This window comes from Mytilus galloprovincialis, chromosome 5, assembly GCF_965363235.1.
Source record: "Mytilus galloprovincialis chromosome 5, xbMytGall1.hap1.1, whole genome shotgun sequence".
NCBI lineage: Eukaryota > Metazoa > Mollusca > Bivalvia > Mytilida > Mytilidae > Mytilus > Mytilus galloprovincialis.
The window spans coordinates 28584766-28873123 of record NC_134842.1 but is presented as its reverse complement, the minus strand read 5'-3'; the positions used below and the strand labels follow the sequence as shown (position 1 = coordinate 28873123).

Genomic DNA, 288358 nt, shown 5'->3' with positions numbered 1-288358 from the left:
TCAATGGATTGGAATATTTCTAAATGCTACAAAATCATGTTTTTTGTCAGTATAACATTGTCTGATTTTCTTGCCCTTAATTATATCATTCATAAATATTGATAATCACAGAATTTTTTTGGGTATAAGGACATGCACTTACTATTTTGTGGAGTTCATCCTCATCATCAATGTTGTCGTAGGTAGGCATGGTCCTTGTTTTTTGGTCTCCTTCTTTATTCAAAAATCTGTTCGAGGTGGATTTTTCACCCTGAAATTAGAAAACCAAACTTATTAAAAGATTCTTACATGCAAAACATGGTTCAGATTAGAGGAGATAGTCTAATGTTGAGTTTCAGGCAATAGAAATATTCCTCTCCTAAAAAAAATGCTTTTTGAATATTGTGAGTATTTTTTATATTTAACCCTCTTAGATCCTACAAATGAGAAGATAACCTTATGCATAACTCACTTACTCACTACAAAGCAATGAATCTTCAAAACATTTTAAATCTGATTGCAAACCTTAAGTTATGAAGATCCTGATTGTTAGGTCTATATGATAAAATAAGTGTACCTCTAACATGCATGATGCCTTGTACAAGCTAGTACACTCCCCCTTCAAACCTGATAATAATTTACCTGTAAGTGTTAGGTACCTTCCTCTGGAATAACAAATTTTAGAAATTCTCCTTTCCAATGGAATGTTATAAACTAGATATCCTGACACTAACATATAACATATAATATTGAGTCACTCTTTTTTACTAATGATCAACTAATTATTGTTATTTAATTATACTGTCTTTCTAGACAAGAGCATGGAATGAAGATTTTGGTAGATTCCTGTATTACCGATAAGTTACCTAGACAACAATCAAGTGTTAATGTAATGCATTACTCTTCTCAATCTCTCCAAAACGTTTGTTTTTATTCTCACTTTTGGCACCGTTCGATAAGTAGAGTTCTCAAAACAAGTTTGGCAAATGCCAACAGTTGCCTTCCGTGTTATTTGAATGTTATATAAACTGATTTATACAAAGTTTAATTTATTTAAAACAGATTTAACCTACATAAGCAATGTACCTGATTAGTACAAAGTTTAGGTCTGAGATCGCAATTTTTCCTGGAAAGTCTGTTAAATTGGCGAAAATTTTATATAGTAAGTGCAAAATTTCTTCTGGACTGCTGAATTCCCCTGTAGACTTTAGACGCTAGAGTTTCAGAAGATATTCAAACTTTCTTAAATATTTTTCATTTCAAACTAGATAAGGAGATTTGATAGCTGCAGAAACATACATTGCCCAAGAAACTATGATTGATTTTACCAAAATGTGTTTTCTTATCTAACAATTTCTTATTTAATATCCTTTATTCATATTATATTGATTGCTTAATGTCTATTTAGACAATTTAAAAAAAAAAAGAATATTCATGCTGTTGAAACAAGTTTGTTGTCATTTGTCTTCATCAGAGCAATGTTTATGCTTAATCTTTCAATCATCATCTTCATGTAACAAAAATGTCTTTTTGAGAATGGGAGATAATTCAGTATTTTTTTTTTTAAATAGTACAGTCTCTCAATGTCCTTTAATATCTATATTTCAACCAATCAGAACATCCAAAACAGAAACATTCCCTTGATAATGCAAAGTTATTTCGGAATTGGTCTATTTTATCAAAATCTCATTAAGAAATGTTTTAAAAAAATATAAAAAGCTAAAACTATAATTTTAGTTGAACATAATTCTTTCACTAAGCAATACTGATTTCAATTCTTATAATCAAATTGGATGGAATTCAAATTATCCTGACAATTTACCAGAAATTAGATTAATTTAATTATGCATAACAATAAGAATGTGAAACAAAGTGATGTCAGAGAAAAGATAAATCAACCTTTCATCACGAATACATCAGTGCATCAATTATAACTTGCATGTTTTTCAAAAAGATGAGTAATTTAATTAAAATCAATTAAAAATTTGGTCATGTTTACAAATTTTTACACAGATTACTCATTTTTAGTTGATTATAATTGATCAAACTAAATTAAAAGTTGCTATTTTCATACTTTTACACTTAAAGTAATAACAAGATGCCACTAAGTACAATAATCTCCTTATCATGAATTTTGAGTAATAAATTTTATTTTTACACAGATCTATAGCATGCATATCAGAACTGTTGGTTTATCTATAGAGATAAACACAGTTGTAACAACAATTTATCTATCAGTACATATGGCTACTGACAGACTACTTCTGGCGTTAGTTATCTGACCACTGGTATTCCTGTTCTTTGTAAACAGATGAATGAAGCTTGAGCAGACGTGAAATATGCATAAACAGATGTGAAATATGCATATCTTAGAGTCTAATGGGAATAATCGTTGTTATTTATGATAATGTTTTTGTTTACTTTTATATTTCTATTTATGAGTAATAATAGTGGGAAGAATTATATCAGGAAATTAATAAGATTCATCAAAAAATAAAATGTGATTTGAATTTAGAGTAAAAAATTGATACAGAATGTAGAAGAGGGATGGAGCACATTTTTATTATGTAAATATTTCTATCTGCTATTCCAAAATTTGCAAAAAATCCCTAAATGTTGCAAAAATTGGAGAAAAGATCTGGCTAAATTCATAGACAATACTCTTCTTTTCCATAGTATATGCTAAATTGCTTTCTTCTCTAAATGTCAAATAAATATCAAAGTTTGTTTCTATTAATTGAAAGTTATCCATTATTAATAAGACTTATCTCCTTGGTAATAATTACATTTAAGTTTAAAAGCAGTCAGCAAGGCTACCAGAAAACAATTTACAAGCCATTTGGAAGAATAAGAGCATCTGCAAGTCCTTGTTCTATACCATCATGAGATAATCATTTGGCCACAAGACCTAATTACTCTTTAATGGAGGTCCAGATGTTACAGATATAAACATTGACATAATCTAGAATGACCCAGATCATCCGACCTTAGATAACACCTGCTAGAACTCAAAGGTTGAAGCCTATATAACTATAAATATCATTTTTACTATTCTGTATTTGTTGTGATGGACAAATTACATGAAAATTGTATAAATGGTTTGACCAGAATAAAAAACCATGGTAAACAAAAATAATTAGGACAAGAAAAACAGCTGTCAAAGAACAATAGAAAGTAAAACCTAAAATTGAGCAACATTAATCCTACCATATCTCAGGATTGAATGAGGGTACTCTGGAAGTGTAAAAAAAGCAGGCCCTTCTGTTGAACTCAGGTACTCTGGAAGGGTTAAAAGCAGTTCCTGCTTAACTGGTGGCACCAAATGTTGGCTTGCTCACAACATATTTAATATTATCTGCCTGCCTAAGCCTGCGTGAGTTAAGGTACCTCTTGAAATGGGGGACAGAATTACTATCAAAATGAAAAATAGTACTAAACAAATAGACAGTTTCTATTTCCAGATGGTAATTGGTAAAGTCTTGGAACCTTGTGACCGATTTTGCAATTACCACAAAACATAATATATAACAGTTAAGAAGAATCTGGGAATAAAATTGATCTTAAAGATGACTGCATGCACAGAAGTAAATACTTGTAATTGCATCCTCAGAATTTATTATCTACTTGTGTATATTGATATTTTGACGCCACATACCTCTTCAAACCTGCTCCTTAAGTATGATAGTTTATGGAATGGCGATCTGCCTGACAATGCAGCCATTATTATATATAGTCTCTTAATAATCAGAATGTACTAATCCTTGTCTATATTTGCATGAAGAAATGTTTTTTTTTCTCCAAACTTTCTAATTCTGATCCATTATATCTTAATTATCCTTCTCAAATTTGAAAATGTTTGGAACATAAAATTCTATTAACTAATTGTTTTCATTAATTTCACAACAGCTTATTTCAAGATTGGAAAACTTGAACAAATTCCTATACAGTTTAAAGAAAAGCAGACATCCATTGAAACATGTTGTTTTACAAAACTGTAAAACTCAGAACAAAGGCTTTATTCCAATGTACCATGAATGTTAATCTCATAGAATCCAGAAAAAAAAATGGCATTCGGATTACACTATCTCTCCACAGGTACTGTGAACTTCAAAATTTCAAAATCTCAGATCTTTTTGAGGTTTAAGATAAGACTCATGACTAATGTGCACTTTTTATGTAAGATCCTGATCATCCAGAAGCCTATATCAAATCTGGTAATTTTGAAGGTTAATCGGAATAAATTGACTATGTATTAATGGGAAGGCAAGACCTGGTCAAACTTATATATACCTGTTATGGTTCATTTTTAAAACGCAATTGTCTATAACATGACTTTGATGAGCTGAAACGTTACGATATTTTGCACAATTTTGTGTATTCAGCTTTCGAAAAATCTTTTGAATGTAGTGATATAGTAAATATGTGATTATTTTTGTAAATAGAAAGTTGGGATCTTTATAGATGTTAAACATACAAATAAAATCATAGAAGAACCAAATTAAATTGTAATAAACAATCTTGCAGAAAACATCAATATGTAATAAAGAAGGTATCAAAGATGCTCCTAGTATACGTAATCACATTAACGCTATGAAGTTTAGTCTTCAGATATACAACTGTTTACTAACAAAAGTCCAATCAAAGAAAACTCCTTCTAACTTAGTCCTCTAACTGTCAACATCAAAGTCTGTTTAAGAGTGTACCCCAGGTTGGTAAAACAATGACCTTTTTGATTCCTGTCAACAGGTTTAAAATGACAATTTATTTTTGTAAGTCGCAAAAACGTTATAGTGTATGGTCTTTTTAAAACCCATCACCGATGCAAAATTATGCTGAAGAAAATATACCCAATTCAAACAAAAAAATTGATGGCCTGATTTAATATTACAACATTTAACAAAAATAAATACGGCAGATGGCAAAGAAAGACAAGCTGCTGGCACATAAAGGATGCAGCTGGGTTTTGGATTGCTCAACCCTTGCTAATCCAGGACAGTAGTGCAACAGCACAACATAAGATCAAACCAAAAATTTCAGTTGCTAAGGGTTAAGCTGACATCAGATCAGACTAAGCTTTTATTTTCAAGACAATAATTCACTTCAATTCCTGTATAGATTATTGCTTTCAAGAAATCAGAAAAATGTCTTGCCTAATGTATCAAAATTATAATATAAAATAAAATTGAGAAAGGAAATGGGGAATGTGTCAAAGCGACAACAACCCGACCATAGAGCAGACAACAGCCGAAGGTCTTCAATGTAGCGACAATTCCCGCACCCGTAGGTGTCCTTCAGCTGGCCCCTAAATATATAGTTTACAAGTTTGATAGCTATTGGTCTGTTAATGCCAATTATTAGTATACACCAAGGAATTCTGTAAGTACATGTAAACCACTGAACCAGGAATAGAAACTTGTACCTACTTAGATACATCACAGATATGTAGGTAGTACACACATACCTTCCTAATTACTAACGGTAAAGTGGTTGTGGAGGAAGCGTTTAAGTGAAAATTGTTCTTCTAATTGGTCTCTGAGAGGTGAAGTACGCCTTGGGTTATTAGATGAAAAGATAATAATTAGTTTATGATGGGATCCTTTAGCTATAGACAGATATTTATTGCAAACAACAACAAAGAAAGTTAAAAAGTCAGACAGGGAACACTTACAGTAAATTCAGAAGTTTTTATGTTATCTCTATTATTTGGGTTAATTGTCCAACAATCGCAATTATAATTGAACATATTAATTTCTTAATTCTATATTTAATTACTTTTCTGGAGGAAAAGAAATGGTTTTCTCGTTTTTTATATAGATTAGACTGCTGTTTTTCCTGTTTAAATGGTTTTACACTAGTCAATTGTGGGGCCCTTTATAGCTTGCTGTTTGGACTGTGAGCCAAGGCTCTGTGTTAAAGGCCATACTTTGATCTATCATGGTTTACTTTTACAAATTGTGACTTTGAATAAGGCTCAAACCAATCTTCTTATATCTATTTGGGCTTACCAAGTACTATATTTTGACCTTTTTCAAACAATATGCACCACTGTACCAAAGGTTTATGTTCCTTGAATTTCTTTTTAGTTTTGAAGTTTGCATTGATGAAGATTGACTTTTTTAGGGAAACAGTTAACTACTTGATGTGGAAAAACAAATTGTTTGTTAAATCACCAAGGAACTTTCTCTATGCTTAGATAAATTAGGACTTATAATATTAAAATGACTTTGGATATTAGCTAGGTACATCTGTACCCTGCAGTTTTGACCTTGACTCTGCTGCATTTTATCTCTACCTATCAGAAATCAACTGCTAGTAAACCAACTTACAAGTATAACCTTGAAGATATCAGCAAAAAACAAATAGATTACTCTTCTTGCAACAACAAATTCTATGAAATTAGCAAAAACATTGGTCAAATAAATATATGAAAGTGAAATACAAATGTGGATGATATAGGGATACATAAAACAAATCCACATAATATATTCCATTTTTTATGGACTTACCAATATTCCAACGTTTTTCAGGTTTTATTCTACTAAAATTTTGCTTGCCATAATTTCTGAACTTCTTTTTTATAATTCACATCACTTATAGGGAATTGTTTCGTTTACCTACATACCAATGACAATACACTATATAAATTGCACATACAAATATATTCATTATGTTGGGTTTTTTTTTTACCATAAATATTATATTATAGAAATATTTGGGAAGGAAGCCTTTGCCAAAAACAAATATGTCATTAAGCACACATGTTTTGTCTTTTCTGTTGCATTTAAAGGTTGCTGTCAGATAACAAAACTGAAATCAACAAAACATCATTTTTATGATAAACCAATCAACTACATAACATATTGACAAACTAGTTACATCAAGAGAGTGTGAAAGTCACATGATTACATATTGCTTCTTGAACAAGGTTTCATTGGGTAAAAAATAGTTATAATAAAAAGTCCACACCATAATATATTTAACTACCCTGCTTTAAAAAATATCATTTTTTAAATTACATTTCTTTATGTGTCCCTCTTAACATTTAAATTTTAATTTGTTTAACTTATTGTATAATACTTATAATTTAACCTGAACTGAGCCCCTCATGCTGCAGATAAGCTTGCTGACATTTTAGGAAGTGTGTAAGATGATGCCTACCAGGTAGCAGCAGAACTAATACATTACAATCATTAATGTTCTAATGGATAATCTTATCTGTTAATTAGACCATCAATATCTACACAAGGAAAGCAATGTTATTTATCTAGGCTAGGTGGTAGATGCAATTTTAATAGATAACTTTCACATATTTGTGAATTATGGCCAACTTATCTGGGCCCACAGCCTCCTCAAATTTATAATAGAAATATGTTACATTTTCAACAATATTTCATAATTTATGGGACCTCTTCTAAACACTTATTTCCTTATTTCTAAATGGTTATCTGTTCAGTTGAAATAATGATTACTTGCAGGTTCTTATAAAAAAAAGGAGACTGGATTAAAGAATAAAATATACTACAATCAGTCAATCCTTTCCCTTAATGCAAAACTTTCTGAAAATCTAATTTATATTGCAGTTCTAAAATACAAGCATCTTTTCAATTGATATGAGGTCAGAATACTGGGTCTAACCTGAGACTCCTAAAACAAAAGTGTGTTATAGAAGTCTCAGGTCTAACTGAGAAAGATTGACTGCAAAAATAAGATGCAAAAATTGTTTCAAAACTTACACTTATGCTATCTACTTTGGAAAAAAAAAACCATTTCTCTTTTGACAGGTGCATGCTGCCAAAATCATGGTGGCAACTAAGCTTAGTTTCTTTTAATTTATTTGGATGCTCACACAATAGATAATAGGTAACAAAAATTCCTTTATTTTCTGACAGTTTCTTTTTCTTTATTGCAATAAATCTTTTTTAATTTTCACTTAATACCTTTCTTTAAGATAATATCCAAAGAATTAAATTTCAAATATCTTCATAAATAATTGATTTAGATTATTTAAATGAAAGATACCTCCTCTCTTGTCAACTTTGCAGATTATAAAAATCCTTTAAAGCAACAGGTGCCAGAAAAATATTAAAAAAAAGCAAAAACTGTTGCAAAAGTCTTTTATACCCTTTCTGTTTTTTTCATTTAACTCTGCGTTAACTTACCTTGTTTAAAAGTTATAAAATCAGAATGTATTAATCACAATTGTTCCACTATAAAAGATGCACCTACGACCTTCACAATTCTCTCAAGATCACATGTGCCTCCTTCTGTTTACAACACATATAAATATTCTCTGAGCACTGTAATCCTTTGCCAAACTTTATAATAATCAACTTTTTTCCTGTTTCCTCCTCATTATTATTGGGGAGATTTACAGATGCTTGATTTAAGATAATCAGTTATTAATCCTTGGTCAGAGGGGCATTGAGATTGGAATCTGATTGCAGAATTACCTAATTATTAACAGATGTGCAATAATTAATAACATATATACTTTTTCCCTCAATGAGTTTTTACTTTTTTCTAATTAATCTGAATTTATGTAATTTGTTCTTATCCAAATAAACTTCAAAACAGTAATGTATCTAATGGGATTTCTTATCTTTCAAAAGTGTATACAAATTAAAAGCCATTATGACACAGTACTATAGCTTTATGGTTACAAATTATTTGTAATGCATTTTCCATAGGGTATCAGTGGTATTATTTATTTTCAAGAAAAATAAACAATCTTGAAAAAAAATTGGTAGTATTTCCTATTATCAGAATTGTTACCGCAGGATAACAGCAACTATAAAAGTCCTTATGGCTCCTTGTAAAAGCATTGAATATATGTTCTACAATTTGAATATTGTGTTATTGCACAATGTTTTTTACCATTCCCTAATTTTAATTTAAAATAATTCAAGCCCTGTTTTATCCATTCAGGAGTGGCCAAGTGGCATACAATTTTATTCCTTAATCTGAGTACAATTTTGGAGTTTAAAAGGTTACTGGTATAACGTAAACAAATATTGCACTTTTATAGCAGTCCTTTTAAAGAGGAGGAAGTCTTATGTTACATAATGTATTTTTGAATAACATAAATTTCATTTCTTATTCTGCTAGCTGTCTTCTTGTGAAATAAATTTTATTTGAATGAAACACATAAATGCTGAATTGCAACCTTTCTGATATGTTCGATATATGATCATGATCCAAAATACTTCTGGATACAAAATCATTTGCTGCAAAAAGAAGTCATTAAAAGTTTGCTTTAGAATTAGGCTAGAGGGACGGTTTATCTTTATTATTTCAACATAAAACTAATTAATTCAATGGACTTATACTGAGGTTACGGTATTTTATTTATGTTGTTTTTCTTTATTTTGAGAAAACATCTTAACTGATGTGTTTTCTGCTAAGCAATATTTGGAAATGGGATATGAACAAGGGGAATTAACTCAAGCATTCTTATAGAATTTCACCAGAAGTTATCTGTCTCTATATCATGGTACGTCTTGAATTGATTAAAAGTAGCATTACCTAATTTCATTGCATAATCAACACTTCTAAGCATTGACTTCTGAGCCAAATAAATGCCAATCAAACACACCCTAATTTAAGAAAGAATGAAATGACAAGAGGGAAGCATATGAAAATTGTATGTTGTTTGGCAATATTTCTGAACCGACTTCTAAAAAATTAAAATAATTGACCCAAAAATGTTTCAGATTTTTGTATGCTGGTTAAAATTTATGGGTTTTTTCTTTTCATTAATTTTTATCAAACTTTTCCCAGAATAACCTCTTATTACTTGATTATCTGTCACAAAGTGATGCAATAATGTGAAGATTTTATTCTTTCTGTCTTGTTTCATAACAAACTACATGGATCTCAAACTGTATAACAGTCATGTCAGTTTTAAATTGTTTCTGATGTCTGTGCAGTTTGGTAAACAAGAAACTGTGCAGTTTGGTAAACAAGAAAAGGGAAAAATTAAAATGATTTTTAAGCGTAAAAAAGTAACAAAAAAAGTTTCTTTACTAGAAGCATGACAATAATTTACTGCTTAACAGGAAATCCAAAAGTTACAAGTTTTGCTGCTATTATTTTAACTTTAACTAAGGTTAGCAATTGAAAAACTTATGTGTAACTCTTACATTTTATTTAAAATTCTTCAATAAGTTACACAGATAAACTCTCAGATGAAACACAGACAAATCATGTGGTATCATGTCATACAATGGCTGGATTAGTGACCATCAGAAATAAGACCATGTTATTTCATCAGACAAGACAAGAAAAAGATGAATTTTCAGAAGGTTGCAGAAATGACAAGCGGGAATCTCGTGATCCTTAATTTTGACAAGCCTAGAGACCGTTCAACTTTTTCTCATTGTATTGTTTAATGTAGCTGTGCATTAGAAGTAACTTTAAATTTGAAAAAAAAAATTATAATTGACAGATATTAATCAAGTGCACCTTATCATTTAAATGACTAGGTCAGGTGGGTTTGAATGAGTGAAAAAGCAATCTAAAATATTTTTCACTTTCTTAATATATTGATTTTTTTTTAAAACACCTAAAATTTCTTTCTGATTCATATGTTTCTGTTTCATATCATTTAAACATTGTAAAGCTGTGACTGTTATCTTTTCAAACCAGCTGTTATTCCTACACATTTCATTAAACTTAAAAAAAAAGTATTGTTTATTTTGAAATACATGGGTTTTTTTTAATTCTGTAATCTGAATTATTTTCTCTAGTAACGCCTTTAACACAAAAATCTATCTTGTTAGAATTAATCATGCACCAAAAAATGAAAGTTTATTGAAAGAAGAGTTTTCATTTGGATAAATCTCTGAGATTCTCACAGCCTCCTTAAGCTTAGAACAATCAATTGCAGCACAACTGTCTGGTAGCATGCAAAAACATAAAAAAAAAAGAGCAGACGGCACAAAACCTGTATTTCTCATTTTTGTGTTTAACTGCTTCTATGACATTAATTGCAAGGTAATTGCTTCAAAAGTTTTTGTGTATGCAATTACAGTTCTATTAATTAAAGAAAAGTTGTTTAAAGAAATAATTACAATGCTATTACATTATGCAACTAAGATTCTGTCTTTAGATCTTTTGTTTGTGTTTCATTACGACAAAAAAGAGACATTAGGTACATGTATCAAAGGTACAATTGAAAACCATAAGTTGGAGAAAAACAGACACCAAGAAAAAAATAAATTTATTCTTGCCTAGTAGGAAAAACATATACTTTGTATCTTGCAGAAAGCTACATAAGAGAAAACTTAAAACCTAATATAAGTGGGGTTTTATTTCTCTCTCACTGTTCTCTTTAAAACTATCTATCAAAATTCATTTTGCAATAAATTTTACTGTTTGAAATATAAAAACTGAGTCTTGAAAAGTGTTTTACATAATTCTGCTGCTGCAAATGTATTGAAAGTTATTTATAGGAAAGCTTGAGTTTCATAACCATCCTTAAAATCTCTTGTATTGACTCATTCTTATAAAACGTATACATTAGTTGAATTGGCTGCACTTTTTGAAGAGGAGAAACTATTTATCTTTCAAAGCACTTCATGTTTGTATGAAAAAAGATGAAGTATTGCCTAATAACTAGTCAGACTTCCTTCAGAGACCATGCACCTGCATTAAGCAAACACCTGTGTCATAAGACCATTAATTTAAGGTCCCTCCATAGTGCATTTAATAGTGAACCTGTTTCAAAAGACTACCTTCTCTCTATTAAGTGGTTGCTTAAAACAGGTTTCACTGTGTTCCTTTAATGAAATATTTTTCAGACCATTTTTATTTTTGTATTTTTTTGTTCAAGCTATAGTGTTGTTAACTGTCCGTTTGGGAAGAAGAGCTTCTGATTTCTCCCTTGGTATCTGATAAGCATTAATAGGCTGGTGACAATGTAGACAAACTACTTGGCCAATAAATTTGACATACATTCTTTATCTTCTTTTATTCATAACCAGATTATATATCATAAAACATCCCATAGACAAACAACTTGGCCACTGAGGGCCCCTGGTTTTCCCCTACAGATTTGATATACATCTAGATACCTTCTTTAATTCATAACCAGATAATATATCATAAAACCTGCCAAATGGTACTACCTGATAATGCAAGACAACTGCACCATTTATTCTGATGAAAGAAATCATAATAGGTTTTCAACCTGTTTCTCGAAGAATTACATAACTTTTACATTACAGGTTACTTGTACATCAAAAGTAGAAATAGTCTTTCAATCACGAATTCTGTAGTGGGTTACTTCTAACAGTAAAAACCCTAACCAGAAGTGTAATTATGTAACTATGCCAGAATGATCTTCTGATCACGTATACTAAAGTCAATAAAAAAATCGACCAGAAGTAAAATTACGTAATTATTGCAACCAAAATTTTCAAAAGTTTGAGTATGTAATTGAATATTTATTATTTCAAGTAAGACAAAGGAACCAAAGTGAAAAATAAATAAATATATACAGGAGCAAATTGTTCTAATTTGTTTTCCAGCGCTGGCATACAAAGAATCTCTACTTGATCTTTTTTTCATACAGAAATGTTAAACCTTTTTGATGTACTTTTAAAAGGATTGAACTGAAAACATCAAACTGTGGAATTAATCACCCAGTCTTTAATGAAACTGATTTATTTCACAAAGTAAGCATTCTTAGAAATCAGAAACTTTGTACTTTAAAAAGATGCTGCTTGTCATTCAAAACATCTTTAAGACAATCTAAATATTTTAGTGTTTAAAACTGCAAAAGTTGTAAGAGCATGCATAGACCATTAATTTTGAGGTATTTTATATTGCAGAATTATAAAATGTACTGTAAAAAAATAAAATATCAATTGTAAATTTAAAGCCTTGGATGCACTTTTCTTGATATACATGTACCTTTAATATGAACCCTTAAAGCCAAATATATAAACCCCAAGGATGCATGAGAACCGAAACAAGCGAAAAGCTATATGACCAAAAGGAATAAATCTTTTGTTTTTAAAAAACCTATCTTGTAAACATTAAGACCCACGATTTTTTTTTTACATCCGATTCTGATGTGGGACCTTCATATAGAAAATTCTATTAACCCATAACTTCATGAAATTACATTAGACAGTTTCCAATGCAACAGTGTGTAGAGGAACATAATAGTTAAATTACTTTACCATGCAACTTTAATTGTACTGCTATGCACCTGTTAGTGTGGCTGAGTTATGGCCCCGAAGATTTCACCAATTCATTTTGTATTGGAATACACTGTTCAATTTCCATTACGATTAATTAATGAAAATGATGAACATGATATTAGAGCAACATTTAAAATATATTTAAATTACCTTTGATTGTTCAAGGTCAAGTCCACCATTCATTCTGGAATGTACTACTGGTCGTGTTCCTGCATCTCTTTCATCTCGTGTTATTTTAAGACTTGATGTCCGACGAAGTCCACTACCAGGTCGATTGAGGAATTTTGTTAATTCTGTGTCTTTGGGTTGATCTGATTCTAATTTTCTTTCAAACAATAATCGTGTACTACTTGTTTGACCTAGTTTTGGCGTTTCATTGTCTGTTTTCTTGTCAGCATTAAAATTGTCTGTCCTGCTACCACCATCATGTTGGGCGGCATTAGCACTTATATTGCTGCCTGTTTGTTTAATTTCATCCCTCAAACTTCTAGCACTATCGCACCTTCTCAGATTGACCTGTCTAAACGATGACAAAACTTCAGTCTCTTTTGGTGTATCTGAATCCTTTTTGTCGCCAATGACTGGTCTCCAGCCTGGAGGTTTGGTAGCCAATTTTGAAGGATCATCATTGTTCTGAGGAGAAGATCCAGCCTTCAACTTACCAGCCAATTCTTCCTTCCTTTTACGAAGAAATGGAGATTCTCTACGACCAACAGGGGCTCTTGCACTCTCAGTTCTTCTTAAAGTCACATTTTTCCATGGTGGGTCCTCTGGCCCTTTTGAACGAGCAATTGCTGCTTTTTGTTTTAGAGGATCTTCAAATTTTGTTTTATTCATGTTTATATCAACTTTATTGTCATTTTTTGGCACAATAGTTTCCGTAGTAACGGTAACTTTACTTGGAGTTTCATTTGTTGTTTCTCTAATAGCATCATCTGGTTGAGTAGCTTTACGATATTTGTCCCTCAACGAGTAGTTTGATGAAATTTTCATACTTTCACTTCTCTTGATTGACGGTTCCTTTTGTTTATCTCCTATGACAGGAGTATTTTTATCCCTTCCAACCAACCAATCAAACTGGGTTTTACTTTTATCTTCAGCACCAACAGATCCTGAGTTGCTTCCTGCAAAAATTAGAAAAGTGGTTAAAAATCTCAAAACCATAAATCTGTAGAAACCTATCTGAGCCAAGGCTCCGTGTTGAAGACCATACTTTGACCTATAATGGTTTACTTTCACAAATTGTGACTTGGATATATAGTTGTCTCATTGGCACTCATACCACATCTTCTTATATCCATATACATGTAATTGCTAGTTTTTTATATTATGTATTCATTTATTTTTTCTTGGGTAACAAAATTCTTAATTGAAAAAAAAATTGAAATTTGATTTGGCCGTTTTAATCATAAAAGCTTACAGGAAGTTTGAATTTGATATCACTAGAGAATTAAAGAAAAAAATATTTGAATTTTCTTACCCTCGACAACTACAGTACATTTGGTAGTAATAGCACCATGAACATTACGAGCCACACATTCATAACACCCAGAATCCTCCTTGTGTATGTCACTTATTTGTAACTTTGCTGTCACATCCTGGTAAGTTTGGCGGAAATCTTTTGTGTTCCCTATAATACGGTTATCCTTCCTCCACACAATCATGGGCGAAGGATTACCAGTCACATCACATTTTAACGTGAGAGATTTTCCACAATCAGCGGTCTCGTCAGTTAAGGGACTCAAAATTTCAGGAGTAGCCTGTTTTGCTGGTAAATGAAAAGGATACATCATTTCATAAGGTAAAGAAGCTATGTTGACAATATTTTCCCTTGAGGATTATTTGTACTATATTTAATTTTTTAAATGCCAAAATATGTCAGAGTTATATCAGTATTAAAACTGACCCTGATTGCATAATGTAGATTAAATATATTATGTGAAAAGGAAATGTTTATAGTGTCTAGAAATGAAGCAGGTGGTACTATCAGTCCTCAAGTGCAAAATAATTAACTCTGAAAAGGGGGAATTTTTATAATTTTACTTCAACACTCTCAACTAAGTATTTCAGAACAGAAAAATAAAGAGCTACTGAAAATGTGTAAAAAAATGTTTAATTATCTGCTTCACCTTTAAAAATGGCAACAAAAATTGAAATTATTTACAAAGAAAAAGAAAACATTTTTTTTTCTCCATATTTTTTATGTCATGGTCCCATTTGTAAATAGATCAGCAACCTTTAATCCAAATATCAGCTGATTAAATGTAAAAATCATGCTAATTTCAATTAAAGTGCTACTTCAAATGTATTTAAAACATTTAATAGAATATTTAAATTCCTACGTGTGAAATCGGAATTAAGTATGTTTTGTTGTATATAAATAATTGTCATATAATGGGTTCAGTGTCCGGCAGAAAGAAATCTTCTTAGCATTGAACAGTTAAGAAAAGTAAAAACGTAATAATAATAATAAACAATCTAATAAGCTACACTTGTTGAACTTTTAAAAACTTGTGGACTTATTCTTTAAAAGTGTTTGATTTTTTTTACATTCAAAAGATATATCATAAATTAACTAGCCCATAAGACTATGTTTTACTTGTGTATTTAGAATTATTTTTTAGATGCTCACGAAAAAAGTTTAGACTTTTGTACTTAGAGCTCATTTGCCTCTGCCATAATTCTTATGTCAAGAGTTCAAGAAAAAACATGAACAAAGTTTCAATGCTTTTGTTTAATTTAATTTGTTACATGTCTGCTTTTGAACATTCAACATGTAAGCTTATCTTTCTAGTAATTGTCAGTTGAATACTGTAATCCAAAAAGTTTAAGAGATGTTTTTATATTAAGTGTAAATGTGACGAGATAGGTGTCACAATTTAAAGACTTTGAATTTTAAATTTAGCTAGCATTATTTAACGGGAGCATTTGCTAAAATCTCAATAATAAAAGCAGTGTCAAACAATCGCAATAATTTCTGAATTTACAAAAGTTTATCATAGTTACAGTAATAAAAAAAGATCAACATGGTTTTATTCTTAAATTTGCATTAAACATTAGGTGTTTTATTTTTACAAATGACTAGCTACAAGTACCTTTAACAACAATAAGAGCATCAACAGATGACTTTCCTGAGGTATTTTCAGCAATGCATTCATATTTCCCAGAATCCTCACTGGTTGCCTTGGTTATTAGCAGTACAGCAGTTCTGCCATCAAATGTCTGCTTATGGTGGTTGTCAATGACAACAGTCTGCTGATCCCTGGTCCATCTGATGGTTGGCTGAGGTGATCCTATAACATCACACTGCAGGGTAACAGTATCACTGCATTCATGTATTTTACTCTCAGGTTTAGTCAGGAACATAGGAACAACATCCGTTTCACAAGCAGTTTCTGGAATAAACATCGAAAAATTAAAATGGATACCCTTTTTTGGGGTCTTATTTTAAACATATTTATTTATAGTGGATTGGGAAACAAGTTATTGAAACTTATATTAATCCATCTCCACTATTTTGTTTTGGGTCTTATACAGAACAAACAGTTGAAGAGCCTCTGCTGAATTTTGTTGTGTTTTAGTTTTTTGTTTTGTGTCATTGACTTGTTGGATTGCTGTCTCATTGACATATATATATATATAAAATGATAAATGATATTCTAATTTTAACGTAACATTTTAAAGTCGTAAAATGACATTAGTAGTCTCCCTTGTATTTGTTAACGTCAATCTATTGTTTTATTATATACAAGTCACATTACCTGAAGATCTGTGGAAGCAGTGAAAGTACTAGTAAAAAAGTGATGAATTGAAACCGTTATTATCTTTTAATAATTTTCTTATATATATATATATATACCCAATATAATTTTCTTTTAACGTTTAAGTTTAAAGTAGTTAGAATTGACTTTACACCAATAAAGATGATAAATGATGCATCTATCATCTGTTGTACAGCTTGTTAAATAACATTACAGGTTATATATATTCCTGATTTTTTTTTATCTAAATGCAAACTTTCACTCTGGCAAGAAATGTAGGTTATAGTGACCTAAATGTTAAACAACATGTGCTTTACAAGATGATTATAATATTTAGGTTTCTAGGAAATGCAAGATCTTTGGAAAACTAATTTAATATAATCTTAGTTTTTTTCTGGGAATTATATAACTATCAATATATCATGTCCCCAACTCCTATGTTGCAAAATTTCCAACAGCAGACCCATTCAATCACTTAACTACACCAAAATATTGCTTTAAGTTATATACATTTGTACAAACATCTATACAAATGCTGAATATTTTTCTATAGAATTTGTGTCTCCAAACTGCACTAGTTTTGAAAAGTGGTTGGAAACATTTTGTCTGTCTGTAATACACGTCTGATTCAGAGGAGAAAGAGAATTTCATGAAAGAAATAGAGTTGTAGACTAAGCTACTACAAGAAACAAGCATTTTAGTATCTCTAATACATAATTACAGTGATTTATTTTATTACCACTACTTGTACTCTACTTCAGTAAAACTATTTACATTATGATATATGCATGTTCCACTTAAATTAATTAGTTTGCTTCAGTTTGATAAATATAGGCTCAGTCAGTGCAAACTTAATAGAAAAGATTCATTTGTTTTTACTGGTACCTATATTTCTAAACTGAGGAAAATGGTAATATTTACAACAAGACAATAAGAAATCCAAAATAGCAAGTATCCCACCATTATACATTGTATATTAAGGTTTTTTGGTTGTTGCTTTTGAGTAACATCACTTTCAGTGCCAGTGGTTTATTCAGGGTGGCCAAATGTTTTGGTGGAGAGAGTTTGAATATACAAAGAACCCCTGACCATCAGCAGAATAGACAGCCAAAATGACAAACATGTAACAGTTCATAAAATTCTATACTGAAAACTAAAGATTCAGCATCAAAAACCACTGGTGGTTGGGGTTGAAGTCAGGTGCTCTGGAAGGGTTTGCATTTCATTAAGAAGATTAAAGAAGGTGCGTACAGAGTTCAAACCCTTTCATCCTCCCCCAAGGAATTTGTTGTTGTTCTACGTCAATAATATCAATTTGGAAAAAATGCGTGAGAAGTTGTGAATGACGTCATTAAGAAAAATCTATTAAAGAAAATTTCTCACTGGATCCTTGCCACATTACCAACAATTTCATTTGCAGACATATTGGCACAATGACAGGATGGCTTTAAATTAATGGTTATGAGACAATTACTTATAGTTTCTGTGTGACATTTAAAAATCTGATTTACTAGAAAATAACTTAAATATCAAAGGAATAGTTCTTAAATTGCTGTTTTTCATGACACAGTTGGTACTCTTTCAATGTTAAAACTAAGAGCTTATAACTAACAGCAAAATCAGAATTGAATACAGTTGTAAACTTTAGCAGTAGTCTTATCCATTAACAACAGCTCTACGTGGGCAACAATTGCACTTCATGCTACTGAATTATGCACTACTGCCTCTCAAAATCACTGTAAGTCTTAGGGCTTATATTGTGATGATGCAACAGTCTATCTTTGCGTGGGGAACGATAGCATTTCAGGATACTAAAGTATCCATGATGTCCCCGTGAAATGAATGAAAGTCTTAGGGCTAATACATGTAGTGTCATTTGTGTTGAATTTAGCTGATGACTTGGTGTAATATGTGAAAAGAATTTGAGCTCACAGTTTGTGAATCATATTTAAAATCCACAGGAGATAAGATTTTGAGTGACACTGTCATCCCCTTGTCCAATACTCAATATATATGAGGATCTAGAAGGGGGGTCTTTATTACTATATTCTTTAAACCCTTTTTTCTCTCTTTTGTTGGGCAATAATACTCTACTGAACATATTTTTTAGAACCCCATTACTCTCTTCTTACATTTTTCAGACCATTTTTGTATTCCTTATTCTTCCTTTTGCCCATTGTTATCAGAAACCCCATCCAAACCCTCATATATATGTACTTCCTCAAGTGTGTATTTGAAGTAAGATGTTAACATGTACTGAATGTATAAAAGAAACCCTGTTTAGAACACTATGGGTTGTTTATGGGAAATATAAATGAGTATTCATGGGAGTCATTTTCATGATACTGCTTACAAAGAAGCTACTTAACCAATGGTTATTTATTGTAAAATCACTTTCATCTATTGCAAACACAATTGTGTCTTGTTTGACAGCTGGATTCAAAGAGGATCTGTGTAACATATGTGTATAAACATTTTCTAATTGTTTAAGAAACAACTCCATCCTTCTTTTTCTCATTCATTACTAATCATCACTAGGCCATGAGAAACATGACAGGTGACATCAGTGTAGCAGGAACTTCTTTCCCTTCCAGAGCACCTGAGGTCACCCAAATACCAGTGGAGTTCCTGTTGCTAAATCTAAAGTTGTCTGTATATTATTTGTGTATACTATTGTTTATTTGTGGTACTCATTTGGTTGTCTAATCAGAGGCAGATTTAGGGAGGTGGCAGGGTTCCAGCCCCCCTCATATTGTTGGAAAAATTTGGTTGATTATATAGGGAATCATTGATGCATGACTGGAGCAGGTCCCTTCTGAAGAAGTTAGAAGGCTCCCATTATGAATATTTCTGTACCACCAGTTTATTTCATTCATCATTACATTAAAACTGTGAGTTTTACTGTTCATAAAAATTTCCAGAATTTTTTGTTGTAAAATATTTTTGGAATATCAATTTGCAATCAAGGGACCTACAACACATTATCTGTTCTGATCCTTTGTTTAGCATGTGTTGAAAGAGTTAAAGGGTGGTATTTATATCTTATATTAGCTGCTTACTGCATTTCAACAATATGATTTCATTATCTTTTAATAAATATCTCTAACTGACTCCGAATGTGCTATAGCAATTAACCAAAAATTTCCCCTTCAATTTCCAACCTGTTATCATATCGAAGATATATTTTGAAATAAAACGGAATTTTGTGAGATCATCATGAGATTGTTAATCTTTAGAATTTTTTGTGTTTCTTAACTTGAAAGAATATAGCAACAATAAAGATAGTTTAACAATTTTACAAGTGTTTTTCTCTTCAATTTTCCACATTTCAAACATTAAAACTTATCTGATATTTTCAAGGATAGCAGTCCTACTTTCCTAAATAGATTTCACAAGGGTGTTATAACAGTTCCATGATTTATAAAAAAAGATCCTTAGACAAAATTTTATGTGGTATTTTTTAGCTGAAATTATCATGGACTTAAAAAAAAAAACTTTTCACCCTAAAATTTATTTGAAATGTATACGTAGAAAAAGTAATTAATAAATCTGTTTTACTTTGTAATGTTTTTCTTTTTTTTTGGAGACCTAGGATGGTTATAACGTACAAAGTTTCAGGACTAAATTAATTAACAACCAATGTTAACAGCACATTATAGATTCCCCCAAAATTAAGTTATATATCACTCCAAATATCTTCTGGTTTGATAATGGTGTGGGCTTACTGTCTAATTTAAGTGTTATACCACATTTCCTTTTTCCATGTTTTGTATTATTACATAACAGTGTTCAGAAGTAGCTAAGTGTTAAAATGTAAATTGCATGTAGCGCTGAAGATTTATTATCTCCTCTCACTTTTCTTTTCATTTTTAATTTCCTGATGTGAAAAATCCAGTGGATGAGTTGCTTACAGATTAGACTGCAATATAATATTCATACCTAGGGATAAGGGTAGAAAAAGAGAGCTAACACATTCTGCATCATGTGGAACAATTAAGTCCCCCCCTTTTTTCATCCCCCATCCCTCTTAATATATCTCCTAAATGCAGACTCAAAATCATTTCCTTGCACACAATTTTGGAAAAACCAATTGAACTTGTTGATGCCAATTATTTCGCAAAGACTCCATGTGTGGAAATCAAATAATGGATAGAGAACATGTTCCTTTCAACAGCTGACAACCTACCAATATTCATAAAGTATAAAATTGAGAATGGAAATGGGGAATTTGTCAAAGAGACAACAACCTGACCACAGAAAAGACAACAGCAGAAGGTCACCAACAGGTCTTCAATACAGTGAGAAATTCCCACACCCGGAGTCGTCCCTCAGCTGGCCCCCAAACAAATACATATACTAGCTCAGTGATGATAAACGCCATACTAAACTCCAAATTGTACACAAGAAACTAAAATTAAAAATAATACAAGACTAACAAAGGCCAGAGGCTCCTGACTTGGGACAGGCACAAAAATGCGGTGGGTTAAACATGTTTATGAGATCTCAACCCTCCCCCTATACCTCTAGCCAATGTAGAAAAGTAAACGCATAACAATATGCTTTTCAACCCTGCTCTTTCAAAAGTTTTATTGTGAACCAATCTTCAGACAGAGCCTAAGAATCACTCTACATGATTTCATGAAGTTAAAATCTTCTTAGAGTACATGTGTCTTCATTTTACTCATTTTCCCCACTAGTAACTTCAAAGTGATTTTATACACTGAAAACTGATTTTCACCTAACAGTGGCTTCCCAGTTATTTTTTACACTGAAAACTACATTGTCCTATAGTACAGGTCAACAGGTCATTGTCTTTCCAATTAAGAAAACAATAAACTAAGCAATAGTTTTGTATTTTTGTAGGTCAAAAGGTCATTGTCATTCAATTAAGAAAACAATAAACTAAGCAATAGTTTTGTATTTTCGTATGTCAAAAGGTCATTGTCTTCCAATTAAGAAAACAATAAACTATAGCATTAGTTTTGTCAAGAAGGTTCATCTGCACTATTAAATATGTGTAGCATATCAATATAAATGTCAGTATAGGTTTTGTGATTGTTTTTGCGTATTTTTCTTTATTGGAAGTTTTCCATAATATTTTGTTTGTAGGTGTATATGTAGGTGATGGTATCTGATCGGTTTCGTGCTATGTTGCATACTATATGTCTCAGTTCTGATGACTTTTGATTATTTCTATTATGAGATTATTACGTAAATGATAAGCTAAAAACTGTAGTATTTCAAAGTCAGTAAACAAACAAATAAACAAAGGTGTAACTAGAAATGGTATGTGGAAGTAGGAGGGTTATATCTACGAGACTGTTAGTTACTGTATATACTAATAAATATATAATAATTGATCTATAAAAAAATGGTAAGCTTAAATTAGTTTTAAATGGGTAAAAAAATCCCTAAACTAGCATGCTTGTTTAAGTTGGAAGTCGTGTAAGACCCTCAAGGTTGTTAAAACCACCCTCCGTTGTTTATTTTGGTAGCTTGCATGCAAAATGGTATAATTTCATGCTGAACAGATTCATTCCAAAATAAAAATTTTGTCAAAATTCTTTTTAGCGGAAATTCATTCCATTTTAGTACTAAAATTCTAAAATAATTTTTTCCTCATGCTTTAACATCCAAATTTTTAAAAATTCATGCGAGATATCCAGACTTTTTGAAAATGATTTAAATTTATTCTTATTCCATCATATTTACACAAAATAGTTTCCTTTTCCGGAACACAAATATATACATCGTCAGAGACAGAAAGGCAGAATATAAGAGTATAAGCAGTATATAAAGCCTGTCACACAACTTTACACCATGGTTTTTTGTTAACTTTAGGTACCGGAATTTTATCCGGCTCATTCTCACCTTTGACGATTATTTTACAGGATGTTCTATTTTCACCAAAATCGTTCTTAGCAACACACGAGTATTCACCATGATCGTCAACAAATATTTCCTCAATATCTAATTTTGCGATTAATCCATCGAAAGTCTGTTTGAAGTCTGAAGTGTTTCTTTGAATAATTCCGTCTTTATACCATGCAATTTGTGTAGCATCATTAACAGAACATTCTAAACAAACTGAATGTCCTTCGGTAGCTACCTTATTAGTTAACGGTTTCGTAAATTGTGGCTTTTTCTTTGCTCGACCTATAAGAATTTAAAACAACACAGTAAATATATAAAATAAAATACATTACAATACACATATTAAGCAACATGCTTTTTTGTAACAAAAAGAATCATCATCCAACATTTTCCTTTCCATTGATGATGAAGAAGTGTATGTAACTGACATTGTTTTTATTTATAACTTAAACATATACCCATAAATTAAAGTTGTTTTCCCAAAACATATTTTGAAATTTTCTTGTTTTTTTTTCCTTTTTGTTTTTTGAGCACAAATCTGCATAACAAATTTGTTATACAAAATACTCAATTCTTTTTCACTATTTTATCATTTCAATATGTATTCTTTCTCCTTAATTTCAATCTAATTATCGAGAAATTTTTTTACACTGTGTCTCTATGTTTGTCTTAATAATAACATGCTCTTATCCCAGTTCAAGCAGGGATAATAGACCTTTTAAATTACAATACATTTCTTCTTCTTTTATTGATATCAATGTAATCACAAAAAGTAATGCCCTTAAAATTAGTTTCATAGGTTACTGATCCTAATATTACAATCAATCTCAAAACTAAGCAAAACAAGATGTAGAAATATCTTCACAATGAAGCACTTCATTACTTCTTTCAGCAAAAGAAGCATGAATATATATATATATATTTTAAGCTCTTTTCGACTGAATTATATAGTTTGTTCTTATTTTGTGGTGTTACATCACTGTCCCAGGTTAGGGGAAGGGTCAGATGCTTGCAGAAATTTTTAACCCCACCATATTCTTTATATGCCTTTTCCAAGTAAGATGTCCTGTTATTCAGTGATTGTAGTTAGTGACTGTATATAATATTTTCTTATTTAAACTGTTTTAAATTTGTCATTTTGGGTCATTTTATAAGTTTGAGATGTCAGATGTGTTTTGTTTAAAGTTAAAGGTGGTACTGTGACCTATAGTTTCTAACTTCTATGTAATTTGGTCTCTGGTGGAGAGTTGTCTCATTGGAAATCATACCACATCTTCTTATTTTTATATGGAGTATAATAAATCACAAGTATAGTGAACTAATCCACACCTTTTCTTTTACTCAACCCCAGCACTAGCCATATCTATACTAATGTTTTAGAACTCCAAAAGTAGAAAGAAGGCAGAAAACTGGATAATGAGTTTATCTTACTTCTAACTGTAAGAGCTGCTTTTGTCTCTGCTTCACCCAGTGGGTTTCTCAAAGTACATTTATAAGGTCCAGTGTCTTCCTTCTTAGCACCCAACACTGTCAATGTGGCTCGCCCAGAAATATTGTCATACTTGGCTTCATAATGACGATTATTTGTTACAGATTTATCTCCCTTGTACCATGTGATATCGGGTGACGGGGAACATGTGACGATACATTCCAGGACTGCATTACTGCCCTCTAGTGTCACCAAGTCTTTCAAAGTTGCTTTTATTTCTGGTGAACCTAAAAAAGATTATTCATATTTATCAAATTATGATCAAATTTTAACTAAAGGGTTGCAGAATTTTGTCGCCTGAATTTAGAAAATGTTGAAACTTCAAAACAAAAGTACCCTGTTATATTTTTTTATTTTTTACTAAGTAGGTGATTGACTTAAAACACTTGTAGCTAAAATACCTTAGTTAATTTATGTTACAAAAAACTACAATGTTAATGATTAGGGAAATTAGAAACAGAGACAGCCATTTCTACAGTATAATGAATGAATGAGTTAAAAAAACAAAACACAATATTTAAATACCTGAAAAAAATATATAATAAATGTCTTTCTTACAAAACAAACTACAAATATATACATATATATGTAAACAATCAACATAAGTTTCGGATAAATAAATAAATAAATAACAAAAAATCTCTAAATCTGATCATAATTACTTAATTACAGGTAAAATAAAAAATACATGAAAATTATCACATACTGGTAAGTTTCTGATAATTAAAAACATGACAAAATTCTCTAAATCCGATCATTATAATTACATACAGGTAAAAAAAATACCTGAAAAAATTGTACTAATTACCTTCCGAGTTGAATAAAAGACTACTCCGTCGGAGAAACAGATTAGACATCCTAACAATCGACCATCTAAGCTTATCTAACTCATTCACATTCAATTTTTATGTAGGTAGTGGTGTAAATCTTGGCTCAAAAATAATAACGATGTTTATACTGCAACAGTCAATACAGAGCCTTACTATCACTGCTAAATGCCTCTAGTTAAATTATTTTGAGAGGACATGAAGATGAAAAACACAGACAGACGAGTTAATCGGGAATACTTGTACAGAAGCATATTTATTTACTTAAAGAAAATTCAATTCTTAAATTTGTTTAAAATTGCTAATTAACTGCATGGCAGAAAGTGGATCCTTTACAAAGCCAACCATTCAGAGTTAATTAACATGCACACGAGAATCAGAAGAATGCACATCTTAATTTCCTAACTCCTCTAAAAATTACTTTCGTGTTCTATTATTGTAGAAACATTTCAAAACCAATTTCTTTACATACATGTCTCTTCTCTATTATCTTTATTGGAATTTTAAAATAAGAAATGACCTTGCCTTTAAATTTGTACTTAAAACAATGCTGAAGTATTTGATTTATACTGAGAAAATGTTGTTGTTTCAGGAAATATTGAACAGTCAACATATCCTTTGACAACTGTCAAACCTCTCTCTGCTTACAAACACCAACACTGGTACAACATCATAAGGGTTGGATCCAGGATTTTTGAAAAGATAGTAGGGGGGAGGGGGGGGCTTAAATTCCTCTTAACATTATTGATACTGCCAAGATAATCAAAGGGAGTAAAAAAAAAAATCATAAAAATTGTGAGAAACACGAGATTCATAAAAACAAATATCATTAAAATTAGTTATTGATGTCAAGTAAAACATTACTCCAATTTTCAACCTACAAATTGTAATCATAAGGGGGAAAGTTCTATTCATTGTTAAAAAAAGTCCTTGTCAAGAGAACTGCAGTGAAACCAATTTATTTCAGCTTTCTTCTTGACAAATTTTATCCTACAGTCTGCACCGTTCACAACGAGTTTGATGTGACAGACTAGTAAAATGTTATTCAAACTAAGAAGTATTTGCAAAACTTTGTTAAGACACCTAAGAAAAATGTTGGAATATTGGACTTTGAACTAGTAGTTGTAAAGTTTATTGAATATAATGCACATTTGTACCCATATGGGTTGAAGGCATACATAAATCAACATAGTAATTTTACAATACATCATACAGAAAAAACAACAAAAGAACCAAACATTATATACATATGTATCTATCATGCAGTTGTTGAGTCCACCCTCCTCAGTGACCATGACTGATTAACAAATGAAGCAGCATACTGCATAATTGACGGACAAGAAAGACATAAAACATGTAAAAGAATTTGGTGTAGACTGATCCTAATTTTATGTGCATGACTTTTTCTAACACTACCAGTACTATTAACCAGGTCAAACAACAGAGAACTTTCATTTCTGATCATTCTTGTCATGATGTGCAACAAATGTTAGTGATAATAGTTCATCATGACCAAAACCTTTCGTCTGAGCTATATTTACTTGAGTGCCAGGAATATTGGGTTAAACGAGAAACCACCTGTTCGGATTGTACTCTTTTTCTCATCAATTATTGGAATTATAACAAATATATTAACTGGACATATGCTTTTCTACTTATCAAAAGTTATGGACTCTAAGATTTAGTTATTTCAATTAGTTTGGCTATTATTTGCTTCATTTATTATTTTTATTAAGACTCAAATCTTGTTCCTTTTTTATATATAGATTAGACAGTTGTTTTCCTGTTTGAATGGGGCCCTTAATAGCTTGCTGTTCCATGTGAGCCAAAGCTCTGTGGTAAAAACCATATTTTGCATGACCTATAATGGTTCACTTTTACAAATTGTGACTTGGATGGAGAGTTGTCTCATTGGCACTTATGCCACATCTTCTTATATCTATTGAAATTGATGAAACATCTTTTCTTGACAAATGCCAATAAACATTTTCTTCAAAACTAAAGGACGCCTAAGGAAGTTTTTTCCTATTCTTTAAATTCTATACCCAGCAGACAATACCTCAAACGTTTTGCTTACTGTAAACCAACTAAATTTCGCAAGCGATTTATTTTCGCGACCTTCGCGAGTAGAAAAATAACGCGAAATTAAATCGTCGCAATAAGGAATAACTTGGATCTTTCCCTATCAAACTACATTAAATAAATAAGAAAATCGCGAAATTAAATCGCCGCGAAGTTGACTAGCTGGGTATAAACGCGAAATAAAGTATCCCCGAAAATAAGTTGGTTTACAGTATTATTTTTCCTTGCAGAAATAAACAAACAACTTGGCAATGATCCCAAGCTAATAGGTTAATGACAGACCTTTGTAATAAGTTAAGACTTATGACATTTTCATGGTTAGCAGAATTATCGTTTAGCTGCTGTTAAGTTTTATCATTCTGATGTTAAAATCAATCATAATTTGTCAAAAGTTAGATGTAATCTCATTTGCTAACCAATTTTTCACATAGCTTTAAGATAGAAAAGTTCATAGCATTCAAAAATAAATTCCTGTTGCTTGTTCCAATTTGTCACATTGAATTACAGGTTAAATTCCTATGTTAGTTCAGCAGTTATTTTCAAAAATTCATGAAAATTGACATAATTGATTGTTGGTGTATATTGGCACTTTCAGCAAACTTAACTATCTCATGGCTGACAGGTTTTATGGTGGAAGTAACCCAATCTACAGTAGGAATACTGGGAATTCAAGTCAATTAAGATAATAGTTTAACACACATGCCAGGGGGCAGGGTTCTGACTCATAGCCTCAATGCTGCTGACACTGGCTATCTATACTTAGACCATTCTGTCACCAAGGCCACCAGAGAATTTTTTTTATAAATAACATCCTTGTATGCCTGCAAGTTTGTGTATCCCAAAACCCACAAACATGAAATTTGTTTCACCTACCCATATTTTCAACTGGTTTTAGGACATCTACATGTCTTGACCTTTGGTCATGACCTATAGGAGACTGACCCTAAGGCATAATTGTAGAACTAAATCAAAATGGCATTTTATAACACCTGATAATGCCTGGCATTTATTATAGTGTTTATCTGCTGCAACTCCTGCCAAGTTATAATTGTCACTGTCTGGTCAGGAACTCATCAGACCAGGAAGTAACCTCAAGGTCACGTCAAGGTCAGTATTTTGACTTTGATTGTTGCTTATGATAGTGCTTTAGGTAAGTAGTTGTATTGCCAATATTTAAGTCATAATATTGTCAATGTTTATGCTAAGGATGTTGGTAAAGCAATTTCAAGTTGTTGAGTGGAGTTTCTAGTACATTATTTGACTTTATTTAGGGATTTTTTATTTGACTACTGTCTCACAACCATCATGACACATATATGTGAAGTACAAATTGATTCTAAAAAGGCACTACAAGTATAATTCCAATACAAATGGACATACAGATGTACATGTATAAGTTGGTTTATGATAAAATTGTAACTTAAACAGTGATTGATTGGGTGATTTATACCACTTTCAGCTCCATACAATTTGATATTCTGAGACAGTCAGTTTTTATTAGTAGAGGAAGAAAAAGAACCACATCCTTTGACAGGAAAGCTGATAATCCTTAACAATAAAGATTGAAGCTGAGCAAACCTACCACTCACAACCTTAGTGTTGAAAGGCTTAGAGTGATACAGAAGTTGAAATTCTTAGACCTCTCGCCCAAAACGGCCCCTTGAACTTCAAATTTCTTGAAAAAAAAGTCCTCAGAAAGCACTCAGAGCCCTAACTGAATATTTATAGCTTAAACAGCAAAAACCTTGAAAGATTTTCATATAAACCATATGTAATATCTCAAACCAATATTTGTAGTGAAAGCTAAGGTGTAAAATCATACTGCTTATTTACAAAAAATTAACAGAACATTGGCAGGAATTGTTTTAATATCACATTAATAGATCTTGCAATGCAAGAATGTGAAGATAGGACATTAAACGTATAGATAACCATGATTTAATGTACCATCTATGTTTCTGAGAGATATTAACTTATATCAACAAGTTTGCTAACAACTGTCGACAATTTATCTATCAACAGCGAAATGAAAAATCGGTCAAAATGAATTTATCATTATTTATAAACACTGCTTAGAATGTGGGTGTTTGGGAAGTTGGTGTTATTACAGTAATTAATTGTTTCCATTCTTTCTGCCTACAAGAGTACCGAAAATAAAGTTCATGTAGGCTCTGGAATTGTAATTTTTAGAACTGCTATCTTGCACTCATATTAACTTTATTAAATGCATGTAGAAGTTTCATATGAACAAAAGGTAATGAACAGCAACCCACAAAAACATCATGGCAACATCAGTGTTCTCCCTAGGGCCTTTTAGCATCATGGTAATGTTATGCTATATTTCCGAATGTGATGCTATCTAAATTGATTTTCTTAGTTTAAACATATTTATTTATAGTGGATTGCGAAACAAGTTATTACAACTTATATTAATCCCTTTCCACTTTGCAGGTGTGAGTGCTGCCTTGTAGCGGCATTAGCTTACTCTTTTTCGAAATCTACAAGGGTGTCTTTAACATGCAAGAGATATTGCTCTCTCTTAACACGGGTCAGCCATTTATCGTCCCCTTCTGACGGACTATCATCGTTTCCTCAAGACCATACTCGCAAATGGTGTCAAGGGAGAGCCGAAAATTGAGTACCTGAAATTTTCATCCCGAACGGGAATCAAACCAGGAACCTTTGTGTTCGTAGTCCGATGCACTTACCACTACACCACAGCTCTTTGATTTTCTTATAGATTGTGTTATGGATGTGATGCTATAGTTTTTAGAAACAAGATGGTATTTCAAATTTCTTTGTTTACCAGGATGCCGTATGAAATATCTGGGAAGAACACTGAACATGGTGTCTTCAATTCTAAAAAAGCTCTAGACAAGTGTCTTAAATAAATTACATGTTTGTTTCAAGAAAGATAGTTCAGTCTAATGGTTGATATCAATATTTATCAAATTCTTATGTCAGGTTTTCAGCTTCTGACCAATATGTTGCAAAAGCACTTAAAGAAAATAGTCAAAACAATCTCAAAGTATTAATATTTCAATACAGGATTTAATACTTTGGTTTGTGGTGAATAAACCAAGATCAACTGTATTTGCATGATAGATTATGATTGATTGATTTGGTATTGAATGCCACTTCTGGCTATTTAGTGGTGCTTATTTTTATTGCTGTAGGAAGCTGGAAATCCATGACCTTCAGCAAGAATACTGACCATCCTAGTCAATTACAAAATAAATCAAGATTATTATATCATATACCTCTTACTATAATTGAACATTAAGGAAACTTGTTTTTTTCAATCAAAATCTGTCTGTTTTATCTTATGCTGAGTTGAAGAGAAGATTATGCCATTCTAAATGTGAAATAAGAAGACTGATGCATATTTTGAATTATTATTTAGAATGATTTCTGTCAATCTTTAAATTAAATATGTGAAATACATCTGGGATTTGTAAATATTATGTAATCATAATGTTTCATTTGATCTTCATCTTGAATACATCTCCACATTAACTTATCTTTTTATCAAATGATTTTGAAAAGTACTGATTCAAAGACCTAAATATTAAAATAAATTCTTGTCTGATTTAAACTTTTGAATTTAAGATTTTTAATGAAACTATATGCTTTAAGATGTAGTTCAAGCATTTCAAAATCAGAAATTAGTTTGAAGAAACTGGCAAATTTTTCTGTTCAATATTTGTAACAGAAAAAACACCCACTATGATTACTGTATTAAGAACAAAAACTAAATTGTAATGGAAGACAACTCTATGTTAACAGATATTGTGATGGGAGACAACTCTATGTTAATAGATATTGTAATGGGAAACAACTCTACAATTGCCAAATATTGCAATGGAAGACATCTGTAAAGTTATTCCAAATTCCTGCATTTTCTTAGTGTTGATTCAGAAAAATATATCTATAGGTCTTTGAAAGCAATTGCATTTAAATATCTATGGATTTGGGTCTAGAATGTATATTTGCATTGAGCTTAGAGTGAAAAATAACATGGGTGGTCTTTTAACAAGTACTTTCAAAGACCCATGTACTTTTTTCTAGATAACAATGACAAACAATGAAAGAAATACATACTAATTTTGTTAATTGTTTTATCAAGTGCTATCACATTTAACATCTCCAATGATACAACAGACACACATACTACAAGCTTCATGTGCTCTAATCAAACCATACCACAACCAAACAATTGTTCCATCTGGATCTTATTTCAACATCATTGTATTTTCTTATTTTTAACACTTTGAACAATGATATATAGTATAAACAAATCTAAATATCTAATAAATTGTTGAAATGTAATCCATGGTGTAACAACAAACTACAACAAATTGATCTTGTTGGGAGATTATTTTGAAATTTTATGCAAAATATTTTTGTGAACCAAATCATTATTATTTCACTTTGATAAAGATTATAGATCTATTGATTGTCTTATACAATCCTAGATAATACAGCCAAAAATTATAAACGTAGAATTGATTTTCAGGTTTTTTTTCTCTGGAAAAAATCCCAAAAATCTTAGTTTGAAATTTTTACTTAAAACATTTGGCACTAGCATCGACGATTATTCCCCAAAACGTGACAATAAGATATATACTTTTGGCCACTAGTCTAACAAATACCTTTGTAACTTTCTTATTGTTACCTTTTGTGGATAATCTTAGCCCGTGTCAAAAAGTTTTGATCCAACATTCATTTTTACGAGCCAAAATAATATTCATCATCTGAAATTTTTGTACATCAAAACTAGATTCTGACAAAAAATAGAATTAAAATTAATGTCATCTATTGATATGAAATAATCTCCCAACTAAGACCTTAAATGGGATGCAAACTACCACACCAACATACTAATTCTCCATCCTGTCGATGGTGAAATGGGGTTATCAAGGGGTTGGGAACACAGGTTGCACTCATCCTCTTCTACAGCATATAAACCAAGCAGCAAAGATCGCAATTCTAATTAGAGGATAGGGTAAAACAATCAATTTTTAGTATTCAAAAGTTAAAAGCTAGAGCATATTTTGAAATATCAATGGAATAAGTCAAAATTATAAAAAGCAATTAGTACAGTTATTATTAAAATTTCTGGATATTTGATTTGTTAGGTACTTTTATGTTAGTAATTATGACTTAATCACTTCCAAATAGTTTTGAAACACTTTGTAATATTTTTCAAACTACGAGATTTATCTCCCTTCTCACAACAAAATAAAACCTAAGTGATTTTTTTTAAACTAAAAGCAAATCTAAGATGTCTAAAACCTTAAAGCATTGGAATAAGCAGCTACTAAATTATCTTTTTTGACCGAGAATGTCTTGTTACAAACCTGATGACTTTCCTTGCATCGTCGTGGCAACAGCCTCTTCCTTTTCTTCTTCATCTGACCCTGACACACTACCATATCCACTACTAGCCTTGGATACATCCATTCTGCCAGGAACCAGTAGCCTATTGTCTCCTGAATCATGATTGGTTGGTTCTTGAATCTCCCTTGTAACATTGGTTATGGTTGGTTTATTCAGCTGTACTGTGGCTTCTGACTTTTCACCCCAGGATTGACCTTTGGTGACAGAAAAATTGTCCGATTCAACTGTTACGTCATGTTCCTCGATTGTTTCACCTTCTTTATTTCTCAACCATTTAGATTTATACTGACTTCTTGAGAAATAATCAGAACCACGCGATGTCAGCTTTCTCTTTGTTTTGATGACATCTTTCTCAAAATGGTCGCTACCACCAGGGGAAGTAACCTTAGACTCAATAACTGTAAATATAAAGAAATTGATATATTAATCAATAAAAATAAGTTACACAAAAGAACCAATAAATGCTTTAAACACCATTTCTTACTGAGTTTAAATTTAGGGGGAGGGTTGAGATCTCACAAAACATGTTTAACAACCCCCCCATTTTTGCTTCTGTCCCAAGTCAGGAGCCTCTGGTCTTTGTTAGTATTGTATGTTTTTTAAGTTTGGTTCATAATGTTTTGGAGTTTAATATGATGTCCAATTTCATTGAACTTGTACACATTTCAATCAAGGGCCGGCTGAGGCCCATCTCTAGGTGCAGTGTTTTCTCGCTGCATTGAAAACCCATTGGTGGCATTCAGCTGTTGTTGTCTATTTTACATATTCCCCATTGTTGCTCTCAACTTTATCTTTTCTTTACATATAAATACCTGTATCCTTTTCTTCCTCCTCTGTCCTACTTTGTGACCTCCGTAACGTTGTTTTCTCTGTAACAACACAGTCTCCCTGGTCTTTGTATGAGACACTCTGTACTGTGATGGATCCATCGTCATCCTCTATTACAGACAAGGAATCGTTGAGTGGTGTGACGGGTGATAATGTGAACACAGGGCGGTCTTTCTTCACTGGAGTAATCTGAAGCTCTGTTGATACGGGGGACTGTGTAACTGGAGTGACTATTTCCTCTATGATTGCTTCCTCTGAAAAAAAAATATTAAATTGTTAAAGCTGACCAAAATTTTGTAAGGTTGTTGTAGCTAAATCACTAATATTTTCATTTATTTAAAAAGCAATATGCAATCATAAGTACAAACAACATGCCCTGCTAGCATTATCACTTTTCAAGTTTGGGAATCAAGAATTCTGGGTAAGAACCTGAATTTGATTAATATATGTTTCATAAGGAACGTGTGTACATGCACTAAGTTTATAGTGGGTGTGATCACAATGTCATAGTAAACCTGAAACATTTGTAAAATTAAATTTTACATCAAACTATATGTCTTATTTTGCTCTTTCATGTTGTTGGTTTGCTATCCAATCTATTTATAATCAACATAAACTTCTATATATTCTATAATTAATACAACTCTTTCACTATACACTAACATTCAATTTTTCCCCAATGCATGAAAAATTGTAACCCAAGATAAAAAGTCTAGATTAGTTTTTGTTGAATAGCTGTCTTGTTGAAATTTGTCCCACACTTCCTTTCATTTGCATCAAGAAGAAAATCTAGACATGTATTTTTCCCCCACATATAAACAAATTTCTAATGCAGAATATTCTGAAGCCATTCCAACAAAAATAGTGTCACCAATGTTTTTGTTATGTCCCCATTCTATCATCTGTAAGCATTGTCAAATAAATGTGCATGTAGATTACCAGTGCCAAAGTTATCAATGATTGTTGCTGTTGGCAAAAAACAAACAATTTCCTGCTTTTAATTATTGCAGAATTATATTCTAAAGTGGCAAAAAACGAGGATTTTTTTCTAAATGGAATTTGTGCCAACAATCACTTAATGAAAGACACTTGTGGAAACAACGTTCTTGTTGACTTGTTACTTAGATACTAATTTAAGCTATTAGAATCAATACTTTTTTTTTTATCTAAATAAGTCTGTTTCCTGTCTGAATAAAAATCCAGATACCAATTTCAGGTAGACAATATATCATAGAATATTGGTGAAGGTCTGTGTAGTGCACACAGGAAAAAAATCATTGCTGATAATTTGGAAATCCATGTTGTGCCTTCATTTATACCACCCATATCTAGCATACTTGGATAAAACAAACCTTTTTCTTTCTGCTGAATATGTTCATCTTTGTTGGCTTTTGTAACTGGTTTGTCCTTAAAAGATACAAATAAAATGCTTTAATCAAATTTCTTTTAAACTCGATATTTGGATCTTAAAGTTTATGTGTCCTTTTAACTTTTTCTGTTTTCTGCATTATGCTGATCTTTTAGAAAATAAAATAATGTTTTAGTATTTCAAACAATTTAGAACAGGATAAACATTTAAAAAATAAAATAAAAACATTTTTCTTTATGGTAGTTTTATCCTATAGCATCTACAGGAATCACATGTGTTGTACTGTCAGTTGTGAAATATTTACTTTTTTTTAAAAACAGTGAAACCTGACTAAACGGAATCCTGCATAAACAGAAAACCTGTATAAAAAAATGTTCTTAAACACCGTCATATGAAATTGTATGCATTGTGAACCTGATAAAACAGAACATTGGGCAAAACCGATCAAAATCTTAAGTCCCGAAGAGATACGATTTAAACAGGTTTCACTGTACAAGCATTAAAAATTTAACTTAACATCACTTGTACATGTTGTATACTTATTTATTTTACATTTTGGTTTAAATGTTACTTAGAATTCTTAAAATATCGTTATCTTACAGAACTGCAGTGTTATATTGTTCTAGCAACTGTTATTTAAGCTTTACAATAAAAATAAATGTTGTTTTCCGAGTCCGTGAAAGTTGAGTTTCTATTGTGTATGCTATGGATATGCCACATGCTTGTATTTTTTGTTTTTTGTTGTTTCTTTTTTTTATGTTACTCGATTTTCATAGGTTACTATTTTCCTATTTGGCAACAAAAGACATTCTCAGTTTTCAAACATCAAATTATTTCAATTATTGCCATTTAAATTTACAAAGGACAAAATTTACCAAATAAATATTGAAATAGAATCAAATGATAATGTACTTTTTATCTCAACTGTATTATACTAATGCAAGGGAAATAACTCAATTTTAAAAGAAGACAAAAAAATGATTTTACCTCACTATAATTAAAGTTAATATCCACTGTAGATGTTGATATTTTATCACTTGTAATTCTTGGAGTTTTGATATTTATTTTTTCTAATCCGTCAACTTCCATGATCTCAAGTTCCGGTGAATCTTCATTATTGTTTTCTTCCTCAGTGTCAACAGCATTTAAAATTTCCGAGAATGCTGCTTCGATATCCATGGTTGAATTTAACTTTTTAGTATCAATAACGGTTAAACTATTTCGTCTTTTCTTTTCTAACCAATCACGACATGAACTACTATCAGACTCTGACCCAGATTTATCTGAATCTTTGAAATGTTTGGCACTTGCAGGAACACTTTTCCTTCTTACAGCATCGTTCTTTTTAGAATTATTTTTATCATTTATAACATGATTATCCTTACAATTCTCTGAAAAACTGACTGAGTTATTTTTTATTTCAGAATTGTCTGAAATATCTTTAGAATGTCTTGACGTGTGTTTGGAATGTTCAGAAAATTCTGACGAAGATGAGGAATTGACTGGTGAATCAGAATGAACACTACGAGCTGAACTGTTCGGAGATGTGACTAAAATGTCTTTCTCACTTCTCTTTCTCCGTAGTGAATTCAGTGAAAAAGAACGTCTAAGAGGGGAGGAAGGTGGTGAATTGTCATCTATGTCATCTGAATGTTTTGATGTATGATTTTCACCACTACTGTTCAAACTTCCTAACTGTCCTGAATCGTGAATTACATGAATACTTTTTTCACTCCTGCCATTTTGAATTCCGTTACAATAACCATTTGTTAACGGTACTCGTTGATCTATTTCACTTCCTGACTCCTTAGGTCTGTCTATAACACTAGTACATCTTCCAATACGAGGATGATTAGTGTTATTTGATGTGTGATCACTTCCGTTAAAGTCCTTTGAACTCTGGCTCCTAGTCAGACTTGTTGTAGGTCCACTTCTATTTCCACCTTCTCTCTCTGAAAAATAAAAAAAATAATCCATAAAAACAGAAAATTTAGCAAAATACAATTGTTGTCCTAAAAAATTTGTTAACATTGTCCCTAATTTAATATCTGATTTCGGATGTGTGGAAAAATATTGAAACTATTAGGAGTTTCTATCCATAACAAAGTCAGCAATAAAACACATATTTTGAATTACACAGGTCTATTCAACGATAACCTCTAGTTTAAGAGATTTTAGCAAGAACAAGATCCTTGATATTAAATACTCGGTTATATTTTCAACTTATTTCCAAACTGGCTTTCCTTGTGTAACAGCAAAGTCCTAACATATTGATCAAATCAAAATTCAAAATTAGCACTCTTTTCATGTTGATAAAAGCAAGATTCAAATTTAATATATTTTCTGCAAAAATTCAAATCCCTGTCTTCTCAAAGCTTTTCCTTTTTTTGTCAAAATTTACATTTATCATATCCACATTTATCAAGATGTTTTGTTGGTTCTCATTTCTCATATATATATATATAAGTTCGTACAAAACATTTTACCTATAAAAATATTAAAATGTAAATGAAGGTGAAATTGAAGATGACAAAGGTGACACGTTTTCCTCTGCACTAAGCTTTTAGTGAAATCGTAACATTTTGATGTCATTCTCCGATTTCTGTAGAAAGGAAGGTTAATGTTTATTGAAATTGCTTCTTATGACATTACTTCAGATAAAAATCAACTTTATGACAATAAATGCTTCAACATCTTTTAATGAATATATTAAATGGTACACTGTCATTTTAAACACATTAATCATAGGCTGAAACTCCCGATTTGTATCTTGTATATGTTAGCATTTTTTGGGTATTATTTTCAAGGTTTTTCTTAAGATGTTCAAATTTTGTTTGTTACAAGAAAACCTAAAGCTGAATTCATTAACAATTTAAAAATGAAAAAAAATAATGATTTATAGAAGAATGATTGATTGTTGTTTACATAATGTGAAATTTTATAAAAAGTATGTTCCCTATTGGAATTTTGAAAACAAGGTTTACATAATGTCCAGTGACAAATATTACATGCATATTCAGGACAGAACAAATTAGAAATAAATCCTGTAGATATGTTCTGTTACATCGTTGACAGGATGAGGAATAGGAATTTGGACCCTCACTGGAAAAAGAGGATGTGTTGGACAAGGGCAGCCACTTTGTCCCTCAAATTGTTGACGTTTAGACAGAATTGCATTTAATCACCCTACTCAAGGCCATCATATTTAATGTCCCCATACCCTAGACTTTAAAGCCAGATGGAAAAGTCCAGAGATAAACATATTTCTATGAAGCAGTCTATTCCTTCAGGGGTGAGATTAAACACGAAAATGGAATACACTTCTTACTGGATAAAAATTTGAAAATTTAGAATCAAAACGTTTTGTTCAGCATTTTCAGACAAAAAGTTGAATAAAGTTGAATAAAAAGTAAAAATACTTACATTATGATTTTATAACTTTCCAATTTAGATTTTGAAACAATTTCACAAATATTTTATATCCATACAAAGTAAACACTCCTGTAATCAAGTTTACACAATACAGACCAACTTAAGAATGCCAGGTCAAATGTTTGGTGTACCACTTTATAAGATAATTAAAGAGGAATAACAAAATGCATATATACATATATTATACAATTTGGTACAAAAAAAGCAATTAAAACCACCTAACATAATTTTATGACCTCCCCATTTATTATCAAAAATATGTCTACCTCATTGCTCTAATAAGCAAGAAAAATTGTATGTTTGTAACATCACAAATAATTCAACTTTTTCTTCTTGTAAATGGTCACCAAAATTTTCTCTAAAAGTTTTGAACCAATTGTTGTTTGGATTTGAAAGATCTATTGCTTAGATGTAAAAGCATGATATCTTAGATTTTCCAGCTTTCCATTTGAATAATTTAAGCTTCAACACCTGCACAATTTCAAATAGTGTTTAAAAAAAAATGTTAAATTTGACCCATACAGAAAAAACAGCTTAATATATGAATGATTAATGTTGTAACCACAGTCAGCTTTTTAAATTCCTTATAAATGAAAAAAATGTATTTTATTTTAAAATTGTTACCATAACTTTTCCCTTTGTAAGTGACACAACTCTATACAATCTTAAACACCTTGGTGGTCCATGCTTTTATTACTTTAAAAAAAAATGACAATTTCAAATAACATCTAAATTTTAAAAGTGAAAGTCTATTTAAAAATATCTAGGTGCCATGGACAAAGCTGGTATAAATTTAACTGCCATTTTATTTTCAAATTAAGTTTACATAAAATTTGTCATATCCATATAATCAAAATGACATACAGTTTATGACCATACATAAATAAATTCTAATTTTGTTTACTGAAATGTGAGGGCATTTTACAACTCTTCATTATAAAAAAAATATTCACACTGGAGTAAATAAAAGTGTGACTACAAATAAACTGATACAATTTCGGAAATTTATTATATGTTGTAGCATTTTGATTTATAATAAGAGTTATTGCCCCTTTTTAAAGTAAATTTTCCTGATTTCAACGATTAGTAACATTGTATATGTTTTCAAGTCCATTCATTTTCCTTATTTTTAAGAAATATGAAAATCATTTTCATTAAAAACGAAAAATCAGTTTTTTCTTGTGAACACATTTTTATTTTCTAATCTTTTTTTTATGCTTATAACTTCTGCTTGAACAAGAAAGTCATTGCTGCAAGTCAGTTTTTTGTATCACTATGTACATGATATATATGAAATTTTCAAAGCTTGAAAGTGTATTCAGAGAAGTTAAAATTTTATCGACCAAAAATTAGTACATTATGTCATAACGAAAAGAATTTCAATACTTTAATTGTACGTTTTTGTTCAATACCTACAGTGGGGTAATACAAATGTCATATTAACTTGATATCTTACAATTCTTAACTATATCAAATAAGTGTTAGACATGCTCTTCGTCCTTTGAAATTAAAGTTTATATAAATTTAACTTCATTTAAATCTTTTAACAGGTGAAAATGTGAACATTTCGCTATCAACTTGAAGTTTGAGACGGAAATTACTTGATGCAGTCTATTGTGTGGGTTTTGTATGTATCAAATATCCTTGCTCTGTTCAGGTTTTTGTTCTGATACTCTTTATAGCAACCTACAGTTTGAGACGGAAATTACTTGATGCAGTCCATTGTGTGGGTTTTGTATGTATCAAATATCCTTGCTCTGTTCAGGTTTTTGTTCGGACACTCTTTATAGCAACCTACAGTTTGAGATGGAAATTACTTGATGAGGTCCATTGTGTGGGTTTTGTATGTATCAAATATCCTTGCTCTGTTCAGGTTTTAAAAGTTTTTTGCTCTGATACTTTTAATATATAGCTTTGATTATTTGCTAAATGCAATTATTAAGGTATATTGATTTTTACATCAATTACAAAACTTTTTTATTGCTTTTTGATTCAAGGACTTGCTGAGTTTTATTATACCATATATATATTACAAATTTATGGTGTCTGCTCAATTGTGTTAAATATCTATTCCATTTGTGAAGGCTGTGGTCCATTTTTTGTGAAAGCACAGGTCTTTTGCAAAATAATACATTTTTAATTATTAAACTTCCAGATCTATTTTTCAAACATGCATTTGAGAACCTTCAAAATTAACCTACAAAGTAATTTCAGAAATTTCAGAAACTAAATACCATTGAATTTTTTTTTCTCCTTTATTTTTTTTTAAAAAGTTGATACAAATTGAAATGGTTCCACTAATTGATACTTTACCCATGAAAAATTTATATTTTTAAATAATCCTACCTTTGCAATGCATTTTAAACATTTTGCATATCTTCAACCATCCAAAAACAAATTCCTATTTGAAGAGCAATTCTTACTTAAACTGTTCTAACACAATAATAATACAAGTCATAAAGTTAAGTTTCTAAAAGGTATTATGATACTTAGGTGTTAGAAATATTCTTTTCTAAGTAAATATTTATAGAGAATTACCCAATAATCTCCTTACAGGGTATATCCCTCTATTTATCAACATCTTAAAGACAGACCACTTAGCGTTTGATCATTTGTTTTCTTTTACATATTTATTTTGTTTCTTTTAACCCTTCGACTTAATCCCTTTAATCGCTAACATAAATAAACCTCACACAAACTTATTTTTGGTACTCTTTCATAATGATGTTATCTGAATACAAGACTATGGACATATAAACTTATTTTTGAAATAAGCTTTCATTATGATCTGAATTTGGGTTTATTTTATGGAGCCCTTTATATCTTGCTGTTCTGTGAGTCAAGGCTCTGTTACAGTTAACAAAATTTACTTTGACCTATAATGGTTTTACTTTAAAAAATTGTGACTTGGTTGGAGAGTTGTCTCATTGGCATTCATACCACATTTTTTTATTTCTAATTACTAAATTATTGAAAATTTGTCTAGATAATTGCCAAACACATCTGGAACCATCCTTTCCCGTGTCGGATACTCAAAACCCAAAAGGACAATAAAATAGACAACTACCTCAAACAGACCAGTACAGACCCAAACCATTACATCATACAAGCAACCACAATATAAATATAAAATATTGGCAATAAAGGCCCCCTCAGCCGACTTTTGGTCAGTCCTAAAGTATTTCATAAAAATTATTTTTCAACATATACACCTACAAAAGCCCACATCTCTTCTATGTTAATGAATTTTTCATTTATAATGTTAAAAAATATCAATAAAGTAATCATGTCTTTTCCAATAAAGTGTCTTGCTGTGCTTGATTCTAATGGATTATTTTTTATCTGCCAATAAATCAATGAACTATGACAAAATTCCTTTCACCTCCCATCTATATGTCAGTCAAGTGGTATATACTATCATGTAGGTCTTGAAATAGGTCCAAAAATTATAATCTGATTATAACTAAATATCCAAGTGTCTATCTGAACCTGAAACTCAATGGGTCCATGTAACAAGTTTTCACCAAAGTTGGGCTACCTGTTGAGCTATACAATAAAGACATTCTATACTGGTTACCTGTCAAGACCTTGGTGGTACCAGGTGAGATTTCCAACATAAGAATTGGATCTTCCTGTAATTTTCATATCTACATAATTTGTTTTTTGTAACTGCTTGATTTATGAATATTTTAACAGATTTCAAATGCAGAAGTTTCCATTTTCAATAACAGATTTTTTTTCAAGGTCAAAAGTGCTTATCAACATTTTTTTCTCAAAATCATCGATATTTGAAACTGTTTTTATATTTTTTGTTATAAAACATTTATGAATTTTCAAAATCATTACTTCTTTGTGTAAAAAAAACACAAATTTTTTGCAAAATACTGGAAAGTGCCAGAAGATTTTCAGATAACTGAAAAGAAACACAAAGTGTAACCTTAAAGATGCAGTCTTTAACATAGCCCAACAGATGCAGACTTCAACATAGCATAACAGATGCAGCCTCATAATAATAACATAAAAGAAGCAGACTTCAAAAGAATTTCCATTTCAAATTTAAAAAAAAATAAATAATAGTCCTCCCTGAATTTTATAACATCATCTTACTTTATCAACCAAATAGACTGATTCATAAGAAATATCATTGGGTCGATCAACTATGTGGAAAAACATTCAAGAATGACACAACCAGATTATTGTCTTATAAACACATTATTTAACTGACCAAAATCTAGAATTTTTAAAGTATATAGACAGATATGAGATTCTTCTCTTATTCAAAGTTCCCACTCATTTGGCTATCAAGTTAACATGGAATTTAAATATATCACAAGTAGGTTTAGATGGTTTCACATAGACCAACTAATCCTCTTCACCAATTGATGTCACTTCAAAACAGAGATTTTTATATCCCCCGGTCACTTAATCTGTATTTCCCCGTCAACCCGGACACTTCACATCTATCCTGCTGGTAGAAATCTTACCAGTAATATTACAATCACAATATTTGTTTGTCGTCTTACTTAACTTGACATATTTTCTACGGAAGGCCTATACAATCTCGGAGTCCAAAGATTAACTATTTTATCCCATTTATTCAGAAATCAATATGAAAGTCTGTGAGAAAGAATTAACTGAAATTTAAAGGATTTTCTAACGACATCAGTAATGACCTCTATGATGACCTCAACGTAAAGGTACATCATGGTTACGCAGCATTTTCTGTCAACGACGTAAAAAAGCAGTGTCAACAAAAAGAAATCAAATACCAACACACAATAAGAAAAATTTGGTTCAAATAGAATAGAAATACTAAGATGCTGTATGAGTACCAATGATACTACTTTCCATCCAAGTCCCAATGTATAAAAAATAAACCAGTAAAGGTCAAAGTACAGCCTTCAATACAGAGCCTTAAAGCTGTCTTGATTCACACCAAAGAGAATGAACTCAGAACAGCAAGCTATAAAGAGCCTTAAGATGACTAGTGTAAAACTATTCAAACAGGAAAACCAACGGTAAACTAGAGGCTTTCAAGAGCCTGTATCGCTCACCTGACTCTACCTGGGTTTTTGAAATATATCAAAAAAGATAAAATTTGGCTACAAAGTAACAACACTTGGCCAGCACCTCATTAGGAAAGTAACATTTATGCTATGTTTGGTTTCATTCAATTCAGTGGTTCTCTAAAAGATGAAATTTGTATGTATTTCCCATAGGGTCCTATGTTAAACTAAGCCCCCCTTTGGGCCAGGTGAGCTAAAAACCTATATACTATAAAACATAATTTCATAGGTACTTAAAACTGATATTTAGCCAATATACAGAGCACAAGCACTATGTAAGGGCAGAAAGAGAAAAACGATAAAAACTGGATTTAAAAGATATCAAATGAGAAAATAAATAATAAAACCTGATCAAACTGTGTACTTTGACAACTATAGGGCAACAGTCATCCTCCTAATATGGTACAAGAATTTTCAAAAGATATTTAGAATTACAATTACAAACTACATGTATTCCTTTATTTATAACTTTTGATATGGTTAATTTTTTAAAGCCACGATTTTAATCATCATTATTCCGAAGCCTCGACATTAAGTCATTTGGATGCTACTCAAATATCAACAAATCTAGGACGAAGTTTACTCTCTTTGTCACAAGGTATGATAACACTTCATATGAAAATGTATGAAGTTCAAATTTATAATGCTTATGTCTTTTAATGTCAGCCTTCAGAAAATTTGTATTATCTATTTGCACAGATCTACCCGAGTGTTTGTTTGAGAATTACATATGAATATTTTAACGCTTGTTTTATCATTTTATTTCCAAAACTTAAAGTTACGACCTTTCAAGGGCATGCAAAGTTTCATCTTTCGACCTTCCTGAAAACTAAACCGATTTCAGAACTCAACCCACCCAAAGATCTCTTATATAAAGATAATCTTCAGCGACCTTTTGACCAAAATATAAATATTTTAAGTGATTTCGTATGATTTATTGCATATCATCCGAATAAAAGACAGGTAAAAGTAGTTATAGAGTCTTTTGAAGTTGTATATTAAACCTATAGCTTTACATTTATGATGGATACGGTAAACATTGGACACTTCACGGTCGAGAGTGGCCCTTCATTTATCCATTTCGTTGATGGCACCTTCTATACAAATAAAATAAAAGAATCTTCAACGTGATATTTTCCGATTTATTTCAGATCTATCCAATACCAAATGAAATATTAAAAATCCATTGATTATGTTTTGATACTTCATACAATATTCATACAAAGTACACGCTCAACTGAAAATAATCTTTTTCCAACCATTTAAGCATGAAAATAAACAAAAATTGTTAGGAAAAAATTATTAAAGACTTTAAGCAACAGAAAACTGTTATTTTTGTGACCTATAGCATTTAATTTATTTTCTATTTTGTTGGTTATATGAAAAATAAAAATTAAAGTGTCTTATATTGGAACATAACTAACAATGTTCTTTTTTTACCTGTTTATATGTGTCATTTTGCTACTTTTTAATTTCCAAAATTTTTTATAAGCTCTCAATTTCATTATGATCATGCTTAGTCATTGCAGTTCTTCCAATTTTACCAGTTCATATTTAAAGGGTAAATGTCCCATGATCCTCCGCCAATGATTTATGCTTTATGCCATCTAAGTTGCACACATTTTATATTTTGTCCCAATCATTTGCATCTTTAAGTATTGTATCACATTATTTAAAACAATATTTCAAATTTTAAAATATGATTTTCATACATGTAAATAAGTATATAGTCTAAGAATCAAAATACATATTTCTATTTTTTATAAGGGACTGTTAGATTGATGTCAAGTAAATAGTTTTATTTATCAGAACTTCACCAAAAAGTCTTTGTAGGTCTTTTTACTTTTTATAAGCTGAATTTTTTTAAATTTTTTTTTATATTTAGTTTTACCTCACACTTACCCTCTTCAATAGCATTTCTTGCTATAATATATTTATATTTTGTTCCAATCATTTTAATCCTTATGTCTATGTTTCACATTATTTCCAAAAATATTACAAAACTATCCACATATTAGACACTACAAGAAATGTCTATGGTACTCTTACACTTCATATTTATATCGTTTGAAATCACAAAATCATTTTGTACAAAACAACTTTTAAACTTCTATATTATGTTGAAATGTAAAAAATTAAGTGCAACGTTCTTAATTACAATTCATATTTATATTGTTTGAAATCAAAACCACATAATGAATGACACAACTTTTTAACTTCCACTTATTTAAATAAAGTCCACCAAAAGTCATGCTGATTTGTATGAGTCTAGGCAGTCTGCACTATTTAATTCCTTGTCACAACAAGTCGTTAAAGAATTATCCACTTTTTATTAACTCACTAATCCTAAGATTCATTTATTAGGTCTAGCACATTTGTATACTTTTGAACGAGGGATTAAAGACTAACAAAACATTTAACGAATTTCAGAATTTCTGCAATTGTCAGAGACCGCAGGTATCAAGCATCGTTCAAAATTACAGGTACGCATGACAGGTACGTTGATACAAATACCAGGTAAACAAACAAAATCTTTAACGATCTTTTGTCAATAAATCAAATAGATACTTAATGAGGATAAGCAAAAATCCATGTCATGAAGAAAAACTTTCTGCAGGCATTTAAATCTAATAAGATGTGCAATTTTACATCAGGACATTAAGTATAAAGACTCTTCATGATTTATAAACATTAAAATAGATATTCTATTATTCCGTAAGCTGTGGGAGTATCAATAGTAGGAATTTTACTGGCAAGTGAATAAAAGGTGTTGCAAAAACTAACTATTTCAAATAATAATAATTACTTTTATGCTACATCACAGTAATGATGAAATCCAATAATTCAGAGTTATAAATAGGTTCTGCATTTAAATAACTCGGGTTTTTTAATGGCAAGTGAATAAAAGGTGTTGCAAAAACTAACTATTTCAATTAAAATAATTACTTTTATGCTACATCACAGTAATGATGACAGAGTTATAAATAGGTTCTGCATTTAAATAACTCGGGTTTTTGTCTTTTGATAATGGTATGATTTTCTCTGTCGCTTGGTTGTACTTTTGAATTCGTGGTTTATCTGTACCCACCAAACCCACAAAAAAATGTTATCCAACAAATTATAATGAAGCCACAGTAAACTTTCATATTTATGAAAAGAAGATATTGTTGCTAGTAACATAACTAAATTGTATACGCCCTACCTGAAATAAACTTCAACACCCTTTTCTGCTTAAAAACATCCTTATAATTATAAAAGACCCACCAAATGTTGCCACATTTTATAAAGGTGAAGGTCGGGGCAGACAATACAGGTTATATGATCTGCAGCTCAAGGAGGCAATTTTTATTGTATATTTTAAAAAATAGGAGCCGTACATTGCTTACATTGTCAAATCTTTGTTTGTCATTTTGCCGCTACAAAATAATAGGAAATATAATATTCTCACTTCCCATTCAAAGTTAGTAAAACGATACAGAAAAGATATCGTACTTAATATTACAAGTCAGAAATATAATATTCCCTCTCCCCATTCATAGAAGGTAAAATGATACAGAAAAAATATTGTACTTAATATTATAAGTCAAAAAGTTTAAAAGGCCAACATCAGTAGCTTGAACCCATAGTAGTCATATACTGATACTTAAATTTTACATCTTATACAATAAGGCATACATTAACACGGTTTCGTCAAATTTCATAGGGTAAAAACATACAGCTCAGAAAAAAAAGGATCCGAACACTTGGATGTCAAGCATCAAAGCAATACTTCTTTACATCAAATGGATTTTACTTGAAAATCAATTTACATTCATAGATTGATTGTTGTTTGCTGAATATCCAGTGGCAAATATTTCATGTATGTTCACGACGAGAACCAATCAAAGATTATTTCCTGCAATAGGGGTTCGACTGGGATGAAGGGAAACTTCGGTCGCAACTGGAATATGTATTTTGGATACAAAAAGAAACCAATCCTTGCAACATGCCATCTAAAGAGTTATAGCAGATCCAGTCATTTAAAAAAAGGGGGGGGATTCCTAAACCAGAATAAATGGGGGGTGTCAACCATATGTCTACTTTCAAATGCAATGATTGTTCCAAAAAGGGGGGATTCCAACCCCAGGTATCCTGGAACCCTGAATCTGCCACTGCAGTGTGTTGTAATAATAATAAGGAACTTGTGCATGGATTTGTTTCTTATTCTAATTTTATATATAAATATATTTTTTCAAGCTATATCTATTGTTATTATCTCCTCTTTGCAGGAGATTTGCCAACATCCTGGTTCTTCAAATCTTGTGACAAGGGCATTATGATCAACCTAATAAGTATTGCAGGGCATATGTACTCATACTCCTACTTTGTTGATTTTGATATTATCTTTATATCCTTGATTTTACTGACACTTTGATTCCTCAGAAGGGTACATCTCTGAAATATCAGTTACAGAAAATCTTCATTCCTTTCCACTATAGGTGTCACTTAGCAATTGTGAAATATTTTTTTTTATGAATAAATATGAAGACATTAGATATTATGTTTGCAAGGATTTTTAACTTTCATTTCAGGAAAACCTTGTCCGCCTTGGGTATAATTTTGACAAACAATAATTATCACTAAACATCAATTTGACAACAACCTAACAACAAAATCAAAAAAAATAATAACTGTATTTGAACAAGTTAAAAAATATTTTGTCAACTTGCTATCTACATTTTGTCCAAGAACCAAGTGTTTATATATAGACTTAGTCCGTACTAAGTCAATTAAAAGTCATAAAATTATTGAAGTTTAATTCTATAAAATATGCTTTAGATTTAAATTTTAACACCTTATTTATTCCCAATTAATGTTCAAAACATTGAAAAATAGCTTGGAGTCTTTTAGCATTAATTTTATAACAGGTCATATAATGGCCATCAAACTGGCGGTCACTCCATTGACAGACATATACATTGTAACAGGTAGAGGATTGGACCTTGCCATTGATATACAAATGTATGTTAACCAGTCAAATTAACCAGTCAACAATATCAGTGGCAGATTTGGAGTTCTGCAGAGGGCATACACCCTCCCCCGTTAGATTGAAAATATATATCATTTAAGCATAAAATTGTCAAAATTTTTCCCACCTTGGGTACACTCTGTATAATTATTTCATTCGTATGACAAAATACCCTCCTCATTTGAGAAATCATGGATTCTTCCCTGAATATCATTATTAATTTTTGCAATATCTATATGATTTGTCTCCTTTTTACTTTCTTGTTTGTATAAAAATAAGGAGATGGCGATGATTACCAATGAGACAACTATCCACTATAGTCTAAATGAGGATGATACAAACAACTAAAGATCAACTTACAGCCTTCAACAATGAGCAAAATCCATACTGTTTAGTTGGGGTATAAATTGTATTCGCTGTTGATTAAATTCAAAACATATCTGAACTCGGGTCTATTTACTATATTTTACTATAAGTCAATCTTCTCAAAATTTGACTGAAATCAAAATTTAATTATAACAAACTTTAGAAGCCATCTAGTGCAGAGACAGTTAGGGTTGATGTCTGTCATCTATGATCTGTGATATGTTAACCAATTTGAAACTGTACCCAGCTTCCTTTCATAAAAAAGGCAAATTGAAAACAAATTAAATATGAATGAATTTCTGACACTTCATTCTACAGGTGGTATACTGTTTGGTTTCATTTTTTACATTTAAATCTTAGTCTTTTTCAAATGACACAAAACATATAAAATATCTATTTCTATAAAAAAAAAAATCATGAAGATGAGTTTTATCTTCATATCGATTGTTAAAAAATTTCCTCTGATCTTCAGCCTTTTCAAAAAGTAAGGAATGACCTTTAGTCTATTCAAAAAGGATGCAATGACCTTCAGCTTTCTCAAAAAGGTAGGAATGTAACCTTTCATCTCTTTAAAAGGATGCAATGATCTTCGGCCTTTTCAAAAAGTAAGCAATGAACTTTTGCCTTTTCACCTGATGATGCCTGACAAAAGTTATAATAATGATCACAAATTCCTCCACAATGCAACATTTCATCTTTCCCCTGACCATGCAATGTATTGACTAAAATTTTGCTTCTTTTCAGTGAAATTAACTTACTTTTAGACTTGAGAAAAATCTCTTTATAGCTTATAAATGACTCCATTGCACAGCAGAAATTCTATGAACGTAAATTACATCAATCTACATGTAGCGTTCTTATATCGCCAGCTGAGAAAAATATTTGAACCTTACAACATCAATATTCAATTGTAACAGTTTAAATAGGAAGAGAACAGATGTATTCGATCTATCCAGGAAGATCTAGCTTATTTATTCTAACTTATATTTTTAAAAGGCAATCTGATTAGAAATATCTATCAGTCCAAATTTCATAAATCATTTTAAAATTGTGATTAATCAATTCATTATGAGACAGATTTCATAGCTTTTCCTGTTACCTCAATACACATATTATGTTTATATGCAACATGAATTTCTTTTGATCTGTATAGGTGATTATTTGTTGTTTGTGGGTAAACAAATCAGGTGTAAGCTATTGACAAAACACATCAATATATTCTCATCATTTGTAATGGATATCTTAATAACGTAATTGCTTTGGTGGCATTGAAAATTTATGATCTGTATAAAAAATAGTTTTATTTGTTGGTTAGGAATCTTGCAGCTATTAGCCCAGTTTCCGATAGGTCTATAAACTTTGGTCCTTGGTTAACTTATGTTAACTCACTATGCCGTATGGGCTTTGCTCATTGTTGAAGGCCGTACGGTGACCTATAGTTGTTAATGTCTGTGTCATTTTGGTCTTATGTGGATAGTTGTCTCATTGGCAATCATACCACATCTTCTTTTTTATCTTATGTGTTTTATTGATGGTAAACCTTTATGACAAATACCAATTGCCATATTATTTACTATAAAAGGTATAAGAAATACTTATTTGAAGAACATACTTTGACCTATCATGGTTTACTTTTACAAATTGTGACTTGGAGTGGTATCTTGGCACTCATACCACATCTTTTTATATCTTATTATAATTAGTTATCAAAAGTACCAGGATTATAATTTTATACGCCAGACGCGCGTTTCGTCTACATAAGACTCATCAGTGACGCTCAGATCAAAATAGTTAAAAAGCCAAACAAATACAAAGTTGAAGAGCATTGAGGACCCAAAATTCCAAAAAGTTGTGCCAAATACGGCTAAGGTAATCTACTCCTGGGGTAAGAAAATCCTTAGTTTTTCGAATAATTCAAAGTTTTGTAAACAGAAAATTTATAAAATTATCAATGATTTTTTTCAAACAAGAGGGTGTTTTTCAACTGCAATCTCATTAAAGGGAGACAACCCCGATATTAGATGTAGCAAAGAAACATCCCGGAATCTGAAAGATCATTTAAAATTTTTACATAGGTGTTTTCCTAGACAACTCAATGACCCCAGTGGAACTTCTGTTAGGCGTAACAAATATATGTTGATAGTATGACATCATTGAGTTGTCACTATACTCGACTTATAAAAAAAAACATTCTTAGTTCGAGAAGCATCACATGAAGAATGATTGTAAATGCATACCAAAGCCAAATTTCAGAAAATAGCAGTAATATTATTTAGAATCGATTGAACATTAAATCACATGCATCAATAATAAAATTATCAAAATATGCTGAATTTAAAAAAGAAAACAGAAAATATTTTTGTTTTGAGTACTTTTAACATAAAATCCTGAATCTGCTCTCATGCTTATTCCTGGTACAAGTCAACATTATAATTTATTTTGGATGACTATTAAAATAAATTGTAATTCTGAAGTTTTACAAACACAATACTTTAAATGAAGCTAATTTACATGGTTTACATGTTAGAAATCCATCTAGAGCTACATGTTTTGTAAAACCTGACATACACACAGATGTTAGAAATAATGAATGAGTATATTATAGCCATGTACACAGTACAAACATATTTTCTCCACTTTATAGTTGCTATATGAAATCTTTAATGAATTTTAGGATGAGTAATTTAAATTTGAAATCTGCACTTTATTCATGGTTAAGGTGCAGCAATTTCCCATACAAACATGGTTGCCTGGTTGAGAAGGTTGTATTGAAAAATAACAAGGTATTTTAGACGACATTCTCCAACATCAAAAAGAGTCCAGGGGGTCGGAAGTATTTATTTAGACTACTTGCAATCAAAAAAGTATTCGAGTATCTGTCTTTATTCACACACAACTTATGTCGATCGTAAAAATTAATAATATTTTTATGATATCAGATAAAAATTAAATGTCTACAGGAAACGACATATCAATATAAAGTCACGAACAAAGTTTCTTTTGATCAGAAATTGGATATCATAATTAACGAAATAAAAAAAAACTATTATTTGTCTTCTAGACTTCAATCATTAACAATTAAGTAATTGATAATTGCACTCCCAATTTAAAGACTATTAAATGTTCTTTAATATTTCATATGTAGGCAAATTGTTATTTTTTTTTTATTGAAAATCTCATGTAACATTATAGTAAAAAAATATGTCCTATGAAGAAATTTACAGAACGAAAAGTTTCTTTTGAATTGAGATGTTTAAAACAGATCTGCATGTATAGTAATTTGAATTGGTAAGATTTTGAACCTGAAGTTTTCAAATATTCAAAAGACATATGTATAATTTGATATATTCATCCAAATTATAAAAGCAGAAGTGACTGTATCAGAAGTTAAGCCAACTACATATTTACACTTGTATGAAAATTTGACCACTATCACTCAAGTCTCCTAAGTTTCCCCAATATTTTTGGTTTTTAATTTTAGTTTTTGAAGGTCACAGGTCCCATCCTATGAGACAAGGTTTTAAGTTCTCAAGGTCGCAGGTCAAATATGACCATGTTGAATCCAAATTTTTTTAATATTTCATTTGGACATAATTATGTTTGATGAGAAATATTTTATGCATTGAGTCTACTGGTATAATATTATTACTGCAACAATACATACAACTTGCACTAAACAAGTTAATCTTGCAGTGTCAGGCTGTTGAAAGTTTTCGTATAAAAGTATTTTATTTATCATTCATGTCGATATTAAACCTGCTACACGTTAACAATGTATGCTATAAATGTATGCTTCATTGTTTTAATCATATGTAATTTTTATAAAAAAATAAAATGAAAAATAATATTACAAAAGAAAAATACATTATAACTTACATTTTTCTTTATAATCCTATACCTTCGACAAAGTATAAACCTATCAAAATTTCTACGATTTATAAAAACCCATCGAAAAATATTTATGATCATCTTTGAATTTGCCAATTTTATGATCACTTATGAGGCCTTTGTCAACAAAAATTACCTTAAATGAAACAATAAAGCAAAGTTTAAGTCTTCCCTGCATCAGAAATTGATCCATAAATTGTCCATGTGCTTTAAATGGATAAACTGTTTCAAGATATTTCAACTCTAAATCAACATTGATTATTTATGTAATTTTATTAAATTGGAAAATTTTTGGCAACTGATCCTGGAAGATTTTCAAACAACAATGAATTTCCTCTCGTTGATGAAAGACTCCATTGAGCCCTTATTCAATCAATTTTCTCATTATCGAGTACAAAAAACGTCCTAATACAGCAAGCACCTGTTAAGATAGAGTGGTAACCTTATTTAGTCAGATGGTATAAAATCATTGACTTTTGATAGGCAAGCACTTTCCAAAGTTTTTCTTTTCTTATTTTGTATAAAGTTGAAAATGCAATCACCGTAAAAAATAACAGAATGCAAGCAAGAAATATCCCGCTTTTTTAAGACTATTTTCTCAAATTTTTTTTCTAAAAAGTTGAGGTCTGTCTGGGTCAACTCATGTGTTATGGATAAAAATAAAATTAGGCATTCACAAAATTGAGAAAAAATAAACAAATATAATAGAAACTTGAAATTGACAAATGGAAATAAAAAGTGAAGTAAATACCATTTGTGTGTCATTAAGTCAATAAAGTTCAACCAAGAAACATCAGCCAAGGAATAGCTGAAGTGGTTTTGCTGACTTAGTCAATCTAGAACTGTCCAATATCAAGGTCAAATATCATAGAATTTTAATATGACAGGCTGAATTTATTAAATCATATTTACATTAACTTGTAAATTGAGCATGAAAATGTTAAGTGTCTAAACCATAGAGTCAAGACAAATATCAAGATTTGAATGAAGGTGTTGCGCAAATATTTCTTCAAGGACCAATTTTAATATCAGATTACTATACGAAACTATGGTCTACTACTGATCTAGATATATATGTACATACATTGTCAAAATAAAATTCAACCTTATTTCTTAATTAAATATTTGACCAAAGAAAGAGTTATTAAATCCATGTTAAAGTCAAAAAAGAAAATCTGCCCCATAATAAGTGAGATTTAAAATCGTGTTAGAAATCACAATGACGTTAAAGTTCTGGAATTTGATTTGAGTATTTGAGAACGGATATACTAATCAAGATAACTGAAGAATTGCAATTTAATAACTGATTCTTAAAAAGGGTGAAATATGTCCAGGAAAAAGGCCATCTCAGCTCATACCAAACTAATTTATTATGCTTCATTTCAATAATTCTCCCAATTTTCTTCAATTTACATATAGTTCTATTAAAAATAAAAGTTAATTTAAAATAACTTTAAATGAATTATAAACAATTTCGCACTACTACCCTATATATCTCATTACACTGAATTAAAGAAAATTATATGCAACCATTTCTGTTTTATAGTTAGAGGGAAGCATATCATGCAATTAAAGTAGTCATTAAATGACTACATAAATTGGTGTTCCTAGTGAATCGTAAAAAGTTGCGCAAGTTATTGCAAACATTTTGTTTTCTATGAGACAGTCAAAAGTGGTCATCTATTTTGACGGAAACCTGTCCTGACAACATTGTCAGATTATCTGTAAGTTACCCTTATAAGAAGTTTGATTCTATACAATGTTGTAATCCTCTGAACAAAACTATCAGCATGACTACCTGATAGATATACAGACTGTTAAAGTTTCAATAGGAGAATAATTTGTATCAGTGACTTGAGTCACTCGTTTTCCAATGATTGCTTTGTATCATTATAAATGTAAATGACGTTTTTTTTTAATAAATCATGACTAAAATAAATTTTCTGTGGGTTTTTTTTTTGGGTTTTTTCTTTTTTCTTTTGAGGTATAACTTGATCAGCAAAAAGGAAGCTACAGTGAAAATTTCATTAGAACTCTTTTCATTGGACTTAGACTATAAATAAATAAATGCAATCTTGAAATCGTCAAAAAAAAAGTGGCATAAAAATTGAATTCAGTAGTCAAATCGTAAAATTTTCTGGTCTAAACCTTAAGTATACACCATAAACATTGGGAAACTTTTTACTGCTTACTAACAGCACAATAGAGAATGATTTTTATTCAAATTCCTGCTCCTTAATACCACTTAATAAAAAGAACCAAAAACTCTCTGTAAAGCAACTTGATGTATTAAAAGCCGGGAAAACATTGCACGCCAAAAGTTTAATAATTTTGATGTCAATATATTTACCTCTATCTCTTTGTCGCAGCTGTCGTAATGCTAATCGTATCTGCTTCTTCTCTTCATAATCATTGGTCTGTGTAAGCTGAAAAGAGATATTGTAACAAATGCTTCACAGAGTTAGAACTAAAAAATATTTAGGTTAATCTAAAATGATTTGTACCAAACATGTTTAATTTTATGGTTTCTGCACTTCAGTGCTTGTATAGTTCATCAATAAACAGGGGACCGTGTTCATGAATGTTAAATAGCCATTTATGTTATTTGGTCTTTTTTGCTTTTTGTTCAACCAGAATAAGTGCATTAAAAACTTTTTCATATGTTATTGGACAACGGAACAACAGAAAGAAAATGGAAACTGAGTTATAATCTTATTGTTGGTGCACTTTTAAAGGTTTGTACAGCCTATATATTTATCATACATGTAGTAAAATTGAGAATGGAAACGGGGAACGTGTCAATAGACAACAACCAGATCAACGAGCAGACAACAGTCATTTGATTTATACAAGTTTTGCTTTTTTTTCATTCAGAATGTAACACTGCAGCAAAGTTTTTGTTCCCTAAATCTTTTGTAAAGATTAAAGTGTATGTTGAAAGAATAAAATTAAAAAGGGAGTATAAGTCATGTGCAGATATTGAGGGAAATCTGCAAAAATTATTTATTTCAACAAAATTCTGATATCCTTCTACCCTTATTAAGAATTTTTAAGAGGATGATAAAGAATTTTTGTTTTTTTAGCCGAATGGTCCTTATTTACACTTTATAATCTTAAAAAGATAAATATTCACCATTCAACCATAAAAATGATCTGCTGCATATCATGAAACCCCCAATTCAATCTTATACACATACTCCAGTCCCAAATAACCCTCCACCTCTTATTAATGTAAAATTGAGAATAGAAATAGGGAATATGTCAAAGAGATATCAACCCAACCAAAGAGCAGAAAACAGTCGAAGGCCACCGATGGGTCTTTAATGCACAAGAAAAACCCTGCCTCAGCTGGCCCCTAAATAAAAATGTGTACTAGTTCAATAAAAATGATGTCTTATTAATGTCCATACCAAAAATTTATTCTAGTAAAAACAATAAGTAAGGCAAAACACTTGTTATAGTTATAAAGGAGTAAAATCAATCTCCATATTAGTCAATAAAGGGGAAAATTTCATTAAATTTATGAAGCTGTTGTAGTGGAAAATTGTTTCAACACATAGGAGATATTGATCTGACTAGAACCAATGTTTATAATCTGTAATCTATTAAAAACATTAAAGAATGTAGATCAATTGGCAGGTATATTCTATTTTTACACCTGTGGTTTACATTATGTAAGCTTAACTGTAAAAATACAGGTGTCTCTCTTTTTTATCTTCTTCTAAAAATGGTAATTTTTAATTAAATAGTTTTGTATATATTTATAAGAAGATGTGGTATGAGTACTCAAGATAGGAATTTTTATTGATAATGGAGATGATCGATATTTGACAAACATTTTCCCAAAAATTAAAAAATTCAGGGTCCTTTCAAATATGAAAATGTTTTGTTTTGAATTAAGATACACAAAAGGGTGTTCATTGTTTTTTTCTTCGTCTTGGGGGTTTCCTGAGGAGTTTGGTTATGGGGTTTGGTATAGTAAGTTTTACTGTCAATTATCGCTGGTTCTTTTTATACCTTGTATACATGATTAGATAGTTCACACATTTGATTAGGATATTTTCAAAATAAGAGAAATGGAGATATGGTGTAAAATTCAATGAAACAGCGTCATTGGTACCAACATTGATCATCCTGAGGTTAACAGTTGCTGTGGAAAACAAAAGCATTGGGTTAAGGACATAAGTGTTTATTGTAAATTTCAGCTTCCTCCCTTAATTATAATCATTTGAATTAAACCCTAAGTTCTTAGCAATCGCTAAGACCAACAGAAAATTCTAAATTCCTCTATTAGAACAAATATTCAATACCCTTAATTCCAAAATAATTGTCTTTCATCTGTAACAAATATAATAGAGAAACTATTTACATAACAGGGACAGACAACTTAACATAATTTCTAGACATGAAGCGCTTGCTGAAATTTCAAGTTACCATAAGTTCTCTAAATGTCTTAATAATTGTAAGACTTTAAATACTTTGTTTTCATATTTTCATGGCACATTTTTCGAAAGAAAAAAAATTTGAACGTAAGTTCCTTACCTTTGTACTGATCAAACTCTGCGACCGCGACCACAGAAGATGTGATCGTGGTTCGGTAGGCATATCCACACTTAATTTACGATGCATGTAACTGACAAACATAGCCTACGTTATTATAATTTCAAATAAATCTCCATTGAAGAACAATTTTCAACATTTAAATTTTCCAGCTGTCAACGGTTATGAAATATTCCCATAACTATATCCATACATTACCAAGTTTTAAATCAGTAATAAATATAAGAGAATCCATGTCGTTTATATTTAATGTCTATGACACTGTAATTTTCTTTTTTATTTAGCTGTCACATGACCTCCAGCAAAATTAGTTTGAAACGGTATTTACCCCCACTCAAAATATTTACTTGTAAGGATTTAAACGTTGTGTAAATAGCCGAATTAAAAGTAATTCAAAAGAATTCAAAATTGATATAACTGTTACAAGGCTATTCAATATACTGTCCAAAACATTCTACGATTCTTCCTGACAAATAATTGCTATCTTAATGTCGTGTATCATGTCAATCGGCACAAAATCTGTCTTTTTATAAAAGGTTATCGTAATCTACACTGTCCTGTACGAAAATTAAAAACTGCTTTATTCATGATAACACCAAAAATGACTCGATATCCAAAATGAAAAATAAATTATCCGAGACACATCAATGTTTTCATTCTGTTGAAACTTGGCTCTATCTATCTATATATGTAATAAATTGGCCTAACGAAAAATAAATATATTGATAAATCTTGGATTGATTCTTTAACGATATGCTAGTCCAATACATGAAAGGAATTTCCGACAAAAAGTAAACACGGCCTTTCATTATTATGGTGAATAGCATACCAAGGTTTTGATAATAACTATCTATGTAAACCCGTATAATCAACAGGGATTATAGTCATAACGGTGAACATTAAGGTGACAAAATTTGAAGGCAATTACTTCCATGACGAAATAAATGAAAAATAATTATTTAAAATGGTATATATCTTAAAAGATATAAATGTTCTTTTGTGAAGACCAAAATTGGTCAAATTAGTTACGTAATAAAATAATTAACTTGTCTATTGTGTAACATAGGGTGGAATTACTCATGTTGCAATTAAAGAAATGGAACCAAGTTCTTACATTGAAATTTCAATTTGAAGTTTAAAACATTTTAAATGAAGATATGACAAATGTCAGGCAAAAAGGTTTTCCCAAGAAATCTTCTTTTCAAAAAATTTAGAAATTTCGTACCACATAACTAATGAAGTTCATATTATTTCATTCAATATTTTTTTCTTGGGAATTATAATAATAAATGTTTATTATGTTTATATTAGGGTGTGTATTACGAATGTAACAGCAACCTTGGGGACAAGGACTCAAATAATTTCCCCAAAACCATATATTCACTGTGTGTAATCAATTTTATGAGGCTCCAATTGATTGCATTTTTTTAGGGGGTGGGGGTGTAAATAGGGGGTTGAGTTTAAGCACTATGAGTAATCTACTGGTGGCTAGTTTTTATTGAGGAAAAGCAGATTCCCCAAAGAAAACCATTAAGGTTAAGCTGAAAAACTGACAATCTTATTCATCAAGATTGGAGTTGAATGCAACTGCCAATTTTGTGCCCTAGGACTTCAACAATTTGACTCAGTGTTAATTCTAATACTTCAATTCTCCATAGTGTCTTATTTCAACTTAACATATTTTTTAAACTCAGTTAGTTACGTTTCATTGAGTATGATAAACTTCTTAACTAGAATTCTAGAAGCAGTTAATATGCGATTAATCTTGAAAACATCCATACTTTTTTAATAAAAAGTTGTTCTGTAGTTTTCAATCCTGTGGCTTAAATCATTTGAAAAAAATGAACACATGAAACAAGTAAAAAATATAATCTTTGAGATGCAAACTGCAAAATTATGCCATTCAATGTAAACTCACAAAGCAATAAGATTTTTTTTACAAAACAGTAGAAAAACACTTGTCAGAATTACCCCATAAAATGTCTTTATCATATTTACACAACGAATTGTCAGAGCTTCTTATTGTATCATACAAGTTCAATATGTATAAAGAACATAACAAAATAAACATGTTATTTGCTCATAATATTAATCCTTGTTCTTAACACCTTTTTGTTTTATTTATAGATTGTCAAGTGCTGTGTTTAACGTGATCAGACCTCCTAGTTAGCTTGTGAATGGAATATCTCAAGAAGAAAAATATTGACTAATATTTAACTACATGTATGTACTTTAAGTGCTTAATTTGCTTCTAGCTCATAGTTTCATGTATTATTCCTAGAGATAATACAACGCAATTTTTAGACCAATCACATTTTTGATCTGTAACATGTAATTTAAAGGGATAGTCAAAAGTCACATAATATCTTCAACTTCTATGCAACTTTAAAAGCAGAAATTATCTCTATAACAGTCAATATCCTCCAATTGCCCTTCAGCATTCACAGTGTAAACCCATATAACGGACAGACTTTCGCTGCATGATAATTTTGTTAAAAATATTCAACAGTTAAGGGAACAGTCTTGCTAAGACAACTGGTAAATATCAATTGTAAACTATCCATTGTAAAAAAAAGATGGGGTTAAAAAATCATTCATTCAGAGATCTAACAACAGACAAGCTGATGAAGAAAGACATCAAACGATAGACATCTATTTGTTTTCATTCTCTTTTTCAACCTAATTTTGGACCCTTTTATTTTCCGCTCAAGTTTTACCTTTTTTTACAATATGCGATAAGATTATAAGTAATTAACTTATCAACAGTAAAACTTATTGTACGACAGGCTTTTAATTCATAATAGCTATATTAGACATAAAACATTAGACATTTAAACCCTCCATCAATAAACTTTTATTTTAAGCATTGCATTTATTTATAAATCAAGGGCGATACTTTCATTACAATTTAACAGCCCAAAAATAACTTTGAATTTAAAAAGAAAGTAATCTGCCATACATGTACTATCAACATTTACTATGGAAAGGACCAACACTGGTAACCTCTGACAATGGTTCCCTGTCAGAGATTGTACAATGTACCATCAGTCTTACTACCTCATTGTGAAACAAACATTTATCAAGGCTTTCAATATCTGATTAATATCATAAAACAAACATTGAAGTTAATTTCTAACAATTATATGTTCAAATGGGTCTCAATTTATTTCTCCGATTTCACACTTTTGTCAATTTCTTGCCAAAATAACGATATCTTTTACAATCAATGCTAGATTAGTGTCAGTAAGTGTAGTGTTGCTTTGATGGGAAATTAATATGTTCATTCACGCCATAAATCACTCGATTGCATGTTAATTTGTAATTTCTACATATTCGGTGTCACAACTGATTCCTTAGATAAGTATTTTGTAAATAAAATATATATATATAACTATTGTCAACAATAAAAAATCATCACATCTTCAATGACACTTTCTTTTCAATTTCATTGTTGTCTTTCATAAAATTTTGACTCATGGTTTAATTGATAAAATAAATTTTGGTTGTATTTGTCAAAACATTGATATATCTTTATTATTTGAAAAACTGAATGGGTTTTAAAAAGTAAAAAAAAAGATTATGTCAATAGATAGTTTGGTTCTGTAAATCTATATGACTAAAAATGTTGACATCTGAAATTAAATAAAGCTCTCCAGATGGAATTTTTTTCAAATTTTATGTTGATAAATAAGAATTTATTAAGAAACTATAAGGATTAAACTTCCTCAGGCAAAGTTGACTTCAGATAAATTTAGGTATTTTTTATGTCACTTTGCAGTCATAGAGCTTCTAACAATTATACACATCTCCCTGGGTTTTTTTTATTTGTAAAAGTTTTTAATTTTGCACTTAAAGTAAATGGCAGGTTTGCAAAAAAAGAAATCTCAATTTTAAATAAAATTCCATACCAATTTTCTTAATTCATCTTTACTATCAACCCCACTGTAATCTTGTTGAGCTGTACAATCTAGAGTTAAGTCCCTTTTGACACCATTTATTCTCAAACAGCTATCAACAAATTGATGAACCACTGGTTTCCTTCGTAACTCAAATGCTGAAATAGAAACATATCATTTGAGTTAATTTCACTTTTTTCATCTTATGATATAAAACAAAACTAAAACCATAAAGACATCAATTTTATGAACCCACATAAAATATCAAGAAAGTGTAAACTTTTACGACAGAAAAGTTGCTTATACTGAGAATTTCATGGCATATATCTCTTAATGTTCAATAGTACCCTAATATATATACTGTCAACGTATATTTGTTCCACCTAACAGAAGTTCCAATGGAAACTTTGTTATAAACAATGTCATAATATCTGTTCCTGTTGGAACAAATATTCTATACCAATTATTCCGTTATGAACATTTACTGTAATATCTATTCCAGTGGAAATAATATTCCAGAATATTGTTTCCATTTGGAAGTTATATTATGAAGGAACTTCTATTCCGTGACAATACTACACACAAACCTCAGAGAACAGTAAATATACAAGTCTCTTTTTGAAGACATCTTTATATATCTTAATGGCTTGGATTTGAAAACATTTAATCATTCTGTCACATTTTAATTTCGTCTGCTATTGTTTGTTTATGTTCTAATATATATGTCTGTTCAAGAAACTATCACATAGATCACTAAAACATACATGTTTCAAAGACATTATTTTGGATAAACTTGTCAATCATGTGAATTTATTCAGTACAACTACGTCAAATGCATATGAGACACGTCACTACAACACTTCAATAATGATCATAATATTTACATTTTGTTTCATTCAAACGTTCATTTTTTGATACATGTAACAGTAGCAATTTGGTCATCTATTCAAGTACACAGCTACTTTTGCATAGGTACTATTTCTGTACTAAAAAACTGTAGTACTGGAAATCTACTTTTAATATTCAGTACTATTTTGTTACTTTAAAATGATTGTAATATTTAGGTATCTGTATTTTACAGTACTTTATTTGTACTTGAAATTTATGTACTACAGATTTTTGGTTACTATCGTTACATTTTCAGCATTTTGAAATCTCTTAAAATTATGATTTTCAAACATGGAATATTGTATTAATTCTGTACCAAATTATTAAGTACAAATCAAGTACTGTAAAATACAAGTACCTAAATATTACAATAATTCTAAAGTAAAGAAATAGTACTAAATATTAAAAGTAAATTTCCAGTACTACATATTTTTAGTACAGAAATAGTACCTATGCAAAAGTAGCTGTGTAGTACTAACTAATCAAATAGATTACCACACTGTGTCAGGTTCCTATTATTTAGAAAAGAGAATGGAAATAGAAACGGGAACATAGAGACAACAACCCAACAAAAGACACATAACAGCTCAAGGACATTTAAACCTAGGTATCAAATCTTTACATCATTTCTTATGTAGTATACAAATTCAATGATTGTAAATAATACTTAAAAATTTACTAGTTGTTTTGTTATTAATCTACATATTGAATTGAAGTCCTTTAAAAGTTTAGGGAAATCAGCTTATAGATCATTTTTTATTCAGGATCAAAAGATGTAGTGATGGAATAATGGAATGAGGGATGGACAAATGGGAAAAAAATTGTATGGATAGATTGTGAAAGATGGATGGACAAATGGATGAAGGAAAATGAATGGATGGAAGAATTGATGGATGAGAGATGGATAGATGGATCAATGTTCAAGAACAAGCCGGTAATTTTTCAACCATGAGGACAAATTGTTATGCGATATGTATATTATGAATAATGTTTTACACAGATTTATCACCTTGTGAAGAGTTTCTTATTGGCAAACATACCACATCTTTTTTTTATTGATTTAGTACACGCTAGCTCACAATGAAACAGTTCACAAGAAATTGTGTAACACAGAACTGATACATCATTCAGAAACTTCGCTTTTAACCAGTCATACCCTTAAACTTCTTAATTCCACATGATTAACTCAGAGATGAAAATAATACCAATGTTACAAGTCTGCTGTTTAAGCAGCCAGGAATAATATGCACAATTTACAGCACTTTAGAGTGCACCTTATTGTCCTACTTTCATGCTATGAATATCAAACCTGATTTCTACCAGACTAACATCCCTAGATTGATGTTTATAGCGTTACACAGAGAAATTATCCATAGAAACAGGTATTTATTAAAATAAGGAGATGTGGTATGATTGCAGATGAGATGAATATCTGCCAAAAAACAAACGAACAAGGATGTAAAAATATCCTTTATTATTCACAGTCAAAAAGATTTTGCAAAAACTTAGAGGTGTATCACAATTAATTAAAAAATTTATACACTGTAAGTCTTGGTATGGTCAGGGATTCAACTGTAGACCCAACACTAAATGGAAGCCTGCTGACCATTTCACTAACTTCAACTGCTTTCCAAAAAAGATGTGGTATGATTGCCAATGTCTGAATGACACAACCCTTAAAGAGAGACTAAATGACACAGAAATTAACAAATAACGGTCACTATACTGCTTTCTTCAAGACAGGGAGTTGTTACAAGACATGATTTCCCTAAATCATTTGTATGACTTGCAGTTTGTTTATACCGAACCAAATAGTTTAAATAAAATGTGACAAATCATTTTTGTATAAGTATCATACTGTGTATGCATAATATCTTCTTTGGTAAAACCTTATACAAACATAATCTATCTCCTCCAGCTCAACCAAATATATCAATCACTCCGAATTAAAAGTTTACTGTGTTTACGTCAAAGCCACATGAAAACAATTCAACAAAACGTCACCATAAACTCCCCAATGTATCAACAAATACAATGTACGTCTTTAATTAAGTAAAAATTAAAAAAATTGTGTCATAAAAGGTATCAGATATATATTTATATAATATTTAATCTAAACTAATACTTTGGGTATTTTAGAACGTAAGCATGTGTGGCAATTTTTAAAAGTGTCAAGTAACTACATTATTTTTTCTGTATGAATAATGCTAGCTGTCAATTCCATGTGCAGCAGTCTTTTTTATAAACACAGTGGACCAAAGTTTTTAACACCACAGGAATCATGTCAATCTTTATTATGTATATTCCTTATTTCATGAATGTGAATAGTTTAATCTTACATGACCTACCTGTAATTAAACTTCATTGGTATATAATGAAGTTTTTTTGGCACTTTATTTACTATGAGAGTAAACAAACAAGACAACTTAATATACAGTGTAAATGTTTACAGAAAACTGGTCTAGTTTTATGACTCTTATCATGGTTTTTACTCTGGTATGAAATTGCAGTATAGGAAAAACAGTGAGATATTTAAGAAAAAAAAAAAAAAAAATTGTGATAATTTTTTCATTTTTTTTTAATTTGACATTTTTTTCAAAATTTTGCACACGGCACAAGTCTTACATATTGTGATATAGTGACTGTTCAACCCAAGTATTGACAGTTTTTACAATACTTTCTCAGGAAATGATATAATTTTTGTTTGTCATTCCTAATGACTTTTTAACCATCATGGAAATATGACGATCTCCCACAATGCAATATGTAAATTTTTGTACTTTTATGATAAATACTGAGACGATTAACGTTCAAATTAAATTCTGCTTCGTCAGGGAACTGGAATTCATAACAGTGTTCAATTTTTATAAAAAAAAATACATTTTACTACTAACAAGTGTTGAGGGGGGATAGGACCTTTCAGGATCCAGGAATTCTTTTTTCGAATTACGGGATGTCGGTATTTAAATTTATTTAAATTCGGGACCTCCGGATTTTGTGTTTTTAAGCCCAGGATTTCAGGATCAGAACCCCCAACCCCACTCCCCTCCCCCTGTGTTACAACCTTGTTCCGAAGTAATAGATCCTAATAGTAAAGATTAATGACATGGATTGTACGATCATTACAATTTTGACGGCCCAAAAAGCATGGTTGCGGTTAAATACATGTCTAATGCATATGTCTGATACTAAATGAACAATAAATCCTACTATTGAATTCTTGTAAGTACCGAAATAATCCACTTTATAGTCAAATGTGAATAAAGAAAAGCAATAACAATATTTTACGTATTAAGTCATGCCAAATCTGCATTTTTAATGTGCATTATTATAAAATAGAACTAGGTTAAACTTTGACTATTAATTCACACAAAAAGGGCAAAAAATTATATGTAGCATGGTTGGAGACCAAGCAAGTGATTTAAAATATTTTACATATTAGGTCATGCAAAATCTGCAATTTTAATGTGCATCCTCATAAAACAGAACCAGGTCACACTTAACCTATTAATTTGCATAAAACATGTAAAAACCTATTAATTTGCATAAAACATATTAAAATCGATGAAATAAAGTTGCATATTTGGACTATGTTCAATCAAGTGTTAAACTACCATATTATTGATATAAAATGTAACAGGAAATTTAAAACATCTTTAGAACTATTTAATCAAAGTGAAGTCATACAATGCACCTTTAAAAATTTAAGTGTATTTTGTGGTTAATATACAAAATTTATTATTCATTTGATAGAATGTAGAATGTAGATGCAAAAAGTACATGTATCAAAAAAGAATAAAGTGGGTCTCTCCGTTTGTTCAACTTTAAATCTGCATTATAACAGTCTGATAAACTTGTAAGTCGGAGAGATTAACAAAGATGTTGTAAACAATTGCCATGTCACCTTAAACAACTTATACAGTTTTAACAGTATAGTGACCCCCCTTTTTGGCTTAAAACAAAGGAGGGTAGTAAGGATTTTTTTCATGATGAACTATTATACATGTAACAAAAGTAATTTTTATCTCAAAACTTTTAAGATTAGCAAATATAAACAATTATAATCCACTGCCTTTGGCTCAAAGATACGATAAATGGTATTTCAAACAAATCTTTTTTTCTGAAGTTAAACAAAGTAGTTTTACTGACTTCAAGTGCACTTCAAAATTGTTTCCAAGTTTAAACTTTCAACACAATATTTAGATAATACAGAGTCATTCATAAGACGCATGTTAGTTAGAATCATTTCTTATTGAGTTAAAATTCAAAGCAATTGCGTCAAAATTGTAAGTACATTCCAAAGTCTTGAACTAACCTCTTAAGATTCCCATTCTTTTTCTTATGTCTGATCCTTTATGTAAAGATATTCCAAATATAAACAAAAAATAAAGTTCTCTATGTGTAAGTAAGTCTAACTATGATCTAATAAGGAGTGCTTGAGACCAAAGCTTTAAATATATGTCTCATATCAATTCTTTTGTTTGTAAATGTTTACATGTTTTCATCAATTACTTTACTTCTTTGTTTTTGAAAACTTTATTTTATCTATTGCCAAGATATGACTAATATTGGACTTTCCGATAGATGTTGACTTCCCTTTAAATTTAACGTTAATTGTTTAAACACCTGAATTTGTCAAATTTTATAAAACAACGTAGGTAGGCTCTTTATCTTACCGAAACATTTTGATATTCAAATGAATTAAAAGACGGTTATCGTTTCATTCATATAAACTTAACATAATTCGTAATCTTTGCCGAGACCTGAAATGTTTGATTTACAGTGCATGCAATATTGAATAAGACCTGTCTAGGTTATTGACATGGTATGGGCAAAGTGTTCAAATCATACATGTGCAAAATACCCCACGACTCGCGTGCTTGACATATGAGTAGGTTGTAGGCATTGTCATGCTGACTTTGTTCAATATTTGATTTTTAAAAACCTTTGTTTTAAGAACAAAGATTTTATCACCAAAAACAACCTCGTTAAATATACAAGTGTCAGAATCGTTGAATTCTTCCTTCTGTTAATAAAAACCGCAGAATTTAAATGAAATAATAAAGTGTTATAATCTGATTTTTCATACCATCTATAACTATAGAGGTATTTTAACAGTAGATGAAATCTGCCTGTTTAACAAAAAATATCTTTAAATGATAAGACAAAGGAATTCTTAAGTTATAACGTAGTATGATGACAATATTTAATACATCATCATGGTATTTCCAAGTGTTAATTTAATTCAATACATAAACTGCTATTAAACAATGTTTTTTAGGAGAGCAGTACTGGTGTAGTTGTTAGCGCATCAGACTAAAAATGTTCCTGGTTTGATCCCTGTTCCTGGGAGAAAATTTCAGGAAATGAATTTTCGGCTCTCCCTTGACATCATTTGCGAGTATGTTCTTGAGAAATGATGATAGTCCCTCAGAAGAGGAAGATAAATGGGTGACACATGTTGAGAGAGGGCAATATCTCTTGCACGTAAAAGACACCTATGTAGATTTCGCAAAAGAGCAGGCTAATGCCACTACAAGGCTAATGCCACTACAAGGCTGCATTTGAACCAGTAAAGTGGAAAGGGATTAATATAAGTTGTAATAACTTGTTTTCCAGTCTACTATAAAAAAAAATATGTTTAAACTAAACTAAACTTTTATGCAGACAGTCCTATTGCAAGAGAATGTAGTTAAAATGTAACTAGAGGCTCTAAAGAGCCTGTGTCGCTCACCTTGGTCTATGTGAATATTAAACAATGGACACAGATGGATTCATGACAAAATTGTGTTTTGGTGATGGTGATGTGTTTGTAGATCTTACTTTACTTAACATTCTTGCTGCTTACAATTATCTCTATCTATAACAGTACTTTCTGTGGAAAATGTTATTGAAAATCTTCAAATTTTAAGAAAATTGTTAAAAATTGACTATGAAGGGCAATAACTCCTTAGGGTGTCAGTTGACTATTTTGGTCATAGTGACTTATTTTTAGTTCTTACTTTGCTGTACATTATTGCTGTTTACAGTTTATCTCTATCTATAATAATATTCAAGATAACAAAAAAAACAGCAAAATTTCCTCAAAATTACCAATTCAGGGGCAGCAACCTAACAACCGATTATCCGATTCATCTGAAAATTCCAGGGAAGATAGATCGTGACCTGATCAACAATTTTACTTCCTGTCAGATTTGCTCTTAATGCTTTGGTTTTTGAGTTATAAGCCAAAAACTGCATTTTACCCCCATGTTCTATTTTTTCCATGGCGGCCATCTTGGTTTGTTGGCCGAGTTACCGGACACATTTTTTTAACTAGATACCCCAATTATGGCTTAGTTTGGTTAAATTTGGCCCAGTAGTTTCAGAGGAGAAGATTTTTCTAAAAGATTACTAAGATTTACGAAAAATGGTTAAAAATTGACTATAAAGGGCAATAACTCCTAAAGTGGTCAACTGACCATTTTGGTCATGTTGACTTATTTGTAGATCTTACTTTGCTGAACATTATTGCTGTTTACAGTTTATCTCTATCTATAATAATATTCAAGATAACAAAAAAAACAGCAAAATTTCCTCAAAATTACCAATTCAGGGGCAGCAACCTAACAACCAATTATCCGATTCATCTGAAAATTCCAGGGCAGATAGATCGTGACCTGATCAACAATTTTACTTCCTGTCAGATTTGCTCTAAATGCTTTGGTTTTTGAGTTATAAGCCAAAAACTGCATTTTACCCCTATGTTCTATTTTTAGCCATGGCGGCCATCTGTGTTGGTTGGCCGGGTCACCGGACACATTTTTTAAACTACATACCCCAATGATAATTATGGCCACGTTTGGTTAAATTTGGCCCAGTAGTTTCAGAGAAAAAGATTTTTCTAAAAGATTACTAAGATTTACGAAAAATGGTTAAAAATTGACTATAAAGGGCAATAACTCCTAAAGTGGTCAACTGACCATTTTGGTCATGTTGACTTATTTGTAGATCTTACTTTGCTGAACATTATTGCTGTTTACAGTTTATCTCTATCTATAATAATATTCAAGATAATAACCAAAAACAGCAAAATTTCCTTAAAATTATCAATTCAGGGGCAGCAACCCAACAACGGGTTGTTCAATTCATCTGAAAATTTCAGGGCAGATAGATCTTGACCTGATGAACAATTTTCTTCCTGTCAGATTTGCTCTAAATGCTTTGGTTTTTGAATTATAAGCCAAAAACTGCATTTTACCCCTATGTTCTATTTTTAGCCATGGCGGCCATCTTGGTTGGTTGGTCGGGTCACTCCACACATTTTTTAAACTAGATACCCCAATGATGATTGTGGCCAAGTTTGGATTAATTTGTCCCAGTAGTTTCAGAGGAGAAGATTTTTGTAAAAGATAACTAAGATTTACGAAAAATGGTTAAAAATGGACTAAAAAGGGCAATAACTCCTAAAGGGGTCAACTGACCATTTCGTTCACGTTGACTTATTTGTAAATCTTACTTTGCTGAACATTATTGCTGTTTACAGTTTATCTCTATCTATAATAATATTCAAGATAATAACCAAAAACAGCAAAATTTCCTTAAAATTATCAATTCAGGGGCAGCAACCCAACAACGGGTTGTCCGATTCATCTGAAAATTTCAGGGCAGATAGATCTTGACCTGATAAACAATTTTACCCCATGTCAGATTTGCTCTAAATGCTTTGGTTTTTGAGTTATAAGCCAAAAACTGCATTTTACCCCTATGTTCTATTTTTAGCCATGGCGGCCATCTTGGTTGGTTGGCCGGGTCACGCCACACATTTTTTAAACTAGATACCCCAATGATGATTATGGCCAAGTTTGGTTTAACTTGGCCCAGTAGTTTCAGAGGAGAAGATTTTTGTAAAAGTTAACGACGACGGACGACGACGACGGACGACGACGGACGACGACGGACGACGGACGACGGACGCCGGACGCAAAGTGATGGGAAAAGCTCACTTGGCCCTTCGGGCCAGGTGAGCTAAAAATAAAAAGATGTGGTACGATTGCCAATGAGATAACTCCATACCTGTCAACTGACCCGTATTCTGCGGGTGTGACCCGAGATTTTCACAATTCTGAGGGATCACCCGTATCACCCGGAACACCCGCTGGGTCATTGAAATAACCCGGGAATTCCGAAAATGACCCGATTTCACCCGTATTTCTTAGCCTTGAGATTGATTTCATAAGTAATATTCCTTTGAAATACCGGCAAATTCGTCATTCGACTATGAACAGGAAGTTCATCTAGCTATGTAAACTGTCAAATTAAGTGACCCATTAAGTGCATGGCTTCACTTGACTTAAACTCTCAAAAAGAGACAAAATGACTCAACGGTATAGGTCACCCTACAGCCTTCAACAATGAGCAAAAACCATACCACATAGTCAGCTTTAACTGAAAAAAAAACTGTAAAGCAATTCAAACGAGAAAAATAACGGCCCATTTTTATAGAAGTATTGTCTGCTCCTTTTTACAATATTTGTAATTCAAAATATCAAAACTGACATTTCGTTTAAAAAATAAGTAATGCTTTCAAAAATTATTACAGTTGAAAAATATTTGTGAAAGGTAATAATCAAAATATACAGTTATATCTAAAAAAAAATATTTTTCTGATTATTTGTGCCAGTTGGTTCATGGCACCAAAAAAATGGATCAAAATATCAAAGGCATAATCATCATATGTTTCAAATAATAACATCTATCAAAATCTTGGCCTTTATAATTCGATACAATTTAAGATGTACTTTGGTTTACATTGATAGAAATTCAATCGTCATAATGACAAATCGTCAAATGTAATAATTAAAGTTTACGATCTAATTATAGTCTAATTTGTTAGATGGTTATCCGTTCCAATGTGAGTAAAGGGGTTATTCAAGTCAAATTTCCATTCATAATATTTAAGATTATATGTCATAGATTTTTATCATTTTAATAAGAAAGCTATTAATATTGATCCCACCATATTTGATACCCCTGGAAATGTCATAAGAAGGTTGTCATCCAATACTGTGTGTCATGTCCGCAGATGGTTTGCCATTTCTGGGAGGTCGGAATCAGATCATCATAAAATCCCCTTTTCTTTTGATGGTCTATATGCATCAAATTTAAGATTAATCTGTTTCTAATTGAGTGGAAAATTACAACAATCAATTTGATATCAACTAGTCCTAAAACATCAATACATGAATCGCTTAATCAAATCATAGAAGTTTACAGGTCAATTATTATTACAAAACTTTATTTCATTTTAAACACTTGTTTTAAAAAATAAATCCAAATGCACTTCTTTTGTTTACATTAAAATTTAACAATTATGATGCAAAAAACATTTCCTTCTCATCAAAACATTTTGAAATATTAGTTTGTGTTCTTTGCATTCAAAACTATAAAAATAATGCTCATTCAAATCTTTTTAAACCAAAGAAATTAATATTTTATCCTTTCAACAGCTTACTTTAGGAATTTTGTGATCCCCATTAAACAGCTAGGAGCAAAGGCAACATATAGCAGGGATAGTTTATTTACACATTTTGACAAATAAACATATCTGCAAGAACCCATAGTTCAAATCTAGAATAGAAAACTTGCCCCCAAAAAAAACAAAATTGGACATTAAATCTTCTGTTTATGGGGATAGACAAACATTGGTTTTCATCGCAGGGGAGAAAATTAGGTCATAAATCACCTCTTCGATCCTTATTCCTGACTGGCGATAGAGAATCCAAGATAAATCATTTCAATTGTTAGATAATCGTAATCCTTTAAAACTACTAAAGGTGATAAAATTAGGCTCTTATCAATTATTTAAAGCTTTATTTTTTCCTTAAGGGTACATGGGACTTAACCGATAATTAATAATGGTTTAAATGTTCTGAGCCCTATTTAAGTTTCATACTTTAAACATATCAAATGCAACAATTTGATTGTGTTCTAATATTTTAATTATCTAATATAAATGGTGTATGAAATAGATATATTTGTATAACCAAAATAAAGTCTGGCTCATGACAATTTTTTAACACCCACGCTTGCTCAGATTTCTGAATAATTTCTAGTAAAAAGTCAGCTTTGAATGAAAAATATGTTACGATAGTCATTTCATATTTATATATGATAAAAACTACAAAAATGCAATGACAGTCAATCGAAGTGCATACAATTTTAATATTATGCAGATACTCACATATCCTTTTTTCATGCACTTAACCCTTACCACAACATTTGAAAAAGTAACGATGGTCAAAGGATGTTATACCCAAATTTATTATTTCACTGTGTATTCAATTTTTCAATATTTTCTTTGGCTTAATTCAAAATTGTCAAAAATATTATACAAGATTAAAAGGCAAATAGTGCTATCAGGTTTGTTTGATATTTTCAAAATTATGATTATTTCTATACCTTTGTCTTAAAACCACAGAAAATTAAAATCCCCAAAAATGTAATCCAATACACGCTGAAGATAAAAGTACCTGTCAACAGGTAAAACTTAGCCAATACACATCTGGATAAAATTTGCCACGATCCATCTTTTTATACTACAAAACCCGAACAATGAGGCAAAAAGTTTCATGCTCACCCATTCATTGATGTCAACAGACTTGGCGGGGAACATTTCAATTTTAATACCCACTTATTTGAATCTATTTGACAGCTCGGTGATTCTAATTCACTTTTTGAATGAGAGAGATACAATATCCTGTCGAGCTAAGCAAAAAAAATTCTATACAATTTGAAAGTTATAACAGCAATATGATCCAATATTAATATAAACAAACAACCTATATATTCCTTCATCCCTGGTTTAAAATTAAAAGTAAACAAATTGTGTTTTCAGCGTAACAAAATGTTTCAATACAAAAAAATATATTGTAAACCAACTTATTTTAGCATTAAGTTCTATCTAGACGACTTCTATACAACTTTTTGACAAATATATATATGTACAATAAATATATAAGAGAAGATTCAATTTTGAAGTGTACTTATATTCTCATTATTTCTCTCCTTGCAAAAGTCATGAAAAATAAATCGCTCATGATTTAAAGTAAATAAAACATGTTGAATACTGTATACCTTCCACTTATGTTAGTATTGGATATAAATTGTAAAATTGAAATATTCTCGATGTACCCAAGAGCAGACATTGTATTCAAGGCATGAGCTAATAAGAGGTAACATAGCTATATTAATACACTTTAAACTTATCCATCAACCTTTTTTTAGAAAAATATTGGGGTACCGCCTTATCAATCTATAGGTTTTTCTATTAATCCAAATCATGCCAAGAATTTAGAAGAAGGTATTAAATGGATGATTTTAAATGAAATAGCAACTTGAAGGCATGCTCAGACAAGTATTTCACTTTCAGTTTTTTTATAATGAATCTTGAATCTCTACTGTTCATCTGACGGACCTTCAAACATAAGCTTATTTACATGAACGAAACTTATTTCGATGATCGTTTTGGGACTATTGTTGCAGTAATTTTTATTAAAAAATTTGTGTCAATAGTTACATCAACGAAAACCAAGTCAATACAGTGTAAAATCATCTGTATGGATATGAACCACATTATATGGGGTGAACAGCCAATCTATGACTCTGCTTGAAACTGTGAATCCATTTAGCCATGTTTTCATCAAGTTCGATCAGTATTCTTAAAAAGGCCTACAAAATACTTACTTACAACTGATCTCAATATGATGTTTCAAATATATAAAAATTCATTTATTAAATTTCAATTGAGCGTGCGAGTTTGAACCTTTATAGTATACTATTTCAATGCTGATGGGTGTTATTTCAATATCTATTTTATTTCAACATGATCTTAAAACTTTCCATCTGACTTAGTTTTTTAAATGAAGACACAATTCGAGATATGTCATTTGTAAAATATTTTTTCAGTGCTTACAATTAAAAAATGAAATTTTGCCAGACCACATACAAATTTGGAATCTTATTTCACAACGGGAAAACAGATATACTGAATGTATTTAAGTATTTATTTGATAAACCTTTTAATGAAATTCAAATTCTATAGTTTAAGTGGAATAATTTTTTAAATCATACAGAATAAAGTTATGAATGGTAAGAATGTCCTAAAATGAGTTAAAGAGAATTCAGTGCACTAATCATTGTGTTTATCCGTCTGCTGTAAGAAATGAATCAGAGTAGGTCATAGGTCAATGCTTTAGAAATCAGAATTAACTGCATACAACTCTTTGTAAAAATAATATTTGAACTATATACTTATCAACTGATAGTTATTTTAAATATGCCATGAAAATTATCGCATTAATAAAACTTGTTGGATAGATACAGATTCTACCCTATCGACTCTTTATCATTGAGGAAACGTTGGAGTTGTTTCCCTTGGCTGAATTGCTGGGTGGCATACTGGTTAATTTTCTTATTTGATAAATGTGATAATACATTTTTACAAGCAAGACTGATTAGAGATAATTTACTAGATGGTACGCGTAATAATGAATTATACAAATCAAAATTGTTCGGAAAACAACTTTTTCTGAAGTCTAGGAGTTCCTTTGTATAACAATTTTAACTTGTTGAATTTTTTAGGAATGTGTGCCTGTTGTCCACAACATGGTAGTGAAGGGAGATAACTCTATATCAAATTATGTCAATGGAAAACTATCTATACCTTGTTATTAACATTAATTTTCCAGTCTAGATTCTCAAAATATTCAAAATCCAAGACTAGCTAAACATTTAAAAATAATGAAGATATCAAACTTTAAGATGTAGACAACAGGCCTTTGAATGTTTTTAAAATTACCTGCAATCTGTTCTCTCAGTTTCCTTATTTTGCCTCTGATTTTTCTTCTCTTTGTAAAATCCTGACATTCCTTCAGCTTAAATAGACAAAACCATGTTATCTAATTCAAATCATATAGCAGGCAATTATTATATAGATATAGGAAGATGTGGTGTGAGTGCCAATGAGACAACTCTCCATACAAATAACAATTTAAAAAGTAAACCATTATAGGTTAAAGTACGGCCTTCAACACGGAGCCTTAGCTCACACCGAACAACAAGCTATAAAGGGCCCCAAAATTACTAGTGTAAAACCATTCAAACAGGAAAACCAACGGTCTAATCTATATAAACAAAACGAGAAACGAGAAACACGTATATATTACATAAACAAACGACAACTACTGTACATCAGATTCCTGACTTAGGACAGGTGCAAACATTTGCAGCGGGATTAAACGTTTTAATGGATCCAAACCTTCTCCCTTTTTCTGAAACAATAGCATAACATCACAACAAAGAAAAACATACGATAAAATATTAATTGGCAGACTTAACTCAATCAAAAAACGTATGATTAAACAATGAACGAATAAATTTGATCTGCGATATCTGAATACAAATGCACAGTTAATTAAATATTAGAGACAAACATTCATGACCAAAAAGCTAACAAACAAATTCAAAAACAGGACATGACTGAGAAATATTTAACCAATCAATGTTCACTTTAGAAAAAAAACGTTTTTTTTATAATCTTAAGTTTATACAAATGTTGTAAGAATAAGTGAAGATATTACAAATAATCAAAGCTGGTGTACAGACAAGATCCGTATAAATATAAAATGACAAAAAAGCATTATAAACAGTATCAACAGGTCGAATTAACAAGAAAATACGATTTGAGAGTACTCGCAGTTACTGACAGCTAGTTAAAAGCCAAAACCAATTAATAATAAAAAATCATGCATTATGCTTAGAAGTAAATGTGTACATGTTATTGCGATTGTTTGCTGGTCTTGTATTTGTGTTGGTTTTTTTTTCTAAAAAATTGTGTTAAATATATAAAAAATCCTGTTTTTATGCTGGGTTTGTATTGTTCAGTATATAGTTTTAACATGTTGCCTTCTGTATACTGTTGTTTGCCTGTTGTTGTTGGAGTTTTTCTTTTGAGAGGGGGGGGTTAATGCCACAGCATTGTCTGTTTTTCATTGACTTATGAGTTTAAATATCATGTTAGGTATCTTCCATCTCCCTTCTTTACCCCTGAAATGTAGCAAATAATAATATATCCACATCATATTGGTACCTGTATCTGAAGCGCCTGTATTTGTTGTGTGAATTCCTCTTCAGTCTGACCTTCAACTTGACCTTCATGGCTGCTTGCAATTTTTGCCTCCTGGTTTTTCTGACAGTCGCTACAACCATCAGCAGATTCATCAACATCTATTGAATTTGAAGAAGATGAATTTTTGTCCTCTATTAATGAACTACATGGTTCTGTTTCATTTTTAATGGAACAGTTGCTATCATTTTGCTTTTCAACAGTTGCCTGCAAGTCTAGGTGAAATACCTCACTTTCAAGTTCTTCATTATCAGTTTTAGAGAAAGCTTCATGTCCATTTTGTTTAACAGAAATTTCTTTCTCATTTTCATTACATTCACTTTTATCAGTTTCATCTGTCTTTTGAGAAGTTTGACTGATGAAGTTACCATTTATTTCATTGGTACTGTGTGAGTTATTGTCATTTTCTTTTTCTATGGAACTGTAATCCACTGACCTACGCCTCATTTCTTCAGTTATTATAGCCCCACATTCTTTACTCTTTGACATAAAATCGCCATTACTTAAAGAACTTTGATCCAAAGATTTACGTCGCATTTCTTCAGTTATTATAGCCCCACTTTCTTTCCGATTTGGTAAAATAACAATATTTCTTAACAAACTTGGTTCCAAGGATTTACGTCTCATTTCTTCAGTAATTATAGCGCCGCTTTCTTTTCTCTGTGGTAAAATATTGCCATTATTTATCAAACTTTGTTCTAAAGATTTACGTCTGATTTCTTCAGTTATAACAGTTCCGCCTTCATTGGGCATTTTTTCTTGATTAAGCTGGTTCTTTTTAAGAACTTTAAGGGAATTGCTTCTTTTAACCTCATGACCTCCTAAGATCGTGTTTTTCAGAGTCTGATCTGTATTTTCAGAATTATCGTTCGTGAACACATGTGACGGGTAGGGTAAGTTGGCAGCTTTTGAATTTCCTATACTTCCAATGACCAACTGACTTTTATAACTTTTCACAGGACCTTCCATGTTTGATGTGTGAGTGGCAGTTTCCTGTTGGGATTTTATTGCACTTTTTGGTATGTTTGATGTGATTTTCCCACGACTTAAAAATCTACAGACTTGTTTCCTATCACTTAAAGGTTCTTCTTCCAAAGCACTTTCAACTAAAGATTTCACAGAACGTTTGTCATCAATTATAGGTTCCTTTTTCAAAGCGTTAAATACTAAAGAGTTCACAGAACTGTTTTCATTAACTACAGGTTGTTCCCCTTTTGAATTACTATCAATTAAACTTTTCACAGAATTATTTTTATCAATTAATGGTTCCACTTTCAAATTACCAACAACTAAAGTGTTTACATAACTGATTTCATCAACTAAAGGTTCCACTTTCAAATTACTTTCAACTAAAGTTTTCACAGAACTGATGTCTGCTGTATTGATGGTAACATTTCTTTTATCTGAATCAGGAAATATCAAATAATTGCTCCTATCCTGAGGAGATGAAGACTTTAGAATTTCCTCATGTGAAAACTCTGGAATTTCAGTATCTTTTGATACAGTACTCGAATCTGAGCTTAAAACTGACCTTGACCCAACTTTGTCTTCTGGCCTTGAACTTGATCTATTAATTTCAAGGAATTTCTCTCCTTGCAGTTCAGGATTTATTGTTATTTTGTTGTCATTTTGCAAATGTAAAGAACATCCTTCTGTCTCTTTCACATTAGAATTAATCTCCACTAATTGTTCTACAACTTGACAATGGTAAGAATCAGTTTTGTTTACATCCTTCTTCAGCAACTTTTCTGAATTTTCTTTATAATTTTTGGATGATTTTGAAGGCTCTAATCTTAAATTTCTTGGACGGAAAGACAGTGGCTTGATGCCTCCACAAGCTTCTCTGTTGAGCCCCTGTACTTCACGTAATGCATCTCTGATCTTTTTCCGTTCTTCAAAGTTGACACAACTATCAAGCTGAAGAGAGAAAACAAATATATGTACCGATTTAACCAATGAATTATCCCAAAAATTTCTCAGTTGTAAACAAAGCTGATTTTCTTTACACATTGAAAAACTTCCTTTAGGGTTTTTTCCTTTTTTCTCATCCTTCAAAATAACGAAATATTCTAAAAGGGAGATCAACCAAATTTGTGTTTTGTAAAATATAGATTTTTTCCTAAACAATTCAATCTTACATCACACTCTTTTGAAATTAAGTAAAAAAGTTAATTAAAGATAAAAATACTGATGTTATAAAAAATTATATGCAAAAAACCTTTATAAATCTATTTCGTGGCAACAGCTTTCAATGAATACATGCAATACGATAAAAAGTTAAGCCACCTCATACATGATTTTCCTAACTTAACATGATTAGCCTAGGAAATCGACTGGAACAATCCTAGTTATGGTCTTTAAATTAAAATAACATAATGCTTTTTATTTATTTTCAGATACTTCAAAGGTCTTTCGAAATAAAAATAAATTTTTTAGATCAAGGACCATATTTTATGGATGCTCAGGGTGATGTAGAACCACATTACACTTATATTGTTATACAGTTTTTCACTCTAAATAGGATTCTATCTTCACACAATGTCATAAATGTTTTTTAATATGTATTGTTGTAAAAATTGTATAAACATAACAATAAAAACAACTTTAACATAATATACAAATAATTGGAACAATAAAACATTATGTTTGAATTTGTCAAATGTCTGTCACATAAGTACTTGTGGTAATTTTTACATTTAAACTTAAATTTGGAGCCAAGATTATAATTTGTTGATTTTCAATGGTTGTAACCTTTACATCAATTATTTTCCGAATTTACATTTAGAAAAGCAATATGCAACAACTGAAGAGCTTAAAATACGATTGGAGATTGAAATATAAAATTATTTCAAACTCCAATTTTAAGAGCACTGACAATTTATAGTCAGAATAATCAAGCAAATGTTTCATGATTTTTTTAGTACTGTTCAATAATCCTAATATTCATTGCAAACAGAAGTTAAAAAAAAATTGCAAATATTCCTCATTTGTATGGATTGCATGCAGCGTTTCCGAGATAACAAATGCAAAAGATAAAATTTTCTTTCTTCTGTGTACAAAACCTTCCTCCCTATACAAGAATACCCTCATTTATTGTATATAATATCCACATTGATTTTACAGTTTCCTTCCACCTCTTTTAAAATTATACTTTTTTTTGTGTAGTAGACATATTCACATCAATGCTTACCGTTTTCAACTCATATATTCCAAAAAATTGATAAACCCGCAAAGCACAAACAAAATTAAACTCCTGATGATGTTATTCACAGCATATATATAATATATCAGATAGATACATGTAGTATATGTATGGTAACAAACCATATACTCTGCCAGGAATGTCAAAACAATTCAAATAAAAACATTTCCTATAATTTTGTCAAATGTCACTGGTAATACAGTCCGTCAAGATAGACAGTTAAAAAAAATTGAGCTTGAAAGAATTTTTACTTATAAAACTTTGCCGACAACAGCATTCTTTTAATCGGCGATTTCATACGCACAACTCATTATTCCTAATTCACAATGAGATACATCAACCAAATCAAATTTGGCTAATTAAAATCAAAATATTTCAAACTATTTGCGGACAAGAAGTTAAAACATATATTATTATGCAACAACATTCCCCATTGTAACATGCACTGACAGTAAAAACTCCTTTAACATTTCAGTTTTTATACAATTTATGATTTATGCAAGATAAATCTAGTTAATTTGTCTCTTATTTAAAACCATTAAATACTATCAATAATAATCAAAATCTCAATTTCAAACCATTAATCTTATTTAAGTTTATTCAGTTTGCTTGTAAATTTCAAAGAAGTTGAAACCTGTATTCTCAAATTATCATATTAAAAATAATAAGAATATAAAATATACTACAGTGAAACCTGTCTAAACCAGATCTTACATAAACCGAAAACCTGGCTAAATCAAAAGTTTTTACGCCCTGTCATATCAAATTGTATGCATTGTGAACCTGATAAAATATTAAACATCTGCAAATGCTGAACAAAACTTTAAGACCTAAGGTGGTTCTGTTTCGACAGTTTTCACTGTATTATAATTCTGATAGTAATACATCTTTTCCTGAAAAGCTGAGGATTTTTTTTTATACTGCAGAAATAATAAAGGAAAATGTTTGCTAAGGCCCCAATATGGCCCTTATTTTGAGCTAAGATTTCAAATTATGATTTATTGGTCATAATATAACATTGAATTATAGCCTAAATACATTGATAAGATAAAAATAAGGAAATATGTCAAAATGTTGAATATTAAGTTATAATTAACCTTGCTGACATAAATTTTAGAATTTTTTTTTTCAAATTAGTCTTGTCAGAACTTCATTGGTCACGAGCAATGGAAATTAATGTATTTCATTTTTTTAAAAGTGTGTCAATTTAAACTGATCAATTTCATATTTTTATGTTCTTTATCAATAGTTCAATAAAAGCCTTTGTCTTAAAATTTATTATGCATAATAACTGTATATCATTTGCTTACCTTTAAAAAAGTAAGAAATTTCCAAATTACAACACAAGAAATTATGATAATAAATTCTACTTTATTAATAAGAACTCAATAGGACAAGTTAAGTCACCGATTTCTTTATCAAAGAGAAAAGCGTAAAGATTTATTTCCCCGTCACAACAATATGATTCGATTCAGATCATTAATTCATTATAGTCGTCTACATGCAGATAAACAATAGTTCTTTTTTCGTGTGCAGGAATGTTAAAAAATTTTGTAACCAAAAATTGCCGATATGGCTGAATTTTAATTGATGTCTGGGAACCACAAAGATGTAAAGTTTTAATTTAAGGATAATTTCCAGCGATATACAAAGAAAAAGTTTCAAAAACATGCAAGGGTATCTATTTGCACTGGTTTAACGTTTCTGAAAGGGGAGTATAAAAGATAAAACAAATTGTTTAGTCGATCATGAACCTGAACTAAATAACAAAAACAAAATATAAAGATATCTCATGTTATTCAATAAAATCAACATTCTATTTCCATTTTTTACCTATACTACTTTGTTTGATGCAGAATTATCAGATTTCTGCAAAAAAATTGGATAAACTGAAGGACAGACAAGATTAGATCAAAGGAAAAAAACACACCCCAAAACATATGATACACATACTAAAGAAATAAAATTTTATTTATTTCCACATACAACTTTTAAAACTAGATCACAATTGGAAAATTTTCTTTGTGTTTTAACTGCATTATACCAACATGCCTGCAAATTCTTTCAAAGTGTATTTTTTCTCCTGTTGAATTTCTTGCAGTTAAAAAGAAAGCTTTCACTTATTAACTATATACATGTACTTATGTTTACATAATTTTAAAAAACAGCTTTGGTGAGATGTACACGAAGAAATGTTACAACACTGACAACTTCATTTTGTTGTCATGGTGACTTATTTGGTTCCATCTTAAACATTTCCAACAATTGCAACTGTCAACATTTCTCTCGCATCTATAGCAACCCACTTTAGTCCACTTTCATGCACAAACTAATTCAAAAGATGTGTTATTATAATTTCCAATTTCAAGAAGCCAATTATTTTCTTTTCAGTATCACATAATGATGTGTCTACCTCCTAGCCAGCACTATTCACCCATACATTATAACTTCTATCTTGTCATCAGTATATATATTACTTATATCATTAAAGCTTTACATAAATCATATCTTATATTACTTTTTATTCATATTTATAATGTGACATTTAATCTTGTCAGATCAATAGTAAGATTAATGTACAAGTCAAGGGTGAAACCATCTTCTTAGCCGACTATATAAAGTATAGGTTTTTCTAATTGTTGAAGGCTGTACGGTTACCTATAATTGCTTATATCCACTTTATTTGAACTCTGGCAGATATTTGTCTCATTGGCAATCATACCACATCTCCTTATTTTCATATTCAATAAATTTCAAATTGTTCCCATTTACAACTAGTATACTTCAAAAAAAAAAATGGAGAATGTATCCATCAGAGACACAGATGATGCCCCTGCTTGCATGTAACATTTTAAAGAGGCATAACTCAAAATTGGTATATGTGACACTGCACAAATTGGAACTTGATCTGTATTTTGTGGTAATTAACATTATGTATAGGTTTCTTAACATTTGATTGAGATAAAGTTAAAGAACGTAAACCAATTTTGGATGTTCATACAGATGGACAAGAGTCACACTTAATGCCCCCTCCAGTATTTGTGGGGGCATAAAAAGGAGGTAATTAGGAATGCTGTATCATTGATGTATATCCAAATCATTTTTGAAACACATATTGACTCCTAGGTTATTTTACTTTTGACATATTCCCAATTTCAATTCTTAATTTCAGTTTCAATATAGGATTCAATTAGACCAATTTTCTCCCTTTATTTGTTATATACTAGGAAAACCTTATCAGAAGCTGAAGCGATGCATACCTCTGTAAACTATATTCAAGATATACAGCTGTGTGAGCTTGGTGACAGAAATAAAAAGATGAATCACATACTTAACTTTTTTATGACCTTTTATAAGCTGTTAGACGATTCTTGAGTTTCAACTAAAAAAAATTGGTACCACCATATAAGCATTGAATTTATTTGCTCTTATTATACCTTACAATTATCAGGTAAACCTTTATCATTTTGATATTTTAAATTACAAGCATACCTGGTGATTTATCTGTTAACGACCTGCCTTCCTAACACCTGTCGATGTACCTGATATACCTATCAATTATTCCCACTCCTACAAATTACGTGCTGTCCCGCCAAAAAGCATAGGGATGACTTCTTTTCCAAATAATAACAAAACAAAGTATCAAAATAATACATCTTTCAGTTCTCACAGCTAAAAGATTTTACAAATTACGTGCTGTCCTGCCAAAAAGCATAAGGAGGACTTTTTACATTACAATAATAACAACAAAACAATTTAGTATCAAAATAAAACATCTTTCAGTTGTCACAGCTAAAAGATTTTTTTCTTTAAATGAAAACATTAATAAAACCACAAGCGGATAGTACCTTACGTACATTGACACTAAACAAGTTTTACTAAGCAAGTTACTATGTTACTTAAAATTTATGATTCTAGGGTTAGGTCTGTTAACACTAAATGTGGGATTCATAAAACCTCAAAAATGTTACATTTCTTAACAAATAAATAGTGGGTGTCAAGGTCAGGCAATAAAAATCAGAAGCCTTGATCAATTCGCCATAAGCCTACATCATTTTGTTTTAATTTTCAGGTGTGTGACCAGAAATGATGGTAAAGGTGAAAATAAAACATTACTCAACCGTAGTCTAAACAAAACGGCAGTACACAGAAATGACTGATCTTTTTAACATTTGAAAGGCTGACCTCAACCATTTTCTTTTAGAAGGGGGCAGCTTTATATTCCTTTTTTTATCAGAACTGTATTAAATTTTGTTTTTTATTTCACGATCAGTCAAAAAGCTCTTTTTCTACACCCACTTAGTTTAGTCAATTACATGATGTAATCTATAGAAAACACAGTAATAATTAATAGCTTTTAAATCTTTAAATTGGCTAGATATACTTATTGTCCGGACAAACTATATTAGGTATATATTGAATTGTGTCATTATAACCGAATGCACCATATTAGATGCATTTTAAAAAGTTCATTGAAAAGATGTGTAAATATGATAAAAGGACGGTAAGATGATAGTTTGCACTTGTTATTTCATTCTTGTAATTATTTCTTGAATGGGGAATCAAGTTTTCAGTGCAGTGAATAAGTTCAAGATTATTTCTCTATTTCTTATACAAAAGTCATATTTTTTTGCACTTTCTGAACCACATCTTTGAATTACATATAAGTTCAATAAGTTACGCCACACTTTAAAAGCATTTTTTTTCTTAAATTCATAATACAAAATGTAATATCATATGACGATTTGCATTTTTTTTTTCAATCTTAGTATTTCCAAAAATTGAGATATAAAATGGTTAAAAGTTTTAATGAATACCTGCTTCATCTCTAATTTTATCTAAAATATGAGAATTCAATTCAACCTTACCAAATACAAATATCTTGACAAAATCCAAAGACAAATTTCTTTTTGTTGGCATATTACAAGTTTTATTAAAAGTGTTTTTAAAGACTGACAGGCCATTCATTAGGAGGCGGTACCCGGTACTTTTACCCTCCTATGCTATTGACAAGTACCTCCTAAATGTAGGAATTTTTATATAAGATATTCATGGAATAAATTGAAAAGTATCACCTAGAAACGTGGAAAGTACCAGTCAACATGAAAGATAATGAAACCCCTGGACTGAATAACATTAACCAACCTAACTAACAACAAATAGTCAACTAAATAGTGAATAGTCCTCTTATCATTAACAATGTACAAATATACATAAATAAGAAACAAATTATGTAATATAAGATATAAAATATTCAATTACATTTCAATTTACCCTCTCGTCTCCGCCATGAACAAGTGGCAGTTAAAATAATCCTACGTCAAGCAAGGTCAACTACACAACACAAACTAATGCACTTCAGAGCAACAATGACTTTATGAAGAACCAAGTCCCAGACAAAAATCCTTCCTAATGCCAACAGTATGACTTCATTGGCTTATCTTCGCAATATCATAATCCCAAAACCAATTTGTAAATCTGTTAAAATTAAATCTGAGTACAAAATAAATCTGAAAATCCAGCCAATAATCCGGAATAAAATGGGTAATCTTAATATAACTGTTATCATATTCAATAATACTTGTATTGTAATCCAAATTTGAGGATAACTGGGAGGTACATTGGGGGGAATTTATTTTAATCTTAGTTATGAGCCATACATGTACTTTAAGGCTTTCGAATATAATTTGCGTGAATCAGATTTATAAAATGCAGTTTTAATTACCTAGATAGTAACCTTAATCTTAAAAAAACACTAAAAATATTACGTGGCTTTGTTTAAATATACTCGAAATTATTTTATGTGTTCATGGTTTCCTAGTTAAATCGAAAAATAAAGAATGTGAAAAATTTGCAAATAGATATATAAACTACACATAAATTCAAACTTAAGGTGCACAGATTTTCTTCTCTTCTTGAGATTTCAAAAATTACCATTTTTGGTATGAACTGGTTTTATTTTCATCAGACCTTACTTTTTGTCACTTAAAAATAAGATGTGGTATATAGTACCTGAACGGGACAACTATAAAGCCACCATAGACAACAAAATTAAAAAAAAAAAACAACACTTGAATTTTTAAAGTATATTGAAAGTACCAATACTTAATATCTTAATCAAAACTTTTCAACAAAAAACTTAATTGATCAGACATCTTTTCAAAACAGACATTTGCTGAAAAAAGATTTCTTTCAAAAAAATTCCTTTCTTCCCAGTAACTTAAAATTCAAATATTTGGATATGATCTAATGATTGAATTTTCACATAGGCAATATCTTCAAAGGCAAAAACTGCATTTCGCAATGGCCATTTTCAGACAACAACAAAATGTACTCTTAATTGATAAAATGGAAAAAATAAATGATTTTTTTTAACTTTGTGATATTGCACCTTTGGTAGTTTTAATTTCCTAAAAAAATTACAAATATTATATCTTCCACTGAGACTAAGATGGTGTAAACTGTTACAGGGCTTTCTTGTTATGTGTAAGCCTACTTATATACAACTCGTCTTAACATCAACCCAACAATGTTAGATCTGTAAATTTGCTTTCACAATTTTTGTTCTTCCCTTGCCGGGATTCGAACCCATGCTACTGAGATATCGTGACACCTAATCACCTGCACTGCAGCCATCCAGCTAGACCACACGACCACCTGGGCTTCACAATAATAAAGCTTTCGGTGGCCGTGTGTTACCTTTCCTCGTCAGTTTTAATTTAGCGTTGTACTACAGTACATGATATATAAGGCATGGAGATGTTATTGTTACAGATCAGCTCAATTATCTATAGTAAAGGATCCTACAAATTAATGCAAGATACAGTCACAGAATATATATAAGGGGAGTAACTCAATAATGCACATAAATAGTTGATACAGTCACTTTACAAAGTCTGTATTAGATTAGTTACCAAACTTTATATGAAATAAAGAATAACATGAACAGATGTATCCCTTCAAGACACAACTGAATGATAAATTGACTAAGCAACAAGGTTTTCATAAACAACTGCTATACCATGCCTATAAATAATATGTCATTTCAAATCCAACTTACTTTAAAAGTTATTGTTTCCTTTCAGAAATGATTCAGATTTGTTAATTATTTGTGTACTAATTCGCTTGTTTTTTTTAAGCACTGTCTGACTATTAACCTACCATAAAGACAAAGCAAGCACATGTCCCTTAGGCCATTGAAAACTAATTTTTGTCTATAATTTTCATCTAGAATTATAACATTAATCTATCATCATTTGTCACAACATGAAAAAAAAAATACATTTTGTTTTTTTAGGTTAAGTTCTCAATTAATTTTTTGTATGACATGTTTAAATATAATTTGTTACAAGTCAACAACAATGAATGAGCGGGAATGAAAAACAAAAGTTTTTAAGTACAGAATAAATTTCAAAAGATAACAAAGCTATTTTAGTAATGCTGAGATATCCAAATTAACAGTAGGGACCATTATTCAACTCAGAAATAAAATATTTGAATAAAAATCAATTCTGATAACATTTTTTATTTCCACACTTTATTTGGATACATGTGAAATTATCATATAAACTTCTTGTCTGTTGTTTTTTTAATGTTACAAAAAAAAACAAAAAATATAAAAATGGTTGAGCTTCAAGTTAAACTGACCGTACTTTTCTCTCTGGCCAGGTGATTAGGGTTAAGCCTAAATTTATCACTTGGGTTTGTAATTTGTTCTTTTAATCTCCATAAGCAAACATTATAAAACAAAAAATAAACAACACAAAAAAAACTATGAAAGGGAGATAATCGTCTTCAGATTAACAATTTTATGTACTTGAATAAAAAGAAGACTTTTAAAGAGCATTAAAATGACAGGATGACCCAATAAATATGCTAACATCATCAAAAAAATAATTGAAGTTGTCACATTATTAATTACAAATGCTAATTTAAATCATTTTTAATTATAAAATGTCAGAAGGATGACGTCTCAAAAAAGTTAAGGACAAAATATCAAAGTGGGAGGCAGGGAAGATGACACTTATTATCCAAACTTCAGACTTCATAAACTGAATACATGAATTTGAATGGAACAGATTAAAAATTCAAAGATTTTTAAAATTTAAATTTGTAATCAAATCATTTTTATATAGTCATCCCCGGTAAACTTGTATCTCAGTGCTAGAATAAATACTATTTCACTGGACTAGTGCCAGAAATTTAATTAACTGTTAATAATTTGTAATCAAAATTACTTTGTTTTGTTATCGAGTTCAGTCACTCGGATAATATAAACGTAATTTTTGTCAAATACTTGACCCTGATGAAATCTTTGAGACTTTGTTAAACAATCGAATAGAAGGAACCAATTCGCCTTTTAAATCGCCAGGTTTGGACCTATTGGTTAGCGACAAAAGACATTTAAAGCTATTTTAAAACAATTAGACATGTTTAATCTAATATTTGAATTTAGAGCATGGCATTAACTAATCCAAAAGATGCCGATTGCTTCATTTTATAAACATTATAAATCATTTATACATTTTTACAACTTAGTTTACGGCAAAACTGTTGAACTTTTGACGGATAAGATCTTGTGCTCTTATTCATATTCAAATATTCAGGAACATGATCACCTTAAGATACTTATATTTCATACTCTTCCCTAAGTCACTCATATCATAGTACATATATATATATTTTTCAGATATACTGTTTGCAGTTGTATGTTACCAAAAAAAATCATTTGTAACAAAATGTGAACAGTAAGTCCATTAAAAAAACAGTCAGAATACTCTAAACTTCAAATTATAAAAATACAAATATTTCTCTTGGTTGGGGTTTTTAAAACTTTCATTCATTGAGTTTTTAATCATGATTCTAACTTTCAGATAACATTGAAATATTAAAATGGTAGAAAATAATGAGTTTTCTAGGAATTTGAAATTTGTGGATAACTAAAACAATGAATATTTGGCCACTACAAATAAGAGCATTTTCAAAGTATTATGTCATAATCCTTGTCTAGCAGAGTTGCAAAATTGCTGACATTATCTGTCTTCTTATGGTATATAGATAAAGGAAGATGTGGTATGAGTGCCAATGAGACAACTCTCCATCCAAGTCACAATTTGTAAAAGTATACCTCATCAATTTAAAGGTCAAAGTATGGTCTTAAACATGGAGCCTTGACTCACACGGAACAGCAAGCATATGTGCATCAAAAAAGTTATGTATTATAGTAAATCTTCATATTAATTTACTTATGTAGTACTTATTTATATAACTCTAAAATCCAGAGTATAAAATAAAAGTCTTAATACATTAATGAAAGACAAGACACTCTGTTGAGCATCCTAAGTATCAAATTGTAGGGCAATTTCTATCTTCTTTAGGTGGTACCCAACACTTTCACTAAAATTAATTTGGCTCGTTTATTTTTCCTAAAAGTTTTCCAAAGTAATAGTATTTACTTTGATCCTTTGACAAAAATATAAAAAAAATCAAAATGTTTGAACTAACAGTTTTGTCAGAAAAATTACACTGGTTATATAGTAGTTTGACAAACACCAATTTTGATCATTGAGAAGCTTAATATTCCTTTTACAACACAATGTAATTAAAACGTTTGACTGACTTTACACAGATATCTCCCTGTAGTGTTAGGTACCACCTTAAATGTTCTGTAATAGATAGTCAGCCAATTATGCTTAAATAATTCTTAAGACATTAGGTATTAAAAGAAAGATTTTATGGAATCACCACTTATCTAACCATTAACCTTAAATATTCAATAAGATTGAAATTCACAAAATTGGTCCTTTTGACCTTTTATGACCTGATAATAGCGAAATTGACCTAATGTTTAGATTTGGTTATCAAACAATTCAATTAGAAAAACTGTACTAAATTTGTCCTTTTGACCTTTTATGACCTGATAATAGCAAATTGACCTGATTTTAAGTTGTGATTATTATCAAACAAAGCATAACCCCTTTGGGTCATCCAGGTGTCGTTATCAACATTTACTGTGTAATATGTTTGGCTTTCATCATATTAGTAACATATCCTTAAGCTCTGATGGGGACCTCAGACAAGGTTATAATTGTTACTTCATGACAGTCACCAATACTTTTAGGCTTATGCAGAGAATAATTTCATAAAATCTTAATTTCACTCATCTTCAATCATTTAGATACAATTTATGCCCCCTCAAGGGTTCTGACCATTCAATGCAATGAAGTGCAATGCCAAAAAGTAGATAATCTTTAAATATAAAATCCCTCCGTTGTATAATATCAGAATTTTTCTGCATGGATTCATATTAATACATTTTTGTACTGTGATTTTTTTTTTTATTGATAGCTAGGGCCCAGTTCACAGCTATATCATTTCGTTGGTTCCATCAACCATGAAATTTAGTATTCAAAGAAATGTATGTATCTAATTTTTTATTCTACATGTGTGAATTTTGATACAATGTACTATTGAAAGAATTCGAACAAACCAAGTTTTCAAAAACCGTGAAAATTGATACCCTAATTTTTCAAAAGAACTTCAAGAAAAAAAAACATTACCATTTCTTGTCCTTAAGGATGTACTAAGGTGAGGTTTTGAAATTTGTGTCAAATGTTCGGACTCCTTGGTGTTTTTCCATACAATACAATGTAAAATATTTTGCCCCATAACACCCATTTATTTTTTCATATAAGACTTAATAGCTCATGAAAGGTAATTTACCAAAATTGACGAAGCTTCTTAATTTTCTTTCTTTTGTTTTGAGACCTAATAATACCAATGCAAATATAAGGTAAAAGTCCGAGTCAGCCTTTTCCCGCCATATTTTAAATCTCAAATATCTCGAAAAGGAGGTCCATGACCTATCAATATTTTTAGCTTATTTTTATCCTTAATTGATGCTCTACCAGCTTATATTATCAATTTTAACTTCTTAATTTATTAATTTTCACCTAACCTCACCTAAGTACATCCTTAATTGTTCTAAAAAAATGTACTTGTTCCACATCTGAGACATGCACACATTAAAGTCAAAGGTAAGTCACCTCTAAAAAAAACTGTCAGGTCCGAAAACCAGAGCAAATTTTCAAAAGATAGTTGTCACAATCTATCAGGGATAAGAAATTTAAAAAAAAATATTTGTGTTGTATTTTTTTTCTAGTAATATAGATCGATAACCCATTTTTATCTCACCCCTTTCTTATGGCCTTGTGCCAATATTTATTTTGGAAACAGTATCATATATAGTCCAAACTTTGAGATTGAGAAATGATGTGACACATCTCCAATAATATCAATGATTTTATTAATAAATATTGACTGTTTATATCAAATGTTCCACTTCGTGTCAGAAATTAATGAAAGTTTATCATTAAATACAAAAATAATATTATTTATTGTCAATTAATAATCATTATTCTGATAAGATTGGGTAAAAAAAAACCTGTCAGCAGTCACCCAAAACAATTAAGTAAATTAATTAGACAACTTGATCAAATAAGGTACTTTATTGTCTTTTTTCTGTTTTTAAATAGAAATCGAAAGGTATAGAGTTCAGGATGAGATGAGGGTGGCTTTTAACATTGACTACCAATGAGGGTTTTGCACGGTCAGTTTTTAGGATGCAATCATTCAATAACGCATGTATTGTAAACAGTTAAAATTTTTGATTTGTATCTTTCAATCCCATTCATAAATTTCGAACTATTTGTGATGAAATATAACTGAGTTTAATCACAGGTCAATAATAAAAAAATCGGTGAATTTCGGTGAATTTAAATATGTAAAAAATACCCGTAAACTTTGTGAATTTAAATATGTAAAAAATACCTGTAAACTTTGTGAATTGGTATTTTATTGTCTTTTCTCTCTCCTCTCAAATAGAAATCAAAAGGTATTATAGAGCCCAAGCTTTAAAAATGCAATAATTATCTATCAATCCCTTTAGTATAAATTTTCAAATATTTGTGATGAAAAATAACTGAGTCGAGATTTTTTAATATTTGAGAAATACATGTACCCTATGAACGTAGTGAATATATATCTTACACCTATCTTTCTACTCCTACTTATCAAAAATGATATTTAAATTACCCCATATAATCATGGATATACAGTGATTCATAATAAACCTTTAATAATTTTGGTATTAAAGAACTGTTAAGATTTCTTATATCTGATAAGGTCATAAAATTAAAATATGAATTATAAATATAGCATTCCAGGGGTCTATCCACTCATAAGTTTAAATCTCACACATAGTCTAACCATCTTCTATAGGTGTGATCAAAAGGACAAAGTGACTTTGGGGAAAGGTTGGTAGAGAATATTTCTTGCAAATTATCAGCCTTTTTTGTTTAACAAAACAAACAATCTATGAGTGATATATCTCTCCAAAAGTGGTTTGGTTACAAAGTGCAAACTCTAGGTGTTGTTTGGTTACAAAGTGCAACCTCTAGGTGTTGTTTGGTTACAAAGTGCAACCTCTAGGTGTTGTTTAGTTACAAAGTGCAACCTCTAGGTGTTGTTTAGTTACAAAGTGCAACCTCTAGGTGTTGTTTAGTTACAAAGTGCAACTTCTAGGTGTTGTTTAGTTACAAAGTGGTGTTGTTTAGTTACAAAGTGCAACCTCTAGGTGTTGTTTAGTTACAAAGTGCAACCTCTAGGTGTTGTTTAGTTACAAAGTGCAACCTCTAGGTGTTGTTTAGTTACAAAGTGCAACCTCTAGGTGTTGTTAAGTTACATAGTGCAACCTCTAGGTGTTGTTAAGTTACAAACTGCAACCTCTAGGTGTTGTTTGGTTACAAAGTGCAACCTCTAGGTGTTGTTTAGTTACAAAGTGCAACCTCTAGGTGTTGTTAAGTTACAAAGTGCAACCTCTAGGTGTTGTTTGGTTACAAACTGCAACCTCTAGGTGTTGTTTAGTTACAAAGTGCAACCTCTAGGTGTTGTTAGGTTACCAAGTGCAACCTCTAGGTGTTGTTTGGTTACAAAGTGCAACCTCTAGGTGTTGTTAAGTTACAAAGTGCAACCTCTAGGTGTTGTTTGGTTACAAAGTACAACCTCTAGGTGTTGCTTAGTTACAAAGTGGTGTTGTTTAGTTACAAAGTGCAACCTCTAGGTGTTGTTTAGTTACAAAGTGCAACCTCTAGGTGTTGTTAAGTTACAAAGTGCAACCTCTAGGTGTTGTTTAGTTACAAAGTGCAACCTGTAGGTGTTGTTTAGTTACAAAGTGGTGTTGTTTAGTTACAAAGTGCAACCTCTAGGTGTTGTTTAGTTACAAAGTGCAACCTCTAGGAGTTGTTTAGTTACAAAGTGCAACATCTAGGTGTTGTTAAGTTACAAAGTACAAAGTGGTGTTGTTTAGTTACAAAGTGCAACCTCTAGGTGTTGTTTGGTTACAAAGTGCAACCTCTAGGTGTTGTTTGGTTTTAGTATGGTTGTGTTGCTGTCTCTTTGACCTAAGCTTTACCTCAAATCTCCTTTTTATTATATTAAAACTTAGCTTTTCTCATCATTTACCACATATATAATCAATATTTACATCTGCAGTTATTCATTTACAGTCACAAAACAAAGTATCACATTACTATAAAAATTTAATATCATCCCCATGTAACGGATAGAACATTTCCGTTCTCCTTATAAAACCAATGTGCCAGAACAGCAATTTCAATGAAGTTGAAATCGATTTAACTTATTTTTTAATTAATACTGTAACAATGCATTAAGCATTCTATTCCAAAATTTGCCAAAAAAATATTGTAAAATTTATTTTTTATTTCATACATTGTGAAGAATCTTCAAAATCTCATGTAGCCTTAATTGATTTCCTTTACCAGGGAGGTTTTATATCAAAAGTGACTGACTTCCGTTAGCTGGAGAGTCACCATCATATTAATTAAGTATTTCTTTACAAAAAAACCTCTATGTTCAAACATAAAATGTATGTAAAAGAGTACTTTTATCTAATTAAAAGTATAAATTTTTTATCTAATAACTTCAAAAGACCAACCACTTATTATTTTAACTTGGTGTTGTTTTTTTTTTTATATAAACAGAACTCAATGATGAAAGACTCTGCCTCTTAATTTGATAAAAAGAATATACCAAAGATTCATGAAAATTGCTCAAAGCATTTTTGAGTTATTGTACAAATCACTGGAATAACCTCCCCCTTCTTATGAATAAAACCCCTTATTTGATAGAAACCATTCCCCAAAGTTTGATGAAAACTAGTTAAATCAATTTTTAGCTATTTTCCAACATGTTGACAAAGGACAGACAGACAGACAATGGATACCATATTATGTCCAGTAAACAGGCGTATAAAAACTAGCAACATACTATGCTTCTTAACCTTTTTGCATAACATCCCAAATCTCTTAATAAAATGTGCTAGTATGCTTTTCTACATCACCAATTTTTTTTTTTTGAAGTGGCATATTACAAATAATATATTATATCTAACACCTTAATATGGGCTATCATTGTAGCAGAAACATAATAAGTAGGAAATGCGTTCCTGTTTGCCATTCAATACAATTGTTTTTGCTATAGTCTTCATATAGTGGCTATATTGTCTATTGTCCAGATTGCCATTACAATAAAATGGTTTGTTACTTTCTAAATCATGTACAGCAGATTTTGACCCTTGTTACCTGTTGCATCTGCCATTACAATAATTGGTAATAGGCTGCTTATCAAGACCATCTACTTTTCGTAGGTCAATAACTATAATTGTTTTATGACTTTTATATCCTACCAATAAAGAAGTCATAAAACACCTTGTTAATCAATAAAACTTTTACTAACATCCTTCAAACAGTCAGGTTGATGAGAAAGAATCAATTCTCTAGGAAAAGATAAGCATGGACTAAATTTTTAATCTATCTCACTCACTCAGTGAGAAAATGATAATTTACCTACAGACCTTGATGACAGATATATATCAGAAAAGAAAAAAAGACTATTAAAGTCAGAATGTCACTACTCCAAATAATCCACTCAAAGCCATCCTGACTATATACCTGACTACCTCTTCAAATCTACCTTCAAAGCAGAATGATCCTAGACTATACAAGACATCCTGACTATATACCTGACTACCTCTTCAAATTTACCTTCAAAGCAGAATGATCCTAGACTATACAAGACATCCTGACTATATACCTGACTACCTCTTCAAATTTACCTTCAAAGCAGAATGATCCTAGACTATACAAGACATCCTGACTATATACCTGACTACCTCTTAAATTTACCTGCTATGAGGGTATCAGATCCTTAATTCACAATAATCCATCATTTTAACTTACATCGTCTCCAGTTTGCAATGTCAAATTGCTGAAAGCTTCTCCGCAAAAAGTATTAATGTTTCACATTTATCCAAAGTAAGAACTATATATTCCATAGATATATAGACCCAAACTAATTATAAAACTGAAAAATTACACTTAATAATCACTTCCAGTCTGTTTAAAATAGATTAGCAAGGCAAAAATCAAGTCAGTGCTTATTGATTTTCTCAGAAATTTTTATTCCATCTTCACATTTTTTTCTTAATTCCTTTATAGAGATTTAAGGTATATATATCATCTCCAACTCAATAATTAACTTGGACATACCTGTACATGTAAACAGTATCTAATTCAATTCCCAATCAACTTAATAAATGTCAATCCATCAACATCTTTGTTACATGGTGTTAATGAAATTACTTTTTTTCAATTATGGGTGAGAATGTTTCATGCAAATACAGTTTACGTATAAAATATTCACATTCTCGTACTCCGTTGGGCTAATTTTAAGTCACGCTACAATTTTCTTCTCTTCTAAGCTCTATAGTCAGGTATCTCGGTAATTAAAGGTAACAAATGAAGTTGGACATTTTAGGCGGGGGTCACCAGAGTTTAGATTTTATCATGGATGGTTTACAGATAAATGTCCACTATATTCCGCCTGGCTGGACAAACTGAATTATCAACCATTGTCCGATTGGTCGGAAGGTGATAAAGATTACAAGTGATTCATAACACATTAATTAGATTTTTAGTCTATTCAAAAAACATTAAATTAAAGTTTATTAAAATTCTGACTTTTAAACAGTATCATACTATGACCATTGTCAATATTTAAGTTAGATTACAAGAGGTTTGTTTGGCTTGTTATTTAAACCAGTAAACATGGAGAACAAAACTTTTGATGCCGTTATCAATCAACACAATTGAAAAACCAATAAAGAGAGCAAATACAATAGTTTATAGTCTTTTATGACTTATTAGCATATGGGGTCTGCTTATTGTTGAAGGCAGTATTGTATCCTGCAGTTGATTACATACCCGTCATTTGATTTATTGTGAATAAGTTGTCTCATTGGCTATCATCCAAGACATCTCTTTACATTTAAAATACATGTTGCATGAAGGAATTACTTTCCCAAAAGTTCCAAACATCAGGCAAAACAAAAAAGTATGTGTGTTTACTGCCACATGCTGAATAAAATCAAGGTTGGTAGGTAGGGGTATTTTTATTTTTTTGTTTTTGTTTACCTGGAGTCTATGGGAGCAACATTGTGACTTTAACAGTGCTTAATCAAAAATGGCCAAAAAAACTTTAGGGTAGGGGTACAGCAAACGCACATACTTTTTTGTTTGGCCTCAGTGCAAAATTTACTTCAGTTTACTGCATATATGATGAATCTTATTATTTTTTTTACTTTTTTTCAAAAAAATTTGTAGAGATTTAAAAGCTATTAAATAAAAATGCATTTCTTCAATTCTTACTTTAAAAAAAATATTTTAAAATAGCTGATTGCAATATTCCGTATTATATTATTGAGAGTATAATCAAATGCCAATGAGACTACAGCACAAAAATACGGTTTCCAAAAAGTTAGAAATCATTTATATGACAATTAAACAAATTGGCAGCTGCTTAATATGTCCAACAGGACAAAGAGAATATTTTAACATGTTAGTGAAATAAGTAATAAATTAATTTTATTATGCTTTAACATACCACCATCTGCAGTATTCATCTAAAAGTAAAGTATACTTTTTCTTAGGCCATTATTTTACTACAATTTGTAAAGGTAAAATATTTCACCAGGTACAATACAAAATAAAATGTCCTTCTTACATATTTTTTGAAGGTACGAAAACTTCAAATTGACTGCCGTGACACGTAAGTAACTTACAAGTACTAACAGACATAATGTTAAATTCTAAACTTAGAATTTGCACACTTCAAATGTTCTGAATATGTGTTAAGGACTGAGAGGACAGCACCTTAAACCAACAATTGATAAAAAAAAAAAATTATCTACTTGTAAGTTAATCCTCTACTAGTTAGAGTCCAACACTTAGTCATTTCTAATCCTCCAATTTCAAGTTAGAGTCCAACAATGGAAAGCCTTCAAACTAGAAAATAGATCAAAATGGACACAATGTCTAGACAAACTGTAACTAAATAAATGCAGATGACATCCCATATAATCCTCTTAAAAAAAACGACAAACAGATCATGTTAATTATTAAGCAACAAAAATGTCCCTCCCACTATGTCATGAGCACAAACATTACTATTTAGAAACACAAAAAAAATTGGATTCAAAATTTTGAGAAATTAATTACCATGATCTTAAAAATTAACTGATGCATCTATGATTTCTAATAAATTTATAAAAGCAATAACTAGAAAAACATAGATCAAATTGAACTCTTGGAAGTCAGTGAGTCAATCAACTTGTGAAGTTATATTTGGATTGGGTTGAATTTCCAAACTCAAAATTCACTGGATATTTTTTTTTAGTGTGAACTAATTTTTAATGCCTAATTAACGGACCTTAATTTTAGGAATACTTGTTGTCAAAATTAGCTAGTTGAAGTCAGTATTATGGCTTAACCACAAATTTAAATGTTACAACGAAGTACAAAATTTCTTACGGCTAATTAATATGCAGACTTTGGCAAAACAAAGAAATCTTATATCCACATAAATGCAAGTTTATGTCAATCCACAAAAATTGGTACCAACGAAAATAAATGAATCCACAGTAATATATATATCACTTTCAGGACACAATCAAAGCATTAAAATATTAAATATAAGTGCATGTACTGCATATCGAAGTACATAATAGAAATTAGACAATTTTAAACATATCATACCTCCTCATCCATTTGAATATTGTAAAAGTACCAGTTTGTAAATTTAGTTTATAATCCCGATTTGGCTGTAACACATGTTAGTTCTAAGTAATGCCATAGTACATACATGTTATCCACTCTATCTACAGTACTATAATAGTCCACCTTAAACTTAGTATCTAGTGTATTGGACTTATCTATATCTTGGACACTATTATCAGGTACACGAACCCAGCTTAGTCATAATATCACACCAATCAAAAAGATGCTTCATTAAGAAAAATATCACTACAATCCCCCCCAGAGAAAAAAGATGACAGACAAACATAAGATCTTACACTTGTTATCAAATTTTACTACGATACATATAAATTAATAATATAACTTGCCTTTGGTCATTTGTTTTATCGTAAATAATAATATAACAATGTCAAAAATTATTAAAACATACTACCTGACAAAAAAGCCATAGGTTTTGTCCTTAAGATGCAGTCATTCCACATTTATTTTGAAATTTCAATTTTGTTAAATCGTAAATAATAAAATACCAATGTCAAAAATTATCAAAACATACTACCTGATAATAAAGCCCTAGGTTTTTGTCCTTAAAATGCAGTTATTCCATTTATTTTGAAAATTCTAATGTATATCCTTTGAAATTAATTTTACACTAATTAACACCTAATACTACTAATATCGTAAAACAAATAGCGACTTGTCAAGACAAACAAAACATTAAAGTAATTACACAGGTAAACATCAAATCAAAGCTTGTGTCTTTAACACTTTCCGTCCTTTTGTTGTTTTTAAATGGTAATTTATCTAATATCGTAGTATGTATATACGCGTCAAATGAAGCACGTAAACGCAAAATTTAACAACCGACTCGCTCAACTGAAACTGGGCAAATCGGCAGACCATTGTAAAAATTTACCCATACATCATGATGCTATCTAACTAACAATTCACAGTAGACTGTGATATTCAAATGAGATTATAGGAGTTAAGTGTTTTATACTTATAAGTATATACTTAGACCGTTAATGACGACAAAACCACCCTCAACTTTGAAGTTCGAGATTTCATAACTTCTACTATTACCATTGTCAGATCAACTTTCATATCCTTTTTTACTAGAATGAAAAGTTGTAATTATGCCAAATAAAAATGAAATTTTAAACCATTTAAATATTTAACCTATAAAATATTGAAAATTTGATGCAAGGTATGTAATCATCTTCTTGCCTTACAATTTTGAATGATTTCATTTTGATTACTTTGATCATCTCTATAATGACAAGGTTTTTCCGATACTTAAGCTTGTACTTTTCAGGTGAATGACATCAAAATATTACCTCGGTATAGAACAAGATCCTTAGTATATAATAGATAATCACAGGGTGTAAGAAAATTGAGAATGAAAATTGAGATGTCTGTCAAAGAGACAACAACCAGCACAAAGAGCAGAAAACAGACGAAGGCCACCAATGGGTCTTCAACACAGCAAGAAAATCCTGCACATAGATGCATGCTTCAGCTGGCTATTGATATTGATAATGGATGAAAGCAAAGAAGGTGCAATAATTACAAAATAAGGAAATTTTGTAAAGTCACTACTCATAGGGTCAAAAATGTCAAATTCAGGAAAACTAGTGAATGAGTTAAAACTTTCATGCATGTAATTCCCCCCTCCCCCCCCTCCTCAAAAAAAAAGTATTCTGAGCAAATTCAAATATAAACTTATAGAATATAATCCTTGGTTGTTAAAAAAAAACTTTTAAAAAAAATGAAATTTAACAACAATCTTATTCAATATTTTTTGTTACTTTCTGAACTAAAAATATTTAAAGAATGTCAAATACATCTTTTTATTCTTCGTGAATCAGGTTTGAACAGGACTGTTTGCTATACAAATCTATGACTAGTGAAGCAACTTTGCTCAAAGCCAAGGTAATTAGTATTGAAAAGTCATCGTGACCACTTTGTTTCTCAAACAGTACTTATAAATACATGTATATGACTATAACAACTTGGAATGTTTGCTATCTAGCTTATTAAATATGCTAGTTTGTCGATAACATCAACATATCTTACCTATAATACATACTAGGTAAAATTTGTCTTACATAACAATGTTTAAATAGCATAATATTATGTTAACATGGGTCTAGGTGTATTAAGAATTCAGTCCCATCAATATAGACCCCTGGGAAAACATTTCTTTGTTGTGGTACATAGCTTAGAGGCTGTAAGCAACCTAGATATTTACTTAAAAGTTCAGAGGCTACCCTTTTTACATGTATCTAATTGTACAAATATGAATTTAATCAACTATACCTGTCGTTTCACCCTTCAAATCAAAGAAAAACTATTTAATTTTTAAAATGCAATTTTATTTTTTATGGTTAATGGCAAAATTTTTAAATTGCCATAAAATAAATATTTTCTTTGATGGTTAATATTCATAAATTGTTGGTTAATGAAACTGAGTGTATGAAATGTTGCAATAAAAATTGATGAATCGTGTGTCAACTGGGAAATAGTCTGATGAAAAAGAACACTTTTGCAATCAAATATTTATTATTTCTAAATGCAAAACAGGGATAAACATACATTTACACAAGAATTTAATATTGAATGTAAAGCATAATTCTGATCTATTTGCAGAAATTTACATTTATAAACTTTGAAATGATTATATTTCATTCCTATAAAATTTTAATGAAAAAAATTCTTGAAATGTCATTATTTCTGTGTCTATGTACAAGCATAATTGATTAATTGTAGGTGCTTAAAGCAACTTTCAGCACTTTTGGTTTTCAAATGTTATTGGTGGTGGTCACAAGCCTAAAGGCCATGACATTTAGTAGGAATTCTGTCAATAAAGATCTGAGTCAAATGCACCCGTGCCACATGCAAGAAATGTGACAGTGGGATTAGCCAGAGTAGGCTTTTTAAATGACACATACTCTTGTTTTAGAGTTTTGTTATTTTAAAAAATTCAATATTTATAAAACCAAAGACTTCTTTTTAATGGTCATCAATTTACTGTAATAGCCTGTCATTTGGCATCTATCAATTTCAATCAACATATTAAAGGGAAACTTCGCAAAAAAATCAAAAATTGATATTATGTTCATTTGGTATAAAAATGCTCAAATTCATAGATATTAAAGTTTTATTCCGCTAGATAAGCGATCACCATCGATTTTAAATTTAGAGTATCAATTCTCTGCGATCCGCCATTTTGTCTTCTTTCCCGATTATAAAAACGATATGTCTATAAACCACAAAGAAACAAAACTACAGTAACCGATGTTGTCGTAATTGCGTGTCGATATCTTGTCAATCGTACGGTTGTTTTATCCGACTAACTAACTTGATACGAAAAATATTCTTACTTTTTTTAAATTACCATGGTCTGTTGTTTTTAAACTGTTGATATTGGAATTAGGTGAAAAGTCAAAGTTGAAATCATAAATAAGTGTTCCGTGAAAATTGTATTCGAAAATCTAATTTGTTCATAATTCTTTAAAGTAATAAACAAATATATTTTGATCTTCCCTCATATGATCACCAGCATGGCTAAAGGTATTACTTCCAAAGGTATTGTGAGGGGTGTGAGGTGACACGTCCAGGTATTCAAGCGATTTCCTGTCGGGCTTGCAAGTTCATGCATCGTTTCACTTCTGCAGGTATTGATCAGTGTACACGGCTGATAACTTATAACTTATAACTTTCCATTTTGAACTATCAGATGAATAATATACAACTCTGTCTTACTTGTCATTACTAAACTCATACGCTTGTTTATAAATAACATTTCTGGTGTAAAGAATATAATTCATAAACATATAAATAATACCCAAAAAATAAGATTTGATGAAATTAAAATCTATTTAAATATTTTTTCCAAGGGTGAATTTGGGAAAATGTAATATATAGTCATTGTCAATAGTGAAGGACAGATTGGAACAGACCAGAAATATTGATTTAAAAAAATGTACGCACTTGCCGACGATTCGTTTATACGACTGGATAGAAAGTTACGGAACTATAGCGCAATTTAAAATATATACATGTATACATTGAACATAAGAAAAAAACATATATTTTGAATAAATAGGGGTAAAAGTGTTGTAAATAGACTAGTCCACGTATGCCAACAGTATGTAATCATCGAATGTCGATAGACTATTGTATACCAGAAGAAGAAGAGAACCAATTTGATTTAAATACAGGTCGATGTATAACTTTTGCTTTGGTTCATTGAAGCTGTGGACCTAGTAAAATCACAGATTTATATTTCAATAAGATTGTTCTCGAACAAAGGAAGTAATTCGTCATCACAATTGTTATATATGCCACTGGACGAACACTAATTATCCCCAGGGAATGTGAATATTTTGCTGGGAAACTTTTGAGTATCAAAGTTTCAAATTAATTTCGGGATTTATTTTCTTTCTTGGTATTCAATAACAGAAAAAAGAATAAATTACTTGTTCGCTAAATACGGGTATTCTTGTCAGATAAAAGACTTTTAGTTATATTTAAAAAAATAGGGAAATATGACATTAAATTGGTTCTGTCTTTTTTTTAAACATCGTTAAAAAGATGTGTACCTAAGGTGAACGCCACAAGAACCCTGTAATACTAGTACGAGAGTATAGCATGTAAACATTCCTTCTCAATAATATGGTTGTATTGGAAATCTTTTCATACAGATTGACAACTCATTGTCCGATATGCATGTAATATTTGCCACATGACGCCCATAGTTCTTTCTACCATCATCATCTTATTCTGTGATATTGCTGTAAACATCGATGGTTCACACCCAAACAAAATGGGAGTAATGGACCTTCAGAGCTTCTCCGTGTTATACACTTGTGAAATATATAGACGAAATTTCTGTATTGAAATGAATCGACATCTCACAAACAGGATTTTCAAATAACGATTGTGAGTAATCACCTTACAAACCAATATAAACGTATGGCAAGATATAACCATGAAGGAATTTAGTTTTTGTCAGACGCAAGAACTCATCACTATATATATCATAAACGTATACGTATATATATGCATACAGTTTCAAATATTAAGAACAAGCGGTCGATGTCGATAGTCTGTTTTCTAACTGTTCAGAGTTAGACATGTCACTTGTTCATTCTTGGAAGCCTTCATATTCCCCGTCTAACGATGGGAACTCTTTCTGATTGTGTTGACTATAAATGCTTGTATGGTAATTCTGTCGTTTATCTGTACAAGCGGTTGCATTTCCTCTCCTTTCCCAACAAACAAACGAACGAAACGCCACTAGTCTGATTTCTCTGGAGCTCATCCTCAATGGCTCTTATACATCAGGAAACTTACATGTATACTAATAATGATTGTTTCAAGAACAACGATGTATGGACGAACTATTATAAATTCGTCAATATCAGTTATGCATGACTAAAATATAACTTTTATTACAACTACTGTATTACTTATTTGGATTAATGACGGCTATCATGTTCAACATTGCACAAATATTATCATAGAATTTAAAAAAAAATCCTCAAAAATCCTCAAAAGAAATAATGCCTTAGCTTAGATAATTGCATTTAAACACAGCCAGATTTGAATACAAGTTAAGAAATTCCGGTAAAGTCAATAATATCAAACAGATGTACAATGGTATATCAAATTGGGTAATATTGCATTTAGTTTTTATAAAAGATTAAAACTACTATTTTTTGCTTCATATTTGAATCTTTACGCCAATTGCCGCTAAGAAAGTAATCAAAAATTGTTCCTTTTATTTTTATACACTTTCGGAATTACGAATCTGAATTTTATTTTCAATTAATTTACACAATTTAATTATTGTATCTTTATTCTCATCGTGTATTAAATCTTAGTGTATTAACATCGTGACAGCATACTCTTTCTAATCCTTTCTGTTTATCCTTTCCAAATAACAACATTTATACCTGTGTACGCTTGAACTCACACCTGCGGCTAAATAGCTACAAGGTAAACGAATTGACCTCAAGCCGAGAAATATACAGTGACCTTTACAAAATAATATACACACTCTGCTCACACATTAGTTGCATTGAAATGATTATCAAAACAATAACGGTAAATAGAACTGAAATTTTTTCAGTTCAATATCAGTAAAAATGTTCAATAAATATTTTATGAAAAAAATCTCAACAATAATTAATTAAATTTATTCAAAAACATTTACTAGAGATAATTTTATAGGAGTTTGATTCAATCAATACAAAACGGTATATGCATATTCATTTTCGTTCATTCTTATATTGTGGTTAATAACTTCGACCATTCGTCATCTGTGCGCTTTTAATTACGTATATTGTCGATAAGCTATAAGAGTTAAACAGATTTTATTTTTTCCCAGAATTCAATAAATCGGGCTAATACGTCACGACCCACTCGAGAATTCAACCAAAAAAGTTACAAATACTTGATTTTCTCCGTTATTAGAAGGAATATAAATTTAAAACTTTGCAAATGTGTTTTTTATGTTAAGATGAACATAATTAGATGATAAGTAAAAAATCGCGGAATTTCCCTTTAAGCCCTAATTTTCTTGACCTATATTTGCAAAGCTAGTATTCTCAGTCTTATTTTAAACCAATGCCTATCAAAAAGGTATAAGACCTATCCACATGCTGTTTAAGGCACCTGCTTTACATATCTATATTTACAATTTTAATCTTATTTTCAAAATACAGCTGCAAGATAATATAACAAAGTTAGGAACACCTCTATACACCTGTATGTCAGATATTGGATATATCTGTTTTCAAAATTTGGTCCCAAAAGGAGTCATATAAACATAACAAATATGTTCCTTGAAAACATATAACATTCAATTCATAAAAAAAAAATGCTTATGATATGACATGTTGACAAGCACATCCTATTTATATTTTTTAATTCAAAGAATTTACTTACTCCCTCAAATTCATTGTGATCAACGTTTTGGGGATTCTGGGAATCAAAAATTTAATTTTCTACCAATTTTTAATATACTTCCTACTTAGTTAATTTGGCATCTATTAATTTTTTCAACTTATGAAGCCCTAATTTTAAGGTCTGTATTTTTCTATAATCCATGATTAAATATCAAATCTTCTGAAACTCTAAATACATGTACATCGTACTGTCATAAATTTGAATCTTTTCAAAATGCACTGTGATAATATCAATCACTTTCAGTTTGCAAAAAGAAAGTCTGTTCGCCTTCTTTTTTAATACTAAACAAGCTCATCAAATAACAGGCATATGCTGAAATATCATAAATGGTTTCTAAATAGAATAACATAAGCTTACCTCAACATTTTTTACATCAGAATCCATTCAGAAAAATAAAACAAATCAAAACATCAAAACATTTAAAAGACTTTTTTTCATTTAGTTTCTTCTTATAAATTTTAATTTCCTTTTCATAAAATTTATTGGAATTATCTTATTGTGTCCTATAAAATCATAAATAAAGAGTCTACTTGATATGAGTATATCTTGACAAAATATTTCAGTTAATAAAACTTTCATTGTCATGATTGTGGTGGGGCTGAATAAATATTGCTTCCAGAAGATTTATAGACTTGTCAAGGTAACTTAAAAAAATTTCATATTAAAACTGTTCTGATTTACATAATCAAGGGTTGATGATTAAAACAGTTGTTTTTTTTACCAATCATCAAAAAGGTATCTCATGGCCTTTTATGGATATATCCCATCCCACATGTGATGTGAGTATATTTAGTGTAAAGGACAAAGGCCCTTGTTTCTTTGAATAAAAATTTCTTTTTAATTGCCCAACACCAAATCGCCCACTTTTTCACCAACTTGACCCATTAAAAAATTGCACCACTTACAAAAAGGGTAAAATCCAATTGAAACTCTGACAAATTGGCATATATAGATCTAAATTCATCTTGTGTTTTTTCTTTCTTTAGATCTGTAAGTGGGGCAAGTTAACAGACCTTTATTCAGCGGGATTTCAACCCTATGCATCAATGGGGCGAGTTGTATGACCTATTTCAATTAGATTTAACACATTTTTGTAAGTGGGGCAAGTTGGTGAAAAGTTGGGCTATTTGCCAGTGAGTGCGGGGATCCTCATGGGGGTGTCCAAGTAATCACAATTTTTTTGCAAATATAATCACATTATTGTCAATTATTTTTTTAAACAAGATAATCATATTATAAAAAATACAGTCTTAGATTATCAAACATGTCAAATTAATCAAATAATCATGAAATATTTGGTCTGGTATATCAAATAATCACTATAAAAACGACCAAGTAATCACATAATAAAAAAAAAAAAACAATGTGGGGTCTCGTCAGCGGAGCGAGGTGTCTTGTTTCCGAGTAATTCACAGTGAAATTTTTAGACAAAATCTAGTCCAAATAATTATGATGTCTGGCAAGGCTATTTTGATTTTTTTCTGGGACGCCTTCCTACGTTGACGTAAAAAAAAATAGCCTTGCCAGACGTCATAATTATTTGGACTAGACAAAATCCACCAACTTAGGTTTGCAATTTCGAAAAATGATTAAAAATCCCTATAAATTGACAGGCTACATGTTTGTAAAATGATTTGTGATCTACCTCAAAATCGGTATGAGATGTGTTATTATTTGTGAAAAAGTTCTTACCATGTCTTTTAATGTTGCTTCATCTTTCCCTCTGAACGCGTCAGACTTCTTCAGTTCCATTCCAAAAGTGAAAGTAATGTGCTACCTAAACACCGGTGTGATGATCCCGGCTGCTTTCGGTGTGTTCGATACGTCACACAGACAAGAAGACACTAAAATACAGGAGAATGCCTGCGGTAGTGTTTTACAACAGGTTTCCAATAAAAACGTTCATTGAATATAATTGTCGGCTACTTGAAGTACACGATATTGTACACCTTTTTTTATATTCCTCGGATTAATCAATATGACAATTGTTTAATTATAAAAAGTCAATCAAAAGGCTGTACGAAAGAGATGTTCCGTCTACGGAACCACATGGTCACACATAACAATTACGTGTTTTATCATAAACAAATCTATTGATCTATCATATATTTATCAATCAATGGAATTCTTTAGCTCTATGGTATCATAAACTCTGAGACTTGTTAAACATAGACTCTATTATGAATATTTAATTCAGTGTCAATATATTTTTAATTGATCCAATTATTGAAGCAAATCGTTTCTTTATGGTATTAATGCAAAATAGCCTTGTGGTATAATAAGCTTATATCATTATTACCAATGCAGTGCTGACCATTTAGTGTAGTACGGATAGCTGGTTGTAAATGAATATTATTTTTTATTATAATGTCTTTGTTATTTTGCATAGTTTCTTCTGCTACGTATTTTTACTATGTCTTCTTATAATCTGAGTTTTACTGTGCGTATTGTTGTGTGTTTGTTTATTCCCAATTGACTAGAAGTATAAGGGAGGATTGTGAACTCGCAAATAAATTAACCCCACCGGCCAGGAGCCTTGGTTTGGCCTTTGGTAGTCTTGTAAGGTTTATAATTATCATTTTGGTTCATTTATAAGTTTTACCGAATCAGAGTTTAGTGTGATGTCCATTTTCGTTGAACCAGTCGTGACACATTTTTCAGGGGCCAAATGGAGCCAACCTCGAGTTGCGGAATTTTCTCTCTGTGTTGGAGAGCCATTTTGGTGACATTGGGTTGTTTTCTGCTGTTTGGTCGGATTGTTGTCTCTTTGACACATCCCCAATCACCAGTCTCAATCTTATTCATTGGGGTCAGCCAATCAAAGACACTTATCTCTGAAAAAAAAATCTTATATACTTTTATATAATATATATGACCAAAATCTGGGAAATTTGAAGTACCTGTAGTTCAGCAGCTACCAGAAACAGATATACTACACTTCACATGCCTCTGTTGCTACACACATAATCCTATAATATAAGAGGTTCAACATTTATAGTAAAAAAAAATATCCGATAAAAAACGTTGAATGTAAATGATATGAACCTTCAGAGTCTTATATTATAGGACTACTACACACAAACAATTCGTATACCCTGACATTAGTAATTCAAGTGTACCGGCATCTGCTTTTTCGTCAAAAGATTCATGTGATTTTTTGGTTCCCAATCGGAATCGTCATTTCTGTGTCCTTTCATTTATGATATTGGATCTCAGGTCTCATGTCCTCTTACATGCATGACTCTGTCACTATGAACACATTTTTACTCAGTCACTTTAAAATACAGCATTTTTTTTAATTTTTTTTATCATAACAACATTACGAGTTGTTTTACTTTTGTTATACTATCATGATGGCTTCAGGTGATAGTTGTCCTATACTATACCATAATGAGGTGAGTAACTTTCAAGAAGATGCTGCATAACTCCTTTTAATTAATTTCACTGTAAGCTGAAAAATTAAGTCCAGGAATCCGATGACATAGGATTTTTGTAACAAAAGAGAGCTACCATTTGATTTTTTTTTTTACATAAATTGTCATCCTGCCTTTTTATTTTGCAAAGTGTCTCATCCTGCCTTTTTTCAACTCAAAACTCCTGTCCTGCCTCTTTTTTTCAAATTTTATCAAAGACCCCCCCCCCCCCCATAAAAATCAAATGGTAGCTCCCTAAAACAAAACGAAATTCTGAATCCTGACCCTATGTCTTTTAAAACACCTTTCTCTCTCCTTGTTGCATAGCCAATCTAATTAAAAACCGATCTCTCATAGCTCCCGTTTTCTGATATGTCGCGTAAGAGCAGAACAGGAGTGATGAGAGATAGGTTTTTAATTAAATTGTTGCATAGCTTAAGTTTGTTATTCTCTCTTAGGACGTTTCAGTTCAATTTTTTGAAAGAGAGAAAAAAAAATAGCTCAAATCGTTATTGTATCGACGGAAAAGGAAGAGAATAATCCAAATGAGGATGTTTAATCACACAGTTTTCAAATGAAACTGAGCCATGATTTTACCATACCATTTAGACTGTCTAAATATTTGTTGGACCAAATTCAATTTATGAACCACAGGGTTTACTATCCAATACCCTTTGTGTGAACTACAAAATCAGGAAGAGGTAGCAAAGAAGGTCACAAAAGAAAGTCATAAACCCGAAGATCATCAAAAAAATCAATGGATATATATATTAGTCAGAAAGAAATGACGCTTGTCCGTACAATTCTTTGTCAAAATCGGCTTGGCCAATGGATTTCGATCAACCACAACCAAAAAAGCAAGTCAACCCAGCCACGACCACACGACCACCGATATTATCAGATTATTACATGGCATTTTTCATATCGCATGTATTATGAGCCCTAGGTTCAATATCAGCCCAAGAGCCGCATGGCTCGAGGGCTGATATTGACCGAGGGATGATAATACATGCGATATGAAAAATGACATGTTATGATCTTTTTATCATATGCTTCAACAGTAGAGAAAAATAACAGATTCATATATTGATCCTTCTACGTGGTTCCCGAAAAGAAGTTGAAAGAGTAAAAAGTTCACGGACGTTGGACCCAAAATTTGATACATTCAATATGAAATCTTTCTATCATATGCCTCAACTGAGGAAAAAAAATCATTTAAATATTGACGAATCGACAAAAAATAATTCAACAACATACATAATGAGCATTGTTTGGAAAAGTCAACTTTTTTAAAGTAACTTCCTAAATTATGTTTCAGAAAAACTTAAAAACTGCATTTATTTAATATATATATATTTTTTTTTTTAATTTAATTTAATCATTTTACACAATATATTTTCCACTATTCAAATAGTTGTTTTGTACACTACTTTGTAATGTTTTTCACTGAAAACGTAGCATTGAGGTGTATTTTCCGGAATTTGCCGAGTATTACCGGAATGCCATGTGATAACGTTACGGAAAGGCATGTGATAACAATCGAAGCATGTGATAAACTTTTCATATCAGCCCGCTAAGCACCAATTCGGAAAATATGGAAAATACTTTAATTTAATGCTATTATCATACGGTAAAAATCATATGTTATTCAGTCTAAGTATATGATAAACCTATATATATTGCATCATATAGTCACGGCACACAGAGGTTCCGGGCATAGGGGAATCCAGGGGACCCGGAGGTGAGGCCTTGGGGACCGGCCCTCGTGGGAAACAGTTGGTTGCTTATATAGGGAATCACTGAAGCATGATTGGAGCGTTTCCCCGCCCCCTTTATGGAAATTTCTGGATCCGCCACTGCTGTGTATCCAAAAGCGTCTAAAAAGTGACCAAACAAAAAAAGCACTAAGAATTTTTTTATTTATTTTACAAGTCGTATACATTCATCGCCCGATGTTTTCCTGTTAGTTGTTTCGGACTTTGTAGAAAAAAACCAAGTGGGTATGGTTTGAATGTCAATGAAAAATATAACAAGTAAACGGATAAATTAAAGTATCATAAAAAGATGTGGTATGATTGCCAATGAGACAACTATCCACAAAAGACCAAAATGACACAGACATTAACAACTATAGGTCAACGTACGGCCTTAGTATGGTGTGAACTACACTAAACAGATGAACAAACGACAACCACTGTACATCCGATTCCTGACTCAGGACAGGTGCAAAATGAAACATTTGAAGCGGGTTTAACGTTTTGATTGTACCAAACTTTCTCCCTTTTCTAAAACAATAGTATAACATCACAACATAGAAAGACACACTATAAAATATCAATAGTCAAAACCGTCTATTATTAAAACTGTCATTGGTAAAAGATCCGTTAAAAGAAAATAAATAAGGTTAGGCGGACAAGCTACTTGGTTGAGGAGCCTGAAATTTCGGCTCTCCCTTGACACCATTTGCCGCCCAGTATGGTCTAATGACTTCGTAGTCTTGGATGATAGTCCGTCAGAAGGGAAAAGAAACCCTTGTAGATTTAGAAAAAAGAACAGGCTAATGCCGCTAAAAGGCAGTACTCGCAGCCTCAAAGTGGAAAGGGATTAATATATGTTGCTTGTTTCCCAATCTACTATAACAGTATAAAGTCTATACAGAATCTATAAATAAATATGTTAAAACTATACTACTATGTTGAGAACAGAGTATTCTCCCCTGTAAAGGCGTAGATTTTATTTTTTGTCAATAATTATTTTTTTCTTTATACGAATTCTACTTTATGTCTTAGATTGATTTGATATAACATTCTTAATATAAAATATTATTAATTTTACCTATGTCAAAGTTTTAATTGATTGTTTGCTCTTATTGTAAACAGAATTGATCATTTTATTTGAAATTGATTTATTAAACAAATGCATTGCCAAAACTTACGATGTTCATACATGTATTAAGTTTTGGGAAACTTTTCTTGCTATTTGCAAGAATTAGCAATTCATAATAAAGAAAACTAAGAAATATAATGATAAAAGTTAATTGATAGATCTATGGTATGTGTTTGATGATGGCATGATTATAAACTAGACCCACCTATATATATATATATATGATATTAATTAAGAAATAATTGATGAAGCTTTACTTTAGTGAGTTTTAACATGGCTAGGCATTATATTCGTGATTATTTTTGCCCGAGCGATAGTGAGGGCTAAAATAACAAGAATACAGTGCATACCAATGTTAAAACTACAATTAAGTATAACTTGCATCAATTATTTCGATTCTGATTAGGACAATTAACGTAATTTCTATGTCCGATGTGTATTGTGTAGGCTCTTCCACGAACCTCCCCTTTTTGTTTGTTAATAAGCAAACGGCTGGCACTGTGATTATTCAGAGGGAGGAGTTTTTGAACAGCCAACACGAAACACGAACGGTTGTCGTCTCTAGGTTAAATATGTCAATTTTATGATACAACACATTACAGTCATAATAAATGAATTAATAACAACATGTGCATCATTTAAGAGTTTGAAAGTGTTTCAAGTTATTAAAACATATTAAATGCATGCCAATTTGATAAAATTCATTATTCTGCAGTAGTCAATATACGCCACATGTACACAAAAAAAAATATTGGATTTAGAGCATGGGTTTATTCATAAAGCGAAAGAAACACGTCATATTTAAATAATGTATATTTTTGTATTTATTTTATTTATTTTATTATTGACAATCAAAATTATTCCTGGGATATCATATTTAAGTATTTTTCAATTTGGTATTTTGAAAACTTTGGAATGTCATTCAGCATCGTCCATTGGTGCCTCATGCAGTCGGGTCATCTTACAATATGAATCAACCCCTTCTGCATCAGGCACGAGGATGACATACCAGGTTTGTTCATCTGCTCATAATACCATAACTAAATTATCTATTTTACAGTCAGGTATACAATGCAATGTGTCTCCCACCTTGTCACGCAGCACCGTCCCTTCGTGGCTTTTACACTTTACAGTTAAGCTAAATATCCAATACAGTTTCCAATTTATTTCAGGAAGTTTTTTATGTTTGGGTGTACCTGAGCAGGAGGGAATATATATATATGTATATATATATCATGATGTTCAAACTGTATGTATACTAGACTATAGTTGATTCTTTTTGCCTTTGTCTTATTTATGTCTTATACTATACTATGATCCGCTTGTGAATGGTTCATTTAATGGAACTAAACATCTTCTTCTATAAAACGTTTTCAATTGTCATTTTTTTGCCTTTTTGAAATCCTAGTTTCGAAACTGTAACGCGTTGTCAACAATTTTATCCGAGAAAAGTTAATTAAAAAATAAGTTTTATGTAAAGACAAGAAAACTTATAAACGCTGAAATGCGTAAAACATTAAGTGTGGCCCTTATACAGTGCCATTTTGATTATTCCTGTTCCCATTGGTATGGTGGTTTTTCTGAAACTTTGAAACTTGAAGCGGTCAAAGAAACTTTTCCAATATTCCTATTATTTACTTCCTCTTATCCCCTTTCTTATCCTGGTCCACGCTTACCTGATCCTGACTCCTGCTTTCAGCCCCAGGCCCCCTACCCCCTGTATAATCACCCCCTTCTGTAAATGATCCAAACTTATTAAAATAATAATGAGCATTAACCACTAAGAGGACTATATAATGATCTTTTGTGTGTATATTGTTTATGCTTGTGTTATAAAGTGTTTAAATATTCATACTCATGTGTCACATAATTTGCTTGGGTGTCCTTTAAGCCTTTGGTGACTCCAATACTTTTGTTTCTAGACTCAATTCACGAGGTCATGCTTTTCTCTGACTGTTTATGACATCTTACCCAAAATCCATTGGATGTTGGATGTGTACTGATTGTTAATTTATTCTTAAATGCTTGACTTTTTTATGCTCCACCTACGATAGTAGTTGCAGTCCAATCAACTTGAAACTCAGTACACATTTTGCTTATGATATGATTTTTTTTCAATTTTAATGCCAAATTAGATTTTTGATCTTAATTTCACGGTCCACTGAACATAGAAAATGATAGAGCGAGTGGGGCATCCGTGTACTATGGACATATTTCTACTCCCAGATCTGTACTTAATGTCTTTTTGTGGTATTTTTGAATTTACAAGTACCCGGCCACGTCAACCCTGCCCCATTTATGGGTATTATGTTTTCTGGTCTGTGCGTCCGTCCGTGAGTTCGTTCGTTCGTCCCGCTTCAGGTTAATTTTTTTGGTTAAAGTTTTTGGTCGAGGTAGTTTTTGATGAAGTTGAAGTCCAGTCAACTTGAAACTTAGTACACATGTTCCCTATGATATGATCTTTCTAATTTTTTAGATCCCCCCCCCATTTTCACGGTCCACTGAATATAGAATATGATAGTGCGTATGGGGCATCCGTGTACTGGGGACACATTCTTGTTGTTAGATGTATTTATATGTGTATTCATTTGATGAGTTTCAACTTATTTTAATAGTTTGTTCGTATGTTTGACTGTAACACCACTATCCTAGGTAGGGGGATCAAGTGTTGGTCGCCCGCTAACATTTAATCCCGCCACATGCTCAACGTGCAGGCCTGTCCCAAGTCAGGAGCATGTAATTTTGAGGTTGTCTGTGTGTTGATTATTTGTTTATAGTTTTGTATAGTTTGTTCTTGTGTTGTGCTGTTACACCACTATCCATTGGTAGGTGCCAGTAGGCGCCCGTGAAACATGTTTAACCCGCTACATTCTGTATGTACGTATGTGCCTGTCCAAAGTCTGGAGCCTTTAATTGAGTGGTTGACCTTTGTTGCTGTGCTACACATTTGTTCAGTTTTCGTTCTTTATTTTATACATAAACTAGGCCGTTAGTTTTCTCGTTTGAATTTGCACAGTTTACATTTGTAATTTCAGTTTTGGAGTGGGATTATATCTGGTTATATGCGGCAAAGGTTTGACAGCCAGTCGAAAAAAAGACCAAAAATAGATCATTTTTATGTTCTCAAGTCGCCAGTGAGTGATGATTTAGAATAGTCGGTGTATAAGAAAAGATGATTTTTTGTGCTTTAATAAAGATGAAATAATAATACTAGTAAGTGAAATTCAATGGATAACTTAAAACGAACAGTTTTTTTTTTATCTGAAGCTTTCAAATTCCGATTTAAGCCAGACAATACTAACCCGGTTAGTTTGAAGGACGAATATACTGTCATTATTGAATAGCTATTGGCGTTTTGACTAAAGAATTATTTTTTTAGTGTAAAATTTCAATAAAAAATAAATTTAAATACTTTTCATTTTTTTAAACAAATTGTATAACTGACTGTTATATTAGATAAGAATTAATAAACAACTTGTATAACACACAGACTTTTGTTTGTAATTTTTGTTTTCAATGCTCCAAACAAGGCTGATCCAACCGATCCATGGTGGTAAAAATAGCTGCAAACTTGTTCATCCGACATTGATTTTCGTCCTTAACATATGTGTTAACTTAAACTAAATGAAATCCAATTATTTTATTAATTAAAATGCAAACTGAAATATGACAGTGGTCAACACTAGACAGACATTTGAGTATAAATTACATAGATCATATCACGTTTACTACATTCATTTGGGATTGTGTTCTTTCCTCTCTCCACAAATTGGTACAAATACACGGCCTTGTCATCATACCGATTTCAAAGGACCACTATTTAGTTTAAAGATATTTTAATATGAACCAATTAACTGTTTTATATATATATTCATTTAAGAAAAGAAACAAACACATTCAAAACCATGCATCATGAAACCCAGTGGCGGATCCAGAACTTTTCCTAAGGGGGGCCCGCTCCAGTCATGCTTCAATGATTCCCTATATAATCAACCAAATTTTTTCCACGAAAGGGGGGCCCGGGCCCCCAGGCCCCCCTGGATCCGCCTATGAAACCCAATAATAAAATAATCCATGCCAATCGAGTGGGCAGATGAAAAATGCAGAATTCATGCTGACTGTAGTGTTTATAAAACTATAATTCAACAGTGCCTTTTTGATGCATACTAAAAATACACATCACTTTTTTTCAATATTTCAAAATGTTGATGTCCAAGTCAATTACAGAACAAACATACGGTCGCGGAAAACAGGACCCATTAGAAAAAGTATACTCTGATAACATATGGATATACCCATATTGGTCATATTTTTTTTACAATTCAAATCAAGACGGGATCAGTGAAAAAAACCTTTATGAAATATGGCAATCATACCACATCTCAGTTTTCTTTATATATATATATATATATATATATATAATAAATATTACATTATGGTTTATATATATGGCTATCCTCTAATGGACTGGTCATGGTGACATATGCCGGTCACGACATTGATGCCATGCAGTGGCGGTTCCAAGGGGGAGGGGAAGTCCGGGGGTTGAAACACCCCTTTTTTGGACGATTAATGCATTTGAATGGGGACATATGGTTGGACCCCCCTCCCCCGGCACCCTTTTCAAAATGGCTGGATCCGCCCCTGGATGCTGTGTGTATCATTTTGCATTTGTCGCGCTTTATTTTAATTAACAGTGCTTTTACCTTCCCTTTTCCGGCTCTGCATTAAAGTCATTTGATACTAGGGCTAGTGCTAGCCTTACTAATTTGGAGATCAACTTGCATCGATAGAGAAGATGTGATCGCCCGTCTGACACTCCCCATTGGCTTTGGAGGCCTTCGGAATAATGTGTTAATTACAATTCAACATATGATATATTTGCGTGTATGATTGTAAAACCGTCAGAATGTCATGCGGTTAAATATTCAAAAATACGAATAAGGTTAGGGGGATAATAGAATCCGCCCTGAGACTACTATAACATGTGTTATAGTAGTCTCAGATCCGCATAAAGAGGCCGTTACGAACGAAAAATTGATAAACATGGAAAAACTGAATATTACACTGCCAAGATCAGAGAGAACATGCCAGTTTTGTTCAATGAACTCGGTTGAAGACGAAGAACATTTTTTATTTAAAAGTACCCTTTGTAATAAGGAAAGAATTTGAAACTTTTCTGGATGAACTCTCAGTTACAAAATATCCATATTTATCCCAAATATCCGATAGTAATCTGCTTATTCGGTTCATGTCAAACGATAGCCTTTTAACTCTAAATTATGTGAATTGCTATCCTCATTTTACACATTGAGAAACTAAATATTTGCTTTAGCCTTTACTGAAACTTATAAAACTTATTTACTCAGCTTATTTATAGTCTTCACCAGTTCATTGTCACATTATACTTGAATTGGTTTTTTTTTCTCTTCTTTTCTGGGCACTAAGAGTTTTCCTTCGTTCCATATATACAATGTAGGCAACTGACTCTCCTCTTAAAAAAAGTAAAAATACATTTGTGATCATTTGTGTCTGTATTTTTATCTGTATTTCATTTTTCATTTACATGTTGTACTGTTAAATCAATCATCCTTAATCAAAACGATAGTTGTATGTGAGTGTATGCTAGTGGGAGAGAAAGGCTTTTTATTTTTACTTTATGTGATTACATGCTTGTTATGAGCCCTATGATAGGAAATAAAATATCTCTTTAAAGACTTTGAATAAAATAAAATCTCACTGCGGCAAGCTACTTTGTTGTGAACTGAGTAATCTCCCCTGTAAATGCGTAGTTTTGTTTTTTATCTATAATTAATTTTTTTCCATACAAATTATGTTTTATGTTAAAAATAGATTTAATGTAACATTGTTTGTGCAAATATATCTAAAAAAATTTAAATTGTGTTACAGGTTTAACTGATTGTTTGTTGTTATAAAGAATAGAATTGACCGTTTTAATAGAAATTGATTTGTTAAGCAACTCTATTATCTATCCAAAAGAGAATAAAGTTCTTTAGAAGAAGACTTTGTATGTATTGGTTTTTGGCATTCAATCTTGCACTGAGGCAAGAATTCATAAAATAAATAAAAAAAGAAGATAAAAGAAGTTCAATAGAATGAAAGGTGAACAACATTGCCGGGTCCAATTAAAGCGCACAAAACGTAAATGTTGAAGGGCATAGCTACGATTATTACGATTAATTCAATGTTTGTAAATTATAGTTTAACACTTCGCCTGAACTATACTGAATGGAATCCGGCGCCTAAAGCCTTAGAATAAAATAAAATCTCACTGCGGCAAGCTACTTTGTTGCGAACTGAGTAATCTACCCTGTAAATGCGTAGTTTTGTTTTTTTATCTATCATTAATTTTTTTTCATACAAATTATGTTTTATGTTGAAAATAGATTTAATATAACATTTTTTGTGCAAATATATCTAAAGAAAATTAAATTGTGTTACAGGTTTAACTGATTGTTTGTTGTTATAAAGAATAGAATTAGCCGTTTTAGTAGACATTGATTTGTTAAACAAGTATATTATCTAACCATTAGTTAAACAAAGTTCTTTAGAAGAAGACTTTGTATGTATTGATTTTTGACATTCAATCTTGCACTGAGGCAAGAATTCATAAAACACGCCTGGTAAACCATCTAATGGTTGAGACGGAAAAAAGTATTCTGGCACTTCCTGTTGAGCTTTTCTGGTTCAAATTATCCAAATAAACATAGGGTAGGTCGACTTTTCGTCAATTTACTGAAAATCAATGCGTTTTTTGTAAAATAGGAGAATGTCATGCCATAGGTAATTGAGTTAGGGTTTCTCTCGTGTATAACATTGACCAATATGATTTAAAATGACATCGGAATGACTTTTCTCCAGCAGATAAATGTGGCCAGTGCAGTCAGCTATTGACAAAATGACAGGCAATATCATTGACACACTAACGTATATATCAGTGAATTAGTATTTTTCTAAACCTTATAAACATAAAATTACAGTTTGTTCTTTTTCTTTACTTATATAATTGCATTAAGCGAAATATGCTATAAAGTATGTCATGTTGAGATTTTCTGGTATCGGTTGTGATATTCTGGAACAATGTTGAGAGGCATCTGGTGAATGAAACTTTCAACTATAGCTTAGTATCAATTACATATACAACCGTCAAAACATTCCATTTTCAAGGTGTTGTTTACTGTTATCTGAGATAAATTAAAGCTGTTACTGTTTTAACCCACTTTGTTAACTGTTATCGGCATTTTTGTTAACTGTTTTTGCCAAAATCGAGGTGTTGTTAACATGTTAACAGACCTCTATTGCCCCTCCTCGTAAATGTTGAAGGGCATAGATACGATTTTTACGATTAATTCAATGTTTGTAAATTATATAGTTAAAAACTTTACCTGAACCATACTGATAAGATCTTAACAATAATACATGTATCCATCTGATAAAAAAAATGATAATGAACATCACAGTCTCAATACAAGAGAAATTCAATATAACTTATCACGGTATGTCTTATCATAGTTTTGTTTGATTTCTTACCTTTTATTAAGTACCCATATTAAGAAAAATGGCAGTGCAGTGGCGGATCCAGAGTGGGGGGGGGGGGGGGGTCCGGGGGTTGAAACCCCCCCTTTTTTTTGGCCGATCAATGCATTTGAATTGGAACCCCCCCATTTATCCTGGGTTGGGAACCCCCCTTTTTTAAAATGGCTGGATCCGCCCCTGCAGTTCGTGACCATGAAATACATGCTGTAGTGTTTTACTTTTTAACATTTACCAGACATGCATATAAAAATAAGAAGATGCGGTAACATTGTCGATAGACAGTCATGGTCGTTAAAAACTTCCATTTGTTGTCATTATCGATGTCTCCACCAGACACCAGTAAATGACGATCGAAGACGTTTTTACGGCCTTGAAACATGAGCAAAACACACACCGCATTGCAAGCAAGTTATAACAGGCACAGCAACGAACGACAACCACTGAATGTCTGGCTTCTGACTTAGGAAATGCACATAGATAATGTGGCGGGATTACAATCGGGTTAGCATGGCAGGTGCCTAAAATTCCCCTAAACTGAATCTGGCCAGTCAATGGTTCAAGAAAACACTGTACATTCTGTACAAAGCCTGATATCCCGACCCGATCTAGCTGTGCATCTAGGACCCCAGGCTTATGCTGTACACAACAATAAACAAAATGCCCTATTCCCTATATTATCCAGCAACCAAAATATTCCTAGACAAGGGGCCTTGTCCCCTCTAAATCCGCCTCGGATATAGTTGTAGAATTTCAAGAAAATAAGCAAATTGCAATACAGGAATAATGATCAGCCATATGTAAGTTTTACGTCTTATAAAATTTTAATTATTTTGTAATAGTTTTTGAGAACTCAAACTTGCCAATGATAAAGCTATGAAAAGTCAAGAGAACATTTTCCCGCCAAAATTTCTATGGCTAATATCTTGAAAACAAGCACATCGACCTATATATTTTTTTTGGCTCTAATGATTCCTTTATTAATCCCCTATCAATATAAACTAGTGTTTTCAAAAGCTTATTATTTTGAAGCATAGTAGCGAACTCCCTTAATATAGCAGACATAGCAGTGTAAAAAGGTACGGTGACACAATTTTCTTTTAATTATCTGAAAAATATCACATGTTTTATTTCAAAATTATGTCATTTATTTCAACTTAAATAATCTTCTTAAGAAGTTTTTCCCTTTTTTTCATTTTCTTAAGCTTGAAAACAAGCTCGATGTTAACCCTACCATTTTTTTTTTTTAAAGATTTGGAGAAATATAATCATTGAGAAATCTTTTTTTACATTCAAAAAATGGACAAAAATAATGAAGAATTAAACAAAGCTTCGAGGTTTGAGTTTTAAGATAAAACAAATAAACCAATTCTTACAAATCTATTTAAATCCTTGTTCTGACCTGAGACATTGTGTTATAGTAGTCATTGTGTTATAGTAGTCTCAGTTCTGACAAAACAAAATTAATTTGAATGAATACCTACAGGTATTTGTTCGAACGCAACTTAAAATTATTTTCATATCGTAGTCTTATTTACGCTTTTTAATGGCTATGTTAACACTTTCATTTAAAGTTAAAATTCTACATTGAACAAACTTTCGTCTGCAGCTTACCCAGGTATTAGAGCAAGGTGTATATGGCGATCAACCTTAGCGATCAGCCTTCGTTTGTTTCCATTACAAAACATTCAGAATGGTTGGGAAACTATTTTATTTTTATATTAATTAAACTGAAATACTATTTAAAATTAATTTAGTGTTATTTTTTTACTTTCAAATAAAAAAATTGACATTATTCTGTAAATCGGAATAAACAAATTGAGGGAGAAATTATTTCGAATAAGTTTTCAGTCAAACGCATGTGTGATCAAGACAATCTAATATTTTTGGGAACCACGATTGCCTACATACTGACACTGACACTTGAACATAGAAAGCACCTTTAAGGATGAGACAACGACCATGCTTGTAGTGATTGGGTTTTTAGATTAAGTAATATATTATTGTGTTATTTTTTCAATACAGCAAATGAATAAACTGACCACTACTATAGGTTGAAAATCTTGTCTCCTAATTTCCAGGACTACATGGTATATTATGCAGGAAATGGTTGTGCTATACTTGTGTCACCTTTGGCAAGAGTACCTAAATACATGAAATAGGATTCAGATATACATTTCAACAGATATTTAATTTCAGTTGTTCGTTTGTTCATTTTATCCATCTCATAAAATTTGTAATAATAACAATTTGTAAATAAAGGCAACAGTAGTATACCGCTGTTCAAAACTCATAAATCCATGGACAAAAAACAAAACCGAGGGAAACGCAATAAATACAAGAGGAGAACAACCACGCAACATCAAAATGCAACACACATAGAAACGGACCAAGCACCAGACAAAATCCCACGAGAGCAACGTCAACAAACATAACATCTAAACCAAACACGTGAATTTGGGTTAGAAAAGTACCGTGACACGTCTTACAGTAATGTGATCCCACACTCAATAATAAGAGGAAATGTAACACACACTGAAATGAGCTATGCCATATTCCTGACTTGGTACAGGACATTTTTATGATATTTTAAATAAAACTTAAAATAAAGAATGTGATAAATGTTTTTTGAATTTAAACCATATGATCCAATAGACCTTATCGCTATTTGAACGCCATTTAATGAATGGCTGTTATTTATTTTGAATTTATTGAACCATAAAACTAGTTTTTGACTTCTTCCGCGAAGCGGATTATGTAAAATGTGAAGAGTCAAAAATTAGTTTTATGGTTCAATAAAATCAAAATAAATTATTGCCATTCATTATAAATAAATTTCTATCAAAAATAAGGCTAAAAAAACTTTTTATATTTTTTATATTAACAATAACAACGTACACACATCATGCACATGTTGGCGTATGAATACACAACGTCAGAGTTGGCATGTCGCCAGCAAAATTGACAACATTGAAAATAAAACTAATAATTGTAACCAACCAGAAGACAGTAAAAACACCAAATTCATTTTTTACTGGATATCGCACAGGTTCCCGTAAAATTTTTACGTCATAAAACAAAACATCTAACGCTACAATGGAAAAGCGATTGTTGTATGCGTCAAAAGTTCAAGCGGCGGGGTTAGCGGGATTAGCGACAAGGTGTATAACATGTATGGTCTGGAACATATCTATAGACTATACTTAGCACCAGCCACTGATCCAGAATTTTTACACCTAATTTCGTTTCAGCTTCTTGGGGTGAACACTTAATTCTGGAGGCCTGGGAGACAAATTTATTTGATTAAAATGGATAGGGACGATACTGTTACATGTAATGCAGTACAAGCTGATGTTGTTTTGTCACATACACATATGTATCAGTGGCATGTTTGTCCAATTTCTGTACTGTACCTTGTATTCTTTCACTTTAGATACATGAAATAAACTGAAAGTCATAAATCATGACATTTTCTAAAAAATCCACAGCTGTTCACACAATTTTTGTTTCTCATATGATTATGGCTAGATTCTTTGTGTTCATTTGCAAACATTGACACGATTGACGTCCCTCTGCATTTTATGCAATACAATGGCAGGTGAGTTTGAAATTAAATAAGGTTAACAGGTGAAGATGCCTTTTTTTGTAGGCTGCCATCTTAGTTTTGTGAGTTGGTTTGGTTTGTTTTTTTTTTACTATTTTGATGTTTCTTTTTCATATGGACTCCACAACAGCTGCTTTTAGGGCCAGGTTGATCAGCTGGGCAGTTGGCTAACCAGAACGATGTGTTTATGTTAGATGAATCATTGAATCTGTAGTAGATGACTGCATTCTGCACTAAAGCTAAATACACATAGCCCTCAGACATCTGGGCAGCATATGACACTCGCCCATCCACAATCGGTTTCAGAGTGTTGCTAACATGGGTCTACTTGTAAGGGAGCCTCATAAACTAGTTTGTCGTTTAACCATCTCAGAATGTGTATTGCAGTCACATTCCAATGATGTATTGTTTGACCTTATGGGAAATAAGAATTACTTTGATAGGTTCTGTTTGTTTTCAAACGTTTCTTTAAAGCTACAAGAATTACACAAATTTTCTGATAACATACACACATGAACAGCAGTCGTTTCTACGATGTCAATTGCAGATTTCAAAACTTGAATGTGTATGATTGTGTAACCAAATCACCATGTCAATTTCAGCATACATTTAAAATTGAAAAATAAATGCAGAAAATGTGAGTTTTTTTGTCTTTCAAATCACAACCAATATACAGAATTAATTGCAGGATAAAGACAATAACTGTTTAGTGTCTTTTAATACATTGTATTAGCTGTATTTTTTTTACTTGCTCGAAACAGGAATAATAGCTTGCTAAAGCTTGCATTACACCTGTTTCCTAGCTTCATACAAATACAGCTGATATTTAAAGACACTAAACAGTTATTTGTTTATGAATATGTTATCACAAAGATATAATGGTTGATCCCTTAACAAACCCTAAATTGTAATTAAAATAACATGATATTGTGACATGAAGACAACAGAGCATGAAATATCTCTTTGTAAATATATTTGGTAGCTAAAGACAACATGAAGGGTTCTACATGTTCTAGCTGCAGTATAAAAAGTGAAAAGAATATGAAATCAATGAACTAAATACCAATCTTTGTTATTTGTCTCTTTTTGGTAGCACAGAATCACCAAGAACTAATTTTATTAATCTTAGTATTACAAAATTATATGCATTTGCCTATACTAACAACATTATTTTGTCAAGAGTAGAGTTGGCAACATTTTAGCCCATTTTAATATTAAAAACAGTATTTGGACACAAACTGAACTGAAGCCTTTTTTTACTTTTGTACAGATATTAGAAAGGTGAAATGTGTGCTCAATGGTGGATTGGAAAAAGAGGTAGCTGACAAATCAAAAGGAAAAAGAAGATTGAAACGTGAAAGGTTTTTGTAAATTATTTATATAAAATGCCAAAAAATTATTTAAAGTAGATTTGGTGTCTTTTTCTCAGCATCCCAGTTGGACATGTTCCAAAGGAAATTTCAATGATTAAAAAAAACACGCACAACCAGTGTGTGTTTTATCAAATGATCAAGGCTGTTATGGTTTAAAATGATCCCTTATCAACCTCTCTATTGTTGTTTGTTCTATCAAGGCTGTTATGGTTTAAAATGATCCATTATCAACCCAATTATTGTTGTTTATTCTATCAAGGCTGTTATGGTTTGAAATTATCCATTATCAGCCTTACTATTGTTGTGTGTTCTATCAAGGCTGTTATGGTTTGAAATTATCAATTATCAGCCTTACTATTGTTGTGTGTTCTATCAAGGCTGTTATGGCTTGAAATTATCCATTATCAGCCTCACTATTGTTGTTTGTTCTATCAAGGCTGTTATGGTTTGAAATTATCCATTATCAGCCTTACTATTGTTGTTTGTTCTATCAAGGCTGTTATGGTTTGAAATTATACATTATCAGCCTTACTATTGTTGTTTATTCTATCAAGGCTGTTATGGCTTGAAATTATCCATTATCAACCCCACTTTTGTTGTTTGTTCTATCAAGGCTGTTATGGTTTGAAATTATCCATTATCAGCCTTACTATTGTTGTTTGTTCTATCAAGGCTGTTATGGTTTGAAATTATCCATTATCAGCCTTACTATTGTTGTGTGTTCTATCAAGGCTGTTATGGTTTGAAGTTATCCATTATCAGCCTCACTATTGTTGTTTGTTCTATCAAGGCTGTTATGGTTTGAAATTATCCATTATCAGCCTTACTATTGTTGTGTGTTTTATCAAGGCTGTTATGGTTTGAAATTATCCATTATCAGCCTCACTATTGTTGTTTGTTATATCAAGGCTGTTATGGTTTGAAATTATCCATTATCAGCCTCACTATTGTTGTTTGTTCTATCAAGGCTGTTATGGTTTGAAATTATCCATTATCAGCCTTACTATTGTTGTTTATTCTATCAAGGCTGTTATGGTTTGAAATTATACATTATCAGCCTTACTATTGTTGTTTATTCTATCAAGGCTGTTATGGCTTGAAATTATCCATTATCAACCCCACTTTTGTTGTTTGTTCTATCAAGGCTGTTATGGTTTGAAATTATCCATTATCAGCCTTACTATTGTTGTTTATTCTATCAAGGCTGTTATGGTTTGAAATTATCCATTATCAGCCTTACTATTGTTGTTTGTTCTATCAAGGCTGTTATGGATTGAAATTATCCATTATCAACCCCACTTTTGTTGTTTGTTCTATCAAGGCTGTTATGGTTTGAAATTATCCATTATCAGCCTTACTATTGTTGTTTATTCTATCAAGGCTGTTATGGTTTAAAATTATCCATTATCAGCCTTACTATTGTTGTGTGTTCTATCAAGGCTGTTATGGTTTGAAATTATCCATTATCAGCCTCACTATTGTTGTTTGTTCTATCAAGGCTGTTATGGTTTGAAATTATCCATTATCAACCCAAATTTTGTTGTTAGTTCTATTAAGGCTGTTATGGTTTGAAATTATCCATTTTCAGCCTTACTATTGTTGTGTGTTCTATCAAGGCTGTTATGGTTTGAAATTATCCATTATCAGCCTTACTATTGTTGTTTGTTCTATCAAGGCTGTTATGGATTGAAATTATCCATTATCAGCCTTACTATTGTTGTTTGTTCTATCAAGGCTGTTATGGTTTGAAATTATACATTATCAGCCTTACTATTGTTGTTTATTCTATCAAGGCTGTTATGGCTTGAAATTATCCATTATCAGCCTTACTATTGTTGTGTGTTTTATCAAGGCTGTTATGGTTTGAAATTATCCATTATCAGCCTCACTATTGTTGTTTGTTATATCAAGGCTGTTATGGTTTGAAATTATCCATTATCAGCCTCACTATTGTTGTTTGTTCTATCAAGGCTGTTATGGTTTGAAATTATCCATTATCAGCCTTACTATTGTTGTTTATTCTATCAAGGCTGTTATGGTTTGAAATTATCCATTATCAGCCTTACTATTGTTGTTTGTTCTATCAAGGCTGTTATGGATTGAAATTATCCATTATCAACCCCACTTTTGTTGTTTGTTCTATCAAGGCTGTTATGGTTTGAAATTATCCATTATCAGCCTTACTATTGTTGTTTATTCTATCAAGGCTGTTATGGTTTGAAATTATCCATTATCAGCCTTACTATTGTTGTGTGTTCTATCAAGGCTGTTATGGTTTGAAATTATCCATTATCAGCCTCACTATTGTTGTTTGTTCTATCAAGGCTGTTATGGTTTGAAATTATCCATTATCAACCCAAATTTTGTTGTTAGTTCTATCAAGGCTGTTATGGTTTGAAATTATCCATTTTCAGCCTTACTATTGTTGTGTGTTCTATCAAGGCTGTTATGGTTTGAAATTATCCATTATCAGCCTTACTATTGTTGTTTGTTCTATCAAGGCTGTTATGGATTGAAATTATCCATTATCAACCTTACTTTTGTTGTTTGTTCTATCAAAATTATCCATTATCAGCCTCACTTTTGTTGTTTGTTCTATCAAGGCTGATACGGATTGAAATGATATATTTTAATCTCACTATTGTTGTTTGTTATATCAAGGCTGTTATGTGGGATTTTCAAATAATCTAACTTGACTGAAAACAACAATTTAACTTCATTTATAAAAAAGTGATTATTAAAAACTCCAAATTCCAATGTTAATTTTTTGTAGGGGAAAGTCCGTTAAAATATGACAAATTAATTGTTTCACAATATATACAACAAAAAATGTATCATATTTCTTACTTAGTACAAGTAAACGTTTTTTTATGCTTACTCAACCTCCCACTTGTATGACAGTTATTTTTAGTTTATAGCCAAAACTGTGGTTACCTACATCCGAAATATACATCAAAATTGATTAAATTTTAATTTCAAGCTGAATTGTAAGTTTTTGAAAATATCGTTGTACAATGAATAATAGCATTGAAAGAATAGTATTTATATTTCTTTATTTTGTCAGGAAAATCTTCAATTTGATGGACAAGAAATTTATAATAGTCTATTAAAGTCAATGCATGCTATTGTTCCTGTTGACAACCAGTACAGAGCGTTTTTAATGCAAGACTACAACATATGTTAGAAGACGTTAAAGGTAAAGAAAATTGTAAATATTACTGACATTACTGGTTTTGTTTTCAGTTTTAGAATAAATATGGAGACTTCATTAACTATTTTCTTCATTAACATTTTCCTGCTGTTAATGAATCCTCTGGTGATGGAAATATTATTTTTTACCAACCACTAACCAGTACATATAAAGTCTTCATCTGAAGGAGAATACAATTATTGTAGATTGGTTCAATTCCAATGGGAGACAACTCTTGTACTATTTTACTTATTAACATTTTCCTTTAAGATATTTAATCCTATGGTGATGGAAATATGACTTTTTACCAACCACTAACAGGTACATAAAAAGTCTTCATCTGAAGGAGAATACATTTATTGTAGATTGGTTCAATTCCGATGGGAGACAACTCTTGTACTATTCTACTTATTAACATTTTCCTTTAAGATATTTAATCCTATGGTGATGGAAATATGACTTTTTACCAACCACTAACAGGTACATAAAAAGTCTTCATCTGAAGGAGAATACATTTATTGTAGATTGGTTCAATTCCAATGGGAGACAACTCTTGTACTATTCTACTTATTAACATTTTCCTTTAAGATATTTAATCCTATGGTGATGGAAATATTATTTTTTAACTAACCACTAACCAGTACATAAAAAGTCTTCATCTGAAAGAGAATACAATTATTGTAGATTGGTTCAATTCCAATGGGAGACAACTCTTGTACTATTTTACTTATTAACATTTTCCTTTAAGATATTTAATCCTCTGGTGATAGAAATATGACTTTTTACTAACCACTCACCAGTACATAAAAAGTCTTTATCTGAAGGAGAATACATTTATTGTAGATTGGTTCAATTCCAATGGGAGACAACTCTTGTACTATTCTACTTATTAACATTTTCCTTTAAGATATTTAATCCTATGGTGATGGAAATATGACTTTTTACCAACCACTAACAGGTACATAAAAAGTCTTCATCTGAAGGAGAATACATTTATTGTAGATTGGTTCAATTCCAATGGGAGACAACTCTTGTACTATTCTACTTATTAACATTTTCCTTTAAGATATTTAATCCTATGGTGATGGAAATATGACTTTTTACCAACCACTAACAGGTACATAAAAAGTCTTCATCTGAAGGAGAATACATTTATTGTAGATTGGTTCAATTCCAATGGGAGACAACTCTTGTACTATTCTACTTATTAACATTTTCCTTTAAGATATTTAATCCTATGGTGATGGAAATATGACTTTTTACCAACCACTAACAGGTACATAAAAAGTCTTCATCTGAAGGAGAATACATTTATTGTAGATTGGTTCAATTCCAATGGGAGACAACTCTTGTACTATTCTACTTATTAACATTTTCCTTTAAGATATTTAATCCTATGGTGATGGAAATATTATTTTTTAACTAACCACTAACCAGTACATAAAAAGTCTTCATCTGAAAGAGAATACAATTATTGTAGATTGGTTCAATTCCAATGGGAGACAACTCTTGTACTATTTTACTTATTAACATTTTCCTTTAAGATATTTAATCCTATGGTGATGGAAATATTATTTTTTAACTAACCACTAACCAGTACATAAAAAGTCTTCATCTGAAGGAGAATACATTTATTGTAGATTGGTTCAATTCCAATGGGAGACAACTCTTGTACTATTCTACTTATTAACATTTTCCTTTAAGATATTTAATCCTATGGTGATGGAAATATTATTTTTTAACTAACCACTAACCAGTACATAAAAAGTCTTCATCTGAAAGAGAATACAATTATTGTAGATTGGTTCAATTCCAATGGGAGACAACTCTTGTACTATTTTACTTATTAACATTTTCCTTTAAGATATTTAATCCTATGGTGATGGAAATATTATTTTTTAACTAACCACTAACCAGTACATAAAAAGTCTTCATCTGAAGGAGAATACATTTATTGTAGATTGGTTCAATTCCAATGGGAGACAACTCTTGTACTATTCTACTTATTAACATTTTCCTTTAAGATATTTAATCCTATGGTGATGGAAATATTATTTTTTAACTAACCACTAACCAGTACATAAAAAGTCTTCATCTGAAAGAGAATACAATTATTGTAGATTGGTTCAATTCCAATGGGAGACAACTCTTGTACTATTTTACTTATTAACATTTTCCTTTAAGATATTTAATCCTATGGTGATGGAAATATTATTTTTTAACTAACCACTAACCAGTACATAAAAAGTCTTCATCTGAAAGAGAATACAATTATTGTAGATTGGTTCAATTCCAATGGGAGACAACTCTTGTACTATTTTACTTATTAACATTTTCCTTTAAGATATTTAATCCTATGGTGATGGAAATATTATTTTTTAACTAACCACTAACCAGTACATAAAAAGTCTTCATCTGAAGGAGAATACATTTATTGTAGATTGGTTCAATTCCAATGGGAGACAACTCTTGTACTATTCTACTTATTAACATTTTCCTTTAAGATATTTAATCCTATGGTGATGGAAATATTATTTTTACTAAGCACTAACCAGTACATAAAAAGTCTTCATCTGAAAGAGAATACAATTATTGTAGATTGGTTCAATTCCAATGGGAGACAACTCTTGTACTATTTTACTTATTAACATTTTCCTTTAAGATATTTAATCCTATGGTGATGGAAATATTATTTTTACTAAGCACTAACCAGTACATAAAAAGTCTTCATCTGAAGGAGAATACATTTATTGTAGATTGGTTCAATTCCAATGGGAGACAACTCTTGTACTATTTTACTTATTAACATTTTATGGTTTTGTTATTTTCTTCTTTAGTACCAAATAAAATCTGTTAAAAATAGGATGACACTTTAACATCTATTTCTTAAAAAATGTGTCATGAAACAGAGATGAAATATTTCATTTTTATAATCAACAGAGTGTTGTCAGCTGAAAACATAGAAAATGTGACACTTTATTTATTATATAGAATTTGTGTAAAATATAATTATTATTTGAAGAATTAACAGGAAAAACTATTTACCAGAAAAAGTTGAGACTGATTGTTTGCAGTTACTTATCCTTTTTGTGAGTTTACTTCAGAAACAATACACAGAATTTTTCAAAATTACTGCAGTAAATAATGTACAACAAACAATCACAATTACTCTACCCATCTGTACAAAAACTAGACATACAAAGAAAGGCAATGCTGAAACGATGCATCTTCTTTTACAAACATGCACTTATTATAATAGTATGCTGTCCAAATCCTGAGTTACACACATTGGTATGCTGGTTCATTAGGAAAGTTACTGCAGCTTATATAAAGGAATAATACCTTGGATATGTGGAAATAAATCATATGATTTCTACACACAAAAAGAGATAACAAAAATTAATTCCTATGCAAAATCAACTTTGCTAGGAAGTTTCAGATGAAAGTTTGAATCAAAACTTATCAAGAGGCAATGTAACTTGTATGTAGGAATATTTTGATGTTGTCATACAATGAAAGTGTTATATGCAAATGCATACTTCATTTCCCTGAAATAGTATGGTTGATATGTAAAACACTCGTTGTTAAGTAGTTTCTAAGCAAAATACCAGTCTGAAACTGCTGCATGGAACAAACCAGTTTGTTCATATCAATAACATGTTTTCAAAAACTAAATGTAAGTAATGGGGGCAAATAGATATAGTAAGTGCTGAAATAGTATGGTTGCTTACTAAATTTCATTGAAAATAACACTTTATAACTGATGCATCTCAAAAACTAGCATGTACATGTTGTCAGACACTCAATGTAACAGTTATTTGTGCAAAAACATGCATAAAACGCCTGCAATAGTATGTTTGCTCTGTAAAATCCATGTTGGTAGGTAGTTTCTACGCAAAGTACCTGTCTGAAAGTCATGCATGGAACAAACTAGCTGGTATGTATCAATAATATGGTGTTGTCTAACGCTAAATGTAACGGTTACTTGTGCTATATCATGCATGAAACGCCTGCAATAGTATGGTTGCTAAGCATAATACAATAATTTACGATGTTTAAACTTAAAGGAAATAGAAACCCTTATACAGATTAAGATATAATGTTATTTTTAAACATAATATACCTTAGGGAGCTACCATTTCATTTTTATGGAGGGGGGGGGGGGGGGCTAGGATGATATTTGAAAAAATTAGGCAGGACAGGAGTTTTGAGTAAAATAAAAAGGCAGGATGAGACACTTGCAAAAAAAAAAAGTCAGGACGACAATTTAGGTAAAAAAAAAGTCAGGATAAACTTAAAAAAAAAAGGCAGGACCGAACAGAGTGAAAAATAAAAAGGAAGGACAGATATTACAGCTAAAAAAAATGCAGGACAAAATTTTTCATCCTAGCCCCCCCATAAAAATCAAATGGTAGCTCCCTTAAAAAACAGAGAAAAATTTCTTTGACAGAAAGCAGACACTGTAAGTTTGAATTTATGAATAGGTTACCATGCAACCATCAAGTTACGTGGACAACTAAAAGTTGTTATTTCTTTTTGTAGTACCTGTCCAAGGGCTATAGATTACATGATACTTGGCATGATACAATCTATAGCCCTTGGGCAGGTACTACAAACTATGAATATGAACTGGTTCTAAGAGGGCACCAAAAATATCATTTTCATGAATTTTCCCTTCTTGAATATTTCCGGTCTAAATTTGAATCCAGACTTATACTCAAGGCAGTACATGTACAAAGACTGTTGCAACTGAAAGATTAAACTTTTAACCTTTGTTATACCCAGAATAGGTGACAACAGAGACATATATACGTGTATATATGTCTCTGGTGGCAACTATAGACTTCTACATTCAAAACGGTTTCGTATTTTACCTATTCAGACTTTCAGATGTTGACAAGTAAGGTAAAGGAAAATGATGAGAACATTTTCAAAATTTATGTTTTTCTAAATGAACTGTCTGGTACTTGGAAGCGGAATATGAATTGTAATTTTTAAAATGCCTTTTTACCTCGAGATGATCGTTTGGTCATTCCGATGTATTGCTATCCCCTAAATTTACATTATGCAAATTAGTTTTGGGTTTTCAACCAATCTATAAAAATTAAAGATCCGCGGACATTATCTAGTGCAAGATAACATTACTACTTATCACTTGTTTCAAATTCACTTTTTCAATGGATACGCTAAAAAAAACCACACACATTTAAATATTAAAATGTTTTTCCGTTAGATATATATATAATATAAAAGTAAAAAAAATATTGCACACGTACCGACAATTGAGTTAAAGGTTGCGCAAGAATATCTCAAGAACGTTTTACGACACTCCTGGCAAGGACCGGTAACTCTGTAATTGCTTTTTTCGGGAAAATATGAATGGCTTCACATATCCAATCTTTTAGAAAATTCGATTTTTTTTTTACAGAAGAGTGGCCACCATGCACGTGCACTGCACTATTATAAGAATGATATACACAATTATGTATACATGCAACTATTCAATTAATATAATATATAAAAACAAACCAGTGTATACTCTGGGACTATTATTATATTAGTATAATAATCCCAGGTACATGTATACTGATTTGTATCACTACAATATAATAGTTATTACGGTGCTGTTGAGTTTCCTGTCATTTATTCATCATCCACGTATTATCAACTTATATCAGAAAAAAGAATCTCTCTGTACATTAACCTCAGTTTCACAGCATTAAGATTAAGGATTTTAAAAGCATAAAACATATAAGATTTTGTAAAGTATTTGACTATTGACATGGCACAGTCGTTTTTTTTTTCTTCATAGCAACACCATTGTAAAATAGAAATTATGTGATAACCTAGTGATGACAGGGTTTATAAATTGCTCATCCAAACTATCGGTTTATCTATCAAGTTTATATAGTGCGGCTGGGAAATATGATTTATGAGACTAAACTTCATAATATGTAAATGAACTTAAAAAAACCGAGGCTCCTGCCTAGGGACAGGCGCAAAAAAATACGGCAGGGTTAAACCTGATTTTGAAATCTCAACCATCCCCTATACCTCTAGCCAATGATATTTAAAAAACACATTATCAATAGGCTCAGAAAAACTCCGAGTGCGATGTCATAATTGACTAAAAAAACTAAGCAAAATTACAATAATACATAAATCAACAAATGACTACAAGCAGTTAGTTACATACCAGCCGAAGACATCAATCAAACTAATTAAAAGTTTGTGTCTTCATCATTAGTTGTTTAAAATATATGAGAGGAACATAACCCGCATCATGCCAACAACTGGTTTTTAGAATCAATGTGTTTATTTCCACTGCAAAGACCTTATGAGTGAATCAAAATAGCACCAAAATACACAATTCTTAAAGACCTGAGTCGTGACAGCAGTATTGTAACCATATCACTTCCGAAAACAAATTTTGAAGGTTTGTTAGCTTTTGAGGTGAATGCCGAAAGTTTTGTGCTTTGTTAAGAATATTACCCAGAAATATTTTATGTGAAATACCTGAATGTATAATATGTCTGCATGTTAATTTTTATTTACGAATGATGTACTTGTACCGATGATAAAATTTAGTAAATTTTGATATATATATATAACCATAGGAGATCAAATAAGTGAATATAAACAACTATAGATGACTATACTAGGACACCCGGAGGAGAGATGTAATGCTCCGTATAGAGAGATGTCCAATATATTTTAAACGTTGTACAATGACTTTTGCATTCAAATAAACAGACACCAGAAAACAATAAAAAGTTAGATTTGCTTACAGCGGTTTTATTAATGAATCATTGATCTTTTGTTTTAAATCAATATGATTGTAAAAATCGTTTTATGGATAGATATAGGAAGATGTGGTGTGAGTGCCAATAAGACAACTCTCCATCCAAATAACAATTAAAAAAAGTAAACCATTATAGGTCAATGTACGGCCTTCAACACGGAGCCTTGGCTCACACCGAACAACAAGCTACAAAGGGCCCCAAAATTACTAACTAGTGTAAAACCATTCAAACGGGAAAGCCAACGGTCTAATCTATATAAAAAAAAATCGAGAAACAAGAAACACGTATAAATTACATAAAGATGTACTCTTTAATCTTGTAAGTTTTCCCATTGTTCACTATTGAATTTGTGGTCATTTGGGACTCGAGCATTGTATAATTCACTATTGCCTGTTGATTGATGTCTAGTAGCAAATATTTCATGTATATTTAGAACAAAAGAAAAAAATGCTATTAACTATTATTGTACAGCTTAGTTAATTGATTATATATATAGTTAGCGATTTCGTTAGTTCTTTTTTAGCATTATATGATACATTTGGTGTGATTATACACGATGTGCACAGCAAATTAAAGCAAGTTATTACTAAATCAAAGCACAATAAAGATTTACAGAGTTCTAATATACCAAAAGTGGTTTTCAATCTCCAAAGTCAAGAATAAACCGTTTGTTGCGGTGTTACATATTTATGTGTTTTTCGTTCATTTTTGTACATAAATTGTGTCGTTAGTTTTCTCGTTTAAATGATTTTAGATTGTTAATTCGTGGTCTTTTAAAGCTGACTATGCATTGCAGTGTTGGCTTTGCTCATTGTTGAAAGCCGTACTGTGACGTATGATTAATTGTTAATTTTTGTGTCATTTGGTCTCTTGTGGAGAGTTGTCTCATTGGCAATCATACCACAGGCTTTTTTTTTAATAACGCCAGGGCTGAAACAGAAAAACAAATACCAACAGACAAACAACAGTACACACAACAAATCATGGAATACCGAGGACTTACCCCCCCCCCAAACCCCCCCCCCAACAAAACACAAAACAAAGCTGGGGTGATCTCATGTGCTATTGAATGAGTAAGCAGGTCCTAGTCCACATACGGCACCCGTTGTGTTTGTGTAGGAAATGCAAAAGAGAATATAAGTATACGAAGATAGGTCAACATCAGGAAGAAGAACAAACGGAATTAACGGAGGGCTAATTTCCAATTCGCCACTTGGAACTCTTGGTTTGATAGCTTCCTTGTGAACAGCAAGGAAATATAAGCCCTGGAAGATATGATTTGCTTCTTTTCTTTCTTGCTCGGGCGTTTGTATGAAGTCCGCCTAATATAAAGAAAAGAACAAGTCGACAAGAAGAAGAGCACAGTTAATTCCCATCAGAATGCAGAGTTTTTGTTGAACGTGCAACTCATGTGTAGTTGTCCTTACCCTTGGATCAAAGTAGAGGCTGATAAATCCCATTGTATTCAGGATCAGCCTTCATAACAACCATTAACAAAGTAGAGGCTGATAAATCCCATTGTATTCAGGATCAGCCTTCATAACAACCATTAACAAAGTAGAGGCTGATAAATCCCATTGTATTCAGGATCAGCCTTCATAACAACCATTAACAAAGTAGAGGCTGATAAATCCCATTGTATTCAGGATCAGCCTTCATAACAACCATTAACAAAGTAGAGGCTGATAAATCCCATTTTATTCAGGATCAGCCTTCATAACAACCATTAACAAAGTACAGGCTGATAAATCCCATTTTATACAGGATCAGCCTTCATAACAACCATTAACAAAGTAGAGGCTGATAAATCCCATTTTATACAGGATCAGCCTTCATAACAACCATTAACAAAGTAGAGGCTGATAAATCCCATTTTATACAGGATCAGCCTTCATAACAACCATTAACAAAGTACAGGCTGATAAATCCCATTTTATACAGGATCAGCCTTTATAAAAACCATTAACAAAGTACAGGCTGATAAATCCCATTTTATTCAGGATCAACCTTCATAACAACCATTAACAAAGTACAGGCTGATAAATCCCATTTTATACAGGATCAGCCTTCATAACAACCATTAACAAAGTACAGGCTGATAAATCCCATTTCATTCAGGATCAGCCTTCATAACAACCATTAACAAAGTAGAGGCTGATAAATCCCATTTTATACAGGATCAGCCTTCATAACAACCATTAACAAAGTACAGGCTGATAAATCCAATTTTATACAGGATCAACCTTCCTACAGACATTAATAAACACATAGAAAAATGTTAATAAGTAAAATAGTACAAGCGTTGTCTCCCATTGGAATTGAACCAATCTACAATAATTGTATTCTCCTTCAGATGAAGACTTTTTATGTTACTGTTAGTGGTTAGTAAAAAGTCATATTTCCATCACTGTAGGATTGAATATCTTAAAGGAAAATGTTAATAAGTAAAATAGTACAAGAGTTGTCTCCCATTGGAATTGAACCAATCTACAATAAATGTATTCTCCTTCAGATGAAGACTTTTTATGTACCTGTAAGTGGTTGGTAAAAAGTCATATTTCCATCACCATAGCATTAAATATCTTAAAGGAAAATGTTAATAAGTAAAATAGTACAAGAGTTGTCTCCCATTGGAATTGAACCAATCTACAATAAATGTATTCTCCTTCAGATAAAGACTTTTTATGTACTGGTTAGTGGTTAGTTAAAAATAATATTTCCATCACCATAGGATTAAATATCTTAAAGGAAAATGTTAATAAGTAAAATAGTACAAGAGTTGTCTCCCATTGGAATTGAACCAATCTACAATAAATGTATTCTCTTTCAGATGAAGACTTTTTATGTACTGGTTAGTGGTTAGTTAAAAAATAATATTTCCATCACTGTAGGATTAAATATCTTAAATGAAAATGTTAATAAGTAAATTAGTAGAAGAGTTGTCTCCCATTGGAATTGAACCAATCTACAATAAATGTATTCTCCTTCAGATAAAGACTTTTTATGTACCTGTTAGTGGTTGGTAAAAGGTCATATTTCTATCACCATTGGATTAAATATCTTGATGAAAATGTTAATAAGTAAAATAGTACAAGAGTTGTCTCCCATTGGAATTGAACCAATCTACAATAAATGTATTCTCTTTCAGATGAAGACTTTTTATGTACTGGTTAGTGGTTAGTTAAAAAATAATATTTCCATCACTGTAGGATTAAATATCTTAAATGAAAATGTTAATAAGTAAATTAGTAGAAGAGTTGTCTCCCATTGGAATTGAACCAATCTACAATAAATGTATTCTCCTTCAGATAAAGACTTTTTATGTACCTGTTAGTGGTTGGTAAAAGGTCATATTTCTATCACCATTGGATTAAATATCTTGATGAAAATGTTAATAAGTAAAATAGTACAAGAGTTGTCTCCCATTGGAATTGAACCAATCTACAATAAATGTATTCTCCTTCAGATGAAGACTTTTTATGTACCTGTAAGTGGTTGGTAAAAAGTCATATTTCCATCACCATAGCATTAAATATCTTAAAGGAAAATGTTAATAAGTAAAATAGTACAAGAGTTGTCTCCCATTGGAATTGAACCAATCTACAATAAATGTATTCTCCTTCAGATAAAGACTTTTTATGTACTGGTTAGTGGTTAGTTAAAAATAATATTTCCATCACCATAGGATTAAATATCTTAAAGGAAAATGTTAATAAGTAAAATAGTACAAGAGTTGTCTCCCATTGGAATTGAACCAATCTACAATAAATGTATTCTCTTTCAGATGAAGACTTTTTATGTACTGGTTAGTGGTTAGTTAAAAAATAATATTTCCATCACTGTAGGATTAAATATCTTAAATGAAAATGTTAATAAGTAAATTAGTAGAAGAGTTGTCTCCCATTGGAATTGAACCAATCTACAATAAATGTATTCTCCTTCAGATATGGACTTTTTATGTACCTGTTAGTGGTTGGTAAAAGGTCATATTTCTATCACCATTGGATTAAATATCTTGATGAAAATGTTAATAAGTAAAATAGTACAAGAGTTGTCTCCCATTGGAATTGAACCAATCTACAATAAATGTATTCTCTTTCAGATGAAGACTTTTTATGTACTGGTTAGTGGTTAGTTAAAAAATAATATTTCCATCACTGTAGGATTAAATATCTTAAATGAAAATGTTAATAAGTAAATTAGTAGAAGAGTTGTCTCCCATTGGAATTGAACCAATCTACAATAAATGTATTCTCCTTCAGATAAAGACTTTTTATGTACCTGTTAGTGGTTGGTAAAAGGTCATATTTCTATCACCATTGGATTAAATATCTTGATGAAAATGTTAATAAGTAAAATAGTACAAGAGTTGTCTCCCATTGGAATTGAACCAATCTACAATAAATGTATTCTCCTTCAGATGAAGCCTTTTTATGCATCTGTTAGTACAAATAATATTTCCATCACCATAGGATTCTATAACAGCAGGTAAATGTTAATAAGTAGAATAGTACAAGAGTTGTCTCCCATTGGAATTGAACCAATCTACAATAAATGTATTCTCCTTCAGATAAAGACTTTTTATGTACCTGTTAGTGGTTGGTAAAAAGTCATATTTCCATCACCATAGGATTAAATATCTTAAAGGAAAATGTCAATAAGTAAAATAGTACAAGAGTTGTCTCCCATTTGAATTGAACCAATCTACAATAATTGTATTCTCCTTCAGATAAAGACTTTTTATGTACTGGTGAGTGGTGAGTAAAAATAATATTACCATCACTGTAGGATTAAATATCTTAAATGAAAATGTTAATAAGTAAATTAGTAGAAGAGTTGTCTCCCATTGGAATTGAACCAATCTACAATAAATGTATTCTCCTTCAGATGAAGACTTTTTATGTACCTGTTAGTGGTTGGTAATAAGTCATATTTCTATCACCATTGGATAAAATATCTTAAAGGAAAATGTTAATAAGTAAAATAGTACAAGAGTTGTCTCCCATTGGAATTGAACCAATCTACAATAATTGTATTCTCCTTCAGATGAAGACTTTTTATGTACTGGTTAGTGGTGAGTAAAAATAATATTACCATCACTGTAGGATTAAATATCTTAAAGGAAAATGTTAATAAGTAGAATAGTACAAGAGTTGTCTCCCATTGGAATTGAACCAATCTACAATAAATGTATTCTCCTTCAGATAAAGACTTTTTATGTACTGGTTAGTGGTGAGTAAAAATAATATAACCATCACTGTAGGATTAAATATCTTAAATGAAAATGTTAATAAGTAAATTAGTAGAAGAGTTGTCTCCCATTGGAATTGAACCAATCTACAATAAATGTATTCTCCTTCAGATAAAGACTTTTTATGTACCTGTTAGTGGTTGGTAAAAAGTCATATTTCTATCACCATTGGATTAAATATCTTGATGAAAATGTTAATAAGTAAAATAGTACAAGAGTTGTCTCCCATTGGAATTGAACCAATCTACAATAAATGTATTCTCCTTCAGATGAAGCCTTTTTATGTATCTGTTAGTACAAATAATATTTCCATCACCATAGGATTCTATAACAGCAGGTAAATGTTAATGAGATCAGTTGTCTCTCATGTAGCTTTTTGTAAAAACCATACTTCAATCACCAGGGGATTAATTAACAGCAGGAAAATGTTAAGAAAATTGTACATGACTAAACATTGAACTGTAAAATGAATGCAAAGACAAGTCAAACTACTTACCAAATGCATGTACAGCAATATAAAAAAAACATAGCTGGAAATGCTGTTTCTGCAGAAAAACTTTACACCTAAAAATATTTTTTTTTTTTTTTCACAAATAATCCATTAAATAAGAGATAATAAATTTAATAGAAAATGCATATCTTGTAGTAGACAGCATAACCCTTATCCAAGGTATCCAATTCTAAGAAATTTAAGAAGTATTTCAAATCTAAATGACAATAAGAATAAATTAAGAACAATAAAAGTGAGGCAACTGAAATTTAAACTTCATCTGAGTTTTGTGGAAAGATGCACTGTGTATGAATGACATATAACATTTGTTTGATGCAATCGGGATTAGAGACAAAAAACGAAAAAAATCAGAATTTCTATCCATGTGTAAAGGATTATAACTCTAGATTGGTAAAAGAGAAGCCTTGATTTGTGTTTGTTGTAATAAGCATAGGGTATAAGTTTTATAGCATTTTGTTTTGGCAAAATGAAGTTAGAGAACAGAAACCAATTTAGGGATGTACTGACTTACAGACAAGGCTTAAACTTAATGTCCCCTCAGATATGATGGGAACATTAAAAATAGAACATTTCAGTTCATGCTTTTATACCACTTTCCTGTGAGAATGGTTTTAAACCAGTCATTCTTGGGGCCCTTAAGCTTCTGTTCCATCTTCCATATGAGCCAAGGCTCTGTGTTGAAGGCCCTACTGTGACCTATAATGGTCAACTTTTACAAATTGTGACTTGGAAGGAGAGTTGTCTCATTGGCACTCATACCATATCTTATTATTCTGTATTCATGATTTATAAGAAAATGTTTTTCTCTTTCTTAAAATATTTGTTTGAGTCTTTTGCCTGATGAAAAAAGATGTAATGTTTTGTTTTTCTCAAAGAGTTTTTATTCTTATAAACTGCTGTTCAGCTACAATTACAAAAAGAAGTTAAAACTGCTTGACATGTACTAAATCTATTGAGGAATAATTTCAATTTTGAATTGGTACATAATACTTTTTGATAATTGAATGTAATTAAAACTGAGATCATGACTTTTTTTTTGCTTTTTATACTTATTTACTATAATTTGGCTAACACTTATTCAAACCTTATTGGCCAAATGCTTCACTCTTTTCAGAGCATTTTGCTCTTTCGCTTTCTACTTTGATACTGGCCATGGTAACACCTACAAAGAAAATCTGTTTGATTAGGGTTACATTTTTCTAACAAATAAATCAATGGAATTGTTGTTTAAACAATCAAGCAATTGAAATTTGATATAACATTAGATACAAACTAAATTAGGCATAATTCATTGTAAAGGAAGGATTTTTCCAAAAAAAAACAATCTTATAGAAATGTCTCTTTTTATACATAACTGACAATGGCAAGGAAAACACATTAAAAAAAAAAAAAAAAGGAACAAAAGAAACACTTTTTCTTTCCCTTATGTTTAATTTCCTTACAAACAAACAAACAAACAGACAGACAGACAGACAGACAGACAGACAGACAGACAGACAGACAGACAGACAGACAGACAGACAGACAGACAGACAGACAGACAGACAGACAGACAGACAGACAGACAGACAGACAGACAGACAGACAGACAGACAGACAGACAGACAGACAGACAGACAGACAGACAGACAGACAGACAGACAGACAGACAGACAGACAGACAGACAGACAGACAGACAGACAGACAGACAGACAGACAGACAGACAGACAGACAGACAGACAGACAGACAGACAGTATAAATTAATGAACACAACAGGGGTTAAGTTTAGGAGGGAGGGACAAATGGACAGATTCAGATGAATTGTATATATGTTCTGCTTATATAATGCTGTACAGACTAATTCTACTGTGTAGTGCGCAGATATAAACATAGACCTGCAATCCCACATGCAGAGGGAGTTTAGTGTCATATTTTTAAGCCCGTTGCTCTGATTACACAGATTACCTGTGGTTCTCAATATAGTGGAGGGATTTACCCCCTCCCCCCATTTATTCTACAATCAACAGCACAGGCACTTGTTTTTATCCATTGGAAGACCCCCTATCAACGCATATTTACAAATTATTTATAAATATACGTTGATAGGAGGGTCTTCAAATAGATAGAAACAAGTTCCTGTGTCAAGGTACGTGAAAGTTGTTTTAGTGTAAAAATAATTCAATTACTGACATACTGGTGTATGTTTTTTTTTGCGAGAAAAGAAAGGGGAGTAATAAAATATTGTTTGAAGTGAACACATTGAAAATTTCTGTTTAAGCTACCTTGTGATTTTTCGTACGGGTGTGGATAGTAAACCCCACATTGACAGAAACAAGTGCCAATTCCAATCTCAATATTTTGTATTGTGCATTTTACCTTATCAATATCATGCTTATTGGTCCAGGAACACAGGCGCGGATCCAGAGGGGGGGGGGGTCCGGGTGTTGGAACCCCCCCTTTTTTTGGACGATCAATGCATTTGTATGGGGAGGTGTAGTTGGACCCCCCCTTTTGTCCTGGGTTAGGAACCCCCCCCCCCCCCCCCCTTTTTAAATGGCTGGACCGCCCCCTGGAACATATATACAGATATATACTGTTCCCAGATTGGTCTCATTCGTCAAAATAGATAGTAGTCGTTTCATGAATGTTCTGCCCAAAATGTCAATTTCTTTGCTTATTGTTTAGTTTCATATGTATATATATCATGTATATCAAGTTAAGTATCGGGAATGTTTACAAATTATTCTATACCATTACACTAATGTTACTCTTTCGTGTTGAGGTTAAAATGTAGTCGATAAGCGTCTAAAGGAATACGATAACATTAAAGAAATGCTCCCGCACATCTCGCGTGGTTTCAATTAACGAGACCTACTGAGGCTGATCCTTACGGCTACTAGCCGTATATGAGAAGCTATTATAGCTCATCAAACGGCCTACTATAGAGGAACTTTGGGAAAACACACCAACTAAAATTAATTGGAAACATACAACAAGATCTGCAATCATAAAATTTTGGCAAGAATGGATAAAAACAGAAATTTCTCAAAAATCAACTCTACATCGTTTGGATATTAACTCAATAAACATAGGAGAAACTCACGCAGTGTGGAACACAGCTCTGAATCTACCAGGAGAAACAAAAAGGGCAATAATTAAAGCAAGAATACTTACTGGAACTTATAAGCTTCAAGCAAATAAGGCAAAATTCCAAATAGAAAATGCTGATTCAACCTGTCCCATTTGCAGGATTGAAGAAGAAAACCTTGTTCATTTCATTACAAGATGTCCTGTCCTCGAAGGTATCCGTAGAAAACACTATGGAACCATCAAGCAAGAGATAGTGAACAAAATTGGAAGCACTCAGTGGAATAACAAGTTTCGTGATAGAGACATTATATGCCAATTGATAACAGACTGTAGGAAACTCACTGGAGAATATCTGCCTTATGATGCAGAGCTTATGAACAATATAGAGTCAACATCTCGTAAAATGTGCTATGATATGCATGTAAAGCGTCTGAACGCAATGAACATAGATTAAAACAAAGGAGAATATGTACATGTATGTACTCAGTATTAACCATAGTGACTAATCAATAGCTATCGTTTATATATCATCTGTGTGCTTGGACTTTAGCATGCTTAACTTTAGCATTATTGAATGGCTTAATCTGTGTGGCTTGGCTTACCTGCTAGATTAACAGTAGCAAATATTAGTGGCCTTGTCTTGCTATGTTGTGCTGATTACAAAACCGTTTACATAAACACTTTTTTTAGCTTTTAAAAATTTCAGTCTGAAATTTTTAGTCTGTATATATTAACATTTAAAACAGTCCATAGTTATATGATAGAAGTTTTAAATAACATTCTATGTGGAATACTTTTAAAATGGATTATATTGTGCCGTGTAACATAAGCCTCACATTCTATATTGATATTTGTGCCCGTGTAATATAAGCCTACTATTTCTTAAAATCCGTTTGGATGTGCTCCTCATTAGCAGGAGGAAGATACAGAAAAGAAGAAGAAGAAGAAGAAGGTGCTTATAGTGGTTTTCATCACGTTTTGATATATATATTATTACTCGAATCTCTGGTAAATTATTTGGTTTTTGTTCTTTCAGAAACTTCTACAACACTGTTTAAAATATCTTGTAGAACATTACAACTCTGTTTCTTGCTTTTCTAAGTTGTTGTTTTATCCTGTTCATATCATGGCATAGCCTTGTTCCCTTGTTCCCTAGTTGTAAAGTAACACAGAGTGACGAATCAGGCAGCATATACATGTTGTACATTTTCTGGATTCGATTTTGCTGGTCTAAATAAGGGTAAATTGACCATGAAATCAGGTGCGGTGATTGCATTTTGTCTAGCTAAGGAAAAAGAAAGTAGATTCTGATTGTATTGCAACATACATAGTCTACTGTCATAGTACTTCAAAAAACAATGGGTTAGTTTTTAAAATACTACAGTATAGGTTGTTATAGTTTGTCAATGTCTAAATTTTAATATGAGGCAGGCATTTCCTGTAAATGGGGACGAAGTCTGTATGAATTATTTTTTTGTAACTTAAATATTTGTTAAACAAGAATGTTCCACAGTACACACACGCACTATCATTTTCTATGTTTAGTGGACCGTGAAATTGGAATAAACGAACAGACGGACGAACGGACGCACAGACCAGAAAACATAATGCCCCTCTACTATCGTAGGTGGGGCATAAAAAGAAATGGAAATACCGTACCGTTTCCGATTTTGGTTCTGTTGTTAGGGATTTTAATTATATAATTGTGAATTTATTTAAGTTATGACATCATGTTCAATGTAAACAAAGAAACACAATGCATCAGGTAACGTTAATTCATATCAAAGACAAATAATTATTAAAAATGAAATATTGGTATTGTGTTCCTTGAGTTCCTATATTTTACTAGACTACTCAAAGTCTCATGACAACAAATCAGAAGGAAGAAGATTTCTGCATTCTGCGCAAAAACAGGAATTAGAATAAGCGACACAAATTTTTTTGAACGATGTTGAGTTCATTAGAACAATGAAAAATGTTCCCGTTTATTTTTTTTTATTATTGATTTTTCTACTGTAATGGGGGACTCTGTCCCCATTTAAAATAATGAAGCAATGTTTACTGGTTTTAAAAATTTTGAATAGATTTTATTGGCCTGTATTTAAAATCCTTATATAAATAGGCCTGATAAAATTTTCAAGCCTGGGTAGGTTGACCTGTGGTCAATTGTGGACACCGGTGTCATGAACGCTGTAAAAAAAGAACTAAAATAAATTTCGTCAGCCTTTAACAATACATATTCATACTGAGAATCATCAAAATTAGTTTTTTATATCATTATTTAGAGTAACATAGCTAAGACCTTACTATTTTTTAAAGTTGACCCTCAGCTGAGACTAGTATAATACTCATTACTGTGTTATAGTAGTCTCAGCCTTCAGCAATATCTTTTTGCCTAATAATAAATTTACTCATTTTCTTCCAGACTGTAGAATGTCGAAGAAAAGACACCTCCCTGATTGGATGGTTTTATGCAAGAGTAGGAAGATGGAGGAAATGCAAGAAGAAGTGAATCAGAAAAATGATGAAAAAGTGCAGAAAAGGAAGGAAGATATCATAAAAGAGAAAAACACAAAGTTTGATAAAGCATTACAATCTGCAAAACAAAAATTCAAAGAGGAAAAGAAAGAAGCAGCTTCACAAGTATTTGAACAAATAATGAATGAACAGACAAAAGAAATGAAGTTTGAAGGAAAATTAATTTATTCTTCCCATACAAATGATTGTAACATGCTATGTGAAGACATTGAAATGGCTCTGTGTGATTTAACCGAGGCTTTTGTTGGATTTGATATGGAATGGCCAGTGTCGTACAAAGTAGGAAAAGAAGATAAGACAGCTCTAATACAGATATGTACAGCCCCAGACACTTGTTATTTGTTCCATATATCATGTATGGGTTGTATACCATCAAATCTTAAAAGTTTGCTATTGAATAAACACATAAAAAAAGTGGGCGTGAACATTGAATCAGATATTTGGAAACTTGAACGTGACTATGATATACATGTTATAGATATCATAAAAAATAGCATGGAAGACATTGGAGTGTTAGCAAATAAAATATTAGGTTGTAAGGAACATTGGAGCCTAGAGGGTTTGGTCAAACATCTTTTTAATCACAAAATAAACAAGGATCCTATTTTGAGAAAAGGTGATTGGTCAAAATATCCATTGTCAGAGGAACAAAAATGTTATGCAGCAACTGATGCTTATGTTTCATATAAAGTATATGAAAAATTAATGAACAAGCAATCAAGTGATTTGTAAGTGCTGATTTATTTATCCAATGTTCAGAAAATCTACTCAAACTCATTTATTGTTATAGTACATGTATTCATTAATATTAATTTATTTTGATAGCTATTATTATATAAAATATTAAAGTTTATATTTCTAACAGGTTATTTTCATTTGTGTGTGAAAAGGGAGATAATTCAATATTTATACTGAGTTGCTGTCAGTTATAAATTACTGGTAAATGTTTTAAGGATGCTATATGTATTTTTATACGCCCGTCAAAATTTTGACGGGACGTATTATGGTATACAAATGTCCGGTGTCCGTCCGTCTGTCTGTCTGTCTCACTCTGTCTGACTGTCTGTCCATCTGTCTGTCCGTCTGTCCGGCGTAAACATGTCGCACCGTAACTTGAGAACGACTTATCCAAATTTCATGAAACTTCATATAGTTGTTTCTTATGATGGTCAAATGATCTGTATACTTTTTGGTGAAAATAAGATTTAAACTTTTTGAGTTACGGCACTTTATAACTAAAACAGGGGTGTGTTTTTTTCACATGTCGCACTGTATCTCAAAAACGATTCTTGATTATGACTTTAGACTTTAAACACTTCTTAGTTATATTAATCTCAATATCTGTATACTTTTTGGTGATGATTCAAAATTTCATTTTTGAGTTATTGAGTATTTTGTAAAAAAGGGGGAGGGTTTTTTTACATGTCGCGCCATATCTCAAAAACGATTTATGATTATTGCTTAAAACTTTATACGTGTCTTTGTTATATTAATCTCAATATCTGTATACTTTTTGGTGATGATTCAAAATTTCATTTTTGAGTTATTAGTATTTTGTAAAAAGGGGGAGGTTTTTTTTTACATGTCGTGCTGTATCTCAAAAATGATTTATGATTATTGCTTAAAACTTTACACACTTCTTTGTTCTATTAATCTAAAGATCTGTATACCTTTTGGTGATTATTCAAAATTTTATTTTTGAGTTATTGAGTATTTTGTAAAACAGGGGAGGGTTTTTTACATGTCGCACCGTATCTCAAAAATAGGTTATGATTATTGCTTAAAACTTTACACACTTCTTTGATATATTAATCTAAAGATCTGTATACTTTTTGGTTTTGATTCAAAATTTTATTTTGGTAATATTTAGTTTTTGTAAAACAAAACAGGGTGGGGGGTTTCACATGTCCCGCCGTGTCTCTAAAACAATATATGGTTATTGCTTAAAACTTTCTTATAAACTATTTATGATTATTGCATAAGACTTCCACATAAGACGTCGGGCGTATTATGCGCTCATGGCGCAGCTGTTTATTAAGAATCTTACAGATTAGATGGTTTATATACCTCTATGGAAAAAAACATTGATATTGGGCAAAAAGAAGTATGAATTTGCCTTAGAAGAAGTTAGTGGAGAAGGGTAGGGACAAAAACTCCTGGTCCTATAGTTGGAAGACTTCATTTTGGTCCTTTGCTTTTTTTGTGTCATTGGTTTCTTTTTGTATACTCTGCTTACACTGTTGAAAAGATTCCCATGTTAAAAGAGAGCCATATCTCTTGCACGTTAAAGACATCCTTGTAGATTTCGAAAAAGAGTAGGCTACAAGGTAGCACTCAAACCCGCAAAGTGGAAAGGGATTTATATAAGTTGCAAAACTTGTTTCCCAATCCACTGTAAATAAATATGTTTGAACTAAAAGAGAGATAGAAGATACATATAGAAGAAAACAAGTCTACAAAGAAAGACAATATAGAAACTTATACGGTTAACAACACAAACCCTACCAAAACAGGAGAAATCTAAGTTGCTCTGGTAGGGTAAGCAGATTCTGTTCCATATGTGGCAACCATCATGTTGCTCATTTATGTACAAATTTTGGTGACAAGTGTCATATTTGTGGAAAGGAGGACAGGATTGTAGAAACAATAATTGGAACATATCATAGTCATTTAGTTCTTATCCGAGCGCAAGGTTAAAAAGTTTGCACTTTCAATAAGAACTGGCACATGTATTTGTAATCCAAGATGGAAATTGCAAAAAGTAGAGGCTCTGAAAGCCTTGAATTAATAACCTGGTACCAAACCCAATGCAATGGACCAAATTTGTAACTTGTTGCATTAAATTAAACACCTCGAGGTGAACCAACGCCTGTGTGAATCTTTTCGATAGAGTCCCTGAAGTGGATACCTTGGTATGCAGGGTTGTCAAATTATGCAAATGAATGCAACATTAAAATAATACTCCAAATTGACAACAACACTTCAATTGGTCTGCAATTTTATTTGCTATGGTCTACATGTTTCGCCTGCAAGGCAGGCTTCATCAGGACAATTTTTATACAGAAATTGAGCCCCTGAAGTACTCAAAGTGGTGCATTGAATTTGACGTTGTCATGGTGAGAGAAACAATGAAAAGTGAAAGTAGCAATACAGAGTTATAAATAGATAAGATAAATATAGAAAATTAAAGTTTGTATACAATGTAACTTGAGTTCGTTTTACTATTATATGATACATGAAATTCTTCTAAAGGCTTGGCATCTAATAGGACGAACTTCCCATGGTTCCTACCACTTCGCAAGGCTTCTCTTCCAACCTGGCCATAGTTGGAGGTTACTACTTAGTATTGTTGCATTAAAGTGGCCATACATGTATGTGCCATTTGATCAGCACCAAATACAGAATAATTTTGTAATTATTATTTCTTTCTCTGGCAAAATGACTTATTATTCAGTATTGGTACATGTTTTTTCACTACTAGATTTTTATTTTGTATGGCCAAATTGACACGAATGATTAGTTTTTTTCAATGAGAAATTAAAAGTTCCCATAGAATGAACTCAATAGTTATTGCATTCTTTCAAGGAGAATTTTACCAAAATTTGAATGTACAGATAGTACAGGTAAACTCCAACTGGTTCTTGGAAAAAGTTTGATTGGCATTGCAATAAATTGGCTATATATCCTGACAACCAGACTAGGAGAAAACTATGAATTTAACACACTTAAACTAACAATCCTAGATAATTTACATCAGAGATTAGCTACAAACTCCACAGTATTCTTATGTTGTGATGTAACACCACTGTCCCAGTTTAGGGGAGGGTTGAGCACTCGCAAACATGTTTAACCCAACCACATTTTTTTTATGTAACTGTAGTTCAGTGGTTGTTGTTGGTTCATGCCTGCCATATTTGATTTTTTTTTATATTGTTTTGTTATAAACTTACTAGACCAGTAGTCTTCTCAATTGACAAAAAGTTGCACTGACAGAATTCAAGGTTCAAGTATTAAGTTCATATGGAAACTCATGTTGTATATTTTGGTATATTAATGCCACCGGTTCACCATGAAACAAGTTTGTTTGTGATTAGATGTTGCCAGATGTTGTTAGATATGCCATTCTCACTTTAATGGGCAGTATCATGGCTTTTAGTTTGGTGGAGGAAGCATGGATACCAGTTGTTTTGATCTTTGGATAGACCTTCAATTTTATCTATATATTAAACTAAAATGAAAATAGGGAGGTATTAAATATTGGAAATACACTCACAGGAATACAAGAATTCAGTATTTCATTTCTTGTTTGCCATATTCAAAATTAAATATTTGAATTATCTCCCTTCATATTTGAAAAGTCAATATTATAAGTTTTTTAACATGACCAACCAACCAAAATTCGAAAAAAGTAACTATTGCAATTTCAGAAAAAGCTGCATATACTATAGGCAGTCTGTGCCAAACTGTTTTAGGGTTTGTCTGCCGAAAAAGAAATTTGAATTATCTTCTATATATTCAACCAAAAATCTTAAAAGTTCTGTCTGATCAAATGACTTTTTGTCTCACATTTTGTCGGTCAGACAGAGTTTGGAATAAGCATGATAAGAGTTCTTATCCAAGCCATACTCAACAAGTCACATTATTTGCAATAATTAAATTCTCACAATATTTATCAATTTACAGCTGTTACAATTTCAAAAGGGCAAAAATAAAAAAACAGAATACATGAATAATATTTCATATGTTTTATTGTATTGTTTCAAGTTTGAAAAATAATGCACTGATGTGTAAAATGACTAGATAACAGTAATATTCACTTGGGTAAATATGTACAATAGATAACTATGATTGGACATCATTAAATGAATGTACACAATTTGAGTATATTTACATTTGATTACCGGTATACATGTAAAATAGGGATACAGGCTCTCATACTATACAGATAGTTAATATGAGAAATTTTTCAACTTATCTGATCATAATTTGACTAATAGACTTGGTAATTATTAGAACTAATGTAAAACAAATGAGAAGATATTGTCATTGAGCACAAACATATGTATCATTCAAATAACAAGTTGTTGTTCTTACAAAGCTATCTTTGGCAAAAGGTTGAGGTATTTCATTCAATAAATAATTAAATTTTTATTTAATATCAGAAGGAATTCATTAATTTTCAGCATTGAATGAGGTAATAAATTAAGGAACAGAGACAAGACATAATACTTCACATGCCATCTATAAGATTGATTGTTCTACAATTGGATGTTCAACATCACACATTATACTTACATTGTAAGAATAAAATTTAAATCGCATATAACTTGGTTTTAACAAAGGGACATAATTTTCACCACTGAACTTGCTTAACAAGAAAAATTTAACTCCTAACAAGTTAAAGAATGGATAATTATATCTTTAAACAAGAATGTGTCCTCAGTACACGAATGCCCCACTCGCACTATCATTTTCTATGTTCAGTGGACCGTGAAATTGGGGTAAAATCTCTAATTTGGCATTAAAATTAGAAAGATCATATCATAGGGAACATGTGTACTAAGTTTGAAGTGGATTGGACTTCAACTTCATCAAAAACTACCTCGACCAAAAACTTTAACCTGGAGCGGGACAGACGGACGAACGGACGGACGAACGAACGAACGAACGAACGAACGGACGCACAGACCAGAAAACATAATGCCCCTCTACTATCGTAGGTGGGGCATAAAAAAATCGATTTACATCATATTTTCAGTTTTGTTACATATAATGCAGGCTATTTTCGAAAATATTTTTTCATTCTTTCTGTATTTGTCATGTACATAATCTGACAAATTCTTCAACATATTTTGCTTGTGGTATAAAATGAATTTCCCATTTCTGCTCTTAAATTTTCAAGTTATATGGGAAATAAATTTCCTTTATATTATTTTCAATCTAGGAAAACCTACTTGAATTATGTCCCTTTATAAGCCTGACCGTCAAAAATTGTAGAAGAAAATTTCTAATCTAATTTATTTTAATAATTAAATAGCTAAATGCAAACTTCAAGAAAGAATATCACGCTATTTCAATATCATATTAGAAATCAACTTTAATGCACTAACTTCTATTTTGTATTTGATAATAGACAACCTTAACAGTAACAATTCAAACATTCAACTTAAATACCAATCTAAACGGAAACATCCATTCATCCCTCCGAAAAAAAAATATGGATTATGTACAATAATAAATAAACAATAAAACAAATCTGGATAAACAAAAACAATTATGGATGAAGGAATTTGTCATTGTCCACACTAACTTTAACGACAATACAATCGTCTCTGATGTAGTTTCTGGTTTTGAGGATTTCATGCGAAATAAATTTGGGATAGCCGAATCCCAATGTTTCTTTATGGTCAGCATTGGTCTTTGGTTTTTGAAAATGCTTCCATGTTGGATCTGGAGTAAAACTCTCTTTTATATGAGCACGTTTATCTGAGTTTCCGTTTTGATCTAGCACTGAAAATGAAATCGGCAAACTAAAGGGCCAGTCTAAAATATTGTCAAATTCCCCTGGTAAAAGTTTAATGTAAACTGAGAGGTATTTTCCTTCGCCTGCACCATTTCCATTTAAAAACACTGAGGCAGCCATTTTGTATCCATAGCGATTTGTGTAGAATGGTTCACTAACAATTTCAGTACTTTTATACACAGATTCGAGAAACTTTTGTTTGTAGTTTGTGATTTTCCAAATAAAAGTACCGTCTGTTATATGAGTCAGAGTATATAAAGCATTGCACAGTTGAGTGATTTCGGTTTGTTGATTTTTGACAAGGCCACACATAAGCTGAAGATGCTGTTTCATATTGTCCTCTGTATGTTTATCCAAACTGAATCTTGGACACTGTAAATACAAGAAATTTATAAATAGTTCAGTTAAGTATGAAACACTGCAAAAAACTTATAAAATGTGTGTTATGTTAGATGTTAATTTTGTTGAAAACAATATCAAATTCTAGATGTCTCTTTGTTTTGTACACATCGTTGTCAATATAATAGAATTTTATGCAACTGTCATACAAGTTACAGGTTTAGTTAGCTATAAAACCAGATTTAATCCACCATTTTCTACACAAGTAAATGTGTGTACAAAAGTCAGGAATATGACAGTTGTTATACACTTGTTTGATGTGTGAGAGCTTTTGATTTTGACGTTTGATTAGGGATTTTCCGTTTTGAATTTCCCGGAGATTGAGTATTTTTGTAATTTTACTCTTTTTTTTTAAAAGGTTGTCTATAAAAATTTAAGCAACCTTTGTGTAGTGTTCATATTGTTGCCCTAGCCATTTGTCAGTCAGGAAATACTCTCACCTTATGTGTGCATCCTGCATCTTTGAAAGTACAGCTAATAGTTGCTGATGGACAGACTGCCAGTACATGAACATCTAAATCTTCTCTAGGTATTTTTGTTGGATCACATCTGTTAGGACAGGCAACAGGGAATCTGGGACACTGATACTGATGAGTCTATGAATAGAAGAATAAGAAAAGTTAGTACCAATAATGTGGTTAAACATTGTTAAAAGAAGCATTTTATATTCTAATGTACATGTTAGAGCTCAAACTTTTTAGGTTTTACTAGACTATCATTTCATACTATGTAAGTATTTTTTGGCAATTTGTCATTATTTTCTCTGTTAACTCATTAAACTATTTTCAATGTGAAATTGTGTCCTTATATGAGGGTAGTAATATCCCTTACCATCAGTCATCAAACGGTCGTCATTTTCTCCTACTGTTATTGGTTAAAATTTTACCTTTATCCTTATCATGATTTGTCAGAGGTCTCATAATAATTATCGTTATCATTATTTTTGGAGAAAAAAAATGTGATTCATCAAAATTAGCTGATTTTTTTATGGTCTAAAAGTGTACATTTTATCCTCATGATCCAAAAAATACCTTTAATGTCAATTGGCTATATTTTTTACTGTTATTTGTCATGAAGGTACTCCCATTACATTAACACTCTTATATAATATGATATCATCATCAACATGTATTACTGGCATACACAACAAAGGCTATGATTTAACTCATAATCAATTTTGCCCATACCACGAATGAATTGATTTCTGTCTGATTCCAATTACTGTTTATATACTTTTTACGACACCAAAATAATGAATGCTTGAAAACAATTTGCCGTTGAAATTTCAATCAAAGTTTTAAATTTCTGAAACAACTTGTGGTTGAAAATTCAATCAAATGTTTGAATTTAAACTCATCGAGATCATACTTGAACAATTTGAATTCAACACTGTTACTCATTCTGCTGATTGTTTTTGATTAAAATTTTGTCATCAATTGTATAAAAAAATCTTAAATTTCAAATATGATCTAGATATATTAGATAAGTAACATGATTAGATGGTTTCATATAACAACTTAATTATACATTAAGCAGTAAAATACACATAGAAACAGCACAGCTTGCAAAACCATATTTTATTTATTATTCTGTGTTAATTTCCATGTATTTTGTTACAAAGCAATCACCATAAATGAATAAAAACAATTTTTTTTACAAAACGCTATAAAACACACTCAAACACATTCATTTTTAAACAGGTGAACTTTCTGCTTACTTTTATTGCGTGGCACCTTTTGGTCATAACTTGGGGACAACTTTGGTTCCATTAGGAACCTAAATAATCCAGATTTTGTAAAGAGACTACATTTTATTGATGTTCACTATTCCAGTCAAATATCATAACTGAGCAGCATTATACATGACAACACGTGCAAGACTACAACTATGGGAAAATCCTGACATATTCATAAATACTTGCGGTCAAGCCGCTGACAAGCTTTAATTATAGATCCAAATTTATGAATTATTAAAAGTATTCTTTATCTCAATTATCTGTCAACATGTGATATTTATTTTACATGAAATAGATAATCGTAAAACTTTATATATTTCAAGACTTACCAAGAACTTGACTTGTTTTTTGAAAATTCAAAAATAACATTGAGCCTTGTCAAGGTCTTTTATAGCTTATATCAAAAATTTATATGTGGTATGATTGCCAATGAGACATCTCTCCACAAGAGACCAAATGACACAGAAATTAACAACTAAAGGTCACATTATGACCTTCCACAGCCAGTAAAACCCTGACCAATAAGTCAGCTATATAAGGTCCAGAATTATGGCTTATAATACAGTATGTTGGGTTTTTTGCTCATTGTTGAAGGCTTTTCAGTATTATGTTTATTTACCTGTAATGTTTCAGCTACAAAGTCTCTGCTACAGTATTTACATGGCACTGTACGTTTGTGGCATTCATTTTTGGAGTGGTTAATGATGAATCGTCTCTCTAATTTGGCTCCACATTTGTTTTCACACCATGTCACCTCATAAGGACAGTTCCCTGAATGTTGCTGTAAACAGACAATTGTTAAATGAAAATAACTTACTCTTAGTAAAATGCAAGCTATTTTGAAAATTATTTGAGAAGATGATTATGAAAATTGACTGAAAAGATGATTATGAAAATTGACTGAAATTGACAAAATAACATACTGTTTCATTAGTTTAGTTTAAACATATTTTTTTGTTCCAAAAAAAAGACAAATGGATTAGACAAGTTTTTCAACTTAGTACTGTAACGTCTTCTCCAAAAAAAAAATAGAATCTGAAATAGAAAGATAGTGCTTAAACTGGCTTTAAACACCAATTAATCTATTTTTGGGAACTAGTAATGGGAGATAACTCTAAAATTCTAAAGAAATCAGTAATTCATTGCTCTATAACATGATATTAATTATTTTTTTAAATTAATTAAATGTGATACAGGTATATGAAGAAGCTGTGTATTTTCAATAGGTTGCTTATTCTATTTAAGAAACAGTATAAACAATGTCAGGAACCTGATATTCAGTAGTTGTCGTGGTTCTGCTTATGTGGTTCATAAGTGTTTCTCGTTTCTCTTTTTTATATAGATTAAACCGTTGGTTTTCCCGTTTGAATTGTTTTACACTAGTAATTTTTGGGGCCCTTTATAGCTTGTTGTTCGGTGTGAGCCAAGGCTCCCTATGGAAGGCTGTACCTTCACCTATAATTGTTCACTTTTATAAATTGTTACTTGGATGGAGAGTTGTCTCATTGGCATTCATAACACATCTTCCAAAATCAAAATCTGATCTGAACAAGCAAAAAACTATGAATGTTTATTAATTAATGTATTATCACATTAACCATGCTTTGATACCACATCATATCACATCTTCTTTTTTATATTTGAGTCAAGTGAGTGAGGGGAATAGAAGTTAGATGTTTTCTCCAAGCTTACCTTTTCGAAAAGTTCTCCAGGAAATTGTTGATTGCAGTGTTCACATTGAACAAATCTTTTTGGGCAAGTATAATCTAGATGATCGTCTAAATCTAGTCGAGATAAAAATGCTGAACACTTGTTAGGGCAGGATATTGCTTCAAATCTACATTGGTCCAAATGAGCCTGTAAGATTAAAATTAATTATATTTTTCTTTTGAATTTTCATATGAATATTATAATCTTATAAAATGTTTTTGTATACAATTATCTTACAATGAGTTTGATTTAGCTTGGCTATTTAGTGTAAGCCAAGGCTCTGTGTTGAAGGTTGTATTTTGAACTATAATTATTTACTTTTTACACATTGTGACTTGTATGGCGAGTTGTCTCATTGGCACTAATAGCACATTTCTATTCAGAGGTCCATGTGAAATCAGACAAAATGTGCCATTTCATTTGTATTTTTGTCGGAAAGCTGGTTTGGGAATTATAGTTTTAGAATTTCAGGTGTCCACTCAAAATAATTAATGATAATGAAATTTCTTTTTAAAGTTAAGTATATATTGAGTGTGGTTTTTATACTGAAATCATTAACCATACTGGTTTCAAGGAATATGCCTACGGTCTCCAAAAACCCTGTATCATAATTTCATATTCCTTTTTTTCAGTAAAAATTCGATAGCGAAGATCTTTTTTCATAATTTTTAAATTTTCTAGCATGGTTATTTGCTTAGATTTTGAACATTTCTTGTCTTCAAGGAAGACATCATCTTGTACATTTTACCATTCTCCAATCATAAAATTATAATGTTTCATTTCCCCTCATAGTTTAAAATTCATATTAAGCCTGAGCCAGCAATGAATCTGTCCAGTTTGGTCTAAGGTCCACAGCAAGAGTGTAGGATATTTTACTTTTATTGTCAAGTTTTATTAGCCATTTGATAACTCTTTTCTCTTTGGGAGAAGACTATATAAGTTTGATTTACTTGTGTCTCATCCCTTTTGCATAAGCAAATGAAATATGTATAAACTAAACTAATTCTTTTCTTGGTTTATCTGCTCTTTTTGGTCTTTCTGAAACTGGATCTTCTGTATAATGTTTAAAATATCAAGCAACCGTACCTGTAAATTTTGTAATTTATCTACCCAGCGACAACCTTCCTTTACGTAACGACAGCGGGTCAGGCTGTTCATAACTTCTGATGTTAATTCCTCATCTGGGTAGATCTGAAAAAATCAAATTCAAATATGTAAAATTTATGTAAAAGGGCTCTTAATATTCCATCGATCAAAGATTATTTAATGGAATTATTGGATATCTGAGTATAACTAACGGAAGACCTTCAACTCTCGGGAAAACTCCTGAAACTGAGACTAAAAACTGTTCATCATAGAATAAATTATTTCAAGAAAATATTACTTCATCTTGATAAATGATAGAAGCAAGGGAAATTTTATAAATTAGGTAATACTATCTGTTTTTCTTCACAATTATGTAATATTTTCGATAGAATAATTTGTAGTTTCGCCAAATCAGTGTTAACAAAGTTTACACAAACAATATTTTTGGTGCAAAAATGAACAGTTAATTCAAAGATATAGCAAACAATAACAAATACAACAAAATAAATATAAATATTGTTAAAAGATAAAAATAAACAATGATCGATGCAAGATAAAAATAAACAATTGTAAAAAGATAAAAAATATATATATTAGATAACCAGGTGCTCCGCAGGGCGCAGCTTTATACGACCGCAGAGGTCGAACCCTTAACAGTTGGGGCAAGTATGGACAAAACATTCTAGCGTGATACAGCTCTGAATTTGGATTGTGATCAAATTTTTGACATTTCATGGTTTTTTTTTACACAAAACAAATGTCAAGATTTTACAAATTTTACAATTAAAGATTTCTTCTTCAAACTTTTTAAATCTAAAATTAAATAGTTGACACAGCATAGGTTTCTGACACAGAATGAAAGTGGTCTAAAGAACTTAAAAGTTTGTTTTTGCCTTTTAGCAATTCACTATGCTGTTGAATATTAATCCTCTCAAAAAAATGTTTGAAGAAATTTTCTTTTTATTTATGAAATCTGAAATGAGAAAAATTTAACCCCCCCCCCTTTTTTCACATCCCCGTTTCCTTTTTTCCAAAACTGATATCAATTCAAATTTCTAATGGAGTTTGCAACAATAACTACTCTTTTAAATACATCATAAAATATTAAAATGTAAAATAAAGTGCTTGTTATCACTGAATGGTAAAGATTGGTTGGTAGTAAAAGTGAATATACATTGTTTATTGTATAAAACAATAAAAAAAACTTCATCAGCAACATTTTATATTGGCAAATTTCCAATGAAGTTATTTACATAAAGTAATGGGCAAATAAAAATAGAAAATGACATCATAGTCATGTCTGGCAAATGTCCAACATACATTATCTAAAAACATTTTAGATAAGATAAGGAAATAAGATGTAAAAAAACTGCTTGTTATCACTGAATGGTAAAGATTATTTTAATTTATCAGTTGGTAGTAAAAAGTGAATATACATTGTATATTGTATATAACAAAGATTTAAGTTGATTCTGGACAAAGAAAGATAACTCCAATTAAAAAAAAATCTTGATATTGCACAATATTTTGCAATTAGATATTTCTTGCTTACTATTCTGGACAAAGAAAGATAACTCTAATTAAAAAAAAATTTGCTATTTCACAATATTGTGCAATTAGATATTTCTTGCCATTGCGCAATACTGTGCAATTGAAAAGACTTGCTATTGCACAATACTTAATATAATAATTTTAGATCCTGATTTGGACCAACTTGAAAACTGGGCCCATAATAAAAAATCTAAGTACATTTTTGGATTCAGCATATCAAAGAACCCCAAGATTTCAATTTTTGTTAAAATCAGACTAAGTTTAATTTTGGACCCTTTGGACTTTAGTGTAGACCAATTTGAAAACAGGACCAAAAATGAAGAATCTACATACACAGTTAGATTTGGTATATCAAAGAACCCCATTTATTCAATTTTTGATGAAATCAAACAAAGTTTAATTTTGGACCCTGATTTGGACCAACTTGAAAACTGGGCCAATAATCAAGAATCTAAGTACATTTTTAGATTCAGCATATCAAAGAACCTAACTGATTGATTTTTTGTCAAAATCAAACTAAGTTTAATTTTGGACCCTTTGGACCTTAATGTAGACCAATTTGAAAACAGACCAAAAGTTAAGAATCTACATACACAGTCATGACAGTTAGATTCGGCATATCAAAGAACCCCAATTATTCAATTTTGATGAAATCAAACAAAGTTTAATTTTGGACCCTTTGGGCCCCTTATTCTGTTGGGACCAGAACTCCCAAAATCAATACCAACCTTCCTTTTATGGTCATAAACCTTGTGTTTAAATTTCATAGATTTCTATTTACTTATACTAAGGTTATGGTGCGAAAACCAAGAAAAATGCTTATTTGGGTCCCTTTTTGGCCCCTAATTCCTAAACTGTTGGGACCTAAACTCCCAAAATCAATACCAACCTTCCTTTTGTAGTCATTAACATTGTGTTTAAATTTCATTGATTTCTATTTACTTAAACTAAAGTTATTGTGCGAAAACCAAGAATAATGCTTATTTGGGCCCTTTTTTGGCCCCTAATTCCTAAACTGTTGAAACCAAAACTCCCAAAATCAATCCCAACCGTTCTTTTGTGGTCATAAACCTTGTGTCAAAATTTCATAGATTTCTATTAACTTAAACTAAAGTTATAGTGCGAAAACCAAGAAAATGCTTATTTGGGCCCTTTTTGGCCCCTAATTCCTAAAATGTTAGAACCAAAACTCCCAAAATCAATACCAACCTTCCTTTTGTGGTCATAAACCTTGTGTTAAAATTTCATAGATTTCCATTCACTTTTACTAAAGTTAGAGTGCGAAAACTAAAAGTATTCGGACGCAAGACGACGATGACGACGACGACGACGACGACGACGACGACGACGACGACGACGCCGACGCCAACGTGATAGCAATATACGACGAAAAATTTTTCAAATTTTGCGGTCGTATAAAAATTAATAATATTTAAAGATAAAACTAAACAATGTTGCAAACTTGCAAGATAAAAAAAATAATAATGTCACAAGATTAAACTGCTACCTTTTAGCTTGTTATTCCACTGGGAAATTTCCATGAAAGTGCCAGGTCATTTCAATATGTTTAACTCATGATTTTAAATGCCATACCCTCAAAAACCAGCAGGCTACTAATATTTTATACAACAAATGTTATCTTAACTTTCATCTTGAGACTAATGATATTTTATACCTACCAATAATTTACATTTATGATCCCTATTTCTTTTTATCATGTTTCCCCCCTTGCTGTGTTAATTACTCCTTAACATGGAGAACCCAAACATTTTACAATCTGACAAGTACATGCTACAATGGCAACCCTTCAAATAATTGTCAAATCTATCATAAACATATGATTCTCCTCATAATAATACAAGGAAAGTCAAATGATCTGGAGGAAGTGTTTTAGTGAAGACCAACACATAAAGCTGTCTCCATTATCTGAAGGAAGCACTGACCTTGCAAGGGCTGTAAAGCCTATCAAGGTCCTTTAAAACTTCCATTGTTGTAAAGTAAAGGAAGCATTTTTAGTGAAGACCCATACATAAAGCTGTCTCCATCACCTGGAGGAAGTTGTCATAGTAATTATTGAAAAAAAAATTACAAAATATCACTATCTTCAGATTAACAAAATAAACAAAGGTTTCCTGCCAGGCTAAGCCAAAAATCTAAAAAGCACTTTTTTAAGGTCCTGGTTTAGGCTTTATCAGAATGAGATATAATACTTTTAAATCTGATCTGCAAGTATCACCTTACTTAATCTGTTTAACCTAATACTGTATATTCATATATTATTGGGATGTTTTTATTATGTGAAAAATGCAACAGTATCAGGTTCACAATGATAAAAAGTTGCATGCACATTTCAGTAGTGATTTCCTACCAGGCCTCAGGCTTCATCAAAAATCTGAAAAGCACCTTATCAGGTCCTGGTTTAGGGTTTATCAGAATAAAATTTAGTTCTACAGATATCACATTACTTAATACTTATGAATTTACCCTGGTAAGTCACCAATAACCTACTGGTGAAATCCTATAGTATAGGGAACCACAATATATGATTGTTACATGCATAATTCTTAAGTCTATACTTCTCACTTCATTTTCAAAACCATTGAATATTACTCTTCATATATTATTTTTAATAACATACCTTAAAATTTTGTAATATTTTTCTTAGTAATTAACTCCTCAAATGTCCTGAATGTTATCGTTTAAAAATTCTGGACAATATGTAATTTTGCCACAAGGAAACACAGTCAACTACAACTATTTTGACATTATGCTCCTCATTAAGCAGAAAATTGATATAATTTAAAAACAGATTACCCAATAAAATCTTCCTGTTATCCATCACCTGATATATGTAGCAAATATTTCCACTGTTTTATCATAATATAAGTATTTCAGTTCAATAATAACATATGCACATCTGTTGCATGTGTTCAATATGTAGGTAATTACATAAAACTTGATAATAACGGCTTTTTCACATGCATAGCAAATGCAATTTGTACGATAATATTTTTACAGTTTATATCAAATAAAATATTTTTCTACCTTAATCACTGAAAAAGTTTTTTCTGATAATAAAAGGAGATATTGGATATATGTCAATGAAACAGCAGCCCAACAACATTTATAACCAAAGACATCTAGATGTCAACGAACAGTCTTTGAAAATAGGTGGGTTACCCATTTGTGGCATTTATACTGTTCTATGATAACAATCATGGTACCCATTTTCTGCACCAGGTGCACATTTTAACAATAAACGTCTCTTCAGAGATGGCTGAGGTAAAAATATTTGAAAATCCAAACTTTGCCAAAACAATAAAGAGCATTATAAACCAAAAAGGACAAAAGTACAGACAAAGCCTCACACCTGAGATAAAGACATAAACTTATAATACCATATCAATAATGAAGCAATTACAAATTGGTCTCATCCTTAAAATATTGAAAAGAATGAGCAGTCTCTGTACAATTTGGTGTAAGAAATATTAGACTGCTGATAAAATTTAAGAAGTCAAAAATAACATATCATTTATTTCCCCTTTCCTAACATAACTTTTAAAACAAAAATTTTCCATTGCTATGGTTTCTTGACTTTCCCCCTGTTATAGCTTAAAAACAAATGTCCAAACTATATATATATTTTGAAACCAATATATTTTTCAACATGGCTCAACAAACAACTTAAAATTACATTAAAAAAGAAATACCTGACTATTTTCTGAAACATCTTGACGACTTTCCATAACAGAGATACGTAAACATGCTAAACATCCAAAACTTTAGTACAAATTTTAATCCTATTTAAAACTCAGCCCATCAACTAATGTCAAAAGTTGATGCAAGATCTAATAATGTTTGGTCAAATATTTGTCCATATATTTACCTACCAATAACAAAGTTTACTCATTAAATTCTCCTGGATGATACTTAATTTACAATTCATTCTATATACCGGTAGATGTATGTATAAACTGGAAAAAGTTCAATACTATAAAAGTTTTACCTTGCACAGGTGTTAATCCTATGTTCAAGTATCCATAATCCATAAATGCCAGACAGGCTTTGTATAGATTTGAAAGTATAATATAATCACAAAAGTCAAGTTTTTCATTTGATATTCCTAAAAAGCGTAGGGTGGAATTAATAAAACTCCTCCATAACGCAGCCACCTTTTGTAATGTTCCCAATAAAGTTGACAATGATACAGACGTTTAATCAAAACTTTGATCAAATTAATTAACCTGCCTAATTTGTTATAACCTTGCTAAAAACACCTTTGTTATAAATGCAATATACATCCCGAGTAATAGATTTGAAAAGTTTATATTATCACAAAAGTCAAGTTTTTCATTCGATATTCCTTAAAAGCGTAGGGAAGAATTAATAAACCTTCTCCATAACTGCCACCAATTGTAATGTCATCAATGCGAGTTACCAATAAAGTTGACAATGATGAAGACATTTAATCAAAAATGCGATCAAATTAATTAACCTGCCCAATTTGTTATCACCTTGCTAAAACACCTTTGTTATAAACGCAATATACATCCTAGGTAATCAGCTGATCTCATATCTAGGTATACATTTCTACAATCACTCATTTGCAGACAATAAAAAAACTTAATCAGATTTCAATCTAGATAAGTTTGTATCATATATCAACAGTCTACATACATATACCTACTGATAATCACCTGGTTATTAGTTACAGGTAACTTCAAAGTAATTGTAAATCTGATAAAAAAAAATTGTAGTTTTTTCATTGAATTAAACATCCACAAATGTAAATATTACTACTGATAGGTAAATGAGAGTTATTTCCCATGACAATTCATCAACTAGTTTCCATTGAACTACAGCCGTGAAAAGGTCAAAACTTAAATCTCTATCAATAATTAACTAATTTCTCCACCTTAAGTATCAGTGTAGTTCTATGAAAGTCAAACCAAAGTTTATATCTGCTACCCAGAATAAGACCTGTGTCATACATAACTGTCAATCTTAGCTTATATTCTAACATTCTAATAACTGATCTCTACTATTGACAAAATCATTTGAACTATTTTTTTTTGTCAATCATAAATTAAGATTGCAAATGTTCAGTCAAAATTAAGTGCATGAAGTCTGAACTTTAAGGATTAAGGTGTTTTTTCGATATCTCATATAAAGTAAATATATACTTTTTAAAATTTGTTCACAACTATTTTTAAAGATATTGTCAATTGAAATCAAAATACTACCAAACCCATTACTTCCAGTTTTTAAAATATATAATTGCTGATTGTTGGTTGCTTAACGTCCAGTTGCAAATATTTCATGCATGTTCAGAACATAAATATATCTAAAATAAAGACCTTACCATTTTCAATATAAACATATAGTTAATAGAAAACTTACTCCTTGTAAAGAATGTTTTGTGAAACAATGTTGAGATGATGTTTGCACATAGATTATCAATACAAAATATGTCTAATTCACAATGATAAAAATTATATATAGGTAGATATGATAAGTAAGAATGACTTTGATGGAATTTGTTTTATTTGATAAGGTAAAGATAAACACCTGGTAGGTATTTCATACCTGTCCGAAAGACATCAAAGACCACCAATACACAAAAATTTCCACATCAAAAGACAGTTCAATATGTACAAAAAGGTAAACATTACATCTGAAAAATTTAAAATGATAAATATGCAATTCACATGAAATGTCCAAAGGCTTTAAAGTTCATTAAAATTAATTTTAAAAAGGTAGTTCTTTGTTCTTGTTTATAAACAAAATGAAATATGTGATAAATTAGTAAGCTATGTAGAGAACGTAACTTAATGGAATAGCAAACATTTTTGTTGAGCTTGCAGTATTGTACACTAAGACATTTGGTCCACTTATCAAATGACATCGGCCAACGATAACCTCTATCTGTAGATATCCCATAATTATTTCCTTCAAATCAATTCTTTCTTACAATTTTCCTATTCCTCAAATTATATGTAAATAATATTCTGAAAACTATGTTTTTTTAAAGAAGGAAAAGCGAAGAAATTCACATTCTACTGAAACCTCAATTTAAGCTAGTTTTGTAGAGTATCAGCAAAAAATAGAGTGTTGAATATCAGCCAAAATATAGAGTTACTGCCCTTTTCAAGTGTCAAATAAGCCAAAAAATTATATCATCTTACCTTATTTTTTTGGCTACTGTTTGCTTCAAACCATTTATTATTTCAATCATTTTATCATAAAGTTTATTGTTGATAGTCATGCAGGTACCTAATTCCCACCCCAGCAAATTTTACAGATCATACTAAAATGGGAAAATCTCACAGAAAATAAAACTATACATCAAAAAGTTTTTAAATATAACATAATAAACTCCTGTCATTATAATTGTATGTATAAATACTATGTAAAATATCATATTACAAAATTTTCACTGTTCCTTTATGACCATGAATAAAATGTAGGTATCATATGAAAAATTCTCAGCTCGTCAACTGGAAATATTTGACATTTAAGTTATCTGTACTTATTACAGTGGATCAAAGTCCACAATGAAATATTTCAACTGATAAAAATATGAAAAGGAAACTCAAACTAAAACCTCAAAAAGGAATCTGTTTGTACCTTTCTACCTCCTTATTTGTGCAAAAATTTGAAATAATGTGGAAAAGACTCCAAGGAAGTTGGAGCACCTCCCAAGTATTTCCCCATCCTTCCACCTCCCTCCCTCAAATATTTATGAAAACATCAAATCAAAATTCTGCATAACAATTCATATTTCCAAATTCACAAATAATCTATGTCTTGATTCTGAATTACTGTGGATTAATCATTTTTCATGGGGTACCAATTTTCATGGATTTTGTTGGTACAGATAAAACACAAATTTAATGTTCAATGAATTTAAAATTTGCATGTATGTAAGACATTCGACAGGCAAAACCATGAAATCAAAAATTTACAAAAATGCAAGTTTTTCTCAATCCACGAAGACAAATGAATCCACAGTACCACATGATGATCCACAGTACCACATGATGATCTAACAACTGAGATAGTCCGTAATTAAAGTTCTAAAGACATACCTCTGCTGGGGCTCTGCATATCAATCTCACTAACTTTTTTCAATTACAAGTATTGATTTGTAATATGTTATTTACATGTGATTCATTGTATAATAGCTATGTTCCATCTCTTTCTTATTGATTTCAATGTATTTAACAAGGATTGACAGCCTTCACCATTCACTTGATGGCTTCATAAAATATTCAAAATGAAAGACATTTTTGTGTTAAATAATTCAACAAAAAGCTAACAAAAGTCACAGTTTACATGGTTTACCTACTGTTTTTGTACAATAATACTTTATGTATCCCCTACTAAGCTGAGAATGTATCTTTCAAAAGTTGACAATAAAAGTATAATGCAGTGGTTATATAACAAAATAGTTCTATGAGAAAAAGGTACAATAAGTCAAATGGTTTTTGATCTACAATTAATTTGTTCCTTCTTAAAACACCTCCTTCAAAACCTGCATTGAATGAAACATTTAATTTTTGTTGAAAAAATATATTGACAAATAAGCTTACCTACGATTTAAATTTCTTATTCCATTGATAAATAATCTGCAACGTCAGCACTATTTGAGATCGTCTTAGTGCAAAGATTATGAAAACAAACCCACTAAGAAAATGTTCTATTCAAAATTTACAATGTTGATTTACTTTTCCAAGGGAATACTGATTTGATCTACATCTCAATTTTTGTTTCTCAACTAAAATGTTTTTTCAGCTCTTTGCTTTCACATAATTAAATATTTTCAAAGTTGAAACTCAAGTGCTGAACGGGGTAAATTTAAATAGTCCATCATTTTTCAAACTTTAGATGAGGTCTTCTGTATTTTCAACAAATATTAAATATCAGAAATAAAGTAACAGTTGATTGTAAACACATGAATCTGAGTGCTTGTAATGTTGCAGTCAAAATAAAACATAATATCAAGAAACTTTATAAATAAATTGTTCCACCACTAAACAAATCACCTTTCAAAAACAATTCCCCTTGACAATATGACATAGGACAAACAGATCAGTTATTGACCACTCAACCAATGTCCAAATGATAAATCAATGATTTATAAATTTGTACTGCTTCTGGAAATCACATAAGGGTTCAAGTCTGGTCAGTAAACCTCATCAATTTGACCTGGCTGACCATAGTAATTGTGACCATATATCAACCAATTTGTAAATAAAATTTCTATAAACTGTATACTGCCAAAACCAAGTCTATAAATTGTAAACTGCCAAAACCAGGAATCTTTTATTTGTTGTCATTATCATGATTATATAGAGCAGTATTTGTCAACATATTGTATGAATAAAACATCATTAAAATATAGAATGGACAAAGAATTTATTGACTAGGTGACATCTGGTAGCCTGACAACTCATCTTTTTACTAAATACGCCTCATTTACTTCATACTAATACAAACTATCTATGTTTAACATGATATATAGTATGATGAGTATCATAATCTTCAATACTATTGTCACCAGATGTGGTACATGTATTACAAATTCTTATATTGTCATTTTCAGTTCTTTATTGAAATCACTTCAGATTTATCACAAATTATTAATGATTTGGGATTTAACATAAAAAAAATCGTTTATACTGGTGTAAAGCATATTGAACAGGTCAACAGTTCAAGCAATACAAACTTTAATATTATTTTCTTCTTGATTCAGTTATACAACTTTTAGCATAAAATCGTCCAATAATTTTCACCTTGCTTCTCCCACCACAATATAATCTTTGTAATGGAATTGTTCTTTCAAAAATCCAGCATCTCCCAAGGAGTACGTGTACTAAAAAAACTTTTTTTGAAGATATGTAATTCACCGTAACAGTAGATTAAAATTAATCCTGCAGTTTTGAAGATAGATTTCTTTTTTCTTTTAATGCTTAAAAAAGATATTGTCCTAAATGAATCCACAAACAAACAAAAGACTGCAACAATATTGGTTTTCTTAACTCTTCATTTTATAAAAAATCTTTAAAAAAAACTATGATATAAAAGCTATATAAGCCTACATACCTCCTTGTTTTTCTCCTCTAAGACATGAATCAACCAATGATCAACTTATCTATATTCACTGCAGAACATGCAATGTTCATTTCAAGTCAGATTTAAATTTTACACAGGATTATAAAGATTTGGTTCAAATAATAGCTAGTAAATTAAATCTTATCAATATTATCTATCAATCTGTTACTTTAAAACTTCAAAGAATTTAAAGTGATTTTAACAAGGAAAATTATCACGGAATACCTGTCCAGACAATTAGTAAAGTAAGGAAGGTAATTTGATGGTGAGACCCTAGTGAGGGACTTCAACATCATTTCGACATCATTATAGTCTAGTGCTTAGATATTTTGTAAATCAGTTAATTTCAATTTTTGTGCAAATATCCCCCATAAAACAGGAAAAAAAAGAAATAATTTTGAAGCAATTTTGATGGCCAATTTTCAAAATTAACATAGCGGCAATAATTTCTTAGAGAATATTGACCCCCCCCCCCCCCAAAAAAAAAAAAATATAACCAGTGACAAATTATGGTAGTTTTGAGCGAATTTCATCTGCTTACCTCAAAAAGTTACTGAAGCAAAATCAGAGACAGAAGAGGTTTAGGTCACATGTCATTTGGACATCAATCAACAATGCATGGTAACAAAAAAAAATCTCAAGAGGTCATGAAATAACCTTCAACAATGACCAGCAATTTTACATCACTATTTTAGGTAAGGGGTAAGAGCCAGTAGTTGTGTTAAAAATGTTGCTCCTAAACAGTTTCAGAGGAGATGACTGAAATTTTGTTCAGTAATTTTAAAGTAATTCCCCAATGGAGCCTCAATAATATAAGTAAATAAATATTGACAAGTTAAGTGGATAAATAAAAGTCTATTACACCTGTGATGTTGACCATTACCACATTTTATGTATAGTAAATGTTTGATAATACAGATACCTCTATTCTGAGTCACAGCGCCTTTTGCCGTGAGCCGGCCAATTGGTTCTTACCTTATCGATAAAGCATTATAAACAACTCTCAAACGTCCATTTTAAGACATATTTAATAGATTGGCATTGAAATAAGTATTTATCAATTTTGTCTTCTCACATTAAATTCTCGTAAATTTGACTTTAAAATTGACCAGATATTAAATTTCATCCTCTTTTCACCTGCCAATGACTTAGTCATCGAAACCTGTCAAAAAATTACTGACTACTTAATTGGCCTATATATTAAGTGATTCATATAATTATCGGACTTATAATGCTGGATTGATTTCCTTGTCTTTTGTAAAAAATAAATACACTATGAATTTGTTAGAATTTTAAAATCTGACAAAAATTGTATTTGTTTAGAAAAGTAGACAATCTTTTAATTTTCACAATTATCCTATTTTAAAATTTATTAATCATTTAAAAAAAATTTAACCAGTTTCAATTTTTTTTAACTTATAAATTAAAGGCTAATTATAATAAATCAATACTTTGACCTTGAAAACGTATACTCTGATTTACTGTATTTTCTATGTTTGGCTTTGATGTTGTAATGTTATATTCAGTATTTATGTTGGGCAAAAATGATTGTTTAAATTGCTTCTACCCCCAGCAGACAATATTACAATCAATCCAACAATTAGCCTATAAAGCAAACTTTAGTCTGAATTGAAATGAAACCAAGATTTATATAAATGCTTTGCAATAGCATATTGCTTGAGTTTAAAGTTAAGAGTTGGATCAAGTTAAATCAGACTTAGAACACAGGTGTGCACCGTCAACAAGGTCTGCAATTGTCAACTTCATTCTTAAACATGCTGAAGTATAACATTTCAAAAGACAATACCAGATACTTATGTAAACAATGTTCCAATACAGCTCATCAGACATTCCCCTTGCAAATATACCCAGTAATGTACTAAAAATTGAAAATTTAATTAAAAGCTGAATTTTACACTTACTTTCAAAATGTACAAAAATCCTTCCTGCCAAACATTCTATTTCATCAATCAAGTAAATGTAATGATTTAGTCACTAAAAGCTGCAAGCTACTTTATAAATTTCAATTTAATAATCCATAAATCATTTGCAATCAAAACAGATTGGCAGAAAGTAGTAGCTTAATCAAAATTGAAGTGTGCATGAAACTCATTGGGTGTATATAAATCTAGCATTAATCTTTGAAGTATCTGTTTTATTTCTGATAAATATTAATAAAACTAACTTTGAATAACCATAAATTCTATAAAATTGATTGACAGCAACAACAAGAAATATCAAACTTCAATACAAGCTTCTTTTTTGTTGTTGGAAAAACTCCAAGGGGAGATAATTCTTAAATATAAATTTTAGTGAAATAAAATGTCTTATGTCTTATGTCTTATGTCTTATAAATTATATCACATATCTTTTAATTAGTAATCATGCAATATCTGCCAAGAAATTTGAGCAGTTAATTATCAAAGTTAACTGCACAAAATGATATTTGTTTTTATCCTACCTGAATTTTGAATAAAAAGAAATACACCAAGGAAACAGTAGAAAGTGGAAGTCAATTTTTCCTAGAATTAAATTTTCCAGTCAGAATTCCTGCTTCCCTGAGGTCAAAATTATGACTTGATTAGAGATTAACAGCTACTTTTTACAATATGTTGGGTTAAGATATGAATATTATTACCTGCAATTAACTTTATCTAGATCATAATACACCTGCCTCACCTGAGATAGGGAACCAGATCTAACAGTACTGAATGGTACTTCAACAAATGTAACATATGGTGCATAGACACACTATAAAATATCTTTCTTCTTGGTTCATTATTAAACTTAATAAGACAGTCATAGATTGCTTTTCAAAGCTATAAGCTTTAATTAGGTCCAGTGGCAAATATGTCATACACGTTCAGGACAAGTCAGTGCTAATAGGAGTTGCATGTTCTCTACCTAAAAAGTTTCTGCAAGAGGGTCTTTAATTTTGATATACAAAAGTCAAAGACCCTCTATTCTTTATATTGCAGCTTTATACAAGACATGCATTGGTTTTCTTCAAGAGGAAAAAAATTCACTTGAAAAACAATGGTCCTTTGATTATTCAGGCAAAATTGATCCCTTAGCTCAGGAGAAACATCAGACCTGTCACCCCCACTTAGAACACCAGATCCTCTGTTTCTATACTCGATGGACAAAACAAATATTTGACTTTGTAGAAGCTGATGACAGCTCGTAATCTAATATAATGTAAACTTCCTAATCAATGTAGTAAACAAACAGTAAATACAGAAATTTGACAATGGTCAGTTTATCTTTATATCAGACTTCTGTTTAGTTCAATACACTACTCAATCTGGACTTGCTACATGTCCCTTCCTAATTATTATTATTTTTTTTCAATTTTGCCCCTTTAATAATTTTACTGCTATAACTAGGAGATTACAATTATACTGACATCTCCAAGGGCAATCAGTAGGCTGGCACTTATCAGTAAACATATAAATTAGTAAGAGAGAAATATTAGAAAGGGAATTGTAGCAAGTCTATACTCAATCTTAAAACTTTGTAATGGGTGGTATCAGAGGTCTTCACAATCTTTATTTCACATGTTTTCATGCTTATAACTTATCATTATCAGTTTCTATAAGTGGAAAATAGGGGAAAAAAATAATGTGTAAGATTGAAAAACAAAATGTCATTGTTTAATGGCTATTTTATTTCCAGAGTGTTTATGCACATACCCCTCCCCATGTATGACCCTCATTGTAAAATTCAGCATGTATAACTATTAATCCAAATGTTTGTTTTCTTTACTATTGTTTCAAATAAAGGTATATAAACAACCATAAAATTATAGGTAACACGAATTCAGTCAAACTGATACCATCTATTTTTCACATACTGCATAGTCGGTAATAAAATGTTCCGAAATGACAAAAGTATTAAAACAACTAAACCAGAAAACTAATTGCCAGACTTATCCACAATAAACTAATGCTCTATTTTATACTGGTCAGGTATCACAAAATTAAATTTTAGAGCCATAGTTGAACAGAATATATGAAAGCTTACCTTTTGTCTCATCATAACATACATTCAATAAAAGTTCTGTAACCAAAATGGTCAACTAAAATATACCACTGGCTGGATGGACAAAAATATCCACTGACCATAACAGACCCATGTTTATCCCATAGGAGAATAAGTACTAATTGCTGATATTAAGATCAAAGGAAAACTGACCCAGAATCTATAACACTATAAAATTACATGTATTTGTAATAAGTAATTACTGATGTTATCAAATATATGTCCTGGCTTTCATCAGGGATACATTATGGGCAGTGGGCAGTGAAAGGATTATGCATGTTATAGTTTTCAAAAGGGATAGTTTTGGAAATATACTATATCTAAATGATCTATAACACTATGAAATTACATGGCTGTATTTTTAATGAATTCTCTGTAATTACTGAAGTAATCAAATAAATGTCCTGGTTTTCATCAGGGAAACAGTATGAAGTGGGCAGTAATACTAAGAGGAGATGGCATGTTAAAACTTTAATGAGGGATAATTTTAGAAATATTTTATGTGTTCATTGAAAACAGAACTAAGTGAAACCAAATAAAACATATTGATGATGCCATTCTCAATCTTATCATGTATTGCTTGCCAAGTTTCTTTCAGTCTTTTCATAAGGAAATTTTACAGTATAAAATGAGTTATCAATTATTTCATAAACATGTATCGACATCTTTTAGGACCACATCAAAACACACTTGGTGTACCTTACATTGGATATTGGGAAGACAACATTATTACAACATTTGTTTCCATAAAATAAAAAAGGTTTTTGAAAGACTTTCAAATGAATAATAAACAATTACTAATTGTGCAGTACAAAAATAATTTGTAATGCAGGATTCAGAAATATATGACAGAAAAACCTACCTTAAATTTATGGTTAGAAAACATTTGTTTTATCTTTTCAGGTCTGTTATACGACTACTACACTGACATGAGTTGTATTCGTTAAAAGTAGCCGATCAAATTAAAGGAAATAATTGATGAGAATAAAATAAGGAAATAAAAACGTGACAATAAGAAAACTTATTTATCTGGCCTCCTTGACGCACCTTTTTGACTTCCCTAATATCTGATTAACATCGTTTAAATTAATGTTCGGCCACATTCTATTCTTATTTCATTTCCCTTAAATTTCAATTTCTACTGAATGAATAGCACTTTAATGTCACAATGGAATTTTTAATAATTTCAATTCAATTATTTTAATTAACACCAAAGATAAATCTTTTAACTTATATTTTCTTGTCAAATTGTTTTTTGTAAAAAAAATCAAAGTATAAACTTTTTCATTGTCCAAGACATAAAAATAGTCTCATAAATTAAAAGTTTTATTTAATTAAATCTAAAACTAATCAAAACACAATAAAATCCACTTTATAAAATACATACCCCAGAACAACCTTTCAAGATCAACCGCAGTTCAAAATTTAAATCCAATTTTCATCAACAATAAATTTTAATTTTTAACCTGTCAGCTCTTTAAAGTTTTTTAAATTTCAAAATCATGTCGAAAATTTTACTCATATAGACATAATAGGTGAGATAAAAACAACTTTCTTGAAGATAAGTGTAAATTTGACATGGTTTATTAAAACAAACAAAGAGATTTACTTTTCAAATCTTATAAAAGTATTATGTCATGTTTGTTCATAGAGTACATGGGTGGTTTACACCACAAGGTGTTTTAATTCTATGCCACCTACAATCATCTGTGGACAGGTAAAAATCCTAAGAATCAACATTAAATATGGGATTAAGTACTGGTCAAGACAGCTAATCAACTAACAATACAATTACCTCTAATCAGATTAGGGACGATTTTTAATTCAACCCTATTAATGGCATTGGATGTGACACTTCACATAAATATCGCATTAACACAGCAGTAGTCGTAACAATAACTAACGCCATTTTTGTATCTGACATCCCCAACTATTACGGACAGGAAGTAATAACCTCTGTTGGTACAGGTGAAAACCGCTACCCGATTGATTTTAGATCAAAATAATTGAGACGATAAACAGAAGGAGAAAATTTCTTTTTAAAAGTGATGATATTGATCTAGTTTTTATAATTTATTGGAAATTAATGAGAGTTTATTAAGTCCCAATGGATGAATTATGACTGCTTTCTACAAAATTATCTCCGACTAATATATCAATTAATTAAACAAACTAATCAATAGGGCTGTACTGACAACATTTCTCATTTCTGGTCTGATTTTTTTATTAAAAAGATACTGGAATTTCCAAAGTGTTTGTATTCAATACATGTATATAGCCTGCATTTCCCAATAGAAACATCTGAAGACTGAAGAATGATAATTAATATAGAGTCAGAAATGTCTTAAATTACCTCTATTTTCCCACATTAATTCAATGTTTTGCTGTAAGCTAAAAGGTTGTATACAGTCTAACTGTAAGGTAAGAAGTACATAAAAAACAAATAATAAAAAATCAAACAGTAATATTATATAGATCTTCATTTTTTTATATAGATTTTTTTGTAGAATTATTTTCAATTTAAAAACAACACTATCATAGACAAACATTGCTAACATGGCTAAGGTATATGGTTGAGATTTACAACAAATGGTCAAGTGGAGTTTGGTTTTTTTTAATGCATGTTTCACCACCATGCCTTTAATTTACAAAATTAAAAACAACCACTTTTTCAAGCAACCCAATAAATCTTTAACCCATTTTATTTATCTGATTTTTTCTTCATCCCTAATTATACTTTTTAACATTCTTATCTAGAATTTGACACCCAGACATTTTCCACCCAACAGATGGTTTTCAGGGAAAATTCATCCATATATTGACAAAACAGCTATGTTATTGAATATCGTAGTATCTCAAATCTATGATAGAGATCATATTGCTTTCTCTGATTATCTAGGTTTTCTAACAAACCAGCATTTCTTGTCAATAAACCCATTTACTGACTTTATAAACTTGTATTTTGAATAATTAAATAGACCACAACATATCAATTTCTTCATTTTTCCGAGGACAAGCATCATTTGTTTTTAAGAAGCAAATTGGCAACATCTGCCTAGCAAGTCTTAAATTAAAACATGGTTAATCAATGGAAATATTTTGTACCTACTTAAAAATAACAGAAATGCCTACTGACTAGTACAAAATGAATAGTCTACTTGATTACATTTATAGAATTATTTTTTATTATTTCATTTAATGGTGTTTTTCTGTAATAAGGTGGTCACATATTTACGATGTCGCCTATTTCTATAGCGATTGATTGTCATGTGTAACATATGGATGATGGCTTCACAGAGAAAACTTATAGAGATTAAAATCATTTAATCAGATACAAACCCTTTTTTGAAAGGCTTAAAAACATTTATAACAAATGGACTTACACATTCAAACTAATGATAGAGTATTTATATGGCTATAAATATTTTTAAGACCATTTTATGTCCATGTTTAACGATTATGTGAAGGTCTTTCGGTACATAGATAATTCATTCAATTCTCATTTCAGATACAGGCAAAATATTTTGTTAATTTTAAAAATAATTTAAGCTCAAAATTGAAAGCTTGTGCTGCCATCATGCCATGACGTATTGGTTTTACTGCAATAGACTGCATTGTATATTTCTTGTTTCTATCAAATGCATTCGGGGAACCAGGGGGGGGGGGGTGTTCCGGTGTTGGAATTCACCCTTTTTTTTGACGATCAATGCATTTGAATGGGGACATGTAGTTGGAAACACCCCCTTTTTTGTCCTGGGTTAGGAACCCCCCTTTGTAAAATGGCTGGATCCGCCCCTGAAATGTGTGTGAGGGGCCTTAGTGGCCGAGTGGTCTAAGTAGTCGAACTACTGTATCACTGGCCAGTCAACACTGAAATTGGGAATTCGAATCCTGCATGTGCCAGGTGCACTCGACCCCAATCTTAATTGACTAGGGTTGTTAGTTTTCCTACCGAAGGTAGTGGTTCATTCCTGGCACTACAGCTTCCTCCGACAATAAAAACTGACCGCCAAGAAATAGCACAATAATGTTGAAAGAGACGTTAAACACCAATCAATCAAAGTTTTGTTTTAAGGGAACCACAAGCTCTGTAGTCTCTTTGAAGCATTTTCCTCATTGTTGAAGGCCATTCAGTGATCAATAGTTATTAATTTTTTTGTCACTTGGTCTGGTGTGGAGAGTTGTCCAAAAATACCTCCTCTTTCTTATTTTTATATTTCCACAAATATTGTAGCCTAACCCATCTGTTTCATTGATGCACCAAAATCTTTTTCAAAAAAGTTCTATCTCACTTATCAGTACACATAATGAAGTCTAGTCTAAATAACGTTTCCCTCTCATAATATATTAATGAAAGTAAATACCTGACTTATCATTTTCTCAAAGACTACATCCTGCATTTTGAGTCCTGGGATGTGTACAGCAGCAAGGACTAAGCCTAAACTGCTGTATATTTAATTGTGAATCATAACGTTGCCATTGATTATACATTACTGAATCATGATACTTTGTTTTATAGTGATTCACTTGTTATTCATCAATCAGTATCCATTGACTTATTGTCATTAAACCCCACAGGAACATTTTCTGTTCAGGAATGCATAACTGATAATTCTGCACTATTACTGAACATCGTAATGGCTGATCAATATTAAGTCATTTTTTCCAAGATGCATATAACACATTACATGTCATTTAGTAGCAGATCCAGAAATGTTCAGAAGAGGGGGGCCCAGTGACTGCCTAAGACATGTAAGAGGGGGCCTGACACAGTCATGCTTTATTGATTCCCAATATAAAATATAATTTTCCCCACAAAAAGGGAAGCCTAAGCCCCCTGCCCCCTCCTAAATCCACCTCTCTAATTCCTTCCAATTTATTAAGTATATTACTTATAAGGACATGTTATATGTAAAAACATACGAAGATATCTTATTGGTATGATTGTAATTACCAATAGACCACTATCTATATTTAAGACCTATATTATGGACAATAATTGAGGGAAGAATAAGACCCACCAATGGCCTTCAATCATGTACTGAGCAAAACCCTTACAGCTTGAAACGATCTCAAATGACACAATATGAAACAATGCAACACAGAAAATATAGCCATCAAACTTCATACAAATCATCTTGATCTTTAATCATTGCAATTATTTTATGCAGCTAAACAACTATGAATAATGGTAGAGAAAGAACACAATATATATGAGAGTGACCAAATATTGAACTAGGTCAAAAACACACGCTCACTTGCTAGACATTTGGACCGAAAAAGAAGCAATTTGATGCTACTGGAATAATTAACCCAATAAATATTGATTTTTGCGAAAAATAAAACCATTGTGTGTATTGGGTTTCATTTGAATATTATTTAAATACATCAAAGATAATCAAAACTTTAAATAAACATAAAGGATCTAATTTACCTGAATTAATGGAATTTTTCACTGGTTTATAGTTGTAAGTTAACAATATGTAAACTCCATCTTTGTATTAAACAAATATTTTATAGTCGTTAGCTGTAAGTTCAAATAGACCATATTTCATCCTCTATTTTTTAACAGCATCCAATCAATATTGATGAAAACACTCATGTGATCATCAGCCTGAATCTGAATCTTTGAAATGTTTTTTTCCAGCTGTAGAATTAAGGACATTAGGAAGCTCATTATTTTCATGCTTCATTATGGTTTTTATTGAACTAAACCTCCAAGCATCAGTTGAAATGTGGAATTTGAGAACAAAACAATTCATTAAAAAACATAAAAAGTGGAATTAACAAGAGATATGTTGATGCATCAGTAATTCTTAATCCCAAAGCACTTTTTGTACCCAACTTCCTGTATTTGATTAAAGATGTCATTTCCAACTGAAGAGAGGAAGCTTAACAACTAAATGGGAAAAAATCACCAAAAACCTTTTATCTCAAATTACATCTAAAAATTATCATAAAAAGGAAATTCAGTAGTTCACTAATAAAGATCAACCCACCCTCATATCAAAATTTCTTTCTGATTTTGCACAAAATATTTGCACCTTTTAAACATGCCCACAACACTATAGATACTTGCTATACCTTTCCCTTTGGTTTTGTCAAATGGATGCAAGGAAAAAATAAATATGTTGAAGTTATGATACAAGTCACTTCTCAATTCAAAGTACTATATATTCAGAAATTATTGCAGGAATTTGTTATTGCAATTTTTGAAAACAGAACAAAAATGCTGGATTGATTATTGAGATTTTAGGACAAGGTGCATTATAAAAAGGTATATATATTGGACACCAGATGCAAGTTCCTATTATTGAGATTTTCACCCAGTCCCATTATTTGCATATATATTAAAAACCTTGAAATAATTTTTTATATAAAAAAACACATGCATTATTTGAGTTCTTGAGCTTATTAATTTCTGTGCCACTAATTTATGAACTTTATACTATTCCCAGACGAAACCTTAAAAATAAAATTAGTTGATTGCAATCTAACCGATTTCTTATGACTGATTCTAGAAACTGAGAAAAGTACCCTAACTTTACACTTCACAAAATTATTCCAACGTAATTATCACTTCAACCATTTTATGTCATTTCAGACAACAAAATCAATTTCTTCATTGTTTTAAGGTTTTGTCTTCATCAGTTACCATGGTTACCTTTGACTGTAAATTTTTATTATTACTGTAATTTTCTGGTGTGATATTTAATAGCAAATATCATCTGATCAGCCATTAATGGTTTTAATCATACTTATAAATGTCTGGAGTTGAGACCATAACAGCAGAAATGATTTTTTTTTAGAGATTATATTTTCTATACAAATAAAGTATACACTTTTTTGTCTGACAAACATTTAACATACTTTTCCAAGAAATTTTACATCGCAAGGCAACAGTTTTTAAATCACAGTTTTCATGTTAGTTATAAAATTTAATATGCAAGCAAACAAAATTTAAGAAATGTAAGTGTTGCAAAATATTGGGGTCATTTAGTATCGCCCTGTTCCAAATAGACATTATTCTGGTTGAACAGAAACTTCTTAAATGGTCAATACATGTAGCATTAATGATTGTAACAGACTTCCAATTTCTAAAATCTTTAGCTGCTTTTGAAAATATCAGTTCAATGTTTTTTTTCTTTCTTGTGCATGGAATTGTAGATGATAAGACAGGTACATGTAAAAAATCATTCAAATCATTCATTGTGGACAGTGTTTTAATTTCAAGAAAAAATGTCAAAATTATTAAATTTAAGAACTTCACCTTTTCAAGGCTTCTATACTTAAACGAATACCCAATCTATCCTTAAACCCAAAAAACATTTTTAAACTTTAAACTTCTATATAATTTGTTATTGTTATTTGCTTCACAAATCAAATGAGAAATTCAACCCTTCTTGGCTTTTAAGGTTGCAGCTAACAATACAGATTGCACATGGTGTTAACACATACCAAATACATACCCCATTTTAAAAGCTGTATTTTAATCACAAATAAAAATGAGTCTACCATCAGAGGACTTGCTTTAAGGGTTGAGAAACTTGAGACAATTATCGTAATTTAGACAATACAATGATAAATATGGGCTACAAATATCTATCAATTTATTAAGAATCAAATTTCTTAATTTGCATTAAAATGCCTTTAAAAATGAAGAAATTGATTATCCATCAAATAATAAAAGGTATCATGTGTACAAAGAGGTCAAAAGTATTGTTATTTAAACAGCTTACAAGTCATAACAGGGACAGACTATCAGTTATAGTAGAGGAGACTTGTAAACTTCAGCTGTTCAGAAAGTCATGGAGCAATCTGTCATTTCATACACATCAAAGAAGATGCAGCTTCATAAACTGCCCCATATCTAACCTTATAACCCTAAAGCATTTCAAAGTCTTCAATATTAAAGTGTGAATTTGCTGTTAGTCCAACAATACTAGTTCAGCTGGCCTGGTTGGCCTTCAAGAGCACCTGCTCATAAAAGGTAAACATCAAAGATTAATTTCACCTGTGAAAATACTCTCATAACGGAACAAATAACTCCTGGTCAATTGGTCAAGCGAGGTACTGTTATCCTACTGTCCTGAACTCCTGATTTTGACAGCCGATTGTAACAGCTTTTTCTTTTGTATCTCATTATTGTTTCATTATTTATAATTCAAGCTGATGGCCGTTATAAAGAGTACTGTGTAAAGTAACAATATGTACAAACAAGCTTTTATCATAGAGGGACAATAGCATATCTTGAACAGATTAGCTTTATCTGTCTGTGGAGTACAAGCTGCAAGAAGGTCTAGTACCGTAATACAAAATTGTATCAGAGTTACCCATATTGTTCTGGTACTTGTTTTTAATTTTTGAAATATTAATGATATTTTATAAAATGACCCCCAAAAGGAAATTTTCAGTGTGAAATATAACTTATTTAATTGTGAATCATTGATTCTTTAAAGACAAAATTCTGAACTTGTTTTTCCATAAAATGGCATTTCTAATAAAAAAAGAGTACTTTTTCAAGCTAAATATTAATGAATTCATTTTCAAAATTCAACATATTTTCTAAGGTAGTACTTATCAAGTATATGCATAAATCAAATCAAATTCACCCTGAATATGTATCTGTTTTTAGAAATGACACTCTATATAATTATTCTGTTACTATACTCATATATGAAATTCCAATGCAAATTGTTTATTAAATTATTTTTTTAAAACAATTTTTTCAAACAATTTGAATACTGAAATGCCTTATAATCATACAATACCTTCAGATTCCAGTCAGCTCTAAATTCCTTTAGTTATCCAATAATTTAAGAAATTATTTAGAGTCAATTTACCTCATACTATCAATTTATGAACACTGTACTAACTAAATCAGGTAAATCTATTTGTTACTTCCGTGTAATTTAAACTAATTAATGATGTGGTCACTCACATCAAATCAAACACAAACAAATAAAGACACCTACCTGTGCATAATCAATGGCTTTGTCATCTTCTGGACATCGGAAAACTCCTGTGCTGTAAGCAGAAAACAAACTATTGTTATTGACCGAATATATTCATAGCTTGTCGTTAATCTTCGCTAATATTATGTTTACTGGTTTATAAGCTAGTCATAATGATAAATATCAGCATCACAAATCTATTGTATTCACCTAAACATGATCGGACATCCACTCGACTCTCAACCGATCTTTACAAAACTACTCGGTTCTTAAATAAAACCCTGTCAAAAACATCGGCGTCAAAAGGGATAAATATCCTGTATTATATTCATGTTTTTATTCCCATTTGACAAAAACTGAAAGGCGGCCAGGCCTAAAACAAAGGGATAAAGCATGTCCTTACATACAAAAGATATTCGTAACGGCCCAGTTTTTTCGACCGTAAACATCTGATTGATTTAACTGTTGATAGACGATAAAACAACCAAACTTTTTATCTACTCACAATCTGAAGAGAAATTTAAATTTAACCGATCCTACTTTAGATGTACAATGTTTTCTTTATAAGAGGAAAAAGTCTTTATTTGTTAAAACAAAACTAAAAATTGTCTTTGATGAATATAAATAAAGGTTTTAAAGTAAGATAAATACACATATCAGCTTACGCTCTTGAGATAGGTTCAAGATTTACGAGCTACAAGTATAAAGAACAAAACATTAGAATTACTAATGTATTATTTATACCTTATATAAATCAACAAAGAAAAAATATTATGTTTGAAATGATGCCAATTTTTACCTAAAAGTGATAATAACTTTTCTAAATTTAGCGTGTTAATTTACTCTTTAAAAAGAATCTTACCGAATTTTTCATTTTATCTCTCTAAAAATAGTGAGACATCATATTATGGTTATATTTATATTTAAAAGGAACCCTGTCAGATTACTGTCTAATTTTAGTGATGAAAATTTTCTTCCATTGTTGTAAAACATTTCTTTTATGAGAATCTTATGCAATATTGACCTTCAATTTAAAATAAAACAAACAAATATGTAAAACAAATATTACTACTTAAAAGAATAATAGCTGGTTTTCAATTTTCAAATTTGAATACCAATTTCAGAAAAAAAAAGTATAAGAAAAAAAAATCTAACTGTAAATGATTATCACTGATGAGTCTATTTGTAGACCAAAACATGCATCTTGCGCAAATACAAAGTTTCAATCCTGGTATCTTAATGATGAGTTTGTTTATCTAATACTAAACAGAATTATACATTTTTAAAAATTCTAATTTAATATCAATTTCAGCAAAAAAATTGTATGAAAAAATAAAACTTACTTTGAATGTTTCTTGATAATTTTCAAGCTAGCCCTAATAAGATCCTGTCTCCCAAATGCTGGAGGGTCCCTAGAATTGGATAAACCGGGCATATCCCTGTTACTTATTACACCCATCATTTATGATGTGTATCCCCGAGAGTTTCATGGACAAATTAAATACCAACACCTTACTCTAAGTTTGAATAAATTAAAAAGTTTTGTTAACATGTTACGGGCAGATGGACAGACAGATGTATTTATTCTGTCATCTGATTGGTTAACAATATTTTTGAGAAAACTTTTCGCACACGACCAACCGCTACTAGCAAAAACTCTTGTTGTGGCTGCATTATTCAAATAACACTTCAAAGAAATTCTTCATAACAGTGCATGCTGTTATTTTCTTTTACAAACACTTGCCGACACGCGCCTTTTACAGTTATTCATAGAAATTTTGTGATCTTATCTGATATGCGGGTATTAACCCACCAAATCATCTATTATAATTTTATACAAAAGATTTTGAAAATTTTGAAAATCTATTGAAATTTTACGACAGTCGTTTGAACAGGAGTCCAGATTATAATTGTAAAGTAGTTATTATAAAACTGATTTGGTATGGTAATTATTGTGGTTCGGTGATCATTTTGTACTGCACTTACAACAGATGGATAGCTTCACTTGATTCAGAAAGAAGGGGCAAAACGGTCAATTTAAAATAACCTTCAAATTATTATTGTTAAACTTTCTATTTGAAAATATGACATAGAATTATTGAAACCTAAATCATAGCTTAGATATCTTTTGAATAATTTTTAAATTCAATCCTTTTATGTATGTATTACTTATGAATGTAAAAGTTTTACTGAGATACAAGTCAATATACAAAGCATATAGCACATAACTCATACATGTATTCTTCTGTCAAAATCTTTGTAAGAGTTATTTCCCTTTTTTCAACTGCTGGTATACAAGTCTACTATTGTTTATAAATGATAAGATTACTATTAGTGCATTAATATGTCTATTCCTTTTCATAATATGTATTTTTGTGCCATATGAAAATCTGCTGCTTGAATAATAAAAAAGCTAAAAAAAAAACTACTGAAGTATCATTTGAAGCCTGCTAAAAAACATATTCACAAATCAATCCATAATTAAAATATTAAATTCAAATTTCATCTCAACAATAATAAAAATTTATGAAATGTGAAACTTTAAAAAAAAATATGTAAAAAAAAATACTTCTGTAATAAATGTATATTAGATTGTAAACTTTTATTCTAATAATACTAAATATAAATTGATACAATACTGTAAGCTTCAATATCAAAATTGTTCCAAAGGGAATATGTATATATTTCAAAATCCTACGAAAAACTAATTTACCATGTGGATGTGCATTTACTTTTTTTTAAACTAAAATCATCTACCATGAATTTCTTAAATTAATAAAAAAACACATACTGGTAGATAATATTCACCTTGTAACTTTTTCTGTAAACATACTTGTAAAACAACCTTATATCAAATGATCGCTATATGTTCTATACTTGTTTTATAAACTGATATCTATGTTTTGGTCCAACGATAAAATCTTTAACGACATAAGTTTTTATGTAACACACCTCTAATAAAGAAATAAATCTTCACAAATTTATCTAATAAAGAAATGAATTGTTATCTTTTAATGTACAAGATAGCCCTTGGCTAAGGTTGAACCTTCTATCTATACACAAAATCAATCAAATTAATTTTAATAATCAGATTCTATGGTTAAAGCCCTTGGGTTCTATGACTGAACTTTTCAGTCGTCTTCCAACTGTACATGAATATATGAAATTTACTTGAAATTAATTGATTCTGATACCCCTAGTGGATAAGACAAGTGGCATGGTGTCCATTGTGAAGATGATAGAATAAAAGAAAGATTTCAAATTAATTTAATAATGGTTCAGTTCAGACTATGGTCAGTAAGGAATTGAATAAAAGAATGATTACAAATTGATGAGTTGATGGTTGAACTTTTTCATTAGATTAATGAGATCAAATTTTATCTGGATTATTTATCTTTAAAAGTCACGCATATAGAATAAATTTAAAATATCAACCTTTGATGTATCAAAAAGCGCAATTTTACATTAGGGAGCATCAAACACTTGAAACAGGTTTTTAGATTCTTCGTCTGTCCCTAGTCTAACTTTTTACCATGCAAAATTTCTTGTGAATGTTATTTCATATATGATTTAGTATATAGTTATCAAAGGTACCAGGATTATAACTTAATATGCCAGATGCGCTTTCGTCTTCATAAGACTCATCAGTGACGCTCAGATCTAAATAGTTAGGCAAGGTTTTTCAGTAATGTATAATTGAATAGTTATAATGTAGTAAAATCTCAAAATGATAATGACAGTGATTAATTATAAGGTTAATGATGACGATAAAAGCTTTCTCTCATAACCATCTGATAATGATAATAGATTTTAATTCATTGTCAACAACAGCTGAACACTTAGTGGTGAAACGATAAAATGTTAGGAAAATAAATCTTGACTGCTTACTTTAAAAAAAAAATAATTGTGCCATTATATCTGTGCTTGCTTATTATAACTATGATAACTTCAACACATTGAAGCTTAAACGATTATGACCTTAAATATCACTAAAAGCATTAAATAAATGTGAAATTGTGACATTCAAAATTATTTTAACCTTTCCAGCATGAAGTATATTCTTTGTTTTGATGTTGCAATTTTTACATGCAAAGGACTTGATACATCAAAAGTCAAGGGGACACTGAAGAAAGTGATGATCATCATCTTCAAATTCATCCTTAAATACACATAAATCTTAAACCTAGCTACTGCAAAATGTATACAAAATGTGTTATATGTACTAGTAGTGTCTTTCATCTGATAAAAGTTACTTTAAATGGTTTATGTTGTGCTTTTACACCAGGTAAGGGGAGGGTTGAGTGTTCACAAACATGTTCAACCCCGCCACAATCTCTATTTGCCTCTCCCTAGACAGAAGCCGTAGTTTAGTGCTTGTTGTTGGTTCAAGTTTGTCATATTTGTTTTTCATAAATTATTTTGTCAAAAATTAGGCCATTTAATGAGTTTGTTCAATATATTTCGACGAATTGTTTCACATATATTTCATGTTGTGACTTATAATAGCCAACTATAAGGTATGGGTTTTCTAATTAGTTGAATGCTGTATGGTTGCCTATAATTACTTACATTAACTTTATTTTAAGTTTGGTGGATATATTTAGTTGTTTCATTGGCAATCATACCACATCTCCTTATTTTTATATCCCTATAGATATTGATATACCGGTACATATATTGGTAGCCCTCTTAATACTTAACCTGATCAGGTATTAATATTTAATTATGCTTACATTATACAACTTTTAAATTGCGAAAATCATGTTATATCATTTCTGATAAAATTTTGGATATTGTTCAAGTTTAAAACATCAATTATCATTCCAATCTCTACATGTCTATCAAAAATTGTAAAGAAAAGGACATATTGTTGTCAAAGAATTTTAAAATGCTCTTTAGTGGTCATTTTTAGGACACAGTGACCAGGATATAGGTACATAATGATAGTAGTTTTTTTAAACTACCTTGATTTGCTATACAGCCCTTGCAGGGTCGGTATAAAAGGTACAATTGAAAAGAAAGGACATATTTTTCCATGTTGTTATATTGAAGACTGTTAAAATACTCTTTAGTGGTCATTTTTAGGACACCAGGAAATAGGTACATGATAATGGGAGTAACTATCTTGACTGGCTATACAGCCCTCACATGGTCGGTATAATAGGTACAAAACAATCATGTCCACTTTTATTCCAAGTCATCAATGTCCCTAATCAGGGACCCATCAGGTAGCCAAACATTAAAGGTGATTACAGGTAATACAGGTATTCTATCACCTGTGTTTTATCAAAGCTTAGTGCTGTAAATGCCCAATGTTTCATAGATCAAATTGAGGGGACGTCCCATTAAATGGTAATTACGATATTGACGATAACGAGGGGTATCTTTATCACACCTGGTTTTTATTTTTACCTGATGATTATCTGTATAGATACAATGTCATCAAACTTATTGTGACGGGTTATATTTTACATGGGTGACATTTATGGGTTACATATGCTAGTATTTCTGTCAGTGACTCAATCAGATGACAATATCTAAAATCAGGGGGTGGAGGTTCAAGATTTGTTATATAGGCAACCTTGGATTGTCATTGGGTTGCTGTCCTTTTGACATTTTCTACAGATCTCCTTTTATTCATGTTTATGCATATCTATTGATTTATGCCTATCAGTTTATTTATGTATATCTGTTAATTTATGCATATCTATTAATTCATGCATATCTGTTAATTTCATGCATAACTGTTAATTCATGAATATCTATTAATGTATGCATATCTTTTGATTTATGCATATCTGTTTATCATTAATTTGCTGTGGAAACTTGTTCCACTCTTCATGAAAAAAGTCCTTTTCTGTGTTATACTATAAACCAACTTATTTTCGCAGATACTTTATTTCGCGTTATACCAATTCTAGTCCATTTCGCAGCTTTTAAAATTCGCGATTTTCTTATTGACTTGATGTAGATTAATAAAGATTTACTTATTTGCGACGATTTATATTTGCGTTATTTTTCTTCTCTCGAAAGTCGCGAAAATAAGTTGGTTTACAGTATAACCTGGTGATATATAGTTCTCTGATAAGCAATTTTTAAAATCAAGTCAGTTAAAGAGCTTATCAGATCTTTTTTTCATATATGCAGACTGTAAATAAAATTTACTTATTTGATCATACTTACTTACTGTGGGTATATTTTTACATTGCAGTTTTAGAAGTAAATAACAATACAAGAATTTTACAATTTACAGCAAATAAAATTATAATAGGCTTCATCAACCCATAAATTTCCCCAATGCGTCATTTTCTCTCAAATATTATTTTCTAAAAGTTAAACGGATAGTAGCTACGATTTTCATTAAAATTACTTTTTTAATCTATATGCCGGATTTTGTATAAAAAGAAAAATAATTATGATTAAAACAATTACTGGTTACGTTCCATTAAGCATTTAGAAGCTTTTTAACGTTTAACACCTACATTTATTTATTATCTATAGATAATAATTCGATGTTAAGCCCAACCCTTATTCATATGACCTTTACTCTTCAGTTCCCAATGCGCAATCGCACATTGTGCCTCGAAGGGAAAATGGTCGAACAGGGGAATGTTATCGCGGAAATGGTACGCGAATTTACAGTTTCAGCGAGAAAAGAAACAAAAAAGAGGTGCAGACAAGTTATTGTAAATTGAAAATAAAAAGCGTCGATGAGATCGGTCAATAAAATCACTCAAAACACCTGCAACGCAGACAAAGTCAAACAGAAGTAGCCGACGGTTTGCGTAATGTTTACATTTCTTAAATTTTCCAGATCACATGAAAAAAAATCTCAACGTGTTCATAATTGTCAAAAATATGTTTATAAATTTACGGGCAGTAATCTCCCACCTTAGAAGAAATTAGAAATCAACTTCCTAAACTTTAGTATTATTCTTCAAGTGTATCCTTCATGGAGGCCCCGATTTAACACACAAACACGTGTATACATTATCGGCATGGTTTGGTCATACAAATGTAATAACAAGTGTATAATATCGCCATTGTTGGAGAATCTTGGGTTGGAATAATATGCCGGTATTTATTATATTTTTTATTTACATAATTTGATAAACTGCGTCAAATATGTACGTTTAATAAAGAGTAATTATCAAATATGTAAGAAAACAAAAAGCACGTGTTCGTATCTATATATATCTTGGTTAGCTCACTCGCTATGTCGGCAAAGTTCGGGAAGTAAACCCGATGCATAATTAATGAGGTGAATAGGCACACAACACGATATGAATTATCAATTATTAACACTTCTGTAGTTTATTAAAACATTTTAGCGATCTTATTGCTTATATTTAGTACATATCTTTGATTTTAGCAGCTTTAAAACTTGTTCATAATTTTGTCAAAATCGTAGCTACTATCCCTTTAACTTAAACCTTACCATTAATGGAATTTAATGCTGAGCTTTTGTATCCAATTGAATGAGTCAAAATTTTGTGAAGTTAATGTATCTATTTTTTTTCTTTTTTAAATTTATCATGCAAACAAACAACAATGGCCTTAAAAGCTACACTTTAGTCTAAATCAAACAAAAAAGGTCAAATGAACAACAGCCCAGTACAAAACAATACATCACTTATAGACAGCCAAGCATGTGAAGTTCACATCTGTTATAAAGTCTAAAAAAATCAATTTGTTTTATATGTTAATGATATAATGACCCTTAGGACATATGAATTATATTTTCATTTTTCAGGATAAATATACATTAAATCACTTCTGGATGAAATTGTAATTTAGATCAAAGTTGAGACTTATCTACTAAGAGTATAAAATATGTATCAATCATATGTTCTGTAAATTCAGAAATTATTGCAATGTTTTTATAATTGCGAAAAATGCAATTGGGTTATAATTGCAATAAGTTTAACTCTCATTTTGAATTTTTTTATATAAATTACACAGGATTATAATGAAAAATTGCAAAATAAATGCAAACAATAGTTTCTGAATTTACACTACTTTAAATACTTGTACTGTTTGGAATCAATTACATAACTGTTAGATGATATTACTAGTATATTTTTTTTAAAGGGATCGACATTTAAACACAAAAGAAACTTTAATATTTTTGTGGTGCATTGTTATTCAAAATACCACTTTGCCTGGTTATCTTTTCTAACTATAACTAGCTAAGATAAAACTGGACACAAAAAGGGGGGATGGAGGGAGGCTTTGTTGTGATATCTCTAGCAATAAAGTTTATTCATTTTTTATTGTTCATAAATCTCAATTGTTATAACCCCTTCCTGCTAATTGAATCTAAAGCCTTCCATTTTCCTTTTTTTTATTTATGTTAAGTAACGAAATTTAAACCATGGCTACATTTACACTTAAATTGTCTAGTACCTGGTGTACATAATTTTCTATTTCAAAAATATTAATTACCAGCAGATATTTTTTTCTATTCAAACATATGTACTGCTTTTCTTTCTGTCACAAGAGTATGTTTACTTTTTCTTTATTAATTGTTTAACTAATCATTAATTTTGTATACATTTAAAATTTCTGGTCAATGAATTTATATCTTATTTCTAAAGAACTTATATAAATAATGAGGTAAACGTAGCATAGATTTAAAGGTTAAAAAGTCAACACAGCCCACACACAAATGTCATAATGTCTTGATCTCAAATTTTACAAAATCTGGCAACAACACAATTTTTTTTATAGAAAATATGAACGAAGATTTAATTGCTATCTGATTAAAATTATACAAAAAACTAAAATTGAGAATGGAAATGGAAATGGGGAATGTGCCAAAGAGACAACCCGACCATAGAAAAAAAAAAAACAGAAGGTCACCAACAGGTGTTTCTCACTTTATATTATATATGTCTCTCATAATTCTCTGATTAATCTCTGGTTAATCACGATAGAAGCAGCACCTTTTAGCAAGTATTCCCAAGAGCACACGATATGATTATAAATTCAATATACATTTTTAAAAGGGGTGAAATAAGAAACAGAGGAACAATCAAAATCAACAAATAAAAAAAAAACTGTAAACATTATGGCAAAGGAAAAACAAACAACACCATCACCAAAGAAAAACAGTTCACACCATGGTCAACGAATAACAGTCAACACAATGGCCAAAGAATAATAGTCTGCACAATGGTCAAAGAATAATAGTCAACACCATAGTAAAAAAAAAAAAAGTCAACACCATGGTCAAAGAATAATAGTCAACACAATGGCCAAAGAATAATAGTCAACACAATGGCCAAAGAATAATAGTCAACACCATGGCCAAAGAATAATAGTCAACACCATGGTCAAAGAATAATAGTCAACACCATGGTCAAAGAATAATAGTCAACACCATGGCCAAAGAATAATAGTCAACACCATGGTCAAAGATAATAGTCAACACAATGGTCAAAGAATAATAGTCAACACCATGGTCAAAGAATAATAGTCAACACCATGGTCAAAGAATAATAGTCAACACAATGGTCAAAGAATAATAGTCAACACCATGGTCAAAGAATAATAGTCAACACAATGGTCAAAGAATAATAGTCAACACAATGGTCAAAGAATAACAGTCAGCACAATGGCCAAAGAATAATAGTCAACACAATGGCCAAAGAATAATAGTCAACACAATGGCCAAAGAATAATAGTCAACACAATGGACAAAGAATAATAGTCAACACCATGGTCAAAGAATAATAGTCAACACAATGGCCAAAGAATAATAGTCAACACAATGGCCAAAGAATAATAGTCAACACAATGGTCAAAGAATAATAGTCAGCACAATGGTCAAAGAATAATAGTCAGCACAATGGTCAAAGAATAATAGTCAGCACAATGGTCAAAGAATAATAGTCAGCACAATGGCCAAAGAATAATAGTCAACACAATGGTCAAAGAATAATAGTCAACACAATGGCCAAAGAATAATAGTCAACACAATGGCAAAAGAATAATAGTCAGCACCATGGCCAAAGATAATAGTCAACACAATGGTCAAAGCATAATAGTCAACACCATGGTCAAAGAATAATAGTCAGCACCATGGCCAAAGAATAATAGTCAACACAATGGTCAAAGAATAATAGTCAACACAATGGTCAAAGAATAATAGTCAGCACAATGGCTAAAGAATAATAGTCAACACAATGGCCAAAGAATAATAGTCAGCACCATGGCCAAAGATAATAGTTAACACCATGGTCAAAGAATAATAGTCAACACAATGGCCAAAGAATAATAGTCAGCACCATGGCCAAAGATAATAGTTTACACCATGGTCAAAGAATAATAGTCAACACAATGGCCAAAGAATAATAGTCAACACCATGGCCAAAGAATAATAGTCAACACCACGGTCAAAGAATAATAGTCAACACAATGGCCAAAGAATAATAGTCAACACAATGGTCAAAGAATAATAGTCAACACAATGGCAAAAGAATAATAGTCAACACCATGGTCAAAGAATAATAGTCAACACCATGGTCAAAGAATAATAGTCAACACCATGGTCAAAGAATAATAGTCAACACCATGGTCAAAGAATAATAGTCAACACAATGGTCAAAGAATAATAGTCAACACAATGGTCAAAGAATAACAGTCAGCACAATGGCCAAAGAATAATAGTCAACACAATGGCCAAAGAATAATAGTCAACACAATGGCCACAGAATAATAGTCAACACAATGGACAAAGAATAATAGTCAACACCATGGTCAAAGAATAATAGTCAACACCATGGCCAAAGAATAATAGTCAACACAATGGCCAAAGAATAATAGTCAACACAATGGTCAAAGAATAATAGTCAGCACAATGGTCAAAGAATAATAGTCAGCACAACGGTCAAAGAATAATAGTCAGCACAACGGTCAAAGAATAATAGTCAGCACAATGGCCAAAGAATAATAGTCAACACAATGGTCAAAGAATAATAGTCAGCACAAAGGCCAAAGAATAATAGTCAACACAATGGCCAAAGAATAATAGTCAACACAATGGCCAAAGAATAATAGTCAGCACCATGGCCAAAGATAATAGTCAACACAATGGTCAAAGAATAATAGTCAACACAATGGTCAAAGAATAATAGTCAGCACAATGGCCAAAGAATAATAGTCAACACAATGGCCAAAGAATAATAGTCAGCACCATGGCCAAAGATAATAGTCAACACAATGGTCAAAGAATAATAGTCAACACAATGGTCAAAGAATAATAGTCGGCACAATGGCCAAAGAATAATAGTCAACACAATGGCCAAAGAATAATAGTCAACACAATGGCCAAAGAATAATAGTCAGCACAATGGCCAAAGAATAATAGTCAGCACAATGGCCAAAGAATAATAGTCAACACAATGGTCAAAGAATAATAGTCAGCACCATGGCCAAAGATAATAGTTAACACCATGGTCAAAGAATAATAGTCAACACAATGGTCAAAGAATAATAGTCAGCACCATGGCCAAAGATAATAGTTTACACCATGGTCAAAGAATAATAGTCAGCACAATGGCCAAAGAATAATAGTCAACACAATGGTCAAAGAATAATAGTCAGCACCATGGCCAAAGATAATAGTTAACACCATGGTCAAAGAATAATAGTCAACACAATGGCCAAAGAATAATAGTCAACACAATGGCCAAAGAATAATAGTCAGCACCATGGTCAAAGAATAATAGTCAACACAATGGCTAAAGAATAATAGTCAGCACAATGGTCAAAGAATAATAGTCAGCACAATGGCCAAAGAATAATAGTCAGCACAATGGCCAAAGATAATAGTTAACACCATGGTCAAATAATAATAGTCAACACAATGGCCAAAGAATAATAGTCAACACAATGGCCAAAGAATAATAGTCAGCACAATGGCCAAAGAATAATAGTCAGCACCATGGTCAAAGAATAATAGTCAACACAATGGCCAAAGAATAATAGTCAACACAATGGCCAAAGAATAATAGTCAACACAATGGCCAAAGAATAATAGTCAACACAATGGCCAAAGAATAATAGTCAACACAATGGCCAAAGAATAATAGTCAACACAATGGTCAAAGAATAACAGTCAACACAATGGCCAAAGAATAATAGTCAACACAATGGCCAAAGAATAATAGTCAACACCATAGTAAAAAAAAAAGTCAACACCATGGTCAAAGAATAATAGTCAGCACAATGGCCAAATAATAATAGTCAGCACAATGGCCAAAGATAATAGTTAACACCATGGTCAAAGAATAATAGTCAACACCATGGTCAAAGAATAATAGTCAGCACCATGGCCAAAGAATAATAGTCAGCACCATGGTCAAAGAATAATAGTCAACACAATGGCCAAAGAATAATAGTCAACACAATGGCCAAAGAATAATAGTCAGCACAATGGCCAAAGAATAATAGTCAGCACCATGGTCAAAGAATAATAGTCAACACAATGGCCAAAGAATAATAGTCAACACAATGGCCAAAGAATAATAGTCAACACAATGGTCAAAGAGTAATAGTCAACACCATGGTCAAAGAATAATAGTCAGCACAATGGCCATAGAATAATAGTCAACACCATGGCCAAAGAATAATAGTCAACACAATGGTCAAAGAATAATAGTCAGCACCATGGTCAAAGAATAATAGTCAGCACAATGACCAAAGAATAATAGTCAGCACAATGGTCAAAGAATAATAGTCAGCACCATGGCCAAAGCATAATAGTCAACACAATGGCCAAAGATAATAGTTTACACCATGGTCAAAGAATAATAGTCAACACAATGGCCAAAGAATAATAGTCAACACAAGGGCCAAAGAATAATAGTCAGCACAATGGCCAAAGAATAATAGTCAACACCATGGTCAAAGAATAATAGTCAACACAATGGTCAAAGAAGAATAGTCAGCACAATGGTCAAAGAAGAATAGTCAACACAATGGCCAAAGAAGAATAGTCAACACCATGGTCAAAGAATAATAGTCAACACCATGGTCAAAGAATAATAGTCAGCACCATGGCCAAAGAATAATAGTCAACACAATGGCCAAAGAATAATAGTCAACACAATGGCCAAAGAATAATAGTCAACACAATGGTCAAAGAATAATAGTCAACACCATGGTCAAAGAATAATAGTCAACACCATGGTCAAAGAATAATAGTCAACACCATGGTCAAAGAATAATAGTCAGCACAATGGCCAAAGAATAATAGTCAGCACAATGGCCAAAGAATAATAGTCAGCACAATGGCCAAAGAAAAATAGTCAACAAAATGGCCAAAAATAATAGTCAACACAATGGCCAAAGAATAATAGTCAACACAATGGTCAAAGAATAATAGTCAACACAATGGTCAAATAATAATAGTCAGCACAAAGGCCAAAGAATAATAGTCAACACAATGGCCAAAGAATAATAGTCAGCACAATGGCCAAAGAATAATAGTCAGCACAATGGTCAAAGAATAATAGTCAACACAATGGTCAAAGAATAATAGTCAACACCATGGTCAAAGATTAATAGTCAACACAATGGCCAAAGAATAATAGTCAACACAATGGCCAAAGAATAATAGTCAACACAATGGCCAAAGAATAATAGTCAACACAATGGTCAAAGAATAATAGTCAACACAATGGTCAAAGAATAATAGTCAGCACAAAGGCCAAAGAATAATAGTCAACACAATGGCCAAAGAATAATAGTCAGCACAATGGCCAAAGAATAATAGGCAGCACAATGGTCAAAGAATAATAGTCAACACAATGGTCAAAGAATAACAGTCAACACAATGGTCAAAGAATAATAGTCAACACCATGGCCAAAGAATAATAGTCAACACCATGGTCAAAGAATAATAGTCAACACAATGGTCAAAGAATAATAGTCAACACCATGGTCAAAGAATAATAGTCAGCACAATGGCCAAAGAATAATAGTCAACACAATGGTCAAAGAATAATAGTCAACACCATGGTCAAAGAATAATAGTCAACACAATGGCCAAAGAATAATAGTCAACACAATGGTCAAAGAATAATAGTCAGCACAATGGCCAAAGAATAACAGTCAGCACAATGGCCAAAGAATAATAGTCAACACCATGGTCAAAGAATAATAGTCAGCACAATGGCCAAAGAATAACAGTCAGCACAATGGCCAAAGAATAATAGTCAGCACAATGGCCAAAGATAATAGTTATCACCATGGTCAAGGAAAAACAGACAACACCATGGTCAAAGAAAAACAGGAAACACCATGGTCAAAGAAAAACAGGTAACACCATGCTCAAAGAAAAACAGGTAACACCATGCTCAAAGAAAAACAGGTAACACCATGGCAAAAAAAACCCAGGTAACACCATGGTCAAAGAAAAACATTTAACAGCATGGTCAAAGAAAAACATTTAACAGCATGGTCAAAGAAAACAGCCAACACCATGGCACAGGAAAAAGGTAACACCATGGCCTAAGAAAAACAGGTAATACCATGGCCAGAAAAACATGTAGCACCATGGTCAAAGAAAAACAGCCAACATCGTGGCTGAGGAAAAACAGTCAACACCATTGTCAAAGAATAACAGCCAATATCATGGAAAATGTAGCATAGATTTAAAGATTTTGAAAAACCAAAACCAGATTACTCACAAAACTGCATTATGCATGATAAATTTTCCTTCTAAAATAAAATATTACAGACCTCTAATATTCCAGGCCTACCCTCTCCAGCTTTGACAGTTTTCCCATGATGTCATCATCAACCACAAATGTCAAACTGCCCAGTCCAAAGTATTTGGCAGATATACAAAATACTTCTAAATCACTTACGTGTAAAAAATCTTCTGTCATATTTTAACAAAGGATGTTATTTTAACATTTCAAAAAAGTTCTAAAATTCAATCTATAAGATAAACAGATATATAACCACTTATAAATGATTAAAAATTCCATATAAGTATAAAAATATATCTCTGGCTATCATTTAGGTTATTTCAAATACACTTCAACTGTACCCTCTAAAATGCATCACATCCGATATTAAATGTGTCATTAAACCAGTTTATGATAAACTAAGTTGATCAAGATACAATATCAATACTCCTTTATTACATTGGTGGCAATGAATTACATTGATTTCCCAGTGAAATGAAAACCGACAATTTCACTCCTCTGACATCATTCCACAAGACGTTCATCTGATTACGTTGGATAAGTTGTGAATGCATAGAAAAAGATATAGTTTCTTACATTTTCTACTTTAATTTCATAAAAAAGCAATTTGACAATGTAATAAAAAGAATAACTAATCTAAAAATATTCAACTCTTTCCCGAACTACACGCATTCGTGAATTAATGTGTTGTTCGGTCACTCGTTGAATATTTATCTCTATTTGAATTCTTCGATTAGTTATTCTATGAAAACAAATGTCACCTACTTTGTCTGATGAATTAGATACAAGTTATTTATCAAGAGACCTCTTTATTTGATTTAGCTACATGAAGTCCATATTTTTGCAATTTTTTGGAGAGTTATTTCCCTTCTGATCAATCAAAGTATCAATAGATCCTGTTCATATATGGCAATTTTTTTTCTTTATGTCCAATTTACATGAACATGTACAAAATCCATTCTTCCTTTGAAATTCTCCCCAAAAAACAAAAAAAAGCCTTTCAATGGATTTACAAAAACAATTGGAATCAACTGAACAAACAATTTGATGGATGCTAGTTTTTCTTTGTCCCTTGCAGTGTTGCACAGGGGACAAAAATTACTTCAGAATTACAACACTTCATTTGTCTAAGAGATGCATGTATAAAGAAGATTTTCCACAATACAAACATGGTCAAAATCAAATTAATTTTAATACATAGCCAATTAAGACTCATTTCTGTTGGGTTGATGTTGGTAGCTCAGTATCCATGAGTTTTCCACTTTCTAAGTCCATGATTAAGGTCTGGTATACAAACACAACTAATTTTGATGATCTGTTGATATTTGGTTGCTAAAATATGCCTTGTGTGAAAAGAGAAATTCAGATTGTCTACCAACTCAAGAAGTTTCATCAGAATATAATTTAAGAACAATACATATTAATTTCTGAATTAAGTGTGCAAATTGTTTTATAAACTTTCAAAAGGTATTGATGTCAGCAAATAAACTGGGATACATACTCGAATACATAATTTTATTTAAAACCCCAATTCCAAGTCAAATTCCTTGATTTCTTGAATTTGACTGTAGTGATTTAATTATCTCCCTTTGTCCAATAGTCATCAAATTGAAATATTATACAGGTGGTAATTATTTCCTTATTGAATTTAACCTATAAAAGGATGTTTACATTACCTGTTAAAGACCCTAGGATTATCTCAGATTATCTCATACCTGTCCATGTCAGGTGACAGCCTATGTGTTATAAGTCAGGTAAACAATTGATGCCATGATAGGTTGCTATAGGTCAATACACATAATATTGATGAAAAACAAACGAAGACTTGTAGGGACCCCACACATTGTTGTTGGTTCAGCTCAGGGACCAATGTTTAAAGATAAATGTGAAATTTGAATAAAGGTTGACAAAAAAATAGTTCTCTGTTTTAGTAGAAAATATTTAGTGTTTAAAATGCATCAAGATGGTCTACAGTGAAAGATTCTAGGTGCTGATCAGAGGCAGATTTAAAGGGGGGGTTGTGTGCAGGGGGCCCTGCCCCTCCCCCTTTTAGAGAAAAATTTGGTTGATCTTATAGTGAATCTCTAAAGCATAACCAGAACAGGCCCCTTCTTAGGCAGTCAGTGGGCCCCCACTTACGAAAATTTCTGGATCCGCCACTGCTGAAGTGTGTAGTTTTTTAATTTACATAACAGTTTTCCTTTTATTGGTCCATAAGCTATATTATTATACTTCACTTTAAAATGCCATATTTTGATTGGCTAATACGAGGGTGTTAATTTACTCTATCACATGGTTGAGAGGGTAACAATTGTTTTGAATGTTACCTTCTTGTCTAAACCAATCAAAAATCAACAATTTAAAGGATTGAATTTACATTGAATTTACATTGAATTGAATACAACGCTTATATAAGTTTTACGTTTTGGCTCAGATTTTATTATACATGTACTGTCAAAATTTTAAAAATTTTTAAAAAATGGCTTAATTTTGTTGTTTTTTTCTAATACCCATAACGTTGTTATGTACGTGACATCATTGAAAATACTTTGAAACAAATTGAATCTGTAAAAGACAATAATGGTAGGACGTTTAGTATAATAAATCAAATAACACATAGCTAAGAGAATGATAGAGCAGATTAGTACCCCTTGAAAAAGCATTGTCAACCTTGGCTTCGCCGCGGTTGACAATGTTTTCTCAGGGTACCAATTTGCTCTATCACCTTCTCAGCTATGTGTTATTTATATAATGTTTTTTTTTGGTCCTACGACTCTTAATATTAATATCCGTGGGCTATCAGGTTTTTGGTTTTAGGTATTCCTGGTGCAGATGGGTTCAGAACTTCAAAAGTGTGATTTGGATGCAGAGGTTATTACAGTTTTGATTCATTTTGTTTATTTTACCCTAGCATTTATATTTTACTTGCTTTGTACTTTGGACAGTGTATATAACTACAGCATTATGTTTTAATTTACTGTATGTACTATCAACTTCAAAAACATTTTTTGTTGTCCTCTTTGTCAGATTCAGCTACAACAACTATTCTGAGTTTCTATATTAAGTGACTAACAAACCAACTGAAAATTTAGAGATTATTGCCAGATTTTAATTAATGTGAATAATGTGACTGAGAGAGTAAAGCAATAATAACTAGATACCATTGAGATGGGAGCCATCTCTGTGGGCCCCGCTGTCAATAACGTGGGGTAAATAAGTTGTATGGATAATCTGATATGAAGCATTATTTGAAGTTATTACATAGTCTCATGTGTGATTTTAAGTTAAAACTGATAAATATTCTCAACTTACTTTCATAGTATAATAGTGATATGACTCGAGAGGTAGAGCGGACACAATTTGTTAAGAACAACTAACGGATGGACAGACCGACGGACTGACCTTTGACATAGGATGCATACATTATGACACATTCTCTGGTGTTGGTTAATATATATGTTAACTTGAAAATGTTTGTCAGGTATAAAGTATGAAATAATAACAGCTGTCCTCTCAAAATATAGTGTGGATCAAATTTGTTAGCGATGGACAGACCAATAGACAGACAGACCTTTGACCTAGGAAGTTGTACATACATCATGACACACCCTCTGTGTTGGTTAAAATGGATGTCAAGTATAATATTTGAAATCATAACGGTTCTCAAGATATAGAGCGGACACGATCTTCACCACAGGACACGGGGTTGTCAACTGAAACCAAAGTTTTTGACCTAGGAAGTTGTACATACATCATGACACGCCCTCTGGTGGTGGTTAAAATGGATGTCAAGTATAAACTTTGAAATCATAACGGTTATCTAGATATGGAGCGGACACGATCTTCACCACAGGACACGGTGTTGTCAACTGAAACCAAAGTTTTTGACCTTGACCTTTGACCTAGGAAGTTGTACATACATCATGACACACCCTCTGGTGTTGGTTAATAAACATGTTAAGTATTAAGAATAAAATCATAACGGTTATCTAGATATGGAGCGGACACAATCTTCACCACAGGACACGGGGTTGTCAACTGAAACCAAAGTTTTTGACCTTGACCTTTGACCTAGGAAGTTGTACATACATCATGACACACCCTCTGGTGTTGGTTAAAATGGATGTCAAGTATAAACTTTGAAATCATAACGGTTTTCAAGATATAGAGCAGACACGATCTTCACCACAGGACAAAGGGTTGTCAACTGAAACCAAAGTTTTTTTACCTTGACCTTTGACCTAGGAAGTTGTACATACATCATGACACACCCTCTGGTGGTGGTTAATAAACATGTAAAGTATAAAGTATGAAATCATAATGGTTCTCTAGATATGGAGCGGACACAAAGTTAAAGTGTTACGGACGGACGGACGGACGGACGGACGGACGGACAGACTGATCACTATAGGGCGACCCGCCTAAAGGCGGTATAAACTTTGAAATCATAATGGTTCTCAAGATATAGAGCGGACACGATCTTCACCACAGGACACAGGGTTGTCAACTGAAACCAAAGTTTTTTTTACCTTGACCTTTGACCTAGGAAGTTGTACATACATCATGACATGCCCTCTGGTGGTGGTTAATAAACATTTAAAGTATAAAGTATGAAATCATAATGGTTCTCTAGATATGGAGAGGACACAAAGTTAAAAAAAAGTGTTACGGACGGACGGACGGACGGACGGACAGACTGATCACTATAGGGCGACCCTATCAACTGTTGAACAATCAGAGTACAAATTCTTTCAAAATTTCAACCTTTCAGCTATAAACTTTTTTAAATTTTCAAAACACTTTTTAGGATAAAGATGCTACATGTATTTCAATTATATGACAGTGAGTACTAAACTGATGTATTTTATATTGAAATTACTTTCATAATTTCAAATTGATTTTGGATACATTAACATAAATAAATTACAGTATAATAAATGATAATAAGATTATTTCTATTTAAAACAACAAGTCAAATCAAATATGAAAATCATCTGATCAGTTTACCCTGAAGTATTTAAACCATATTTAAGACACATAAATTTTATAAAAATACACGTTTCCCCAGCATATCTAGTTGTTTTTAGAGTGTAACATATATAGGTGCGTTAACACAATAATATATCCAAGAATATATCTTTATTTATTCCATTTAAAAAATGTGGTATACCATAATTAACATATGAATGTTGAAATCTAAATTAATCTACCCTTGAATCCTTTTAAACTAGGAAGTAAAATCCAAGTGGTAAAACAAGGTATTTCTGACAATATCTATCTGGACTCTACACACATATTAACATTCTACTCTGTTCGATATGGCTCTATCCAAACCAATTTTAGGAATACAGTCTCCAATTCAGTGTCAGTTATGTGAGAAGGATCCTAAAATCTCCTGGAAATGTTTAGTGTGTGACCTACTGATGTGTAGTGTTTGTAAGAACAACATTCATCCGAAAATCAAAACTGCTGGGGAACATAGGATAATAGAAATCAAGGATATAGGAAGCACATCATCTTCCAGCATGGAGTCTGCTAATGTTGATATAACACTTGTTGATGAATATCAAACCAAGGTAAATGGGGTTTTTCATCTAGCAATATCCTTAGATAGTTCATTGTGGATTGGTTATGGAGACCGTAAAAAGGGAATAAGATTATTTTCCTCCCACTCAGGATTGCAGAAAGTCAAATGTGAAGGAAATAGGCTAAAAGTGGTATCCAGTTTTAACATTGACGTTAGAGACATTGCTGTAACTCCTGATAATGACTTAATTATCGCCTCTTATGATTCAATACTAAAACAGATAAAAAGTGGAACAAATAAAGTTTTTGATACTGTTTACAATTTGGAGAAAGACCAACCTTTGTCCATTCATGTTACCAGAAAAAATAAATTAATAGTTCGAGCTAGAACAGACAAAAACCAATATTTGATAGTAATATTGAACCATGAGGGGAATCGTGAAAATGTGTATGGTGAGGATCAGACTAAAGATTTTTCATTTTCTCGCTCATGTAAAATAGCAGCAACTAACAATGATAATATTTTTGTTGTTGATAAAAATTATACAGAAGGTGAAGGACGTGTGGTAGTTCTTAGACAGGGGGATATCACAAATATATATTCTGGACAGTCGGTCATCAACACTGAAGATATACCATTTAAACCTATGGATTTAACAATAACACCAACTGACAATGTCATTGTTGCAGATATAAAGAGCAGTACTCTTCATATCTTAAATTCCTCAGGACATCTGATTACATACATTTCCCTAAAAGACAAAGGAATATACAGCCCAGTTTCAATAGAACTTGCAATGGCAGGACATATTTGTATGCTCTATATAGGAACTCCTGCCGATGACACCAATCTGTACAAATTGATCATGATAGGGTGTTAAATACCATAGATTAACTTAAATACAGCTTTATTAAATTGTAAATACATTTTATATTCAATACACTCATATCTTAATTGATATGTTAGAGTCGACTTTTCATTATTGCCTTTGCCACCTATTGAGTGATAAACTTTAATAAGCTCTTAAGAATTATTTTAAATGATGGTCATAATGGGGGTAGCATCATGACAATAATTGGTGTAATATTTTGAATTACATTGTTGGCAAATGTATTTTTTGTGCTTAATGATAAAATGTACATTTTTTATGACAATGAAAAAAAATAGTCTACAATCATATTAAAAGATTTCCAAAATAGTGAAAACTGATAATTATTTGAGACCTCTAACAAATGAACACAAGGATATTTTGTCAACTACATCTTCAATGTGAGTATTAGTATTATAAATGTAAAAGTTTTAAATTATATTGAAATTGATTAATGAATTGATTGAACTGTAATCTTGTGGGGGTCAATTTTTATTTGTGGAGGGCCATGGAGAGCACCACCACCTTGGGTCAGTTTTAACTGATGGAGCATCGCAGAGTTTCTGGAAAGAACTACGATCTTCAGTCACTTTTTATTGATGGAGGACATCAGAAAGCCTGTAGGGAAGCAAGATCTTGAGCATAAACTGATAATCCTAGTCAATTAAGACATGAGTAGAGTGCACCTGCCAAGTCAAGATTCGAACTCACAGCCTCAGTGTTGACAGGCTACCTATAGTCCAACTGGCCACCTACGCCGCTCATATCCAGAAATCAACGCCACTTTGCTTATTTGAATATTATACTAAAGAAATCGGATACGGGTCACCGAAATTACATTAAAATGATAGGGAATTTTGAAAAAATGTCTGTTTTAATTTTAATTTAAGTGATAGACAGGTTGCCGGGGCAGAAAATGAATATACACCATTTAAACGAAACATAATGTTAATGCAAAAATACAGGTTCCTGAGCTATTTTAAAAATCGAAGCGAGAGGCTTTTAACATTGCAGTGTAAAATACAGGCTAAAATGGCTGAAACGTCAAATTTGCAAACTTCGTGTTGAAAATTGGCTTACAAGGTCATTACAAAAGCAGGTTGCCGGGGTGAAATATGAAACTTGAATTTCCAAAGAATAAGCAAGTCCAAACCTTGTATGTGTAGTCGTTGAACTCTAGGTTCCCACGTAAAATTAAAATGTCACTATTTCAAGAAGAATAAACTCACGAAAGCACGAAAAATTCACTAAATTCGTGTTCATTGTTTTGATTTTGACCGCCTGACAACTTTACGGAAAAATCAAAGTGATTGTAAATAAGGACTCTGTGACGGGCAACTTATAATATCCGTGTTTTAAAGATTTTAATGATATCAAGCCTATCAAGCCAGTCCAGTTCAAAGTACTATCACGTGGTACAATTCTCATTTACATATTATGAATATTAATTAGCAAAACCACTACTAATTTCTGGCTATGTGGTAATATTGAAATACTAGATGTGGGAATGATATGAATGGCCGCACTTGCTAAAAAAGTTTGAAGCCATATTTACGAGTAGAAATTTGAGTATGAAAGCCTGTAATTAAGAATTATTTTCACATATTTTCAAAGGTCCAATGCCAGTTATTTCAGAACAAATCAGTGGAGCAGAACCAAAAGTAAATACGATCTGTAACTCATCATAGTAGACTCACACACTAAAAATCAGTTCAATCTGTAAATCATTTAGAAAAAAAATGGTATATCAGATATTTTCACAGAATCAAAAGTCCAAAACCTATCATTGCAGCAAAATTCAAAGGATCAGAACCAAACCTAAACTCTATCTTTTATTCATCATGGTAGACATACATACTAAAAATCTCAACAAGTTGCGAGGCCATAAGAATTCTGTGTTGGAGAGGACACAAACTAAGTACCAATGCAGGGTAAAAATTGAAAGAAATCTCACTCTAACAAAAAAGTTTTGCTTCCTGTAAAATAATCCTTGCATCATAAGAAACAGTATATTTTATATATATAAGGACTATGTGGTACCATTGAGACTAGGATACTATTCTCATTGGTTGACCATAGGCATATATAGTGATAAGACTATCTTAGTTGGTCATCGGTTTGGCTCAGAGGTTGGTGATTGTCATTTTCTTAGTAGAGTTTTTGGTATAACTTGTGGTGAAGGTGCTTGCTAATGCTTGATGTTACAGACAAAAAAAAAGACAAAAACAACAAAAAAATACTAAAACAAAAAAAAAAAGAACTTGCAGCAAAGAGTCTAAAGACATTTTAATAAGTAGGTCTTGTATTGTGTCCGAAGATTCATGACCATCTGACATTTTTTTTTAATCCCTTGATCAGATTAGTCAAGAACACTCACTGTAGGGTAATAATTTTTAGCCGAGATCAAACTTAGATAAAAAGTAAAACTAGAGGCTCTAAAGAGCCTGTGTCGCTCACCTTGGTCTATGTGAATACTAAACAAAGGACACAGATGGATTCAAGACAAAATTGCGGTTTGGTGATGGTGATGTGTTTGTAGATCTTACTTTACTGAACATTCTTGCTGCTTACAATTATCTGTATCTATAATGAACTTGACCCAGTAGTTACAGTGGAAAATGTTTGTAAAATTTTACAAATTTTGTGAAAATTGTTAAAAAAAAAATGACTATATAAAGGGCAATAACTCCTTAGGGGTCAATTGACCATTTTGGTCATGTTGACTTCTTTTTAGGTCTTACTTTGCTGTACATTATTGCTGTTTACAGTTTATCTCTATCTATAATAATATTCAAGATAATAACCAAAAACAGCAAAATTTCCAATTCAGGGGCAGCAACCCAACAACAGGTTGTCTGATTCATTTGAAAATTTCAGGGCAGAAAGATCTTGACCCGATAAATTTTTTTACCCATGTCAGATTTGCTCTAAATGCTTTGGTTTTTGAGTTATAAGCCAAAAACTGCATTTTACCCCCATGTTCTATTTTTAGCCATGGCAGCCATCTTGGTTGGTTGACCGGGTCACCGGACACATTTTTAAAACTAGATACCCCAATGATGATTGTGGCCATGTTTGGTTAAATTTGGCCCAGTAGTTTTAGAGGAGAAGATTTTTCTAAAAGATGACTAAGATTTATGAAAAATGGTTAAAAATTGACTATAAAGGGCAATAACTCCTAAAGGGGTCAATCGACCATTTCAGTCATGTTGACTTATTTGTAAATCTTACTTTGCTGAACATTATTGCTGTTTACAGTTTATCTTTATCTATAATAATATTCAAGATAATAACTAAAAACGGCAAAATTTCCTTAAAATTACATATTCAGGGGCAGCAACCCAACAACGGATTGTCTGATTCATCTGAAAATTTCAGGGCAGATAGATCTTGACCTGATAAACAATTTTACCCCACGTCAGATTTGCTCAAAATGCTTTGGTTTTTGAGTTATAAGCCAAAAACTGCATTTTACCCCTATGTTCTATTTTTAGCCATGGCGGCCATCTTGGTTGGTAGGCAGGGTCACGCCACACATTTTTTAAACTAGATACCCCAATGATGATTGTGGCCAAGTTTGGTTTAATTTGGCCCAGCAGTTTCAGAGGAGAAGATTTTTGTAAAAGTTAACGACGACGGACGACGACGGACGCCGGAAGCAAAGTGATGGGAAAAGCTCACTTGGCCCTTCGGGCCAGGTGAGCTAATAAAAAAAATACTGAACTCCGAGGAAAATTCAATCGGAAAGTCCCTAATCAAATGGCAAAATCAAATGACAAAACACATCAAACGAATGGATAACAACTGTCATATTCCTGACTTGGTACAGGCATTTATATCATAACTCCAGTGAGTCCATCGGAAGTTCAACTAAGGTTACTTGAGATCCTCAGTTGAGTTCAGAAGTTTGTCTGACTGTTTTAAATTGTAATCGAACTGCTTGAACGGCTTGCTGTTGCTGTCCTACAATATGGTGCCCTATGTCCTTTTACAGTCACTATTTTTTAAAGGTTTTTTACCTCCATATCAATCTATTAGGACTATGTGGTACTATTGAGACTAGGATACTATTGTAAATTGACATTGTAGAGCTAGGTTAATGGATATAGCTTGCCTTCCTTGCATGATTTTCTTCATAAAATACAATTAAAACAAAAGGCTTCCAAAAGTCTGAATTGCTCACCTAGTAAAACACATGCCATTTTAATATCTATTTCTTTTCCTTCATTGCAATCAGTTTTGCTGCAAGTTTTTTTAGTTGTTGTTTCTCATTCCAATTTGTTCAAAAACTGCAAAAATGGAGAGAGAAAAAAAACCCAATATTTCAAGGACAATAATTTCCAAAAGAAGTCAGTTGACAATTCAAGTCATGCTGACTTATTTGAAAATCTTACTATTCTTAACATCTTTGCCATTTACAATTCATCTCTATCAATAATGATTTTTGCAAAAAAATTATAAACAATGGATAGAAGCCATCTTTCAAGGATAACTACTTGTAAAAGTGGTCCATTGATGATTTCATTTATTTTTACTTCTTTGTACATTTTATTTTGCTGAACACTTTTGCTTTTCACAGTTTCTCCCTATTAATATAAATGTCTTTAAACAATAAACTGTTATCACAGAGATATGTTTGGATTTTTAGGTAATTTTGATTATGCAAATGTTGAAAAAATTAAAATAGCAACTCTTTAACATGTAAGATTTGCAAATATTCAAAGTCAATGAACCATGACTGAAGGTACATGACTAAACAATCTCCATGGAAATGAGATGTGCCAATGCTTAGTTACAACGCAAACCAAATACCATTGACTTATCATAAGGAGTTCCCTTTAAACAAACCTAAACACAAACTAATACTTGTAAACTAAGCAAAATTTCAAAGTCAATAAACCATAACTGAGGGGGAGGGGTCAAATAATCTCCATGGTAATGAGATGGGTCAATGCTAATACAACTGCATACCAAATATCATTGACCTACTACTTGTGGTTCCCAATAAACCGAACCTAATCACAAACTAATACATGAAAACTAACCAAAGTTTCAAAGTCAATAGACCATGACTGAGGGTGCAGGCCAAATTTTCTCCATGGTAATGAGATATGCCAATGCTTATAAAACTGCATACCAATAATCATTAATTTATCACTAATGGTTCCCCATAAACTGACCTCATCGCAAACTCATACATGAAAAGTAAGTTAAAATTTCAAAGTCAACAGACCATGACTGAGGGGGCGGGTCCAAATAATCACCATGGTAACGAGATGTGCAAATACTGATACAACTGCATACCAAATATCTTTGACTTACAACTAGTGGTTCACCATAAACTAGACCTAATCACAAACTAATACATTGTTGACGCTGCTGTCGTCATTGTCATTGCTGACGCCAAAAACAGCATACCTATGTGTCGCTTTTTGACTGTCAAGTGAGACAAAAATGAAAAGTGAGAGCAATTAGTCCTTCAAGGGAAATAACTCCTATAACTGCCTGACTTATTTGTGGATTCTATTTTTTATAAAAAACTTACTTTCTATAGTTTTTATAATCTATATGCGATCTAGTGTCAGTTATTTGGCATACTGTAAATTCAGAAACTATTGTGTGCATCTATTATTGCAATTTTTGAAGAAAGAAAAAAATGAAGATTATTTTTTGTAAATTCAGGAAAATCTGAACACAGATATAGTGATCAGATATCTGAATACAAACTCTTATTTATATTGCAATACTAGTACCCAACCAGTCCCATATCTTAATCTTGCTGACATCATATTGCCTGGAATTTTTTGCATTATTAAAAAAATCCTCAAAAGGAGTAGGTTCAGTAAGACCCCTTTTTGGCCCCAAAATATAGCAGTTTTACAAAGTTGTTAAAATGTAAACTTTTGGTTTTTTATTGGACAGTAGAATGCTTCTGCTACATAAATATGGGCTGTTTTTGACACACCAATGCACATATTTCGGGTACTAGCACCATAAAGTCGTGCTAATTTACTGAAATCTTCACAATTCTAGCATTTTAGTTAAATTTTAGACAGTTTTCAGGTAAAACGAAAGTGGTCGCATTCGTGTTCATCCTTAATATTGAAATGTAAGTTGTATTTTATGATAATACATAATATATATAAAGGTTGAGGATGAACACGGATGCGGCCACTTGCGTTTTTGACAAAAACCATCTGAAAAGTGACATTTTTCGGCATATTTGGTAGATTTTTCATATTTGAGCTTGAATCGGATCGTTTTTAATGACTAAATCAGTTAAAATCTTTCACATAAACTAATTGACTCAAATGAAATAGACACTTAAGTGTTTAAAAAGTGGTCAAAATCTTTCGTCAGATGAACCTGAAATTTGAGGCCAAAATCGGTCCTTACCGGACCTACTCCTTTGTGACTGAAATAGTAATTGTATGAAAAAAGTGAAAAAAATCAATATTGATGAAAAATATTCAAAAGTCAAATGAACATCTGTCAAAGGTGAAGCTTTCTAGCATATTCATAATGGTTTTTGGTTTTCACAAATTTTAACCACTGACTAAACCTAATTATTGATTGGGAAGACAAAATGTTGTTTTTTATTTCAGTAAGAAAACAATTACATTATGTATGTATCAGATTTGCACAACATCTGATGAAAAGATGTCCTTAAGGTAAGTGAATATGCAATTTATTTTGAGGGTATCAATTACTATACATTAATTAGGTTTGATTCCAAGAACTCATTGTATCAGCAAATGAATGTTAACCAACCAAATTAAACACACCAATGTTCAACAGTATCTCAAAGGTTGCCTTAAGTCACCAATTTTGCTACCCTTAACAAATACTAGAAGTAAAATAATGTTGTTTTTCCATTATATGACAGTACAAAACAGTTGTTGTATTTCATAATCAATTTTATTTCATAGTTTGATGGAAATCTTGAATTCATTACAGTGACTTGACTGTTAGTGTTGCTCTCCACCAATTGCAACTCATTCAAAATTTTGACCAAATTGCAATTTGTTTTATTAAACCAAATTGTTCAACTGGTCAGAATATTGAACAAATTGTTCAGTCAAAATGTGAAAGTGCAAGGTGATTAAATAAAATATACTTACAATCCTATAACAGGTCGAGAACTCTAGATTTCTTTACGTCAGAATATATTTGCATAGTAATTTCCCAAACACAAGGCCAATACGGCCTTGAAAAACTGACTAATCGACTCAATGAGCTACAATGCATTGTGGGCTACTACGAGTTTACTACAACCGGAAAACACGTGGAATTACTGGAAGAACTGTCAACTAATATAGTGTCTGGGATTCTCAAAATATATGTTTTTGTTCTGCGAATGTGATTATTGTAAAATATATAACATAATCTTCAATTTGCATGCTCAGATTAAAAAAGTATTGTTTACAGGCTTCACTATTCGACTTTCTTTTTCACCTTGTTAAAGTTGTTGAAAAGGTTTTTTTCCATTGTTATCAGACATGGGGTAATAGTAATCAGTAATCATAATCAGCTGTAATCGATTACATTTTGCAGTGTAATCCTATGTAATCAGTAATCATGCCATTTCTGATTACAAGTTATCGTAATGTAATCGATTACATTGCAAAAAAACAGGTGTAATCATGATTACATTTAAATAACTTTAAGATTACATTCATATGATTACTTGCTGATTACAAATCTTGTATATATATGAAAATAGTTTTTGATAGACAAGATGAAAATAAGAAAATGTAAAGCTGGAATGAAAATCATAAAACTAGTATTCACAACGATGGGACCTTGTTTAATGTGATAAATTGTAGCATCTAAGTATATATTGTTAATGTCTGTGTCATTTTGGTCTCTTGCTTGTGGTCAGTTGTCTTATTGGCAATCATCTCACGTCTTCTTTTTTATATATAAAAAATTTGTTAACTAAAGGAAATTGCCTCTCCAATATTTTGTTGAGATTAAATTATGATGCCTCGAAAGAATTTTTTTTCCTTGTATGAAAACTTCTGATATTAACTCCAATTTCATATAAGTTTATCCAATATTTTAACATAACTACATTGAAATTCAAATGCAGAAAACATTTAGTTCCAATTTGACTTTAATGGTCGACATAAATACATATATAATATTTGAGTCCACTTTATTCAAAATGGAAATTAAAACCAGATTTCATTTATTGACAAATTGAATTAATTTTGTTTTGCCATAAATTCGTGTATAATATGTGCTTTCTAGTTTTTTTTATTCTTTATTAACTTTGAGCCTTGTGGCTCATCAGTATAAACAAGTACATGTACAGTATATACATATGGCATAATATTACAAATAAAAGGTGACGTCAGAAGTTTCATGAATACAAAATACCTTTTATTACAATAAACTGTAACTTACTTTAAAGAGAAATGTATATACTTTCCTAAGTTACAAAGCTGTTTTGTGCTTTCATCTGACAATAATTCTAGTAATTATTAATTAGATCAAAATTTTCAAACAAATAATGACAATCAACCACTTTTAACTTTATTGATATTGTTATTAAGACAATAACATTTTAATACCCAAGCCCACCCATTGTTTGTTTAAAAAAATGGAAGTAGTGATTAACACCTGTAAAAACATTAATGGATGTGTCAATTTTGTCCCAACAGACAATAAAACTATACTTAATTAATTTTTCCTTATTTCTTCAGGTTTTTTGTTAATTAGGCTGTTGGTTAAAATTTGATTAGACTGTACTTGTCTATAAATTCTTTTACAGTGCTTATCCAGTGACCTTTGGGGTATCACAATAGCAATGGCCATAACAGTTTACCAAATTGCAGTTAGATTTCTTCTCCAACTAACTGATCAACTGGTAAAATGTTTTAGCAGATTGCTCAAGTGAAATGTTGTTAGTATGAAGTGAGTGCTGTAAATCAAAAGTAATACTTACCACCCAGATCCAGTTAGTTGATATCTTTGTCATTTGTTTCAAACACAAAAATGACTTATTATAGTACGAGTCACTGAATAAGAACGTCTAATTTTGACATGGAAACTTCTATCATAAATAGATTTTATAAATAAATAGTTGAAAACATTGTTTTGTAAGTCTATAATTTATAGCTCTGTTTTCCAACAACAAGTTAGTGCATAATTGTAATTTGGATTTTTTTTCTAAAGCAATTACTTATCTGCTACCATTAAAGGGAAATAATTTACATTACTGAAAATCAGCAAAATGTTGTCACAATAACTTTGTCTTAGAAGACAAAGCTATAAAATATACATCTACAAAACAATGGTTTGAACTATTTATTTATAAAATCTATTTATGATAGAAGTTTCCATGTCAAAATTAGACCTTCTTATTCAGTGACTCATACTATAGTAAGTCATTTTTGTGTTTGAAACAATTGACAAAGATATCAACTAACTGGATCTGGATGGTAAGTACTGTGAAAGTACTTTTATTCGTGGGGTATCAATTTTCATGGTTTTCGTGGATGACGTTATCCACGAATTTAAGTGTCCAACGAAATAAAACAACCATTGTCCAAATCAGGACATGGGAAGATCTCCATGTAGGTTCAACTACTGATATGATCTACAGAATATATTGAATAACCCCAAATCTGAGAATACTCTAATAGCAGTCACAGAACTACAACTGCATGCAGGATTATACCCATTTAATCTTTAATAACCTAAACTGCACAACTCTTGATCTTAATTCTCATAAAAAATATTTTTTATCGATGAAAGCCAGATTTCCGGTATTAATATGCTAGTATGATAAAGTGTTCATGTTATATCCTCATAGTTCTCGTACATATGGGAAGTAATAATTTCATGCTGGGCTTGATTTTGATAAGAATTATTTGACAATTCAAGATACGTCTATAGCATTTGTTTATGTTACTGATTTCTTTAGGTGACATGTTTATGGCCTAATTAACACCTTTGATGGTCTTTAATCTTGAGTTAATTAAATTAGTGTTGTCACTACGATGTACACCGGTCAATGTTTACTTTGCAATTTTCTTCAATCCAGACTATTAGTATTTGTAATCTTCGTTCCTAAAGGCTTGAATTTTTCAACTATTTTTTTTTTTAGAAAACTAAAATCCACGAATTTAAAAACCCACGAACATGTAAATATTGCTCAAACCACGAAAATTGATACCCACGAATTAAAGTACTTTGACAGTATTACTTTTGATTTCACAGCACTCACTTCATACTACAGTGACTTGACTGTTAGTGTTGCTATCCACCAATTACAACTCATTCAAAATTTTGACCAAATTGCAATTTGTTTTATAAAATCAAATTGTTCAACTGGTCAGAATATTGAACAAGTTGTTCAGTCAAAATGTGAAAGTGCAAGGTGATAAAATAAAATATACTTACAATCCTATAAGACTTTAACTCCACTTTAATGATGTTATTACTAAATTTGTCTATCAATCTGTATAGTTATATTATAGCCATTACCATACTAAAGGTAAAATGTTTTATTTTGAATTGCTATAAAAATGTCCAAACTAAGCTTTCATATAGTTTTTCTTTCGAAAAGGATTTTATATTTATAAGAATCATATATCATTTAAAATAATACATCATATATTCAGTAAAATACGTGTGAAATAACAATATGCTATTGATAAGTTTCCTTGGGGAGATAACCTAAAATACTATTCTTTTGAATAAGGCCCAAGACCACAATTAATGACCCCTCTTTTCATTGTTCACGAATATAGTTCCCTTTAATTATAGTGTATTTCTTCTTAAAATTTTTCTTTCCTTTTCTCAAACATTTCTTAGCTTTTATAAGGTGGAAATGAAAGAAGAGAGGTGAAATAAATTTTTAGATGTTTAATTTTAACTGATTTTGATATGGAAAGAGTGATTAGGTCAGGTGCAAAAAGGTGATATTTACAGTTTTCGGAACATCTCTTGACTTGTCCATAGGGGTATGGATGTGTATTGGCTAAATTTGTAAGTTTTATACGTGCAATTTTTCTGAAACTTGGACATATTTTTGTACTTGTACTGTACATTACACACACAAAAAATTAGACAAAAAGAATAGGCAAATTTTTTTTAATGCGACAAAACGTTATAAAGAAATGATAGAGGAATTAATTGTGGTCTCGGGCCTAAGAGATGCATTTCAGCAAATTTTGAATTTATACTTTGACAACTTCTCTGAATGATCTATTGGTATTGATTTGTCAAACTATATGAGAAGAAATGATTTCCACTTTTATTTCATAGAAATTTGTAAAAAAAGTCACTTTTCAGCTGATATGCCCAAAAAGTAGCTTTTTCACTTTTTTCAATATTTTTGCAAAAGCAGCATCCTTAATTTTTCTCTGACATTTTGTTTCTGATATCTATTTGTGTTTGTGGTATTTATTTCATGTGTTTTACTCATTTGTGAACTCTGAACACAAAGAAAAGTGGATAAAGCATTAAAAGAGTGCAAAATGTGCTGTTTTAATAGTCTAGGTCTAACGGTCCGTACGAAGCAAGTGAAATATGAAGTTCTATGCACTTAAAAATTGTATTTCTTTAAACAGATTGCACTGAATCTATATCAAAAGCACTTATTACTGGTTGTTTAAACTTGTCTGTTTCACAGAATACCTTTATTTTCTTCTGTTGGATGGCTGGTGGTTAAAATATTGGCATTTTAAGATTGAAATTTCATGCAGGTTTTAAACAGTAAATTGAAAAAAACTTTGCATCAGACCATACTGTCTACATACATAGTTAAAAGCAACAGTCTTGTAACATCCAGGCTTCATATTTGATCATATCTCAGCAAGGATTTGAGCAAAAAGAAGCATATTTCCATCTCCAATATCATTTATATGCAATTTAATATGGAAATATAGGGAACGGCCCAAATTGACAACTTGATATTTTAAGCTTGACATTGCTTAAGACCATGTAAAACTCATGTGTTATGCTATTTGAAACTTATATTTACATCAAAAGAACATTTATGATATGTAAAATGTTTTGTTTTAATTTAACAACTTCAGAAAATTGTTGTAAGTGGAAAATATTACATTTCATATAAGGCCTCACTTCATTTGAAAACCTCTATTTTTAGGCATATAGGCACATATAAAATTAACTTTTGTCAAATTTTTATAAGTCTCATACATTAAGTATGCTATCATGTACTTTGAATAGATAATATCTTATCCATTGAGACATTAAAAAGTGCAATTTGGTGTTTTTTTGGGATTTTTGAAGCCAAAATTTGAAAGTTGAAATTGTTCTATTTCAACGTCACAATTCAGCAACCAAAGTTGAGATATAAAAAATGCCACATTTTCTATAATATATATCATATGGCTTTGACGCTTTGTAAACTGACTCATAATACACTAAGCTTAAATCATGCCAAGTTTTATTGGAATTGGTCAAGTTTTTGGCCCCTAATAGGCCCAAGACCACAATTAATGACCCCTCTTTTCATTGTTCATGAATATAGTTCCCTTTAATTATAGTGTATTTCTTCTTAAAATTTTTCTTTCCTTTTCTCAAACATTTCTTAGCTTTTATAAGGTGGAAATGAAAGAAGAGAGGTGAAATAAATTTTTAGATGTTTAATTTTAACTGATTTTGATATGGAAAGAGTGATTAGGTCAGGTGCAAAAAGGTGATATTTACAGTTTTCGGAACATCTCTTGACTTGTCCATAGGGGTATGGATGTGTATTGGCTAAATTTGTAAGTTTTATACGTGCAATTTTTCTGAAACTTGGACATATTTTTGTACTTGTACTGTACATTACACACACAAAAAATTAGACAAAAAGAATAGGCAAATTTTTTTTAATGCGACAAAACGTTATAAAGAAATGATAGAGGAATTAATTGTGGTCTCGGGCCATAAAGACTTTTTGAAACCAAAAAAGATTATCTCCCCTTCCTACAAACATATTGCAATTTCACAAATATTTTACTGAACATGAAATGTTTTTATTCACATAATGTGTGATTCTTATGAATATAGAATACTTTTCGAAAGAAAAACTATATAAAAGCTTAGTTTGGACATTTTTATAGCAATTAAAAATAAAACAGTTCACCTTTAGTATGGTAATGGCTATAATATAACTATACAGATTGATAGACTGATTTAGTAATACCATCATTAAAGTCTTATAGGATTGTAAGTATGTTTTATTTTATCACCTTGCACTTTCACGACTTGACTGTGGTTTTCTACAGCAGTTGGTTCAAATTTCTGACCAGTTGAACAATTTGGTTTAATAAAACAAATTGCAATTTGGTCAAAATTTTGAATGAATTGCAATTGGTGGATAGCAACACTTACAGTCAAGTCACTGTAACAACATTTCACTTGCTTGAGCAATCTGCTAAAACATTTTACCAGTTGATCAGTTAGTTGGAGAAGAAATCTAACTGCAATTTGGTAAACTGTTTTGGCCATTGCTATTGTGATATCCCAAAGGTCACTGGATAAGCACAGTAAATAAGATGAATAAATTAAGGCTGTTCAAAAAATCACCAAAAGTAGCTTTTTTGTGAGGAAATAAAGTTTAAAAAAAAACTTTGATATTGCAATATACAATGTAATCATAAGTAATCTTAAGCTTAGTTTGGACAATTTAATAGCAATTCAAAATAAACAGTTCCCCTTCAGCATGGAAATGAATATAATATAACTATACAAACTGATAAACTAATTTTGTCACAACATCATTAAAGTGGAGTTAAAGTCTTGTACAGGTCGGGACCACTACCTTTTATGGAAATGTTTTATTTTATCACCTTGCACTTTCATGACTTGGCTGTGGTTTTCTACAGCAGTTGGTTCAAATTTCTGACCAGTTGAACAATTTGATTTTATAAAACAAGTTGCAATTTGGTCAAAATTTTGAATGAATTGCAATTGGTGGAGAGCAACACTAACAGTCAAGTCACTGTAACAAGAATTTGAATACATAATAAGCTTTATAGTTATTTGCAAATTTTAACACATTAAAATATTAAATCGGTTTACCCTTTCAGTTATTAAAACACAAAATACATGTTTTAATACACTTTTCTGCAACAAATTGGGTTTTATTTAGACATGTTAGACACAAGTGAACAAAGGTGTTATCTTTATTTTAGTGTCATTTACATAAAATGATCCATTGATTTTTTTATTGATCTTTTTCATTCTATTAAAACTATAGATCATTCCCTATCTACATAAAAATGTTCAAATATTTAAAATTATTCTACCTTTGAACCCTTCGAAGAAAAAACCAAGAGATAAAACAAGGCATTTCAGACAATATCTATCTGGATTCTACACAAATAACATTCTGTTCTATTCAATATGGCTCTTTCCAAACCACAATTAGGAATACAATCTTCAATTCTGTGTCAGCTATGTGAACGTGATCCTAAAATCTCCTGGAAATGTCTAGAATGTGACTTACTGATGTGTAGTGCATGTAAGAATAACATTCATCCTAAAATCAAAACTGCTGGAGAACATAGGATTTTGGATATCAAAGATATCGGGAAAATATCATCACTCAACAAAGATATCAGTAATACATCACCTTCCAGAAAGGATTCTGCCAATGTTGATGTTACTGTTGTTGAAGAATATCAAACCAAATTAGAAGTGGTTATGCAATTAGCAATATCCTTAGATGATTCATTGTGGATTGGTGAGGGAGACCATAAAAAGGGGATCAGATTATTTACTTCCCATACAGGACTACAGAAAGTAAAATGTGAAAGAAATAAACTGAAGGTCATATCTAGCTTTAATATTGTTGTTTTAGGGATAGCCATTACTCTTGGTAATGATTTACTTATAGCTACTAATGAACCAATACTAAAACAAATCAAAAGTGGAACAAATAAAGTTGTAGAAACTGTTTATAATGTGGATCCATATCAGCCATGGTCTATATATGTTACCAGAAACAATAAAGTGATAGTAGGAGGTAAGAATTATTCAGAAAACAAAGGCATTGTGATAGTGATGGACCAAGATGGGAATCATGAGAAGATGTACGGTGAGGACCAGACAAAAGATATTTCATTTACCTTACCATGGAGAATAACTGCAACTAACAATGATCATATTTTTGTAATTGATTTATTTGGTGATAAAAGTGAAGGTAAGGTGGTAGTTCTTGGACAGGAGGACATAATTAATACCTATTCTGGACATTCAGTCATCAACACTGAAGATATACCATTTAAACCATATGATGTAACAACAACACTAACTAACAATGTCATAGTTGCAGATATGCTTAGCAGTACTCTTCATATCTTAAATTCTTCAGGACAACTGATTACATACATTTCCCTAAACAACAAAGGAATAAGAATACCAATTTCAGTAGAACTTGCAATGGCAGGACATTTTTGTATGCTTTATATAGGAACTTCTGGAGATGACCATAAAGACGCCAAACTATACAAACTGAACATGATAGGGTGTTAATCACCACAGATTACCTTATATACAATTTTATTCCATTGTTAATATATATTCAATACACTCATGTTTACTTATATGTGAAAGTGAAATTTTTAATGTTGCCTTTGCCACATATTCAATGACAATCTCTAATTAGCTCTAATAAATGTTTTTAAATGATGGTCATAATAGGGGTAACATCATGAAAATAATTGGTGTAATATCTTGAAAAAAGGAATTATTTGAATCTGGAATAATTTAAAATTCTAGAAAATTTATTTTATATAGGTTATTTTTGTTAACTTTTTTCATATAAAATTATGATTCCATTATTTACATTGCCACATATTCCATTGTATTCCTGATAAAAAAAAAATGTACTGTTAATTAATGCTTCAAAGTGTGTTATACAAAGAAATTTAAAATCAAGAATTTTTAGAGTCCCATTAAGTCTGACCATAGATGTAATATATAAATCCTTGTTAAATACATGTGTATCTATCTTTTCAAACAACTAGTTTTTGCCTGTTTGTCTTCTTTTTTATTTTTATTTAGTCCTCGGATAATTTTACTTACATATTTAACATATAAAGTTCAAGATATTCAAGTACAAATGTATTTCATCTTTTCATTTTGTTAGAATAGTAAATGAAATCTGGAAACATTTAGTCATGGTCTGATCTTGATCACCCTTAGTGCAAAGTATCACAGATTCATATTGTATATATATTGTCAATTATTTAGTCATTATAAATAGGAAGATGTGGAATGGCTGCCAATAGGACAATTCTCTATCAAAGCCACAATGTATAAAAATTTAACAATTATAGGTTCAACATGTAGCCTAATCAATTGCTCACACCAAACAGCAAGCTATAAAGGGCCCCAAAATGACTAGTGTTAGTATATCATATAAAGCCAATGCTAATAATTGTGTATCGGCAGATCATATAAAACTAGCTCATAATTAAGTCAGAATCATGTCTTCTCAGGTCCACTAGTCTTTTATTTGAACAACTATATTATCTCCCTTTCCACATAAAATGTTTTGCAGAAGCTAAAACTTCCAAAAATATTATTTAAAATAATATTTTTGGAAATTTTTTCCATTCATGATTACAAAAAGGTAGATATGGTATGATTGCCAATGAGACAACACTCCTCAAGTGACCAAATGATACAGAAATTAACAACTATAGGTCACTGTACAGTGACAGATTTCAACAATGAGCAATGCCCATACCTGAGTCAGCTATAAAAGGTCCTGAAATAACAAATATAAAACATTTCAAACGAGCAAACTAACAGCCTAATTTATGTACAAAAAATGGAGAAAAAAAATTAGGTAAGTTACAACAACCACTGATTACAGGCTCCTGATTTGGGACAGACATATAACTACATAATGAAGTCCATCAGAGTCATCAGATATACATTGGCAGTTGGAAAGAAAGAAAAAAATGTTTATAGCCCTAAAACTTCATTTTCCATAGTGGTGGGTATAACAAGAGTGCACACGCTGAAATGTCTCGCCTTCTATACTAATCATTGATATTATGTTGATAGTCCTAGGTATAAAGCTAAGCTTTATTACAACTGTCACATAAACTTAACATTAACCAAGATAACTAAACAAAGACCAATGAACCTTGAAAATGAGGTCAAGGTCAGATGAAACATGCCAGGCAGACATATACAGCTAACAATGCTTCTATACAACATATATAGTTGACCCATTACTTATAGTTTAAGAAAAATAGACCAAAACACAAAAACTTAACACTGTGCAATGAACCGTGAAAATGAGGTCAGGGTTAAATTAAACCTGCGTGACTGACATAAAGATCATAATATATTTGTACTTATCTCCCATGCCTATCAATTTTGCCCTTAAAAATAGGTGTCTTGTCCTAGCGTTGAAAAGTCATCTCAGTGCCTTTAGAGCTACGGATAATTTTTATTTTGCCTTTTGTATAAAGCAGAGTGCACGAAGTCTTTAAAAATTAAAAATAACGGGCGCACATATCAACCAATCAGGATTAGCCATACTCTTAATTCTGAATACTATGTTATGCTCATAAAATGGCTGCGCCCATAAAATCTAATGGTGTATTGTAACCTTTACCGCGAAAGTTGACCTACATATTATCTGATTATAGCCTCAGATTCAAGCATTTCATGTTGGTGTGTGAATCATCTACACTACAGCAAACATCATTAGGTTTATATTTAACAAATACGGATTTTAAATTAGTATACAACTACTGTGAATGATTTTTATAATGAATAAAGGATATCCCTGTGTAGTGTGGCATTCCAACAATGACGTCACTAGGTTAGATATATTTAGAATATTTCGTAATACTGATTTTTCAGGACTGTAAAAGAAACGTATATAGTGTAAGGGAAAGCTCAATATACGATAATTTCATGAGAAACAGAAGGGAAATGTGTAAAAAATGTATTTAAAGTCAATCTGTTCTCCTTGTCAATTTCAGTATGACATTTAATTTTGAGGGGGTTTCCAAACTATCAAAACAAAATGATTGACGTGAGGGAATGATACTCTGGCCAACCCCAATAGGGAATTGACGGCTTGAAGCCGTCTTTCCTAAAAAATGATCACATTATTGATATTCATGTCAACACCGAAGTGTTGACTACTGGGCTGGTGATACCCTCGGGACGAAACGTCCACCAGCAGTGGCATCGACCCAACTGAACATGATAGGGAATTACCATAGATTACCTTATATACAATTTTATTCCATTGTAAATATATTAAACACATTCATATGTTAACTGACATGTTAAAGTGGAATTTATAGTATTGCCCTTCCCACATATTCAGTGATAAGTTTTCATTAGCTCTTATCAATGAATGTTTTAAATGATGGTCATAATAGGGGCAACACCATCATTAAAATTGGTATAATATCTTAATAGACATTACTGGCAATATTTTTGGAGCATAATGATAAAATGTACATTTTTTAAATTGACAATGAACAAATTAATCAGTCTACAATCATGTTAAATTCTTTCAAAAATAGTGAAAACAGATAATTCTTTAAGACCTCTTACAAATGAACACATTGATATTTTGCCTAATACATCATCAATATGAATGTCAGTATTATCAATGTAAAAATTTTAAATAATATTGAAATTGATTAATGGATTGATTGATTGGCGGTTAATGCCACTTTCAACACTATTGGACTATCTTGTTGGGATCAATGTTTATTTGTTGAAGGCGCCATAGTGCTTGGAGAGAACCACAACCAGGGGTCAGTTTTTATTGATGGAGGGGCCTTTATTGTGTCTGGAGAAAACCACAATCTTGAATAGGAAAACTGATAATCCAAGTCAATAAAGAATTTAAGATAGATAAATTGATAGAGAGTTTTGATTACCTTGACCACTTGGCAAACAAGGCCCTAGTAATATCAAAAGACTACATGGGTTGGAAAGATATGAATCTGTTTGCTAAACTAGTTTTATGCCATTTCAATGAGTAGAATTTTGAGAATGAAGGCCTGTATAATGTGTTATTTTCACAGAATGTTTCTAAGGCCTGTAATTTCAGAACAAATCAGTGGAGCTGAACCAAATGTACACTCAATCTGTAACTCATCATAATAGACTCACATACTTAAAATCAGCTCAATATGTGAAGGCGTTTAAAAAATAAATGGTATAACAGAATTTTTCACAAAATCCAAAGTCATACTTTCAACAAATTGCAATAGAGCAGAACCAAACTTTAAACTTGATCTATGACTTACCATTGTAGACATACATAAAAACAAGCTCAATATATATATATATATATATTTGTAAAGATATTTTGAAAAAAGTCTGTATAAAGGAGGGAATGACAAATAAGGGTAAAACTATATATGGCCCCAACAAGTTGCGAGGCCATAAAAATTCTGAGTTGGAGAGGACACAATATAAGTACATGTTTTGGACATGAAGAAGGATGGGCAGCAATATGGATTCAAGCCTCTGGCAATGCAGGGTAAAAATTGAAAGAAATCTCACACTGACAGAAAAGTTTTGGTCAGATGAACCATGCTATGCAGGCATGTACAGCTAACAACTTTTCTATACAACAAATATAGTTGATCCAGTACTATAATAGTTCAAGAAAAACAGACCTAAACACAAAAAGTTAAGAGAACAATGAACCATGAAAATGAGGTCAAGGTAAAATAAAACCTGCATGACTTACATATAGATCATAAAATATTTCCATACACCAAATATAGTTGACCTATTGCATATATTATTAGAAAAAAGACCAAAAACTCAATAAACTGTTATCACAGAGATATGTCTCGCCTTTTTGTAATTTTGATTATGCAAATGTTGAAATCAAAATAGCAATACTTTAACATCTTACACAAGTTATGCAAATATTCAAAGTCAATAAACCATGACTGAGTTACATGGCTAAACAATCTCCATGTAAATGAGATGTGCCAATGCTAATACAACATGTACAACTGCATACCAAATAGCATTGACTTATTAAAAGTCGTTCCCAAACCTAAACACAAACATTAACTTGTAAACTATGTAAAAATTTCAATCAATGAACCATGAAGAGGGGGTAGGGCTATATAATCTCCATGGAAAGGATACTTGCAAATGCCAATAAATTTGCATACCAAATATCATTGACTTAACATTAGCAGTTCATCTTAAACTGATCTAATCACAAATTAATACATATAAACTAAGATAATTTTCAAAGTCGATAGACCATGACCGAGGGGGCGAGGCCAAATATTCTTCATGGAAATGAGATGTGCCAATGATTATACAACTGAATACCAATTAACATTGGCCTATCACTAATGGTTCCCCTTGAACTGACCTAATCACAAACTAATACATGATAACTTAGCAAAATTTTCAAAGTCAATAGACCATGACTAAGGGACGGAGCCAAATTGTCTCCATGGAAATGAGATATGCCAATGCTTATACAACTGCATGCCAAATATTATTGACCTACCACTTGTGGTTCCCCCTAAACTGACCTAATCACAAACTAATACATGTAAAATAAGCAAAAGTTTCAAAGTCAATAGACCATGACTGAGGAGGCAGGGCCAAATAATCGCCATGGAAATGAGATGTGCCAATGCTTATACAACTGCATATCAAATATGAGTGACCTACCACTTGTGGTTTACCATAAACTAGACCTAATCACAAACTAAAACATTGTTGCTGCCACCGCCGCCGTAGACAGCATACCTATGTCTTGCTTTTTTTACTCCGTCAAGGCGAGACAAAAACTTTACTTTGACCACTGAACCATGAAAATGAGGTCAAGGTCAGACATGTATACCTTAAGATCATTCCATACACCAAATATAGTAGACCTTTTGCATACAGTATAAGAAAAACAGTTCAAAACACAAAAACTTACCTACAACCACTGAACCATAAAAATGAGGTCAAGGGCAGATGAAACCTGCCAGATGGACATGTGGACCTTACAGTTCTTCCATACACTGAATATATTCTAGACCTGTTGCTTATAGTATCTTAGATATATGGACTTGACCACCAAAACTTAACCTTGTTCACTGATCCATGAAATGAGGTCAAGGTCAAGTGAAAACTGTCTGATGGGCATGTCTAATAGGATCTTGCAAGGTACGCACATACCAACTATAGATATGCTATTGCTCATAATTACAAAAAAATCTGTACTTTTTTTCAAGAAGTCACTGAACCATAAAAATGAGGTAGAAATGGACATGTGACAGACGGAAACTTCGCAACATGCGGTATCTATATACAAAGTATGAAGCATTCAGGTCTTCCACCTTTTAAAATATAAAGCTTTCAAGAAGTAATCTAACCATGCCACTGGATCACTATCCCTATATCGAGCTTAAATTCTGCGACAAAAGTTGCAGGCTCAACAAAAATGAGTCTACCAAATACTTTACTTCATTAGATTAAAATTATCCAATCTAAAACAGTAATAACATATATACAGATATGGTCAATACATTACTATACCAAATATAAGTAAATTTCAGAATAAATTTTGAGAAAACATTAAATTTTGTTTTTCTTGTACACAGTTGATTTGGACATAATATAAGCCAGTCAATTGACCCCAATCAGGTATCTCACACCCCATAACTTTAAAATGTAAATAATTTTTCACAAAATTATCAAAATACATTGGACTATCATTAGAGAAGATTAAAATATACACATGGAAAAAAGTATTGCAACACCAAATTGAAATTCAAATTAAAAAAACACTCTTTATTTGTTTGTGATATAATTTGTTGAAATAAAACTAGTTGAACATTATTTAAATATCACCTGAATTTAATCAATAAATATTGACTCAATAAGTTCTTATCTGCACATGCAGCTACTGTACTCGTAAACAATAAAACAGATGTTTTTATCCTCATTGTTTTCAACACTTTGAATAACCAAGTTATAAAGTTATGTGATTGACACCTTGTAATTGGTCATCCACAACTCATAACTGAAGCAAGATGGCAGATAATCAGCACGAGAGAAGCAGGTATGTCGCTGTGACAATTACACATATTGTTGGTCATCACCATTCCACTATAAGTTGTTTTGAGAATAACTAGAGGCTCTCAAGAGCCTGTATCGCTCACCTGATTCTACTTGGGTTTTTGAAATCATATAAAAAAATATAAAATTTGGCTAAGAGTAGCAACACTTGGCCAGTACCTCATAAGGAAAGGAACATTCACGCTATGCTTGATTTCATGCAATTCAGTCGTTCTTCAGAAGAAGATTTCTGTATGCATTTCCCATAGGGTGCTATGTTAAACTAAGTCCCCCACTGGCGGCCATCTTGGATGTTGCAATGGCGACAAAGTAACAACACTTGGTCAGTATCTTATTAAGAACATTCATGCTATGTTTGGTTTCATTCCATTTAGTTTTTCACTAAAAGAAGACATTTGTATGCCTTTCCGTAGGGTCCTATGTTAAACAAAGTCCCCCGCAGGCGGCCATCTTGGATAATGGATCGGCTACAAAGTAACAACACTTGGTCAGCACCTTATAAAGAACATTCATGCTATGTTTTGTTTTATTCAATTCAGTGGTTCTCTAAAAGAAGTCATTTGTATGCATTTCCCATAGGGTCCTATGTTAAACTAAGTCCCCATGCTGGCGGCCATCTTGGATGTTGGATCGGCAACAAAGTAACAACATTTGGTCAGCACCTCATAAGGAACATTCATGCCACTTTTGATTTCATTTCATTCAGTGGTTCTCTAAAAGAAGACATTTGGATATATTTCCCATAGGGTCCTATGTTAAAGTAAGTCCCCTGCTGGCGGCCATCTTGGATGATGGATCAGCTACAAAGTAACAACACTTGGTCAGCACCTCATAAGGAACATTCATGCCATGTTTGGTTTCATTCCATTCAGTGGTTCTCTAGAAGAAGTTCAAAATGTAAAAAGTTAACGACGACGACGACGGACGAAGGACGCCAAGTGATGAGAAAAGTTCACTTGGCCCTTTGGGCCAGGTGAGCTAAAAATCAGGCAACAAACGATGTTAAAGACCTTCCGAGATCAAGAAGACCCCTTATAACATCTGCTAGGGAAAATCAAGCATTTTGAAGGTTGGTCAGAAGGAAACCCATTGCAAACAATACAATTCTAAAAAGAGAGTGATGACTATACAGGAGCCTTCAAACAAGAACTGTTCGAGATCGGCTCATCGCTACTGGTTATCGTGCGATATGATCATTTCAATACCTTTGCCTACGAACATACACACAGTTGCCCGTATCCAATAAAGTGCAGAGCTCGCCAAAGTTGTAAATTAGCATCGTGGTGGAAGATCCATTGTTCCAATGGAATTCGGTTTATCCTTCTTGGCCCAATTGTAGCCCGAATTTGAACCATATCGAGCATATATGGGACACTATTTGGCGTAAAGTGCATGAAAAGACACCTTAGTTCAAACACATCATAAAATAAACAATACTCTTCGTCAGGATGGTTGCTGCTACCTTAACAACAAATTAGTCGACTTATGGCAGGAATCAGAAGATGTTGTGATGCAGTTATCCGTTTGAATGGAGGCTGCGCATAAAGTACTAATTCTTTGGCGTATAACGATAAACCATGATGTGAACAATCATCTAAAGATTAATTTTGAAATGTGTGACATTGTAAAGTTCGACTACAGTAAAAGTTGTAAAATGCATTTTTTGTACAAAAAACACTTATAAAAATTTTGGTTAGATAAAACATTTTTTGTTCATACATTTTTTGTTCGTTTTAATGCTAATTGTTATCATTAACTACGTTTCAATATTATTTTACAAATATTTTATCATATTCCATCCAAAATAAGAGGATAATTTTTCAAGTTTTAAAAAATCAAGGTGTTGCAATACTTTTTTCCATGTGTATAGTTACTATCACCAAGATAACCACAACATCAAGGATTAAAGTACAAACTGATTTTTTCACATAAAAATGGCTCTATCCAAACCACAGTTAGGAATACAATCTCCAATTCAGTGTCAGTTATGTGAACGGGATCCTAAAATTTCATGGAAATGTTTGGAGTGTGACTTACTGATGTGTAGTGTATGTAAGAATAACATTCATCCTAAACTCAAAACTGCCGGGGAACATAGGATTATAGCTACCAAGGATATCGGGAGTTCATCATCACCTGGCAAAGATATATGTAGTACACCACCTTCCAGCAAGGATTCTGCCAGTGTTGATATAACTCTTGTTGAGGAATATCAAACCAACTTAGATGGGGTGTATCACATAGTAATATCCTTAGATGATTCATTGTGGATTGGTCAAGGAGACCATAAAAAGGGGATGAGATTATTTTCTTCACACACAGGATTACAGAAAGTCAAATGCGAAAGAAATCAACTAAAAGTCATTTCTAGCTTTAATATTGATGTTTTTGCGATAGCCATTACTTTTGGTAATGACTTACTTGTAGCTAGTGATGAACCAATACTAAAACAGATCAAAAGTGGAACAAATAAAGTTGTAGAAACTGTTTATAATGTGGATCCATATCAGCCATGGTCTATATATGTAACAAGTAAAAATAAGGTGATAGTAGGAGGTAGGAAAAATGCAGAAGACAAAGGCATTGTGATAGTGATGGACCAAGATGGGAATCATGAGAAGATGTACGGTGAGGACAAAACTAAAGGTATTTCATTTGCCATACCATGGAGAATAACTGCAACTAACAATGATCATATTTTTGTAATTGATTCATTTGGTGATAAAAGTGAAGGTAAGGTGGTAGTTCTTGGACAGGAGGACATAATTAATACCTATTCTGGACATTCAGTCATCAACACTGAAGATATACCATTTAAACCATATGATGTAACAACAACACTAACTAACAATGTCATAGTTGCAGATATGCTTAGCAGTACTCTTCATATCTTAAATTCTTCAGGACAGCTGATTACATACATTTCCCTAAACAACAAAGGAATAAGAATACCAATTTCAGTAGAACTTGCAATGGCAGGACATTTTTGTATGCTTTATATAGGAACTTCTGGAGATGACCATAAAGACGCCAAACTATACAAACTGAACATGATAGGGTGTTAATCACCACAGATTACCTTATATACAATTTTATTCCATTGTTAATATATATTCAATACACTCATGTTTACTTATATGTGAAAGTGAAATTTTTAATGTTGCCTTTGCCACATATTCAATGACAATCTCTAATTAGCTCTAATAAATGTTTTTAAATGATGGTCATAATAGGGGTAACATCATGACAATAATTGGTGTAATATCTTGAAAAAAGGAATTATTTGAATCTGGAATAATTTTAAATTCTAGAAAATTTATTTTATATAGGTTATTTTTGTTAACTTTTTTCATATAAAATTATGATTCCATTATGTACATTGCCACATATTCCATTGTATTCCTGATTACAAAAAAAAATGTGCTGTTAATTTAATGCTTCAAAGTGTGTTATACAAAGAAATTTAAAATCAAGAACTTTTAGAGTCCCATTAAGTCTGACCATAGATGTAATATATAAATCCTTGTTGAATACATGTGTATTTATCTTTTCAAACAACTAGTTTTTGCCTGTTTGTCTTCTTTTTTATTTTTATTTAGTCCTCGGATAATTTTACTTACACATTAAAAATATAAAGTTCAAGATATTCAAGTACAAATGTATTTCATCTTTTTATTTTGTTAGAATAGTAAATGAAATCTGGAAACATTTAGTCATGGTCTGATCTTGATCACCCTTAGTGCAAAGTATCACAGATTCATATTGTATATATATTGTCAATTATTTAGTCATTATAAATAGGAAGATGTGGTATGGTTGCCAATAGGAAAACTCTCTATCCAAGAAACAATGTATAAAAATTTAACAATTATAGGTTCAACATGTAGCCTAATCAATTGCTCACACCAAACAGCAAGCTATAAAGGGCCCCAAAATGACTAGTGTTAGTATATCATATAAAGCCAATGCTAATAATTGTGTATCGGCAGATCATATAAAACTAGCTCATAATTAAGTCAGAATCATGTCTTCTCAGGTCCACTAGTCTTTTATTTGAACAACTATATTATCCCCCTTTCCACAAAGAATGTTTTGCAGAAGCTAAAACTTCAAAAAATATTATTTAAAATAATATTTTTGGAAAAATTTTCCATTCATGATTACAAAAAGGTAGATATGGTATGATTGCCAATGAGACAACACTCCTCAAGTGACCAAATGATACAGAAATTAACAACTATAGGTCACTGTACAGTGACAGATTTCAACAATGAGCAAAGCCCATACCTGAGTCAGCTATCAAAGGTCCTGAAATAACTAATATAAAACATTTCAAACAAGCAAACTAACAGCCTAATTTATGTACAAAAAATGGAGGAAAAAAAAATAGGTAAGTTACAACAACCACTGATTACAGGCTCCTGATTTGGGACAGACATATACATACATAATGAAGTCCATCAGAGTCATCAGATATACATTGGCAGTTGGAAAGAAAGAAAAAAATGTTCATAGCCCTAAAACTTCATTTTCCATAGTGGTGGGTATAACAAGAGTGCACACGCTGAAATGTCTCGCCTTCTATACTAATCATTGATATTATGTTGATAGTCCTAGGTATAAAGTTAAGCTTTATTACAACTGTCACATAAACTTAACATTAACCAAGATAACTAAACAAAGACCAATGAACCTTGAAAATGAGGTCAAGGTCAGATGAAACATGCCAGGCAGACATATACAGCTAACAATGCTTCTATACAACATATATAGTTGACCCATTACTTATAGTTTAAGAAAAATAGACCAAAACACAAAAACTTAACACTGTGCAATGAACCGTGAAAATGAGGTCAGGGTTAAATTAAACCTGCGTGACTGACATAAAGATCATAATATATTTGTACTTATCTCCCATGCCTATCAATTTTGCCCTTAAAAATAGGTGTCTTGTCCTAGCGTTGAAAAGTCATCTCAGTGCCTTTAGAGCTACGGAATAATTTTTATTTTGCCTTTTGTATAAAGCAGAGTGCACGAAGTCTTTAAAAATTAAAAATAACGGGCGCACATATCAACCAATCAGGATTAGCCATACTCTTAATTCTGAATACTATGTTATGCTCATAAAATGGCTGCGCCCATAAAATCTAATGGTGTATTGTAACCTTTACCGCGAAAGTTGACCTACATATTATCTGATTATAGCCTCAGATTCAAGCATTTCATGATGGTGTGTGAATCATCTACACTACAGCAAACATCATTAGGTTTATATTTAACAAATACGGATTTTAAATTAGTATACAACTACTGTGAATGATTTTTATAATGAATAAAGGATATCCCTGTGTAGTGTGGCATTCCAACAATGACGTCACTAGGTTAGATATATTTAGAATATTTCGTAATACTGATTTTTCCGGACTGTAAAAGAAACGTATATAGTGTAAGGGAATGCTCAATATACGATAATTTCATGAGAAACAGAAGGGAAATGTGTAAAAAATGTATTTAAAGTCAATCTGTTCTCCTTGTCAATTTCAGTATGACATTTTGAGGGGGTTTCCAAACTATCAAAACAAAATGATTGACGTGAGGGAATGATACTCTGGCCAACCCCAATAGGGAATTGACGGCTTGAAGCCGTCTTTCCTCAAAAATGATCACATTATTGATATTCATGTCAACACCGAAGTGTTGACTACTGGGCTGGTGATACCCTCGGGACGAAACGTCCACCAGCAGTGGCATCGACCCAACTGAACATGATAGGGAATTACCATAGATTACCTTATATACAATTTTATTCCATTGTAAATATATTAAACACATTCATATGTTAACTGACATGTTAAAGTGGAATTTATAGTATTGCCCTTCCCACATATTCAGTGATAAGTTTTCATTAGCTCTTATCAATGAATGTTTTAAATGATGGTCATAATAGGGGCAACACCATCATTAAAATTGGTATAATATCTTAATAGACATTACTGGCAATATTTTTGGAGCATAATGATAAAATGTACATTTTTTTAATTGACAATGAACAAATTAATCAGTCTACAATCATGTTAATTTCTTTCAAAAATAGTGAAAACAGATAATTCTTTAAGACCTCTTACAAATGAACACAAGGATATTTTGCCTAATACATCTTCAATATGAATGACAGTATTATCAATGTAAAAATTTTAAATAATATTGAAATTGATTAATGGATTGATTGATTGGCAGTTAATGCCACTTTCAACACTATTGGACTATCTTGTTGGGATTAATGTTTATTTGTTGAAGACGAAATAGTGCCTGGAGAGAACCACAACCAGGCGTCAGTTTTTATTGATGGAGGGCCTTTATTGTGTCTGAAGAAAACCCAAATCTTGGATAGGAAAACTGATAATCCAAGTCAATAAAGATAGATAAATTGATAGAGAAGTTTGATTACCTTGACCACTTGGCAAACAAGGCCCCTATAGTAATATCAAAAGACTATATGGGTTAAAAAGATATGAATCTACTTGCTAAAATAGTTTTAAGCCATTTCAATGAGTAGAATTTTGAGAATGAAGGCCTGTATAATGTGTTATTTTCACAGAATGTTTCTCAGGCCTGTAATTTCAGAACAAATCAGTGGAGCTGAACCAAATGTACACTCAATCTGTAACTCATCATAATAGACTCACATACTTAAAATCAGCTCAATATGTGAAGGCGTTTAAAAAATAAATGGTATAACAGGATTTTTCACAGAATCCAGTCATAATTTCAACAAATTGCAATAGAGCAGAACCAAACTTTAAACTAGATCTTTGACTTACCATTGTAGACATACATAAAAACAAGCTCAATTTATATATATATTTGTAAAGATATTTTGAAAAAAGTCTGTATAAAGGAGGGAATGACAAATAAGGGTAAAACTATATATGGCCCCAACAAGTTGCGAGGCTATAAAAATTCTGAGTTGGAGAGGACACAAATTAAGTACATGTTTTGGACATGAAGAAGGATGGGCAGCAATATGGATTCAAGCCTCTGGCAATGCAGGGTAAAAATTGAAAGAAATCTCACACTGACAGAAAAGTTTTGGTCAGATGAACCATGCTATGCAGGCATGTACAGCTAACAATTTTTCCATACAACAAATATAATTGATCCAGTACTATAATAGTTCAAGAAAAACAGACCTAAACACAAAAAGTTAAGAGATCAATGAACCATGAAAATGAGGTCAAGGTAAAATAAAACCTGCATGACTTACATATAGATCATAAAATATTTCCATACACCAAATATAGTTGACCTATTGCATATATTATTAGAAAAAAGACCAAAAACTCAATAAACTGTTATAACAGAGATATGTCTCGCCTTTTTGTAATTTTGATTATGCAAATGTTGAAATCAAAATAGCAATACTTTAACATCTTACACAAGTTATGCAAATATTCAAAGTCAATAAACCATGACTGAGTTACATGGCTAAACAATCTCCATGTAAATGAGATGTGCCAATGCTAATACAACATGTACAACTGCATACCAAATAGCATTGACTTATTAAAAGTCGTTCCCAAACCTAAACACAAACATTAACTTGTAAACTATGTAAAAATTTCAATCAATGAACCATGAAGAGGGGGTGGGGCTATATAATCTCCATGGAAACGATACTTGCAAATGCCAATAAATTTGCATACCAAATATCATTGACTTAACATTAGCAGTTCATCTTAAACTGATCTAATCACAAATTAATACATATAAACTAAGATAATTTTCAAAGTCGATAGACCATGACCGTGGGGGCGAGGCCCAATATTCTTCATGGAAATGAGATGTGCCAATGATTATACAACTGAATACCAATTGACATTGGCCTATCACTAATGGTTCCCCTTGAACTGACCTAATCACAAACTAATACATGATAACTTAGCAAAATTTTCAAAGTCAATAGACCATGACTAAGGGGACGGAGCCAAATTGTCTCCATGGAAATGAGATATGCCAATGCTTATACAACTGCATACCAAATATTATTGACCTACTACTTGTGGTTCCCCCTAAACTGACCTAATCACAAACTAATACATGTAAAATAAGCAAAAGTTTCAAAGTCAATAGACCATGACTGAGGGGGCAGGGCCAAATAATCTCCATGGAAATGAGATGTGCCAATGCTTATACAACTGCATATCAAATATGAGTGACCTACCACTTGTGGTTTACCATAAACTAGACCTAATCACAAACTAAAACATTGTTGCTGCCACCGCCGCCGTAGACAGCATACCTATGTCTTGCTTTTTTTACTCCGTCAAGGCGAGACAAAAACTTTACTTTGACCACTGAACCATGAAAATGAGGTCAAGGTCAGACATGTATACCTTACGATCATTTCATACACCAAATATAGTAGACCTTTTGCATACAGTATAAGAAAAACAGTTCAAAACACAAAAACTTACCTACAACCACTGAACCATAAAAATGAGGTCAAGGGCAGATGACACCTGCCAGATGGACATGTGGACCTTACAGTTCTTCCATACACTGAATATATTCTAGACCTGTTGCTTATAGTATCTTAGATATATGGACTTGACCACCAAAACTTAACCTTGTTCACTGATCCATGAAATGAGGTCAAGGTCAAGTGAAAACTGTCTGATGGGCATGTCTAATAGGATCTTGCAAGGTACGCACATACCAACTATAGATATGCTATTGCTCATAATTACAAAAAAATCTGTACTTTTTTTTCAAGAAGTCACTGAACCATAAAAATGAGGTAGAAATGGACATGTGACAGACGGAAACTTCGCAACATGCGGTATCTATATACAAAGTATGAAGCATCCAGGTCTTCCACCTTTTAAAATATAAAGCTTTCAAGAAGTAATCTAACCATGCCACTGGATCACTATCCCTATATCGAGCTTAAATTCTGCGACAAAAGTTGCAGGCTCAACAAAAATGAGTCTACCAAATACTTAACTTCATTAGATTAAAATTATCCAATCTAAAACAGTAATAACATATATACAGATATGGTCAATACATTACTATACCAAATATAAGTAAATTTCAGAATAAATTTTGAGAAAACATTAAGTTTTGTTTTTCTTGTACACAGTTGATTTGGACACTATGTGACATAATATAAGCCAGTCAATTGACCCCAATCAGGTATCTCATACCCCATAACTTTAAAATGTAAATAATTTTTCACAAAATTATCAAAATAAATTGGACTATCATTAGAGAAGATTAAAATATACACATGGAAAAAAGTATTGCAACACCAAATTGAAATTCAAATTAAAAAAACACTCTTTATTTGTTTGTGATATAATTTGTTGAAATAAAACTAGTTGATCATTATTTAAATATCACCTGAGTTTAATCAATAAATATTGACTCAATAAGTTCTTATCTGCACATGCAGCTACTGTACTCGTAAACAATAAAACAGATGTTTTTATCCTCATTGTTTTCAACACTTTGAATAACCAAGTTATAAAGTTATGTGATTGACACCTTGTAATTGGTCATCCACAACTCATAACTGCAGCAAGATGGCAGATAATCAGCACGAGAGAAGCAGGTATGTCGCTGTGACAACTGCACATATTGTTGGTCATCACCATTCCACTATAAGTCGTTTTGAGAATAACTAGAGGCTCTCAAGAGCCTGTATCGCTCTCCTGATTCTACTTGGGTTTTTGAAATCATATAAAAAAATATAAAATTTGGCTAAGAGTAGCAACACTTGGCCAGTACCTCATAAGGAAAGGAACATTCACGCTATGCTTGATTTCATGCAATTCAGTCGTTCTTCAGAAGAAGATTTCTGTATGCATTTCCCATAGGGTGCTATGTTAAACTAAGTCCCCCACTGGCGGCCATCTTGGATGTTGCAATGGCGACAAAGTAACAACACTTGGTCAGTATCTTATTAAGAACATTCATGCTATGTTTGGTTTCATTCCATTTAGTTTTTCACTAAAGAAGACATTTGTATGCCTTTCCCGTAGGGTCCTATGTTAAACGAAGTCCCCTGCAGGCGGCCATCTTGGATAATGGATCGGCTACAAAGTAACAACACTTGGTCAGCACCTCATAAAGAACATTCATGCTATGTTTTGTTTTATTCAATTCAGTGGTTCTCTAAAGAAGTCATTTGTATGTATTTCCCATAGGGTCCTATGTTAAACTAAGTCCCCATGCTGGCGGCCATCTTGGATGTTGGATCGGCAACAAAGTAACAACATTTGGTCAGCACCTCATAAGGAACATTCATGCCACGTTTGGTTTCATTTCATTCAGTGGTTCTCTAAAAGAAGACATTTGGATATATTTCCCATAGGGTCCTATGTTAAAGTTAGTCCCCTGCTGGCGGCCATCTTGGATGATGGATCGGCTACAAAGTAACAACACTTGGTCAGCACATCATAAGGAACATTCATGCCATGTTTGGTTTCATTCCATTCAGTGGTTCTCTAGAAGAAGTTCAAAATGTAAAAAGTTTACGACGACGACGACGACGGACGACGGACGCCAAGTGATGAGAAAAGTTCACTTGGCCCTTTGGGCCAGGTGAGCTATAAATCAGGCAACAAATGATGTTAAAGACCTTCCGAGATCAAGTGACCCCTTATAACATCTGCTAGGGAAAATCAAGCATTTTGAAGGTTGGTCAGAAGGAAACCCATTGCAAACAATACAATTCTAAAAAGAGAGTGATGACCATACAGGAGCCTTCAAACAAGAACTGTTCTAGATCGGCTCATCGCTACTGGTTATCGTGCGATATGATCATTTCAATACCTTTGCCTATGAACATACACACAGTTGCCCGTATCCAATAAAGTGCAGAGCTCGCCAAAGTTGTAAATTAGCATCGTGGTGGAAGATCCATTGTTCCAATGGAATTCGGTTTATCTTTCTTGGCCCAATTGTAGCCCGAATTTGAACCATATCGAGCATATATGGGACACTATTTGGCGTAAAGTGCATGAAAAGACACCTTAGTTCAAACACGTCATAAAATAAACAATACTCTTCGTCAGGATGGTTGCTGCTACCTTAACAACAAATTAGTCGACTTATGGCAGGAATCAGAAGATGTTGTGATGCAGTTATCCGTTTGAATGGAGGCTGCGCATAAAGTACTAATTCTTTGGCGTATAACGATCAACCATGATGTGAACAATCATCTAAAGATTAATTTTGAAATGTGTGACATTGTAAAGTTCGACTACAGTAAAAGTTGTAAAATGCATTTTTTGTACAAAAAACACTTCATTTTGTTATAAAAATTTTGGTTAGATAAATCATTTTTTGTTCATACATTTTTTGTTCGTTTTAATGCTAATGTTATCATTAACTACGTTTCAATATCATTTTACAAATATTTTATCATATTCCATCCAAAATAAGAGGATAATTTTTCAAGTTTTAAAAAATCAAGGTGTTGCAATACTTTTTTCCATGTGTATAGTTACTATCACCAAGATAACCACAACATCAAGGATTAAAGTACAAACTGATTTTTTCACATAAAAATGGCCCTATCCAAACCACAGTTAGGAATACAATCTCCAATTCAGTGTCAGTTATGTGAACGGGATCCTAAAATTTCATGGAAATGTTTGGAGTGTGACTTACTGATGTGTAGTGTATGTAAGAATAACATTCATCCTAAAATCAAAACTGCCGGGGAACATAGGATTATAGCTACCAAGGATATCGGGATTTCATCATCACCTGGCAAAGATATATGTAGTACACCACCTTCCAGCAAGGATTCTGCCAGTGTTGATATAACTCTTGTTGAGGAATATCAAACCAACTTAGATGGGGTGTATCACATAGTAATATCCTTAGATGATTCATTGTGGATTGGTCAAGGGTTACATAAAAAGGGGATGAGATTATTTTCTTCACACACAGGATTACAGAAAGTCAAATGCGAAAGAAATAAACTGAAGGTCATTTCTAGCTTTAATATTGATGTTTTCGCGATAGCCATTACTCTTGGTAATGACTTACTTATAGCTACTGATGAACCAATACTAAAACAGATCAAAAGTGGAACAAATAAAGTTGTAGAAACTGTTTATAATGTGGATCCATATGAGCCATGGTCTATATATGTAACAAGAAACAATAAAGTTATAGTAGGAGTTACACATAATACAGAAGACAAAGGCATTGTGATAGTGATGGACCAAGATGGGAATCATGAGAAGATGTACGGTGAGGACAAAACTAAAGGTATTTCATTAACCTACCCATCGAAAATAGATGCAACTAACAATGAAAATATTTTTGTGATTGATACATTAGGAGATGAAGATGAAGGTAAAGTGGTAGTTCTTGGACATGAGGACATAATAAATACCTATTCTGGACATCCAGTCATCAATACTGAAGATACTCCATTTTCACCAACAGATTTAACAACAACGCCTGCTGACAATGTTATTGTTGTTGACTCTAACAACTATGCACTTCATATCTTAAATTCCTCAGGAAACCTGATAACATACATCAGCACTAAAGACATAGGGATTGCACAGTTTCCATTTTCCATAGGACATACAATGGCAGGACAATTTTGTATGCTGTACTTAGGAACCACTACTGAGGTTGAGAGTAAAGACAAAGCCAAACTTTATAAACTGAACTTGGTTGGTTGTTAATACCAAAAGATTTACTTTTAAATAATAATATACATACCTTATTTTCCAGATTTAAAAACACACCCCCTAAATAAAGCGCACGGCCGTTTTTAGGGGAAAGGATTGTTTTTATCCTTTACATATGATATAACGATTTTTAAGGTAATTATATTCCAATGAAAATATATCAGTACATATACTATTTTTGTTAATTCTTTTTCTTTTCTATAAAATTGGGATTTCATTAATAACATTGCCACATTATCCTTTGTATTCCTAATTAACTTAAATTAATACTGACAATGCTTCCAAGTGTGACTGGTTTAAAGGTTTTTCTTCGTTAAAATACAGGATTTATAAAGTCACTGTAAGTCTGACTATATAAATCCTTGTTGAAATACATGTGTATTGAATCTTTTCAAACAACTAGTTTTTGCCTGTTTGTCTTCTTTTTTTATTTTTATTCAGTCCTCGGATAATTCTACTCACAAATTAAAAACATAAAGTTCAAGATGTTCAAGAACAATTAAATGTATTTCATCTTTGCATTTTGTTAGAATAGTACATGGAACTTGGGAACATGTATTCATGGTCTGATCTAGATTAATCTTGCTGCTAAGTACCACAAATTCATATGGTATTGGCAATCTGTCTAATAATATTAGTCATATTATAAATAAGAAAATGTGGTATGAGTGCTAATTATACAACTCTCCATCCACGTCACAATGTAAAATAAGTTAACAATTATAAGTTCAGCACCTAGCCTTGACTCAGGCCAAACAGCAAGCTATCAACATGACAAAGAGCCCCAAATTGACTAGAGCTAGATAACCGTATAAAGACTATATAAAACAAGCTCATAATTAAGTCAGAATCATGTCTTCTTAGGTCCACTAGTCTTTTATTTGAACATCTATATTATCTCTCTTTCTTTTCCATTCATGATTACAAAAATGTAGATATAGTATGATTGCCAATGAGACAACACTCCTCAAGAGACCAAATGACACAGAAATTAACAGTGACAGCCTTCAAAAATGAGCAAAGCCCATACCTGAGTCAGCTAAAAAAGGTCCTGAAATAACAAATTTAAAACATTTTAAACAAGCAAACTAACAGCCTAATTAATGTACAAACAAGAGGCTGTCACAACGACAGCAAACCAGATTTATTAATATTTATTTGTGTCACAATATCACAAGAACCATTACTGATGAATGGTGAAAGTGAAAATCGTCAATATCAAATTTGACCTCCATTTTGTCATCAGTATCAACATTAAAATTTGAACAGCTTAGATTGAATGGTTCATGAGTACATGCAACAACGTGAATGGAAACACCATTTTACGATCTTTCAAGAACCATAACTCCTGATCAGTAAAAGTCAAAATCGTCATTATTGAACTTGACCTCTTTTTTGTCATCAGTAACAACATATAAAAATTTCAAAAGCTTTGGTTGAATGGTTCATTAAAAAATGCACGGACACGACTAGAAACACCATTTTTCAATCTTTCAAGAACCATAACTCCTGAACAGTAAAAGTCACAATCGTCATTATTGAACTTGACCTCCATTTTGTCATCAGTAACAACATATTAAAATTTGGGAAGCTTTGGTAGAACAGTTCATGCGTAAATGCACGGACACGACTGGAAACTCCATTTTTCAATCTTTCAAGAACCATAACTCCTGACAGTAAAAGTCAAAATCGTCATTATTGAACTTGACCTCCATTTTGTCATCAGTAACAACATATTAAAATTTGGGAAGCTTTGGTAGAACAGTTCATGCGTAAATGCACGGACACTACTGGAAACTCTATTTTTTAATCTTTCAAGAACCATTACTACTGAACGGTAAAAGTCAAAATTGTCATTATTGAACTTGACCTTCATTTAGTTGTCAGTAACAACATATTAAATTTTAAAAGCTTTGGTTGAACAGTTCACAAGTTAATGCACGGACAACATTTGATTGCGGCCCGCCCGCCTGCCCGCCAACCGTACATCCCCAAATCAATAACCAACATTTTTGTCACAAAAATCCGGTTAAAAATGAAGAAAACAAGTGTAACTGTGAGCTACTGCTCACTGATAATTACACCCCCCCCCCCCCCCCCCCCCCCCCCGCAAGTGGATAATGTTAATAGTGTAAAAATATGTAAGTGTTCGGTAAACAGGAAGTTGCCGAGTGATGAATCTGAAAACGCATCACACAGTATAGCTGACTTATATACAGACATCCTGGCATTGTAGTTCCTGAGAAAAATGCGACTAAAATTTTCAACTTGGCCATCATGTGTAAAATGATAGTAGTGTTCGGTAAACAGGAAGTTGTCGAGTGATGAATCTTAAAACGCATCATACGGTTTAGCTGACTTATATAAATCCTGAAACCAAATTTCAGAAATCCTGGAATTATAGTTCCTGCAGAGAAAAATGCGACGAAATAAAATGGTAAGTGTTCGGTAAACAGGAAGTTGCCGAGTGATGAATCTGAAAACGCATCACACGGTATAGCTGACTTATATCAAGTCTGAAACCAAATATCAGAAATCCTGGTAGTGCAGTTCCTGAGAAAAATGTGACGAAAAATTTTCAACTTGGCTATCAGGTGTAAAAATAATACAAGTGTTCGGTAAACAGGAAGTTGTCGAGTGATGAATCTGAAAACGCATCACACAGTATAGCTGACTTATATCAAGCCTGAAATTAAATTTCAGAAATCCTAATAGTGTAGTTCCTGAGAAAAATGTGACGAAAAATATTCATGGGACGGATGGACGAACGGACGGACTGACAGACTGACAGACTGACGGACTGATGGACTGATGGTAAAACAGTATACCCCCCTTTTTTTCAAAGCTCGGGTATAATAAATATGTAACACATCAACAGTTACAACAACCACTGAATTACAGGCTCCTGATTTGGGACAGACATATACATACATAATGAAGTCCATCAGAGTCATCAGATATACATTGGCAGTTGGATGGAAAGAAAAAAATATTTATATCCCTAAAACTTCATTTTCCATAGTGGTGGGTATAAAAGCCAGAAATATATGTCCCTTTAATGATTGAGAGATCCATTCATGGATCAAAACGTTTCTGATCCTAACAATGCACTTCCTCAATTAACCCTGTTTCTGTCATATAATACATACATTCAACAGATACTAGTTGAAGGACTGAACCTTTGTATAAATGTCAAAATATTTATGAACTTTAAAAATAAAATTCATTTTCCACAGGAAATCACGGAAACATTGGACAAAGAGCAGGAAAAACAGATCATTTAATGATTACACAAACTTATTGTCGTAACCCCTAGCTGACGGATAAATAATTGAAATATTAAACATTATAACAAATCTTTTCTTGTAATATTTGCTTTAAACACCAAAGGATCTCACTTTAATCAAATGATCACAAATTGTGTTTTCCACTTTAATATTTTAAAGGGTTAGGAAATGATCTATTTAAGAATGCATTTCCATGGTTTATTAACAACCCATAACCCCGATACAGTTTAAAGATTAAATATATCTGTTATAGCCATATAACTCAAACTAGAGACTTATAAAGGCTTTTATCAAATACTGTGGGTTTTATGTTACAATTCAAAGAATGGTTACAACTAAATAGTAGAATTGCAAAACTGATAGTTCTAAATAAATGATATTGGTGCACTTCTTTAAATGCTTTTGATGAAGCATATGTTTCAATGCTGGTAAATAACAGTGAAATCTACTTATTTATACAATGTAGCAAAATTAAGGCAACTGTTGACTTGCAAAAACATATTTAAAATAGATATATCAAAAGGGCACTTGCAATCAAAAAGTTTTGAGACCTTAGTGAACCTTTTATTATTTAAAGCAAATTTGAACTTCTGCAGAAGTTCACAGTAGGCATGTCAGACTTGCATGCAATTTGCAGTTCCCCAAATGTGACCTAAACATTTGTCAAAAATACAAAAGAAATGTTTGGTATCACCGGCCTCTCTTTAAAACGCAACTATTTCTGTAGAACAACTCTTTGGGACTTGTGAATTTTATGCAAAATTTAGAATCATTCATAAATATATTGAAATGCATATTTTCCGATTTCATTCTATGTGTAACTCGCATTCCATGAATTCAATGTTTTCTTGATAAAATAGAATACTCAATATGTAATACAATATCAAATTTATTAAAAAAATTTACCATAATATGTAATTTTATAAATCAGATCAAAAAGTAAGTACATTGTGTATATAAGCTGATTAAAAATTTAATACCTTCAAAATTTGATATGTTTCTAACTTTAAAAGTCAAAATTGAATATACAAATTTGAAATTTTTAAAATACCTGTCTATGAAAACCTTTGATGTCTAGATTAGTGCATATTTTGTTTAACTAAGATAGCAAGTTAAACAAAACTGACATGTACAATGCAAATTACAAGCAATCTATGGTAATCTATACTTAGACTATTTTTTGCTGATATCAGCGGAAATAAAATATAGGTAAAAACAACATTGTTGAAAGAATATTTCTAGTTCTAAGAGAAACTAAAGCCTAAGGCCCAACCCAATATATTCTAGAGCTCTCACTTTATCATATTACACACATTTTCTGATGCAGAAATTTCAAATTGATTTCATAAAAAAAAAATCTCTTTTTCATAGACGACTTTAAAAAAATACACCCTAGTTTATCTTCCTACAACTACCAACAACATTTTAAATGATCAACCCTTGGAAAGTAAATATCCATCAACTACAAACGGCAACCCATCCTGAAACTAATCTATTAACTTTTTGAGGACAGTCATTTTTCGTTAACTCCACCCATCCTAAACAAAATCAATATGAAGTTAAACAAACAGTTTAAATGTCTCTATATAGGTTTTATACCCTTTTATTGATGCTGTAAATATATATAATCTAAGTAGCATAGATTTAACTTCCAATAAAAACTCACTAAATCAATATTGTTTTAATAGCAAGGATTTCACATCAATTCAATAAGGTTTAATGTACATGTATTATGAACTTAAAAATGTTTCAACGATTTTCTGTTGATAAATTTCTCTCAAGTTCTGGGGATTCATCATAATTCATGGAGAAATAATTTTGTGGATTTCGAGGGTAAAGGTGAACAGCAATTTTAAGCGTTCAATCAAAAAGAATTTTCCCATCGACCTGAAAGTGAAATTTGTTTAAAACCACAAAATCGTTTATACAATGTAAATACAGTTTTTCTGCAACCCAAGAAAACTTGTACCAATGAAAAGAAATAAAACCAAACTATAATGGCTTGTAATTTTTGATAGTAAAGTTGCATAGTTTTCATTCAAAACTAAGTAATACCACTTTAAATAAAAAAATATATGAATGTTTGTCACAAGGATTTAAGGTCAACAAGGCCCTGGTAACACTTGCACATAATTAGACCAGTAAGAGTTTACTGCAATTGCACAAGCAAGATTAATTTCCAAATCTAGTGTGTTTACACAGCAAATTTATATTTTTTTTAACTAAGGGTGACTTACATCCTCAATATATACGTTAAAGATCGTTAAAGTATGTATTAGTTTTCTGTTTTGCTTTTTCCAATTATATTGTGTTGTAAAATGATGCCCTTTATGGGTTCTTGATTAGATTAATAAAATTCTTATTCTTATTCTTAATTCTTAAAATTCTTATATATATATATATATCCAACTGCAACCAAAAAAGTAATAAACTGTAAAGTGTTAGCACAGGCGCGGATCCAGCCGTTTTAAAAAGGGGGAGTTCCCAACCCAGAGTAAAGGGGGGGGGGGGGGGTCCAACTATATGCTATCATTCAAATGCATTGATCTGTCAAAAAAAATGGAGGGTTCCAACCCCCGGAACCCCCCCCCCCCCCCCCCTGGATCCGCCACTGTAGCATGTTAATTTCAATTTATGGAGTTGACAATACAGAACTGGTTTGTTTTATGCACAGGAGCATTAATAGTGCTTGTGAATGCATCTTATTTCCCTGTATTCACAATTGCTTGTGAATGCATCTTATTTTCCAGAGTTCACAAGTGCTTGTGATTGCATCTTATTTTCCAGTGTTCACAAGTGCTTGTGAATGCATCTTTTTTCCCAGAGTTCATAAGTGCTTGTGAATGCATCTTTTTTTCCAGCATTCATAAGTGCTTGTGTATGCATCTTATTTTCCAGCGTTCACTTGCAGCACTGATATAAATAATTCTTTAACTGTAATAAAGCTGATACTAACAAATTTCCACCAGAACAGGCAAAAAACATTTCCATGTGCTTCTTCTTGTAAGGCTTCATATCCATAATGATAACTTATATTCACCTGTACTTTATATCTACCTGTTAATTAGGAGTTGTCCAGATAAGTAATCAAAGGATTAAGGTCATCCAAACCAATTAAGGTAATCCCCATTTAATGAGTGATCTATAATTATTGGTAATTATATCACCTTTTATATATATTGCACCAATTTAAAAGAGGAGTGTGAAAATTATTTCATTAAGTTCAGCTGAAATCTTTTCACCTTAAAGCAATTAGTCAAACGGTGACCTTTGATAAAAATTTTAAGATGAAATAAAGAAATGGTTTTGTCATTATTATAAATTTACATTATTTAAAACATCAAATATGAGAACTTAATTTCTAATGCATATTACAGAATATATGTAATATAAAAGATGATATTTTAATCATCTAGTTTCTATAAGAACTCATCTATGATCCTTTTAAGTTTAGAGGTTGTACATGTTATTAATACCTAAAGGGAACGGTTTCATCACATGCTATTTTTGTTTACCTATGTAGGTAATTTTCAAGGTGAGAGTATATACCTATTTACATGACAAATAGATAAGTAACTTATGTCATAATCATGTTTTTGTCAAACCAATACTTAAATACTAACACTTGTAAATAATTACACCCAGACAAATAAATGTTAACAGTAATTTATGGTTATGTTATTATCTATAATATATAAAATATCAATTAGTAATTTTCCCCATAAGTAATACTATACATAATAATGACCTTACAATTTTAATAATTGTCCTTTAACATATTGTGAAAGAAAAAATATAAATTGTTATAAAAAAAACCACATTCTGAAAAAATTACCAAAACTGAAATTTTTTATGAGGTTAAATTATTTACTAAAAGTTTAAATCAAGCAAGATCAAATATTTTTAAAGAAATCTTAACTATGCTGATATTTCATTAATAAACAAACTTCTCCAGACCATTTCTGTCAATTTAAAAGTTTTCGAATGTGATTATTCACCACCCGAGCCCTTTTTTCCTCACTGCTCAAAATTTCCTTCTATCAAATAAGTAAAAAGTGAGATCTAATAATATTTGCAGTAAGTGCACCAACAATCTACAGAATATATTCAAAGCAGCTGCATACATGTTTTAAACAAACATGTGTATGTGACTCTGTCTGTTTGACATGTCAGGTTAAAAAATGTTGTATTCTTGACAGTCTAACCAGTCTTTGATGGCAAGTTTAAAAACTAATATTTAAGTTAATTTTAATTAAAATAAGCTTTTAAAACTTTTTTCTATAAAAAAGTGAAAAATAGAACTCTGCTTTTAGTTTTCAATAGTTTATCCATTTACAATTCAGGCTGTTGATTTGATCTGCCAGTACTGCATATTTTGAAAAGAAATTGTTTCTGACACTGAGATAATTTGAAATGGTACATGAAATATGAAGAAATTTAAAATAGAATGTGGAGTTTAATGACTAAATTATGTGCAGTTCATATTGGGTGTTCTGAAATAATTGTCCGAAAAATAAAATATTTTAGTTAATTTTTCAGCATAGATCTCTGGAACAACACAGCTGATCCAGATTCCATAGTATGCATATCAAAATCAATAACCACAGGTGTTGACTTACCTTAGAAATTCTTGCAGACAACTCTCACAAAATCGGTGACCACATGTTGTTATCTTGACGGGATTTTTCATTGGCAAGCCACAAATCGAGCAATAACATCTTTTCTTTAATTTTTCGACGAAACCTTCTGAATATCCAGGCATTATTGTAAGCTCCTGCACAGTTGTATCATGTATGACATTCACCAAGAACTTCCTCTGACGTTTTGTTTAGGGGAGTGTCAGTTGTGACCCACTTTTCCTTTTGGAGATCCGTAAGCTTCATACAGACCACAAAATAAGGATGTGCAAAAGCATATGTTTCTAAAAATTCAAATATTGGTTGATTTCAAAGTAATATTTAAAATTATCTGTAACCATTGAATTGGATAAACACTTATTGTGTCGAAAATACAGAGAGGAAACGATTTGCATCGATATCGTCTTCCTTATTATTCACGAGGTGGGCGTGTCAAGCATTGAAAGTGAAAGTAACTCTTGTTTCATTTACTTTCACTTTAATTTTATATATTTTTACGCGGGATTACACATCATGTTGAATATTTTTTTTAAAAGACACCAACATTTCTTGGTGTTATCCGATCTACTTTCCAATCAGAAAGATTGTAAATCACGTTCTTAAGCAAATTAGAATGGATGGGGAATAGGCAAACAACACAGGGATTCAGATCCCTTTGAACACTTGCAGTATAAATTTATTAAAGAAATTCTAGGAATACATTGTAAAGCATCAAATGCTGCATGTTTAGCCGAGCTAAATAGATTGCCTTTATATACCAGAATAGAATTTTCAGCAATAAAATATTGGCTTCATATACTTGAATCAAATAATTCACTTGCCCTAAAAATATATAAAGCAACTGAAAAAAATAACTCTTGGATAATAAATATGAAAAATCTCATTTCAAGACTTGGTTTTTATTTTATTAATCTAAATCCTATTGATATTAAGATGTATTTAAAACACATTCAAGAGAGAATCAATGATATAGCCTTCCAAAAGCAAGAGACTGACATCAATCAAAATAAAAAAAATGAACTTTTTTAATATACTTTATAAACCAAATAAAAGACCCTCGTATGTTGATCAATGCAAATCCAAAAGTGATAGATCAACATTATGTAAATTGAGGTTAAGTGCTCATACTTTATCTATTGAAAGAGGGCGATATCTAAAAATACCAAAGCAGAATAGGGTATGTCTTTGCTGTAACAATGGAGACATTGAAGATGAACTTCACTTTCTTTTAAAATGTTCCTCCTATAAATATGTGAGAGATAACCTTATTAAAAAATTAAATAATGTTCTATTGAACAACAAATTTTCTTCCTTATCATATAACTTATTTATATCAATTCTAAATAGTAATTCCCAAACAATATTAAAAATTGTTGTCAACTATTTGAATGAATGCTTGTTGGTGAGAAACTCATTATTAAAAGGTACTTGATTTTTGTAATAATGTATATGCTTCTCATTTATTTTTTATATATTTCTCTCATAATTATCCACTGTCACTCCTTCATTGTATATATATGTTATTGTAGTTAGTCTTTAATTTGTTGCCATAACCATTTTTTGTCAATGTGTTAGTGCTAATAAAGTTATCTTATCTTATCTTAGAAGACAGAAAATGTTTTTTTAGTATACTTCAATATACCATCAATATACGGAATATAAGATCATCATATTAAAAAAATATATATATATATGTTATATTCACACAAACAAAAAAACAACCACTGAACTGTTAACTTTAATCGGCTGAAAAAACAATAACATCCAATTTCAATGTCTTTCAAATCTGAATCTAAATCCAACATCCTATATTGAAATTATTGATAAATATCTATAAACACATACATTTTTACCGTCTGCATTTTTTGTTCATTTGCAGTTGAAAGGACTTGGGTATACTTTGGGCTCATCCCTTTTATTCCAGTGTTATGATAAAATTTCAGAAAAGTGACATGCGACATCCCAGGCATGATAGAAACATGCCGGGTCTTTTCCACATTTTCAAGTATAAAAAGTTTACGTTTATATCAATATTTGACACAATCTCATGCGATTTCTTGTGACTTTATGTTTTAAAAATATATAAATGCATCATTCCCTAATCATGGAGAGGTCTAAAGTCACAGTAAAAATATGTGTCGTTTTAAAGAGTTTTTATGTTTATAACACAGGTCCCATGGGTTACCGTCCCATGGATAGATATTTTTTCTTAATCTCGTCTGTCATATTTGGTTTATAATATATGTTTTCATAAATGTCATAAGTTTTGACAGCCATGTTTGATTTGATATGTATGGTAACTAAAATATATTTGTTTATTTTACACTTAAGCAGTCGAGATGAACGCTCAATGAGGCAACCCGGCGAAAAGAAGACACAAGATTTCCGAGGACAGCAGCAGATCATGTACTTTTGTATCTCCATCTTTGCTGGGTCCATGAGTGTATGCACAAACTAATTGTTTACATTAAAAATCACTGCATTATTCGATACTGCAATTACATTATATAAAAACCACGGGAATTAATTATTTATGGAGCATAAACATTCTGATGAAGACTTCAAGAAAACCAATTTCGTAGGTAATAAAGTTAAGTATATGAACGGTTATGATATATATATGTATACCTTATACATAATTCCCATATTATCTGACCAAAAACTAATTGACCGTGCTTTTGAAACCCGTTTTTTTAATTCATCATTTGCGGCAACATTAACTTTAATCAAAATCATATAACATTTGTAGTTCAGCTAGGGATTTTCGCAGAAATGATTTACAGATTAAGGTTTTTGATTTCTTGATTAGAAGATATGGTATATAATTGATTCAATTGACACACGTTAAATCTCCACCAGACGCCAAGTGACATAACCCATTATGCATAGTCAGCTATAAAAGGCCACGAAGTGACAAATGTTAAACAAGTCAAACAAGGAAAAGTAATGGCCTGATTTATGTTTAGAATAAGGAACGAAATACAAATATGATATAGAGCAAAAAACGACAACCACTGAATAACAGATTTATGACTTGAAAAAAACACATATAGAACCCTCCCTTAACCTGGCAGTGGTGTAACAGTTCAACATATAAACAACATAAACAAACTGTAAAATTAGTTGAAACGACTTAACTCATCAGATTGGTACAAAGCAGAAAAACAAGTAAGAAAAGCACAAACCGAACGTGGGTATTGGTGCAATCATACAACAACAAAAAAGACACTAGGTACAGATCTAAGAGTAATCACAGAACTTTACTGACAACAAGTTCAAAGCCAATAACAACTAATAAAACAGTAAAAAACATAACCATGCGCATGGCTTTTTGTGCAAAACTTCTTTATACTGGGAAGTTACTGCATATTTTATAAATGAACTAGGAATCTGATGTTCAGTGGTTGTCGTCTGCTAATTTGGTTCATGGTGTTTCTGGTTGCTCGTTTTTATATAGTTCAGACCGTTGGTTTCTCCGTTTGAATGGTTTTATATATATACACTTGCCATTCTTGGGTCCCTTTATAGCTTGCTGTTCGGTGTGAGCCAAGGCTCCGTGTTGAAGGCCGTACTTTGACCTATAACGGTTTACTTTTATAAATTGTTACTTGGATGGAGAGTTGTCTCATTGGCACTCATACCACATCTTCCCACATATATAGATTGTTGTGCAATGCCACAATACATGTATCAGATTGTTGTACCGTGAATTTGCATATGCATATGAATATGTATAACAATACTATTAGTTTTGGCTTTAATCGACTTTACAACTCAATACCAGACGATGTTTATCAAAACAGGATAATGAAGGTATTTAGTTATTTCAGTTACAGCAGAATGCAATGAGTGTGAAGGTAGACTCTTTAGTAAGCTTGCTTGCTAGCTGAACCGTAAGTCATTATTAAGTTAGGTACACTAACCTGAGGGCCTCCTTTTAGAGTATAGTCTGGTCCTACAGACCGATAGATTAGGTATCTGTCGAACTTGTCTACTCTTTCAGGAGGATGGTTTACCTAGCCTTATAATGACGTCATGTTTCAGCTAGGTTCAGCTAGCTCACCAAAGTTATTATCTTTACTTACACACTCAATGCATTCTGCTGTAATGAAGATGACATTTCTCACATTTTTGTTTGTTTGTATTTTTTTTCAATGTTGCAATTAAATGAAATACTAAAGCATTGAAAATGAAACATTTTAAAACAGATTTACAAAAAACGAAATCCGCACATTTGTCATTTCGGGGCCTTTTATAGCTGACTATGTGGCATAGGCTTTGCTCATTGTTAAAGGCCGTACGGTGACCTATAGTTGTTACTGTGTCATATGGTCTCTTGTGAAGAGTACTAGTTGTCTAATTGGCAACTTAATCATAAAAAAAACAACAAGGTTACGATTTGATGCGTAAATTGGTCTATTTCAAAAGCCTCAATGCTAAATAAATCAGTTCTTTTCATATAAGTACCGTGATTGTTTTCTCCAAAGTGAGCCCATCATTTGGAAGTTTTTGTCAACATATAATAACTGTGTGCAATTTTCAGACCTAAAAGCTTGGACACCAACTACGATTAAAAATGTTTTGTAACCAAAAGATTTCAATATTGAAATAAAATTCATTGATATAAAAACGTTTTTGATCGTGGATGTTGGTCAAGGTTAATCAAGGATTTCTAGAGTACTATACAAATCTTTAGGTTAATTAAGCCAAAAACAATTAAAAGTATTGGAAAATTTACCAAAATTCACGTTTAAATACCAATATATAATTTTATTTTTTTCTGTAGAGACCATAGCTTCGTAAATTTTAAAGGAATGCCAACTTTTAAAGGAAGGTGCAAAAAAATGTATTTTGTTAATAGTATTTATTATCACACGTATTTCTATATGAAATTTGTAGGTTCTTTTATTTTATCTGATTGAGAGAAAAAAACCATGCATCTTAATTAGGGCCAATTCCAACTCTTCGTGAACATCCTCCTTTGTTTTTAAGCTAGCTAGATGTAACCCCACCCCGAGAAAGTTCAGTATTACTTTTAAATCATGCGTGAAAAGGCTGGTACAGAGTCAGACGTGCATGTGTCCATGTAAAAGCAACACAAACTGTGGCCAAACATACAAATCAATGATATAAAGATACCCATAAAAGAGGCACCCAGTTAAGCCAGTGCTTATCATGATTGATTGATTGTTGGTTGCTTAACGTCCAGTGGCAAATATTTCATGCATATTCAGGACGAGAACAAGTTCACAATAAATACAATAGGTAGGTTGTTGTAAAAGAGGCCATCTAGGATGATGGTCGGGGAAATTTGGACTGCCATTGGAAAATGAGGGTATATTGGATAGGGACAGAAATTTTGCCTTGCAACAGGCCACCTTCGGACCCCTCAAAGAGTTGTTGCAAGGGTTCTTAAAACGTGCAAAGAGCGTGGCACTCTCTTTACACGAGGCATCGGATTTAACGTCCCCTTCTGACGGACGTGACTGCGAACTTGATACATCCCGCACAGCCAAACGGACGCCCCACTTCGGCAAGCGTTTTACTGCCGGTCGGGAGAAGACCAATTAAGTGACCATATTTCTATACCCCAGTCACCCTTGCTTATCATGTGATTATGACACTTGGTTACTGTAATCAAATATTGATAGTTTACTGATAATAGAGTAATGATAGTCATACTAGACTTTTCGATGCAGAATAAAAAAAGTACAGTTCTGCACGGCTTAGCTAAAAAGAGTTCTTTTAGTTTAAACAGTATTTATTAATGAAAAATGACAAGATAAATATTACAATGTAACTTCTTCTTCTCTGTATTAGCTTCCTTTAAATAGGAACACCTCTAATATATATATTATTAGAGTATTTGGGGTAAATTTTGAAAGATTTTTTTTCTGGTTGTATGTAGATAACTATGTACAGCACACTATGTAGGAGGTTTTCTTTCATTTATATGTTGTTTTTATATATATATACAGACTGTTTTATTTTGTATCTTTTTATTTTATTTTTATTATAATAAAGGAAACGTGCACCATAGCAGTATTTACATGTGAGGGTCTTATATACATGTTTTTGTTTTTGTTTTAAAACTTAACCATACAATATTTAAAAGTTGTACAAAAACAAAATAAGTGTCTATAGTGATAGTAGTTATATATATATAATTCTATTTTTTATAAAAGGATAGAGTTATAGATTAATTTTCTAAAATGAGGTTACTTAATTATTTTAAAAGGAACAAGTATGTATTTTAAAAAGTAAAAATATATATTGCATCAATTTTAATATGATAAAATATCTCATAATAGTGAACATCAATTTTCTTGACTGGCGATGTGGAATTTCATTGATAAAAACTAGAATCTTTTATCTAATTAAAAAGCTAAAAAATAAAATAAAAATAAGACAGTCATTAAAAACAAAGTTCTTATTCTTAGTTTCAGTATCATGTAATAAATTTACTTTGTTTTAAGTGGAAAATGTGGTTAAAAATATTTTGGCATCATATAAAATTATCATTTATAATACAGGAGCTTGTCATTAATTTTAATTATTTTAATTATATGATAACATTTCTCATTTTATAGAGATTGTAAATTTAAATTATACTCATAATTTAGAGCTGAACTCGCATTCGGGTGATTATCAATTCAATTTGATGAATATCCTCCTTTTGTCTCCTTTACTAACACATTTATTTGAATCGTCTATCTCTAGTCCATGTATAAATGAGAATTTGAATATATTTGTTTCTCCATGTTTAACATTTTTTAATAAGACAGTTCTTATATGTATAAACATTTATCCGTTTTTGTTTCTTCACTAACCACTGAATATTGAATATTAATACACAGTATAATTGTTCATATACCTGTACACTTTGGTTTTACACAATATTATTTGATGTTCCGTGCATCTAATATTTCAATTCTCTTGATATGTAGTTGGAATAGTAGGTTTCTAGCTTTCTGCTCTAACTTTCCTGCCAGTTCCATTCCTATACTAAGGGATTCTTTAAAATTGCTCCAGTCTAATATCAGACGTGTAATTTCCATCTTATTGTTGCAGTATGTATTCCATTTTGCAGGACCACAGCTATCCAGAATGTCTTTTTTTATATCTATAAAATATTTCTCTCTTATAGTGCTTAGTACAGGACAGGTGGTTATCATGTGTACTATGTCTTCACTTTCTGTATGGCACAGTTGACATGTTGCTTCTGTTGAGAAATGTGTGAACTTATGTTTGTCTGATTGCAATATATAAGTTCCAGTCATCATTCTGGATTTCACAATGGATTTTCTTATCTCAATTCTGGGTTGATTTTTTAGCTTTCATACATGTGCTGTTTTTCCTATTTCCAAATTATCTATGCAGACATATTTAAGACTGGTTTTATTGAAAGCATCAGATTTTAATTTATCATTCCAAAATTTGTGAATTTGTCTATTGATTTCTTCCTTCCATGCATTTTTTTTGGGTGTGCTATTTTGAAGTATGTTGATTGAAGGTAGACTGTATAACTCTAAAATGTTCAGTATTTTGCTGAAGAAACTTTTCTTGTTATCGAAATTGGTAGCTATCTGTCTGTTCATGACATCTTTGATTTTGGTATTGTCACATGTTATAATGGAATATAGTAGTGATAGTTGTCTCTTGTGTATTTCAGCTTCTATCGGCAAGGCTCCCAAAAACAGTAGGACAGCAGCATTTGATGTCCTTTCTGGTAAGGACTGTAGGTGTCTCAAATTCTTCCTGTGAAATTTCTCTAGATCTTCAAGATTAGATTTTGTTAATGGAAGTACCTCTAATCCATATATTAATCTTGGTATAACATATGTTCTATAAATTTGGTAGGAGATTTCTGGGTTGAGTCCATTGGTGCCATGTACTCCAGATCCCATAAGAGCATACCTTGTTCTTCTTGCTGTTTGAATTCTGTCTTTTACGTTGAAGTTATTTTCTGAACCATCTGTTCTTTTTACTCCTAGATGTTCACTGCAATCAGTGGTTTTTACTTTTTTACCATCCATAGTCCAGTTGTAATCAGTTTTAATTTTTGAGCAATCGATTATTTCAGTTTTTGTAGGATGTATTTTGTAATGATGTTCCTTTGCATACCTGTCTATAACATTCAACATTATTTGGAGCTCATGCTCATTATTTGAGATGAAGGCGATATCATCGGCACAGGTTGGTGCTCCTATATAGATGTCTCCTAGATGATAACCCAGGGAATTCTGCTCTAGCTCAACTAACAAATCCTGCACAAATATTTTATATAGATCATAGATGAGTAGAGAGTATCCCACCTTGTCTAACTCCTTGTTTTATTGTGAAGGATTCGCTTACCCCATCTAGCCATTTTACTTTGGAGCTAAGCCCATTATATAGTTCTGTTAGGATCTTCCAATAGGTGGGATGAATATTCTGATCAATGGCCTTGTCCATAAGAATTATATGCTGGACAACATCAAATGCTGACTGAACATCTAGAACAGATATATAACATAAAGTTCATATATGGGATGCGGAAACAAGTTTGGAAAAACTTTTATGAATCCGTCTCCCTAAAAAAAACCAACATCTATTTTACAAACAATATACTGTTGGCACGTAATGCTGTTTGTTCAATAGATGTTGGGTTTTTTTTAGAGACAGATTTATAACTTGATTACGTTGCAAGAAGAATAACTCTTATTAAATTCACCACCTTGATAAACAACTGAGTTAAAACTGAACGCTCCTAGAGTGGAGTCAGTGTAACGTTTTATTATAGTACATAGAAATCTTAGTACGAAAGAGAAATATTCACATCGAATTTAAAAAAAATGAGCAGCAAGGATCATCACGAAGTCGAAGTTAAAAGGAAAAGAAGCTTGAAAAAAGAGTCTTCTCCAACCAGAGGAGCAGGGGATGTGAAAAGATCCAAATCATCAACAAATGTAAATCGTCTGTCATAGATTTGAAAGACAGGAATCATGATTTATAAAAGTCGATTTCAATACCAGCAAATTATCCGTTTTGTGATTTTTAAAGAATCTCTTCTCTGAAGCCCTTTTACTCATAATTTTTTAACCAACTATATGTACCTCGCCTAGTACCAGTATCCTTTCCAAGTATCAGCAGCATACAGTTTATTGCTGGCTTCAAAATGTTGTTGCTGGAAAAATGGCTAGTTAGTAGTTTGCCTTTGTTAGTCTGTTAGTTGTTGAACCATAGCTCTTATGTCCTTATCGGCTTATGTTATATTTTGACTATTTGCAGACCATATTTAATTTTCTGGTTTGAACTTTTCTGTTGTTTTTTTTTATTTAAACAATGTTTTAATAATTGGTGTGTGTGTGAGTTTGTATTGTGGAAGTCTTTAGTCTTTAGTATGCGTCATCTTGACACTGATTTTCTCATATGTACTTTGGTCACTTGCACGTTTGAATACATTAATCACGTTTGTATTTTCTCTTTGTACTTTCACTTTAATTTAGGTAGGCGCTGTTGATACTGATTTATAAAAACAAATGATCAAATCTTCTAGTATCGTCTATAAACTCGGAAACTGCATATTGTATGTCTGCACTGGCTTCTGTGTTAAGTAATTCTTCTAGATCTAGATTAAGTGTTCCTGTTTTGAAATATATTGACTGGCGGAGTTTTTCTCTATCCAAACTGTAATTGTCACAAGATAATAAAAAATGTTCTACAGATTCTATTTCTCCGCAAGTACATTTGTTGTCTTCTACATGTCTGTTAATGAAATGTTGATACCCCTTTAGTTTGGAGTATCCTGATCTGAAACTGTTTAATATATTGAAGTGTTTTTTTGATGGGAAGTCGAGTTTGATTCTTTTTGATGCATCTGGGTGATGATTAAAAAATCTTCTCCCAACCTCACTAGATTCCCATTGTGTCTTCCATTTTTTAATGACTGATGTTCTCGCCACTTGTTTGATGTCTTGTTTTGTCGTGATTGAAGACATTTCCTGTGGAAAATCCTTCATAACTCACTGTTTAACTGGTATATAATCAAAGCAATAATTCATATTTCTAAAAATCCAGACCAAACAACTGATGCAGACCCAACAGGTGCTACAGACCAAACCATACATGTACCAGAACCAAATTCTTAACAAAACCTCACAGCAAGTTTGGACATGACATGTAGACCCAAAAAATATCTGACAGCCACAAATATAAGAAGAATTGTAATCCAACTTTAAAAACAAGGACATACGAAATACATATATTAAGTTAATTCCAATTTCATATATTATTTATATTTATCGCCTCTGAATTTTTAAAAAGGGCCAAGTAAGCTATTCTCATCACTTGGCCTCCATCGTTGTCTGTTGTCATTGTTAACTTTTTACATTTTAAACTTCTAGAGAACCACCGAATGGAGTGGAACCAAACATGGCATGAATGTTCCTTATGACTTGCTGACCGAGGGTTGTTTCTTTGTAGCCAATCCATCATCCGAGATGGCCGCCAACAGGGAATTTAGTATACTGTGGATACATATATTTTCGTGGGTACCAAACGTCGTGGATTGAGAAAAACTTGCATTTTCGTGGATATTTTAATTCGTGGTTTTGGAAAAGTCTGCATACATTCCTTCAGCAAATTTGTAATTCGTTGAACATTTAAATTCATGGTTCCCCTGTACCCACGAAATCCACAAACATTAGTACCCGATGAATATTAATGAATCCCCAGTAACATAGGACCCTATTGGAAATGCATACAAAAGTCTTCTAAAGAACCACTGAATGGAACCAAACATAGCACAGTGCTCTAGCTAGAATTCAAAAGGGGCAGGGTGCCAGGGGAGGGCAGGGCACTTTTTTATGATAGGAGAAGGCACTGCTCATTTTTTTTGTCTACGTCCCTGCGTGTATCACGAGTTCACATATTTTTTTACTGTATACGTTGTTAATAACGATGCATTTATAAAGTTGTTGTTTTGATTATTTATTCTATAAAATTTGCATAAGAAAAGTCATTCATACTATATCATGTTCATAATACATGGCAATACACATTCATACTATTAACCAGAAGAGGCAAAATAAACTTACTATTCTCCCCCACCCCCTCTGCTTCCAAAAGAAAGAACATAAACTAAACATATCATAGTTTACCATACATGTACATGACAGAGTAGTTGTATTTCAAAATGTCATCTAGAGCTTGGCCCTCAAAACCTGTTTTCATTGTTCATGTATAAGAATATATTATTTAGTATAGCTTCATCAAGTTGATTTGTGATGAGATTATTACTGCACACTTCCATTTTAGTAACATGACAGGTTGGACATCATTTAAACAAATTGATAGTTCATATTTCTTTATTGAGAATGTATAAAACATGGATTGCCAAAAGTATGATGATCAAAAATAAATTGCAATATATTTTTTTTTGTATGTTCAAAGACAGTTAATATCCATAAGGTAGCATTCTTATATAATTTTGTATTCAATTGGTTATTTTTTCCTTTTTTTAGTGCTAGATAATATTTTAGGAGCACAATTTTGTAATAAGCATTTTCAGGGGAAATAACTCCAAAATTAATTTCCATGTTTACGTCTGCTTGTCGCTCACAAGTTGAGATGTACGATGTTTCTGTGTCAGAAGGCATAGTTTTATTTTGATTACTTCAATTCAATTCTAAATTCATAAAAGTCTTCATTTGAACACACTTTCATTGTGACTTAAAGATCGAAAGAAAATGCCGACATATTCATCATATTTATGACAAAACGGTACATTGTCTTAATTAAATTACCTAGTAATTAACACCTTTGAAGTCTTATCCACAATAATTGATTGTAATGACATGATAAACCTCATTACCTGGGGGCAATCACCAGGTGTCATATTTGTAATTCAACTTCTGATAAGAAATCGATGAAACAAAGGCAATTTTACCAAAACGGCACAAGGGTTTTTTGGAAAACGGCGTCAGGGCAGAAGGGCGCGACTGAGGGCACACAGGGCGCGGCTGAAGGCACCCAGGGCGCGGCGCCCTTCTATTTTGGGCTAACGAGACCACTGATAGCATGCATGTTCCATATGAGGTGCTATCCAAGTGTTGTAACTTTGTAGCTGATCCATCATCCAAGATTGCTGCCAGCAGGGGACTTAGTTTAACATAGGACCCTAAGAGAAATACATACAAATGTCTTCTTTTACAGAACCACACAATGGAATGCAATATTAAACCAAATTTGGCCTCAATCCTTATTTAAGTAACTGTTATGATTTTTGATATTTTTTTATATGATTTCAAAACCCCAAGTAGAGTCAGGTGAGCGACACAGGCTCAAAAGATTAGAACATGTAGAAAGATTGCTTGCAATGCAGTACATTTTGTACTTGTACTTCTAGTTTATCTTAAACTTATTGAATATTATATTTCCTTTCTGTTTTAAGGATGTTAAATTGTTTTATGCTGAGGAAGAAGAGGTTGAACACAGAGATCCTAAAAAAGATCTGAGCTTGTTTAAATCAACAACAGATGATGTTAGAAAGTGTTTTAAAGATATCAGAGATTCTAAAGATAAACCAGACAAATCCACTGTAAGTATATATATATATCATTTCTGCGTTAACTTTGTAGGCATTTAAAAGAATTGTCAACAAACGCACATATTGTCTGTTCTAATATTTGTAGGAAATTATATTATTAGAGGTTCAGACGTTTAGATGTTTGAGGAAATGGGTATCGATAAAGCATGAAATTATGTGTTTAATGAAATACAAATTGTCTATAAACTTGTACATAGAAATTGGGCAACCCACAATATCAAGAATTTATAAAATTAAAAAAAAATGATGATTCCACAAAAATAAGTATCATCAAATATTAATTAATCCACAGTATTAGAAAGACAATTCAGCAATTTCTATGGCAAAATTAGACAGAATATTTTAAAAGAGACATTCAGTCGTGCTTAACATTTCTTAAATACATAATAGAAGTACAGTAAACTCCGGCTAATCAAATACCTAAAATTTCAGCTAAAAATATCTGATTACCCGATATATTCAATTAGACGATGAATGTATATTCATTGAATATTCTACAATAATGAGTAGATCTAATCCTGAGATGTTAATAACCCTGACAATTGCGAAATATGTGAAATGACTGGAGGATTGATGGAGTTTGTGTATTTTTGTATTTACATGGTACATAATATTTAAGAAATCTTTATCTTATATCATTTATCTTTTTATCTTTCTCTCAATAGAATGATCACATAGAGACAAAGAAGAGAGAAACAGCTTTACATTTTGTATTGCTCAAGAAATTAAACAGATTGTCACATATTAGATGTAAAAAATCAAGAGATGCTACAAATGAGGTAAATATTGATTATCAGTGACTCTTTTCTCAAAATATCTTACGATTAAATTGGATAGTAAGTTATGCTGAAATGTGTATAATTTATAAGTATTTTTACTCTTAATTTTTTTTGTGAAAAGAGCTGCTGACTTGTATGTAAATATCTTACGATTAAAACTGATTGTAAGTTATACTGAAATATGTATGACTTACGTGTATTTTAACTCTTGTTTTTTTGTGAAAATAGCTGTTGACTTATATTTAAAAGCTGTATCTGATAGCAGTGTTCCAGCTAGGTTTTCAAAAGGGCAGGGTGCCAATCCTGAAAAAGGACATTTAACGCGCGATATGATAATATGAAAAGGGCATATTTTAATAAAAGATGTTAATCAAACATTTGTGTTTATTCGTTGAATCACAGGTTATACAAGAACAACATCTTTAGCCCATATAGAACTCTATCTTTCTACTTTTAAGGCTGAAAAACTTGTCAAGCAGCTTGTCACACAAGTTTTTTTTATCATTGCTTAGCACAGTTGAACTTTATATGCAGTATGTTTTGAAAGGAGATCTGTTTCATACTGTTTCTATGGTCTACCACATTTTACCAGTTTCACCTTTCTACCCCTGCTGTGCTTGATGGCAATACAGCATAAAACAGCTGTTCTCAGTAAATTCACAATTTTAGGATATAAAGCAACAGTGAAAAATAGTATCAAAAATAAAGAATACAGAAAAAGATGACCAAGGCACCCTACCAACACTGCTACTAAGACCCTCTTTAACTTTTCCCATAACTCAAAATAAATACGTAAACATATATATTCTTAAGCAAGAAGTATGGAGACACATTTTAGAATATGTAAATGGGTTACTCAATGCTAGGAAAAAAATCAGATTGAGTTATCTTTCTTTATTCGGGTGTGCTCCTTCTTTGGAGGATTATAAACAGTACGTAAATATGATGTAAATATGATCACAATATGGCGGCCGATTTTGTTATTTTCGTATCAAAAATGAAGGCAGTCAATGACAAATACGTCTGAATTTTCTGTTTATTTTACAGAAAATAAGTAAAACAATGTCTTCAACGAGTTTATAATGGTTTTCCAACTTTCTGTCATTACGTTTCTTCCATGAAACTACGGTAAACATCGCAAATTGTGCCCAAGTTGTTGTATGCACATTTCTTCAAAGATAATTGCCGACTGACCGATTCTATTTGAACGAATTAATGTTGATGATCATTAATGACCCATCCGATAAACGGATTACCTATAACAACAGATTATGACACCAGTTGTAACCATTGATTAGCTTGGGGTGGTAAACAAAATCATAATCTTTTCCCCAGGTAAAATTTAGTGTTCCGGGGGTTGGAACACCCCCTTTTTTGGGGGCGATCAATGCATTTGAATGGGGACATATAGTTGGAACCCCCCCTTTTTTTCCTGGGTTGGGAACCCCCCCCTTTTAAAATGGCTGGATCCGCCACTGTTTTATGTAGGGTTGTTCTGAAACCTCAATTTTCAAACAAGTATAGACTTTCCGTTGAGATATTTTTAACCCAAATTAAATTAATTTATGAATTAATATTCATTTGCACTAATGTTGCATACATTCTTTTAATATACGATGCAACTCATCAACTACAATGCTGTACATGTGTTAAAATATATGCTTGTATCTAGAATCACTTCTATGGGTGGTTACTCTATTTTCAAAGTACCTCTCCTGGATACCATGAATGTTTAATGGAATAGTCCAAAGTAACTTGTATTAGTGATAATTCATATCTTTTTATTTTGGGTTTTTAGGCCAAACAGAGAATAGACCAGTACCATTTACAACTACAGAATCTATTGTATGAAACCATGCATCTAGAAAAAGAAATCACTAAATGTTTGGAGTTTAAGTAAGTTATATGATATACAATGAATATTGAAATTTTCCAGAGATTTTAGTAGTTGCTAGTCTGTAACAATTTGTGCCCTTTATGGTGTTTGTATTTTCAAATGAAAGAATTTAAACGCAAGATTCTTTTTTTGATAATGTTTTAAAATAGCATCTTTGGTATCTTTTGCCTCTCTCAAACTACATTTTTGCAACACTAAAGAAAAACAAATTTTTTTATGGACCCTCAATGAATATCTTACTTTTTAGCATGCTGTCATACGATGAATGGTATGAAATTACCAAATCGGTTTGTCATTTTGTTCAGGTTATTTTACAAATGTGACATCATATCATTAAATTTCACATTTAGAAAAGATACACAAATTGGCAATAAAAAGCTGATTTGTTGTAGGTTTTGTTCATCTTCCTAGCCAAGGGTTACTATCTAGCCCCCTCCTCTCCACCTTTGACAGATTAAGCCAGCATTTTTGATTACAATGCTATGCCATCTACTTGTAGATAGAAGTCACACCCATTTCAACTACATCATTTATTCATGACCAATGGTAGCACTAGTACTCTCTTCAGTCTGAAGGTGTAAAATTTGTTGCATGTAGTTTTTAACCGGATTTTTGTGACAAAAATGTCGGTTATTGATTTGGGGATGTACGGCGGGCGGCCGGGCGGGCGGGCGGCAATCAAATGTTGTCCGTGCATTAACTCATGAACCTTTCAACCAAAGCTTTTAAAATTTTAATATGTTGTTACTGACAACTAAATGAAGGTCAAGTTCAATAATGGCGATTTTGACTTTTACCGTTCAGGAGTTATGGTTCTTGAAAGATTGAAAAATGGAGTTGTCCGTGCATTTACGCATGAACTGTTCTACCAAAGCTTCCCAAATTTTAATATGTTGTTACTAATGAAAGAATGGAGGTCAAGTTCAATAATGACGAATTTGACTTTTACCGTTCAGGAGTTATGGTTCTTGAAAGATTGAAAAATGGAGTTTCCAGTCGTGTCCGTGCATTTATGCATGAACTGTTCTACCAAAGCTTCCGAAATTTTAATATGCTGTTACTGGTGACAAAATGGAGGTCATGGTCAATAATGACGATTTTGACTTTACCGTTCAGGAGTTATGGTTCTTGAAAGATTGAAAAATGGTTTTTCCCGTCGTGTCCGTGCATTTTCTCATGAACCATTCAACCAAAGCTTTTGAAATTTTAATATGTTGTTACTGATGACAAAATAGAGGTCAAGTTCAATAATGACGATTTTGACTTTTACCGTTCAGGAGTTATGGTTCTTGAAAGATCGTAAAATGGCGTTTCCATTCAGGTTGTTGCATTTACTCATGAACCATTCAATCTAAGCTTTTAAATTTTAATATGTTGATACTGATGACAAAATGGAGGTCGAATTTGATATTGACGATTTTCACTTTCACCATTCATCAGTAATGGTTCTTGTGATATTGCCAGGACACAAATAAATGTTAATAAATCCGGTTTGCTGTCGTTGTGACAGCCTCTTGTTTACAAATTTCGTAAAGCTGGAACTGAAAATATACACTGATATTGCAACATTTACTCGAGAAACATACCAAGTTTAGTTAGTTGATTAGGAACTTTAAAATTGTCACTATATATCGTCCTATGTTTTTGGGTTAAAGAATCTGTTGCACAATCTATATACATGTGGCAGTTTATTATATTTACCACATTTACATGTGATCATATTAAAGGCACTTTTTGATTGGATGCAGCCTGTTACAACTGGGACCAATAGAAATCATTACCTCATGTTTTTATCTTAATCTGCCAAGGGTGAAGAGGAAGGGCTTGATCGTAACCCTTTTTAGTGAAGATGTGTTATGCTTTGAATTTAGGAAATTACACTATAGATGATGTCATGTTGTTTTCTTATATTATTGAAATTGTTGATATGTTTAATATTTGATTTTCTGCATGGTTGAAAAAAATATAGAAAAATCGTAGTTCTGAGTTTATCATTTTATTTGTATTTTAAATAAGCTACCATGATGAGCATTGCCATCTATTTAATTGTGACACAGATTACATTACTGTTCAAATAATTATAAGCCTGTCAATGTTATGAATAGTGAAGCAGGTTTGTAATGACCATTATTAATTTTTTTTACAACTAAACACCTGCAGTATACTTAGATTGTGGGTTAATAGGAATCATTTTTTTTTTATTCAAATTTTTACCGTTAAATTAACATCACATTATTTGAAATTGCTTGTTATTTTAGAGAAACAGTACATCGAAAAATAAGATATCATTTCTTGCCATGCTTTGGCATAAATATATACTGTGGATTCATTAATATTAATCTTTGAAAACCAATATTCGTGGGTACCGGTGATCCACGTATTCAAATGTTTGACCAATTACAAATTTTCTATAAGCTAAAGTATGCAGAGATCAGCAAACCACAAAATCATATATCTACAAAATGCAAGTATTCCTTAATCCATGAAAGTTGATGCTTACGAAAATAATAGAATCTATAGTATCTAATATCCTAGAGTCATCTCAGTTATTTGAATTGAGATTATGCATTATGTTCTTCAAAAATTGTGCCATTGCAGCAAAGATGTAACATTTTATAAAATAGAAACTTTCTGTTAAAGGTCAAAAGATGAAGAAATTGAGCTTGTATCTGTTGAAGAGTTTTATGAAGAAGCACCAAGCGACATCAGTAAACCGGTAAGTTAAAAAAATTGTATTTACACCAATTGAACAAGTTACCTGTAATTATAATATTTCTAAAAAAAGTCATTTTCATCTTTCAAACAAAACTGTTTTATTTATCCTTCCCAAGGGGATGGGGTGATTATAGTTATAATTGTTTATCATGTATTAATCTGTTTTTAAAACAAAAATGTTTGCCTCTGCTGTAGGCCACAGGGTCATTTTTTAGGCAGTTAAGCTGCCTTATGCGAGCGCCCTGGATTTGTGTGCTACCCAATAAATGCTGAAATACGTGCCATTGTTATCATCTAGCTGGCTACTATATTATTTATAACTTATTGGACAGTTTTTTCATACTTTTCATTCTGGATTACAAAAAATATGACCAGAAAAACCTTAAATGATCGTCGATTTTCCCAAAAGTTTTGAAGTTGCACATAGGAAGTAGAGCACATTAGGAATCCTTATGTAGTTTATTATCCCCTGAGCTTTTGGCTAAGATGTCAAAGAACAAATGTATGAAATATTTAATCGCCGAAAATCCCTTAAGACAAGTAGTTAAGATTTCCCAAATTACAAAAGTCGTAGGAATATTGTTTGTCGTCAATACGTAGTCAACTACGTATATATACGTCAGTAGTCTATTAATATAAGTTCAACTGATCACGCTGTTGGCGGCAATTTTGAAATAGAAGACAAAAATTTCGTATCTTTTCAATTTGGACGCAGGGGTTCAACTTAGCGATGGTCCGAGGTCTGCGACCTTCCACTTTTGCAGTCGGACTTTCTACTTGGTTACTAGCTACTGTACGCCCGACGGACCTTGAAAGAAAATAAAAAAAATAACTTTGCAAACATTTTTACCGAAGTTTCCTAATAAACGATCTCAAACTTATTTTCATCATTACCATTCATGACAGCGATGTTCAATTTGTTCAACCGCTAGCTTATACAGAAAATCGCCGATAAATAATGTGTAAATTCGAGTAAAATCGTATCTCACTATCTGTCAAAAACAACATTGAAAACAAAATGGCTGCCGCGAGATTACAATATCGGATCCGATTCCGGAAGCGGATGAGGGTAATCCTGGGTTTTGGCTATCAACTAAAAAAATCCAGACAGGTGACATAATACATCTATGGGCAAATAAATATAAACACTAGAATTTAAAACCAAAAGATATATGTAAAAGAAAGAAAAAGCAGAAAATATTTTGTACACCAATTTTAATGTCAAAATCCAATACAATGTGACAGCTGGGAACAGTTTATCTAACAATATATATGTTCCTGGTAACAGTATATTTTTTTTTTATCAGTGATAAATGTTGGTAATGAATGTTAAATGCTTTTCAAGTTAAACATATTACTGCAATTTCATGGGGTATTTTTTTCTTCTCAATTTTGATAGGTCAGTTAAAATAGCTGGAAGTTTCTTATATAAAAAAAAAAAGATGTGGTATGATTGCCAATGAGACAACTATCCACAAGAGATCAAAATGACCAAAACTTGGTAATGATCAAGATCCCCACCCCTAAACCATATATATTCATGTATGGGACAATATAACAAATCATATGAAATATAGGTGGAGTTCGTTGGTCCACTCTGACTACCCCTTTCTGTTTGAGAATTTATAACGGTTGAGATCCACAATCTTAAACAATATATATTTATGTATGGGACAAAATTACATATCAAATGAATTATAAGGGGGTCCCTATGGTCACTGTACACCCTCCTGTTTGAGAACTTGGAAAAATTCGAGATCATCACCCCTTAACCATAATATGAGGCAGGCATTACCTGTGAATGGGGACGAAGTCTATTATTTTTTTTTTTTTTATTCAAAATGTTGATAAAAGAAACGGAAATACCGTAACGTTTCCGATATTGGTTCTGTTGTTAGGGATTTAGTTGTGACGTTATTTAAGTTATGACGTCATATTCAATGTAAACAAACAAACGATGTTATCCAGGTAACGTCTTTTTCATATCAAACAATTATTAAAAATGATTGGGTGTTAAATTCCTTCCTATATGTGTTGATAAGTTGATAAATATACATTTTATTCAAAGTCTCGTGCAAACAAGACCGGAAACGAAAGAAGACCGGAAACGGAAGTAGATCTGAAAAAAAAGTTAACGATTTTGAGCAAACTCCGAAACAGTGGTGACATCTGGCTACGCTTCTTTACAGAGAAAGGGAAGTATGACCCGAACGATAACGCTGTATGGAGTTTGGATTTTGAGTTCATTAGTAGAATGAAAAATTCGGGAAATTTTCCCGAATTTTTTTTTTTTTTTTATTGATTTTTCTACCGTAATTGGGGACTTCGTCCCCATATAAATGATATATACTTATGTATAAGACTATATAACAAATCAAATGAAATATAGGGGAAGTCCCTGTGGTCACCATACCCCTCATGTTTAAGAACTTTGAAACAGTTGGGATCCCCAACTCTAAATTAAATGAAATATAGGGGGAGTCCCTGCAGTCACCTGATTGAGAAATTGGAAACAGTCGAGATCCCCACCTTTAAATTAAACCATATATATTCATGTATGAGAACTAATCAAATGAAATATAGGGAGAGTCCTTAGGGTCACCCTACCCACTCCTGTTTGATAACTTAGAAACAGATTAGATCCCCACCCCTCAACCATACATATTCATGTATTGGACAATATAACAAATCAAATGAAATATAGGGGAAGTCACTTGGATCCCCCTCCCCCTCCTGTTTGAAAACTTGATAACGGTCGAGATCCCCACCCATAAACCATATATATTCATGTATGGGACAATATAAAAAATCAAATGAAAAATAGGAGTAGTCCCTAGGGTCACCCCACACCCTCTTGTGTGTGTTTTGAGAACTTGTAAAAGATTGAGATACCAACACCTAAACCATATTCATTCCTGTTTGTCATTTCAAAAAAGATTGAATGACATACAAGGTCAATCTCATAGGCGACACATATGCATATCACTTTGCTAGACCCTAACACCTGTCATTTTATTCCAAACTGAGACATCATGGACTTGGGGTAAAGGTGGTAGTCATTTACATTTACTATGGACAGGTCAGTCAGACCTCACCATTGATCCCTGTAGTAGTAAACATTTGTCTGATTTGTGTCTCATAATTTTTGTATTGTACAACACAAACTCAGTTTTCTTTCCAGGGAAGCAAGACCATTCATACTTTTACAAGCTCGTACTAAAGTCAACTTGAACTACTAACAGTCAACTAATACGAACAATTACGATCAACTAGAAGAACTGCAATCATTGCAAATTTGTACCACTGCTGACTCATGAAAGACTCATGACCATTCATGGTCATGTGCGTTGCTATTGAAAACCTTGATAAAATATGAATTATTTGCCTCATAAATGTACAATTATATATGAATGTTTAATGTTTGTTCTTTTAAATCTTTAAAAAAAAAGTTGAATCAACATTGCCACAGTTTTCATAATTAACCGGATTTTTGTGACAAAAATGTCGGTTATTGATTTGGGGATGTACGGCGGGCGGTCGGGCGAACGGGCGGCATCAAATGTTGTCCGTGCATTTTCTCATGAAACGTGCATCCAAAGCTTTTAAAATTTTAATATGTTGTTACTGACAACACAATGAAGGTCAATTTCAGGTCGTGTCTGTGCATTTACGCATGAACTGTTCAACCAAAGCTTTCCAAATTTTAATATGTTGTTACTGATGAAAAAATGGAGGTCAAGTTCAAGAATGACGATTTTGACTTTTACCGTTCAGGAGTTATGGTTCTTGAAAGATTGAAAAATGGCGTTTCCAGTCGTGTCCGTGCATTTACGCATGAACTGTTCAATCAAAGCTTCTCAAATTTTAATATGTTGTTACTGATGACAAAATGAAGGTCAAGTTCAAGAATGACGATTTTGACTTTTACCGTTCAGGAGTTATGGTTCTTGAAAGATTGAAAAATGACGTTTCCAGTCGTGTCCGTGCATTTACTCATGAACTTTTCAACCAAAGCTTTTAAAATTTTAATATGTTGTTACTATTGACAAAATGGAGGTCAAGTTCAATAATGTCGATTTTGACTTTTACCGTTCAGGAGTTATGGTTCTTGAAAGATAAAAAAATGGCGTTTCCATTCATGTTGTTGCATTTACTCATGAATCTTTCAACCTAAGCTCTTTCAAATTTTAATATGTTGATACTGATGATAAAATGCAGGTCAAATTTGATATTGACGATTTTCACTTTCACCGTTCATCAGTTATGGTTCTTGTGATATTGCCAGGAGACAAATAAATGTTAATAAATCCGGTTTGCTGTCGTTGTGACAGCCTCTTGTTATGTTTGCCTTGGTTTTTGGTTAACTGCCTACAGTGCTTACAGCGCTTTGATTGTTACCCTTTGACTGTTTGTCTGTCCCATTTTGTTGTGAAGCTTGAATGAGGGCATGCTTTTATTTCAATTCAATTATACATATTAGATCCATTACTTAAAATACAATCTGTGAAAAGTTCAAAATTACTGTTAGGATTGTTAGCAAAGGGAAACGATTACCTTTGAGGGTAGAGTTTTGTAGGCCTGGCAAAAATTGTTGTTTTAAATTATCTTGGGTTTTACAGGAAACTACAAAAGAAGACCAACACCAGCTGAGACTTGCTAGATTAGATTGGGAACTGGAACAGAGAAAAATGTAAGTCAAATGTTTTCAGAAAAATTCCTTGAATGTGTAGGTAATGGTGATATCTTTTATTAGCTTGCTTGCTAGCTGATCCATGAAATCATTATGAGAATAGTATACCTAACTTAATTATGACTGCAAGGTTCAGCTTACAAGCAAGCTAATCAAAGATATTACCATTACCTACACACTCAAGGAATTTACTGTAAATAATTCTACCAATGACATGAATGAAGCATTGTTCTCATATACAGCAAGCAAATGTTTAATAACTGGTTTTATTTACATTTTTGTTCACTCAAACACCATGCCAATTGAGTGTCATTTTCATATTGTCATTTGATTGCTATAAAAGACTCAATAAATTGTTAGGTGTCTTCATAAGTTTTTTTGTTATAATGTAAAACTGAAAGACCTATTTATACTTCTTTATCCAGTAGAAAAGTAATAGGAGTGAATTGTCATAAATATGTCCAACTTGGATCTTTTTTAATACTTACTCTTCAACAAAGTTAGAAAATCACTACTGAACAAGCATTGAAGAATCTAAAATTATTACATACATATTTTTTATCAGGTTTCGTTTTGGTATTTTTGTAAATGATGGCTGGGGAGGAATGGCGGCATCATTTATATTGACTTTATAGTGCAGGAAATTTATACATGTTTCATTGTAACAGTTTATTTCAAAAACCAAAAAATAAATTTGTCTTGCAGGTTGGCTCAGAAGCTAAAGGAATCTGAAACCAGTAAAGACCAACTGGACAAAGAAATAAAAACACAGCAAGAATATTTAGAAAACTTGCAACCAAAACTAACATCAATATTACAGGTTACTTTTGTTCTTTTTATTGTGTGTCATTTCTTGGTTAACTTTGATAAATAATGTGTTCAAAATATTTTATACAAATTATTTTAACTATTTTGTTTTACTATCAAGTAACATGTCTTGCGTCATTATATACTATTTTACATGTGTGTGGGGCATGAAATGACAAAGTGTTATAGATGTAGAAAACATGAGGTACACTATTTCTGTTGCTTAATTTTTTTATTTTGATTGCAAGTTAATATTCCAAAAATCATACACTTCCCAATCCATATTTCTATTTTATCAGCACATACAAACATTCTGTATATCAATATCAATTTAACTAGGTCAGAGAACAGCATTATGTTACAGCACACTGGCCATATGTCTTTACATGTTGTATGTTGTGTGTGGATAAAAATCTTCTGAGCCAATATTAGAGTACTAAAGTCTGTTAATTTACTAGATCAGAGAATAAAACCAAATAGGAGGACACTTTTAACATTCTCTTTTATATTGTATGTTTTTATTTCCAGTCCACTAAGCCAGTTCAGGAGTACCTAGGTATGCCATTTGACCAGATCAGAGAACAGCATCAAATAGCTGGACACCTTCCCCATCCTCTATATGTACTTTATATGCAGACAGACGCCTATAGACAAGCTTGTGGTTAGTATTTCTTGACATGAAATTATAGAATACCAATTCTTAGGTTCAGACTAGAAACTACTTAGTACCTGAAATATCTGTATCTAAGAGCTACAAACATGACAAAGGCGCAAAGAAACTTGATTGTGTGGGTAGTGTAAGAAATTCCAAATATTCACTGTTCAGGTTCTTGAAAACCTCTTGAACACTCTAAAATATCCTACAACTATGGATAAAGATTTAGATTTAACATCCATTTAAAGATAAATGGAAAATTTGCTCTGCAGGTGCTTGTTTTTTTATTCAAATAGGAAAAAGGAATGGAGTATCAAAATTTATGGAAAAAATGAAACCTCTCTTCTTTTCAGTTCAATTATTTTCTTTAAAATTAGTTTATAATTTTTATTAACAGACAAGAAATTAGAAGTGAAGATAGAAGGCGACATTGAAGCAGCAAAATCAATGAAGTCTACTCCAGAATTATTTGCTGATGTGGGTAGGTATCTCATACATATTGACAAATTAAAAATGAGAAGATGTGGTATGATTACCAATGAGACAACTATACACCAAAATTAGAATAAATTTGATGTAAGCAATTATAGGCAACTATACAGTCTACAATTAATTTCTCTTTAGCAGGGTGGAAGGAATTTATTATGGGTGTCAGGATTAAGGTTTTATTTTTGCAGGAATTTTAGATTTACACTAATCACGACTAAGGAATTAATGATTCATTTTCCATGATCCGTTTTGTTTTTTTCCAAATTCGGGAGATCATCCCATCAAGGTTTTACTGACACCTTTTTAGTCATGTTTTGATTGTATGTGTTTTTAAAACTATTTCTTGAAGCTCATTTTCAGCATCATGAATAGAGTGTAACAGTTTCTTATAAAAAGATGTAACTCGGTCAGACCTAAATTTCTGATTTTCTTTGTTCATATTCTTCTTAAGGGAGTTCACTTCTCAGTTTCAAAATAATTAACTTTTCAAAACATTAGTTTATATTGATAGGGGATTAATATTGGAATCAAAAGAGCCAAAAAAAATATATAGGTCAATGTCCTTGTTTTCCAGATATTAGCTATTGAAATATTGGCCGGGAAATATTCTCTCTAGACTTTTCATAGCTTTATCATTGACAAGTTTATGTTCTCAAAAACTATTAAAAAATAATTAAAATTTTATAAGACTTTTACAGATGGCTTATCAATATACATGTAAAAGATTTATAAAAAGAAAAATAGGGGTCAATGGGCAATTTTTTTTTAAAGCATTCAAATGGATAAAACCAGAGGATTCCAAAAATCTGACAAAAATCCCAAAACATGACAAGTGAACTTCCTTAAACCTAAGCATGAAACAAGTCTTCAAATTACTGATTCTAAACAATTTTGTAATAAAATACCTTGAAGTTGCTAAATAAAGGTGAGGGAAATCTATTTTTAGCAAAGAATAGATAGAAATGCATTTTATCTTCAAAAATTAAAACAAAAATGTCATGTACTATCAAAGTATTTTTGACATAAGAATGATATTTTACAGAGGATAGCGACAGTGACCAAGAAGAACAAGAAAAGAAATCATCTGTATGTATAACTTTCTTGTCGTTTTTAACAACCATGTTAAATTGTTTTGTTATGTCAATCGATGGCTTCAATATTCTTTGCATTGATCTGAAGTAAAAATCAGGGGCAAAAAAAGATTATGTTAATTGGGTTAAAGTATTTTTAACTGATTGTTAATGCCAGCAATAGTTTAATGACTGAACAAATTATTGGTTGGAAAATGTGAAAGAAAAAAAGGTTTCCATTGTTAGTTTTCTTTAATACTACCGTATATTAAAGGGTTTTATATCAAGATATATGTGACGTCACAACAGAATCATATAAAAATAACCTTTGATATATAGATAAATGCTTTACTTTAATAGTTTGTCCAATTAGTGAGTAAATCTCTTACAAATCACAATGATTTAAAAAGTATGATTGAACTTGAGATATTCACCAACTATGAATCTCAAGCTTGATGCAGAAGATTTGTATTTTTTTTTTCATTTGACAGAAAAGAAGAAGAAAAACAATAGATTCTGGAAAGGTTGAAAGAAAAAAGAAAGTCCTAAAAAAACATCCATTGTCTGTTGTGCTTAAAATAAAGACGAAAGGTAAATAAATTATATATGAGTTATTTCTGGTAGAAATCAACCTAATACAAATAAAATTCAATACATCCATTATCCTACCTTGGGTTGAAAATATCTCTTTGCAAAACCTGTGACAGTTTGAAAAGTAAGTTGTTATAAAAACCCTACAAAACAGACAAAAGGAAAATCCCAAAAATACTGAACTCCAAGGAAAATTCAAAAAGGAAAGTCCTCAATCAAATGGCAAAATCAAAAGTTCAAACACATCAAACGAATGGATAACAACTGTCATATTCCAGACTTGGTTCAGGCATTTCTTATGTAGGAAATGGTGGATTGAACCTGGTTTTAAAGCTAGCTAAACCTCTCACTTGTATGACAGTTGCATCAAAATTCCTCTTTCATTTCAGATTTGAATGTTCCAAAATCATTCAAAGTCTTCTACATGTTCATGTATATGTTCATTTGCATAAGATCGATATCTATCCAATGCAGCTCTTATTATTAAATAGAAATATTTAGATTTAATTTAATTATGGATGTAACATGTCTTCTGATTGGCTGACGTTATTTTGTTATGAGCCCATAGACATAATTTAGTCATGTGACCGTGACGTCATCAATGTTTTTTCATGGTTTTCTACGGTTTAAAATGGAATTTAGAATTAAATTATAAGAAATGACTGTAATATTTTTTATGTCTATTCGAAATAACATAAAAAATGTGGTGCACACTGTTAAATAACCCGCTACGTGCGTTATTCAGTGTGCACCAAATTTTTTATGTTATTTCTTCATAGACAGAAAAAATATTACAGTCATTCCTTAAATATTTAAATTAAACATAGAAATAAGTGTAACAACTGAAATTATATATATAGATATTTTATACTTATAGCTGAGGTTTGATTTTTTAAGCAAAAGTTCACGACTAAAGTTGTGTTATCTGATTTATTTTTAGGGTTTCTCTTAGCAACACATTGACTTAATCATATTATCAATCATGACAATTGGGGGAAGGCCTTTTGTATCCATAACTGCTCCTCAACCTGTATATGGATTTCCTGGAAAGATTCACAATCTTATAATATTTACCAATATAATTTGAAGCCACAAATAAATCCTTCGCCTTTACAAAATTGTGATTATCTATGCTATCATCTATCATCAAAGGTGCAAAATTTTATCCTCTGGTTTGAATGCCCGAGAATTTTCTGTCAAAATGTTTGTAAGTCCTATTTCATTAAAATATTTTATCATAGAAATATCATGACTATAGAAACAAACATACTTAATAAAGCACATGCGTTACTATAAATTAATAATGTTGTGTTTGGGAAAATCATTTATTATACCAAATTCTGAAGCCTTGAATGCAATTTAAGTTTATGAATTGAATTTTGCTAATATTGAAATTAAGTGTGTTTTTATTTTGCACATCATGCCCATTTGACTGAATTTTCAATTGGACAAATATTTTGCAACCAATATTATATTAAAACAAAGCCCATGATGATATTTTTTTGTATTAAAACCTTAAACTCAGGAATATCTATAAAAATAAATGTTGCTAAAGAAAGCCTTCATGATTAATATGTGTTACTTTTACAGATGGTACATGTCTACAGTTAAATTTTTACTACTTGGTAACCTTAGAGATAGTTACTGTGGTGATGCAATTAAAATCTGGATCTGAATCTCCATCATCTTGTATATCCGGAGGGTAAGTTATTTAGTGATTTGTTACTGGAAACCTATCTTGGCAAAACACGCTATGAAAAAAGACACTTAACAGAATCCGACCAGACTTTACAAAAGGTCTTGGAAGAACATATTTGGAGAAGGATACTATGAATGAAGACATAAAAAAGTATTTTGCAAGTGTTTCACAATAGGTTTTCCAATTTACAGCCAGTCTTTGACCTTAACACAACACACAAACTAGCTGGTAATTTAGAAAGAACTAAAAACTAGGTTAGCACTAGCAGGTAGCCACATAGTAAAACAGTTAACAAACTGTTATGTTGCTCAAGAAGTTAAAGTAGTCAGATTCTATTACAGAACTATGTACAAGATATGCCATACCACAAACTTTTGTCGGGAAGATATATTTAATATATGTTTAATTTTAGTAGCTGCTTTCATTGATGGTTTAGGATATGAGAACTGAGCATTTTCTATTCTCCGAATTCTTTGATACTATATTCAATTACTGTAAACCAACCTATTTTCGTGAATACTTTATTTTGCGTTTAACCCTTTCTAGTCCACTTCGCATTATTTTTCTACTCGCGATAGTCACTAATATAAATCGCTCGCAATAATTAGTTGGTTTACAGTACTCAATTTTAAATAATATGAAAAAATATATGTTACAGTGACCTACTTTCACCTGACCTACTTTTGAATGAGATATATCCTGGTGACAATGGCAACAGTTCACCCAATGCTGCCAATCAGTATGAATTAAGGAGATTAGGGTAAGTTTTGTGTATTTGAATAGTAGCTTTCATTTTTAGAAGGGTTAGGAGTGAAAATTTCTTATTGGATTCAAAAACAAGAAAAATATGGTATGAAAAACTTGCAAACAGCTTTTGTTTGCCTTTTGAATTGAAAAATTTGAAATCTACCAAAAAAAATGAACCATTTTCTTGTAACGAATTTATCAACTCTTTCAGCATGTCAAATGATTTGTTTATTTATTGACCATACAAAACTTGTAACATTAAAATTATTTACTAGAATATTTTATAAGTTATTGACTTAATTTTTATGTCTTTAGATATTAAATTTAAAATGTCAGGTAAATATTGTAAGCAAACTGTCATCTGTGGACATACAGATAAACTTGTTTACATAGCAATATAATTAAAATATATCAAATACTTCTACACAATTTATAATCTTTTGTTTAGATTATAAAAAAAGACAACTACATAATGAACGTTTTTCCAAAAACTTATATTGATTTAATTTGTGTCATCTATTGCTTCTTTTAAAAATTATATACTGTTTATAATTTACAGGTTGGGAGAATTTAATCAGTACATTAAGGAGACAGGAAAGCCATACCTGTGGGCACAGTGGTTGTCAGGGTTACAGTTCCTTAACAACAACAAAAGTTCAAAGGTCGCAGATTCATCTGTCAGTTCAGAAAATATGCAGCAGACGATCAAACGCTTAAGACGAAGAATCAAGTCAAGATTATCACTTCTAAAGCAGCTGGCGTCATTAGGTAATTGTAACTTTATTTCACATTGTTCTAAGGATTTATTATGTACCCATTTTAATGGATTTACTCGGTATAGCAGAACCACAAATTTAAATATTCAATATATTAGATATGTTCTATTCAAATGTATGCAGATTATGACAAAACTACAAAATCAAATATCCACAAAAATTCTATTTTTTCTTAATCCAGAAAAATTGGTACCTTTGAATAAATAAAAGACTCCACAATATTGTGGTATCCTCAATTTACTGAGTAGGGTTAATCAATTTTTTCCTGAAGGCCAGTCATTTATCCTGAATACTGACTTACTATGCTTATCATAGCTAACTCATAAAAAATAGTCATATCTTGTTATTTCTCCTAGTTTTATCTACCAATTTTTATACTATACAAATTTATTGTATTTTGTGTATAGATCTTGCTTAAACCTCAAAATGAAATATCCATGAAAACACATTTTTTTTTCTTGATCCATTTGGTTTTAATTGATTCAATCAACTATTTATATCTAACTTTGTTATTTTTAGAAAGCAGTATTATCCCCCTTGCTCCAGAAGCCATGTCATTATTTCCAACAAAGATAGTAGTCTCGGTTTTTTTAGAATTCATTTAACTATTGATATGGAACTTAATGTTTTATAGAGAGGTATTATCTCCCTTGCTCCAGAGGCCATGTCATTATTTCCAACAAAGATAGTTGCCATGTTTTGTAAGATTTCATTTAATTATTTATTTGGAACTTTGTTATTTGTAGAGAGAGGTATTATCCCCCTTGCTCCAGAAGCCATGTCATTATTTCCAACAAAGATAGTGGCCAAACTAGCTTCCTGGAAGAGGTCAACCTATGAGGACTTCTGTGTGTTACCTTACACTGAGGAACTTATATCAAATGATCTAGCCAAGGAGTCTGATATCTTCTTTACTGCAACCATGGATAGAGGTTCAGGTAAGAGGTCAATGTGTTGAAGGGAATGTTTACCTGTAAATTCAGAAATTTTTTTCGTGATGTTTTTTATGTTACACAAAAATGAGTTATTGCATTGTGAATTTTGATAGCATTTTGTGTATGCAACAATAATTCACCTCACATACATGTTTGTCCATTTTTCAACAATTTCAAAAATAAATGTTAGCAAAAGATTCTGAATTTACCTCATTTTTTAGCTCACCTGGCCCAAAGGGCCAAGTGAGCTTTTCCCATCACTTGGCGTCCGGCGTCGTCGTCGTCGTTAACTTTTACAAAAATCTTCTCCTCTGAAACTACTGGGCCAAATTAAACCAAACCTGGCCACAATCATCATTGGGGTATCTTGTTTAAAAAATGTGTGGCGTGACCCCGCCAACCAACCAAGATGGCCGCTGTGGCTAAAAATAGAACATAGGAGTAAAATGCAGTTTTTGGCTTATAACTCGAAAACCAAAGCATTTAGAGCAAATCTGATATGGGGTTAAATTGTTTATCAGGTCAAGATCTATCTGCTCTACGATTTTCAGATGAATCGGACAACCCGTTGTTGGGTTGCTGCCTCTGAATTGGTAATTTTAAGGAAATTTTGCTGTTTTTGGTTATTATTTTGAATATTATTATAGATAGAGATAATCTGTAAACAGCAATAATGTTCAGCAAAGTAAGATTTACAAATAAGTCAACATGACCGAAATGGAGTTATTGCCCTTTATAGTCAATTTTTAACCATTTTTAGCTCACCTGGCCCGAAGGGCCAAGTGAGCTATTCCCATCACTTTGCGTCCGGCGTCCGTCGTCGTCGTCCGTCGTCGTCCGTCGTCGTTAACTTTTACAAAAATCTTCTCCTATGAAACTACTGGGCCAAATCAAACCAAACTTGGCCACAATCATCATTGGGGTATCTAGTTTAAAAAATGTGTGGCGTGACCCGGTCAACCAACCAAGATGGCCGCCATTGCTAAAAATTGAACATAGGGGTAAAATGCAGTTTTTGGCTTATTACTCAAAAACCAAAGCATTTAGAGCAAATCTGACATGGGGTAAAAATGTTTATCAGGTCAAGATCTATCTGCCCTGAAATTTTCAGATGAATCGGTCAATCGGTTGTTGGGTTACTGCCCCTGAATTGGTAATTTTAAGGAAATTTTGCTGTTTTTGGTTATTATCTTGAATATTATTATAGATAGAGATAAACTGTAAACAACAATAATGTTCAGCAAAGTAAGATCTACAAATAAGTCAACATGACCAAAATGGTCAGTTGACCCGTTTAGGAGTTATTGCCCTTTATAGTCAATTTTTAACCATTTTTCGTAAATTAAAGTAATCTTTTACAAAAATCTTCTCCTCTGAAACTACTGGGCCAAATTAATCCAAACTTGGCCACAATCATCTTTGGGGTATCTAGTTTAAAAAATGTGTGGCGTGACCTGGTCAACCAACCAAGATGGCCGCCACGGCTAAAAATAGAACATAGGGGTAAAATGCAGTTTTTGGCTTATAACTCAAAAACCAAAGCATTTTGAGGAAATCTGACATGGGATAAAAATGTTTATTAGGTCAAGATCTATCTGCCCTGAAATCTTCAGATGAATCGGTCAATCGGTTGTTGGGTTGCTGCCCCTGAATTGGTAATTTTGAGGAAATTTTGCTGTTTTTGGTTATTATCTTGAATATTATTATAGATAGAGATAAACTGTAAAAAGCAATAATGTTCAGCACAGTAAGATCTACAAATAAGTCAACATGACCAAAATGGTCAGTTGACCCGTGTAGGAGTTATTGCCCTTTATAGTCAATTTTTAACCATTTTTTGTAAATTAAAGTAATCTTTTACAAAAATCTTCTCCTCTGAAACTACTGGGCCAAATTAATCCAAACTTAGCCACAATCATCTTTGGGGTATCTAGTTTAAAAAATGTGTGGCGTGACCTGGTCAACCAACTAAGATGGCCGCCACAGCTAAAAATAGAACATAGGGGTAAAATGCAGTTTTTGGCTTATAACTATGAAACCAAAGCATTTAGAGCAAATCTGACAAGAAGTTAAATTGTTAATCAAGTCAATATCTATCTGCCCTGAAATTTTCAGTTGAATCAGTCAACCCGTTGTTGGGTTGCTGCCCCTGAATTGGTAATTTTGAGGAAATTTTGCTGTTTTTGGTTATTATCTTGAATATTATTATAGATAGAGATAAACTGTAAACAGCAATAATGTTCATCAAAGTAAGATCTACAAAAAGGTCAACATGACGAAAATGGTCAGTTAACCCGTTTAGGAGTTATTGCCCTTTATAGTAAATTTTTAACCATTTTTCGTAAATTAAAGTTATCTTTTACAAAAATCTTCTCCTCTGAAACTACTGGGCCAAACTAATCCAAACTTGGCCACAATCATCTTTGGGGTATCTAGTTTAAAAAATGTGTGGCATGACTTGGTCAACCAACTAAGATGGCCGCCACAGCTAAAAATAAAACATAGGGGTAAAATGCAGTTTTTGGCTTATAACTATGAAACCAAAGCATTTAGAGCAAATCTGACAAGAAGTTAATTTGTTAATCAAGTCAATATCTATCTGCCCTGAATTTTTCAGATGAATTGGACAACTGGTTGTTGGGTTGCTGCCCTCCAAATGGTAATTTTTAAAGAAATTTTGCCGTTTTTGGTTATCTTGAATACTATTATAGATAGCGATAAACTGTAAACAGCAATAATGTTCAGCAAAGTAAGATCTACAAATAAGTCAACATGACCTTAATGGTCAATTGACCCCTTAAGGAGTTATTGCCCTTTATAGTCAATTTTTAACAATTTTCATTAATTTGGTAAATTTATGTAAATTTTTACCAAATATAGTTCTCTGTTACTAATGGGCAAAGTTCATTATAGATAATATTGTAAGAAGCAAAATCGTTCAGAAAGTAAGAACTTCAAACACATCACCATCACCAAAATACAATTTTGTCATGAATCCATTTGTGTCCTTTGTTTAATATGCACATAGACCAAGGTGAGCGACACAGGCTCTTTAGAGCCTCTAGTTTGTAAATCTTAGTAATCTATTACAAAAATCTTCTCCTCTGAAACTACTTGGCCAAAGTAATCCAAACTTGGCCACAATCATCTTTGGGGTATCTTATTTAAAAAATGTGTGGCGTGACCTGGCCAACCAACCAAGATGGCCGCCGTGGCTAAAAATAGAACATAGTGGTGAAATGTAGATTTTGGCTTATATCTCTGAAACCAAAGCATTTAGAGCAAATCTGACATTAGTAAAATTGTTTATCAGGTTAAGACCTATCTGCCCTGAAATTTTCAGATGGATCGGACAACCTGTTGTTGGGTTGCTGCCTCTGAATTTGTAATTTTAAGGAAATTTTGCCGTTTTTGGTTATTATCTTGAATATTATTATAGAGATAAACTGTAAACAGCAATAATGTTCAGCAAAATAAAATCTACAAATAAGTCAACGGGACCAATATTGTCAATTGACCCCTAACGGAGTTATTGCCCTTTATAGTCAATTGTTAACAATTTTCATAAATTTTTGTAAATTTTTACAAAATATTTTCCACTGTAATTACTGGGCCAAGTTCATTATAGATAGAGATAATTGTAGCAACAAGAATGTTCAGTAAAGAAAGATCTACAAACACATCACCATTACCAAAACACCATTTTGTCATGAATTTATCTGTGTCCATTGTTAATATGCACATAGACCAAGGTGAGCGACACAGGCTCTTGAGAGCCTCTAGTTATCTGTAAGAACAGCTGTAGGGTGTGATAAATATTTTTGAATTACTGTTAAGTCGAAAATACTCTTGAGATCTTAATTTTTCCTTGTTTGGTGATTAAGATAACATCATGAAAATATCTCATCACGAAAACTTTCTCTTTAGATAGAAAAGATCAGAGACAGTAACAAATTTATCTGAAAATTAAACCTTATTAACAGTATACAGTATACAGAATGTTATTCAAGATGGCTTCCTTTATTTGCAGCCAAGATGACAGCACAGATTGTAATGACACCTGATTACCCAGCAGTGGCACCACTGTTTCTTGTTAGTTTACAATGGCAGACAGAAAGATCAGCTTTAAATGACATTAATATACAGGTATTCATAGATCTGTCCTTTTAATTGTAAAGTTTTATGCCTAAAAAATGAAACCATTTATAAAGAATATTTTATTTCTTTGGAATCATTTATTTTTTGTGGGTACTTATTTTCGTGGATTGAGAAAAACTTCAATTTTCTTGGATATTTGATGTCATCGTTTAGCTCCTGTCAGCATTTATTTTTATATATGGAACATTTAAATTCTTGGTTTCACTGTACTCGAGAAATCCATGAAAATTTGTATCCAACAAATAATAATAAATCCACAGTAGTGATCTCATATTTATCTCATATGTATTTCATACTCTTATGACTAATTCTAATAATTATAAAATTTGATATTTTTATTTACAGGAAATGGAGGAAGAGGTCAATGTTCATTACAAAGAGATGATTATTCACAAGTCACATGACCAAATTTTAGCCAATCAATTGCAACGTCTGCTAATGTGCTTTGATGTTTATTTGGAGACAGAAACACAGAATGCTGAAGAAGGACCTAAGGAAATATCAAAAGAGAAAGTTTATGCTAGATTTGCAAGGTAAAATAAGTGTTTAAAAATTAAGAAGTTGTGGTATGATTGCCAATGAGACAACTCTCCGCAAGAAACCAAACATTGGTCACTGTATAGTTTTCAACAATGAGTAAAACCCATACTGAATAGTCAGCTATTAAAGCCATGAAATGACAAATGTAAAATAATTCAAGCAAGAAAACTAGCAAAGGCAATTTTTTAAAAAGCTACTTTGTCGACAAGTGATGCATAATCAGCATTCATTAATATTATTATTGATCACCCATTATATGTAAAATTTATTTTATATAACTGCAAAATACCCATTATATAACCATTTAACAGCTTTTTGTAGTGCTAAATGAAAATGTATACAAAATTTATTTTTTGCAATTTTATTTTATACTTTTCTTTTTCAGAGGGCCAAATAGAACCAAGCCATACAAGTTTTGTGCAGAAGTTGGAATATTTTCACATCGTTGAATCAAGAACATAAAAATGGACTTCATTAATTTTCATTATCATTTTATCTGTGTAAAGGAATCTTCTTTAAACAATAAAAAAATATTCAAAAAAAAATATTTTTATTATTTTGTTGCAAGAAATGTCACTAGTCAAAATATTTCTTTAAGATATAAAATATTCTTATTTCCCCTTTGTATATGCTGGTTTAAGGGATGCATTCTAGTATACCATTGTCTGTCCGTTGTCACCATGTTGGACAATAACTAAAAAAGGATTTACCAATTTTGATGAAACTGAAGTTAATTGTTTATATCTATTGACGTAAACTCTCTTTGATTTCTATAAATTTGAAATTTTATATTTCTGAGTTGTGACATTTTATTCATAAAAAATGCTGGATTTTTCCATTAATGGCAGAAGTTAACTTTTGATTATTTTCTTTTAATTCCTGATTTGACATTTTGGAACATTTGAACTTTATTCATAAAAAAGGGGTGATCTTCCAGTATTTCAAACAATATCTCTAAAACGCTTTTAGCTGTTATCATGAAACTTTGGTGACTTGTTTATATCTAATCTATTAAAATAGGCTCTCTGTTTTTTTTTTTTTATTAAGCCCCACCTATGATAGTAGAGGGACATTATGTTTTCTGGTCTGTTCATCCGTCCATTCATCCGTTCGTCTGTCCTGCTTCAGGTTAAAGTTTTTGGTCAAGGTAGTTTCTGATGAAGTTGAAGCCCAATCAACTTGAAACTTAGTACACATGTTTCCTATGGTTTGATCTTTCTAGTTTTAATACCAAATTAGATTTTTACCCAATTTTATGGTCCATTGAACATGGAAAATGATAGTGCCAGTGGGGCATCAGTGTACTTTGGACAAATTCTTGTTAATTTCTAATAAGATATTGCAGATTGATGAACTAATTAGTTAAAAATTGTCAAAGACTGTCCAGTGGACTATAGGTTTATCATGTGCTCATGGCACAGCACTTTACAGAACTTGCCTTGGAGTTTTGTATTTTTGTTTTTACTTTTTTTCCTATATGGTCTATGAAATAAACATATCTTTGATTTCTGCCAGTAACAATAGTCATTATTGGCCGGTTAAATAATGGAGTAGATATCAAAAGGTTGAGTTAGAAATGTGATCACATTGTTTCTTTATTTACACTTGTGAATTAAGAATTCATGGTTTGCCGCTTAAAACTACAAATTTTGTGTACACAGAATTGATTCTGCATCTATCATACAGACACACATTTAAATTCTTAACAGGATGGTACAGGCTTTGAAAGATACTAGTATTGCATTTGCATACTAAAAAGGCTTGCATTAATAAAACACTACCTCATGAATCAAAGTCCATGTGCCTGTACAAACCAATATGATTTAAATACAGATCTGTTGTCCATGTATTTCTTTCAGAGATCTGACAACATTCAGTTCTTCCTTCTAATAATGGTCACACCAACCATTGAAATTTCTGCATCCAAATTTTTGAAGATACCATTAAGTATCTATGTAACTAATTTCCAAGGAGATTGTAAAAAAGTAAGTGAGCATTGTCAGAATTGAGTAAGTGATGTGTTGACATAAGATCTGGATTTCAATTGTTATTATTATTAGTGTTTACTCTTAAAATATATCTTTTCATTATTTGTCTGCCATTACAGTGTATCATTAGATGTTCTTTATCAGTTGTTTGTCAATTATTTAGTCGTTTTTGTAAAATTTATTCACAACCTGTCTGGAGTCATTGAGATTCAAACCATTTGGTGTTAATAGAGTACCATTTACTACTTTTTAGACTGCTGTCTCATTGATATTTACTCATGAAAAAAAATTCTACATGCTTATTTCCCAATCACTTTGTCATGAAGTTGTATCTTATATATTGATTTTCTTGTCATCAAGACATAAAATGGATGCCTTAACTTTGATATCTCAAAGAAGGTAAATAATTCTGAAGACATGCTTAAGCCTTGTATATAGTATTACTGAAAGTTGTATACCTTCATCCATCGAAATTTTATCACGGTAAATTCGCTTGAACATTATAAAAGAGGGACACAAGATACCAGAGGGACAGTTAGTTAGAATTTATAAATTCATAAGTAAACACACTAGCATATAGCTACGACAGGTCTTATCCATAGTAAAACATCGACTATAACAAATATGGGATAAAGGATACAACAGATACAGTTAAGTTGGCCTCATATCTTGACTTACATCTAGAAATTGAGGGTCAGATGAAAACAAAACTTTACGACAAAAGAGATGATTTCAGCTTTCAATTGTGAACTTTACATTTCTAAGTAGCAACAAACCAGCAGCACCTGCATACGGGGTATATATCTCCCAATTGATACGATATTCCCGTGCTTGCATTTCCAATCATGATTTTCTTGATAGAGGTTTGCTTCTTACAAGGAAGCTATTAAACCAAGAGTTCCAAATGGTGAAGTTGAAATCATCCCTTCGTAAATTTTACGGACGCCATCACGAGTTGGTTGACCGTTATGGAATAACCGTTCTACAAATGATATCGGATATGTTCCTTACGTCGTAACTACATTCCCCTTCCCTTTTATGAATGTGACCTACCGAATTAGACTATTTACCGGATTTGTTATAACATAAGCAACACGACGGGTGCCAAATGTGGAGCAGGATCTGCTTACTCTTCCGGAGCACCTGAGACCACCCCTAGTTTTTGGTGGGGTTCGTGTTGCTTATTCTTTAGTTTTCTATGTTGTGTCATGTGTTCTATTGTTTGTCTGTTTGTCTTTTTCATATTTAGCCAGGCGTTGTCAGTTTATTTTCGATGTATGAGTTTGACTGTCCCTCTGGCATTTTTCGTCCCTCTTTTGGATCAATATATGAAGCAAGATCACATCCTTCTAAAGTTTCCAGACGAATATAGATATGGTAGTACATGTATCAGATTTCTTTGAGTTGGTCATTAACAATAACAAACAATAACTGGGGACCTGGCATTGTGATTTCTTTAAAATAAAAAATATCTTTGAGTTAGACTTGGAATTACCTATTTCCTTGGAACGAGATAGATCATATAAATCAATGGTCTTGCTACAAGTTCACACCACCCATTATGGTGAACTGGAATTTTGTTGTCTTTTTTTAACTAAAGATTTGTATAACTACATAATGAAAACCAAGCTTGACCCTTAGCAGTTGATTGTACCTTGTTGAGTAATAAACAAAATCTATTTATTTCTAGAAAATGTCAATTCTAAGTTGCTCTGAAGCCGGTAAAATTTAAGGTTATAAGTGCATTTTATATACTAGTATACCATGTATATTCTAGTAATAAATTGTTCTTTGGAAATGTAATGTACCATTACCATGTCAATGCAATAATAATTGAAGAATATCTAAATCTGAATCTTTGATCCATTAAATGTGGTCAGAGTGAAAACTGCATTACGAAAATGTATAAGTGCAGGTATTGCAATGATTTGATAAACCAAAATAATCATCCTTATTCTCATAATTATAGTCGCACAATAAATCGCATGTAATAATGTTGTTTTTAAGAGAAATGAGGGCAAGGACAACAGACTTTTAAACGAGGCATCAGAAAATACGGCATCTGTAGCAACAAGTGAAATCATGGAACTTCATATTTTTTTATATATAAAGTTGCCAATTGGTAATTAGCATCACTGTGTTTCGCTGGGACTGAAGTCCCAGATTCTCAAAACTTTGTCGGGTGCGATTTTTCAGCATTGACAATCACGAATGAATTTATTTATGATTATTTATACACTAACCTCAGTATATGTAATTATGTTTAATGGGCAATCTTCGATAACTTACAACAAATCAAGATTCGTTAATATAGTTTGCATTTGAATTTACTTTCAATGCGTGTTCCTACTGAAAAGTGACGGTGGAAAATAGGTCGTACACAATTTTCTCTTTGATTTAAATACCAGCTTCTTGCTTTGTGTTGATTGAACAATTAAGAAGCATTTATTTTATCTGTACTTCAAGGAATCAAGGAATATTTGACAATAACAATAATGAAAATACCAATCTTATATTGAAATCATGAATGTATTTGATATATTAACAGTTGAATAATATGTCCAAATTAATCGAGACTAGTTGAAGATTGTTTAGAAATTATTTTAACAATACATGACGTTAGAGCTGCTACATCGAGCTTAAAGTTAGCCCTTGGTTCATAAACAACCTATCAAGTTCAATTTATATATTTCCCCATAAGTTCCTACATACAGCATACAAGATTGTTCTTCCATTGCAAGTCCAATGGAATATGGAAATGTTATTCCTTTATCTTCAGTGTTGATGTGAGTCACCAGATATTTAGAGGAGTTTAATATATGAAGAATATTGCACCCATCCAAAACTAAGACATTATCAGAAGGCATGGTTGTTAAATAACGAGGTTCAAATGGTCTATCTTCAGTGTTGTCTGAATGTCCAGAATATGTATTAATAATGGCCTCATGTCCCAGTATTACCACTCTGCTTTCATCCTTACTTTGATAATTATCAGCAATAAAAATATTATCATTGCTAGTTGCAGTTATCTTCCGTGGGTAAAGCAATGTAGCTTTAGAAAGACCTTTCTCATACACTCTCTCACGTTTCCCCTCATAATCCATTACTACCACAGTCCCACCAACTGATGCTACTATTATCTTATTTTTTCTGGTTACGTGAATGGACCAAGGCTCGGATGACTCCAAGTCAAAAACAGTGTCTATAATTTTACTTATTCCACTTTTGATCTGTTTCAGTTTCGACCCATCATCAGCTGTTAGTAAGTCATTATCAGGGGTAACAGCAATGCCATAAACGACAGTGTTAAAACTAGATACCACCTTAAGCTTGTCTCCTTCACATTTCACTTTCTGCAATCCTGTATGGGAAGTGAATAATCTTGTTCTCTTTTTGCGATGTCCGTCACTTATACAAAGCAAGCCATCCGAGGATATTGCCAGTTCATGAACAGGATCTAACTTCGACTAGTGTCATATCAATCTTTGAAAGAGCAATGCTAGATGAACTCCCGATATCCTTGGTCGCTATAATCTTATGCTCTCCGGCAGTTTTAAGTTTCGAATGAATTTTATTTTTGCATACACTACACATCAGTAAATCACACTCTAAACATTTCCTGGAGATTTTAGGATCGCGTTCACATAACTGACACTGAATTGGAGATTGAAGTACTAAGATTGGTTTGGATATAGCCATTGTAAGCAGAAGAGAACAATGTCGAAACCAGGTAAATATTATCTTATTTTACGTTCTGTTCAAAGAGGGTTAAAGTTATGATAAAAGTTTTCTACATTGACATGCAAATGACAAAAATGACGTATACTTTATATAAATGAAATGAAAACGTTATTTTATTGTAATAGTATATACTTTGAACAGGTAAATTGTAATAAATATAATTTTGAATGAATATTCTGTATTGAGTTAGGTCACCTTGTCGGAAACAATGTGAAAGGCTTGTTAACACATTTGTTTATTTCTTAATAATAAGTGGTAAGTCTAGCTCTACGAAAGACACTTTCACCAAGACTCATTTCAATCAAAAGGCAATGCAGTTTCCATAAAGTAAATGTTATTTTACTCAAAGCGATTCATTTCTCTCAGAATTGATTTCTTCCAATTTCCAACTCTAATTTCTCCTTTACAACGTCTTTTCGTTTGTCAATTTAATCTGTGTAAAACACAAGAGTAAACAGTTGTATCCCAGCTATGTTCTTTATCTTGAGAGGGAATCATTTGCCATCTTGTAATTTGGATTTAACGTTAACTGCCTTGGAATATTATTAGACCAAAACAGATCTGTTTCCACGTAAATCTCTTGATATCTTACAAGTAAGTTATTTGTCTGGTTATTGAAGTAAAACGAATGCTTCACAGGTCTGGTTAGTATAGAAATAAACAGTGGCAGTCTTCTATAATACATTAATGGAATATAAGGACAGTGGCGCACAGTTTTAAATTGAAGAGCGTGTTTGGTTAAGGACAACTTGGTCTTTATAGATGCAAAAAGGGAAATAATTGAATGAATTAATGTTTTTGCAGGATGTATAGTATTTTGGGTTGTAAAAAACAAGAGTTTTGTAACATAGAAAAGTGTTTATATTTATCCCCCAATAAAAAAAGGATGCAAATGATAGGACTTTGTGTACATAATGGGCAGGAATTATAAATAGTGCAAATAATTATGACTTCTTGGAAGGATATATTTTTTTATCTGTGACGCCTTCCTACGAAGTCGGACAATAACTCTGGTTCAACGAGACTAGCTCGGACATATAACTAGAGGCTCTAAAGAGCCTGTGTAGCTCACCTAAACAATTGGACACATGGATTCATGACAAAATTGGTTTTTGGTGATGGTGATGCGTTTGTAGATCTAACTTTATTGAAAATTCTTGCTGCTTACAATTATCTCTATTTATAACAGTTTCAGAGGAAAAAAAATTGGTAAACTTTTATAGAAAATTTACACACACACACACAATTGTTAAAATTAAATATAAAGGGCAACAACTCCTTAAGAGGTCAATTGACCATTTTGGTCATGTTGACTTATTTGTAGATCTTACTTTGCTGATCATTAAAGCTGTTTACAGTTTGTCTCATTGATGAACATTTCCACTCTGTCAGATTTGATCTAAATGATTTGGTTTCAGAGATATAAGCCAAAAACTGCATTTTATCCCTATGTTCAGGATTTTAGCCATGTCGGCCATTTTGGTTGAGCTAAAAACCAGAGAGCACACAATAAATAGGCCTAAACAGAACAGCTCAAATCCTCAAAGATAAACTTTGCCTGATGAAGTTGCAACTGTATTTTCAGTACAAACACGTGAATTTTAATAGAAAAAAAATGAGTTATTTAAATCATGCCAATACAGTATCGCAAAAAAATGTGCATAAATTTGATAAATATACAGCAAAAAATTTTTCTACATTCGTAGTTATTTGAAAAAAAACAACCCAAATTGCACAAATTTAAAGGACATTTATATAAAACAGAATTTACATAGATTTTAACAAAAAAATTGTGTTAATTTTTAAAAACAAAAAGTTATGTATTTCTGTTTAAAGGAAAATACGTCCAAAATTCCGAGAATTTTATGCAAATGTATAAAATTTCGACCTCATTTTACTAAAAAAGTAGCAAATGAAGGTATATTTTTTTTTATTACATATTTGATTAAGTCATGCAAAAAAAAAAAGACTATATGCAAATTTTCTATATGGGATCGAAACTGTACCGTGTGCCCTTAAAGTATAATATAGAACTTTTGTTTATTTGAAAGAAAAAGGGATTTTTACATTTCAATGATTGCTTGACGTTAAGGATACTACTGAAACCAGCATGTCTTCTTCATAACTTGATTTTCCCCTAATATTTTCTCAAATAATCAAAAATGTATTGTATATTTGAGATCATGGCATTTGGTAAATTTCTGACTACTTTGTTAACATTACTATAACGTGAGTTTTACTGATTAATGTTGAGTATCAGAGTTCTTTGCATTCAGGAAGCCTTTAAAATGTCATTCATCCCCGCATCTAGTAAGTGTTCTTCTACTTATATGTCATTTCTTCTAACTACCCCCCTTTCCACTTTCAAATAACCTGTTATATTTTTTTGTAATAAAGCTCATGAAAGCAATCGTATTCATTATTTTTGAAATGTTAAAATTTCTTTAGAGATTAAAGATTTATAAATTCGTGCGTTTGACGGTCCTTTTAATTCTGTTGACAGTTCTGATTTTCTACTCTTCACATTACACTTCCACATAATCTTATCAAGAAATCGTTTTCATATTTGATTTAATGGTCTATTGAAAAATCTCATTGCACATGTATTTGCTATAACTCATTTAAAGCCTTTTCTGTAACGAAAAGGAAAGTGTGCTGAATGCACTTACTGGACATTTGAAGATATGATTGAAGCGTTAAATTTTCTCCTAGACATCATGAATGTACGTTTCGGTGTCAGCTTATACTTTACTTTCCAGTAGTTTTGTCAAAATACACACTGTTGGCTAACCGATAAATAGGACAATTTAACCGAAAGTTAAGTTGATTGTTTGTCTACAACATTCTTAAAATACAAAAATAAAGAGATGTTGTATGACGGCCAATGGGAACAACTATCACCAGGACCAAATGACATAGAAGTTTAAACTATAGGTCATCATCATGACAACCGGCAAAATCCATATCGTATTGTCAGACATAAATGATCCCGAAATGACCAATGTGTAATAAGTCAAACGAGAGGAATAATGGTCAGATCTATGAACGATATAAAGATATGATATACAGCAACAAATGGCATTTACTGAATTCCAGGCTCCTCCTGCCTTGAGACATAATAAGGCGTGGTTCAATGCATGGCTTCATGATAAGATGAATTGCAGTTTATTCTTTGTAATTTTTTAATGATCCAATGCAAATATATCTACAGTGCTGTTTGTAAAAATTTCAGAAAGAGAAGGTGAAAATCTTTTTGGTCACGGCGCATCGACAAAATATGAAAATTCTGTTGGGTATTCTAGTTTGAGATAATAAATCATGGAATTAAACCTCACATAATATGTTAATTACATTCACATAGTTTACATTTGTCAGCTTTAGAGTCAGGATTAGGTCTAAATTGTGAAAATGTCTTGGACGATTGAGGTCGCATATTTACACAATATTATAAAAAAAAAAAAAAAAAAAATCAATCGGCTTATAATTGTTAATAATGCATGTGTGATAATTATGTTTATTTTAGATATTGCCCAATGCAGATAGACCAATTATCTTTGTGCTAATTGATTTGATTTGATTTGATTGGAATGTTTTAAGGATATTCTTATCCCAGGCATAGATTACCTTAGCCGTATTTGGCACAATTATTTGGAATTTTGGATCCTGAATGCTCTTCAACTTTGTACTTGTTGGGCTTTATAAATATTTTGATATGAGCGTCACTGATGAGTCTTATTTAGACGAAAAGCGCGTCTGGCATACTAAATTATAATCCTGGTACCTTTGATAACTATTTACACCACTGTGTCGATGCCACTGCTGGTGGACGTTTCGTCCCCGAGGGTATCACCAGCCCAGTAGTCAACACTTCGGTGTTGACATGAATATCAATAATGTGGTCATTTTTATAAATTTCCTGTTTACAAAACTTT

General features: G+C 31.5%; 4 protein-coding genes across 30 annotated transcripts in view; 2 read left to right on the top strand and 2 right to left on the bottom strand.

Moving 5' to 3' along the window:
• LOC143075549 (uncharacterized) overlaps nt 1-106355 on the bottom strand; it is a 127177-nt gene extending 20822 nt beyond the window's left edge. For 2 of the 12 annotated variants that reach the window (XR_012978343.1, XM_076251008.1), the window contains exons 1-16: nt 106119-106353; nt 76047-77999; nt 74757-74832; nt 61043-61188; nt 54925-55000; nt 35802-36766; nt 34798-34852; nt 33430-33699; nt 32578-33015; nt 32099-32206; nt 24251-24535; nt 22817-23101; nt 16280-16579; nt 14665-14952; nt 13335-14308; nt 143-250 (exon numbers count right to left, since the gene is read on the bottom strand). Coding sequence is in view for 11 of the 12 variants with exons in the window: in XM_076251008.1 (XP_076107123.1) it covers nt 143-250; nt 13335-14308; nt 14665-14952; nt 16280-16579; nt 22817-23101; nt 24251-24535; nt 32099-32206; nt 32578-33015; nt 33430-33699; nt 34798-34852; nt 35802-36766; nt 54925-55000; nt 61043-61188; nt 74757-74832; nt 76047-77999; nt 106119-106178 (6387 nt within the window). In the remaining variant the exon portion in view is untranslated. Of the gene's footprint in view, nt 1-142; nt 251-13334; nt 14309-14664; nt 14953-16279; nt 16580-22816; nt 23102-24250; nt 24536-32098; nt 32207-32577; nt 33016-33429; nt 33700-34797; nt 34853-35801; nt 36767-54924; nt 55001-61042; nt 61189-66233; nt 66372-74756; nt 74833-76046; nt 78000-97454; nt 97482-106118 lie in introns of those variants that run through there. The other 10 variants (XM_076251014.1, XM_076251016.1, XM_076251015.1 and 7 more) reach the window with 8 other exon arrangements.
• Nucleotides 106356-143284: 36929 nt separating this feature from the next.
• Nucleotides 143285-145411, top strand: LOC143074429 (bifunctional 3'-5' exonuclease/ATP-dependent helicase WRN-like). Its single transcript, XM_076249890.1, has 2 exons — nt 143285-143323; nt 144509-145411. Exon 2 carries the CDS (start codon nt 144517-144519, stop codon nt 145351-145353), a length of 837 nt encoding a protein of 278 aa, XP_076106005.1. The 5' UTR covers nt 143285-143323; nt 144509-144516; the 3' UTR covers nt 145354-145411.
• Nucleotides 145412-149351: 3940 nt separating this feature from the next.
• On the bottom strand, nt 149352-243736 carry LOC143075546 (TNF receptor-associated factor 4-like). Of its 16 annotated transcripts, none has more exons than XM_076250991.1 (7): nt 243543-243736; nt 179756-179807; nt 156075-156179; nt 154971-155135; nt 153898-154059; nt 151984-152139; nt 149352-151516 (listed from the first exon to the last, which is right to left on the bottom strand). In XM_076250991.1, the coding sequence occupies exons 1-7, from the start codon at nt 243683-243685 to the stop codon at nt 150896-150898; spliced, it is 1404 nt and encodes a 467-aa protein (XP_076107106.1). In that variant the 5' UTR covers nt 243686-243736; the 3' UTR covers nt 149352-150895. The 16 variants fall into 16 exon arrangements, with proteins under 16 accessions (XP_076107106.1, XP_076107108.1, XP_076107109.1 ...); XM_076250993.1 differs by lacking the exon at nt 243543-243736 and adding an exon at nt 241880-241959; XM_076250994.1 differs by lacking the exon at nt 243543-243736 and adding an exon at nt 182543-182580.
• Nucleotides 243737-252351: 8615 nt separating this feature from the next.
• LOC143075545 (THO complex subunit 5 homolog A-like) lies at nt 252352-279242 on the top strand. Its single transcript, XM_076250990.1, has 18 exons — nt 252352-252508; nt 255994-256140; nt 256815-256928; nt 258727-258824; nt 261466-261541; nt 266160-266230; nt 266936-267050; nt 267566-267698; nt 268090-268173; nt 269224-269267; nt 269743-269842; nt 271433-271544; nt 272200-272301; nt 272848-273056; nt 273811-274002; nt 278030-278145; nt 278503-278690; nt 279083-279242. The coding sequence occupies exons 1-18, from the start codon at nt 252395-252397 to the stop codon at nt 279144-279146; spliced, it is 2079 nt and encodes a 692-aa protein (XP_076107105.1). The 5' UTR covers nt 252352-252394; the 3' UTR covers nt 279147-279242.
• The last annotated feature ends 9116 nt before the right edge of the window (nt 279243-288358 follow it).

Excerpts from the sequence above, each read along its gene's own strand:
- LOC143074429 (XM_076249890.1), top strand. The coding sequence starts at position 144,517 with ATGTCGAAGAAAAGACACCTCCCTGATTGGATGGTTTTATGCAAGAGT.
- LOC143075546 (XM_076250991.1), bottom strand. The coding sequence starts at position 243,685 with ATGCCTGGATATTCAGAAGGTTTCGTCGAAAAATTAAAGAAAAGATGT. Across the intron at positions 155,136-156,074 it reads ATAAATTACAAAATTTACAG|GCTCATTTGGACCAATGTAG; the intron begins GTACGGTTGCTT and ends TTAATCTTACAG. Across the intron at positions 152,140-153,897 it reads TTGTAGCTGAAACATTACAG|ACTCATCAGTATCAGTGTCC; the intron begins GTAAATAAACAT and ends TTCTATTCATAG.
- LOC143075545 (XM_076250990.1), top strand. The coding sequence starts at position 252,395 with ATGAGCAGCAAGGATCATCACGAAGTCGAAGTTAAAAGGAAAAGAAGC. Across the intron at positions 272,302-272,847 it reads TATGAATTAAGGAGATTAGG|GTTGGGAGAATTTAATCAGT; the intron begins GTAAGTTTTGTG and ends TATAATTTACAG. Across the intron at positions 278,691-279,082 it reads GTTTATGCTAGATTTGCAAG|AGGGCCAAATAGAACCAAGC; the intron begins GTAAAATAAGTG and ends TTTCTTTTTCAG.